This window comes from Lissotriton helveticus, chromosome 7, assembly GCF_964261635.1.
Source record: "Lissotriton helveticus chromosome 7, aLisHel1.1, whole genome shotgun sequence".
Lineage (NCBI taxonomy): Eukaryota > Metazoa > Chordata > Amphibia > Caudata > Salamandridae > Lissotriton > Lissotriton helveticus.
This window is the reverse complement of record NC_136068.1, coordinates 546,276,562-546,564,919: the sequence shown is the minus strand read 5'-3', so window position 1 is coordinate 546,564,919 and position 288,358 is coordinate 546,276,562. Positions and strand designations below refer to the sequence as shown.

General features: G+C 44.3%; 1 protein-coding gene across 1 annotated transcript; it reads right to left on the bottom strand.

Annotated features, from left to right (window-relative positions):
• Positions 1 to 68,240: 68,240 nt before the first annotated feature.
• On the bottom strand, positions 68,241 to 267,549 carry LOC144769163 (extracellular calcium-sensing receptor-like). The gene is made up of 4 exons (XM_078653177.1): positions 266,740 to 267,549; positions 181,047 to 181,274; positions 110,283 to 110,406; positions 68,241 to 69,160 (listed from the first exon to the last, which is right to left on the bottom strand). The coding sequence occupies exons 1-4, from the start codon at positions 267,547 to 267,549 to the stop codon at positions 68,241 to 68,243; spliced, it is 2,082 nt and encodes a 693-aa protein (XP_078509303.1).
• Between the last annotated feature and the right edge of the window lie 20,809 nt (positions 267,550 to 288,358).

Sequence of the window (288,358 nt, the reverse complement as noted above, 5' to 3'; positions counted from 1 at the left end):
AAATACATCACAGTGTAAATTCACAGGAGACTGCTCATTTTACCAAGGCGAGATGTCTCCTTTTATACCCAATATTCACATTATAAATGTACACCCACTGCACAAAATTCTAGCCAATAAGATACATTTTCAAACAAAGTATCACATAGCAAAAACTCAATTTACAGTATCCCAACCCAAAAGTTAATTATTAGGAATGTCCCAAATTCAATCTCCACAAGCCGGACAAACCTATAATTGAAAGCATAACCCATGTAATAAAGAAACAAAAAAAGAAACAGTAACAGATGCTGAACAAGATAAGGCATGTGCAAGGAAACTAAAAAGTTAACGATGTCCTGAACATTGATTGGCAATCTCAGACAAAGATCGATCAGGGAAATTGGCTTTGCGAGGTCAGTTTCAGGTGAAGAGGTCAGTTTCTTACAGTTCATTTCAGAGTCAAAAAGAAACCTAGTTAATGTATACATGAACTAAGAAGGCCAGGCCACTTTGTTCTCCAGGCTACCTTTACAGGCCTACGTGAAGGCAACACAAAATGGTGGCACAGAACAAAATGGAGTCAGACTCGAGAATTACTGAACCTCAGGCCCTCCTTTTGCCATTACGTAAGCAATAACCTAAGACTCATGTTAATCTGAATCTAGGTCTATATCGATATTCATTAGGTCATCAAAGTGTTGCTGTAGCATCATTTTATTATTCTCTACTTCTCTCGGGACAGATCTCCGAACACAAATAGTAGCACAAAGACTACAAATGGCGGGACCACACTGGGTGCAAAGACAACGAGAGAAAAGGATGGCTAAAACCATACCAAGGATTGTCAGAATTTTTCATCCCCATTTGGACAGCAGTCCCCAAAACCATCCCGTCAATGACCAGTCTCCTTCGTCTAAATGGATAGACTCAGAGATCTTATGCAACCTAGAGATGGCTTGGTACACTGTAATGTAATGTATGTATACTTGTAAAGCGCACTGTTACCTCGTTACGTGGTGTCCTGGCGCTGTATACCGCTGGGGAACCCGTCCTGGCTTTCCCTGTGAGAAGGCACCCAAGGTGAAGCCAGGCATCCCCGGCGTTGCTGGGGCCGTTGTGGAGATTAAGCAAGATATTGCCCAGAGTTGCAGAGTTGCAGAGTGGGACCCATGGTTAGCGTAGGCACCTAAGCGAGAATTATCGAGTCAGCGGACATTGACCCAAGACCCTGCCGCGTCGGGAATTGAACCCTGGTCCGGGCCGACCTCTGCTTCAGGGTCTGCCGCTCCTAACCAGTGAGCCACACTTCTCCACTGTAGGGGCATTATCTGGTATGTACACACATCAACTGGATCCAATCAATGTCCATACTCCTCCTCGATCTGCAAGTATGATGTCTAATACCATACGATTCTGCAAAGTCATAAGGCGGTCTGCTTGAAGCTCAGCTGTAACATTACTAAGAGCACCTGCTGTCTCATTAATAGTAGCTTCAACAACGCAGACAAGCTGTCGAATATACCTACTATTGATCATAGGACCCCAAAAGGGCAGGAAGAACTTGAAGAAATCTCCTACTTCGTGTGCTGCAGTATCTTCCTTATTGAAGACACCTCCACCATATCTCGTTCTATGATAGTCTGAAGCAGTAGTGTATGTAGGGGGAAGCAAAAACGCCACATAACATGTTCCTGAAAAATCAGGTGGCAACCATGTGTAGGCTCTGTCATGACAAACAAAATATGTGCCTTTAGCTGGCACAAACGGTGGAGAAGTCCGGGATGAATAGACATAGGTTTGAGCACACACACTCTTACCTAGCTGAGCTTTCGGATTCCGACCAGTACCTTGCAAGCAAAAATGGCCTCGGTGGGGTACAATCCAAATAGAGGGAGACCTTTTTCGTCTCTCCTTCTCTGTCAAGCTAGTACTATATCCAGTCACGTTCCGACCAACATAAACCTGCATCTCATCCTTAGGGATAGCATCATATGCATCAATATCTCGGATCATAGCTACTAGTCCCCTTATCAAGGCACTATTGCTGGAGTTATCTTTAAGGGAATGTAAGGGACGTACCTCATTTGCATAAATAAACATGGTCTGTAAAGCCCACACAGACCCATTAAAAGAAAAAGGCAAAACCAAATATGGCCTACCTTTATCTGTCGTATGAGGCATAAGACCACAAACCCAACAATTAGTGGTATTTACTACTAACTGATGCTGATGCAACAACTGTATGAACGAGTTGTTGACAAATTCTGATCTCCTTGTTTGTTCATGTTCAGGCAACGTATAAAACTGGTGCAAAGAAACAGTAGTGAAAGAAAGCATAGGTTGGGAGGTGGGTGCAGATGTCTGTTGTGTAACATAGACAATCCAACCCACACAAGCTAATGTGATACTTAAAAACACGTCCCTAGAACCGCAGACCTTTCGTCAATACGCGGGCCACCCCTTAAGTCTTATACCGCGACCCTGCAGCTGAACCCGGATGGTGGCTCAAAAAAGAAAAAGAAAAATAGTCTCTTGTCTGAAAGAGTGTAATTCACAAAAAAAATCAGATTTTATTTGTCTTTTTTAGACCTTAAGTTGTAGCGTTCTTTACCAGGCACAGTTTGATCCTGAAAGAGTGTCTCTGGATGCGTAGTATCAAATCTCAAACACGGCGGCACAGCTTCTTGCAAGACTTCATTATCCGCACATTCTGACTGAGTCCATTCCAGATGTGCATCGCTAAAAGTTACAAATCGTGGAACCCTTTCACTCTCGGAATCGGCAACACCTTCCCGGACCCACTTATCGTACAATAAGGGCAAAGGTATCTTCTTGCAATGGGTACCATGTACCCAGTTTTTCTTGCCGAACACCTTAATAGCAGTCCGAGTTGATAACAGGACTTGGTATGGACCGGTCCATCTTGGTTCCAAGTTCTTTGACCTCTGGAAATTCCTGTTTAGAATCCAGTCGCCTGGTTGAATCGTGTGGCCTGCGTCTACAGAAACTGAAGGCAAAGTGTCATGGACCTGTTGGTGAAGAACACACTATTTAGCAGTCAAATCATGTAAGTAGTTAACCAACATAGGGTACTCGATATCACTGTACTTCTTAGGCCTCGGCACACCCCAGACATTCGCCGGGCGTCCAAAAACAATCTCGTATGGGCAAAGTCCCACGCAAGAAAGTACTGTCGTTCTCGTGGACAAAAGTGCCAATGGTAAGGCATCGGACCATGTAAGACCAGAGCTCGCATGCACCTTGGCCAACTTCAGCTTCAGAGTGCCATTATAGCACTCGACTAGGCCTGCTGACTGGGGGTGATTCGCAGCATGAAATTTCTGTTTAATACCCAGACCCGCACATACTTTCTTCATAATCTGACCCACAAATTCACTTCCATTGTCACTCCATACTATCCTCTGCAAGCCATATCTGGGAAAACATTCTTTTAGCAAAACCTTGGCTGTAGACAAGGCAGTATTATCCTTTAGGGGGTAGACCTCTATCCATCTGGAAAAGGCACAAACAACCACAAGGACATACTTTAAGTTATTGCATCTTTCCATATGAATGTAGTCTATCTGTAGCACCTCTAACGGATACGTTGGAGGGGCAAAATGACCCGCTGGAGTTGGGGTTCCCTTTCTAGGATTATGCATCAATCAAATCATGCAGTGTTTAACCAAATTCTCAGCACACTTAGGAATTCCACCATTCTGCCATACTGGAGCCAACAACTTACATATCCCTTTTGAACTAATGGGAGCCTGCCCATGAGCCATAGTAACCACCAGGAGCACATATGCATCCGGCAACAACCATCGCCGGTGCTCTGACAACTCAACCCAACAGCCTGTCGAATCCAACATTCCCGTACTCTCTCTCCACATACTCAATTCTTTCTCAGTAGCTTCTGCCTGAATCATCTTCACACTTTCTGTTGTATCTTCACACATTCCTCCTTCCACAACCCATCTGGCAGGACCTGCAACATACATCCGACTCGTCACATCTTTCGCTGTTTCTCTCGCTACTTCATCTGCAAACGCATTCCCTCGACCCACATCATCCGTAACCTTCTTATGCGCACTACACTTTACTATTGCAATTTGGGTCGGCAAAGTAAGTGATTCAAGAAGTTCACTCACTAATTGTCCATGCTGAATTTTCGTACCATGGGAAGTAAGAAATCCTCTCTCCACAAACGACCAAAACTGTGAGCCACTCCAAATGCATATTGGCTATCAGTAAAAACATTCACTCTCTTTCCTTTTGACAACACACACGCTCTAGTCAATGCTATCAACTCCGCTGCTTGTGCTGAATTCTGTGCAATACGTGCTGTTTCAACAATCTTGTGCAAAGTTGTGACAGTATATGCTGCAGTCGTCTCTCCATTCGGAAGCTTAAAGCACAAACCATCTACCCATATGGTACCATCAGGATTCGAAAGAGGAGTATCTTTCAGGTCAACTCTACCCTTCGTTTCCTCCTCTGTCCGGAGAAAACAGTCATGCTGTTCCTGAACATCTGTCTCTACAAAAATTGGCAACAATGTAGCTGGATTCAATGTGTTGCACCGCTTGATGTGCACATGGCTATCCAAAAGCGTCAACTCATAACCTGACAAACGTGCACTGGTAAGATGTTGAGTCTTTGTTCTGTTCAATAGGGTATCCACTGCATGTGGAACCATCACAATCAATGTATTATCCAATACCAAACCAGCAGACTGTCGGATAGAAACAGCAGCTGCTGCTGTAGCTCTAAGACAACTAGGCAACGCCCTAGCTACCGGATCTAAAGTGGCTGAAGAATACGCACATGGGCGCTGCTTGTCTCCAAATTGTTGCATCAACACTGACAATGCACAACCTTCTCTCTTGTGTACATAAAGTGTAAAAGGTTTGCTATAGTCGGGGGTACCCAACACCGGAGCAGAACACAATGCATCACGCAATTCAGAAAAACTCTTCTGACATTTGTCAGACCAAGGAAGAGGGTGTGGCGTGTCCTTAAGAGTAAGTGCCAACAAAGGTTTTGCTAGCAAAGGAAAATTTGGAATCCACTGTCTACAATACGGGGTGATACCTAAAAAGGCACGCACCTCTCTCTGTGTGCATGGCACAGTAATTCGGGCAATCGCTTGAATACGCTCTGGGGTCAATCGTCTTCCCTCCTTCGACAAGAGAGGACCTAAGTAGGTCACTTCTTGTCGGCAATACTGCAACTTCGAAGGTGACACTTTATGATGAAGGTCAGCCAAGTGTCGCACCAAAGAAAGAGTAACCTCTTTACAAATCTCTTCATCATCAGCAGCAACCAACAGATCATCAACATACTGGATAAGAGTAGCACCAGAAGGCAATGCAAAAGTATCAAGCTGAGTTTTCAAAGCCTGACTATAAATGGAGGGACTCTCACAATAACCTTTGACTATCATTAAAAACTTTACAAAGATAGCATTTAAAATAATGTCGTTCGAGTTCATGCAATTAATCAAGGCCTGCCTACATGTCCTTATGCCACGTACTTTGAAGGGAAACTTTAGTAACAATTTCCTCTCCTGTAAAAGCGTAGGGCAGGTACAGAGAAGATGAAGCATATCTTCCTCACCATAATTACACAGTCTGCATTTCATTTGAGTTTTCGGTCTCTCCCACGGGGGAAGGTGACATAGGCCCGGCATAGTTCCAAATCTGGCTTTAAGGAGAACCTGTTTTTTTTTTTCTGTCCATGGTGTTACCAGGTATTGTTGGATATCCTTCTTTTTGTATCCATTAATTATCGTCCATGCGTGTTTTCTTTTGGTGAGGATAGCTTTATCGTTTAAGATGGATAGATGGTTTATAGTTTTATTAATTATTTTCTTGAACGATGACTTGTTTATATTGTTTTCCCATATTGGAGTGATTGCAAAATCCTTTATTGCTTCCCTAAGGTAGATCCACGCAGTAGAATTTTTGTCCTTATTTATTTCTCTCCATAAGAGTTGCGATATTTCATTTTGATGGTCATTTTTATTTGATTCCATACTTTTATAAAGTGGCCTTGCCTTGCATATTGCTGGTTGGTCAGTCCAAACTCCAGCCTTACTTGGGCAGGGGACGCATTTGCTGGTAAATGGAATATGGCTCGGTAGGCTCTGGTTATGATCTTGTTCAGAGTTTTGCTATCCTTGCCCATTATCACTTCACTGCCGTATGTTATGGTCGGTAGGAGTTTTGCGGCAATTACATTCAGCAGAGGACCATAGGTTAGGCTGGGAAGTGACTTTTGCACAATTCTAAATTCTGCAGTTAGTGAGTTCGCTTTTCTTTGAGTCTCACATTTTTGCAGTTGATAGCTACCCTTCGCATCAAATAGCACACCCAGGTATTTATATACCTCTACTTGCTCCAGCTCCTTTGTATCCATAATCCATTTACTTTTATATCTTCTCTTGTTGTTTTTGGTCACTACCATAATCTTTGTTTTAGTCTCGTTTATGACCATCCCGTTCTCTTTCGAGTATGTTTGAGTCCGCTTGATTAGACGCTGTAGTCCCACTTTGGTATGGCTCAATAGTATGACGTCATCCGCATACATCAAATTCGTGAGGCGTTTATCAGCTAGTTTCGGGGGATGCGCATTCTCGTCGTCCAGTATTACCGTTAGGTCCGCAAGAAACAAATTAAAAAGTAGGGGGGCTAAAACACTGACTTGTTTCAGGCCTTCCTTTGCTGGAATCGCCTTTGATAGCGTTCATCCATCCCCCATCCTCACACTTACCCATGTCTCTGTATATAAAAGGCGAACCAGCTTGAGGCAGAAAGCGTTCTTCAGATCAATAACAGAAAACCAAGCAGCTGAGACAGGGATCATAGTCAATAAAGCAGTAATGTCTGGGACAACAGGAAACTGTGGCACAACAATCTTATTGACCTCTCGAAGGTCGATCACAAACCGATACACAGGTGGCTGAGAAGAGTCAGTACGCTTAAGGAAGGCAGAACAGGACTATTACACACATTACCTCTCGTTTCTTCAACCACACCTTTCTCAACCAAATCATAGATAATCACTAAAAGAGCTCTTTCGCCATCACTGGAAATTTTGTACTGAGGAATGCGAGGTAATTTAGCATTCAACTTAAGGGTAACAACGTAGGGTGGAATCTGCAAGAGACCAACATCATTAGGACCTGTAGCCTAAAGTGTATCAGGGAGAGAACGCAGTTCCAGTGGAAGGCGATCCTTAGACAGATACATCGGGGAAATCACTTTCTTACCCACTGTAAGATGTACTCCCAAAGGAGAACAATGTAATGTCGCATGCAATCTTTTCAACAAGTCCAAACCCAACAAATTCTCACCACAGCCAGTCGTTAGAATAAGGGGAGCCTCCAATTCTCAAGGACCAATAGAAAGGGGCAAAGGACAAGAAACCGGGTTACGAACTGGGGCGCCAGAAAATCCTACCGAAACATTAGTCAAGCCAGACAAAGGTGCGCAAGGGAGTTTAGAGTGCATAATAGAACTCTTTGCTGCACCAGTATCCAAAAGAAAAGATTCTGCCACACCTGATGTAATCACTTGAACATAAGGTCCACTCTGGTCTACTGGAACTGACACTACTCCCTCCCTTTGTTCATGGCTGTCCTAACTATCATTAAAACCAGCACTCTCACTTCCAACACAATAATCATCCGTGTAGTACTGAGTGGACTGGACGGTCAGAGCATTCTGTTGGTCAAAATAATTTATAGAATTCTGAGGGGAAAAGGAACGTTCATTCTGGAGACACGTACCACGTCCCCTACCCCTAGGTACTTGTTGGTAACCACCACGACCTCTCAGATCAGACATACCATTTGCACGCTGTAGCAAGATCGGGCAACTATTCTTGAAGTGACCTTCCTCTTTACAATAAACACACTGATTAGGGCCTAGCGGGAGTCGCAAAGCAAAAGACTCAGGCTTCTGCAAAAGTTTCTGAAACTGTGGGGGTTGCTCAAACTGGCGCTGATTAGGGCGAGGCGGATAAGCTTTTAATTCTCTAGTCTTCTTCTCTACTTTATCCTTCTCATCTTTATCTCTATTCTCATAGTATTGTGCAGTAGCCAATATCTGGGCCGAAGAAGAAACTGCCCATGAACTCTCAGAGTCCTTTAATTTATTAGAAAGTTCAGGAAGTAAATTAAAAACAAACTTATCTACAAACAACCTCTGACCACCTTCTGTACTCATGTCCTGACCACTATGATCAATGAATGTTTCCTCAAACCTAGTGAAGAAATCAGACACACTCTCATCTTTCTTTTGTTTGCATGCTGCTAACTTGTCCCAATTCACCCGCAAAGGAGGCATCATAGTTTTCATTAAATTAATAATCTTACCAGGTAGTTCTGCAACTAAGGGTTCAGGTTTGTCACCTCCTTCCTGCCGACCATCTGCAGCAGTAAAATTAACCCACGTATCTCCTAACTCTGGCGCGTGATCCTCGTGACGGATCTTCGCCCACAAGAATTGAGGAACTACATTACCCATCAACATATCTATGTCAGCTAAATTCATAACACAAGCATCAACTGTCTGAGACAACTCCTTGTAATAACCAGCAGGATTTTTACGGGGGTCAGGCAAGGCCTGCTTAAGAGCCAGGACCTCAGCTCTCTTCCAAGGGACATGTACCCACACTCGCTGAAAATGAGCCGGTGCAGCCACAATACCATGAGCGGCATCAGCCACAAATGCCTCTCTCCATACAGGGGGTACCTTTCTCATAGGATACTGCTTCACTTTTCTCCTAACAGAAGGGTCAAGTTCGAACAATAACTGAGGTGGAAGTCTAGACCTAAAAGTGAGTAGTGTCTCTACCGCTTCCTCAACATCGGAACCCACTATCGTTCCTTTAGCAAATTCAGACTGAACATTAATCAATTCCAGTGGATTTGAACCCAACTCATTATCTTCACACTCCTGACGAAGGAAGGTACACATGACATCAAAAACATACCTTTGTTTTGGTGCCTCCCACTGTAGGAAGATATCCATAACCACTAGTGGACCGTACTTGTAGGCATTCGAAACCCATCTACGAGCAAGGAGATCTAACACTACCCGCTCTTCGGGACCAGGAAGCTGACTATGTCTCAGTTCACGTTCAGAAACAGGGGTCATATTCAGTGACCCAAAGAAAGGAGACAAAAGACTAGTGACAGTCTCAGTCATTCGTTGCCGAGCAGAAGGAGAGGAAGTTGACATGAGGACAGGAGACAAAGTCTTTTGAGGCAAGAGAGACGTGGGACAGAAAAAAGAGAAGTCGAGGATAAAGGAGTGTAAGGCAAAGGAGTTTGAGGCAAGGCTGGTGACAAAGCTGGTGGCCCTGGAGGGGGCTGCGCCGCGGGAGGAAGAACCACCTGTGAAGCAACAGATGGCTGAACAACAACAGGGGGTTGAACGACAACAAGGGATGCATCAACTGGAGGTAACGGAGGTGCAATAGCACCCTGCACATAAGGGGGTGGTAATCTCAGTAAATGTGACATCAAAGGATCCTTTTCAGGGTCTTCAGTCACATTTGAAAGGGGAGGTGGCAAAGCCGGGTAACATTTGTCAATGGCCATGCAATGTTGTCTATCTGACACTTCAATCGCACGATCTTCTTCATCTTCCTTAAACTGCCTAGCAGCTTGCATTACCGACATATTCCTTTCCTTCCTATCTCTCTTAGCTTGCTTAATTTCTCGCTGTTTGGCTTCCTTACGCCAAAGGCGGAAAGAGCCAAACATCGCCGGTCTGGCTTTCTTCTCTAGGTTATCTAAAACATCTGATTCAAAACTACCATGTTGGGGCCATCGTAAAACACCATCTTTCTTTGTATAACGGACCCATACTTCATTAAAGTTAATGGGACCCACACCATGCTTTGACTAGAGCTCATAAGTTGGAGTTCCAACCGGAGGTTTCGGACACGAATCCTCCAATCGGGAATCCTTATTACAACTACAACAAAACCATTTCCTAATTTTGCCATCTTTAGCTCACTAGTCTTGCTTCAAACTTCAAGGGGTTATCGAAAATGATACACTCGTAAATATACGAACCCCTCGGCTTCGACTATTGCAATGGCTGAATCAAAACCAAGAAACAAAACAAAGTCGTTGGAGCGACCTACTTATACTTAACCAAAATGTCTGTCACGCCACCAGAAGACCGTCTAACGTCTCGCCTTACAAATCATCACAAGAGGGTCCAAGACAGGGCGACAGTCAGGGCAGCAGTCCTTTGCAGCCGTCGGAAAGGGGAAGCCTCGCAGAAAAAACCTTTGGTCCACATCGACATGCAGGGGTCAATGAAGTGGCGGCCGTCCTCCAGAATTTCCTCACGGGGCTCCTCACAATCTTCAGGCTTGGACCAGTACCGCTGAAGTCGCCCCACGTTGGGCCCCAGTTGAAGAACCGTGGTTTAACCCAGCGGCGTCAGGGGCATGCCTAAGATCTTCGAGTTCACCTGTCTTGGTATTCAAAGACACGGAATACTTCTGGATGGCGTCAGAGACCAAGTTTATTAGCTGCAGCTACTAACAGTGATCCTAGAAATACATCACGGTGTAAATTCTCAGGAGACTGCTCATTTTACTAAGGCGAGACGTCTCCTTTTATACCCAATATTCACATTATAAATGTACACCCACTGCACAAAATTCTAGCCAATAAGATACATTTTCAAACAAAGTATCACATAGCAAAAACTCAATTTACAGTATCCCAACCCAAAAGTTAATTATTAGGAATGTCCCAGATTCAATCTCCACAAGCCGGACAAACCTATAATTGAAAGCATAACCCATGTAATGAAGAAACATAAAAAAGAAACAGTAACAGATGCTGAACAAGATAAGGCATGTGCAAGGAAACTAAAAAGTTAACGATGTCCTGAACATTGATTGGCAATCTCAGACAAAGATCGATCAGGGAAATTGGCTTTGCGAGGTCAGTTTCAGATGAAGAGGTCAGTTTCTTACAGTTCATTTCAGAGTCAAAAAGAAACCTAGTTAATGTATACATGAACTAAGAAGGCCAGGCCACTTTGTTCGCCAGGCTACCTTTACAGGCCTACGTGAAGGCAACACAAAATGGTGGCACAGAACAAAATGGAGTCAGACTCGAGAATTTCTGAACCTCACCGACCTCCACTGCGTCCACTTCTCCTTCTCAAAACACACCGTACACATGTCAACACCACATACCCTGTGAAGACGCTGGTGCAAGATCACCAAAGAGCCCCTTGCCTCTGCACTAATCCTCATTCCACCCCCCACCATGAGCAACACCAACTTTGCAGTGAACTAACTCCACAAATGGGACTACATATGCCCAAATGTGTTTGCACCCCTCCAGAAGTACAACATACAACACACCACAAAAGTCATTTGTTTCATCCCGGACCTACAAGATTCAAAGCTCTTGTGCTGGATGGATCATCAAAACCCCAGAAAACACGCACCGCCTACAGGACCAACATTACAGCACACTATCCAACTCATCAGATCCACAAAAATGCTACTTCATCCAGGGTAGAATCCTCTCCAACTGCTGCAAATCCAGGGAACTCATCACATCATACAATATTTCACCTGACCCCCAGCAAAAGCTAAGTCCTCACTCCCTCCCCGGACAGTGGCAAGAAATTTGGATCCCTCTTCTACCACTAGATCAGGAAAGTCAATGCCAACTTTGATGAACAGATCCAAGGCATCCGACCCAACGCCTTCCACCAAGAAATCGACCCTACAGACCATCCTCTGCTTGGCCCCTGTCACCGTAGAAAACACTGCAAACCCCATGAGGGGCATAGTCTCAGGAGCACCCACAGACCCCTGCCCGCAGCACATCTTCCACAGGGCTGCCTCCGCCATTACACCAAAAAACTGATAGACAATAAACTGCACCCTTGGAACAGGCCCCTCCCCAATGACTGCAAATGGCCAGACGTCCAAGCCATTTCCAACATTCCCTATGCAGACTTAACAGACAGCAAGATCTACAGGCCCATCTCTCCCCTCACTTTTGGCCGCCAGAGTTACCACCCAGATTGTCCACATACACCTAGTGAACTTCATAGAATCCTACAACAATCTCAACACCACTCAATCCAGCTCCATAGGAAACCACAGCATCAAGAGTGTCCTCCTAGACACCATGGCAACATCCACACACTCCTCAAACAAGGCCACACTGCAACCCTCAATCTACAAGACCTCTCAGCAGTTTTAAGATCTATCTCCCTCCGCACACTAACCGCCAGACTCCACAATGGCGACATACAAGGAAATGCCCTACACTGGATTGGCTCCTTCCTCGCAGCCCTAAGTCAATGATTCAGACTCCTGCATTTCCTATCCGAACACAAAGAGTACTGATGCAGAGTTCCCCAAGGATCGTCCCTCAGCCCCACAGTCTTCTACATCTACATGCCCCCACTTGCTGACATCATCAGTAACACAGACTCAACATAGTATCCTACGCCAAATACACCCAGCTCAGCCTCTCCCTCCCAAAGGTACCCAACATCACAAGGCACATATTACTGCAATGGATGAAAGATTTTGCAACCTGGAAGAGCTGCAGCTGGTCAAAGCTCAAATTGTAGAAAATGCAAGTCATCAACCTCAGAGCCACCCCTTCCGCATGGGACTATACCTGGTGGCTCCTTGCCCTAGGCAACCCTCCCACCACTTGGACCAAGCACGCAACCTCAGCATATACAGATCAATGCTGTATCCTCAACATACTTCTACACCCTCTGCATACTCTGCAAGACCTTCAAATGGTTCCACCCCAAATTCAGGAATGCCGTCACCCACACATCCATCATCAGCAGGCTGTACTATGGGAAAGCCCTGTACACTGGAGTCAACAAATATCAAATCAACAAAATCCCAAACCTCCAGACCGCCGTAGCCAGACAGTCCCTCTGCGTCCTATGACAAGACCACATCAGCCAGCACCTACAAGAACTCTACTGCCTCCAAGTCTAAAACAAGCATTTGCAATGCAATAAGTCTCGCTTTTGCGGGAATTTAAGATATTGTCATTGTAAATGAAAATGCCTTTTATCTGTTTTGATAAGTAACACATAAATAAAAGGCATTGTCATTTACAATGTCAATAGCTGAAACTCTCTTAAATGTGGGACCTATTTCATTTCAAAGAAGTATCCCCCATTGTGCCGGGCTGCTTGGAAAGTGAAAGTGCTTGGCGCGCTACATGTTGCAGGAAAGTATGTCGCGCCTGCAGTAGGAGACACTCATAAAGAAAATAGCGCTTACAGAATAAATAAGACATACCATGTAACAACAGAAGTAAAGAGGCCTCCTCATGGGACGTTACAAATAAAGACAAGGATGTACCAAGGAGTGACTAACAAGCCTATTAACAAATCAGAAGCCAGCATTTATGAAGGACAATGGCACAACCCAATGACAAATCTGTGCGGAGAGTGGGCAGGGCTTCAAGTCCATACTCAAATACAGCATGCCTCGCAGGGCAACGCATGCGCTGCCCTGGCTAGACTTAAAATAAATAAATATAGGTAGGGAAGCATACTCTTTTGCATCAGTAATTATATGTAAAAACCATCAAAAATGGCTATCTGTCAGTTGTATACATAATTCATAATGCACAAGATTTTTAGACATGTGCAGGTTTCAGGGAGAACAACACGCAGGTGATTTTCCAACAGCTCTTGGACAAGTAAAATTGTTATTTTAAACACGTTTATTATTGTAGCAAAGGCAATAATTCAAGATATTTATCGATACCGACATGTACATTATTAATAATAACTAACTTGTAATTGTCACTGCAAGCAATCGATCTCAATACATTTGGCGACGTGAACAAACGATGCTTTCAGCAGGAACAGGACTCTCCGGTCCCCTGCGCTGCTCGCCTCAAGCGCGCTCTGCGCTCTTCTATTCTTCGCAGTATGGTAGCCATTGCTTGATAAGTCCCACAGAAACAACAGCTCTGAATACAGATCAGAACCTCTGTTCTTGCCTATTCTTCCCACCTCAATGTATACTCTTCACACCTGGGCTGTATGTGGTCTCAAGCTTAACTCATGCATACGGTTCCTGCACTCATTCCCATGCTTCTAGGAGTGTATTAATTTGTTCATTTACAGTTTGTGCCCCTGGGAGAGTTTTTACATAGTCACCGCCTTTCCCAGGAAACCATTGCACAATTTTCCCCTGAATCTCTGCTCCCTTCTAGTGTCGTGATCTGATATTCAATTCTAAGAACTCTGTGCTACTAGAAGCGATTGTGCTGTACATTCCTTTAATGGTTTCATGCCCATCGACCCCACCAACGTTTCCTTTCCTCCACTGAAAAGTACCAGGAACACTGCCCCTCTCAAATACAGAAGTCTTGGTTAAAACTTTGGGCATACGCAGTCCAGGAGACACTATCGAAGTGGAGATGGTCCTCTTTGGACAGTAAACAACCCATCTTCCCAGAGATGTGCCTTCAAGGACAGGACAGCACTGTAGTTGGTGTCTTCCCAGTGACGTGTACAGTGATGATCTAATATCCTCCATTATCTACTGACAACACTCCTACACATCAATCCCAAATCTATTCTTGCTACGCCTACTTTCGACATGCATAATAAAAGTTATCATCCCCTAAGCTCTCAAAATTGGAATCAGAACCATAAGATCTGCAGAGTCTCTTGAACTAATAATTTGGTTGTGTGCTTGCTTCAAGTAGTGCCAGGAACGGGGTTGTTAATTTGGGAGGGGGTACCCCTACCAACTCAATCCCACTCGGGTTAGGAAAAAACACAGTTCTGAGAGAATCTACCCTTGTTAGCTGTGGCACAGCAGAGGGCAACCCCTTGAGAACGTTGTAAGTTCAAGCAGTACCAAAAAAATGTTAAGCAAAAAAAATAGAATTAAACTTCCTAAGCAATTTAGAAAAATTGATAAACAGGTAATGAACAAAAAGACATGAAGATCATTAAAATAAGTAATTGGGAACACAAAATGTGAAGCTTTGACTGTTGAAGGCAAAAGTCTCTAGAAAAAGTAAAGTTCCATTGAAAAACACTTTGCAATAGATTTGGACATGTATGTAACTCAGGCTGAACACGATGGAGCAGACGTCGGATACAGCAAGCAAGTCATTCCCAAACAAATAATTGACCTCAAGGCACCACCTGCCATGAAAGTTCCCTCTAGTCAGTCCTGCAGCCCTAGCTCTTCGAGGAAGGATTCTGGAGAACAGGGATCTCTCCACCCAAGTCACCTGCAGGGTCTAGTCTTCGGTGGTCAGCGGGGCCGTCTTGGGCGCCAAGAGTGCTTCTGCTTTTTGTGTCCCCGGACAGGAGGTAGCCGCTTGACCATTAGAAGTCAGTTTCAGTCTCCGGGTGCCAGCAGAATTCGGAAGAACTTGAGCGAATTCTTTTTGTCTGCCAGGAGTCATCTTTCAGCAGGACTTTCTTCTTCAGGTGTAGTCGTCCCAGGTCCTGGAATGTTCTGAGGAGGTGGTGGTGGTGGTTGAGGTGCCAGCATTATCCTCTGCACTAGCCAGTGACTGGAGACATTCTGTCAGCCAGACAGTGACCAGAAAAAGGGGAAAAATCTGGACAGACGATGCAGAAAAGAAGAATTTTCTGCAACTGGGTTCTAGTTGAGGTGTTTAGATTACACCGAGGTTATGTGCATTGATTCATTTCATGCCTGTACTTTGTAAGCCTTCTTGTCACAGGCTTTTCATTGCTCCAAGACTTAAGGCAGATGTCATCCGCTCCCCCTCACAGGTGCAGAAGCATCTTGCACGCACAGTGTGGCAGTTTTAATATAATCAGCTGCAGTAGCTGCCGAAAAGCTTGAGGGATGTATAGAGCGGGAAGCTTGGAAGCCAGGCATGTCTTTGAATTCCAACAGAGGGTTGTCAGGGAGACAAGTATAACGGAATTAATGTCACTTGGTCTTCTACTAATAAGGGATGGTGACAGGGCCACATGCCCCATTGCTTGGCTACTGCAGAATAACAACAGTGTCAGCATCCAGCTGCAACAGATAGGAAGATACTGTACTGCATTGTAGTTGCATTTGCATAGTACCTCGCACTCCTCGGGTGACCCAAAAGGCATTTTGTGGAACGGGTAGTAAGCTAGTTCCTTAGATGTGGCTTGGTTAAAAAAGTGCGTTTATAGTGTGGCGTAAGTGGGAAGCGTTTTAATGTCATGCGTTAAGACCAGAGGGGTGCTACCATGCTGCATGCAGCGGTTGCTAGGCAAGGAATGAAGCAAATTAGAGAGCGAGAGGTAGAGTCGATTACGCTTAAACATACCTTATTGTGTTTGCCCAGTCTGAAGTTGGACTGGACTACCCCGACTGCAGCAATCGATATTCGGAGTGAAACTTCAACGAGTACTAGAAACAATCCAATGGGGATGAGAGCAGCAGGCGAGTTTAGCATAAACGCATATGCACAACAGAGCTTAGCACAACCTGCAGAACAGCACCCAAGGTAACAATTGAGAATGGAGGAACCACCAGAGAGAAATCAACCAATCAGAAGGCAAGAAACATCATTTATCCTGGAGTAACGTTCTACTGTAAATTACATCTACCCAAATCCAGTGGCGGCTAGTTACGTTTGAAAGTGGTGAGCCGAATCAACAGCAGAAGGACTCAGGGCTCACAGCTAACTCGTACATGCCAATTGACCCGATTAGGGATGGGTACTCCTGAATTTTCGAGGGAAAAACGACTTTATTTTAGGAACCGAGACAATATCAGCTGCTGGGTTTATAGTAGGCCGGCCCTAGTGATGTGCCCTAGTAGTAACACCTACAAGTTTATGTGCACTCTCTGAATGTTGTCAATATTATGAAGTGCCAGGTTGATCCTATAAGCATCAAACATGGCCCAAATGGTGGTCCATTTAAGATACCACTTTGCATCGGCTGGAAAAAATCGTTCCACAATTGCGCCTTCAACACCATCAAGGAGAAAATTAGTTCTGCAAATGGCTATATAATGGATATATTTAATTGAAAAGCAATTAACCCATGTATAATATATAGCAGTAAGAGGTTGAGAAGAGCAAAGATGTTGGAGAGTGTGCGGTACACATCTTACACAGGACAGGAGATGATTTATGTTTTTCCAGTCACACGAAGTAAGAAACCTAATTCTTTATGTGTGACTGCTGGTGAATATATTTGTGAATCAGTTAAAAACATAAATGTGAGCACCGGGAGCTTTATTTATTGCAGAAACCGAGATACTACTCGCATTGTTAACCGGGCTCCCAATCTTTAATTTGAGCAGCGCAACACTAATTTTAATTAAATGCTCAGCACATTGGCCCAGCAGCAACTGACATGCAACACGTTTGGAAAGGCTGGGGCTGCATTTCAGCTCTTCTCTTCGCAATAGTTGTCAGAATGTGTACCAAAACACGCTTAACTCTAATTCCAATGTACCCCCCATGCAGTCTCTCTCACGTTTGTATACACAAGCACTCTAGTTACATACCTGTGACCTGCTGAGTCTGGAGGCAAAGAGTGGAAGCATGCTTGTGCTCACTTGGACCAGGGGCATCACATGGGAGTAGGCCTCAGCCACTCGGGCCCAAATACCACACCCTGATCTGTTGACCTCACATCACTGGGATTCCGGTTAGAACCCTACCGAGGATGGCCGCAGGGTTCAGGAGCGTACCCTACTCTTGCTGTTACTAAGTGCGTCACAGGCACACGCAGCATTACACCTGAAGAGGCTGCACAGACTGTCGTGTTTGCTGTTGTATGGTGGGCCCTCGCGATTCACCCTGCATTTCCAAGCAAGTAATGTGAGAGGAGACGCGGACTCCTTATTAGTTATCAATTGCCTGTAGCTGCTCGTCTGTGAAGGAATTAATGAGGGCTGCGGTCGCCACGAAAATTCCAGCAAAGTACAGATTGTCCAAACACAAGCCCCAGCAATTGAGTTATGCCGATGAGGCGAGCAATCGTGGCCAGGATTGGGCGGGCATGGGGGGGAGGGAGTGAAATGGGGTAGTCGCGCCCCAGAGAGGATGAGGGGGGAGGCGGGAGGTGTTTAAGGGGAAAAAAATATATAAAGGAAAGTAAACTTACCGTCCCGAAGACTCCCGACTCCCGCCATCTTGGTTTTGAATCCTGCAGTCATCGTCATCAGGAAGGTTTTCGGCCGATTTTGCTACAGGGCCGATTTTGAAGCTATCGGCCCTGTAACAAAAACGGCCCCCAAGGGCCCCAGACCGGCCCCCACCCGTGCGGCGCACTGGGGGATTGCCCGGTGCCCGCTATGGCCAGTCCGGCCCTGGATGTGGTGACATTTGAGCGTTTCACCAGGGACAAGTATTTCATAATTTCTGACTGATATAACTGAAACATGTTCACGCTGAAGAAAAGCAACGAGCTCGAAACACGCATTCGACGTCCGACCTCCAATCAACAAGACAGCAGCCTCTCTTGAAGACGGTGAATTCCTCCTGCATTCAGCCTTTGTATTGCTATTTATGTCTTAAACTGGCTGTGCTTTCGGTTTGGTCATGAATCACGATGATGTTTTCCCGGCGGGCTTTTTCTCGACATGTGGGAGGACACATCCAGAAAAGCCAGTATGTCGGGTAAACAGTGTATAACTAAAGCGGGCCACACAATTTTATTTAGAGTGAATGAAATTGGCGGAAATATGGTAGGTGGCACTTTTTTTTAAAAACTGGATATCACCACCTTCCGTCTGTAGCCCAACCAAAAAAAAAATCAAGAGGGAGGCTGATGGCAAATGAACAGTCGGGTGCACTTCTGGGAATCATTGTTATTTAGATATATACCATTTGTTTGTACAGGGTTTTAAGTGGGCCGGGTCCTGCCAGTGCTGAGCACAGACAGTTCTAAAATGCAGGTGCTTAGACGGATCCCTATTGGGCTTTCCATTTTTGCCCTCACCCTCAAGATTAAAAAAAAAATCTTAATTCTGCAGCAGTACAACCCTTCACTGCCTGTGATACAACTTCAAAGAGACTCGTTCTATTTATTTCACAATCATCATTTCAGAACGGACACATTTGCAATATTATATACACAACGAAGCCAAAGTTGGTGCGTATTTATCGTAGGCAACTATCAACCATTGGCAAAGCCAATAGTACTGGCTTATTGTAAGTGTAATGTTGCTTGTATTATATATCTGAATACAGTGACAGAGCAGCAAAATACCAGTGGGGGGCACACTGCAAAGCACTTATTTGCACCTTAAGTGTCTTTAAGCCACACCCTTAATTGCATAGGCCACACCCCTTTGAGATACACCTTCCTCCTGTTTTTCATCCCACTCAAAGTACTGGGTTTGCAGCTGAAGGCTGACCAGAAGAGCGCCGGGTCACTCTCCTCCGCCATATTGTGTGGGGCAGTTCACCGCCTATGTGAGCGGTCAGGGGCACCCGAGGGATAGGTTCGAAGTCGGTCCCTCGTTGTGGTTTCCGCAGTCTAGAAGCCTCTTTGGGCCGCTGACGCGAGAACAGATTGGTGATTAGATACCTGTGCTCGGTGCACGCTTAAAACCTTGCTGGAGTCCATCAACCCGCTTGTTCTACTTTCCCACGCGCCAGGAAATGTTAATTAACGCTCAAAGAGAGAAGCCACTAGGACTCCTTTCAAGCATTCCCGCGTGTATTTATAGTTGCCACTACAAAGAAAATCAATACTTTTCATTCTAAGCACTGTATGAAGAGATTTAGATGTGCAGAGGATCAAAAGTGTGCCAACAGCCTCTCCTTAGTATTTAAAAGGTGGTAACTATGCAGGGGGCTATACAAATAACAACCACATAACATCTAAAGACAAATGACATTCATCACGATCAGTTAAAAATTAGAATACATACCAGTTAGTGCTTCTTTAAGTGCTGTGCGGAAAGAAGTGGGAAGATTGTTGGTAGGCTGACAGTCATGTTCAGATCGCGCGCACGCACGCCTCGCGCAAGTGGGTGGGGTGGCCGAGAGTAGGCAGCGATTCCCTTGCGGGTGCGTGCAACCATATGGTGCCACCATATGCTGCCCCGCGCTCCCGCAATGAAATCGCCAAAACGTACACACGTTGCATTGAAAGCAATGCAACGTGTGCACGTTTTTGCCTGGAAAGATGTAGTGATTTCAAGAGGTCTCTTTCCTATGCAGCGCATGTGCGCTGCGTAGGCGAGACCTAAAAAGACTGACATTCAAGTTGCTCACACACGCCTAATGAGCCCTCCACAACACCGGACCACAATACTTCTACAAAGGAATCACCTTCACCGCCCACAAGAGATACCTCTGCTCTGCTGACCAAGCCATGGCCAAAATTCCCTGCATCTACAGAGCCAGACTGTGAGGCAGATCAATTTCCTACTTGCGTCCAAGACCTGGAACATACTCCCCCTCAGCATCGGCCCAACACTGCAAGCATTCAGTAAAAGACTCAAGACCTGGATTTTCACATGATCAGTGATTACAGAAGCCCCCTGTCCCACTATACCTTGAGACCCTCAAGGGTGAGTAGTGTGCTCTATGAATTCCTGATTGAGGTATGAATTGTTTGCTTAGATTACCTGTAATTTTACACATTTGTTAGAGTTTAGATCATAATTGACAGTCCGCGCACAGAAAGTGTAAGTCCCAGCCTAAGCAGATTTACCACTTCCGAGGCCTACAAGTCAGACATTTCCTAAATCCAAACATTGCTTTATTTTCAAAAAATTTAACAACACTCAAATGCTATCCTTAATAACACTACACTATAACTACATAAAATGCAAAGTCCTACCCTAAACTAAACTAAATCTACTACACTGACATCCTAAAATCTAACCTTATACTTCATACTAATACCTTATCTTACCTCACACATGAATCACAACACACGGGTAACCCCCCCCCCCCATTCAACAATCACACGTCAGGCATACATACACTCGATCTAAACACAGACTAACTAAACCTACCTAACTAAACAAAGATATATATTTTTAATGTTTTTTTTTTAAATGTTCTTCTTCAAAATACATTAAACATTCACTAAACATCTACCCCGCACCCACTACTAATAACTTAAGGCCTTATCCTAGAACTAATACTAAGCACTACAAGTACCTTAGCGGCTAACTAACTATAAATACATTAAAACAGAAAACCTTGCAAAAACACTATAACGTTATATATGTGCAATGAAATGTTAGGAACACATTACAGTTGGAGATCATGTTGGGGAATGGCTGGCTACAGCTGCTCATCCATTTGGTTTATGCTCTCCTGTAAGTCTGTCACCATCCTTAATAGGGTTGCCAGCTGCATTTGTATCCCCGACATCATGAGACTCAAGTCCTGCTGGCCCTTTTCCAGTTTCTCCACCTTGGACAAAATTAGACCGACATCAAAGTATGAAGGTGCAGCAGCAAGTCCAGATGTGGGACCTGTGGAGGTTTCAGAAGGCGGAGCAGAGGAAGGTCCAGATGTAGGATTTGTGAAGGTTTCAGGAGGAGGAACAGAGGAAGTTCCAGATTGGAGATCTGTAGAGGTTTCAGGAGGCGGAACTGAGGAAGGTCCAGATGTGGGATCTGTGGAGGTTTCAGGAGGCGGAACAGAGGAAGGTCCAGATGTGGGATCTGTGGAGCTTTCAGGAGGAAGAACAGAGGAAGGTCCAGATTGGGGATCTGTGGAGGTTTCAGGAGGTGGAACAGAGGAAGTTCCAGATTGGAGATCTGTAGAGGTTTCAGGAGGCGGAACAGAGGAAGGTCCATATGTGGGATCTGTGGAGGTTTCAGGAGGCGGAACAGAGGAAGGTCCAGATGTGGGATCTGTGGAGGTTTCAGGAGGCAGAACAGAGGAAGGTCCAGATTGGGGATCTGTGGAGGTTTCAGGAGGTGGAACAGAGGAAGTTCCAGATTGGGGATATCTGAAGGTTTCAGGAGGTGAAACAGAGGAAGGTCCAGATTGGGGATCTGTGTAGGTTTCAGGAGGTGGAACAGAGGAAGTTTCAGATTGGGGAGCTGTGGAGGTTCTGGAGGGCAGATTGGATGAAGTTCCCGATGGGCCAGCTGTGGATGGTGCAGAGGTGAGTAGGGTAGAGGATCCAGCCTGTTGAAGTGAGGATGGTTCCATTTGTAGGGAATGGGCTTCCCCTGCTTCTGCTCCTGGTTGTGTGTCCATAGCAGATGGCTTTGTCTTGGTCTTGTGTGTACGTTTAGTTGATGGTGGAGTAGGAGCTGGTGAGGTCCAGGTTCCAGCTGCATTTGAGCGATCATGTTGGCGGCCCATCTGTCTGAAGTAACGTACCACGTGGCAGATATGGCAGTATCGTTCCAGACGGATCCTGTACTGCCTCTCCTCATCTGGTGTCATGTTGGCTGCAATGGAGGAATTATATCCACATCAGTCTACACTTACACATTGACACTTGTAGCCATGCACATTCAGGCAATGTAAGGGACATATTGCCAAGGCTCTATTGCTAACAGAACATCACTTTAAAAGCATTGGGGCCTCATTTATGATGTTTAGACGAAGAGCAGCGAAGTAATGAATATTAATTTGCTGCCCTATGACAATTCAAAGGGCCAGGAAAGTGCTGTATCCATGTGATATGGTGCATTCCTGTGCTTTTGCCCAGCGCTGGAACACAGTGGGCTGCCATGCACCAACGCAGGCACCTCTTCACCATGGTGCAAACGCGTCTGCGTGCAGGCAAGGATTGTTTATGTGTTTGAAGATGTCCCTTCCTGCACATGAACAATCCAAGGTTTAATGAACGTTGTACCTGTATGCTGCACAAGGCAACACACATGTACAAAGCCAAAACGATGGAAAAAAAAGCATTATTGCTTGTTTTGCCAAGTCAGGACCAGGTTTGCCCTGCTCTTCATTTTGGCACAGCCTCCTATTTACGTTACACTTGTAAATGGGGGGCTGCATCAAAAACAATGTGTGTAGCATTGTGACACATAATGCAATACCCTCTGCCCAACCCTTTCATGGTAGACACAGCATGAGAGGGGGCATCATTTACAAGCCAGCGTTAAGCCATGGTATGTGGATTAACACTGCCTTGTAAATGAGACAAGTACCCTTTTGCCATAAGAACATCAGTGCATGTGACGTTGTGATGGCAATAGGGGCTTCTACAAATGCCCTTTCATGTTACATAGGTAACTGCATACATTATGGGCCTTATTGATGAAGGCCTTGCGCCGCCCGTGCGTCACTCTTAAAATGGGAAGAAGTGACGCACTGGCGGTGAAAGGCCTTTATAAAAAAGGCCCTATATCTTTGGGCTTCTACTATTTCCATGTCTCATGTAGGCATTGTTTCCCCAAACTATCTGTCACATACAATGTGTGCTCCATTTATGTGGTTTTAGACATAGTGCAGCACAAAATGGGAACATTTGGCACTCGCCCAGAGCACCACTTCATACATGTGACCCTTAATTTTGTCATCATGTATGTGCACATAGTATCAAGAACTCCTTTGATCTTCCATGTACATGTGATGTATGCGAGGATGATGCTTCTGGCATGTCTCCAAGCAAGGCACACATGAGGAGACATTGTAAACAGACAAGGATTTAAATTATATCATACTCACCAGTGGCACTAGGATCCTAGAATTTCTCCACCTTTTCCTGTGTGTATGGAGGCGGACCACCTACAAGCCAAACAAGTTGACAAAATGATTAGTGGATGTGGCACATTTCAACACTGTACATGTATTTCATGTCAGTTAGTGGTATCTTCACAAGGGTATTACAGGGAGTCTCATTTATCTCCCCAATTCGTACGACATGGACTGCCTATGTGCTTACATAGGAAGCACACTCTTTCACAAATTTTGTAACACACATGCACTCTAATTTTCTGTGGTGATCCATTGAGATGCCATTCACAAACACATGCACACTTGCACCATGTTGCAAGTATGTTTGCATTGTGGTGATGAATCTGATTGTGCAGCTATGGACTGCTTTGGTACAATAGTGACAGTTAACATCTGAAAATTCACAGATGTGCGTGCTGCATTATGCGTCAGACCCAAAACAAATTATCAGGCATATGTAATTACCCATTTGTGGTAGTTGCACTTCCCTAATGCTGCACATGGCTTTGCATTTGATTAGTAATCCTTCCCAGATGTACCGGGACTCTTAGATCTGTGAGTGTGTCTGCTTCATTGGTTTGTGCATTGTGACAACCACTGCAAGACCCATGAAATGGCACTTCTACACCTTGTTCTGTGTGAAAGGAGCCTATGTACACTCGGACATGTGATTCACCTTCCGTACACTTTCTTGGCCTTGTAGATGTGTGCCACTTTCACACGTGACACTGCATGATAGTGGCATAACATTTGTATTGATGTTGGTGTTCACACACAACAAACATGGGAACTGACACAATCCCAGCTGTATGAGAAATCATATGTTTGGGTATGCAACCAAAGCCAAGGTAGCCCCCGGTATGCCATTATGTATGCACATTGATGCGCAAATGGCTTAGTTTTAGCATTTTGTAAATCAATGTGCACTGCATTCAACGTCACACCTAGTAAGTGAATATCAGGTCACTAAGAAGTATTTTTATTAAAAGGTGATCCTTCCTGCACACAGTCATTAAGAAAGAATGAAGGCTTTGTGCATTCACACTCGGGAAACTGTGCATCTGCGCTGGGTACAAGCGGCAAATAGCACATTGTGTATTGTAAACGACACATACAAACACTATTGTGTTGATATTTTGCTGCACAGCAAGATTACTTGTGACGCTGGCTGACATCTACAACTGAATTGTGATGGTCCAGTATATACAGGGCCTCCAAGGTGTAATGAAGGGGGCATCAGAAAGTTTGCCTCAAACTCTCTGAGAATGTAATGCACAACTTTTAATGTCTGGGGGCATAATTTATGGAATATTGACACTGATTGGTGCCGCAAATTATTTTGCAGCTCCACGCTGCGTACGTTTTGAGGGACCATAATGCAACATATTGTCTCCTACATGTTTCCTACATGTTGCATCTCTGTGCCTTTCCATGCCCTGTCCCACAAACTGATGTCATGCAACAGCACAGACCATCTTGCACCATGGTGCATAAATGCCAGCGTCATGGTGAGAATGTTTTTGTGCAGGAAGGGACACCTTCACACCCAAAAACAATCTCTTGAGGTGATATTTTCTACCTATGAATACACAACACAATGACAGCAGATGAAGCAAGGAGAAATGGAAACATTACTCATCCTTGTGCATTGTAACACCAACACTGGGGGTCACTTTTTATCCTAATGCATTTCAAGGTGTTACGATTGTTAGTAAATCTTGAAAAACCTGAGTGGACATGGTTGTAGCGTGCACTCAGCCACAGCAACACACATGTCACGTCCCTTACATACAACATGTAGCGTGAAATTGGGCATAAATGACACTTACGCATAAAGACACCCTGTGTGGCTTCATTTGTGCTTGCAAAAATATCTCCTTTTCAAGCAGCTCATTGTGTGTTAGGGGTGCAACATGTGTGTTGCTGTGGCCCTTCGCAGCAACACCCATGTCCACTTATGCATTTACACATTTTTAGAAATTGTGATTCTGGAAAGGAGTCAGAATGCTACGGCAACTCAGGGATGGCGTAGCTAGACCCAACGATTTGTAAAACAACAGTGTTTATTTACAATGCCCTTGCAACACTGATATGTCACTGTTTGAATGGTAAAAAGTGAAATACCAGTAACGCAAGACCCTTGTCGAAAAAACTGTTTACCCACAACACAGGCATATTTGCACCATGAGCCTGAGCCAGTCCATGTCATCAGTTTATGTGTCAGTGTATGGAAAAATACAGAGATGCATCATGTAAAGTGAACTATGTTGCATCACTGGGCTTTAAAACCTAACACAGTGCTGCTCAGAAAGCTGACTTGCGCAACCGTGCTGCGTTGGATTTGTAAAATTGTGCTGTACATTTGTCCACATGGATTAATACAAAACATCACTGACAGTAAACCTACCTACTAGTCTGGCAACTTCCAGGCCCAGGTGGTCCAGGAGATCCTGCTCTCGGTTGATGATGTCTGCCCAGCGGTGTTTGTATTGCCTTAGGCTCCTCTCCACACCAAAGATGCGCTCCATTTGGTAACAAACCTTCTCCCACCTTGTCTTCCTCTCCTGTGTCGGGTACCCCTGTAGTACCCTGCCTCTGCTCCCAATCATGTTGGGGAGATAGTGGACTATGAGCCACAGTAGCACCCCAAACTCCTGCTCAGAGAAGTTCCTGGACCTGCCCAACATATTTGTGACACCGCACAAAACACAATTTTGAAATAAAAAATAACGATATTACCTAACAACTCTTCTCCCTATAACTATGAAGAAATAACCCTAAATAGACAAACACCCCTTTCAAAACAACACAAAACTACACAATACACAACTACACAACAGTTCAGACACAATATGGACACAATAAGCAAGACACAGACAGACAAACAACTTTTAAACTTGACCAAAAACACCAGCAATCAAAAACTCCCTCCTACACCTAGCACATACTACAAATGAGTGAAATAGAAAGTTAAAGTAACATTGAACTTCCTGGTTTGCAGCATGGCAGGCTGATTACATCATATCCTGTTTCGATTTGACACGTTTTTTTACTGGTGCGTCATTATTTGCATGCGTCAAAATATTTTTATGACACATCGTTCAGCGTAGTTGTTAATGTACAGTTGCACACTCTAACCCGGCACTGCTTTACACGCAGGACACCAGATGCGTGTTTTCAGTTTGTCATGAAAGTGTCTCAACAGGCACATTACATTTTAGAGCGTCAATTTATGGTGTTAGTATTCTCAGCTGAGTCTGATTCTGACGTATGATGCACAAACGTCATTTTGGGGCTTGAGTCAGAAATGCATGTGTCTGATTCTGACGTATGATGATCAAACATCAGTTGTGGGTGTTGAGTGGGAAATTCATGTGTCTGATTGTGACATGATGATCAAACATCAATTTTGGAGCTTGAGTGGGAAATGCATGTGTCTGATTATGATGTATGATACACAAATGTCATTTTGGGGGCTTGAGTGAAAAATGCATGTGCCAGATTTTGACCTATGATGATCAAACATCAATTTTGGGGCTTGAGTGGGAAATGCATGTATCTGACTGTGACGTATGATACACAAATGTAATTTTGGGGCCTGAGTCAGAAACGCATGTGTCAGATTTTGACGTATGATGCACAAACGTCAGTTTTGGGGCTTGAGTGGGAAATGCATGTGTCACATTCTGACGTATGACCCACAAATGTAATTTGGGTGGGTTGAGTGGGAAATGCATGTGTCTGCGATGTATGATGATCAAACGTCAATTTTGGGGCTTGAGTGCGAAATGCATGTGTCATATCAGGGAAGAGGAGGAACTAACTAAGCCAAAAGCTAGAGCAAACTTTTTGCTCTCAACCACTCCCTCGCTAGAACCCTATTTAAAAATTGTGAGTAAACCTCTCCATCGACATCTCCTCATTAGATTCAGGTTTAATATCATTCAATACTCCCTGGGTGATTTCCCAGTGTGGGGGGTACCTGATTCACTAAGCACCTGCAGTTGTGACAATTTTTCAGAGCAGACTCTCATGCACTTTGTCATGTTCTGTGAGCATTATAAGGAGGCAAGAAGGCGGTTCTTAGTTCCAATTCTGAGAGAAGCAGGCTTCTTACAAGTACGCCCAGCTCTATTTTATCTACAACTTTTAGGAACCACAAAAGTAATTTTCGGGGTTGCTAGCTTCCTGGTTGCTGCTATACGTGTTAAGACCAGGAAACTATCCCCGAATAATTAGGTGGAGCGATCAAAGACATTGTGCTTGTTTTAATGTTTTTAACTATTTTTAGTATGCCCACTTTTTATAACCATTGTATGTATTACCATCATTACGAATGTTGTATGTTTCTTAAACTGATGAAATGTGACATTGTTATTTTATTCATTCTGCTTTTATGATTTTTACAATCAAATAAAGCTTGTTTGACTGACTGACTGACTGACTGGCATGTGTCTGATTGTGGCATATGATACACAAAAGTCATTTTGGGGCTTGAGTCAGAAATGCATGTGTCTGATTCTGACGTATGATGATCAAACATCAGTTGTGGGTGTTGAGTGGGAAATTCATGTGTCTGATTGTGACATGATGATCAAACATCAATTTTGGAGCTTGAGTGGGAAATGCATGTGTCTGATTATGATGTATGATACACAAATGTCATTTTGGGGGCTTGAGTGAAAAATGCATGTGCCAGATTTTGACCTATGATGATCAAACATCAATTTTGGGGCTTGAGTGGGAAATGCATGTATCTGACTGTGACGTATGATACACAAATGTAATTTTGGGGCCTGAGTCAGAAACGCTTGTGTCAGATTTTGACGTATGATGCACAAACGTCAGTTTTGGGGCTTGAGTGGGAAATGCATGTGTCACATTCTGACGTATGACCCACAAATGTAATTTGGGTGGGTTGAGTGGGAAATGCATGTGTCTGCGATGTATGATGATCAAACGTCAATTTTGGGGCTTGAGTGCGAAATGCATGTGTCATATCAGGGAAGAGGAGGAACTAACTAAGCCAAAAGCTAGAGCAAACTTTTTGCTCTCAACCACTCCCTCGCTAGAACCCTATTTAAAAATTGTGAGTAAACCTCTCCATCGACATCTCCTCATTAGATTCAGGTTTAATATCATTCAATACTCCCTGGGTGATTTCCCAGTGTGGGGGGTACCTGATTCACTAAGCACCTGCAGTTGTGACAATTTTTCAGAGCAGACTCTCATGCACTTTGTCATGTTCTGTGAGCATTATAAGGAGGCAAGAAGGCGGTTCTTAGTTCCAATTCTGAGAGAAGCAGGCTTCTTACAAGTACGCCCAGCTCTATTTTATCTACAACTTTTAGGAACCACAAAAGTAATTTTTGGGGTTGCTAGCTTCCTGGTTGCTGCTATACGTGTTAAGACCAGGAAACTATCCCCGAATAATTAGGTGGAGCGATCAAAGACATTGTGCTTGTTTTAATGTTTTTAACTATTTTTAGTATGCCCACTTTTTATAACCATTGTATGTATTACCATCATTACGAATGTTGTATGTTTCTTAAACTGATGAAATGTGACATTGTTATTTTATTCATTCTGCTTTTATGATTTTTACAATCGAATAAAGCTTGTTTGACTGACTGACTGACTGACTGGCATGTGTCTGATTGTGGCATATGATACACAAAAGTCATTTTGGGTCTTGAGTCAGAAATGCATGTCAGATTCTGATGTATGATGCACAAACGTCATTTTGGGTGGTTTGAGTGGGAAATGCATGTGTCAGATTCTGACGTATGATACACAAACGTCATTTTGGGTGGGTTGAGTGGGAAATGCATGTGTCAGATTCTGACGTATGATGCACAAACGTCATTTTGGGTGGGTTGAGTGGGAAATGCATGTGTCAGATTCTGACGTATAATGCACAAACATAATTTCGGGGGTGAGCTATATTTAGGACTATGTGCACTCTGACGAGCACTGATAGCACCATTTTAACTCCATGACATAATTTTTCAGTCCACCACTGTCCAACTGGATGTTTTCTTTAATGTTTGTCCTATTATACATTTTTGATCCACACAATATGACAACATACATAAATATTTATATTGTTTGAACTGTTGTGTGAGATTTCCTTTTATGGGGTAACCTTCACATGTGTATTTTTTGGAATAGTAAGCAATGTTAGTTCATGGAAAAAATAGATTAATGATAATTGGGAATATACTGTCTATGTAGGCGTATTTAATGTGTTATTGAAGTGAGAAACACAATGAAAGGAATATTTGTGGCATATGTACAAGCCTCTATGACCACCACAATGTCACTTTTTCCAAGTTTGTGTTGGCGATAGGGTCTTAGCCTTAGTTACAAGGCAGCGTTAATCTACTTAATGTGGCTTAACACTGCCTTGTAAATAAGGCCCACTCTCACACTATGGTTAGCATAAGAGGTGTGGACATTCGCTGTTGCAGTGGGTGTACCACCGCACTTCCTATTGTTTTTGACACTGCCCCCTATGTACAGGAGTGGCATACACAGGAGGCAGTGGCAAAATGAATACCAGGGAAAATCTCTTCTTAAGTTTGCTAATCAAGGAGAAATGTTTTTTCATCCTTGTTTTTGCATTTTCCATGAGTGCTGCCTTGTGCATCACACATCGAACAAGCAAAATTGACATGGATTGTTAATGTACATTAATGTCCCCCTTCCTGTATATAAACAATCAATTTCCAAATTGATTATGTATGAGGCTTTAATGTGTGAGGCATTCAGCAGCACACATGAAAGTGACAAAATGGAATTGTTTATGTGCAGAACGTGACACCTTCCTACACATAAGCAATCCTACCCTGCTCACAGACACACATGTACTATGGTGCAAGGGTACCTGGGTTGGCCATACACTGCTAAGTGTAGAGACTTGCTGGGGAAAAGGCAAGGCAGCACAATATCATCGAAAATGTGGGTTGATGTATATCTGATACCAGGCATCGGACATGAGAGTCCATTTCTGACATATACTCCAAGTCTAAATTTGTCAGGCGACTTACAATGTTAATTTGACATGTGATATACATACACAGGCAAGTATTAGTTTTATACTGTATTTTTATTTTTGTAAACACAAATTAGGGTGCATGAGGATTATTTGCAGGTTACTGTTATGAAAAGAATTCACGGACTATGTTGCCACATCTGCGTATGCCTGCTGCTTTGTTTGGATTTGCTGGAGCCTGGCCATCCTCTGCCATATGGTGATTGATTTCAGGCTCCTCATGCCAGGGAATATTTGTCAGCACACATATGTTGTGCAGTATTGCACATGCCAAAATCATTTTGCATACTGTTTATGGTGAGTGCAACAAACGGCCACCAGACATATCCAAGCATCTGAACCTGGCCTTCAGCAGACCAAAAGTTCTTTCTACAATGTTTCTTGTCCTGCAATGAGCCTGGTTGTAGGCGATTTTCTGTGGCAACTGTGGGTTTCCATAGGGTGTCCTGACCCATGGCTGTATACCATATCCCTGGTCAGCTGAAATAAACAATAAAATATACAATAAAATATTTGACATAGTTAGGGTAAAGTACGGGCCATATGGCGTGTACATTTCTAGAAAGTGCAGTGTCCAGAAGGCATGGATTTTGCAGAGAACACACCCAGCAACACACAGCCAACACACATTTTGCACATAATTCTGCATGGAACTGGACACATATTTGTGAGGGCATGGATTGCCACCCTACGTGGCTTTACATGACCTTCTATATATATGTTAGTGACACATTGTTCCATCCAGAACATCATTATTGTGTCATTTAGGCAGCACAATGTTGCCAGTTTGGCATCATGAATGGTGCGTTAGGCCTCACTGTTTAGCTTACCTACAAGTAGGCCATTGCCATACTGGCCATTCTTGAAGCAGTCATTTATGATGCTGTGCCGGAATATGAAGGCATCATGTACGCTGCCAGTGTATTTGACCAGCACATTTGTGAAAAGTCCACTGTGATCTACAATGGCCTGTACATTGATGGAGTGAGTATGTTTCTGATTCCTGTACAGATGTGAGGTTGCTGCTGGAGGTACAAATTGCACATGTGTGCAGTCCATGGCACCCAGCACATGTGGGAAGCCTGCCATTTCATAAAACCCTTGCTTGATCTCCATCTGCTGTTCTGGGGTGTTGGGGAAATGGAGATAGCGGGTTGTCAGATAGATGATAGCGTCAAGGACAGTGGGGAGGAATGATGAGAAGGATGGCTGGTATATTGCAGCCACTTTGGCAACTGTTGTTTGGAAGGAGCCCGACGCAAGCATATGCAACACAGCCATGAGTTTTGTCTGTGGAGGTATGTTGGTAGGCCTGTAGGTTGTGACCTCTAGCCTTGGAGCAATAAGTTGTAGTAGGTGTTGTATAGTCTGCTTATTGAGGCGAAGGAGACTGATGACCTCCTCCTCCCTGACGCGGCTCAGAGCTCTCCTTTGGTGAAATATGCGCTCCTTTCTCCTGCGTTGCCTTTGGGGGGGCGGGGGAGATTGTGGGGAGGGGGGTTGTGGTGGGGTTGATGGAGCTGGTCGCCTCCGTCTGGCTCCTAGTCGCAGAATTACTACCTCCATGGTGTAGATATAGTTGCAGCACTGTCCACTCCAACTTCTCCTACATATATGTGGGAATGCGCCATTTCCTACGCGTCTGTTTTGCAGGCCCACTGATTTTGATGTAAACGCAACGCTGCGCCACTTAAGCTATGGATGCTTCATTATTGGGAAAAGTCATAAATATTGATGTGTCAATTTTGCACATGTATTTCAGAAGGAACACCCAGCTTGCATAATTAAATCCTTACATGACGCAGTCCATTATGACGCAGTATTTTCTTCAAGTAGAGGGTTGAAAGTGACACATCTTCAAAAATGCATTACTTCATAAATATGGTGTATGACTTGCGCCGTCAATGCATCAAAAACTTTGCCGCAGTCACAGCACAAGCTCTTCATAAATGAGGGCCTTGGTGTTGTAGGTTGTATCTGTTTCATTTTTTCAGTTACACTTCTTTATATGCACTACTCAGTAGTTCATAACATCAAGGTCCTGATAGCTGAATCATGTAGACGACTCCTGTACTGAACATTTGCCATGATTATGTTAAAACTGCACACGCACTGTTTTTAATCCTGACATCAAGAGATATCTAATAACATTTCCTCTCTTGGTAGTTAGTTTTACTTTACACTGCCCTTTCCCCCCACTTTTGCACTGAGCTCATCACTCACATAATAAATGTAGCTCTACATCTTGTGGATTTTAGGATATCCTAATAAGTAACAACATTTAAAACACCCCTGTGCTCCTCTCTCACAGTGAGGGGGATGTAGCCCTCGGCTGTACTAGGATTTACAGCCGGGAGGAGATCCCAGTTGAAGCATGTCACTTCGGTGAGCGATGGGATTCCATCCTTAAATTAGGACTTTCCTGTGTAGGTTGCGCCTTCTTTAACTTGTGGTGGAGATGCCATAGGGCTTTTTGTAGCTGTCTAGACCCACGGATAATACGGTTTTGCACATGTTATATGGGGATAATATCCGCGCTGGTCTTTAAAATTTCCCTTGGACCCTCCCATCCTGTTCTGTATCTTTGAATGGTGTAAATGTGCCACCTTAACATCCTGCCTGTCTACTATCCCGCAAAGCAGACTCCCGCTAAATATACATTCAACAATATTAAAATTACCTACCCAAATTATGGAAATACCATTGCACTTGTTACTTATTAGATGTAAAATGACAGATCCTGTATCCTCATTAATATGCACAGGTTGAGAAGTATAGAAATTGTAGTTAAAACTTCCTAGGACCATATTAAGCTCAATAGTAGATGTAAGCTTCATAATCTGATAGTATGGAGTTGTGATTAGCTCTATTACAGATAGGTTCTTAAGCCTAGCTGAAACAAGGTCAAACACGCCTACCTTTCCCCTACCCACAGAGGAAAAAAGCACTGGAGAAGAGAAGGATCAAAACCCATCTACTAGCACATTATCAAGACCCATGTTTCTTGACAACAAACAACATCACAGGGTGATATTCAGGACAGCCATTCAGGATCATAAATTTTGGCACGAAGACCCGCCACATTCCAGGAAATAAAGGCTAAAGTATCGTAGGATTTTCTGCCCGCACTGTTCAGTCTTATCTCCGTGCCACTTTGGGGAAGATCCATACTAGAAGTTCCAGCAACTTGGTTCCAAGTCAAGAGGTTGACAGCAGCAACCTTAGATCCAAAAACATCCTTACGGGCCTCAGTACACACCAGCGCTCCCTGACATGAGTATGAACAGGGGACAGTGGATCAATTCCAGGATCCTGTACTAAAGTACTCGCAAGTAGAGGCTCTAAATGATGTTCAAGTCAGTCATTTACATCCAGGTCGAAAAGTAGCTGGAATCTATTAGATGTTGGAATTGAACACAGATCCCATCCTGTGACTCGAGGTGGAAGTAAAGCCCTGTGGCCTAGTCTCCAAGTATTAGCGATGTTAGCAGTTTTAGGGCGATCGAAAAAGCTTAAAGGTACAATGGAAGGGGAATCAGGGATGTTGTTTGTGCCTTGCCTACAACCCGAATTAATCTATCAACAGGCGAATTCTACATTTTTGCAAGTAAGCACTATATAGGCCCCCTCTAGTGTTTTTCTTGACGGCCCACCCAGCCTACCCTCCTCAGCATGAGAATATTATCATATTCCTTAATGAAAATGCAGAGTTTCTTACATCCAGTGGCAAGCTTTTTTTAAGTCACGGAAATGTTATTCCCTTTGCTCCGATATAGGAGGTGCTCCTACAATAACTGCCACATATAGGCAGCTTGCTGGTAGGAGATTTTAAATCTGCTGAAAATAATGCGGTCCAGTGGGGCATCTACTAACTGCTACGGTGTTCGATTGACTTATTTGACTAAAAGGGGTTGCTCTAAAATTCCCCTGCGTTCCCATCTGAGATAGATCTTTCAGGTGAACCTGCAGTATTTAAGTCCTTCTCTGAGGAAGGGAGGAGAGGGATAGCATTTGCCCTCTTTGAGTTCTTGTGTAAAGAGCCCTGGGTATTGGCACAACTTCTGGCCAAACCTTGTTATGATGCTTCAGGCAAAGGTGAGTGTTGGAACAATCATGGATTCGTCAATCTGAGATTTTAGTCCAGATCCTATATCCAGGATCGTTTCTAGGTCTCGACTATTATATCCCGCAGGGATAAATAGACGAGAGTATAGTAGGCAAACCAAGCTCTGAAACCATTGTGGATTTCGTACAGTTCATGTGGTGCACTCGTGCGAAACGTGCGTCCACATCAATCCCATCAGCCTCCCTCCCACAGGCATCTGAAGCTTCCCCAGCGTGCGCTTGGCCTCAGGCATTCACCCCAGCATGCGCTCGGCCTCACTTCTCCTCCCCCCTAATTCACCACTGCAGTTTTACTTTCATCGCCGTGAGGCCGTGCTTTCACTTCAAAGGAATGCGCACCCCGCCCCCGCAATGTCGAGAGCATTTCCCGGCCGCTTTTAATTTCATTCCCCCAAGCCGCATCTTGTTCCTCGCACACTCAATGGTGAACGTGCATGTTGCGTCTCTCTTGCCCCATCCTGATTTCCGCGTCATAAAGTAAGTGCCTTTAACTTGTTTTTTATTTTTGATCCATTTCACTCCAGTCTCTTGCCCCCTCATTCACTATCCCGCCTAGTCAAGTCAAGTCAAGTCAAGTCAAGAGATTTATATAGCGCGCTACATACCCATAGGGTCTCAAGGCGCTAGAGGGAGGGTGGGGAATTACTTGTCGAATATCCAAGTTTTAAGTTGCTTTCTGAATGCTAGGTGGTTCTGAGTAAGGCGAAGGTGAGTGGGAAGTGAGTTCCAGGTTTTAGCTGCCAGGTAGGAGAAGGATCTACCTCCCATGGTGGTTTTGTTGATGCGAGGTACAGTGGCAAGGGCTTGGTTGGAGGATCGCAGCTGACGGGAGGGGGTGTAGAAGGACAATCGTGTGTTGAGGCATTCGGGTCCAAGTTCGTAGAGTGCTTTGTGTGCGTGGGTTAGGAGGCGGAAAGTAATCCTCTTATTTACGGGGAGCCAGTGGAGGTTTTTCAGGTGACCAGAGATGTGTTCTCTACGCGGGATGTCTAGTATGAGCCTGGCTGAAGCGTTCTGGATGCGTTGGAGTTTTTTCTGGAGTTTTGCGGTGGTACCGGCGTATAGTGTGTTTCCGTAGTCCAGGCGGCTCGTGACCAGTGCGTGGGTGACTGTTTTTCTAGTTTCGGTGGGGATCCAGCGAAATGTTTTTTTGAGCATGCGAAGAATGTTGAAGCAAGATGATGAAACGGCGTTGACTTGTCTGGTCATTGAGAGTGAGGAGTCCAGGATGACGCCCAGGTTCCGTGCGTGGTCCGTCGGGATGGGGGCTTTTCCAAGGGCTTCTGGCCACCAAGAGTCATCCCAGGCGGAGGGGGAGGTGCCTAAGATGAGGACTTCTGTTTTGTCTGAGTTCAGTTTCAGACGGCTGTGCTTCATCCACTCGGCTACTTCTTTCATTCCTTCATGTAGGTTGGTTTTGGCTGTGTTAGGGTCTTTGGTGAGTGATAGGATCAGTTGAGTGTCATCCGCGTAGGAGATGATGTTGAGATTGTGTTGGCGAGCGATGGGCGCAAGGGGGCTCATGTATACGTTGAAGAGGGTGGGGCTGAGTGACGATCCTTGTGGCACGCCGCAGATGACTTCAGAGGCCTTTGACTTAAATGGTGGGAGGCGGACTTTCTGTGTTCTTCCGGTGAGGAACGAGGTGATCCATTCCAGTGCTTTTCCTTGGATTCCTACGTCTCTGAGGCGCTGAAGAAGGGTGCTGTGACAGACTGTGTCGAAGGCAGCGGAAAGGTCGAGGAGGATGAGGGTGACTGTGTCTCCATTGTCCAGTAGAGTTCGAATGTCGTCTGTTGCTGCGATGAGGGCGGTTTCAGTGCTGTGTTTGGCTCGGAAGCCGGACTGTAAGGAGTCGAGGGATTTGTTGGTTTCGAGGAAGGCGGCGAGCTGGTTGTTGACGGCTTTCTCAATGACTTTGGCCGGGAATGGAAGAAGCGAGATGGGGCGGTAGTTTTTGAGTTCGGTGGGGTCAGTGGGGGGTTTTTTCAGAAGGGCGCTGAGTTCTGCGTGTTTCCAGCTTTCTGGGAAGGTGGCGGAGTTGAGGGAGTAGTTGATGACATCTCGGAGGTGTGGTGCTATGATGGAGTCTGCTTTGTTGAAGATGTGGTGAGGGCATGGGTCAGTTGGGGATCCTGAGTGGATGGAGTTCATCAGGCGGATGGTGTCCTCAGTGGAGATTGGGTTCCAGTCGATAAGGATGTTCAAGGGGGGTGAAGGTCCTGCAGAAGATTGGGTGGGTTGGTCTTCGGGACGGTTGTCGAAGCTGTTGTGGATGTCTGCGATTTTGTTGTGGAAGAAGGAAGCTAGGGAGTCGCAGAGGGCTTGGGAGGGGGTAATGTCGTTGGAGTTGGCTGATGGGTTGGTAAATTCTTTGACGATGTTGAATAATTCCTTGCTGTTGTGGGCGTTGTTATCTAGACGGTCTTTGAGTGCGGTTTTCTTGGCAGATCGGATTAGTTGGTGGTGTATGCGGGTAGCATTTTTGAAGGCGTCCTTGGTGCTGGTGTTAGGATCTTTTTTCCAGGTCTTTTCGAGGAAGCAACAGTGTTTCTTCGATTTCTTAAGATCATCGTTGAACCAGGATGCGTTTTTGCTGCTTAGCTTGATTTGGCGTTTTTTCAACGGTGCGAGGATGTCGGCGCTGTTGGATAACCATTGGGTGAGGTTGATGGCTGCTTGGTCGGGGTTTGAGGAGAGGGCGGGGGGGTTAAGTAGAAGCGAAGAGGAGATCTGGTCGCTGGTGACTTTGTTCCAGTTTCTTCGCAGGGTTGGTTGAGGATGGTTGTGGATTGTGGTCTTATTGTAGGTAAAGTGAACGCAGCTGTGGTCCGTCCAGTGAAGAGCTGTGGTGTGACTGAATGAGATATGTTTGCTGGCTGTGAAGATAGGGTCGAGCGTGTGACCTGCGATGTGGGTGGGCGTAGAGACAAGTTGTTTGAGTCCGAGGTCGGCGGGATTGTCCAGAAGGGTGGTGGTGCAGCTGTCGTTGTTCTTTTCCAGGTGAAAATTGAGGTCTCCCAATAGAATGTAGTCCTCGGAGGGGAGGGCGTGTGGGGTGATAAAGTCAGTGATGTTGTCACTGAATTGTGCACGGGGTCCTGGAGGCCTGTAGAGGAGGGTGCCTCTGAGTGTGGTCTTGGGGTCGGTGTGGATCTGGAAGTGAAGGTGTTCGGCGCTAGCGAGGTTGACGTCTGAGCTAGTTGAGATGCGGATGGAGTTTTTATGAACGATAGCGATGCCTCCTCCTGTATGCTTGATGCGGTCCTTTCGGATGATCTTGTAGCTTTCCGGGATGGCAATGGTGATGTCTGGGGCTGATGAGGCGTTCATCCATGTTTCTGTTAGGAAGGCGGCGTCCAGTGAAATGGTGTCTAGTAGATTCCAGAGGTCGATGGCGTGCCTGTGGACCGAGCGGGTGTTGAGTAGGATGCATTTAAGGTGGTTTTTGTCAGATATCTGGTTGGTGTTAGTGGATGAGGAGTTGTTCTTGGTGCCGTCGAACTTGCAGGAGTGGCAAGAGAAGGGTCCATGGGTGTGTCCAGGAGCGGCTTGGACGCAGTTGGGGGAGTGGCCGGGGTTAAGGGCTAGGAGGGTGGTGGCATCGTAAGTGATGCGAGTGGGCTGGGCCTTGCGGGAAACAGGGGGTCTGGCGCTGGGCGCGGTCCAGGCGCGGACGGGCGTAGACGGGCTTACCTTTGGCGCACCTTCGGCGCGGCCGCAGCGCGTGGACGCTGCGCGTTGGGGCATCTGACATAAATGGAGAGTGGAGGGGGCGGAGGAAGGGAGGAGTAGCTGGGGAGGCGGGTGCGGGGCGGAGAGGAGGGGCTTGCTCGAAAGCACAACAAACAAAATGGTAGAAGAGGGAAATACGAGCTGGGCGAGCTTGGGGCCAAAAGTGAAATAATCAAAGGAGATAAGGCACAGGTAAACGAACAGCAATATATACGTAAGAAGCCTAGCAAAGCGAGCGCAGTGCGAAATCAAATATGCAAATGTAGCAGGCAAATGCGGGCGGTTACAATGAGGACAAGCGCTGCGATGCAAGTACAGAATAGCAGTGCTAATGCGAAGTGCTACGATACCAGCCGTCCGTTTTCAAACAGGGAATCACTCAGAGGATGGGGATAGCGCTGAGGGAATCGCCAGAGAGCGAGTGAGCATCCGCCTCTTACAGCGTAAGGGTGGTCACAGAGCTTCAATCTACTGGGCAGTTGTAATCAATCCTTGGAAGGGAGGAGCAGCTGGGGAGGCGGGTGCGGGGCGGAGAGGAGGGGCTTGCTCGAAAGCACAACAAACAAAATGGTAAACGAACAGCAATATATACGTAAGAAGCCTAGCAAAGAGAGCGCAGTGCGAAATCAAATATGCAAATGTAGCAGGCAAATGCGGGCGGTTACAATTTCCTACATTTCCCCATTCCACCCCATCTCTGCCCTCCCGTCTCCCAACCAATCCTCTTTCTCACCCACCTGATTTTCTTCTCCTAAGCCCCGCCCACGTTTCTTCCGCCCCTCTCTCTCCTCCTCCCAACCGTGCCACCCCGTTACTCCCCTGCCCCTCTTTCTTTCTTTCTATCGGCATTTCCCCCCAATAGCTTTTTAGTGGCAGGCTGTTGTATCTTATGCCGCTTTTACTTTGCCAATCCGGCGCCAGGCTCTGGTTTTTGTTTGTGGTTTCTAAATGTTTAAAATGCTTTTGTTTTACCAGCAGCAGCTTTTGTCGCAAGTTCACTCATGCTACTGCTCTTGCCAAAACAACTAACTATAACATTACGGTTCGCAATACCTCGCCACCCCGTTTCTCCCCTGCCCCTCTTTCTTTCTATCGGCATTTCCCCCAATAGCTTTTTAGTGACAGGCTGTTGTATCTTATGCCGCTTTTACTTTGCCAATCCGCCAGGCTCCGGTTTTGGTTTGTGGTTTCTAAACGTTTAAAATGCTTTTGTTTTACCAGCAGCAGCTTTTGTCGCAAGTTCACTCATGCTACTGCTCTTGTTTTAGAATTGAAGATGTTGGGTTTACTTTTTGTGAGATTCATGGAGTGGTGGTAAATGTAAGAACTTTTGGCCAGGCTATATGACTGTTGACTTGTATGGCAAAGAAGTGATTTTTGGACAAGACTTCTAGGTTGTCACATATTTCCAGGAAGCTTTTAGAGGAGGCAACAGACTTATTCTCCAACAATACTTTGAAGTCCTAAGTTACTAGGAGGAGATTGTGGTGAAGGGCAGGCATCTCAAGCTTCCCCAGCGCGCGCTCTGCCTCACTTCTCCTCCCCCCTAATTCACCCCTGCTGTTGCTTCCCGGCCGCTTTTAATTTCATTATTCCCTTGTTTTTGGCACCACACAAATCTCAATATTCAATGACCTGGTGATTATTATTGTTTGTTCCCGTTACAACCGAACTATATTTACATTTTGCCATTAGGTATATAAAACCACAAACATCTTAAAAACGTAAAGGCAAGCAGGACTAGTATTGTATAGACTAACGTTGGTTGCTCTCCACGGCCGTATTTCACTTTAGCTCTAGCTCATTATGCTGAGAGCTTCACTTCAAAGGAATGCGCCCCCCGCCCCCGCAATGCCGAGAGCATTTCCCGGCCGCTTTTAATTTCATTTTGCGGCCGCTTTTCATTTCATTTCGTGGCCGCAGTTTAATTCATTTTGTTTCTTATTTTCTCCAATATGTTCTTCAATATATTATTCCCTTGTTTTTGGCACCACACAAATCTCAATATTCAATGACCTGGTAATTATTATTGTTTCTTCCCGTTACAACCGAACTATATTTACATTTTGCCATTAGGTATATAAAACCACAAACATCTAAAAAACTTAAAGGCAAGCAGCACTAGTGTTGTATAGACGAATGTTCTGGCAGTTTATTTTACGGCCCATATGTCAACTCATACATCATGTGTATATCGTGTTGTGTGACTAATGGCATTCTGGGACCCCCTCCGTTATATGACTCACTAATGTGGTCTGATCTGTCGGAGGCTCCCTCTGTTGGCTGAAATGACACTTCACCACCACAGCACCACTCAGAACCACCACAGCATCACTCAGCACCACCACAGCACCACTCAGTACCACCACAGCACCACTCAGTACCACCACAGCATCACTCAGCACCACCACAGCACCACTCAGCACCACCACAGCACCACTCAGCACCACCACAGCATCACTCAGCACCACCACAGCCCCACTCAGCAACACCACAGCATCACTCTGCACCACCACATTATCACTCAGCACCACCACAGCACCACTCAGCACCACCACAGCATCACTCAGCACCACCACAGCATCACTCAGCACTACCGCAGCACCACTCAGCACCACCACAGCATCACTCAGCACCACCACAGCTCCACTCATCAACACCACAGCATCACTCTGCACCACCACATTATCACTCAGCACCACTCAGCACCACCACAGCATCACTCAGCACCACCACAGCACCACTCAGCACCACCACAGCACCACTCAGCAATATCACAGCACCACTCAGCACCACCACATTATCACTCAGCACCACCGCATTATCACTCAGCACCACTCAGCACCACCACAGCATCACTCAGCACCACCACAGCACCACTCAGCACCACCACAGCACCACTTAGCACCGCCACAGCACCACTCAGCACCACCACAGCATCACTCAGCACTACCACAGCACCACTCAGCACCACCACAGCATCACTCAGCACCACCACAGCATCACTCAGCACTACCACAGCACCACTCAGCACCACCACAGCATCACTCAGCACCACCACAGCACCACTCAGCACCACCACATTATCACTCAGCACCACCACAGCACCACTCAGCACCACCACAGCATCACTCAGCACCACCACAGCATCACTCAGCACCACCACAGCATCACTCAGCACTACCACAGCACCACTCAGCACCACCACAGCATCACTCAGCACCACCACAGCACCACTCAGCACCACCACATTATCACTCAGCACCACCACAGCACCACTCAGCACCACCACAGCATCACTCAGCACCACCACAGCACCACTCAGCACCACCACAGCACCACCACATTATCACTCAGCACCACCACATTATCACTCAGCACCACCACATTATCACTTAGCACCACCACAGCACCACTCAGCACCACTCAGCACCACCAGAGCACCACTCAGCACCACCACAGCACCACTCAGCACCACCACAGAATCACTCATCACCACCACAGCACCATTCAACACCACCACATTATCACTCAGCACCACCACAGCACCACTCAGCACCACCACAGCATCACTCAGCACCACCACAGCATCACTCAGCACCACCACAGCATCACTCAGCACCACCACAGCACCACTCAGCACCACTCATCACCATCACATTATCACTCAGCGCCACCACATTATCACTCAGCACCACCACATTATCACCCAGCACCACCACAGCACCACTCAGCGCCACCACAGCACCACTCAGCACCACCACAGCACCACTCAGCACCACCACAGCATTACTCAGCACCACCACAGCCTCACTCAGCAACACCAAGGCACCACCACAGCATCACTCAGCACCACCACAGCATCACTCAGCACCACCACAGCACCACTCAGCACCACCACAGCACCACTCAGCACCACCACAGCATCACTCAGCACCACCACAGCATCACTCAGCACCACCACAGCATCACTCTGGAACACTACAGCATCACTCTGGAACTCTACAGCATCACTCTGGAACACCACAGCATCACTCAGGGCCTCCACAGCATCACTCAGGGCCTCCATAGCATCACTCAGGGCCTCCACAGCATCACTCAGGGCCACCACAGCATCATTCAGGGGCACCACAACATCACTATGCGCTACCACAGCATCATTGAACGCCATAGCATCACTCGTCGCCACCACAACATCACTCCACGGCATCACAGCATCAATCTGTGCAACCATTCAACAACAACTGGTTCAAATATGTTCTCTCAATGTTTCAAGCTTTATTACAAATGTCACAAAAAGATGTTAATATTTCACTTCTGTTCTTGGATTTTCGTCACAATAAAATACACTGAACGTAATCTTCACAAAAGTGTTTTACAAAAGTTTAAGCTATTGCCATTATAAATTACAATCACTTTTATTAAGTATTAATTATTTTAAAAAATTAAAAGCCATTGTTATTTGTAATATCAATACATCTAAGTCACGTAAATACAAAACATGTTGCATTACAAATGCTATAGGTGTCACATTTGCGAAAGTTACAACTATTGGCATTGTAAAGGACAAAGCTATTAATTTAGCTGTTTTCAAAACCAACACATAAATAAAAAAATTGTCATTTACAAAACCAATAGCTCAAACTTTCCTAATGCGAGACCTATTGCATTGCAAATGCTTGGTTCTAGTGCCCCAATTCTAGCCAAAATGGGCATTATGGCAGTGGTATGCATAGTTTGAATCTGTTCCAGGAGCCCACATGTTATAGATTTAAGTTCTCAATGGATCATTAGATCGGTCACAGGGAGAGTTACCTTATTTTGAGAGTTTACCATTCCTATTGATGATAAATTAGATTTGTGGCCTGTTTTTTCCAATTAGTAGGATTTAGGCTTGTCTTCCCTGTTTTTTTTCTTTTTGTCCAGGGTTCACTAATAGCAGAGCTTGATGAAAGATCTGAGACCACTAGGGTTGGGCCTGGCATGTACCCTCCCTCGTCATGAATTTGGACAGGAGAAACGGGGCCCTTTGGGGTTGGACTTACCCCCCACAGCCATGGAAACACCATTGATATCACCATATTGGGTATTAAGTTTCTAGGTGACAAAACTCAAGTTTTCCCCCAAGGACAGCCGTCTCTCAACCAATTCTGTCTCTTCAGTACCACACTGACAGTCCGATTAAGAAAAGCGTCCAAAGTAGTACCCTTTCACGTCTGACTGGGCCCAAGCACTTTTTCCTGCTCCATTCCCTGAATGATATTTGTGTTTCACCATTTTGACAGGCTAACAGGAATATAAAAATAAGCTAACTGAATCACGGGAGGACTTGGAATGTATCGATGGAAAGATGAAGGTGGATGGCCCGGCCCAGCCTCTTTCCGCCGATGACGGTCGAAGACGGGCCTGCCCTTGGTCCGAGCGCAGCCCATGCGCAGCCCATGCGCAGCCTAAGGGCTACCTGCGCTGCAAGAGCCTGCAACGCGCTTTGTAGCGAGACAGGGGAGGGCAGATTTACAAAACACTTGCACCACTTTTGCATCACATTTAACATGGCAAAAGTGACGCAAAAGTGGTGCATGGGGCTTGTAAATCTGCCCCGGGTTGTGGCGGCCTCCTTTCCCACACTTGCGTCTCTGCCTCCTGGAGCAATGTCTACTGGGACACAGAGACCCCCTCAAGCGGTGGCAAGTCAGGTGATAGGTAAGTAAAACTGGTGGCATCCAAGCAACCACACCACCCATGACTTTCGCAATTTTCTATTTTTCAGAAATCAATGTTGGTACTTTCTCTTGGGAAAATACATTCCAGTCCCACTCGTGGAGCCCTGTCAAGCTTCCAGGCTCTCAAGACCCACAGATCTTATGTGCTACTAAGTGAAGGTAAAATCTGCCTTTAAAAAGATACTCCTTATGGAAGTAGCCTCGGGCACAATGACAAACCATTTTAGTGTACCGGGCTTTTGATGATCAGTATACGCCTCTGAGTGCAAGTAAGAGAGTAAAGTGGTGCATGGTTGAATCACATTGATAAAAGACATTGAAAACACTGGGTTGATTGATGGCTCTGGGTGTTATAAACACTACATATGTCTAACCCATTAATTCTGCTTTCGCAAAATGTTTAACAATTGCACTGAAAAAATTAGAATAACATAACATTGATAATTAAAATGACTATATTCATCACTAACTTTTAAACATATGAATTTGTTTTATTTAAAACAGTTTTAATAATGTGTCTGTATACTTTTAAAGATTACTGTTTTTTAAAAACCATTTTAATGAGGTATTGTAACTTAAATGGACATAACTGAGCATTCACTCTTTGTAAAGATTTTAATTAATCAATCAATAAATAACTACTACTACATATGTCTGCGACAGGAACAGCCTGAGGGACATCATGGAATGCAATTTTTGTGGATCTGCCCTCTGTGCAAAAGGTTACAGGTGAACACCATATGACCCATTCTCTCTTTCTCCACTTGCATTCATTATTTATTTATTTCAACAAGTAGGATCTTTAGGAACTTGTTGAGCAATCTTCACAAAATATCCCCTGCAGTCTTCAAAATGTTGTCTCCATTTTCCCAATATATGGCTTTCTTCAATCTAACAGAGATGTCATACCTGTTTCTCTTACTAATTACAAGTTAGTACAAAGGACATCAATGAAAGATGTCTAGTTTGCTAGGCTAGCAAAAAATCCAAACAGTGTCTGTCTCCTTGCTGGGACGCAGTCTTACGATGCATTGCCACAGCATACAGTGTTTTATTTAACCGTAGGAAAGTATAAACAGCGTGTGTCTCCTTTCTGTGCACTGCCGTATTTCCAGACACTATTTGGATTTTTTTTATTTGTTCTCCTGACGATGATCCAAAAATCAGCATATGGTTCAAACACCTTCGATTTTGTGGTCAACTATACTTGAAAATGTAATTTCTATAATAAACCTATTGGATGGTCACAATTCATTTTTACCGAAAATCATAGTTTATTTCTGTTTCTGTTTTATCTAATCATTGTTTGCACATCCTATTCTTTACATTTCTAGACAGTGTGAGCCCATGAACACAAACCCCTGTTGTGCAGAACTATTATCAGTGTGTTTTGCTGAAAATGACAAACTATCCATTCAACATTTCTAAATATTTCTGCATTGGCATACTTTTTACTTTTTGCATTGTAGTAACAAGTTGGTAAGTTACATTACAGAAGTAACGTTTTCTGAGAACTTAAGGCATGACCTTGTTTCTGAGTATGTTTACCAGAATGAACCATTGTTGATAATATATAAAAACAATCTGATGGACAGAGAAGCATTGCCCTCAACAACGAAAGAAACAAGAAAGGAAGCAGTAATTGAAAGGAGAGGGGCTAGTCACAATGAAAAATGTCCTAGCTAACGTAAAGAAAAGTGTCAATTCTATTAAGGACAGGGAGGCCAGGATTAGGCTGTCTCTCTTCGCTTTAATAACACTAATTTTTCTCCATCAGCCATTTACAAAAACTTATTTACGTTGCAAAACTACATTTCCCATGAAAAGTTGGGGAAAAAGAAACTGAAATAGTCCACCCAATCAGAACACAGTCCTCAGTATAATGATCAGTGTAGTCTCTCTATTGCCCTCTTTCTTCCTGCGTAGGTAGCACTCCATCATTAGTCTCACTCCTGTTTGTTAGACTCCGTCCCTAAAAAGATCGAGAGATACACATCGTCTGTCACTGCATAAGGGAAGGCTGAAAGGATAATCAAACAACATGGCATGATAGGAATACAAACATCCACTTCAATGCAAGCAACCCACCCTCCTGTAAGACACAGGCATTAATGTAAACTCTGAAAGGCAACATACATTTCTAATAGGAAGGGAAGAAAAAATCTTCTGAAAGAAGTATAGGGTGATCTAATCCTCGCCTCCGTATCTTTAATAGAATTTAAACTTTCATTTACGTTAGCTAGGAAATTTTTCATTCTATGTTAGGACCTGGAGGTGAGGATTAGGCTACTTCAAAGCTTGCTCACCACTACACTTGCCAGAGATGGGGAATAGTTTAAAATAAAAGGTCTTAAAGGTAGAGTCAGTAGACCAGTCTGCCGCATTGAGGATATCCTCAAGACGTGCTCCAAGACAAAACGCTTTAGAGGCCATTGCCCCTCTCACCAAATGGGCTCCAAACCGGGATATATCAATCCTTGCCTCCTGCATGACCCATCTGACCCATCTGGCAATCGTAGGAGAAGAAAACGCCTTGTGGGGCTTTGTAAGGGCAGTCAATAATTGTCTCTCACCATGAGGATGAATCTTGTCCGTAATCACCTCATACCTTTTAATGGTGCAGACTACACACAATTTAGGAATTTGCAGAAAAGACGGATAAGACACCAACCTAGAATGACATTTTGTTCAGCGAGTAACATAGAAGGACACCCGTCCGAGGTAAATACTCTACCTGTAATATCCAGGGCCCGTACATCCGAGAATCGGCGACAAGAGATCAAGCAGAATCACATTGGCAATTTCACCAGCTGCTTCCTGGACAAGTACTTATTAGAGGGCCAGGCTCGAGACAAAAAAAGGACTTTGTTAACTTCCCATAATGTCGAATACTTTTGTTCAGGAGGAACTGGGAGTATGATTGCCCTCAATAATTTACAGACTAGCTGATGCTCCCCTACCGGGTTGCCGTCCTGAAGGTATTAATTGATCAGTACGTGAAACCTTGGGAAGCCAAGCTCGCTAGAAAGTTCACAACTTGGACAACATCTTCCCCCATGGGATCCACTTGGTGTTGAAGACACCAACCCAACCATCTGGACAAAGCGAATCGGTATCGTCTGTTCGTACCATCTGCCCAGGCCTTGGCAAGTAGGGAGAAAGCTTCTTGTGAAAGGCCTGTGACTTTCCATCATTGCCTGTAACCCTCCAGGCCATGAGGTGGAGAGACTCCTCTAGGACCAGTGGGTGACAATTGTTCTGGGAATCTCAGAGAAGATGGAGAAATAGGGGTAGAGGGGTTGGAAAATCCCAGGAAAGTTCCATCATAGCTGGAAACCAGGCCTGCAACCTTCAAATCAGGGTAATCACCACCAGGTCCTCCCACTGCCTATGCACTTGAGCCGTCAGTCTCATTATCATCGCAAAGGGTGGAAAGCTGAATGACCGCTCCTTGCTCCAATCCTGGAGAACGGTGTCCATGGCTGCTGTAGTAGCGGTTGAGCTGAAAGTCCAGACAAGAGGCAAAGAAGTCCATAGAGAACGGACCTCATCGGCCCTGCAGTTGCTGGAAGAGATGGGGGTCCAACTTCCAGAGGCTGGTATCATTCTCAGTGCAATTGCTCTTGAGTCAAGGCTGCTGGAAGGTTTGCTTCTTGAGGGTACTGTGTAGGAGAGTGGGGTCTGCAATCCCATGGCCACCCCAGATTTTTGCTTTTTGCTTCACTGATTTACGACTTTCCCTGGCTTTTCTCTCTCTAAATTACAACCATGTACCCTAAGTGCATTTTACCAATTGGTACTGGGCCACCTTATCAGTCCCTGTACAGTATACCTTAGGTATCCAGGGCATAGGTGTACCCAGGGCCTACCAGGGGCTGAAGCACGCATTGTGCCACCCCTGGCTGGCCATATAAACAGACACAACTGGCTGCACGACAGCTGGGGCAAGGTGGTGTAATCACCCTTTGCTTTAGATATAGTTCCCTAAAATCTAAACCTGAAATGGACACATATATTCCTATCAATCACTCCTATGGCAGGCCTTATCAATCCTGTAGGCAGAGTGCTTGGAATTATGTGAGATGGTGCTCTGGCATGAGCTGAGCCCGTTTGCAGCTTGCGGAACCAAGTCCTAATAGCTGTTCCATGATAACGCTATACCATATACTCTTAAGTGCATTATAATCCTCGCGGTTAAATGCTAACTCTGGCATAACATTAACAAAACATGTCGAGTAAGGTGTCATACGAATTGGAATACTACCCCCTCGCCAATTCTGGCAACGGGGGTAGCATTCCACCCTTCTAGAGGGACACGACATGTGTGTAACTGTGAACCCCGGTTAAAGTTAACTCGAGCCTCAGCATCACAAAATGGATGCTGCCACCACAGACACAAGCCTGACCTCCTGCTGCTGGGAGTCCTTCCAGCAAGGGAGGCTTGGACAAAGGGTTTCCTGCCTTGGGAGGTGCTAGCACCACCCCAGACAGGATTTTGTGTATTAGGTAGGCCCAGGCTGAAAAGAATGAGACATGCCTGGGGCACACAAGGTGCCCTGTGCATACACCGGTTCCAACCAGTTGCTGGGACACTCCAGCCCCAGCTCTGGCGGGAAACTGGACAAAGGATAGGGGGTGTAACCACCCCCCTTCCTGGTCCCACCCAGGGGAGGGACCTAGTCCGTAGTGCAGCCCCCTTTAGGAGAATAAAGGTAGGAGCTGGTCCCATTCCAAGTTAGATTAATCTTGACAACCTTCCACAAAGAAAATCTTGACCTTCGACCTCCTGAACATCAGAAAACTGAAGAATCTCCCCTATGGTCAGGGAGTGACCATCCTGCTTCGCAGGCACCATCAAGCTTCTGTGCGGTTTGCTGCAAAGTCCTTCCATCCCAGAATCCGACAATCCAGCTCGACAAGACCCGGACCTCCAGACCTCTCTGACCTCTACCCACATCCACAGCACAGCTGGGACCCGTGGGTGCGACGAGCAACGTGGAGACGGCCATCTTGAAGAAACCTGCACAACGCTTCCAGCACAACCCCCGAGGGTTCCTCGAGTGAGTGCATCAGGGTTTTAGAAGCCCTACACCGACGCAGCTCCTGCACCAAAGACCAGCCCCCCAGCATCCCCGTGATCTGCGTGGGGCACTTTTGCCTGGTTGCTGCTTTTCCTGTTGTCTGGTCACTTGCCGGCTGGCTAGTGACCTCTGAGACGACGACCCAAAGAATTTGACTCTGCTAGTCTGGTCCCCCAGACTGGCCCTTGCTTCCTTGTAAAAGAGGAGCACCCCGGACCCTCCTGGTCCGCACCAGATGCCATCTTTGTTCCACCGCGTGGCTTGCATTAGCCAAGGCCTGTTGTCCAGATCGACGATCCGACACCGCCAACAGCAGCAGACTACGTGGGACAGCTCGTGCCTCCAGCCTGGTTGTGAAGAGCAGCTCCTGGTCCTCGCAGCAACAGAGAGAAGCGACCCCTCCTTCACCTGAACTCGGCGACAGCTCCTGGTTCCCTCCTGGTTCCAGCACCGTCACTGGCTAGTGACCAAGACTCTGTCCCCTTCCTTTTCAGGACTTCCTTCTTCCTAGTTCCACCCTTGGAACCACCGGACTCCTCCATCTGGCTGCCTGCCAGCAACTTCTTGTTTCAGGCATCACCGGGATCAACGCAGCAAACCCGACACTACTTCAGCCCTATGCACCCGCAGCCTGTGGGTTAGGTAACTAAACCTTCTAGGTACTGAAGTCTGTGTTCACTATTCTAGTGTTCAGGTCCGCTGTTGTTTTCCCTCCATCCAGTCGGGTTCGTCCGGAATCCATAACTTTGTAAACTGTTGCATCCATAGACGTTGGTACGCATCCCGCGTGAGAGTTTCCACTCTGCACGTGAGTCCCGTGGGCCTCCTGCTCTGTACCTGCCTAGTCCGTAGCGTAGTCCCAGCGATCCTCCAGCCTCTGGATCTCTTAACAGTACTTTCTTTCCTCGCATTCCATTGTTTTGAGTATATGGTTTGTCGTGCCCCTAAGGCACACGTGTAAATATTGTGCGAACTCGTATTTCTTTTGTAGTATTGTCATGTGCTTAGCCCTCTGATCTCATAAAGAGTTCAGAGGTGTTGTTGTTAATAAATAGACTGTTTATTTTCATAACAACCTGTGTGGTGTACTTTCATTTGGTATTCAAGGGGTTATACTGTGGTAAAACAGCTGGCTTCACATGCCAAAAGAGTTTAGCCTAAAGACTGCTTTTGTCCACGCTACTAGGATAGCTGGTCTATAAGGTTGACTTTACAACCAATCACCATAAGGGTTGTTTGGACTGATACAAGGTGATCACTAGAACTAGTGAGCATCATATATCAGGCCAACTCCTCACATTGGTGTGCAGCGGTTGGGATTTGAGCTTGCTGTTGTTTTTACCACGTATAATCTTGAAAATATAATTTGAAAGATCACATCAGGTACTCTAGGTACATATAACAAGCTTAGAAATACTCTGAGTTCTACTGAACCAGCTGTTGTAGTAGAAAGGGCCTAGCACACCCTGACTACAACTCTTAGCAAGGGATCAGTAGGTAAACCCATAGTGTAGGTAGGTGCATCACTTACACCACACTAGAAGCATGTCTACCCATGGAGAGTCTTCAGAGACTCCCCTAGTGGCTAGTGACCCTCCACAGGTCCTTTCCAGATATGCAGCTCTCAGTTTCCAGGAGATGAGACAATTGTGTACCTCCAGGAAATTGAAACAGGGTTCTAACCCTACCACTCCTTTTCTGTTAGGTCTCTTAGAGGCTTATGATGCTAGAAAGGCTTCTCATACAGATGGGAGCATGCCAGCCTTAGAGGGTACCCTTGGTGATCCAGACCTCCTTGAAACAGAGAATGTAGAAGAGGAGGAGGATGAAAAGGATCCTTCTGGGGATGAGGCAGACAAAGGTCCTGAGCTAGTCAGCAGACTTACTAGGGCCAACTTAGACCTACATAGGGAAGGATCTGGGGGACCCCCAGTACTGACCCTAAGCAGGCCTAACTTTGGAGTTAGAAGAGATAGGTCTCATTCTAGGGACTCCAATAGATCTGTGCACTCTCATGCCTCTTCTCAGAGGAGAAAGACTTCTCCCCAGAGGAGAATGACTTCTCCTCAGAGAAGAGAACATGAAGCAAGGATGAAACAAGCTGATCTGAGGATTGAGAGGGAAGAACTTGCCCTTGCCAAGGAGAAGCTTGCCTTTGCTAGAGAGCAACAGTTGAGTGGGGCAGTCCCCACTGGTGGCAGCAATATCCCTAAGGATAAAGACAGGAGTTTTGATACTAGACACCTGAGTAAAATAGTGCCCCCCTTTAAACAAGGGGATGACATCCACAAATGGATGACTGCTTTGGAGAGGGCCTGCACTGTCCAGTGCATCCCCCAGAGTCAGTGGGCAGCTATATTGTGGCTCTCCTTTGAAGGTAAAGGTAGAGATAAGCTCCTCACTACTAGAGCTGAGGATGCTAACAATTACCAAATCCTGAAGAATACACTGATTGATGGGTTTGGCTTAACAACTGAGCAGTACAGGTTGCTGTTCAGAGACACCCAGAAAACTCAGTCTCAGGATTGGGCTGACTTTGTTGATTGTGCCACTAAGGCTTTTGAAGGCTGGTTACTGGGATGTAAAGTTACTGATTACACAGGATTGTATAATCTAATTATGAGAGAACAAATCTTAAGTAATTGTCAAAATCAGTTGTTGCATCAGCACCTTATTGACTCAGATCTGACCTCTCCCCAAGAATTGGGAAAGAAGGCAGACAGATGGGTCAGGACAAGGGTCAAGCAGCAGAACCAGAACCAGGGTGGTGGCCAAAAGAAAGCAGATCCCAAGGGTAATGAGAATAAGCAAAATGACCAGAAGTCCTCAACAGGGCCCCAACAATCTAAAGAGGGTGGGTCCCAGAATTCCCAGAATTCCCAAAAGAAGAAGAATAATGGTCAGAAGAAACCATGGTGCCAGTACTGTAAAAGTAATACTCACTGGTTTAGTGAGTGCACCAAGAAAGGCCCAACTCCTACCACTACTGCCCCTAAAGCACCTGCACCCCCTAGTACAGTTAGTAGTGGTAGTAATCCTCCTAAGGCTATAGTGGGGTTAACCCTGGGAACTGAGGCGGGCTCTGACTTAGTCAGAACACCTACTCAGGCTGTTCTTGTTTGTACTGGGGACATGGATATGACCCCTACAATAAGTCCCAGTACTCTGGGCAAGTACAGGCAGATGCCTTTGATTAATGGAAAAATGGCTCAGGCCTACAGGGACACTTGTGCCAGTGTCACTATGGTGACACCAAACATTGTGGACCCTGACCAGGTAATACTGGGATCAGACTACCTGGTGACCAATGCTAGCAATGCCACTACCTCCCATAGTATGGCACTTGTTAACTTCTCCTGGGGAGGGGTAAATGGCCTCAAAAGGGTTGTTGTTAGTTCAGACCCAGTGGACTGTCTTTTGGGCAATGATTTGGAATCCTCCTTATGGTCAGATGTGGAGTATAGGACTCATTTATTTATTTTATTTATTTATTTATTTAAACACTTATAAAGCGCAACAAAGGCCCTTGGGCATCTCAGCGCTAATTATCTGCTGAATTCAGCCCTACAGATGGATGTGATTATTGGTCAAATAGCCACGTTTTGAGGTGCTTACGGAAGGACCACAGGGAGGGGCTGTTCTTTATAGATAGTGGCAAAGTGTTCCAGAGCTTGGGTGCTGAAACGAGGAATCTTCTGTCACCCCATGAAACCAGTTTGGTACGGGGTACTTCCAACTGGAAGAGGTCAGAGGACCGCAGGGACCTAGTGGGCCGGTAGGGAACAAGTTGTTGAGTGAGAAAGGCTGGTCCCTGATTGTGCAGCGCCTTATAGACAATGCACAAAGCCTTAAACTTAGTTCTGTTCCTGATGGAAAGCCAGTGAAGTTCTCTGATGGTTCCTGAGACTGATTGAAATTTGGGGATATCACCCAGCAGTCTGGCAGCAGCATTTTGAATGGTTTGCAGCTTATTGAGGACTTTTTCTTGGGAGTTCAGGAATAGGGCATTGCAGTAGTCCAAGGTAGACAAGACCAAGGACGTGATCAAGGTTTTACCAGCGGAATCCGGAAGGAAAGGGAGGATTTTTTTAATAATTCGTAGCTTATAGAAAGCAGAGGAGGCAATCTGATTTGCGTGAGGGAGAAAAGTGAGACGGTCGTCAAACATGACACCTAGGTTCCTCACTTTGCTGACGGGAGTGGGGGGAGGGCCCATAGACTGTGGCCACCTGCGGGAGGACCATTCTGGGGTTAAGTTTCCAAAGATGACCACCTCGGACTTATCCGAATTCAATTTAAGGCAATTGGATGCCATCCAATTCCCTATGGCCTGCATGCCCAGATTGAAATTATTGGCGATTTTTTGGCCGTCATTTCTGATGGCCAGAACCAACTGGGTGTCGTCGGCGTAGGATGTGAGGCTCATCCCATGGGCACGAATGGTATTGGCGAGGTCCGACACGTATATGTTAAAGAGTGTCGGACTCAGGGATGAGCCTTGGGGTACTCCGCACGGCAAGGACAGGGTGGTAGACTGAAAAGGCCCTATGGTGACCACCTGAGATCTTTCGGCGAGGAAGGAAGCCAGGAGAGTCCTAGCCTTGTGCCTAATCCCCAGGTCTTCGACACGGTCGATCAAAATGGCATGATCGACCGTGTTGAACGCTGCTGACAGGTCCAGCAGTATCAAGACTGCCGTGCCACCCGCATCGCGAATGGTTCTGATGTCCTCTGTAGCCTTAATCAGGGCCGTCTCTGTCCCATGATTTAGGCGAAAACCAAACTGGGAATCATCCAGTAGACGGTGGGTTTCTATAAAGGCCGACAGTTGAATATTTAGGGCCTTTTCGACAACTTTAGCCAAAATAGGCAGATTGGCAATAGGTCGATAATTTTTAAGCTCGTTCCTATCTAGGTTTTGTTTTTTTAGCAGCGGCTTTAGTCGTGTCTTTTTTAAATCGGAGGGATAAACTCCTGTGTTAATCATAGTGTTACAGATGGTAGTGATTGCTGGGAGCAGCACTTCCGAGACTGGGCGCAGTACTTTAAACGGGCAGGGATCAAGGGCAGAGCCTGATTTGATGGATGACAAAATATCCCTGACCTGAGTGATAGAGACCTCCTTAAACTGAGAAAAAGAAGGGCCAGCCATGGAGGAGCTCGCCATCTCAGGAGCAGTGTTTTGTGGCATTTTTACACCATTGGCAAAGACAGCATAAATGTCATTGACTTTGTTGTAAAAATAGTTAGCCAATGCATCACAAAATGATTGGGAAGAGGGGGGTTGTAGGTTAGGCAAGCATCCTGCCAACTGTTTAGTGGTCTCAAACAAAGCCTTTTTTGAATTTTTGGAAAGTTCAATTTTCTCAGAGAAGAACTTCTTCTTGGCATCTAGGATCATGTTTTTATACATAATGACCGAGTGCTTGTAGGTTATTTTGGCCTCTTCGGAATAGTGTCCGCGCCAATTCCTTTCTTTCCTCCGACACAACTGCTTTTGTGTCCTTAGAATTTCCGAGTACCATGGAGCAGACGGGGATGATCTGTTTCGGGAGCTTTGTTTTGACTGAACCAAGAGAGTGGTCGCGGAAGCAACCCACTCATTGTATTGAGTGATCGCAGAATTGGAATCATATGACAGATGTGGACTAGTTTTAATCAAAAGCGATTGCAAGCTATTGCTGTCAATATTTTTCCAATCCAAGAAGGGCTGACGATGGTTACCATTTTCCATAGCTGTTCGTGGAGCATGGTTGATTAGGGTGGCCGTTATGACAAAATGATCTGACCAGATGATGGGGAAAATGGCTGAGACCTGAAGGTCATTTAAATTAGTAAAAATGGCATCCAGGATATGGCCTCCTTCATGGGTAGGGGCTTTCACTAACTGGGAGAATCCGAATGTTGTTAGGCATGCCTGCAGAGCGGCTGTATCATTATCTTCAATTTTGTCGAAATGAAAATTGAAGTCGCCTAATATTGTAAATGAACCATCCAGGGCAGCTACTTCCAGAATATGACCGATGTCGGAAATAAATGCCGACCTTTGCCCTGGAGGACGGTAAAGAAGGATACCTTTGAAGTTTACCGAGGGAGTGAATTTAATGGAAAATTGGAGAGCCTCACAGGAAAGGAGCGGTATCTCGTTAATTCTGACCGCATAGATATCCCGAGCAATTATGGCTATCCCTCCCCCTCTCTTGCGTTGTCTATCCAGTCTATGGATTGAAAACCCATGGGGAACAGCAATAACTAAATCCGGATCGGAGGCCTTGTCCAACCAGGTCTCAGTTAGAAACAGTAGATCTAATTGTTTATCTTCCATAAGCTCTGCTATTTCATGTCGATGTTTACCTAATGAGCGAACATTGATAAGGGCCATGGAGTAATCACAGGGGGTTTTGTTGGATTTCCGGCGAGGGAGGTCGTGGCCGTTTGATATTATGGCGGCACAAATCGGGCAACATTTGCGGGCGTTTCCCTCAAGGTGAAGTGGGTCAAATATGGAACATAGAGGGTCTCGTGGGGGACAGCAGTTCCTGAGCTGGCTAGAGGTATACATCCCTCGTGGAGGTAGTGGTAAAAGGCCAGGGGTCATGGCCCTAGGCCCGGTTCCGGCGCGGACGGGCGCAGACGGGCTTGCCTTTGGCTTGCCTTTGGCGCGCCGCCGGCGCGCCCGCTGCGCCCGCCCGCTGCGCGGACGGGAGGGACCTTGACTTAAATACATCCTAGTAGGTGGGAGGAGGGTGGGAGGGGCTGCGAGCTCCAGCGCGAGCCTTCCCCGGCCCAAGATGGCGGCTCCAGTAACTAGGGGAAGTGACCAGCGCCTAGCAACAGCGGCGCTGTGTCACCCACGGAGAAATGTTCAAGCGATGTAAATCTCGCAACAGGTAGGGGCTCCTGATTAAAATCTCCACAATTAAAATATGTACAATTTTTAAAATAGTTATTCGTTGTCAATAACTCCCAAAAAGTACATTCAGCGCTTCAGCGCTTCAACGTGTCACAATAGCGCGCAAGGGAGCGCAAGGTACCCCCGGCTTTCCGCCTCAAGGGTGAGTTCAAGCAAATCTCCCGACTGACAGAATAAGCGTCCTTAAGTACCTGGGAGGGCGGGAGGGGCTGCGAGCTCCAGCGGGAGCCTTCCCCGGCCCAAGATGGCGGCTCCAGTAACTAGGGGAAGTGACCAGCGCCTAGCAACAGCGGCGCTGTGTCACCCACGGAGAAATGTTCAAGCGATGTAAATCTCGCAACAGGTAGGGGCTCCTGATTAAAATCTCCACAATTAAAATATGTACAATTTTTAAAATAGTTATTCGTTGTCAATAACTCCCAAAAAGTACATTCAGCGCTTCAGCGCTTCAACGTGTCACAATAGCGCGCAAGGTACCCCCGGCTTTTCGCCTCAAGGGTGAGTTCAAGCAAATCTCCCGACTGACAGAATAAGCGTCCTTAAGTACCTGGACATGTGGAAATGTTAGGTTTATCAGCACATGTCCTTGCTGTGACTAGGTCACAGGCCAAGAAATGCCCAGCTGAACTAGTGCTGGATCCTGGAACAATGGACCAGACACTACCCAAGAGAAAGAGCAGTAGGGGTAAGGTTGACCCTTCCCCCCTGCCTCAGGTGATGGATCAGCTCTCTCAGGAGACTGACCCCAAGACCCCAGAAGGAACTGTCCTAGAAGAGCTTGAGCCTGAACAGGTTGAGTTTCTTGGGACAGGAGGACCTTCCAGGGCAGACTTGAGGCAGGCACAGTTAGACTGTTCCTCTCTTGAACCCCTCAGACAGCAGGCTGCTGCTGAGGCTGCAGGGAATGCTACAGGTGCCCATAAGGTATATTGGGACGATGGACTCCTATACTCTGAGGCAAGAGACCCCAAGCCTGGTGCTACCAGGAGGCTGGTCATCCCCTTGTCTCTTAGAGGTTTCCTTCTCACCTTAGCCCATGAAATTCCCCTTGCAGGTCACTTAGGCCAGAACAAGACTTGGGACAGGCTTGCCCCACACTTTCACTGGCCTCATATGTCTGAGGACACTAAGGACTTTTGTCGTTCATGTATCACCTGCCAAGCCAGTGGCAAATCAGGTGGCACAACAAAGGCCCCCCTTATACCACTACCTGTGGTGGGGGTTCCCTTTGAAAGAGTGGGGATTGACATTGTTGGGCCAATGGACCCCCCAACAGCATCTGGGCACAGATTTATACTGGTGGTAGTGGATCATGCCACCAGGTATCCAGAAGCTATTCCCCTTAGAACCACTACAGCTCCTGTTGTGGCAAGGGCCCTGGTTGGAGTTTTCTCCAGAGTGGGGTTCCCTAAGGAGGTGATCTCTGACAGAGGTGCAAACTTCATGTCAGGATACTTGACTGCTATGTGGAAGGAATGTGGTGTCAATTACATAATTCACCACATCCTATCATCCGCAAAGCAATGGGCTTGTTGAAAGATTCAACAAGACCCTCAAAGGGATGATAAAAGGGTTACCTGAAAAGCTTAGGCGAAGATGGGACATCCTTTTACCCGGCCTTCTGTTTGCTTACAGAGAGGTCCCACAGAAGGGGGTTGGTTACAGCCCTTTTGAGCTTTTGTTTGGACATCCTGTAAAAGGACCCCTATGTCTTTTTTTTTTTTTTTTTTTTGTCCTCATTAGCCATTGAATCAATCCAACTGCACTCCTATCTGCACAGACCCGAGGAGAGACCCCCTTATTACACCAAAGAGCCCAATGATAAGCTCCAAGTGCTCAAAGAGTCAGTCCCAGCGTCGCAAACAGAGCTTGGACGAGCATTCTCCCTTCAGACCAGTTCGGCCCGTTGTCCAATATCTGTTTCGGTGGCACCCTTTGGACAGAGAGATCTTAGGCCTAATCATCGGACCCCTATGTCTTGTGAAGGAAGGATGGGAGTTACCTCTCAAAAAGCCTAAGCTTGACATAGTGGACTATGTACTTGGTCTCCGCTCCAGGATGGCAGAGTACATGGAGAAGGCATCTAAAAACCTTGAGGCCAGCCAGGAACTTCAAAAAGCTTGGCATGACCAAAAGGCTGTCCTAACTGTTTACCATGCAGGACAGAAGGTGTGGGTGTTGGAGCCAGTGGCCCCAGCAGCTCTCCAAGACAAATGGTCTAGACCCCACATCATCATTGAACAAAAGGGAGAAGTCACCTACTTGGTGGACATGGGAACTCCCAGGAGCCCTCACAGAGTACTTCATGTGAATAGGCTCAAAGCATTTGTTGACAGGGAGGACATGGGCTTGCTCATGGCCACAGATGAGGGGCAGGAGGAAGAGAGTGACCCTCTCCCAGACCTGCTCACTCAGAACCCTGATGATGGGTCAGTAGATGGTGTAGTCTTTTCTGACAGCCTCTCCGAGCATCAACAAAAGGATTGTAAGCAGGTCCTTCAATCCTTCAGACAAATGTTTTCTCTGACCCCCAGTCAAACAAACTGGTGCACACATGAGGTGGACACTGGAGACAGTCTGCCTATAAAGAGTAAAATCTACAGGCAACCTGACCACGTCAGGGACTGCATGAAAACTGAAGTACAAAAGATGTTGGAATTGGGAGTCATTGAACCCTCAGAGAGCCCTTGGGCTAGACCTGTAGTTCTAGTGCCTAAACTTCACACCCAGGATGGTAAGAGAGGGATGAGGTTTCGCGTAGACTACAGGGGTCTCAATGCTGTCACTAAGACAGATGCCCATCCAATACCTAGGGCAGATGAACTGATAGACAAGTTGGCTTCTGCAACTTTCTTAAGTACATTTGACCTGACAGCTGGTTATTGGCAGATCAGGTTAGCTGAGGATGCCAAGGCCAAGACAGCATTTTCTACCCCAGGAGGTCATTACCTATTTGTGGTGATGCCCTTTGGTTTGAAAAATGCACCTGCCACTTTTCAAAGGTTGGTGAACCAAGTTCTCACTGGGTTGGATGACTTTTGTGCAGCATATCTAGATGATATTGCTGTCTTTAGCTCCACCTGGGAGGATCACCTGATCCACCTAAGGAAAGTTTTAGAGGCCCTGCAAAAGGCAGGCCTCACTATCAAGGCTACTAAGTGCCAGATAGGGCAGAGTCAAGTTGTATACTTGGGCCACCTTGTAGGTGGAGGCCAAGTTCAACCTCTGGAGAGCAAGATACAGGCCATAAAGGACTGGGCTCCTCCAACCACCCAGACACAGGTCAGAGCTTTCGTGGGCCTGTCTGGTTATTACAGGAAATTTGTCAGAAATTATGGGTCCATTGTGACACCACTTAATGACCTGACAAGTAGGAAAATGCCACAGAAAGTTCAGTGGACAGTTAGCTGTCAGAAGGCATTCGATGACCTAAAGCAGGCCATGTGCACTGCACCTATTCTCAAGAGTCCAGACTACTCCAAACTTTTCATTGTCCAAACAGATGCTTCTGAGTTGGGTGTGGGAGCTGTTCTATCTCAGCTGAATATTGATGGTCATGACCAGCCCATTGCTTTTATAAGTAGAAGGCTGACCCCTAGAGAGAAACGTTGGTCAGCTATTGAGAGGGAGGCCTTTGCTGTGGTTTGGGCCCTGAAGAAGTTGAGGCCATACTTGTTTGGTACTCACTTCAAGATTCAGACCGACCATAAGCCCCTCTTATGGCTAAATCAAATAAAGGGTGAAAACCCCAAACTTCTTAAGTGGTCCATTTCCCTACAGGGGATGGACTTTACAGTGGAGCACCGCCCAGGGACTGACCATGGTAATGCAGATGGTCTCTCCAGGTACTTCCACTTAGAACAAGAAAACTCACCTGGTCAAGCTTAGTTTAATGTCCCTAAGTTTGGGGGGGGGTTATGTAGGAGAGTGGGGTCTGCAATCCCATGGCCACCCCAGATTTCTGCTTTTTGCTTCACTGATTTACGACTTTCCCTGGCTGTGGGCCTGCTAATCAGACCCACAGCCTAGCTGTTCTCTCTCTAAATTACAACCATGTACCCTAAGTGCATTTTACCAATTGGTACTGGGCCACCTTATCAGTCCCTGTACAGTATACCTTAGGTATCCAGGGCATAGGTGTACCCAGGGCCTACCAGGGGCTCAAGCACGCATTGTGCCACCCCTGGCTGGCCATCTAAACAGACACAACTGGCTGAACGACAGCTGGGGCAAGGTGGTGTAATCACCCTTTGCTTTAGATATAGTTCCCTATATCTAAACCTAAAATGGACACATATATTCCTATCAGTCACTCCTATGGCAGGCCTTATCAATCCTGAAGGCAGAGTGCTTGGAATTATGTGAGATGGTGCTCTGGCATGAGCTGAGCCCGTTTGCAGCTTGCGGAACCAAGTCCTAATAGCTGTTCCATGATAACGCTATACCATATACTCTTAAGTGCATTATAATCCTCGCGGTTAAATGCTAACTCTGGCATAACATTATCAAAACATGTCAAGTAAGGTGTCATACGAATTGGAATACTACCCCCTCGCCAATTCTGGCGACGGGGGTAGCAGTCCACCCTTCTAGAGGGACACGACAAAGTTAACTCGAGCCTCAGCATCACAAAATGGATGCTGCCACCACAGACACAAGTCTGACCTCCTGCTGCTGGGAGTCCTTCCAGCGAGGGAGGCTTGGACAAAGGGTTTCCTGTCTTGGGAGGTGCTAGCACCACCCCAGACAGGATTTTGTGTATTAGGTAGGCCAAGGCTGAAAGGAATGAGACATGCCTGGGGCACACAAGGTGCCCTCTGCATACACCGGTTCCAACCAGTTGCTGGGACACTCCAGCCCCAGCTCTGGTGGGAAACTGGACAAAGGATAGGGGGTGTAACCACCCCCCTTCCTGGTCCCACCCAGGGGAGGGAACTAGTCTATAGTGCAGCCCCCTTTAGGAGAATAAAGGTAGGAGCTGGTCCCATTCCAAGTTAGATTAATCTTGACAACCTTCCACGAAGAAACTCTTGACCTTCGACCTCCTGAACATCAGAAAACTGAAGAATCTCCCCTATGGTCAGGGAGTGACCATCCTGCTTCGCAGGCACCCTCAAGCTTCTGTGCGGTTTGCTGCAAAGTCCTTCCATCCCGGAATCCGACGATCCAGCTCGACAAGACCCGGACCTCCAGACCTCTCTGACCTCTACCCACATCCACAGCACAGCTGGGACCCGTGGGTGCGACGAGCAACGTGGAGACGGCCATCTTGAAGAAACCTGCACAACGCTTCCAGCACGACCCCGAGGGTTCCTCGAGTGAGTGCATCAGGGTTTGAGAAGCCCTACACCGACGCAGCTCCTGCACCAAAGTCCAGCCCCCCAGCATCCCTGTGATCTGCGTGGGGCCCTTTTGCCTGGTTGCTGCTTTTCCTGTTGTCTGGTCACTTGCCGGCTGGCTAGTGACCTCTGAGACGACGACCCAAAGAATTCGACTCTGCTAGTCTGGCCCCCCAGACTGGCCCTTGCTTCCTTGTAAAAGAGGAGCACCCCGGACCCTCCTGGTCCGCACCAGATGCCATCTTTGTTCCACCGCGTGGCTTGCATTAGCCAAGGCTTGTTGTCCAGATCAACGATCCGACACCGCCAACAGCAGCAGACTACGTGGGACCGCTTGTGCCTCCAGCCTGGTCGTGAAGAGCAGCTCCTGGTCCTCGCAGCTACAGAGAGAAGCGACCCCTCCTTCACCTGAACTCGGCGACAGCTCCTGGTACCCTCCTGGTTCCAGCACCGTCACTGGCTAGTGACCAAGACTCTGTCCCCTTCCTTTTCAGGACTTCCTTCTTCCTAGTTCCACCCTTGGAACCACCGGACTCCTCCATCTGGCTGCCTGCCAGCAACTTCTTGTTTCAGGCATCACCGGGATCAACGCAGCAAACCCGACACTACTTCAGCCCTATGCACCCGCAGCCTGTGGGTTAGCTAACTAAAGCTTCTAGGTACTGAAGTCTGTGTTCACTATTCTAGTGTTCAGGTCCACTGTTGTTTTCCCTCCATCCAGCCGGGTTCGTCCGGAATCCGTAACTTTGTAAACTGTTGCATCCATAGACGTTGGTACGCATCCCGCGTGAGAGTTTCCACTCTGCACGTGAGTCCCGTGGGCCTCCTGCTCCGTACCTGCCTAGTCCATAGCGTAGTCCCAGCGATCCTCCAGCCTCTGGATCTCTTAACAGTACTTTCTTTCCTCGCATTCCATTGTTTTGAGTATATGGTTTGTCGTGCCCCTAAGGCACACGTGTAAATATTGTGCGAACTCGTATTTCTTTTGTAGTATTGTCATGTGCTTAGCCCTCTGGTCTCATAAAGAGTTCAGAGGTGTTGTTGTTAATAAATAGACTGTTTATTTTCATAACAACCTGTGTGGTGTCCTTTCATTTGGTATTCAAGGGGTTATACTGTGGTAAAACAGCTGGCTTCACATGCCAAAAGAGTTTAGCTAAAGACTGCTTTTGTCCACGCTACTAGGATAGCTGGTCTATAAAGTTGACTTTACAACCAATCACCATAAGGGTTGTTTGGACTGATACAAGGTGATCACTAGAACTAGTGAACATCATATATCAGGCCAACTTCTCACATACTGCCCCTGAGGAACCCAACTGATTCCTACCAGATCTGACAGCAACCCTCATCTCCCGACACAGACGCTGGCCAAGATCAGGCAGGAGCTCAGGAGGACTATCTCTATGTCTCAAATTTCTCTACAGCACTTGGCACGGATAGTGGGACTCCTTTTGTCCTCCATCCAGGAAATCTTAATGGCCCTCTCCATTACACGGTACTCTAATGCTTAAAAATCAAACACCTCCGGAAAGGCCTCTTGTACTCCCAACTTATTCTGCTTTCAGGAGGAGATGAGTTGGTTGATGGCCCACATGACAGCCTGGAATGGCCAGGCGATCTTTGACTCCAAACCCGACCTTGTATATGAATCGGATGCCTGCTGCTCTGGATGGGGCACGCGATGTGGGGAGTTCTCCACCAGCAGAAAGTGGTCCTCCACAGAGCAATTTCTGCATATCAACTGCCTAGAGTTCATGGCGGGCTCTTTCGCCCTCCAGTGTTGGACCAAGGAGAGGGTGAAATGCTCAGTCCTGCTCAAAATGGCAGTGGTTCGCTACGTCAATCATCTGGGGAGGACACAGTCAAAGACCTTGTCGGACCTCGCCCAGACCCTATTGGAGTACTGCCTAGCCAACCATCTCTCCCTGTCAGTGGAGCACTTCCCAGGGTGCTCCAATCAAGTGGCCAATTGGCACTCTCGCCACTGGAAGTGTAAATGTCTGGGAAGCGCTTCAGAGCAATGCACTGAGTCCAAATATGCAAATGTTCAAAGTGCGATTCAACGCGATGTGCCAAGTTCATCAGATATGTGCTCCGACGTGATGTGCCAGAATGCCAGAGTCTTTATTATGCAAATGTCCAAAGAGCGCTTCAGCACGATGTACCAAAGTGCTAAATCACCAAATCTGGAAATGCCCAAAGAGCGCTTCTGCGCGATGTGCCAGAATGCCTGAGTCATTAATATGCAAACATCCAAAGAGTGCTTCTGAGCGATGTACCAAAGTGCTAAATCACCAAATCTGTAAATGCCCTAAAGCGCTTCTGCGCGATGTGCCAGAATGCCAAAATCGCCAAACATGTAAATGCCTGGAGAGCGCTTCAGCACGATATGAAACTGTCTTCAAATATGCAAAATGACACGACCAACACGTATTTCCTTACACGATGCGGTCGTTTAAGAAAAGAACAATCCTACCTGGTTGTAACTGGGGAGGCTGGGAGAAGATCTACAACCTGTGGAACGACATCAGAAGTATCCCTACTGCAACCGGAATCTTCTTTTCTGCAACCAGAGAACAGGAACAGCTGCTACTAACACTAAGAGTTCTCAATACCCAGCACTGAGAACAGGGTGTGGTCCCAATTTTAAGGCTTCAGGAAGAAGTTTCTAGGTTCCAGCTCTCAGGTAAACTACTGGAGCTGAGAAGGGACAAAAGGCCTTGATAGCAGCATAGTCTGCAACAAGCATTGGTACAGATAAATGGCAAAGTCACAACAAGCATTGGCAAATGACAAAGTCACAACAAACATTGGCAAAAAACAACCGAGGGGACAAAAGGCCTTGTTAGCAGCATAGTCTGCAACAAGCATTGGTATAGACAAATGGCAAAGTCACAACAAGCATTGGCAAATGACAAAGTCACACCGGAACTGACGTGGAGGAATCATGACAGTTGCCTCGACCGAATTCACCAAGAACCCCAGAAATTCCACTGACTGGGCTGGTACCAGCGCAGGTTTCTCTGTGTTGATAATGTACCCCAAATATTCTAGAGGATCCACGGCCATCTACAGATGGCCGTGGATCTTCGAGAATCTTTGAGGTCAGGCGATGGGGATATTGGTCCATGAGGAGAATTTCATTGAGGTAGAAGATTAATCTCACATTGTGTGCTCACAGATGCTCAACGACCAAGGGGCAGATGAAAGGCCAAATGGAAGGGAGGCAAATTTGAACATCTGGGGGCCCACTGGAACTGCAAGAAGTGTTGGTGAGGGGGAAAGATAGGAATCTCCAAGTAGGTGTCCTTCAGGTTCAAGCGGACCATCCACTTCGAAGTCTGGAGGAGATCCTTCAAAAGATGGATGCCCTCCATCTTGAAGTGACGGTAGTTAGGCCAAGAGTTGAACTCCTGAGATTGATATCCGGGCATTGATCACCGTCCGTTTTCTCTACCAGGAAAAGGTTGCTGACGAAGCCGCAAGGATGAATCGTAGACTTCACTATTGCCCCCTTCCGAAGAAGATTGGTTATCTCCTGGTACACCAAGGCCCATTGCCCCATGGAAAAGACGAGAGGACCATGAAATAGGATCTTTATTGGAGCCCCGTAAAATTTGATTTGGAAACCTTCTACTGTCGGAAGGATCCACGCATCTGAGGAGAGCTTTTCCCAGTTCAACCGAAAAAGGGCCAGGACACCTCCAATTTGAATGCCCATTGGGTCTTGAACTCTCGCCTTGTGCACTGTTGAAATTGCCGCCTCTGGATCTGCCTCTGATCCCATAGGGGCGGGGATAGGATTTGGTCTGGGATAAATTCCCAAACTGGCTTGAGTCCTGCCATTGGCCCGAGTGGGATTCGCCACCTCTTAAAGCTTACTGGAAGGGACACCCGGACAAGCGCCCCCTTCCTCGGCCGGCTGCGGCAAAAACACAGGATGCTATATATACTCGTAATAGAGGATTGAGCATTTTCCAATTAATTAAAGGTATTGACAGATTTGCCAAATTCAAGAATAAATGGGTCCCCAAACAGGTTCCCCTGGGCTATTGTCCCTACCTCCGAAGTGAAGTGCTCCCCCAACTTGGAGTCAATCTTGATCAATAGCGATCTACGCCACTCTGTAGAGATAATGACCCTCTGAGCCCAGCCATATAAAGTGTCTGCAGATATAAGGGAAACAGAGGCTTTTGCATCCTACGCATGAGCACCATGATTGTGGATGCCTTTCTAGGGTTCACAGACAAACCTTGCGAGGAAGGTGGCCATCTTGGGATCTATCTCTGAGGTGGCAGCCACCTTCCCCTCCAAAGAAGGTTGAGGACAATCCGCCTTAAGACAGCCCCTCACCTCCCTATCGAGATGTTTCCTCAGGTGGCTTGCCATGTAGGCCACTACCTTGGGCACAGGGCACCAGTCCATGGATCACGGATGCAATAGATCAATGGGATCCAGCACATCTCTGTCTGAAGGTTGCATGGTGTCTGTGGAAGGGTCCGATCCAGCCAGGGGACTGGCCATTGGACGTCTAGGTCTAGAGCCGTCCCAATCCCCATCTGAGTATTGGGTGAGTCCCCATTCTCCTGGTAAGCTCGTAGAGATGTGGTCTGGGTCAGTCCTGAGGGACCAGGATGCTGAGGGTCCAGCAAGGGTTGGGAATCAAGCAACACCTTCTTAAGGCATGCGAAAGCGTACAGACCAACCCCGGGGTCGTCCGTGCAATTATGTTTGTCGAGGGATGGGCGTTAGCTGAGGGCAGCGGTAGCAGACTACCCTGGAGGTAAGGGGGTCTCTGGCCCTGTGGAATCTTCCCTCCCTTGGAGGGGCTTTTGGCATTGTGCCTGAAGATCTAATAACCTCTTTTCCGGGGGGGCTAACTTCTATGAAACAGTCCTGAAGATGGACGCGTCCCCCACTTCACAGAAGCAGTCATCGATTGGAAGGTAGGTAACTTTTTCCTCCTCCATTTAATCCCCAGTCTCCTCAAATTCCAATATACCTCTAATGCGCTGAATTACGATCAAATAGGGTCAAGTATAGGGCAATGTGATGGGGCTGAGCCCTCTATAAAATTCAAAGGAAAGTTAGAAGTCAGGACAAACACCCCTGTTGTCTATGGGGTCGACAAAACGCCTGGGAGGTCCCACGATTATACTGCTCTTACCCCACAGGGTGTTATTTCCTTCAGGCGTTGGCTCGCAGAGATAAATATCGGTAGCTCTATTGTCAGGCTCCTGTCTCAGAAAAGGAAAAAACAGGCCTCACTCCGTTTAAATGTGAGCGGTAAAGACAAAGCTTCCCCTATGTCTACGCCACACCGAAGCACTTTATTGTAATCAGACAGTGAAGCTGATGTGTCCCGGGTGCCGGGGGTCAGAGACACTCAGCATGTGTACTTCAAAGTGCGCGGGCCCTGTAGAGGTCAAAAGACCGAACGGTGCACACGAGCCAACAGTAATCAAGTGACCACGTAGGAGAGAGAAGCCCCCGCGGTTATGAGAAAATCAACTGATTCGCAATCGTCTGCCTCAGCCGACGCATACCTGAAACTGGCAAAGAAAATAAAGCCCACAGTATTAAAAAAAGAAGAAAAGGAGTCCACTCATATGAATTGCTGCTGGAGCAGCGAAGAAAGAGGGAAATCGAGAGACTGCACGGATCATTATACTGAGAACTGTGTTATAAGTGGATGGACTATTTCCGGTTCTTTTTTCTTAACTGTTCATGGGAAATGTAGTTTTGTAACGTAAATGAGTTCTTGAAAATGGCTGCTGGAGAAAAATGAATGTTAGTAAAGCGAAGAGAGAACAGCCTAATACTCGCCTTGGGGTCCTGACATAGAATCCAAGTCCCTTCCCTTCTAATGTCCACCTCCTGGTTCATTTAATCTGTTGGTAGAGTGTGAAAGATGGCGGGAGAAACTGCTCCTTCCCACCTCTCTCCAACAGTGGCGAAACAGGATCAGGCCAGGGGGCATGACTCCGTAGGATCTGAGGGCCGGCCCTCTCCTGTCGTATGCCCACCAGGTCGATCCTGGGGAAAACACATGGAAGTGGCTAGGGAGTCCTTTATAATATTTCTTATACAAGTTTGATGTCACTAGTGATGCCAAATGCATATCACTGAGGAAGTCAGGAGGTGAGAATCAGGTCACTTAAATCAAGAGTTTTCCAGTGCGCAGAAAAGGTTGGTCAGTGACAAACTCCCCCAACCACCAACCACTCTCAGGACCAAAAGGATTTAGTCCCTCAAAGGAGGGACAAATATCTTGTGGCGTATATAGGTATGTCATACGGTCATCATGGGGCCACCTCTTCATGATGTATATGTAAGTTACAAGGGCAGTAAAAGGATTAAAAAGCAGAGTGTCCCTGAAACGAGGTGTGTTCTGAAGCAGCTATAAGACAACATGTGTAGTGTGTTAAATAACTCATGAATAAATAATAATTGCTGTCATTTTGTTGGAGAAATGTTTTTTCAGTCACAACTGGTTCCCGTGATGGGATAATGACAGTCAGAAGTAGAACAATTCATTTCTTGTGGGCTGTATATTTACAAAATCTCCTGTAGGTGCACCAAATCAATTGAAAATATACAAGCACAAATGTACACCTTTCGTTATTTTATTCACTTTTCATAGTTACCTTTGATTTTGAAATCAAATAATCACGTGTGTTTCTGTCTGGTCTAAAATATATTATGAATACCTTTGGGCCGAATATACAAAAGAGAAGTCCAGCACTAGAGACCAAAATGGCAAAAATCTCAACAGCAACCATATACTTTCCTTTGGTGCTCAGATAAGCTGGAATGAACGACAGCCAAACACTGACAAACACAAGCATGCTGAATGTGATGAACTTGGTCTCGTTGAAGCTGTCAGGTAAGTTCCTGGCCAGAAAGGAAACCAGAAAACTCACACTGGCCAAGAGTCCCATGAAGGCCAACATACTATAGAACCATACAATGGAGCCCTCATTGCATTCCATGATGATCTCCCTCATGACAGGGCTAGTGACATATTCTGGAAAAGACGGGGATGTTGTCACCCAAGCCATACCAATAGTCACTTGAATCAGCGTGCAAGCCAGAATGATGGAGTAGGCGATCTTTGGACCTAAGAACCTTCTGAGATTGCTATCAGGTTTTGTGGCACTAAAAGCGATCACCACTGTGATGGTTTTAGCGAGTACACAAGAGACACACATGGAAAAGATGACGCCAAAGATGATTTGTCGTAGCAAGCAGGTCAATTCCATGGGTCGACCAATAAAATTCGTGGCACAGAGGAAGCACAGGCTTAGGGAGACGAGCAGGATGTAACTGATACTACAGTTGTTAGCTCTCACCACTGGTGTGTCCCGGTACCAGACAAAGACCCACAGCACAGACAAAGCATTTAGGAAGAAAAAAATCGACATGAAGGCTAATGTTGACCCCAGAGGCTCCTCATATGAAAGAAAGTCAAAAGATTTTGGTATGCATCGGTCTTTTGAATCACTGGACCAATGATCATCGGGGCACTTCATGCAGTCTGCAGAATCTAGGAAAGACATTGAAATCTTTGATCAGGCAAGGATCAAAAAATGAAAAAAAGAACTGCGTTATAAATATTACAGACAGACAAAAGTAAAAAAATCAACCAGGTGTAATTTGCAAAACTTCTGAAATTTTGTGTCTTGCTTGTTATGTTTAATTCTGTAAATTAATCCATTATGCCATTATGTCGCTTTGCATAAGTACACACCATCCATTGTAAAAACCCAGCCGCGGCCCAAGCAGGTAAGAGTGGTGCGGCTGGGTGGAGGGGCATTTCGATAGATGACAGCGAGAGAAAAATAATTATTTATTTCATTTTCCCTTGTGGCCGTCTGTTGAAATACCTCCCACCCTGCCCACCGCACTTACTTGCACGGGCCGCAGCTAAATCTACAACTAATGGTGCCATTTGCGGTAAAAAAAATAACTGCAAATACAAGGGAACAACAGAACACTAGCGAGTGTTGTTCTGTGTGTTTTTGTTTAAATACATCCGTGTGTCAAAAATTGACGCCAAAACACATTTTGAGCTAAAATAGAGCATGAAATGATAAGTTTGTAGTACATGTAATTAAGTGTAATTTTGCCAACATTTTGTTGAATTACACGAAAGCAAATTATAGAAATTTTGCCCACCCCTAATTATTAGCACCTAGAGTGGAATGTTAGGTGCTGGATAGAAAATCAGAATGCTTTTTTTACAGTATCAAAAACAACTGACATATTCTCAGGAAGCATGACATAGCTGCCAACTTCATGTCCCTTCACTGTGCTCTGTCCCAGGATGCTCTGGAACACTACTACCACTACTACTCTCCTACTTCTGTAGTAGAATCCGTTCTCCCATCCTGCTTGCTCCACCTCTTGCCAAGTTGTGGGGCAATTCCAACCAAATGTTGTACAGCAGTAGGGAAAAATTCACCGGCATAGTAGTTTTTTTCTAGTTTTGGATGATTGTTTGGGATAATATAACTAATGCATTTTTGCCTTTGCTTATGGTGAGCTGGATTTGCTTACTCCTTGTTAGATGCCGCTCCTATTTCAACTACTCTCAATCTTTTATCTGTGTGGTGTTAATAATGGTATAGCCCTACGTGTAGGGTATAATGTTCTTGCCACTTCTCTCTGGGTACTTGTCTGCAACTCCAGACCATTATTGAGGGGTGTGCAAATTAACAGCCATTATTTACTGACAGTAAGTGTAATACTGTGGGGCCCTAGGCCCCATGTATAGATAACCACGACACAGACACTAATCCTTAGTGGGTAGAACTAGCCCAGGGCACGTGCGCCTGGCCTCTGTCATTAACAGGGTCACATTTCCTGTGATGCCTGTGTTTGATGGGTGTGGTGTAAGCCAACCCTCTGGGGTGGCTGGTACAACTGAAAGACTAGACCCGTGACTAGCAGGTCACTACAGTAAGGGCTATCATGCTCAGTGGCATAGCTTGTCTTTTTGGCACCCGTGGCGTTCCCTTCATTTGCCTCCCACCGCAGCTGAATGTAAGGGGTGGTACTGGTGGTCCCTTCATTAGCCACCCGTGACGATCCCAAGTAAGAACTGGGGAGGGGGGGCAGACTACCACCCTGAAAACTCACGTGCCCTGGGTCGGACCGCCCCCCCCCCCCCCCCGCTATGCCCCTGATCATGCTTAAATATAATTTGATTATGAGTTCTGCTGCAAAGGTTAGTACAAATGCAAAAACAACAGTTGATGGACAGAATGCAGAACAATGTCATACATTCACCCCAGTACAGCGATCTGGCCCTAAATCCATAGTTTTTTTGCACTCCACACCACCCCAGTTCAGACATGGCCATATGCAAATCAGCCTTGACCCTGTGCCTCATGGGAACAGTCCTGCCCGAACTGCCAAGCCATGTCTTTCCTGGACTGGAATCAAGCATCCTCGGACCGGTTTCTGGCTATCAGCCATCTTCAGCAGGGATAGCTTGACTCCAGTGTGGTGTGGAGAGCATGGTACTCACGTCTGAGCATACCCATCCCACTCGGGGTGACAAATGCAAAAACAACAGTTGATGGACAGAATGCAGAACAATGTCATACATTCACCCCAGTACAGAGATCTGGGCCTAAATCCATCGTTTTTTTGCACTCCTCACCACCCCAGTTCAGACATGGCCATATGCAAATCAGCCTTGACCCTGTGCCTCATGGGAACAGTCCAGCCCGAACTGCCAAGCCATGTCTTTCCTGGACCGAAATCAAGCATCCTAGTACCGGTTTCTGGCTATCAGCCATCTTCAGCCAGGATAGCTTGACTCCAGTGGTGTGGAGAGCATGGGACTCACGTCTGAGCATACCCATCCCACTCGGGGTGACAAATGCAAAAACAACAGTTGATGGACAGAATGCAGAACAATGTCATACATTCACCCCAGTACAGAGATCTGGGCCTAAATCCATCATAGTCAAGCTAACCTGGCAGAATTCTTCTTCTGAGAATGGAGGACCAATGTCTGTTTTCAGTGTTTCAGGTGAGCCCCAGGTTGCAAATATATCAACTAATATTGGTAGGGTTGCTGTTGCTGATGACACATGGCGCACTATAGGAAATCGCGAGTACTCATCAATGACTACAAACAGATAATTGACTGTGTCCAGGGGCCCAAAGAAATCCGCTGCTAATGTTGCCCACACCACTCTTGGAAGTTGGGACATTAGTAGTGGTTCATGTCACTTGTCAGAGGTGGCATGTCGTGATGGTGTTTTCCACCATGCGGTCTAGGCCAGGGAACCATACTTTCTCTCTTAGCAGTTTCTTCATTGCTACTATGCCTTGGTGTGATTCATGAGCCAGATTGACCAGTTACCACCTGAGTGAACCTGATATCACTATCCTTATCCCTCCCATCATGATTCCTGTGTCTGTCTCAGACAGCTCTTCTTGTGTCTTCTTTAGAGCCAACACTTCTTCTTTGCATACGCCTTCTCCCCATGTGCAGTTATTGTTGACATGTCTCCATCTCTGCCTTCTCATTGTCTCCATGGCCATTTGCAGCGTGGCATCTTCCTTAGTCTCCCTTGCCAGCTCCGCTATTGTTAACGGTGCCAGGGTGTTTTGCTTTAGTATGAAATTTAGGAACTCTTCTGCCATCGATGTTATTTCTTGTGCCTGCGGCAGTGGGTGTCTCGACATGTAGTCTGTCGGGTTGTGTTCTTTCCCTGGCTTGTGCACAATCGTGAAGTCATAGTCCATCAGCCTTATGCCCCAGCACTCAATCCTGGATGACATTCTCGCTGACGGGCTGCCACAGATCAGTACCAGTGCCTGGTGGTCAATTATGATGGTGAATGACTTCCCGTAGATGAACATGTGATAGTGTTAACACGCCCATACCACTGCTTTCCTCTTCTGGTTGCGAGTATGCCATTCATAATGTCTGTTAAGCTTTTACTTGCATACGCGATGATTTTTCTTGGTGAGTCTCTCCCTGACAGATGCTGTGCTAGTATTGCCCCATGTCCTACCCCGCTGGCATCTACAGTCAGTTCAGTACAGAGTTGCAGGTCAAAGTAAGCCAGATGTTCCACAGTCATCACTGCTTGTCTGATTTCCTCAAACGCCTTGTTGCATTCCTGAGACCAGATGAACTTCTGTCCTTGTTTGGTCAGCTCTTGTAGCGGTGTGCTTACCATGGCAAAATCCTGTATATATCGAGCAAAGCAACTGGCAAGTCCTATAAATGATCTCACTTCTGCAACATCCCTCGGAGGATTTGCTTTCTTCAGCTTTTCGTCTTTGCTGGGGTCTGGCCTCATCCCTTGCTTGGAGAAAATGTGTCCGAAGAACACCAATTCCCCTCTCCCCAGCTCACATTTGTCTCCATTCAATTTAGGCCCGCTTGCTCCAGCTGTGTGCACACTAGACGCAAAGCGGTGTCATGTTCTTTATCTGTTTTGCCAAACACCAAAATGGCATTACTATAGTTTAGGCTGTTTTGTACCGGCCTTATCACCTGCCTTATTGTCTCCTGGAATATCTCCGCTGCCGATGATATTCCCAAGCTCAGTCCCCTGTATCTGAACAGACCAGGTGTGTGTAAGATGTTGTGATGTACCGGGACTTGTGATCTAGTTCTAATTGATGGTACCCTTTGCACAAGTCCAACTTCGAGAATCGGTGGGCCCCAGTGAGAAAGCTGATCATGTCGTTGAGGTGTGGCCCCTGGTAACGTTCCCTTGCGATGGCGGTGTTTGGGATCCTCATGTCTACACAGATGCGGATCTTTGAGGTGTTCTTCTTTGGAACTGCCACAATCGGAGACACCCAAGGCGTTGACCTTTCAGCAGGTTCAATTATATCTCGTGCCAGTTAGCTTGTTATTTCTTCTTCAACTTGTGGTTGTAGGTGGATCGGTACTCGTCTATGATGTTGGGCCACCGGCTTAATTGCTTCATTGATATGTAAGGTTATCTGTTTTCTTTTCAGTTTACAGAGACCCTTCAGTATGGCTGGGTATTCTTGTAGAATGTTCTCCGTTTCTGACATGTGGTACGTCATTGCTAGTAGCCCCATCACCTGCGCCATCACATTGCTTAGCAGGCATGGTGCTGGGATATCACCCTTGATCACGTGTATTTGTTCTTGGTAGGACTTGCCTTTGTATGTTAAAGTCTCAATGAATTGTCCCGTGTTTTCTACTGGGCTTTTGGAGCCCCACGTGTACACATCCACGGTCGACGGTGATAGCTGTGGTTTCACTTTTGTTTTCTTGTATTCTGACATGCACATTATGTTGCATGTGGCTCCACTGTCAAGCACAAACTTACCTTGCTGGCTCCCCACATCAATGTCCACAGTGGCAGTTTTCTTTATTTGCTGCTTCTCCATGAGATGAATGTGCTCTGTTCTTTTATCTTCCTTGGGCGCGTCTGACATTAGATATAGTCTCTCTTCTCTCACCGGTGCTATTGTCTCTTCTGACTTGTCAGATGAGCTGCCGTTGGCTGTTTCCATGTATTGTGCATACCTGTTGCTGGTCATCCGTGGTCTTATTGTTCTGCCTCTCTCACTTCTGAATTGTCTGGTCATGCACGTGCTCAAAAAGTGATTGTCCCTGTTGCACTTCCTGCACTTCTGACCCATTGCTGGACAGGCACTGACATGTTGGAATTCGAGGCCACATAGGTAACATGTTTGTTCGCTCTTCTTTGGTGGGACCGGTGCCTGGAATTCTTTTTCTTTTAAATTCCCAGTGACGCGATGTACTAGCGCTACTCTCTTCTCTTTTCCCATCTCCATCTGCTTGGCATGCGCTGTGGCACGTGCCTCCGTGCGAGCCATCGTCAATATATTTTCCAGCATTGTTGGTTCTTTCAGTATGCGTGCCCGGAACTCCACTGATTGACAACCTTTGATAATACGCAATCGTATTGCTTGCTCATTGTCAAATTTGTCAAACTCGCAGTATGCAACCAGTTTTCTCAGTCTAGTTGCAAAGTCGTCTAGGCTCTCTTCTCCTTGCTGGCATACAGTGTTGAATGTGTATCTCTCAAAGTCAACGTTTCGTTGAGGGTCAAATTTCTGTGTGAGACACAGTATCACTCTTTTGTAATCAGCTGTTTGATCAGTGGGGAATGTTAAAAGTCGATCTTGTATTTCATCCCCTGAGAGATTCAGAAGCAGGTGCGGTTGTTTGCTGTCCGGGACGTCCGTTGCACTCATGTAGCGCTCACATTTTCCGATCATCTTTCTCACCTGATGCCTGCTTGCAGCTCTGATAGGCTAAATGGTAAAGGCCCGCTTGTGTGCTCTGCTTTCATCATTGTCGCTCATTTTCCTTCTTTGGCACTCTTTTACCCTTTTTCTTAATTCTTTATTTGTCACTTTGTTTCCTCAATATCTTGCTTTATTGCCACTGTTCTCCTCTTCTTTTTGTGTCTTTTCCCTCTATTTCTCTGTTTTCCTATTTGTTTCAATGGCTGCCTGACTTCAAAATGGCAGTTGCGCTGTTCTTTGCTCCTATTGGCTTAGTTGCCTGACTTAAAGATGGCCTCCGTAGTCTCGAGAGATGTCTGTCCCTTGAGCTTTGCCTGACCTTCTAAAATGGCCCGCGTGTTCCTTGCTCCTGATTGATCCAATCTGCCTGTTTCCAAAATGGCCGCCCTGCTCTCGCGATAGTTCCTTTGAACTTTGCGCATCTTTCTGTTATTTGGGCTGTAGGCACGATCGTTTGCAGGTGCTTATTTGCGCTTGTCCTTGCTTGGCGCTTTTCTTTATTTTTATTCTATTTTCGGGCGCTGTACTTTGCTTTTGGTTTATTTAGCCTCATTTCCTTACCGCTTTCTCGGGCGGTCGGGTGGGCTCCCGCTTCTCTGAGTCTCGGACTAGGGTGGGCTCCTGGCTCAGTTTTCTTTTCCTTTGTTGCTGCTCCACTAATAGTTCACTTCTTTTGGCCAGCGGACCAGGGTGGGCACCTGGCGCCGTCGTTTAGCCTCTCCGGGGTCTGCTAGCTGGCTACTGCATTGGGTTATCCAATTAGAAGTTCTGAGGCAGATTTACTAACATTTTATGCAATGAAATACACCAAAGGAACACAGCAAGGCAAATTTCTGTATTGCTTTGCGTGAAAAGGATGCTGCAGAAATGCACCATATTTACATTAAAAGGATGCATTTCTGCTATCTACTAGTGGTGGCGCACTGTGTGCTGCCTTGCACCAATGCAGGAAACCTTGCACCATGGTGCAAGGGTGTTTTGATTGAGGGTATCATTATTTTTGTGCAGGAAGGGACACCTTCCTGTTAAAAAAAAATCTGTATAGGCATATTCCACTTTCTATGTGTGGTGCGGAATGCAGCACACATAGAAAGAGGGAGTAACTAGGAGAGTTAAAGATGTTTCTCCTCTTTACACCTCTCTGGGGAAGGCTTAGCACTTTGAAGCATGCACAGGTTTTCAAGCTTTAGTTTATCTAGAAATGCACCAAAATGTATAGATAGATGTATGGAAACCTCGTGCTCAACCCATGAAACTCATTCCCAAAGCAAGGTAACTCAAAGCAGCACTATCAACTGCCTTGCGTTACTTTGTATTTACTAAACCACGCAAAGCAGATTTGTATAGCTTAGTAAATACCAAAAATGATGTTGTGCCAGGGCTGCGCCACAAAACTGACGCAACCCTGATGCAAAATCTTAGTAAACCTGCCCCCTAGTGTATAGTTTTGTGCCAGAAGTGGCTTTTTTGGAGGGAGAGAGAAGTGGAGAGATCTGCTGAGATGTGCACTGTTACTATTATCTCATGATGAAAGAAGTGGCCATAATGTATAGATATTTAGGACCTGCTGTCATGGACTTGAATAAAGTCCTCTATTTGACCCGCAGTATGTAACAGATCTCCTCAGTTTTTCCATGTCTGTTCATTTAGGGATAACAGGATTATTGGCTGCAGGGTACTATTGATGGACAATCCTCGTATTATATATGCATTAATTGAATGTAAGAGGTGTACATCACAGTTGGCTGCTGACCACTGGATCTTAGGGCAGTAGTATTAGTGTGGGCTAGAAATTTTATGTATGAAGTTACACAGCTATATAATACCCGGCAAAGCAAAGCTCAGCCCTTCTTAACTTACCTGTTTGTTGAAAGTGGTTTGCTGGTTTTCTGTCTGTGAATTGTAAGCTAAGGCTTGAGAGTGTGATTGTATTTCCAGATTCTGTGACCGGGATGTGAGTGAGGTACTTGTCGTAGAAATATCCATGCTTTCAACTGTCATCTGAGGTGTACAGTCTGCTGGATGCTTCGAATGTTGGCTGGTAGTGAGCTCCAGAGCTTGGCAACTTGTACTGAGAAAGCAGTGCCTACTACAGATTCTTTATGGTACGGTGGTATGATGAAAAGTGGTGCAAGCCTGAAGCGCATTGTCCTGATTTGTTTTTATTGCTTGAATTTAGCTTCTAGGTCTAGTGGTACGTTTTGTTGGATGGTCTGTGGCCAAAATAAGTGTCTTTACCATTGCCCTTCTTGCTATAGAGAACCAGTCAGGTGATTGCAAGACTGGAGTCATGGGTTTTCTTGGGTGCAGGCAGAGAAGAAGTCTTGCAGCAGCATTTTGGATGAGTTATGTTTTGCATATTATGAATGCAGACACGCCAAGGCGGTCATCACAGTCACATTTGGAGATGATGAGTGTGAGACTGGCTTGCACTTTCCATTGGCATCCAAAGTATGGGAGGATGCAACATAGTTTTTTCATTATGTAGAAGGCACTCTGCTTTACGTTTTTAACACGTGGTATCAAATATAGTTTTGAATCTATGGTTACCACTAGGTTTCTTACTGCTCTTAATATTGTTGGAGAGCCTCATGTTCCTTAGGCCATACGGAGGTAGGCTGGTATTTGTGTCCCTAGGGCATAAAGTCTGTCAATGAGGTATTTAGCTTTAGATTGTTATTCATCATCAATGTGTTTATGGCCCAAAGGCAGTCATCAAGTTGTAGACATCTTCCAGACCATACATTTTTTTAACCTATTTGGGTGCCATATTCATGGTTGTAACAGCTGAGGTTGGAGGATTTCGAGGGACGATGCATAGGGAAAATGTAATATTTATTTTTTGCTCAGCATCGTCCCTCGAAATCCTTCCCCACCCTGCCCCCGCCAACCCCTGTTACCTGCACAGACCACGGCTGCCTCTTTCTATATGGGGTAAAAAATACACAGAAAAATAAGCTATGCAAATCAGACTGTACAGACCTTTTATCAGAGGGGCATACTGGAAGATCCTTAATTGAAAAAGTATTCTTTGGAAAACCCATCATTAGCGGAATAATATTCATACCGAATCTGGCTAACATGAAACGATAATGGAGATTTGTCATGAATAGCAAATATGGCTCATTCACCCAAGTGGAAAGGGGTTATGTAAAATATAACTTCACTGGGTTTTTTGTGCGACTAGCATCAGCATGATCACTTGCAGATTTGTCCAAGAATATTTGCTTAACTCTATATTTGAACATAGTTCTACAGTTAGACGGGTAGGCAAATAGGTCCCCCAGACTCTACCGCACTGATTTCACATATTGCAGCCAAGCGACCTTGTGTGCATTGTTTATTCAGACTGTACAGACCTTTTATCACACAGGCATTCAGAAGCATTATGTTATCAGGAAACTTCTGATCCAATATGGCATAATGCTTGGATAGCCTATTGTGCTGGCGCAGAGTTATCACAAGTCAAGCACCACTTACATTTGACTGTGATTGCTTTAGCCTACAATGGACTGTTGTGAAATATAGCCTAGCAAAATGATGTATCTGCTCTTGTGATCGTTATTTTGTGTGAAAGAACCAGTCACTGTTTTAGGTTAATGTACCTGCTGCAGAGGGTGGCAAATACCCTATCTAGCAGTAGTGTGAAACTGAAGAGACCCAATAGAACCTGCCATGTCATCAAGGGCTGCTCTAACATACTATTATTCAAAAATTGTTTTATATCTAGATAACCCTGCCATGCTCAACACCCTGAGGATTCATCTCTTTAAACCAAATATTGTGGAAACCATATCAGTGCATTTAAGGCTGAAAGTATTTGCCTTATAATTGACCTCTCTACACATCTCTGCAGAATATCAACTAACATTTGGCGACATTTGTAGTTTCAAATTCATGATCAATGTCCTATGCATCTGCTTTTTGAAATGTATTGACTATTTGAAATTCTGCTTTACCTTTATCTAACCTATGGTCACAGCCCATAAATTGCTGTGATAAGGTCCTATAAAATTGGAGAAGTGTAATCTTAATCCCATATGAGATATCGTAGGAGTGCATCATATTCATGCGTAGTCAACAATCAAATATATTCTGTGTAATTAACGTTACTAAAGGGAGTGGAGTATTGCCTATCTAAAGTATTCCACATGGCATACTTGTGTATAAAACTTGATTAATAAAGGTTTATGTGACACTTACATTTTAATGTGAGAGGATAGGTTAACATAAATGTGCCCCATTGTGAGAATATTACATTTGAATGTTTGTAAACTAAGATTTAAACACTTGGAGCATCGTCAGGTCCCCCACATCAGGATGCACAGCTTAATGAATGCAAAATATCAAAAAAATTCACCCAATAAATTTGTATTCACAGGCACTCATTGAACTGTTGAGAAACTTAGAGATGATAACACTTGGTTGCAAATTGGATTTCTTGTGAAGAAATTGGATTAAAAATAAGAATTTATTGGCTACATTTTTTGTATGATTTGCATTAATTGCTGAGGGGGACCTGACAAGGTTCCAAATGTTTCTTTATACTTGCAAACGGACGGAGCGCTTCAGGGGTGGCACGCATAATACATTGCCTGAAGAATTAAGAACACTGAACAAGTTTTTTTTATGGTGTGCATTCTATCATGTTGTGATACATAAACTAATGTTTACACATTTATACATGTAAGAAGAATTTCATGCATGCCCATTTAGAATGATATCTTCGTATATATTTTTTTTACAATCTATACATTTATTAAAGAGCTGCATTTATTGTGTGTGTAGAAATGTGCACATATTCTGTAACCTTGTACACTACTAAAATTGTCTAGAGTGTGCCTCAAGAAAGAATTAGGCCCCTACTCATATTTTGAGTTTAACATGTAATTCATATTTAACTATCAATGTAAAATGTGTGCACTTGAATTTTGTGTCCACTGCAGGTATGAAATGAGAAAGCCTCATAGGTAGCAGAGGAGGGTTTTGTTTTCTTTAGATAGCAAGGTATGAGAAGACTAAGTTGGTAAGGAAAAGAGCAGTAACAAGAAAGGAGGTGAGTTCACATGAGAGAGGAGAGGAATGACCAAGGACGAGCGAAGTTGCAACTTATAGATGTGGGAAAGTTTGTGAAAGTGTGCAGTTGTACCCGAGCTATGGAAATGCACCTGTAGCGATCACGTGAGATTGTCTACTCTGACTGCAATTGATATTTTATGATAGGCGAAGTGAGGAAAAGGAGAATCGTCTTAGATTTTCACTGGGATCAGACCTATGCTTTTATGCTACCTGATCCATGGTAGGAGTGCCTTCTGCTGAAGCCTCAAATGGCTGACACCTTTATGATTCCACCCTTACAGAATGCTTCTTAGTTAGGGTTGCCCTTTCAAGATAATTTAGGGAAAGATAACTAGCTCATACTTATTAAGAAGAATCATCAGATGAAATTTAATACTCAATTATTTTTCCTGATCAGCTGCATCATCGTCACAGAGCTAGTCGTCTACAGTCTACATTGTATTATATAGGGTAAATCTCTTCAGGAGAATTTGGTCTTATCTTGGTCTTTCTGTACTTTTATATAATTATGTTGAGATTGGTCTACATTGATTTGTTTTTAAAATTATGATTAAACCCTACTTTCAATTTCAGAATAATTGCTAATTTGAGAGTTATATTGTTTGCCATGAAGCCATTTCCTAGACCTACACAGTTTGAAGCACTTAATGCATGGCTACGTGAAGGGCATGTCAAACAAACAAAAAATCACAGAAGGATGAAAAAAGCATTGACAGCATTTACAGATGCAAGATGGGATGAACAACAAAAGAGATGGAGAGTAGATAATTGAGGGAACAAAATTATACCTTGCCATAACAGGCAAGGGAAATGACGCTGAGAGAAGGAGAAAGGAAAAGCTAAAGGAGGGAGAGGAAGAGGGAGAAGAGAGAGAAATGCAGACAGTGACAGTGAACCAAAGCATAGCCATTTGGAAGGACCATTAGTGGAACGTCCACCCCCATCTAATCCGAAGCCTAAGGGAAGTGGGGGAAATATGAGTCTTCCTGGTAGTTTTGGCAGTGCTTCAGCTCCAGTTACTTCAAGACCTGTTGTTGTAGGGGTTATATAAACTGGCACAACACAAACTACAGCAGGAGGGAACATAGGAGCGTGTGTCCCAGGTTCTTTGGGAGATTGTAGCATTAACCTGGCTTTGAAGATTCCGGATGCTCTTACAGTACCGGTTACCATTGGGCCTATAGTATGATCCTAGTCCTGCAGGGAATGAGAGTAAGAGAGTGCCAGCTTCTACAGCAGCAAAGGTACCAAGAGGAGTAGCAGAAAACCAGGAATTCAATTTGTCTCGTTGGTTCCAATGAATGCAAGTTCACCTTGAGCAGCGAGTGCAGATCCTTCTGTACTACAGAATGTATTCAGACATATAAGGATTCCCCTGTAAGGCAAACTCTCCCAAACATACGAAATAGAACATCCCAAGACAGCACCACACAAAAAAAGAACTTCAGAAAAACTATTTGAGGTCCAGGATTTAGAGCAATGTTTGAAGGAGCATAATAATAATGGCCGCTGCTCACTGGGCAAGAAACGCAAAGGGAGAAATTATATCGCTTTTGCTTCAAGCTCGAATCTATGTGGGCACAGTGACAGCTCCCCCATAGCAGCAAACTGATACAGGTGTAAGCAACCAATCGCTCCTAGGGCTATCTTTCCTCTTTACAGACTGAACCCAAGTCTACTACCAAAAGCCAGTCACAAGCATGAATGACTCCACATTTGCTTTATTGTCATTTGTTTGGCCCCAGTTGTTGCAAACCATTCAAACCACAGTAACGGCGTTAAATTACCATTCAGACAAACTAGATATCCAAGTGGAGCTTCTGAACACACTAGCCTTGTTCACAGCACAAATTGATAGGAAGCTTGAAGACTTGAATAAACTGATTACACAGGCCCAATCAGTCTCCAGCATAGTACAGTCTGTTTGCTGCTGTTCTTGATTATAGACTGTTTATCAACTCTTAGACATTAAACAGTGTTCTAGATGAAGTAAACTCTCTCAAAAGGCCCGGGCAGGATAAAGAAGAATAATGACTCCCAGAACCTTCTGGAGCGTTCAGAATCAGCCCACGGGTTAGTATGTATGAAAGTCACAGCTCTAGCTCCAGCGGACCATTGGCTGGCAGGGATTTCTATGGCCTCCAACCATGAAGCACTAAATTCCTCTCCTAAAGGTCATCCTATGCCTAGCGTCTCGCAACCTCGCCACAAAGACAACCAGTCAGGAATAACAGAAAAAACAACAAACAACCACCTTTCCAGCTCAGTAAGAGAGAAAAGAAAAGACAGTGCAAACAAAGAAACAAGTCTCTACCAAAAAATAGAGCTGACCCTCTTAAACTGCTCCCCTTGTTTAAAACATCAAACTCTGATCACGCGTCAAACCTTAGTCCAGGCAGGGTGGGGCAGTTGCACCCGCTGAACACATCTATCCATAAAATTTCCAAAATTTCCAAAAACCTCGAGCTACAGCTGGAGAAATACGGGGAGATATTTGTCGAGCAATAATCCCATGAGTAGGAGTGATATTGAATGACATTAAGATTAGAAAACTTTCCACTGTAGTTAAGTTGTCTGCTACTACAGCTGGATCTGTGTTGCTTGTGAATACGGAGGTGGTTGCTGTTAGGGCCAAAAATGTTGTATTTAAATGTCCAACAATGTTGTATTTACATCCCAGACAAAAGTGAAGGTTTGCAGAAGTATATAAAGAATATCATTGACCTGCACAATGAAGTGAGTGGATTGATAGCAGAAGGTGTTTGGGACTCGGTTGGACATGGATTTAGTGCTGTAGGTAGATGGTTTGCAAATTTAGGAAGTGGTGTAGTGTGTTCTGCTTTAAGACTGTTGTTGAATATTGCGCTTTGTGTAGTAATCCTGATTGTGAGTGTAAAGGTGTACTAGAGATACAAGGAGCAGAAAGGAATATCCTAAAAGAGAGAGGACTTGAAGTTAGAAAGGAACCAGAACAAATATTATAACGAGATGAAGCATTTGGAGGCGTTCAAGAGACCAGCAATTGCCACAACAAAGTTTAACTTGGTTAATTTGATAAGGTCTGTGATTGCTTGATTCACCATCAGAGGGGAGATTGTAGAAGTGTAATGTTGATGTCATCTGAGATGTTACAGGAGTGCATTATATTCATGCGTAGTCAGCACTCAAATATATTCTGTGTACTTAACGTTACTAAAGGGAGTGGAGTATTGCATATTTAAAGTATTCTACATGACATACTCATGTATAGAAAGTGTTCAATAAAGGTTTTTTGTGACACATATATTAATGTGATAGAATAAGTTAACGTAAATGTGTTCCATTGTGAGATTATTAAATTTGAAAATGTGTAAACTAATGTTTAATATTTATACATGTAATGAGAATTTATTTATTTGAGAAGGCCATCTTCGTAATTCTTTACAATTTATACATGTATTAGGGAGGTGAATTTGTTGTGCAGGTAGAAAAGTGCACATATTCTGTAACCCAGAGCACTACTAAAGTTGTCTGGAGTGGCCTCAAGAAATTGTTTAGTCCATGCTCACATTTAGAGTTTAACATGTAATTCGTATTTAATCAGTGTGGAATGTGTGTACTTGTATTTTGTTTCTACTGCAGGTATGAAGAGAGAAAGCCTCATTAGATAACACAGGAAGGTTTTGTTTTCTTTAGATAGCAAGACATGAGAAGATGAAGTTGGCATGGAGAAGCGCGGTAATGAGCAAGGAGGCAGTTCTTAGTGGAGAGGAATGACCAAGAACAAGCAAAGTTGCAACTTATGGATATGGGAAAGGTGGTGAAAGTATCAAGTTGTACTGAGTTGTGATAATTTACTGGCAAAGATCACGTGGGATTGTCGACTCTGACTGCAATTGATATTTTATGCTGATCGAAGTGAGGGACAGGAGAGTCTTCTAGGTTTCACAGGGAGCAGACTTATGCTTCTGTTTGTGTGTTTCTTTATGCTACTTGACCCATGGTTGGAGTGCCTTCTACTGAAGACTTCGACGGCTGATGCCTTTCTGATTTCCCTCTTACTGAATGCTTCTTAGCTTAGGGTTGCCCATTGTAGGGAGTGTAGGGTGACATAGCTTCCTCATGCTTAATTTGGAGAATCATCAGATGAAATGTAATACTCCATTCTGTTTCCTGATTGTCTGCATCTTTGTCATAGATTTAGTCTATGCTTTGTATTATATATAGGATAAATCTCTTCAGGAGATTTAGTCTCATCTTATCTTGGTCTTCCTGTACTTGTATATGTTTATGTTGAGATCGGTCCACATTAATTTGTTTCTAAATGTATAATTAAACCCTACAAAACACAGATTAAGTTATCAAGTGGATTATTGTGTGGCCACATTGGTTGCACTGAATGAGATGTTAGCAATTGATAGTTTACTCATTTTACATCTTGTACTGCTAGAAAGGTCACCCCTCTGGAGATAAATGTTTGACTGGGCCCAAGCTCCAACACAACCACACTGAGAGTACTCTTTTGACCCTGAACTCTTCCTCCTCAGGCTGCGTAGACCTGTGAGTAAACCAAGTGAATCCAGCAACAACCACAGATATAAACCACTAAACAGATCATGATCATTGACACATAAAGTGTACTTCTTGATCTGTGTGAATGAAAATAACACCCATCTGAAATGTGGGGTGCATTTTCAGGCTGGGACATGAAATGGACTCGTACACCAAAATAAAAATGGTCCGCATTAGTGAAAAAGAAAACTAAAAAATGGCCCATATTTGCAAATTCAAAAGAAGTGAACACTCACAGGAGAATATTCTCAAGACCTTTAGATAACCATCGCCAAAATCAGTAAACGCAATCTTACATATCGCCGTCTATCACAGGAAAATAACTCTGTGTTAACGTCCTGTTCACAACACTGCTGTAACATGCAATAGTGTCCCGATAACGCATCAAATGTCCGCGATAAAGTAACCAGGACGGCAATTAAAATCCAAACCGAACGTGAAAAAAGTTGTGATGGGCCTAACCTCGATAAAAAAATCTGCCAAAATCTACAACAAGCCTGCAATTTACACACATCAGGCAGGAAAAATCATATAAAAGCAGAAAAAAACACAAACAAAACCAAAACCACTGTGAAGCACAATGAAGGTAGCCGGAGCAAGTACAGAGGACAACCAGAACCCCACAAGCCTCACGGAGGACCAGCCTGGGACTTCGGGTTAGGGAAGGGCAAGGAGAAGAAGAAGAGGAAGACGCAGTTCAGTCAGCAGGAAAATAGGATCATAATAACGGATGTGATAGAACACCATCATCTACTGTTCGCCACCTCCACTGTGTCATTGGCAAAAAAAATGGAATATGGCAGTCCATCGTGGACAAGGTAAATGCAGTTTGAGTGCTGTGGAGGACAATTGAAGAGGTCAAGAGGCGCTGGAATGATGTGAAGCGCAAAACCAAGCAGAAACTCAGCAACTACCAGAAGGAAGCAATGCAGATTGGAGGTGGGAGTCCAGAGCCACGGGAGGAGCTGGATGAGATGGAGGAAATGGTGTCCGCAGTCATCAGTGTGGAGACAGTGGCAGGTGTTGGGGGACAGGACACTGCTCAACATGACCTGACACAACAGCAACAGGGAGAGTAATGACCGGGGACTGGGGGGACGGAGGAGATTAACACAATGGCATACATGCACAATTAAGTATAGCACAGTGAATACCCAAAATGACTCTGGAGCATGACCCTGACCCCTTGGCACACTGCAGCACACCTAGAAACTGCAAGTAGGCCTCCGTCGACTATGTGCCCAGAGGGGGCCCTTCCCACACACCACCAATCTCACAACCAACCCATGCACATGTGCGATACCCAGCAAAGCGGCGTGTCTGTGAGCAACACTGACAATGCAAGTGATACTGCATGACGAATAGCATTGCTGCAGTCAATATATCATGATGAAATATTGCACGCCACGTCAATGAGGTGGCTGAGTGTGGACCACATCCGTAAAGGAGCAGGTCACACTCAGAGACATCCAAGTGCACAAACAACCTCTGACGTCATCAGCAGACAAACAATGCCCCAGACTCCCAACTGCCACCAAGAGCCCAATGTACCCAAGTGTGCAATATTTCAGCACTGTATAAGCACAGTAGTCAAAGGCAAACTGGTTGAAAGGGATAAGGGGCAGCAAAATCAGAGCTGCAGGGGCGACACTCCCAAAATGCAGCCCACACACATAACATTCAGAACACATCAACATTGACAACATTGACAACTATGTGGTACAAACCGCAACACATTCACAACAGAACAGAGGACACAACTGGTGCCGCTGGTGTATAGAAACTGGTCAATCACATTTGGCATAGCAAGGAAATGTGAGTTGATAATGTACAAGTACAAACACACATCCGTGATGTTGTCTGAATGTCCACTGTCCCGCATCATGCAGTCTGTATGTAAACATGTACAATGCGTCAACATATATGTGAACACAATGTTAAACTGCATCTCACTTTACATTGCAGAGGGAGAATCAACACCTTCTGCAGAGCAGACCCAACAACTCCTTACTGATGATGATGAAGAGGACCTCCCCACCATCGACACCGATGCCCTCCAACAGCTCATGGACAACCTCAGAACCCCACCTCCAGGAGCAGGGCAGCCCAGCTGCATTGAGGAGACCCTGTAGTGAGGGATGAGTCTTGTTGCACACATTGCTATGTTAGCTTAGGCTTATTAGTAGTCTAAACGCCATTCTACCTTTTCGCTGCTTTTGCACACAACACTACATATAAATGTTGTAAGTTAGGCTGCGTGAAATGCTTCACATTAGAATGGCTTGTTTTTAGCATCCCTAGACTTACATTGAGACTCTAGTCTGCACACAGTGTTCTAAAGCCTCCAAGGTTATCATAACATGGTAGCTGTTGTTTGGGCTGATCGGCTCACGTTTTAGCCATAACATACATGCAGCTGCAGCCAATTTGATTCTGGCCCCTTTAATAATGCACTGTAAGCATGATTTTGGGCACTTGAAAGAATTACGTTTTTCCAGAGAGACAGAGAGCTTTCGCAGATCCGGATGTGATTCATTACTGCTGATCTTAGGGTCCCCTGAATAAGCCTAAGAGACCGTCTATATTTTATAAAACCTAGTTCCTATATAGGGAAGGTGTAATACTAGGCGCAATAATATCTAGTTTCACCATCATTGTAATATGATTTCTCCTTTTGTCTTTTATGGAATTGTAACAGTGCTGACCATATTATTTCTAATCATATGTCTGCTTATGTTAGCAAAAATACTGCATCTTAGAGCACGTTGTTAAAATAGATATTTTAACTTTACCCATGTCTCTTTTTACTCCTGTTCAGGACTGGTATGAGAATATAACGAAAGAGTGTTCTTGCTTCCCACCATTCCTGAGTATAACCAAAGTCGCATGTTCTGGGTTGTCTAATCAATGGTTCCTTTGCTATAGGACGAAGAGCTAATGTGACACTGATTCTAGCTGGTTAGGGTTTCTAGGCACTAAGGTGAGATTTTTGGTACACCACAATTCACTGAGGTCATGGGTCTCTGTGCACAGTTCTGTGTAGGAGCAGAATCCTTGCGACATTGCGCAGCTAACATTGTGGTCTTAATTTGAGACTCTCGAGTAGTGCTTATATCAGTCCACGACCCCCTCACTATTGTTTCTGGTTGACAGGGGTGACGGATAAACCTGCCTATAGTTATATAGGTCTTTTTAAGCTTGATATTTAAAACGGTTTCTATTGGATTACTACTCAGTTGTGCTACTTTACTTTGTATTGTGTTTTTCTCTTCTGTGTCATAATGGGTGACGTTGAAATCCCGCAGCATAGTCGGTTAGCGGTTCGCAATCATTTGCAGGCTTATAACGTCCCCTTAGAAGGCATGGCAGTTGTTTTTCTGGTGAGTGCTGACGCGGCTTACCCGTTTGAGCTTTTCTACTTATGGGTTACGTTTCCTGCGGTCAATGCGGATACCAATATGTTTCATGTTTACACTCACACTGTTGTGCCTATGGAGTACACTCCTTATAGGACACAGGAGATTCCGATTTCTGCTTGGCAGCACGAGTTTGGTTTAATGGCGCCCTCCCCCACTCCTTAACAGCGGTGAGAGTAGGTCCTTTGTCCATCCCGGGCGCTTCTTGGACCACTTTGGCTGGATTTACTCCACACCCCTGAGCCGGAATGGCTCCCGTTGGTGAATTGAGGACTCTTTATACCTCTGCTGTAGGGGTTATAAGTGCCTTAGTTAATTACATCGCACGCAACATGCAGGGTGGGGCCCCTGGTGTTGCGGCGCATCCAGTTGGACCGAACGGGTTGAAGCTTAGTCACGGTATGGTTAATGTGGTTATAGGCAAGCGCCTCCAAGATAAGTATGAAATGCCTTTTTGGCTTGCTGAGAAATTTGAACAACTGGAGGCAGTATTTCCTAATACAACTCCTGGGGAGAAACACAGCATTCTTACAATAAGTTTGCAGAAAGACTTGGTGCCGGAAGTAGCTGACTGTACCACATGGGGTATGATATTTGCGGCAGTCTATACTAGGTGCTTCGGCACACTGTCAATGGCTGTCCTACACTCCGTCATTAAACGTGTTCAAGATAAACACGGACCGGAGGCGGCTGTTGAGTTGGGAATGAGACTTTTTGGGGTGTTTGACGTAGTTTCCAATCTCGTCCTTGCTGATGTTAAGGGAGCTGCGATAAGCTTCCAGGTGTCTAATGCTTTACGCAATGTCCCCGATGCAGAGAAGCCCCGTCAGTTACCGAAAATTATTACGGCGGCTTATAAGACCATTGGCCGTAATAGTTTGGGTGTTAAGCCTTTTGCTAAAACAATGCAAAAGCAAAATCAGGCAGCAGAGTCTGACAAGGATGATTGCCCCTCTGTTCCAAAATAGAATTGGAATAAGAATAGGAAACAGGGGAAAAAGCAACAGAAACAGGGGTCACGTCCCGCTTCACCTATACCTGCGTCTACTGAGCGCACTTATGAATTGCACGACCATGCTAGGATTAAGTCACCTGATCGTTTTCAGGTTCCTGATCAACGTTCTCCTCGCTCTTTACAGGATTCATCGGTCTCACCCACCGGTGGAGGAGACGACGGCAGAGGGCAGGGTGCGAATCAAGAGCAACCCCGCAAGACAGACGGTAAAGGCAAGCAGGAAGACTCTCCACGTCAGAGACCCCAGTTTCAGAAAAAGAAGGTTGCTGCTTTAACAGCAAGATATGCCACCGATAGTGAGAACACAGCTTCTGAACCAGACATGGGTGCTGACGCTGTTGGACAGTGCGGCGGAGATTACCATTGTAAGAGGCACTGCGTCCACTACTAAAGGTGACAGTGACTGACACATTTGTTATTGTTGAGACAGCTGTCACTAGAGTGGCTCCCCTGAAAGACTTTTTGAAATAATACTCTTAATTGAAGGTGACATACAACATACCGTAAAAGGGGTACTTTGGGAGAATCTAGCTACTACCTATGACATTTTGTTGGCGACGGTCGAGTGTCCCCCACCTTTTATTTTGGCAGCTCCGCAAGGGGAGGAGGTAATCCTCCCTAGTTTCGCTCATATTGTGCCGAAGGAGCAGGCCCTGCATTTTGCAGAATATTGGGCTAAAGTGCTTGCACCAGCTTTGTACCGTACTCACTGTGGTTCGGACAAATTATCCCCCAGACATGAGATTCACTTGTGGTCTATGCCACAGCCTCAACCCCAAAACCCCATGGGACGTGAGGTGAAAGCTCTCATAGCAGAAATCCTTGAGCAATTGGAATATCAAGGTATGATTGAACTAGTATGCTGCACATTAATGTTGGACGCTCTTGTGCTGGTTGCGCGACAGTGTCTCTTGTAGCTTATGTATTCTTTTAAATGTGATTCCACGGTCGGGCCTCGAATGATGCATGCCAGGATTCTGCCAACGCTGATCAGTTGGTGGAGATACTGGTACGCAGCGGGAGTGCCTGACTGTGGGTGCCGTAGCTTGAGAATAAATCTTCTTCCTCACCGGATTCCTTTGTTTTTTCATTTGATGACAAGGACTAAAACGAGCCTGTTCTTCCGGTACCCACCAGCATAGCTTGGGCATTTTTCGTATTTTCACTTCCTCTGGGCCACCTTTATTTTTTCGCTGCTCCTCTTCCCTGCTTCAACTTAGAGATCCTCGGCTGATCTCCTTTTCCGGCATTTCTCTTCCACCCTGGCTGGCTGATGACGTCTCTTAACAACTGAGCAACTGAGGGAGCCTCTTTGAAACTGATGCTCCGGTTGGCTGATGACGTCAATTTTGCCCACATCACCTCCTTGACGTTCCGTTGCTTAGCATCTGAGGAAGCCTCTTTGCAGCTGACGCTCCTTGCTCATTATGCTCCACAAAAGCATATCCCAGCAACGGAAGCAAGCTTCTTCAAGGCATTTCGATGCTCCTTGCTCATCACGCACCACATCCTCACGCTGTCGGCCATTTTAATTTGCACAATTTTACCGGCAACTCAATGCTGAAGGTCTATAATTTGCTTCACTACTAGGTGTTCGCTTCTCCGCATTGCTTGTCTGGCGATCCCAGGTAGGATCCAACCGTCCCACCTTCACAGTGGCAGGCACACTCTTTTCTTGGGTAAATTTCAGCCTGCGCTTTTCAACGGTGACAGGCACACATTCCATATGCACTTTTCATATATTTCTTAATATTGTTCATTAACGTTTTTGCTTAAACCTTTTTATGTTATTACAAAGACCTGCCTGATTTCATTTCTGCATATTGAAGATTATTTTATTCATATTTAGGCACTTACTGAAAATGTTGTTACTGTATTAACCACAATTTCATTTGCAGCAAAATGTTTACATCCAATTTCTTTTATGGCTACTTCTCAGGAGTTTGCGCAACCTCCTCCTTTTTTACAACAACCTGCAAACGTGGAATTCCATGGTGCCAATGGGTTAAGGCTTTTCAAAACCATGTTATTGCCATAGACGCTGTAAAGTTTTTTCCTGATCGCAAAGTGGCTATTCTTCATGGTTGTCTTGGACTTGCTGCGCAACACGTGTGTGAGAATTTTCCAAAGTTTCTCATGCCAGCTGGCGAAGCTGGTGATGAGGAATATTGGAATTCTTATAAAGAAGCCCTAGCTCTCTTGGCAAGACATTATGACCAGGAATCAAACATTATGCTTGAGAGACATAATTTCCACAAAAGAAAACAATGCGAGGATGAAACAGTGGAGGAATACATTGCTGCATTACGCATTCTTGCATCCACTTGTGAGTTTGAAGCAAATCCAGAAATATATATACATGATCATTTCGTATTTGCTTGCTATTCCAGAAAAATACAAGAACGCCTTCTCAGCTGTAGAAAGCCATTATTGCAAGACACTATTGATATCGCTAAGAGTATTGACAGGTCTATCATTACATCAGAAGCTCTTCAACAAGATCAGTCTATTAACTCTTTCAAGTCACAATGTGTTTCAGGTGTGGTTCCCGATCACATCTTGGCAATCATCACATGCGCCCTGCTTCAGGAAAAAGATGTGTTTCATGCCAAAAAATTGCCCATTTTCACAGTGTTTGCAAATCTGCCAAGAGACCCACCAGAGTCAATAGTATGAGGTTACAGAATCTATTGAGGATTTTACACAACAATTTCATGATATGATTGTTTCAATTGAATGTAATTCGGTTTTCAATCCTAGTCATGTTAAAGGTCCCCTAGGTGTTGCATTATTTGGAAGAATTGAGATTCCAATTATGGCAGATTCTGGTTCTCCAATAACTATTTTGTCCGATGTAATGTTTTTTGAAAAATGGCAGAATTCCATTACCTTAACCAAAACAGATGTTAATCCAAAAGCGTTTGGAGAATTTGACATAGAAAAGTTATGATATTATAACTCAAGGTTGGAATGTCTTTAAAGGTCAATATTTGCAAAAGTTTATGTTGCTGTAAGAGGACGAAATATAGTTTAGTTGGATGGCAGGATCTTGCCAGGATGGGTCTGCACCTTGTTCCTGGTTCTGATAATCCCATTGCAGTTGGTGATCCTCCCCAAGGATATTCCCCAGCCGAATGGTCAGAAAATGAATTAAACACATTAGATTGTATTGAGGTTACAGACCATTCACGTGATGTTAAAAAGATTCTATATTTATTTCCAGATTTAATCTCTGATAAACTGGGTACCGTCAAAGGGTTCCAACATCAGATAAAATTAAAACCACATGCTCAACCCTTTGTACATAAAGTTTGCCCATTACCTGTCAGTGCTAGGGATGAACTCAAGTCTACGCTCAAAAAATTGTGTAATGATGGAGTCATTGCACCATGTAACACGTCAGAATGGGTTTCTCCCATCGTTATTGTCCGAAAAAAATCCAGTGAGGTTAGGCTATGTGTGGACTTGCGCACTTTGAACAAAAAGATCCTTATTGATTGTCACCTGCTCCCAAAAATTCATGAACTTCTTGCCAGCTTAGGGGGTGCCAAATATTTTGCAATAATAGATTTCCGCTCAGCTTATCACCAGATTCACTTAACAGTTGATTCCCAAGATCTCACCACTTTTGTCACACCCTTTGGTGTCTACAAATATCTTAGGCTGCCTTTTGGAATGGCCTCCGTGGCCAGTGTATTCCAAAAGATTATGTATAATCTTTTTCAGGATGTGCCGGGCTTCAAGCTTATCAAGATGATATTTTAGTTTTTGCCAATGACTGGGAAGCACATTTAAAAAACTTAACTTGTGTCCTAAGCAAAATGAATGATGCAGGTATGACTATCAGATCTGGCAAATGTCAATTTGGCACACAACAGTTGGACTATGTAGGTCATACCTTGGCTTCTCAAGGGATCAAGCCAAAGTTTTCACTTGTCAATGCCATCAGTCATGCTGTTCCCCCCCGGGGACAAAGATGCTCTTCGATCATTTTTAGGATCGGCAGAGTACTATGCTCGTTTTGTTAAAGGTTATGCTCAGACGGTGGAGCCTTTGCGCACCCTATTGTGCAAAGGTTCAAAATTTCTTTGGTCTAATGAGGTTTCATCCTCATTCGATCAAACCGAAAAACTCATTCTGGAAGTCCCTGCACTTCATGCTTTTCAAGATGATTCCAAATATTTCATTATGGTGGATGCCAGTCTCACAGGTTTGGGTGCAGTTCTTGGTCAGTGAGTTGCAGGAAAGGAACACATCATAGCTTTTTGATCAAGAATGCTTAATTCTGCAGAGAACCATTACAGTACAATTGAACGTGAAGCACTTGCTTGTGTCTGGGCAATTGAATAGTTCAAGAATTACATTTGGGGGCATGAGTTTGAACTATTTACCGACCACAAACCTCTTACACATTTATTTGATGGTGATGGATTTGGGAGAACCTCTGCCAGATTGGTCAGGTTACTTTCAAAATTGCTAGAATTTCATTTTTCTATCAAACACATTTCTGGCAGAAGAAATTTCAGGGCTGATTTTCTTTCACGCATGGCGTTTCATGATGCTTCTGATATGGATGATGTTGAGGACACAGAGTGTGTTGTGGCAGCACTTGATGCCATCAAATAATGTCCTAATATTACTGAACAAGTATGGTTAGAAGCTTATAGTAAGGATGATATTCTTAAACAGGTCATGCAATATATAGTAACGGGTTGGCCAGAAAATAGGACATTTTCCAATGAGTTGAAAGCCTTTTCCATTGTTGCTTTTTAACTTTCTTTGGTCAATGGCATGGTTATGAGACATGAATCCTTTGTTCCTCCATCAAATTTAAGGGACGATATCATTAAATGTGAACATCATGGTCATTTAGGTATTTCAAAAACCTCGCAACTCATTAAGTTGTACTATTGGTGGCCATCCAGAGAAGCCCAGGTCAAGATTCATATTGATTCATGCTCAGCGTGCCTCTTGTCAGACAAGAAGTGGAAAGTTATGAATACACCCTTACATCATGTCCCATTTCCAAGTAAACCATGGGAAAAAGTCGCAGTAGACTTTTCAGGTCCTTATGATTTTTAATCTCATGATTTAACATTTTTCATCTTGTTGCTTGATTATCATTCCAAATGGATTTATCATATGTTTTGTGACTCACCCAGTTCCACTAATGCCATCAGATTTTTGAGGAAGGTGTTTGCCATTCAAGGGTCACCCTCCATTGTTGTTAGTGACAATGGTACTTCAAGGTTGCTTTATACTCACCATCGTCTAATGGATTGGTAGAAAGGGCTAACAGATTGGTTAACGATGCTATTCAAGCAGCTCTTTCCTCAGGTAAAGTTGTTCAGGATTTTCTTGATGACAAGTTATGTTCATATAACATTTCTCCACATTGCACCACGGGTTTTCCTCCTATTTTTAATTGTTGAGAGGTAGAAAGGTTCACACTACGTTGTGCCCCAATTGGTTGCAAAGTAAACAAATCAAGAGTACACATAATAATAAATATCTTGCAACTCGAGTTCTAGAAAAACAAGTTCATATGAAAGATGTGCTTGATCAAAAGAAAGTTTTTAATAATTCTTATTTTAGGATCAATGATTGCATTCTTATGAAGAATCAAAAAGGGTGATAAAAGGTTTGTCTAGATTTTCTTCTCCTGTGCAGGTCATAAATGTGAGCAAAAAATCAGCATTCCTTGGTTATAAGGGATGATGGAACAAAAGGTCACTTGTCCGCCTTTCTGAGTCACAAGTTTCCTCTTTACTCAAATTATCCATGCAGCAGTTGGAACAATCTGACTGGACAACCTGGTTACATGATTCTTCATCTGTTGCTTCTTTGTTAGTTCCTCAGAAGGAAATTGGTGAATCTATTGGTGGACAATTGCATAATGAGCTTCCTCATGAAGGACAATCGCGTAATGAGGTTCCTCATGATATTGGACATACATCTGCTTCACCTGTTGTTTTGGGTGTTCGCTCAAGAAGATTGCCTGTTAGACTTAATGACTTTGTTTTGTCTTAAAAATATTAAGTTGTTTTTCTGTTTCTTTTAGTTCTCTTTTCACTTTTATTTGTTAGAAAGAGAAAGTTGTAGTTTGCTGCACATTAATGTTGGACACTCTCGTGATGGTTGCGCGAGAGTGTCTCTTGTAGCTTATGTATTCTTTTTAATGTGATTCCACGGTTGGGCCTCGAACGATGCGTGCCAGCATTCTGCCAACGCTGATAAATCAGTGGATATCCTGGTACGCAGCGGGAGGGCCTGGCTGTGGGTGCCGTAACTTGAGAATAAATCTTCTTCCTCACCAGATTCCTTTGTAAGCATATTATTTCAATAACCCTCTCTTTACTGTGACTAAGCCTAATGGCTCGTACCAATTGGTATTGAATTACCGTCACTTAAACTCCCATTGTCGTACGTGTGAGGTACAAAATACTCACAGTTCTGGTCTTGTGGATAGTCTCGTGCGTAAAAGGTTTAAGACCACACTTGACATATCCAATGGCTTCTTTGCCCATAACCTGTCCTCTATTAGTAGTCACAAATAGTCCAGGCGTCTTTGCCACCCACACAGTCTCTCTTTATGGGGGGCTCAACCCAGATAGATGTTTGGATGTGGATGATATTTATCTCACAGACTACAAATTATGGCCGCATCTGTGTCGTGCTGACTGCATAATTTGCCGTTTTGCGGACTTTGGCTATAAATTTAACTTTGCAAAATTGCACATTGCAGAGTACACAGTGTTGTTCCTGAGCTATGAGCTCAACAATGAAGGTCGAGGTTTGGCTCCTCACTTCCTGGAGAAATGCGCACAGCTGCGCACTCCTACAATTCTGAAGAAACTACTATCCTTACTGGGCATTTTAAATTTTGGGCGTACTTACATTCCCGAAAATGCCCATACTTTCAAGCCTCTTTACGCTTTGGTACAACCCACTTTTTCCAAATCTTGCTGGCTGCCTGAACATTCAGGCATTTTGCAATCTTTGCAAGCTGATCTTCTAGAATCTAAATTCTTGTTGACTCGTGATAACCACACCAACCTGGTGATAAGAATCGTACCTGGGGCGGTGGGTTTCACGTACCTGACTTTTAATGAGGGTGCCACAGTCCCTATCACTTACAAGTCACACTTGTACACTTCGGATGAGCTGCGGATTTCCACTGTGGAAAAAGTTTTGACAGCAGTACGAATGGCGATTCTCAAAGAACATGCACTGTCGCAGGGAAAACGCATTTTGGTTGTTACTCCGTATCCTGCCTTGGAGGCAGTGACGAAAGCCAGTGTACCGAATTCAAAGGCTTTGCACCCACGGTGGATACAATGGACTACGTCCCTGACATCCCTGGATGTCACGTTCATTTTTGATTCCTCTTTGCAGACTCAGGAGTTTTTGCAGTATGAATTCATTCATCCGGCTCCTTTGAATATGCGCCCGCTGGAGGATTTCCATTGTATCATTTACACTGACGGTTCGGCGCAACTGGCGATGGTTTCAAGCCACGCCCATTCTTCCGCCTGCGCAATATTGGTTGGTACCATGGTGAATGGTGAGTTCAAGTCTGATGTCGTGCATACACAGACATTAGAGGACTGTACCGCCCAATTGGCAGAGCTTTATGCTCTGATGCTTGCATTGGAGTACACAGATCCTAGTGTGACTACTGTTGTTGTAAGCGACTCTTACTACTGTGTTCAATCATACAATGACAATTTATTCTTTTGGACTCAAAATGACTATCGTGACTCCAAAGGTTGCACAATAAAACAAAAAATGATCTGGGTTCGAGTGGCTGAATTTAAAGAACGGCTCCCACTCGTTTTTGTATTTCATACTCTTGGTCACCAGCTTGTTGTTGTTCACGCTGTTGGCAATAGTCTTGCCGCTGAAGCGGCAAAGACAGCAGTTGCAACATACTCAGAAGGAGCAGTTACACGTTCCAGAACTAAGATTGATGATGACATCTTGACAGCTATTGCCGCAACAGAGAAGAGAGGTTATTACACGAAAGGTTTCCCTTCTAAATACTCTTATCAGTTAAGTCCTGATGAAATTCCTTACGTTTGAATTAATAACATGAGGGCATGGCCTCAGCGCATGCCGGCGTGTCAGTTACTGTATATCTCCTACAACAGCGTTACTGGTGGCGCTGATTGTACAAACAGACGTGTGATTATGTCCTTCATTGTGACATTTGCCAGCAGATTAAACCTTCAACTGCTGCCCGCCCGCCCCAGACACAGTTGTACATATCTAATAAACCACTTGCGTGTGTTTATATGGATCACTGCGGTTCTTTCTCCTCTGATAATGCTTATAAGTACATCTTAGTTGCCGTTGATTCTTGCACGTGCTTTGTGTGGGTGTGGCCCCAAAGGAGTACTGATTCTCGAACTGTCGTAAGGGATTTGCGTTTCTTTGTGAGAATTCTTGCATGAGGTACCTTCCATTTGAATCAGGGTCCGGCGTTTGCCTCTACGGCATACAAGGATGCCATGCGTTCATTGGGGGTCCAAGTCAAATTTTCGTCTCCATATCGACCTGAGGGCAATAGTGTTGTGGAGCGGATGAACCGTAACTTAAAGCAAACCTTGACAGCTAGGGTATTAGGTACAGGCTGGAACTGGCTAGCCCATCTCAATAGCGTTCAGCATGCACTTAATAATCTACCTAAAAGGTCTCTGGGTGGGCGGAAATGCTCTTTGGTATCAAAATGTTTGTTCCGGACTTTGAGGGTCTAGACCAAGCGGCGTCTGCTGCTCCCTTTTGACGTAGATGAACATTGTACTGTTTTACAGAATCTACAAAAGACCTGTGACAGTCTTGCAAGGGAACACTTGCCTTCCACATCTGATGCTGCGTTGCAGATTCCGGTAGTTGGCTGGCTACCCCGAGTTGGTGAACTGGTCCGAGAAAAGGTTGCAAACAAGAAGGAGTAAAGTTCCTCATATCGTGCTCCAGTTCCTGTGTTTGGCGTGCAGGGCACAAGAACAGTCATTTTACCTCCGCTTCCTGGTCATAAAGAAAACAGATACATCTCAATTGACAATGTCAAATTACACAGAGTGGCCGATTCTTCTTAGTATGACACCTGTGGTCTCTTGTCCACCTATGCTGCAAAACTCTGTTTTAGCCCCGACGCCTGCTGCCGGACCTGATGTTGCTATCGAGATGAGTACAGTTACAAATCCTTTATTGAATCCACCGGCTGCTAATCCTCTTGATGATACTGAGTACACTTATCCCACAGATTTATCAATGCCTGATTTAGAGACCTGTGTGTCCAAACAATCACAATTTTCATTTGACACTAACTCTACCACATCAAAAGCCCCCTCAAAAGTTTCAATTATTGCTGTTTGCTTTGAGAAACATTTTTTTATGCCTCCTTGGACTTACATTTGGCTGGTGCTTTTTTCTATTTTTTTATTCATGTCCATTGGATTTGTGGTGTATTTTTTCATCTTGTAAATGGACACTATGTTAAGGCAAGAACTACTAATTGATGGAACTTTGGCACCCCACTCCTCATCACACAGAATGAAGAGGGACCAGACTTGCGTGAAAATCACTGCTTGGCCTGTCTTAAATGGAATTGTATGGGACACTGTCAAATTTCAGATTCACGGGCCCACAGAGGTTATTAATGTCCCTAATGTACTTCGTGTTTCAATGGGGGATGTGGTTAAACAAAATATATGCTCTGATGATTGGGACGCCCAAGCTGTAGAGGCTCTATTTTCTGATTTGAAATATTATGCTGCCTTTGATGCTGAAGATTTGTACTTAGATTCTGCTAATTATGCTGATTTGTTTTGTTACCAACACTATGGCAATCATTTTCTGCAAAAAGCAAACACATTTAGGAATGTGATTAATTACACACAATGGAAACATTGTCCCGCACCTGTTGAAGGCAGGTCTAAAACTCTTTTGAAAATGTTTTCTTACTTTACTGATTTTAATCAATCCAACCCTAAGGAATTTTATTTTAAGATGACTGAGAAGTCCTCTTCCAAAGTTACACTTACCCACACTAAATTATTATATTCAAAGTCCTTTATTGACCAATTGGCTGTAGGTGGCTATGAACTGTGGAAAGACACTATTGATCTTAATTCTGTTTGGGGTTCAAAGCATTGGCAAGTGCAAGGCACTGAGGCTTTGCATCATGCATTTCTCATCCCGAACCATATGTTGTTTCTGAATTCAACTATTTCACAAACCACCTGCTTTGGATTGGCAACGTCTAAAAAATTAAATGTTCCTTCTATTCCTGATTTAGACGAATACTCACTCCAGTATGTCCCTTAGTGAGTTACAGACTGTTACAAAATATGTCCTTTAACATTTCCAGTTTGAATTCCAAAGCCTGTTTATTATGGCAAAAAAAGTACAGATTCGTGCCAACTTCGTTTTCTGGGTTTAACCCCTGGCTATACACAATTTAGGGTGGAGCCCCGTTTTGAGAGCAACCATTCTGTCACTACCTATTCCGTAGGCAAGCTATGTCAGTCCTGGCTCAAACAATCCACCTTAGCGTCAGTTAAACTCAGGTCCAAAATTATGGATCTATGCAGTTTACAATGAAGTTTGGAAACTGTCCCAAATTGAAGCTGCTTCTAGGTTAAGAACTATTGATCAAGCTAATTTAGAAAAAGTGCTTGCTGTTGTAGATAATAGCATTAACGCATTTTATTCCAGAATTTACACATTAGATAATATAGTTTCTTCTGTTGTTGATATTGTGCAAGATGAAGTCTCAGTCCTGTACAATGGTCTAAATCAACTGCGTTCTATTATGCAGTTTGCATGGACTTTACAAACATTGAAGGCTGGGAAAGTGACTTGGGAGTATATGAGCACTTCTTCACTGTTTTTACCATTTAATCTAACTGCTAAACAGCAATTAATGAAAGATGCTACATTTTCACTTTTGCATATTGAAAAATTAGAACCCTTGCCATTTTCTGTGGCCGAGACAAATTCCGCAGTGTGGCTTATTCATGGGTTAATAACTCTACCTTTCCCGCTGTTTAAATTTGAAGCAGGTATGAAGCACTGTGCCATAAGCAGATATGAACCGTTGGGTAGCGCATATCTCCATAAAGTTTGGTCTCTTCCGTTCACCTATAGGTGTCTGAGGGAGGGAAAAGAAGTTTACTTGAAAGGTGAGGATTGCACTTCCACCCCCGATCACTCATTAGTCTGTAGAAATTTACAATTGCATGGTTCCTGTAATTCAGACGCCCCGAATCTGGCCTGTATATTAAAAGGTACACCCAGCCCGGCTATTACACCTACTTTTACATTTTTAGCAAACCGTAGTTATTTACTTTTAAGTAATGAAGATTGCTGTGGTATACTGGCAGGGATCCATACATAGTGACTGTCTCCCAACGTGTTGTCTGCTGTAAGAATGTGCTGTTTCCTCCTCCACATGGGAAGCTCGATGTATCCATCTGGCCTTCCATTCTGACCTTGAAAGCAGAGTTCATCAAGATGAGTCAAATAAGGGCTTTTTTGTCTCAAAAAGAAGTCGCCCTCATATCTGCGCGTGAAACATTCGTCCTTCACGTGGCTAATACACGTACCGAGATACATGCCTTATTAAATACTGATCTCCCCCTGCATTTTGGGGCGTTGATTCACACTATGTTCAATGTCTCCTCGACCACAGGCTTGGCACACTTTTTTAAAGTTGTAAGTTCTGATCTTGTGATCCCATTCCAAACAATATTTGTTGTGATACCGGCATTTTTTCATTCTATTTTTTTCCAGCCTCTTTGGTGGTTTCCCGTTAATTCTCGCCTTAGCTGCCGGAGTACTGCTGTTGTTTTTCTAGCTGAAAAATGGTTGCACATTCTGTACCCCGTGACAATCTGCCCCGGCTGCTCCAGCTTCATAACCAGATGCTTGAATACTATGGATCGCTACCACAGGCTACTTTGAGTGTGGCGTATGGTTTATCTTTCCGGTTTTTGTACTTGCATGCAGCCAGTTTTCCACTGCCTGAATTGCAGTTTTGAATGGGCTCTGGATTTATGTCTCTGCAACACGGTGTCTCCTAACCCGGGATTAAGATCTGCTAATGAGTCCCTTAGTTGCTCATGAACTAGACTGATCTGGTATCAGAATTATGTCCTGTGCAGTTGCCCATGGAGTCCTAGGCAATTGGAATATATGGACTGCAGCCCATGGCTTTCTGGCACGCATTTATCTCGAAGAACATCCGAGTAGTTCTCTGATGGTGCTAGAGGCTCCGGCTGTTGAAGAACATGTGTGTTCCTTTCAATTACTGAATTGGATGGCTGAAATGTTCACTGATGAAAACAACAACTTCCTGTAGGGGGGGATCCGAGTTCCGTCGGCCAGCCGTGCGGGCCCCAGAAGATCTCACTCTTCCCAGGCAACACTAATTTTGTCTTGCCCAGGTTGAGTTTCAAGTGGTTAAGACCCATCCAGTGCTGAATATGAAGCATAATACTTTGAAATTCAATGGCAGAGTCAGGGGAGTCCAATGGAAAGACGAGCTGAAGGTTGTCAGCGTAATTGAAAGTCGTTATCTTTCTATTTTTTAACGAGTGAATACGGGGCCTGCGGTAAAGATTGAACAATAGTGGGGACTGGCATGAGCCCTGTGGGACTCCACATGTGGTGGTAAGCTTGGGGGCCGTGAAAGTTCCAAGTCTTACTGCTTGAGTTCTGCCTTCGAGAAAGGATTAAATCCAGCTGAGTACAGGCCCTCGCAAGCCTGCCTGTTTGACACGGTTCAACAAGATGTTATGGTCGACCGCGTCGAACGCGGCCGACAGATCCAAGAGCACCAAAACCTGGGGACACCCCTGTCCGCATTTGCTCTGAGACTCTCCAGTACCACGAGGATCACTGACTCAGTTGAGTGAGTGGGCCGAAAGCCAGCTTAATTTGTCTCTAAGTATTCTGATTGTTTTATAAAATTGGAGAGGCACCTGGCCACGTGGGCCTCCAAGATCTTGGCCAGAAAGGGGAGGAGGGAAATAGGATGATAGTTAGAGGTATTCAAGGGGTCAACCACTGTTTTATTTAAAAGAGGGACTACCGTAGCGTCCTTGAAGGTGCTGGGTACCTTGCCCTGTGCGAGGGACTCATTGAGGAAGGGGAGTACACTGCGAGGTAGGACGGAAAAGGTGTCCCTCAGGACATAAGGTGGGCAACAGTCATTAGGAGACCCGGATTTAACACGAGTCATTAGATCTGATAATATTTTGGGACATATAGCTGGGAGATGGTCAATTGTGGATAAATTACTGGACATATCTTCCAGTGGTTCCGTGCTGACAGTGTTGGGAATGTGGCTTTGATGGTGGAGATTTTCTCCACTAAGAATTTATTCAAGGAATTGCAAAGCTCTTGAATGGGTGCCTGGATGGGCAATGTTCTCTCGTCATTACACAGGTTGTTCACAATTGTGAAGAATTGCTTAGGTTTGTTGTGGGCATTTAATATTCTGGCAGAGAAGTAGGCCGCTTTGGTGTCCAGAATGGCTTTTTTATACTCTCTATGAGCTAGCGAGAACTGCAATTTGTCTTCTGTGGAGTACCTTAGCCTCCATTTTCTCTCTTTTTGACGGCGCTCAAGTTTTTGTATTTTTAGTTCGGTGGTAAACCATTTATGGGTGTCTGAGTGGCGGGCACGGGAAAACTTAACAAGTGGGACATGTGCATTGCTTGCAGACAATAGACAATCCAAGATGTTCTCTTCCATGGAATTGACATCAGGGTTAAAGATGGGTAATGAACTAACCAAGGTATTAACAAATTCCAGTTTATCGATGGTTCTCCACTTTGTCATACCTTCCGCCACTGTGGGGGGCTTGATCTTACAGTTGATAGTGGCTGTAAATTTTATCAAGTGGTGATCTGACCATATACATGGTGAGATTATGGGCATCGACAGTATAAGGTTATGGGACCAGATTTGGTCCAAGGTGTGTCCCTTTTTGTGGGAAGGGGAAGATAAATGCCTGGCCTGGTTCAGGTTAGAAAGCAGCTCAGAAAGTTCTGCAGCATTAGGCCCGCCCAGGGTGTCGTTGAACCAGTAGTTCAAGTCGCCAATAAGTAGAACCTTAGCATGGTTCATGACAAGGTTGGCCATCTTTTCACTTAGGGAGATAGGGAAGGTAGAATTTGCCTGAGGGGGTCGATGAATAGGCACTAGTACAAGAGATCCAGTGTTAGTGTTGAGTTTGATAACAATATTCTCTACCTCTGGAGGATCAAGGGAGGTCATGGTGATGAAGTGGCAATTTTTTTTTCCCCTGCTTCATAGACACGTACTGGACTCGTGCTTTTTTCATTCATGTTTTTCTTTCCGTCTTTATGCTTTTTAGGTGTATTGACACCATTCACCCCTGATAGGTTTTGAAAATTTTCTGGTTACTAATTTGGTTTTAACCCCTCTACTGCGCCTGCGATTTTGTGGAAGTGCGGCATTCCGCAAAACGGGCAGGGCCGCGTCGGCCATTGGCCGACGGCAGCACCAGCGAGGTAGCGTTCAATTATCCAGTTTTGTGAAATTTTGAACTGGGTTCGCACTCATTCGAACTTGAACTCTGCGTTCTAAAAATTACCCCCGCTATTGTGCGTTCTCCGATCAAGGGATGGTGTAGTGAGGACTGGGCATTGTTGCACGCATTGCTATGTTAGCAGAGGTTTATTAGAAGTTTAAACGCCATTTTACCTTTTCGCTGCTTTTGCACATAATTGCTTTTGCAATAAATGTTGTAAGTTAGGCTGCGTGAAATGCTTCACATGAGAATTACTTGTTTTTAGCATCCTTAGACTTACATCAAGACTCTAGTCTGCACACAGTGTTCTAAAGCTTCCAAGGTTATCATAACATGGTAGCTGTTGTTCAGGCTGATCGACTCACGTTTTAGCCATAACATATATGCAGCTGCAGCCAACTTGATTCTGGCGCCTTTAATAATGCACAGTAAGCATGATTTCTGCCACTTGGAAGGATCCCGTTTTTCCAGAGAGGCAGAGAGCTTTCGCAGATCCTGATGTGATTCATTACTGCTGATCTTAGAGGTATGGGGTCCCCCAAATAAGCCTAAGAGACCTTCTATATTTTATAAAACATAGTTCCTATATAGGGAGGGTGTAATACTAGGCGCTATAATATCTCGTTTCACCATCATTGTAATATGATTTCTCCTTTTTTGTTTTATGGAATTGTAACAATGGTGACCATATTATTTCTAATCATATGTCTGCTTATGTCAGCAAAAATACAGCATTTTAGAGCACGTCTTTAAACTAAATATTTTAACTTTGCCTGTGTCTCTTTTTACTCCTGCTGTGGACTGGTATGAGAGTATAACGAAAGAGTGTTCTTGCTTCCCACCATTCCTGAGTATAACCGAAGTCACATGTTCTAGGTTGTCTAATCATTGGTTCCTTTGCTATAAGATGAAGAGCTAATGTGACACTGATCCTAGCTGGTTAGGGTTTCTAGGCACTAAGGTGAGTTTTTTGGTACACCACAATTCACTGAGGTCCTGGGTCTCTGTGCACAGTTCTGTGTAGGAGCAGGATCCCTGCGACAACCCCACCCCTGCACAGACCACACAGCTGTCTTCCAGGACCCCCGCAAACAACACATGGTCTTCCAACGCCGTGTGTTGTGGTGCCAGGAGAAGATGGCTAAAAAGGTGCGGGTGGGGTTTGACCTCATGGCTGCCAAACTGGATGCCATACGTGGGTGTCTAAGTCCCATCAGGGACCACTCACAGTCTCTAACGGACACTTACAGTCCGCTCCATGCTATCCAACGATCCAGGGCTGACATTGCTGGAGTCCTGACTCTGAGACAAGAACAACTGTCTAGTCAGAGTGGCTCCAGCTTCGTTCAGATGTGTAATTTCTATGATCATTCAAGTGTGAGGGTGTGGATGAATGTAAGGTCAGTGATTCCCCCTTACATCCATGTTGCTCATGTTGTGGGACTAGTGTCACAGGGTGCAATATTACTGATTGAGGTCCGGGTGGCACCGACACTACAACAGAGACACACGCATTAGTTACTTTCTTGTCCAGCCTAGAACGGAACCATGCCCAGAGCCCCGGGGTCATTGTTCACACCCTACGCTGGACTGGCATACCCCAGGCCAGCCTACTCCACTTATGCTTACGGGGGACGGCAATGCTACATGTCCCACGTCTTCCCTGTAGTGATCTGCTGATCACAGGTCTAGTTGTCAGCATGCCACAGCCTCTCCCTGAGGGCTGGTTTACACCCACACCACACCCATCCAGCACAGGCATCACAGGACATGTGACCCTGCCAATAAAACTGGCCAGGCGCACAGGCTCGAGGCCATTTCCAATGTCTATCTGTGTGTGTCTGTGTGGTTATTATTTATGCATGAGGGCCTAGGGCCCTACCACATCACATTCCCCACTGCCGGAGGTGACATGATGGCGTCTGCACCATGATAATTAATTAGATCATTAGCTCCATGGCATCTGTTGGTCTTCAGATGTGACTCTGGGCTGGGCTCCCTTTCATACTGCAGGTTGTCATCCTGCTTAACATCAGTAAAAGGCAGGTGTTAAATCCCTGCTGTTAACGCGCCTTATTGCCTGTTTTTTTATCGCATTGCAGATCTGGTTGGTCGTTGAGAATATCGCAAAGTGGTGTTTTCGTGTGTTTTGGCACGGGAACGCCTACTCTGCATATCATTAGCATCAGTTGTCGCTCTCATCGTGGCGATGTTTTTTGCGGAAGCAATCATGGGAAAACTGGCAATATCGGCAGTTTGCACCAGCTTGAGAATGGGGCAATAATTCTTTCACCACTTTTGCTGCGCTAAAGTGCCAATAACTCGGCAATAAGTCCTTGAGAATATGCCCCACAGGGTATATTTCCTGTGTCTCCTTCACATTTCTTATGTGCTTCGAAACTTACATGAGGGCAAGTCAGGCATTAAGTCATGCAGAAAGTACGGACAAATTGGTGCAGTTTTGAACTTGTAAAGGCAAGTTGCATCAGTTGTTTGCAAGGTAGTGAAGACTGTGCGAATGTGAGCTTGTGACAGCAACATGTGTTTTAAATCAGGGAAACCAACCAAGAAACTTGCCCAACAGGCCATAAAATAGGACTAAAAACAGGCAGTGTGTGGGACCATTCCATCATGTTTCGCCTGATAGCCCTATAGACCAGCCGGACACTGAAGGGGTTTGGTCTCAAGAGACTTCAGCAGACCTCCAGCGACTGCATCTTGGCTCGCCTCCAACTTACTCCTTCAAGCTAAACTTTGCGTGCTTTACTGCACATATAATATTTTACCAGAAAATATAGAATACAGAAAAAAAAACTGGAAAATGCAGCACTATTATGTATTCAAGTGCACACAATCCAATACTGCATGTTATATCTCATTTCAAATTTCTCAGTTCACAATCCTTTAGAAATTTCGCACCATGGGAAATATCTCACTGTCAGGTATCGGTATGTCACCAGAGCGAAAATTGTGGCTGGTAAAAATAGTACACTTAGAATGACCCCCACTGAAGTCAAACCACATTAGAGATAGAGGAAAATTGATAAACAGTGTAAAACCCAATAGAGCTGTCTGGCTCTACTCACACTTAACACCATAATAAAGAAGTTACTCTTAAATCATAAAGAAAAAGAAAAATAATTAAAATATGGACACATGCTTCCACATGCGTGCAGGCGTATGGTTTCAGTCTTGCAATGGTATTGTTATACTTTGTCAATAGCCATTCTAGGGATGGCCACCCGTGAGTGAACATGCATGCTCACACATGTACTGGTGGCCATATTGAATGGATTTTATTAGAAAATACTTCACTGCAAGAGGACTGCATCTGTGTCTGCGACCGTCCGTGATCCAAACGCGACCATCACCAGGAACCCTGGTTCTCCTAGGCCCCGCTGCTACGATTCCACCACCCTCCGTGCACTCAATCCCGTAAGACACACAGACTGCGAAAGATCCTCGCGGAACACCACCCATGGACAGTTCTCGTGCAGATCCTGCTGCAGATCCTTCACCATCGACAAAATGCCCCCACAAAAACCGATGGTCCACCTGATGCATGCATCACTGAAACCCTGACATGCATCCTCCTCAATGTACGCTCTCTGCACCGACACCCTCTCGCCAGACATTGCCTTCTTCATGGTAACCTGGACCAACGCCACCTCCGGCCCCAACATCGCTACTGTCATCCCCGATGGCTACAAGATCCACCCAGGGGGAGGACTCTACATCGTGCACAAGACCCCCCTCCGATTCTCCACACCCCACACGAGTGACCCCCCACTCCAACACGGAACACCTCCACTTCCAGATCCAGACCAGTCCCAAAAACAAGCTACGCGGCACACTCATCTACAGACCGCTGAGACCTCGCACCCAGTCCACAATGACCATCGCCGAGCTCACTGCACCACACGCCATCACCTCCATGCACTAAATTCGACTCTGGGACCTGAACATCCACCTTGACAACTGCAACAACCCCGACTCCACCACTCTCATCGCCAACCTCGCCAACCTCGGACTGAAGCAACTGGACAACACGCCCACTCACAGAGCTGGACACACCCTCGACCCCACCTTCGCAGGAGGGACAAACATCCGCTTCAGCCACACCACCCAGCCCCCCCCGGACGGACCACCACTGTGTCCATTTCACCTTCAACACCACCACCGCACCCAAGACCCCCCGCACCCACCATGAAGGAACTAGAGCAAGGTCACAGAGGAACTCCTCAACACTACCCTCCTCCAAGACACCCCAGTGCTACAAACGACACCAACTCCACAGCCAAAGAATTTCACTGCTGTATCTCCTGCTACACCGAAAATCTCACACCCCTCCGACACCCTGCCAAACAATGCCATCTGAAGGCAGCCTGGTTCACCACAGAACTACAAGAAGCCAAGTGGTCCTGCAGACACCTAGAGAAAACCTGGCGAAACCATGAATCCATGGAAGCACGGAACAACCACAGCAACTCCCTGAAGGAATACCACCAGCGGATAAGAGACACCAAACGGACCTTCATGAGAGACAACGTCCAGACCAATGCTACCAATGCAAAGGAACTGTTCAACGTCATACAGCAGTTCGCCAACCCCCCCCCCAGCGAAGCCACGGACGTCACACCTTCCCAGGAACTCTGCGACAAGCTCAGCTCCTAGTTCCATCTGAAGATCAAGGACCTCTACGACAACACCGCCACCGGTAAGCCAACCATCATGACCTGGAACCCCGCCACCGTCGAACACATCAATGCGACCATGAAGAAAACCCACTCAGGAGCCCCAACGGACCTCTGCCCACTGCACATATTTCACACAGCGGCCGTCACCATCGCACCCAAACTAGGACGGACCATCAACGCCTCCTTCAGATCTGGCATCTTCTCAGACAACTGGAAGTGGGCTGAGGTTAAACCCCCTCCTCAAGAAACTGACGGCTGACTCAACGGACCTGAATAACTACCAGCCCATCTCTCTCCTCCCCTTCGCAGCCAAAGTCACAGAGAGACTCTTAAAAGCCCAGCTGACCACCTTCATCAAAGGAAACTCCATCCTAGATGCCTCCCAGTCCAGATTCCGCAGCAGCCACAGCACCGAGACAGCACAGCACTGATGACATTCGCATGCCACTCGACCAGGGACACACCGCAGCCCTCACCCTTCTAGACCTCTTCGCAGCCTTCGACACATTTCACATCGCTCGCTCGCAGCCAACCTTCATGAAACGGGGATACAAGGAGCCACCCTCCACTGGATCCAATCCTTCCTCTCCGGCAGAACCCAGAGCATCAGACTCCCTCCCTTCCTTTTGGAGAAGCGTGGCTCAGTGGTTAGAGGCGGCAGACCCGGAAGCTGAGATCAGCCGTGGACCAGGGTTCGATTCCCCGCCTCGGTGGGTCTCGGGCTAAAAAAATTCCACGGACTCGACAATTCTCGCTCCGGTGCCTACTCGACTCACGGGGTCACACTCTGCGACTCTGGGCAATAGCTTGCTTAATCTCCACTACGGCCCCTCGCGGCGGGATGCCTGGCTTTCACCTTGTGGATACCCTGCCGGGATATCTCACAGGGGAATACCAGGACGGGTTCCCTAAGCAAGCGCCTTGAGACCTTCGGGTGATTCATGCGCTATATAAGTCAAATACATTCACATTTACACTTTCCGAACCCACCAATAGCAACTGCGGAGTAACCCGAGGATAATCGCTCAGCCCCACGCTCTTCAACATCTACCTGGCACCCCTCGCCATCATCGCCAGACAGCATGGGCTCAGCATTGTATCATGCGCCAACGACACCCAGCTCCATCCTCTCCCTCACAAGCAATCCCAAATACACCAGACTCTGCTTCCAGGAAGGAATGAAGAACGTGAGAGCCTGGATGGAAGATAGCAGTTTGAAGCTCAACTCAGAGAAAACGAGGTCCTCATCCTCGGACCCTGCACCTCCGCCTGGGACAACACCTGGTGGCCCACCGCCCTCAGGATTCCACCCATCCCTACAAACCACGCACGAAACCTCGACATCATCCTCGACTCCTCCCTCTCCATGAACCACCAGATCAATGCCGTTGCTTCCACCAGCTTCAACAGCCTCCGCATCCTCCGCAAGACCTTCAAATGGATCCCCGACTGCAGAAGTACGGTCACCCATGTGCTCATAACCAGCAGACTGGACTACGGCAATGCCCCATACACCAGAATCAACAGAACCCTTCTACACAAACTCCAAACCACCCAGAATGCCACAGCCAGACTCGTCCTCGTGACACCGCTTCAGGAACACATGACCCAACACCTAAAAACCCTTCACTGGCTCCCCATCGAGAAGAGGATCACCTTCCTGCTCCTCACCCGCACAAACAAATCCCTCTACAATATCAGCCCCAAATACCTCACCAAGAGAGTCTACTTCCACGTACCTAAGAGGAACCTCCGCTCCACTGACCTCGCCCTGGCAGAGGTCCCCCACATCCGCAGAAACAGAACAGGTGGGAAAGCCTTCTCCTACATCGCAGCCAAGACCTGAAACGTGCTCCCTGTGAACATCAGATGCTCACCGACCCTACACACGTTCAGAAAGGACCTCAAGACCTGGCTCTTCAACTGATCAGGAGCTGCCCCCCCCGTAGCACATTGAGAGCCTCACGGGTGAGTAGTGCACTTTATAAACCCCTAATTGCTTGATTGATTGACTGGGTTTAAAGTCCTATGAATATCTCAAGCGCCTTAATGTGACCCACCTGTTTGGTTGGCGATGCTCCCTTCTGAACATAGGAAACACTCAAAGCAGCATCTAGGCCTCCCTTCTATGGCAGATTTTCTATATCCAGGTTGACATTGTTGACTGCAGATGGAGACGGGTACCTGAAAGCCAAGAAAATGAGTAAGTTTGAAGATGAGAATATTTTACGGCACTCAACCATTACAACGCAGATGTTACAACACATTGCCATTACAACGCAGTTGTTACAACGCAAATGTAATTACATTGCATGAAAAGTAAAGGGATATGTGTTTCAAATGGATTAGGTGAGTATGGGTTTTTAAGTTTTAGGGTGGTATGGGTTTTGGGGTGCCAGGGGTAATTTTAGGGTTCAGGGTGGGTATGGGTTTTAGGGTGCCAAGGGTAATTTTAGGGTTCACGGTGGGTATGAGTTTTTGGGTGCCATGGGTAATTTTAGGGTTCAGGGTGATTATGGCTTCTGGGTGCCAAGGGTAATTTTAGGGTTCAGAGTAGGTATGGGTTTTGGGGTGCCAAGGGTAATTTTAGGGTTCAGGGTGGGTATGGGTCTCAGAGTGCTACTGGTATTTTTTTAGGGTCAGGGTGGGTATGGGTTGTGGGATGCCTGGGGTAATTTTAGGGTTCAGGGTGGAGATAGGGTTTGGAGTGTGAGGGGTAATTTTAGGGTTCAGGGTGGGTATAGGTTTTGGGGTGCCAAAGGTAATTTTAGGGTTCAGTTTGGTTTTGGGTTTTAGGGTGCCAGGGGTATTTTGGGGGTTCAGGGATGGTTTGGGTTTTGGGGTACCGTGGGTAATTTTAGGGTTCAGGGTGGGTAGGGGTTTTGGGTGCCAACGGTTATTTAAGGGTTCAGAGTAGGTATGGGTTTCGGGGTGCCAAGGGTAATTTTAGGGTTCAGGGTGCTTATGGGCCTCGGAGTGCCACTGGTAATTTTTTAGGTTCAGGGTGGGTATGGGTTTTGGGTTGCCAGGGGTAATTTTAGGGTTCAGGGTGGGTTTGGGTTTATGATGCCAGGGGTCATTTTGGGGTTCAGGGTGGGTATTAGGTTTTGGGGTGCAAAGGGTAATTTTAGAGTTCGGGGTGTTGTTTCTTGGGGTGTGAAAGGTAATTTTAGGGTTAAGGGTGAGTATGGGTTTTGGGGTGCCAATTATAATTTTAGGGTTCAGGATGGGTGTGTATTTTGGGGTGCCAAGGTTCATTTTGGGATTCAGGGTAAGTATGGGTTTTGGGGTGCCAGGGGTAATGTTAGGGATTAGGGTGGGAATGGGTTTTGGGGTGCCAAGGATAATTTTAGGGTTCAGGGTGGGTATGGGTTTTGGGGTGCCACTGGTAAATATTTAGGTTCAGGGAGGGCATGGGTTTTGGGGTGCCAGGGGTAATTTTAGTATTCCGGGTGGGTTTGGGTTTTTGGTGCCAGGGGTAATTTTGTGGTTCATGGTGGGTATGGCATTTGGGGTGCCAAATGCAATTTTAGGGTTCAGGGTGAGAATGGGTTTTGGGGTGCCAAGGGTAATGTTTGGGTGCCAGGTGGGTATGGGTTTTGGGGTGCCAGGGGTCATTTTAGTGTTCCGGGTTGGTATGGGTTTTGGGGTGCCAGAAGTAATTTTTGGCTCAGGATGGGTATGGGTTTTTAGGTGCCACTGGTAATTTTTTATGTTCGGGGTGGATATGGGTTTTGGGGTGCCAGGGGAAATTTTAGGGTTCAGGGTGGGTTTGTGTTTTGCGGTGCCAGGGGTAATTTTGTGGTTCCGGGTGGGTATGGGTTTTGGGGTGCCGGGGGATTTTTTGGTTCAAGTTGGGTACAGGTTTTGGGGTGCCAAGGGTAATTTTAAGGTTCAGGGTGTGTATTGTTTTGGGGTGCCGGGGGATTTTTTGGTTCAAGTTGGGTACAGGTTTTGGGGTGCCAAGGTTAATTTTAAGGTTCAGGGTGTGTATTGTTTTGGGGGTGCCAAGGCTAATTTAAGGATTCAGGGTGAGTATGGGTTTCGGGGTGCCAAGTATAATTTTAGGGTTCAGGGTGGGTATAGGTTTTGGGGTGCCAAGGGAAATTTTAGGGTTCAGGGTGGGTATGGGATTTGTGGTACCAGGGGTATTTTTAGGGTTCAGAGTGGGGATAGGTTTTAGGGTGCCAGGGGTAATAAGGGGGTTTAGGATGGGTTTGGGTTTTGGGGTGCCAAGGGTAATTTTGGGGTTTGTAGTGTAGTTCCTATATTCCCAATAGGCTCTGCGCATTGGAATAACATAAACGATAGTTTAGACGTAGGACTGAGGTCATCTAGGTCTCTATTGAATATGTTAGACTTAATTAGGTATGCCAACTAGCTCAGAGGTCACTAGAAACTGTCTCGAGTAAACAAGGAGGTGTTAACTTCCCTGAATAGACAAGAAGGGTTTAGCTTCTGACAACCGCATAAACATGACAACTTTGCTCCCTCCAGAATAAGGAGTATATCTCTAGAGTCGTGTTAAAACAATAGACAGCTATAGTCAATCGTGCATGCTTAGTTTCACCAGAATGCAGAAAAATAGAGAGACAGGCGTTTTCAATAAAAGTTGTTATTTATTGAGCAGTCCTCTTTCTCATGCAAGAGAAGTGAATTGCCACAATTGCAATACTTGTCATAAAGTAAAGTGCATACAGTAAAAGGAGTATTATGAAATAATACTGTAAAAGCATTTATATGGTTTCTGAGCCATATGATACTTAAAACGGATAAAATACATACAATGATAAAAGTTGACTAAACGTGCTCAACTGGTGTTTCTAAAATACACCTACCCCGGCGTTCCTGACCTAAGCCTAATACGTGGGAAGGAGTAAGTAAGTTAAGATAGGTTTGCCAAGAATCTGCATCAAGAATTCTGTTAAGGATCTGATCAGCTCCGTACCTTGGTTATAGAATGAAGGAGGTCTTGTATCTCTTTCTCAGGACTCGATTTTCCAGAAACCGGCAAGGGTGACTGGAAACACTGGAGCTGGATTTCTCGGCAGGAGAAAATACAGTGTCTCTCTCATTGCGTCAATGGTAGGGTCGGCTTCTTTCGGCTCTCGCATCAGCTGGGCTTCGGGCAAGTAGATAGCCGCTCTGCTCCAAACCACCGTGTGTTTGCTGAAGGCAACGTTGGTATATTTATACCTGAAAGGTGCTGAGTTTGACGTAAGGTTGGACATAAGACGTCACTAAGAACTTACAGTTCTTTCTGGACTCCAGGAGTTCTTGTTCAAATCAAAACAAAAGCAGGGGGATTTCCCGGGTTGCTGGAGGCTTGGTTTGTTTAAAGAACGCGTTGTACTTTCCAGGAGTCTATGGGAGTAGCTTTGCCGTATTTGGACTGCATTGGCTATGACTAAATATGGATGTGATTCTTATGCCTTTATAAGGATATTATTTGTTATAACCACATAAGGGCATGAATCGGGAATATTTAAATAGGGTCCTAGATACGTTTACAACAGGTTCATGGTGGGTTTGGGTTTTGAGGTGCCAAGGGGCATTTTAGGGTTCAGGGTGCGTATGGGTTTTGGGGTGCCAAGTATAATTTTATAGTTCAGGGTGGGTATGGGTTTTGGGGTACAAAGGGTAATTTTAGGGTTCCGGGTGGATATGGGTTTTGGGGTGCCCCTGGTAATGTTTTAGGTTCAGGGTGGGTATGGGTTTTAGGGTGCCAGGGGTAATTTTAGGGTTCAGGGTGGGTATGGGTTTTGGGGTGCCAGGGGTAATTTTATCGTTCAGGGTGGGTATGTGTTTTGGAGAGCCAAGGTACAATTTAAGTGTTCAGGGTGAGTATGGGTTTTGGGGAGCCAAGTATAATTTTGAGGTTCAAAGTGGGTATAGGTTTTGGGGTGCCAAGGCTAATTTTAGGGTTCAGGGGGTAAGGGATTTGTGGTGACAGGGGTAATTTTAGGGTTCAGGGTGGGTATGGATTTTGGGGTGCCAGGGGTGATTTGGGGGTCAGGATGGGTATGGGTTTTTGGGTGCCAGGGGACATTTTAGGGTTCAGGTTGGGTATGGGGTTTGGGGTGCCAGGGGTGTTGGAGGTTCAGGGTAGGTATGGGGTTTGGGGTGCCAGGGGTAATTTAAGGGTTCAAGGTGGGTTCGGGTTTTAGGGTGCCAGGAGTAATTTTGTGGTTCAGGATGGGTATGGGTATTGGGGTGCCAGCGGTATTTTTGGGGTTCAGGATGGGTTTGGGGGTGCTAGGGGTCATTTTATGTTTCAGGGTGGGTTTGGGTTTTAGGTTCCAAGGGTAATTTTAGGGTTCATGGTGGGTATGTGTTTTGGGGTGCAAGGGTAATTTTGTGGTTCACAGTGAGTTTGGGTTTTGGGGTACCAAGGGTAATTTTAGGGTTCATGGTGGGTATGTGTTTTGGGGTGCCAGGGGTAACTTTAGGGTTCAGGGTGAGTAAGGGTTTTGGGGTGCCAAATATAATTTTAGGGTGCAGGGTTGGTATGGGTTTTGGGGTGCTAGGGGTCATTTTAGTGTTCAGGGTGGGTGTGGGTTTTAGGGTGCCAAGGGTAATTTTGGGGTTCAGGGTGGGTTTGGGTTTCTGGTGCCAAGGAAAATTTTAGGGTTACGGTTGGGTATAAGTTTTGGGGTGCCAGGGGTAATTTTAGGGTTCAGGGTGGGTATGGGTTTTGGGGTGCCCAGACTAGTTTTGGGGTTTTAGGATTCAGGGTGGGTATGGGATTTGTGGTGCCGGGGGTAATTTTAGGGTTCAGGGTGGGCATGGGTTTTGGGGTGCCAGGGGTAATTTGGGGGTTCAGGGTGGGTGTGGGTTTAGGGGTGCCAGGGGTAATTTTAGGGTGCAGGGTGGGTTTAGATTTTGGGGTGCCAAAAGTAATTTTATGGTTCAGGGTGTGTTTGGATTTTGGGGTGCCGAGGGTAATTTTAGGGTTCAAGGTGGGTTTGGGTTTTGGGGTGCTAGGAATAATGTTAGGGTTCGAGGTGGAAAGGGTAATTTTAGGGTTTAGGGGGTATGGATATTGGGATTGTACGGGTTAGTTTAGGATTTGAGTGAGTTATGTGTACTGGGGTAGTATGTGTAATTTTAGGGTTCAGGGTTGGTTTGGGTTTTAGTGTGTATGGGGTCATTTTAGGGTTTTAGGGGGTAAGAATAAATATATATATAAATATATATATATATATATATATATATATATATATATATATATATATATATATATATATATATATATATATATATACCTTCTTACCGTAACCACTTTTACCAAGTGTATGCCTTTGTCATGCATACCTTTGCGTTGTAATGGCATGTGTGGTAAAGGCATATGTGTGGTTAAAGTTTGTGTTGGAATGGCAATGCATTGTAACAACACTTGCGTTGTAACAACCGCATTTTAATGCCATGCCATGTAATGGCATGCGATGGATCATCATACATTCATATTTTACACCCATTGAACTGATGCCTTTCTCTTGTACTAAGCAACACAATGATATTTTCACAGTATCCTAACTGTCAGAACTGCCATTTTGTTGCAGCTCTATTTTCTGAGTAGGATCAAGCAGTTTGGAGAAACAAGATTTTATGGCCTAAATTTTTTGCGTGAAAACTGCTTCAAAACTGCTAATGATCTACAAATGAGCTTAGTGTTCCAGGTGTTTAACACAGAAGTGGAACTTTTGCGTAAAACATACTGCTGTATCCAGTGCTTAATTTGATCCAGTGGATTCCGGTGTTCAGCACCGGCACTTAATTGTCAACACCGGTACTTATAACACTCTGCTACTTGGTGGTACTGTTTGTCTAGTTTAGAGAAGAGCTCAATAACTGTTAAATATTAATTCAAATACATCAAAAATGACTAATACCTGCTGCTAAAGCCATTCGTATAGCTTTGGTGACCTGCAATAGACAGAATTAGCTTACAAGTAACAGTGCAATGGTTAGTAGTTGTGTTGTACCTGTAATTGGAAGCACTGACAGAGGCAATGGGTAGTGTAAGGGAAAGTGGACTCCTGACGAGGGCCCTGGCACTTATTTATTTGCAAATTAAACACTGGTTTTGTAACTCCAATGCGTAACTCTTAGAAAAATTAATTCAGGTGCACAAGATTTCTCTTGGGAGCCCACAGCTAGCTTTGCTGAATGACGGAGTTGCTGGCTCAGTGGTAGAAGTGGGTAGGATCTGAAGGGCACGGCGGGCCCCTACTTAAAAAAATTATTACAGTCCGTTCCCCAAATAATTTCTTTAAAAAAAGCAACCCACGTCGGCAGAAATGGTCCTACTTAAAAATGATAACTTTATATTTCACATACTTGTTATATGGAAGGGATGAAAGTTATCACTGATGGAAAGTATCGCTGAATTAAATGACGTCAACCCTAGAATTCAATTTACATATGACATACATAATGAGAAAATTCTTTTTTTGGACATAGAAATTTGCAAAACGGATTCAGGATTAATAACATCAGTGTATAGGAAACCCACCGATGTAAACAATGCACTTCACTTTTCAAGTGCGAACCCATACTCCCTGAAGCAACACCTACCAGTTTCTCAATTAACAAGGATTAAGAGGATTACATCAGATGTGGAAGCTTGTTCACACTTGATGCAGGATCAATTGATGTGATATAAGACCAGAGGCTACCCGGACCAGACTTTGACAAAGGCAGCACAGAAGGTGGCATTAAAAACTAGAGAAGATTTATTAAAGCCAGTTGTGAAACAACTTAAAAATTGCGAAGTCTTTGTCTTAAAGTATTCCACCCAAGCATCTCAGATTCAAAATGTTATTAAAAACGTTGGGAAATTATAGATCAAAACCAGACTTCTCTAATCTATTCCGAGGTCCTCCGTTATTCGTTCATAACAGACCTAAAAATCTATGTGAACTGTTAAAACCTACTGTTAGAGCTGTGAAACAAGTCAGTAAGGGAATGAAGAAATGCCACAATTGTGGACAATGTAGAAACATAATTGTAGGAGATGTCTTCACCCACCCACATACAGGCAGAAAGATGAAATTGCATCACACTTCAGACTGCAATACAGAAAGGGTAATATATGCCTTCAAATGCCCATGCGGCTTAGTGTATTTTGGTAGAACAAGCCGCAAAGTTAAAACACGCATGGTAGAACACAAAAGTAGGATTAGAAATAAAAACACAAGCTCTTCACTGGCTGCTCACTGGTTGCAGGCATCACATACCATCCCACAATTGAGGTTTACCATTTTAGAACAGGTAGCCATAAGTTCAGGAACAGAAGTTAACACCGCATTGGCGCGTAGGGAGACACATTGGATAAAAACACTTGGTACAGTGACACCTGGGGGGCTCAATGAGCACTATGAGTTATTGTATTTCCTCTGAATTGATTTTAACTCGATTTTAATCTGTAGACCTTTGTAAAGGATTTGCACTCATTCTTTTTGTCTATCCATTTATTTCATTATTTCATATTATCATAACCCATTACTTCTTCCTAGTCCCATGTTACATGTGGATTCCCACATAAGCACCAGCTTTTTTTCATTCCCTTTACCTCTAAACACCTATACATAAGTGTTTAGGTAATACATCATTTTCAATCTTTGAAGATTGGGTTTTGACCCTTTTTTCGTTTGTAGTGGGAAGGTAGATTGCGAGCTCCTTCTATTGTTATCACCCGCTATTTCTATTATTTTGCGTCTTTGCGATGGGCACTACCGAGCACATTGCACTCTTTTCTGATTTCCTATGGGAGTCTCTTTTGATCACTTATTAGTGAGCTTACACTCTGACGTTTGCTTCTAAATAATGCACATCCAAGGTGCACGACATCCTCCTCTGTATTGTCAAGTTTAGGGGCACATTAAAGTTTGTTGAATATGAATACGCCCGTGTTGGCATGTCTCTTTAAAATTTTCAGTACGCTGCTCGCGTTGTCTCTTTAAATAGGCTCAGCATGCTGGGTACTCTTACGTACTCCGGCTACTGGCATTGCGTGCGTATGAGGTTGAATACATTTCTGCTTCGGCATTTATCATCTCAGTGAGAACCACGGTTTAGCGATTTTACATTTTACATTTGCGCTTAGACTTCTACCGCCATCAGCTTCTTTCGTTTCGTTTTTCAACAGATAGAATCTGTTCGGCAGAACTCATTGAGTTACTTAATTCTGGCCGCGCTGCCAATGACAAGCTTATTATCTGATTATACGGGCCCGTGAACCGGGAGCGTCGGTTCACACCACGCCACTTGTAGTTTCGGGTAAGAGTCATTTTGGTTTATATTAACTTGGCGAGCCATTTTATAGATTTTGTTGTCTCTGAGGTTCATTAGAACTATATTTTGGTATTTACCTTTTTTAGTGACACATCCTTCGTCTTTTCATTTTCAAGGGTAAGAGTCTATTGTTCTCACTTTATCGAACTTGGGGTAACCACTCAGCCTTTTTAGGGACATCTCTTAGGACCTGTACTGCATGACTGAGATCGGCACTGGTCACATTTTCTGGTTATAGAATTGGGTTTCAATGTGTATTCCCACCAATAACAAGGTAGCATGCCAATCATTCATTCACTTTGCCCTTTTCCCTTTTCTTTTCTGCGTTGCTTCACCATTCGAGTGCAAATCCTATTCACTTCCATATATTGTCTAACAACCTATATTCGATTGGTTAAGATTAATGTGTGATTAGCTCACATTTGTTGTGTTGTAGATTCCCAAGGAGGACACACCAGACCCTATACAGCTACTCTGTGATAAAATTCACCCTCTGAAGAAGGGTTATTAACCCAAAATGCATTGGGATTGTCTCTGCTTATATACTATAGACAGGGATTGTTATATGTCACGGACTGTATACATATGAAGTTTATTGAATCAACTTGTGTCTTTCTTATTAATGAACTGAATTATTGTATTTTTCATATTACAACATTCTGTTTTGTATGGAATCAACTACATTAAGTAGTTTACTACATTGTTGAAACTAATATTGATTATTTTTATTGAATACAGTATACTAGAACAGAAAATTCTGTGTGTAATCTATTGAAGACATTTTTGTCCTTAGTTGGGCTCCGCGTAGACTATGGTTTTCCATAGCCTCCTCTTTGTTGCAACTTTATATTTCAGCCATGCCCCCTGTGTGGTGCGCATCGAGGAAGGCCTCTGCAGTGCACATAACCTCCTCCCCCCTTCCCCTCTGAATAAAGCAACACTGATAAGGGCCATCAGTCTTAGGTTAGCGCGAAAACTGCTACCTCTGATGGCCCTGCTGCTGCAGTGATTCACGCCTCATTTAGTGAGGACGCTACCTGCCTGACTCCACCGTGACCAACACAATGGTCACATCAGGATGCAATGGTGGCGCCGCCCTTGACCTCCTTTGCCCTTTATTTTCGGGCTGACAGACGCCACCTGGAAAAGAAGAAAAGGGCTTCAGTGAGGAATTCCTGACTTGCTGCATATCTGCTCCCCACCCAGCCAGAACTGCAAAATAGGAGGAAGGCGGCTGCTGTAGAAGAGGCTTTCAGCTGACCCAGCCCCACCAGCCTCTCCTGGAAATTGTTATTTGTGCCTGCCCAGAAGTCCCCAGCCCCTCTTTTACTGCTCAGCTCTTTTCTCTGCACTAGGGTCTGCAAGAGGAGCCTGGACTGCCTCTGATCTCCACACTCTTAAATAAACATCAAGTAAGTTGGGAAAATGAAAGAATACCTGGTGTATTTTTTTAAATAGCTGCAAAACCTTGAATGTCTTAACAGCTGTTTTTCTTATGTTATTTTATTAAATGTGTACCACTGTCTGTGTTCAGGGATGTGATCTTTTAAAAACTTACTTTTGATTTAAAAATAAATATATATTGCATATAAGTAGCACAATGTGCCTAGATCTGTAAACCCGACCACCAGAGCCCCGATGGACCCCATTCAGGGTCAGACTGTAAAAACAAATAGGCCCTTGCACTAAGATCAGACTGGCCGGCATGGGATGGAGGGGTGGAAAGCTGTTTTTGTAACTGGGGTTGGTTTTGCAGCAGTGCTGCAAAATTGCCCCCAGGATCGGAACCAGCAGTACTGTGCAGCATAATGACTCACTTTTAAAAACACATACATCACTACAGAGTTCTTTGTAAACCCAGTCCTTTCCCTGCAACAATAAAAGTCGTAGGTTTGATATCTCTGGTTGTTTCTCTCCCTGCTGGAGAGAAATTGGAGTTTTATTTAGACTCATCTTATGTAGTGCATAGGGTTAATATGCCTGCTGCAAAGAACATGCACCATACAAATGGCAGAAATGTATTTAATGTTCCAAAGTTCTAATTAAACAATGGACAATGGTAAAGCTGGAACGGTAGTTTGCAGCTGTCAATAAATGCTGATTGAACCCATATTGTATTGGGACCTCTAAAAAAAATACACATAACATTTCAAAACTTCACATTATTTAAAACATAAAGATAAAGTAACTATTGCTGATACTTCTCAATGTTTGCTTCTAAAATGTCAAACGTCAACCAGAATTGGCATCAATAACTACACTGCAAGTTAGTTTGGTCAACGATTGACCCCTTTGCATATGAGAGATGACTGGTAGAAAATGCACTAGTATTATGGCTTCTCTGTACTAGTAGATGAGGTTACAAAGAGCAACATCTCTCCGGCTTTGAAAGTGACTCAGTCACAGGACTGCAGAACAGATTATTGCATTCTGCCTTTACTTCTATTCTGTACGCCATGGTATTAAAAAATGTACAACATTGCCTAGAAGTTAACAAAAAAAACGTTACTATATTGCTTGTTAGAAAGTTTATGTTAGAAGGTGCAAACTGTAAAGCATCTTCCAAAAAAGATCAGGCATAGTAAAGCACAGGCAGGAAATATACAGGAAGGTCAAAAAGGCTAGTGGTCCTGTGAGAGGGTCCATAGGAATAACATTAATGTGCTAATCTCAGAGGTCTACCCAGAGGCCGACTTTTATATGCCAATCTGCTGATGTGTATCATTCAGGCAGGAACCCAATTCAAAGGATATTCAGGAAGAATCTGTGTCTTACACTAACAGTGACCGGTGCCGTTTATATCAAATGAGCATACATATCTGCAGTATTGCATTGAAAAAGGCTTTACAGTAGCTAGGCTGGACTGGCCGTTCCAGGCATCAGACGTTTCCCTGGGCGACTGGAAGGGAAGTGGGCAAGTTTACTCTGTGGGGGGCATGTTTTTTTAGCAGTGCAGGAGTTTTAAAAACACTGCAAAGTTCCTTGTAGACTGCAAAGTTCGTTGTACATTCAGCAGGTTTCAGGCAACAATAAAAGTGCCAAGATAACTCTGGTAATCAATGTACCTGCTGGAGGGAGATGGGAGGGGAGTTTTGTCTAATGGTTATTTTGACTCATCCATGCATATCAAAGAGCAATATTTTATGTGCATAGCTCAGTGGGTTACTGCTTTTTGTTCGCTTCCGGTATGAAAATATAATTTTGCTTTTTACTGTCAAGATATCTCAAGTTTTTTGTGGGTGGAAGAGTTGGCCATGCCAGACAATTCAAAAGGTATTCTTTGCAGGATACTTGAATACATATGTACTATACTATGTTTGAACAGCTAGCTGGCTGACATGAATGTGAAGGAGCCCTTGTGGGTTTCCGTGAGTCAGGTCAGATTCTCCTGAAGAGTCCTTTTCTCTTCTGAGCCCTGCTTAACACTTGTGTACAGGAGGAGCCCTATATTCATGTCCTCAATGTTTGAGACAAAAAATACTCATTGATTTCTGAATAATGAGAGTAAAAGCCTTAAGGTAACATGTCATTCCTGCTTCTCTTTTGCACGCTTTACATAATCCTGCATTCCCTATGAGTGTTTGCTTTTTCCAGAATGTTGTTCCTTTTTTTCAGGCAGTGCATAATTTGAATTGAGTCACATTCAGGTGGAGGGCAGAATAGGGTTATAGCTGAAGACAGTGCGAGTTTCACTCAGTGGGGCAGAAGGGGGCTCAGGGGGATAGGACGTGGCACTATGGTCTGAGCTTGCAGGACTAGTCCATTAGACCTCTCTCCTGGGAGAGCACATTCCCCAACGAGACCATAGAAGGACCTTCTAGACCACAGAAGCCCTGGTGTCTTAACACCAGCAAGTGGAACCTACGGGTGGCCAGTGAGGGTTAACCTTGAAGCCCTGTCCACCACAATCCTTGCGGGACAGGCCCACGAAGCAGCACACCCTAGAGCAGCAATGACTCTTTCACTGAGATCACAGGGCCTTTGAGGCCAGTCCGCCTCACTCATTGGTGCCCCCATTGACCTTGTTACAGCAGTACTAATTCAACTCACCAGGGATTGGCAATGCAGGGTTTACACACACACCAGACTAAGGGGCATGTACTAAACATACTAGAAAATTGTATGTTTTGCTCTTTCTAGCCACACTTCTGACTCCACCCACTGATCTAATCCTCGGGTTATGCCTGACCCCTGGTTCTCCGCCCACAGTTCCCCTACTTTTTTTCCCCCACTTCGACCACTGACACCAGGGCTACCTGGTCTTGATCCCTCCTGATGTGTCACACCTCTTTCTTCCACCTCCCAAGACCAGTCTCCTTTCCTCCCTTTTGCAGAATCTTTTTCATCTCATTCGTTTCTTTTCCTCTTTCATTTTTCTGTCTTTCTCTCTCTTGCTCTGGGTCCAAGTCCGATTATGTAAAATAGGCTGACTTGCAACCACCAGCAGCAATTGAGCACTGTGTCACTCAGGGGAGGAGTACTGGTCACTCACAGGAGAGTGTGAGGTAGGTGAGATGGAAAGTGCAATTGAAATAAAGTGAACACCCACAGATTGATAACTGTTTACTGTTTGACCTTTAGCAATATTTGCTATGTCTCCTCCATATTCCTTCGGTACTTCCAAACTTACATGAAGGCAACCCAAGAGTTATGTCATGCAGAAAGTGTGAAAACATTAACATAATAAACTCTATTTTTCATGGGGATAAAAGGGAAAGGAAGCTTTGACCTGCACAATAGTTTTGCATGTGATGGTAAAAGTATACAACAAAACACATTTGCCCCATTTCACAAACATCCCAACATTATGACTACCAGATACAGAATAAAATAATAATCTGGCTAGGTTATGTTTGCCTCTGAATAGGATATATAATGATTATTTCTGTACAATATCTTAGTTTGATATGGGTTAACATCTTTGAAGCAACAAAGAGCTTTGTAATTACTTTTACATGGAACACATTAGGGAAACTACAAAGAGCTTGTGTACTATTACTCCTATGGGGGATGGAAGTTGACAAAAGAAAAACAGATGCTCAGGAGAGGAAGCCTTCTCGTGCAACATTTTTCAATGAGAAAGCATTAGAAAAATGTAAAGATTGTAGATGTTTCATAAAGCAAATTATCCAAAGTTGTAGGATTAAGAAAAACACGTACACCATGAAAATTAAAAAAGCCGTCAACCCACCTTGCAGAGGCCTTGCTCAGGCCCTAAATGTTTACCTGTGCTTACCCTCTGGTAGCTCAGCACTGAGCAGTGAGGCTAAATTAACGAGGGAAAGTGTAAAGCATGTGTGCAACACTTCAAACAGTAACATGTGAAAAACATCAAAAAGACTGCACAACAGTTTAGAAAAATAGATTATGATTTTATATAAAAAATTAGACAAAAACAAAAATCCAATAAGTAGAAGGCTATATAGGAATTTGTAAAGATTAAATGTAAAAATAGTGCTCAGGAGCAAATAGAGTTCAAAGATTTAATTGATCGCACTGGAACAGGATGAAGTCAAGAGTTTAGACTGCCCATGATGGAGCGCAGGCCAGCTATAGGACCCTCACAGGGCCCATTGAGCAAAGTTCCCTAGTCCTGGTTGCAGTACGAGATGCGTCAATGATTACCACCCAGTTGGAGTGCTGCACTGTATTTCTCCACACAGCTGCGGCGATGGATCAGTTCCACTGAAGGAAGCGCTGATTCTGAGTGTGGCAGTTCTGAAGGAGATGGGATGGGTTAATTAATACTGCAGTGTGTTAATGTTCTCCACCCAGTGGCGGTGATGTGTTGGTTCCGAGTATGAAGGATCCGGAGGCGCTGCGGCGGTTCGGAGTGCAATGCAACAATTCTGCTCTGGCAACATGGTCATTGCGCCGGTTCTGCTACACACAGACTGGAAATGCATCAAAAAGCACTTGCAGATCACTCTGTGTTCAAGGCACATTTCACCTCTCCCTCAGCAGGGCCAGAGAGAAGCAGGCAGCAGGGCCAGAGAGAAGTAGGCAGCAGGGCAGCACTGCAGAAAAGCAGTTCTTCCAAAGCAGCAGTCACACAGAGTGACAGTCCTTGTATTAACACAGCAGTTCTTCTTAAAGAGGTTCTTTACAGGCCCAGAAGTGTCTGATTTGGTGGGGTCAGAGACCCAGTACATATACCCAGTTGTGCCTTTGAAGTGGGGGTGACTTCAAAAAAGGTCTGTGAAGTGCACAGGTGTCCTTTTCTCCCAGATCAGGCTCCAGACTATCAGTAGGGGGTAATCAACCATGTGTGTGGTGACAGGCCACTACCTATTCAGGTTTAAGTATCTACCCCTCACTCCCTTGCTGCCCAGGAAGAGCCATCAGAATGCAGTTGAGTACTTAGACACACCTAACCTTTCTGTGCTTGTGGCTGTCTAGAGGGAATGCTCGAAGTGTAGCTGTCACCCACCCCAGACGCGTATTGAAGACAGGCTGCAGGCACACAGAGGTATAAGAGCAGATAAATGCCTACTTTCTAAAAGTTAATCAACAAAAAGAGGTTTGGCCCAAAGGACAAGGAGCAGGTAGGGCCCGTGTTGAGAAACGAGGGGGGTAAACCTGAAACCTTTATCATTTATAAAGCTAATTCTTTAAAGCGATGATCAAACACATTTCTTTTGGTTTGATCAGGTTATTTATTTGACCTTTTCATTTATAGATATTCACATATTTTTAAAAAAGTTTGAATGTGAAAAAGAAACACTTATTCATTCCGAAGTTATATACAATAACCAATAGAACATTTAACAATTACAAAAGACATCATAAAAGACCAACATTAGCAATGTGACATCACTACATAACAAAAATAACATGCATATTCTTACATCACACTCAAGAGAACGTTAAGACCCAGGGAACACAAAGTTGTGCATATGACAGGGGATGATCATCATTACATTGCCCTCAATCAAAACGCATATTTGGTTCACAGTTCCTCAGTGTAAATAAATGCCAACGCATTTCGAGTCCCGGGCGCAAGGTACGGGGGCTCTCATCAGGGCTTCTTAATTATAGGTACTGGTGTGGTCTAAAAAAATTATGCAAACAAACATTTCATTCATTGCTAAACTTTCGGTACTCCCACCGAATTGTCAGTTTTGTACTTCTAAAAATACATATATTTACACAGGCATAATTACCTGATGGAGGATATTGTCACCATCGGTAATGCTCTCAGTAAGTCAAAAAAGGGAGCCTTTGGAGAAATCCTATTTGAAAGAAAACCACTATCAATACCCATATGTCTGTAATGGTTGCCTAGGTGTGGCTCATTGTCATTTTTAATGCGTACCTTCAAGGTTACAATGTTATTCCTACTCGTGTCTGTTACAAGTTGATTCACAGAAATGCCCGACGGCTTCGGATATTATCTGAAAGTTTGAAACACCCAAAATTAAAGCGTGCCTCACTTTTACAAGCCAAACTGTTATACGTATTTTCACCACACGCCATAAAAGCGAATTAAATGCGTACCTGCAACGGAGAGAATCTCACGGAGCGGATTCGTATCAGGTGCGTTATTTTCTAACGTTTACCTGCGTGCCTGCAAGGAAACCTCATGTAAGTATCACATGAATCTCCAATCCAAACCATGATGTGAAAGAATCTTTGGCGATTAAACACTCACTTTAAGTTGGATTACTCCGACTGCTACTTTCTCCCTTCACGCCAGCAAAACCGCATGTGGGGCAGAGGAGGGGCATTTCCTGATAGAACTTATCGCGCACATCATTGTGCTAAGATACATGGACAATGTAGTTTAAACAAAGGGGCCAATTACAATACAGTTTATTTCTGGTTCACCCTGACAGCCACTCTAGTACATCTTGGTTATTGTAGTTTTTTTTGTTGTCAAAGCCATTATGTTGTTGATAATTCTGTCATGCCATTCAGCCCGGTGACAGCACTGTTGTATTTTAGAATAAGATAGGCTTCTTTTTGCAACAATGCAGTGTCAATATCAATCGTTTGGTTGTATTTAAAACTGATAACACTCTCCACTTGAACTCTTTTTCACTATGTGATTTTTCAGTAAAGTATTCACCCTTAGGTGCAGCTACAGCATTCTTTTTTATTCTTGATTGTTGTTGGGTAATTCGTTCATTTACCTGTTGATTTGTCTTGCCTATATATATCCTGGGGCATGGGCACATGATGGCGAACACAAAATTTTTAGGTTTACAATTCATGAACTCTTTATGTCTCCACTTGATGGCATTGTGAAAAAATTCTGTACCTTCAGTTGCTGAATCGCAAGCAGCACAATTACCGCACTTGTGGTGGCCTTCGACAGGTTTTAATTGCCACTGCGTCCGTATGTTACTTTTTGGTTGTGTGGGAAAAATATCAGCCCTTTACTATTTGTTGTCTGATATTTTGGTTTTTCTTCATAGCATATAACGGCTTCTGGAAGGGACATTCTAGGTTCTGCACTAAATGGCAATTAAAAAAATAGGTTGCCGGAATTTGTTAGTATCAGGACTGAATGTAGAAATGCATACCAATCTCTTTAATGGCGGTTTCACTTTAGTTTGGAGAAGTTCTTCACAAGGTATGTACAATGCTCTTTTTGTAGCGTGTTTTAACACTTTCTTAGGATATCCCCTCTTGACCATTTGGTCACAGAAAATTCCTGCATGCTATTCAAAATCAGTTTACTTTCTAAAAGTAGCATTTGTAAAATAGTAACGTTAAATACAACTTTACCAGAAATGAGGATTTATCAATACCATTCCAAAGATATGAAACATGACACAACTATTCCTTTCTAATCAGGAATTACTGCTTAAAGGTGTATTAATCAATTCTCAATGCCTTGAACCAGTCTTTGCACTCAGTCCCCAACAGTTAGCCACAAGCCCCTACCAGCGAGCAGCCAGCACTAAATTGCTGGACAACTCCCATGGTTGTGCAACTTCCAACGGACATCAACACAACAGTTTTATTTTTATTTTTACCCAGCTGTATTCCTGAGAGACCATAATGGAGGGTGGTACTAGGTCCAACAAGAATCACTTGGTTCTCCTGTGGGACTCGCAGCACAATGTTTTATAATTTAGCCCCAGGGTGGATTCCTCTTGGTCCCCCCTCCCACAAGATCCATTGGATCAGGGTATGCACCACCTGTCCCCTTGCAGCTTGTTTTTTTAAACTTTATGGCACAGGGACCTGGTGTCTGCCCTTGTCCTCAAGCCAACGTTTGGCCCTGGGTACCCTATTTACCCAGGGACTAACGGATGTGTTGCTCAATATTTCTTTTAAAAAATATATTGAGTTGAGAGGAGCATTTGTGTGACACCTTTCCCTGAGCCATATATTGGTCCTGGGGACTGCATTCCCTGGAGCCCGACTCAAGTTTATTGCTACGAGGATCCCATCGACCGGGACACGTGGGAGACCAGCTCCCTGCCTGGGAGAATGGGACCAGGGCGGGACCAGAAAGAAAAGCTGCTCTTGCCAGATGGAAATACAGACTTTAGCCAGCTCCCAAGCAGGGCGGCTGGACATGGAGCTGAATTTGGGCCTCCTCCCACATCCCCCAATGGGAGGCTTAGTTGTAAGTGCAATGTGTGGGACTAAGGCACTCACAAAAAATAAAAAAACAATGGCTGGCTCCTGCTCCAGCCCCCAGAATGAGAAACACCTGTTACAACAAGGGTGTTTCCACGCGGTACCATTGCAACGCGACTTTTGCATCGCACGCGGCTGTACAATGCATGCATTCATAATGCATGCTACAACGGCGCCCTGACATTTACAATGCAAGTGATTACATCGCTAGCCATGACAACCCGATGATAAAGCATTTACAAAAAACGGGAAACATTGCAGCGCTTCTGCCCGCCTTCATTTTGTGTTATGCCACTTCAGGGGGAGATTGGTCAAGAACCAAGGAAGGCCGTGCGCGACTTCTGCCCAACTTCTTTTTCTGTTATGCCACTTTAAGGGGGAGAGGGATCAAGAACCAAGGAAGGCAGTGCGTGACATGTAAGATGTGTGGGCTGTCTCAAAGCACTTACAAAAACATTGCCAACGCCCAAAAAAACGGGAGCAGGCTGTCTCAAAGCACTTACAAAAACATTGCCAACACCAAAAAAAAAACGGGAAGCACTTACCAAAAGCTTGCCAACGCCGCATTGGAGCGCTTCTGCCCACTTCATAGCCGCATTGGAGCGCTTCTGCCCGCTTCACTTTGTGTTCTGCCACCACGCCTTCATTTTGTGTTATGCGTGACATTTAAGATGTGCAGGGTGTCTCATTTTTTGGTACAGGCTGTCTTATTGTAGCGCTTCTGCCCGCTTCATTTTGTGGATGGATGCATGATGGGTGGATGGATGGATGGATAAAAGTATGGATGCATGATGGGTGGATGGATGGATGGCTGGCCAAAATTGTGGATGTATGCATGATGGGTGGATGGATGGATAAAAGTGTGAATGGATGCATGATGGCTGCATGGATGGATGAATGGATGGATGGATGGATGGATGGATGGATGGATGAAGGGATGGATGCATGGATGGCCAGCCCACCCAATTAACTAACCTCCTTAGTCTAAAGCAGGGCCCCCCAACCTTTTCTATAATAAGAGCTACTTATGTTCAATGAAAATCAACCTAAGCTACTACTGTGTTGTACTAGTGAGCCCATCAGACAAATTACATTAGTAGCCAGCATATGTACGATTACCAGCAGTGGTCACCTTGGTGCACCTGCCAGGGTTGCCAACAGTAATGTAAAAAAAAGGCTTTATCAGGTTGGAATGCCTCTACATGGTTAATGTATGACAGCCATAGTTGCAATTCCCTGGCACCAAGGTCCTATTAGTCATAAGTCTCCAAAACTCTGATTCATTTATCTCTCAAACATTGGCTTTAAATACATTTTGAAAACTCAACCATTTTTTCCAAACATCAGCTCATGAGTTCTAAAAAGTTGTCTCGAATCCAGGCTTTTGAGTTTTGATGTACAAACAATAATTCAACAAAGCAAAAACTTCTAATTTAGTAGGCAGGACTGCACATAGGAGAGCTACCTACAGGCATATGGAAAGCTATCAGTAGCCCAGGAGCTACCCTTTGGAGAAGCTTGCTCTAAAGCATGATTATGATCAGAAGCCATCCAAAGTTTAATTTGGAGGATACTTAAAACCTTTTTAAAAGGTCACGAGTCTTCGTGGCCTTAGTAAATCATAAGAATTTGATACTGGTTTCAATTCTCCCTCCTCCAGAAAGCGTATTTTGTCAGATTTCACTGCCTAAGTGTCCCCTATGTTAAAAAGCCCTATTGGGGGGAATGCAGGAAATGTTAAAGGGTCGGCAGTTCCAGTTCCACAGGAAGAGAAGGGAAAGGGTAGCTATTTAATCCTCTTCTTTGTCCGGAAGAAGTCAGTATGTCGAACATCCATCGCAATGATGTGCTTACTTCGCAGGCACATCACAACGCAATTAGAACATCGCATTAACGTTTACATCATAAGGCACAGCAACGCGTAAACGTTAACATCGTAAGGCATAGCAACGTAAGGCAGAGCAACACAACTTTAGGATGTAAACGTTAATGCGATGTTATAATTGTAAATACAGTGAATACGATGTTGCATATTAATGTGACGTAATGCAATGTTGTACGATGTAAATGTTAGTGTTATAATAATAATTAATATTGTTTCTTTCACACGCACACGGCGTTCATGGTCACGGCACTACTACATTTCACACGGCTGTTGTGCGTGCCAATTGCCCGTTCATGGTGATGTCACAAGGTGCTATTGTGACTATAATTACATTTCACACGGCTGTTGTGTGTGCCACTTGCCCGTTCATGGTGATGTCACAAGGTGCTATTGTTAATTGGCGTTCATGGTGACGTCACAATGTGCTATTGTTTTGTGCGTGCCACTTGCCCGTTCATGGTGACATTAAAGGTGCTATTGTGACTATAATTACTACATTTTAATGCGATGTTGCAGGGTATTGCGACTTAATGCGATGTTGTAGGATGTAAATGTTAATGTTATAACATTAAATAATTGTTTCTTTCACACGCGCACGGCGTTCATGGTCACGGCACTACTACATTTCACACGGCTGTTGTGCATGCCACCTGCCTGTTCATGGTGACGTTACAAGGTGATATTGCTGTTGTGCTTGCCACTTGCCCGTTCATGGTGACGTCATAAGGTGCTAATTATGCAGTGGTTTCTAATAAAGTATATTTAGCTCAATGATGAAATGTAATGTTCCGATCTCCCTCTGCACCATCATGCGTACCAATATGACTAACAGTGGGAGGAAATTGTGGTAGAAACAAGTCCAATTCAGAAATAAGAGGTCAGGTTACGCATAAGGACACTGCCTACAATTTAAAAACCTTTTTTACTGCAAATTGGGTGTTAAGCAGAACCGCTTTTGGAGAGAAATGTTGACTAGGAGCCTTGCAATGTTCTTCAAGCTGCATTGTTCTGCAATAGGTTTCAGCTCTAGAGGTCCATGGATGCCTCCCCGAAAGGCATGGGAATCACTTAAGAACCCCTATTGAGCATGTTGGAAGAGTTAATGTGAGCAGAAGTAATGTGATGGTGAAGGGGCAAAGACTGTGATGGTGGGAAGGAAGCTCATGAAGCAGGGAATCCGATGGAACAGCCCCCGTGATAAAGTGATGATGACTGAAGGAGCACAAACAGACCTTACCTTTAATGCGGTCTCTTTATAGATGCTGGTGTCACTTACGCCTCTGCTGCGTTGTGCCAAGGCCTTCACTTTTAAAGTTTTCCTGGGTGTTAATGTACTTCTGGTTGGATTGCCAGTCTGGGCCTTCATTGATTTGTGGGAATTTACATCCATGCGCACCACATTGAGGATGCTGAGCTGGGCGCACCAGCTGCCCTCACACTGCTGTTTTCACATAAGGCCTCCAGGTGCTGCATTGGTAGTGTGTTTCTCTTTCCAGCTTTCCACATAGCATTTGATGTGAGGGCGGATCTTATCCGGAGGTCGGATGTCTGTCACCTCATTCTAGACAGTTTGTGTGACGTGGTGAGCAAACGATGGACTAATCCCAGATATGTGACTGGAGGTGAATGTCAGCATTTTGTTCATCATCTGTTCTTTGGTTTTGTCACCTTAAGTGGGAAGGGTATGCCCAGGCATGGGTCCTATGTTTATCGTGCCACTGGATTCATTTTAGCCTGGCTGATGAGGGATGATGCAATAAAAAAGGTCCCAGGATGCTTGTTTCTGATCCAGGGAGGTCTGACTTAGCAGTTCCAGCTGGACTGTTTCCATGAGGACCAGGTCCAAGACTGATTTGCATATTGCTGGGTACAAACTGGGGAGGCGTAGTGAACAAAGAAACAGTGGATTAAACTCTGATCTGTGACTGGGTGTGTTAAATGTTTGCATTGTTCAGCATTCCATCCATCATCTGTTCTTTTCCTTATGGGTGGGACCGAGGCACACACAAACTATAAAAATACAAAAAAGAACACTCGTGGCACAAGGCTATAGAGAAAGAGAGCTTAGTTGCTTAGCCTCTCATAAAATATACAGTGCTCCAAGAGGATCAACCCATGATTTCCTTCATGGGTTTTGTTTATGTCTTATTACTTCCTTGTTGTGCCCTACGGAGGGGCAAGACTACCACCAAAAGTCATTTATATGTTGTGGGTGTATGTAGGGAGCATAGCAGCCCCCTAAGGAATGTGTAGTAAGTACCTCAGATTCGTTTGATTAACTTCTTCTTTATTGGTTCTCAAGAGATACACCGCAACAGCCAGGAGGGTACAAAGTCAGGAATCAACTGTCAATATTTGAACTTTCCAGATTCTAAAGGAGAATCCGGAGCACTTAATACAGGAAGTTTTATCTACAGGTGCCTGAGCAGCCAAGAACCAAAACACAGAACACTACATTCTGGAGCACTTAATACAGGAAGTTCTATCTACAGGTGCCTGAGCAGCCAAGAACCAAAACACAGAACACTACATTATCTCCCTTTTCCCAAAACATAAAAGAAAAAAAAACAACATAAAAGAAAAAGAAAAGATTAAAAGAAAAAGAGAAGAAAAAGATGACAAGAAAGAAAATGCTAAGAACATCAAAATTATACACAAAATATACTCATCTAAATCTCACAGGAACTTTACCAATTCGGATGCTCCTGTGAAGATGTGGTACAATGTCATTGTCATTTCTCGTCATAGAAACAATTTTGGAATTTTTGTAGACAAAAGATGCATTACCATCCTTAGTACCATTTGTAAAACTCAGATCCTTTTCTTTAACAATCCTACAACTGTTCCACTAATTTTTGTTGTTAACCCTTACAGCATTCCCACAAACTTTATCAACGATGCAAGGTTCTGAGAATTTCATAAGTTCTTTAGTTGTGTAAACTGGACTCTTAATTTGCACAACATCTCCAACACAAATTTTATGTGGAACATCTTTTTTCCTTTCATCAAAATACTTCTTCTGCTTTTCTTGAGCTTTACTAACATTACCTCTAGCAGAACTATCTACATCACCCATAACATTAATTTTTACCCATTTTGACATCCACCCAGGGCAAATTTTGGTGGATGGTTTCCTTCCTTTCAAAAGTTCAAAAGGAGACACTCCTGTTGAAGAATTTGCAGTTGTTCGATAAAACCAGAGCACTGAACGCACTGCATTTTCTACAACACACTTACTAGCAATAGCCCATTGCACACAATTGTTTAAGACTCTATTCATCCTCTCAACGAGGCCATTTGCTTGAGGATAATAAATAGAACTTTTGTTATGCAAAACTCCTACTTGTTTCAAAAAATGTTGGAATTCTGAACTGACGAACTGTACACCATTGTCAGACATTATGGAAGACGGGAAGCCTTCTCTCAAGAAGATATCCTTTAAAAAATGTATAATGTTTGCTGTAGTAAGTTCACTGATAAATCAAACTTCTTGCCACTTGGAATAGTAATCAATAGCCACTACAGCAAAACGAGATGATGAGGGAAGAAGATTGAACGGTCCCACAATGTCAATACCAATCTTTTCCCAAGGTCTTCCTGGGAAAGCAACAGTTTCCATGGGTGGTGTCATCACTTTATAACTCTTGTCAGAAGACCTACAAACTACACACTTATCTACAAGTTCATTTACACCCACATCCATATGTGGCCACCAGAACACATCTCTCAACCTACGTTTTGTGAAAGTCTTCCCTAAATGTCCTTCATGCACACCATTTAACAAACAAGTCCTTAAGCTTTCAGGAGGTATTAGCCTTTCACCACGTAGAAGAATACCATCTTCTACTGTAAGTTCATCAGACATTTTTACAAAAGTTTGAAACTGATAGGATACATTTTTTTCCTTTAGCCATCCTTTCTTGACAAAGTTCATAACTTGTTCAAGAACTGCATCCTTCAACAATTATTTTTTCCACTCATTTTCACTCACAGCACACATCCCTTCAACATCTAGTGCAGCCACAAAGCAACCATCTTGATCATCTTCTTTTTCAATGTCAGAATCATTCACCGTAACTGGAAATCGGGAGAGATAATCAGTCCGTACATTCTTTTGACGCGGTAGGTAAACAACTTCAAAATTGTATTGGAGCAATTTTGATGACAGTCTGGCAATTCAGGGTGTGTGTTCTTTAATTTTTTCACCAGACAATATAGATACTAAAGGACTATGGTCGGTCCTCAACACAAAATGACAACCCCAATTAAATGGATTAAACTTTCTGACAACCCACCAACATGCTAACCATTCTTTCACGATGATTGAGAAATTATTTTCTGCTCCTCTTAGAACCCTAGACGCATAACCAATAGTATTGCCGGTGTGCCCATTTTCCTGAGTTAGGACCGCACCAAGTCCAAATCCACTTGCGTCTACAGTAATAGTACATTTTTTGCTAGGATCAAAAGGTTTCAAAAATGTTTCACTAACTAATTGCAATTTAATCCAATCAAAAGTGTCCTGACATTTCTTATCCCACTTGAAAGAAACGCTCTTCTTTAACATGTTAGTCAAAGGCTGAACCACTGAGGCATAATCTTTAATAAATCTAGAATAGAATTCACTAAGTCCAATGAAAGACTTCAATCCAGACTTATCAGTAGGTGGACTAGCATCAACAATAGCCTTCACCAACCCTGGACGTGGTTCAACTCCATCATGCGAAACAACATGTCCAAGAAACTCAATTTTTTCCTTGAGAAACATACACTTCTCACTTTTGAGTACAACCCCTTTCTCCTGCATAATTTTGAAAACCTGATTTAATGAATTGTCATGACCTTCCCTTGTTTCACCAAAAATTAAAACATCGTCTTGAAAGACAATGACTCCAGGAGTGCTTTTAAACATTTGACTCATCAATCTCTGGAAAACCGCTGCCGCCGATGCGAGACCAAATGGCATTCTGCAGTATTGGTAGGTACCAAAAGGTGAGACAAATGCAGTCATATGTCTCGAAGATGGATTTAACACAACTTGATGGTAAGCTGATGCTAAATCCAACTTAGTGAACCATCTTGCCCCTTTTGTAAGTGCCAGCAATTCTGTGATCTTGGGCAATGGATGCGAGTCAATCCAGATATTTTTATTCAAACTGCGCAAATCCACACAAACACACAAGTCACCATTCCTTTTGCGTGCGACTACCAGAGGAGATAGCCACAGAGATGACGCTATTGGTTCTATGACACCTTTCATGCACAATTCATTTAAAACTTTTTCTAAGCTATCCCTAACACTGAATGGTAGACTCCTTACCTAGTGTTTTACAGGAATAGCCCCTCTTTAACTTTTATCTCATGTGTGAAACCCTTGATCATTCCAAGACCCTCTCCAAAAACTTCTGGGAAAGCAAGACTCAATTTCTCTGTGTAATCAGAAGAATCAACTACACTTACTTGTTCTTTAGTACCTGGTCTAAGAACCATTTGGAACAAACCCTGGTGAGACCATCCTAAAATGTTTAAACCTTTTATGGAAACATAGATCTTACCAAGAATTTTCCTTCCTTTAAACTGTAAAACATCTTCAAAATACCCAGCTAACTCTATTTTTCGTCCCTCGTAAGAAACAGGAGACCTGTCTGGGGGTTCTAAAGGTCTTTCTGGCCGGGTTTCTTCGAATAACTCTTGAGTAATCATAGTTATCCTTGCACCTGAATCAACAAGTAACATAAGTGTTTTGTTCCCCACACCAATCTCAACATAAGGATCAATGCATTCTGATGAATCTCAAGTGATAATTTCTTCGTCATGTACAACCATAATCCTATCTTTCAGATCATCTTGTAAACTTTGAATGGTATCACTCTCTTTACTAACAGATTGGGAAACATTCCCCACCCCAACAGAATTCCCTTGATTTTTATTTTGGAAAACAGGATTAGATTGTTTATTACTTTAGCAAATTTTAGTAAAATGTCCCTATTTTCCGCAAATGCGACAAGTAGAATTCCTTGCAGGGCAGTATTTGTTTCCTTTATTGTAAGACAAATTCCCACATCTGTAACAAATGTCACTTGGTTTGAAAAAAAGTTTCTTTCAGTGTGTTGCGACCCCTGTGCGGTTTTAATCTCCTTAGCTCTTACAACTGCAACAGCTTCCTCACTTTTCTTTTCAAGTTCTTTAACTGAAATCTTAGAGAGTCCAATACTTTTAGCTGTACGTATGGTTACCTCCAAGGTAGGGTTTCCCATCGTGAGTAACGTTTGTTGAATAGATTTATCTGTACATTTGCAAATGTACTGGTCTCTAATTAATTGTTCTCTAAACGCTTCAAATTGACACTCTGCACTTAATTGTCTAAGTACAGATATGTATGTTTCGACATCCTCTCCAGGCAATTGTTCTCTTTTGAAAAATGTATGTCAAACTACAACTAGACTCGGTTGCACATCAAATCTCAATTCTAATTTCCTTACAGTCTCTGCATATTCATCTATGTCTTCTTCTGCGTTGCCTCTGACTAAGGGAGGTAAATGTTTATAGATGGACCTACCCTCAAACCCTAAAGAATGTAGTAGCAAATACTTCTTTCTTTCAGGACGGTACCTAGATGCACCAATTGCCCCCACGTAAGTCTCAAAGGCATCAAACCATTTTTTCCATATTATAGGTGGATTTCGAGGTGTTTCCAAAAACGGTGGTGGTGCAGAAACAGACTGCATACTAAAATGCAGGAGAATCTTTGATTTGAAGCAGAATGTTAAAAGTATACCTTATCTACAGATCTGAATGCACTCTATGTAATTTTTAAAATATAAATATTCAATTTAACAATAGACACATATATGTATACTTTATATTTTCCTCTGTTGACAATACAGTATTTTTGGAATGTTTTTATTATCAATCTCCAGTTGATTTGCCAATTCTAGTATCACAACACCACTTGCAGACTCTTTTCTCACTGATTTTAATTAGGAATATAATGTTTGCACTGTTCTCGTTGTGCCTGAATTCCGTTTTGATTTCGCCAGCCACTTAAAATGGCCGACACTCTACGCACGTTGCATCTGCCAACCACGTCTTCCGTTTTGCCAACCCTTTGATGCTTTTAATCCAACTTCCCAAAACTAATTTTACAACATCATTTGCCGATTCGTTCCTGACTATTATAATATTTTTTTTATGTAGAGATGTCCTTTGCGCTGTCCTCATTGTGCCTGAATATCGTTTGTGATTTATCCAACTACTTGAAATGGATGGCACGTTTACGTTCCAGCTCCCACTCGCTTCGCATTATGCCGACCAGCATGAAATGGCCGACACTCTTCACACGTTACATCGGTAAGCACTGGACTGTAAATGTTGGTTAGCGTTCTAGCCAGTATACACTTAAGACTCTGCCAACCACTTTAAAATGGATGACATACTTAATGTTAGTGCTCTCCAGCTCCTTTGCACATCGCGATCTGCCAACCACTTAAAATGGCCGGCACGTTTTATACACTGCTTCAGGATCACTTTAACTAGCCTTGCCAACCACGCTCTACCAATCGTGTAACTGACGCTGCTCTTGTTAAAGTCTCTCTGCATTCATACAATAACGCCGACCACTCTGTTCCTTGTGCAAGACTTTTGCTTATCTCTCTCATCGAGATGAATTATGCGATCCTTCCTCCGTATTCCTTTTTTTTTCCTGTTGCCGTTCTTTTCGAAAATGAGATGAGCTGCTTCACAACGAGGTTCTCTGTGGGTCCTTTGTTATCTCTTGAGCATCGTCGCCAACATAAATGAAGTAAGTACCTCTGATTCATTTTATTAACTTCTTCTTTATTGGTTCTCAAGAGATACACAGCAACAGCAAGGAGGGTACAAAGTCAGGAATCAATTGTCAATATCTGAACTTTCCAGATTCTAAAGGAGAATCTGGAACACTTAATACAGGAAGTTCTATCTACAGGTGCCTGAGCAGCCAAGAACCAAAACACAGAACACTACAGAATGTTTTATGAAAATGTGCTCTAAATCTCCGGGGTGTTTGTATACACGACCATAGTGCGGTTTTCCTTATTTTTAAAGCACCCCGAGCAATCATGCTATTGAGCTGGACATTACAGACTTTGAGCATTGGTCATGCGCCCTGGAAGCATTTGAACACTACTGATTTATTTCTGCTTTACAATTTAACATGAGATCAAAAAACTATGGCAAAAAAGGCGCAACATATACAATGTTAAACATAGAACATCCATAGAAATTACCGTTCACTGTGGCAGAAACACCATCAGTCGACTGGATAATTCATGGGTTAATATCTCTGCCAACTTCAGCAATTAACTTTAAGAACTGCTTATAACACCATTAAGTAGGAGGATATGGAGCGTTAGGCAAAAGATTTGTACACGAGACATGGGTCCTACCTTTCTATTTCAGGTGTAGAAATGGAGAGACTGAGGTATTGCTTAGTTCTCACAGTCTGTGCTGCTATTTCAGCCAATCTCTGATTTGCAGGAAGGATACACTTCACTGAACATATATTGCATCCAAGACAAACTTAGCTTGTTATCGGAAGGGTTCTCCAGCTGCTGGAATTTACCTGGTATTCCGATTACTTTCAAATGGGAGTTATTTGATGTTGAATGCCCAAGGTTGTAAATTGGGTGGACCATATAGTGTATTGGGGGCGATACATTGACGACTGCCTTCTTATCTGGTCAGGCACCCACCCCCAACTCGAATCCTTCTTTGATCATCTAAATTCCAACAATATGGACATGAAATTTACCTGCAACTACAGTACCTCCCGAGTAACCTTCCTGGACCTGGAAATCTACATTCTAAACAACAATTTACAAACGAGGCTATTCAGGAAAGAGACCTCCTGCAACGCTATTCTCAGAGCTGATAGCTCACACCCACAACACCAAATAGAATCAATACCCTATGGCGAACTTGTCAGAGCTCGCAGGAATTGCAGTGAGGACTGTGAATTTAAAGCCTGCACAGAGGACATGCGGAAGCGTTTCCTCAAACGTGGCTACAACCGTAAGGGGGTTAACAAAGCTATCCAGAGAGCGAAATCACTTGACAGGAACAACACGCTATTATCAAAGCCCAAAACCACCCACATGGTGGACCACACAAGGATGGTCATGGATTACAACGAAATCAGCCCGGTTGTCAGAAAAAGTATCAATAGACACTGGAATGTACTTTTGGCGGACAAAACCCTTGTTTCCCATATCAGCCTCAAACCACAGATCACTTATAGACGTGGCCAGACCCTACGCACCAGACTAAGCCCCACTGTACCACACACTCACAATACCAAGAACTGGCTTACTCCACATATGAAGGGATTCCATAAATGTGGCTGTTGTGGGGAATGCAAGTGGGCAAGAAATAACACCAAACATTTTTATGACCATCGAAGCAAGAAATACGAAATTCAAACTAACATTAACTGTAACACCAAATTTGTGGTGTACATTGTGGAATGTCTTTGCCACAGCCAATATGTGGGCAGCACAATCAGATCCTTAAAAGACCGCATTAGTGAGCACGCTAGAGCGATGCAACAGCAAGATCCTCGCTACCCCATGGCTCTACACATAGCCAACTGTGTGAGCCAATCCACCCAGAAGAAATTTGAATTTTACGGAATAGACATTGCCCAACCTAACATACGCAGGGGTAACCGTGAACTCCGCTTACGCAGATTGGAAGCCATCTGGATCCTACGTCTACACACGGTCAAGTATGGCCAAAATATGGATTCTGAACTAGAAAACTTCCTGGTTACTTAATTAATGCCTGAAGAGCATGTTCTTGCTACCTGTACTCTTTTTCTCCTGTTTTTCTTTAGATGAGTCCTCATATCCCTCCTCTCTTATGCATTCTGTTGCCATTTTTCTTTACAAATACCTTTACCCTAGATGTATCGACACAGAATATTATTATGTAGTGACTAAACTTTTGACAACCATTGTGTTACCTCGTAATCACACTGCATATTTACCTTCATTCCAGGTTCTCTCATTTGTAATAATTGTCATTGAAGATTGTTCTTATTAATAAGGTTTCCATTATTCAGAATTCACTCATAAATAGATGCACAAGCTAATTGCTTTACCATCCCATGTTTTTAATATGCTCCTCACACAATGCTTTTTTCAATCTGTCTTTTCATGCATGACCCGGTTTTTCAGATATTGGTATGATCCCCGTCTGTCCTCACTGTTTACTTTTTCATTTCCCCTACCTTCCGTTTACCTATACTAGAGTAACCCTCTACTGCCAGCAGCGGTCTAGTTTTCTCAACCCTTGTCATTTCCGGCCTGGCAGCCACAGGTGCAATTAGTGCATCATCAGTTTTCACTACTACTTAACTTAGTGTGTTGGTCGAGACTCGGTCTCCACTACATATTGCCAGACCCCGGCTTGGAGCGTTTCTTACGTTTTCCGAAGGTATGTTTTCCCTGTTTCAGGCTCTCACATTCACTTGCTGAGCTCGTTGCACTTTTTACTTGTAGTTTAGCGACGCCTTTATATATTTTCCCATACAGAATCCACCCGCAGCATTATCCACTGCTCGGCGTCGGGACGTTGCAGCTTTTACACTAGCTGACGTCGACCTTTTCATTTCAGTTGCTAAGAACACTGTCCCTGGTAGGTGTCCTTTTTTACCTCAATACGTACATCCCCCCAATTCTTGTTCCATACTGGCTTGTACGATTACTCCACGATGTGGTCCTTTACAACCCTGTTTTTGTTTGTTTTCTCACCTACAGATTTCCGTTACACCCTTCAGGTAAACTCTTACTTGCCTTACTCTTTGGGGATCATACTCGGTGCTTAGTTTGCATTTCAATTATGACATACGACGTGGTAACTGAATGTAATTCTTTCTGTTAGTGAATGTTCAAAATTCTTGTTATATTTTTCTCGATGTTTTACTCCATTTAATTTGAATCTGCATATCACTAATGCCCTTTTGGGGTTGACAATTGTTCCATCTCCATTACCGTTTATTATATTATGTTTCCATACAGCAATGACATTTTAGTGAGTTTTGTTTTTTAGATTATCGTTCTTCGCGCATATGTTGCCTAAATGTCATGATTCATGTATGTTGTTCTTTATAACATTGGATCCTTGTTTTGCATAAGTCACGCGCACCCTCAAATTAGCACGTTGTCATTTATCAACCACGTACGGTCTCTACCATTAGCATGTGTTATTTCAATACCACGCCGTCCAGCTACCAAATAGGCGTCTGTTTGCCAAGCCCTTTTTTCACTATTCTATTCTCCCACACGGAGTTCCTGGCTAATAATTTTATTATGCCTCGATTTTAGTCGATTGCATGTACACACGCACGGCACACTCACCATCTTGTCAATGTCTTTCGCCGTATATAGCGCCCCTATTGAAACTTTCTATACATTTTATTTAAATCACGATTACGCACATTCACTGTTTATTTGACTGCTTTTTTCGACACAAGATATGATATTATGCTTATATCTCACCGAGGTTTCTTATATATATTTTCCAAATCAGTTACCTCATCACTTCTCTGACATGTTTCAGTGCATGCTCGTCCTGATTATGCACGCTGTTCAATGATTTGGCACAAATCACCATGACCAATTATTGAGAGTTGTTCTTTGTGTTGTTGACCTCAATAGCGTTCTGATCTTGGTGTTATCCAATGGTTTTTACGTTTTTTAATTTGGACTGCTGCTACAAGTCCGATTTTTATTTTCTTTTTCTTTCCTTTTATCACAATATGTCTTACAGCCCTGATGAGTCACAGGTTGTACCCTGATGACGAAACACGTGTCGGCTGGCGTTTGCTTAAACAACAAGACTAAGAAATAAAGAATCTACACTGAACTAAACAACTGACCATTCTTAAATTATTGAATGATTTTCATGTTCCTCTTTGTTATTTGAATTTTGTATCACCCGATACGACTTTACCATACGTGTGCACGGTACCTGTTGTTCAGGTCTAACATAGAGGCACTGTGTAATGCATTTATGCATCATACGAAAAATTGAAAAAATAAAATTAGACCAAAATGACAAAAAAACAATTAGTAGAACCAGATATATGCAATTTAAAAGGTTAAGGTAAAACTAGCTCCAAGAAACAGCATGCACTAACTGTGGATATCTGGTCACGCTAGATCAGATAAAGTAACAAGTTCAAGCTGACCGCGATGGGGTGCAGGATGGACACGGACCAGATTAGTCCCACTGAAAATTGCCTTCTCGAAATCTGGCATTCAAAACTTCAGGGTTTAACAGGAGAAGCTCAAGTGATGCCAGCCAAGGGTACAGAACCTGGGGAGGCACCGCCTGGGAATCAGGAACTCCCTCCAGCAGAGACCAGCAGGGCTCAGGAAGGTCAAGTTGCAGCAGGGCAGCTGGGCTGTTACAAGGGTGCTTCTGGAGCATGTTGTATCCCTGTAGCTCAGAACAGGAGGTCAGCCAATTGACCCTTGGAGTCACTCTGGTTGTCCTGGGTCAAGGAGATGGTCATCTCTCCTTCAAACAGCAAGACAGTATTCAAGCAGCAGGGTAATTCTCTGAAGAACAAGGCAGGTGCAAAGCAGCAGGGCAGCCCTCTGGTAGCGGCAGATCAGTCCTCTGAGAAACAAGTCAGACCTAAAGCAGCAGGACAGCCCTCTGTGAAATAAGACAGGCCTCAAGCAGTAGCAGAGCAAGTCGCTGGAGTACAAGTTATCCCTTCTGCAGTCTTCTGCAGGACCAGGAGTGTACTAAAGAGTGGCTCAGGAGGTCTAACACATATACCTTGCTCCATCCCTTGAAATGGAGTAATTTCCTAGGCTACCCCCACATCTCGTTCTATATAGTTCTTTCCTTTCCCTGTCAAGGCTCAAAGATGTCTAGGGTCACAAAAGATGTGTGTTACTTTTCGTTGTGAGTGCCAGAGTCAAGCCAATTGAAATGTAAGTGCGGCAAGAAACAGCTCAGCCCTCTGCACTGACTGGGCGCAATACGCATTCTTAACGGGGTAGCCATTAACAGGCTGAGGCATCTGAGAGCCTTAGAAGCTTTTAGGCAGGAAAATACTAACTTTCCAAAAGTGAAATTTTAAAACATTTAATCTAAAATCTGACTTTACCATTATAGAAGATTTTCATTTTACAATTAATTTGAGTCCAAACATGATATTACTATCTCCTCCCCAGCAAAGGTTATTGCTTATTAACTGTAATAAGGTAATCCCATGTTATCCAATGTGTGAAATAGACCTTACAGTAGTGAAAACCAAATGTAGATGTTTTTCACTTACAGGACATGTAAAACCTAAGAGCACAGTTCATACTTTTAAAAATACAATGCACTGTGCCCTACATGTCTTTACGACCTCCCTTAGGGGTGATATAAGTATTAAAAAGGAAGGTTGAGGCCTGGCAAAATATTTGTTCTGCCAGGGCTAAATGGCAAATTTTAAACTGCGCAACAGGCTTCAATGGCCTGAGTTGCTATGAAGGGCTACTTTGGTGGGTGGCACAGTGAAGGCTGCAGGTCCAATACCATTTAATTTACAGACACTGTGTCCCTGTAGTACAGTATACTAGGGACCTATAAGTAAATTAAATGTACCAATGAGGTGTAAGCCAATTTTACTATGTTTTAGGACGAGAGCACAATCACTTTATCCCTTGCTAGGAGTGTTAAAGTGCATAGAGCCCTAATACCAATTAAACAAATTCAGGTAAGCAGGAAAAGTGAAGGAAATACGTTTGGGGGGTGACCCTGCAGAGAAGGCCAAGTTCAACTCTTCGTCTCTTTTTAAAGAGGGTGTTAAACGCGGGATCCATGGTTGGCTGAGGTAGGTACCTTAGGCCAAGTAGGAACCCCTTTCCAATGTCGGAAAGGAAGGTCACCTTCTTAGATAGCCCCGCTCACCCCTTCGGTAGCTTGGCATGAGCAGCCAGGCTTATCTTCAAGTCAAATGTGTAACGTATTTGCAACCACGCTCACAATAACCCAATGATGACATCAAAAATAGACTCCACACGAGTTTTATGAAAACGAGTATAAACTTTATATAGAAAGATATACTATAAGACCACACAATATAAATCCAACATATGAGGTTGAGTACTATTTCTGCTGGCCGGTTATTAGGCCAGCCAGCCCTTGTAAGCTCTGGCGGTATTAATGAGCACTTCTAAACCTTCTCTAGTACTCCTAATATCATGTCATACAGTTCGTAATTCTAGAATCAGGCACTTTTGCAATGCAAAAATACTGTAAGACTTAACATAGCAATCAGACACTCTGCAATGAAAAGAATGCAATGCATAACGCTCGCAGTGGTGGTTTCTTGTGCACTGTCGACTTTGGGGCGATTGTGTGATTCGACGGGACTGCGAGGACCAGCAGCCCCATGTTTGCCCGCAGCTGTGTGCCTCTTCCCGCCCTCCCATGCCGGGACTATAAAAACTACACGCGGTCCCCGCTCCGCGGGAGCCACTCGCTGTGGTGGTTTCTTGTGCACTGTGGACTTTGGGGCGATTGTGTGATTCGGCGGGACTGCGAGGACCAGCAGCCCCGTGTTTGCCCGCAGCTGTGTGCCTTCGCGGAACGCGCGCGCGCCGGGCGAAGTCCGGGCCAAGGGCGGGCCCGTTTGGGCCCGTTAGTGGCCGGTAGAGGCCGGGCTGGGCCCCCCTCTGACACTTCGTGCCCGGCAAAACTGGTTAGTGATCCATTTTTTACCAAGGGAGAAGGGCTGGGTACTTTTTCTAACCTTTTATTGTATACATACTGTGTGTGGAACGCATTAGCTGTCCCATGGCGGCCTCAAGAGAAGTAACTGGGGGACGTGTAAATATGGGTGGTAGTATGGTTGGGACTCTCGACAGCTTTTTTATTAGAGTTTCTTCCGTTATTGATAGGGAGATTGAAATAGTGGAACGGTGATTATCACTCAAATTGGAGCACTCCAAAAGCTCCTCGCTGGGGAAATTTGCTAAGATCCCCTCCCCGGTACAGCTCCCAACAATAGGACAAAGCCAAACACTCTCTTACTCAAACCCTGGTTTACCCAATAGTGACCTGGTTGAAATTACCCCACCTGTAGGGTTGGTTAGCCCCCCAGTTCAAAATCCACAAGCATCCCGGATCTTTACTAGATCCGCAATGCATCTCGCTTCGAATATGACAGAGCATTCTACAAAGGGAGTCCAGGCCGTCAAGAGGAAAAGGGGGGGTGGTCCACAGAGATCGAAAATTGTAAAATCTACTAAACGTAATAATGGTTCCAAAATTGGGAGGGTGGTGATAGAGAACCCTCCAGCCCCAGACAGTATGACAATTCCCTCAGACCCAGAGACGGGCCCGTTACACTTGGATAGTGGGGAATCTGGGCCACAAGGCCAAATGGATAGTTTCTGGGTAAGAATGGAGAAACTATTTTCCTCTCTGTTATCCCCATTGAATGATCGCCTAATGTGTATTGGGGAGCACCTCTGTGTACTTGACACAAGGGTGGGCGCAAACCTAGAAGTAAACCAGATAGTGTCCCACACATCTAACAACTGCCCAGCACAGACACACATGACATCCAATCCTGGTTTATTAGTTGAGTTGTCATGTATTCCTATAGGTTCTGAATCGATCCCCCTATTCCTGACCCTATTCTGGTTCAACTAACTATCAAGTTAACTAACAGTCAGCCCATGAGGCAAGAAAAGCCCCCATGATGCAGATACCGTTATCTGACGCAGTCACACTACGGCACAGGAACGTGTTATCTGATTAGGTCATAACGCTTGAGATCTAATTAGACAAGCGACATTCCTCCAGCCCCTGATAAGGCATACGACGTTCTCATAACAAATCAAACCTATGACAACCTGGAAAATCCGTGCGGCCATTGTTTTGATTTCACAGAGAACTTCAGTAAAAGAATGTGCTAACGAGCAAGTCGTATGACATCTTTATTGACGTATCTATGTCCATCCTTACGTCAATCTCGGCACCTTTAAGGTATAAATATTACCGATCTTGCCCTATGCAAACACACGCGTGGTGACGAGACGGAGCAGCCATACTTGCCGAAGCCAAGAGCAGAGCAGACCCCGCTGGCAGCAGCCCCGCCTTCCTGACGCGCTGAGAGACGCGCTGCTTTCTCCTGCCGAGAATCCAGCCCCGGCGTTTCTGGGCAGCCCTCGCAGGCGGCCTGGAATATCGAGAGCAGAGAAAGAGATACCATTCCTCATTTCATCCTAACTTCCAGGTACAGAACTGAATAGCCCCTCACAGAGAATTCTTTAGTTATTCACTTGGCAAAAACAAACTTAACTTAAACTGTAACTTTCTATTCCCGCCCACGCATTAGACTTAGGTCAGGTACACGGGGTAGGCGTATTTAGAAACACCAGTTGAGTACGTTTAGTCAAATGTATATGTGTATGTAATATATTTTAATCATTTTAAACATCATATGGCTCAGAAACCATATCAATGTTTTTACAGTATTATTTTATACTATTGCTTTTAATGTATGCACTTTACTTAACTATAAGTATCGCAATAATATCAATCCATTTCTCTTGTATGAGAAAAGAGACTGATCAATAAATAACACCTTTTTATTGAACACGCCCGTCTCTTCCTTTTCTCTACAATCTGATGAGACTAAGAATGCACGTACTGACTGAGTAAAATAATTGCCTTGTGCTCACACGACTCTGGAGATACACTCTTGATTAGGGGAGAGCAAAGTTGTCATGTTCTATGGTTGTCAGAAACTAAATCCCTTCTTGTCTAATCAGGGGAGTTAATTCTTTCCTGAACATTCGAGAAAGTTTCTAGCGACCTCTGAGCTACGCTGGCAAACCCAAAACTTAAGTCTAGTATCGACAGTAGTAGACCTAGTTAACGTCTGGCCTAGGCCTTTACTGCTGTAGGTATTATTCCAATGCGCAGAGCCTATTGGGAAGATAGGAACTACACTACATGGCGCCCAACGCGTTTGGAAAGGGCGATAAAACTAACGTAAGACATTTAGAGTAACTCAGTCGTGCTTTCTCACTCAGACCCCTTTTCCCACAATACTCCAAAGACGTCTGGAGTGGGTGAAAGGTTATATCCGCCAGACCTCGCAGGAGGGAACTCCTATGTATGGTTCTTGGTATAGTCAACGTTGAAGGATAAACAGTTCCAAAATATTGTGCATCTAATCTCTGTTTCCATAAGAAACCTGATCTGCAAACAAACATAATACCATCCTGTCGGTAAAATGGGAGACAGTGATGAAGAAAGAGAGGCAGTTAGATTAGCAGCTGAAATAGCAGCAGCAGATACTGCACTACAGGATGCAGATGCGGATATAATACTCATTCCGGTCAGCAAAAGGAAATCTATAACCTTAAAACTTATAGAGAATGGACTGACACCCAGAGGTGGCACAGTCATATTCGTAATTGAGGCACACGAATATCGGCAGACAGAGGTATACTATTCATGGATACATTTTCCAGCAGCAAATGCTGTAACAAAGTACTTCCACTATTACAAAATAGAGGTACCACCTGATATTTACACTCCTTTCGAGGAGGTGGAAGCACCACTCAAATTCCAAGAGCATTTGCTCTTATTTGATGGCGCCCTAATACATAACAATCACATTACAAGGCTCGGTCCTTTAGGTAGACCAGGAGCAACGTGGCCGGTCTTAGCCGGATACACACCACACCCAGACATCGAAGGGATGTCTACAGGAGAGCTGTTAATACAGCTAAAACAATTACTAAAAATTCATAGACAATTAGTCCAGTATGTAATGCGGACTTCAACAATTCAGCCAGCGATTAAACTTCCACAGCTGACCCCTCACCAGGGGAACACAAATAAAATCACACCACAGAACATCCAATCCTGCCTAGGTAAAGTTCCGGCTAAACGGGAACAAATACCATTCTGGTTGGCACAGAAAATCACCCAAATAGAGGCGGTGTTTCCTGACACCACCCCGCTAGAAAAACACAGGATTCTGACTATATGTCTCCCAATGGGAATCGCACCACACATAGAGGACTGTGACACTTGGGGTACAGTCTTTGCTTCAATCTACACAAAAACGCACGGTGTTCCATCCATTTCGGTAATACCAGATGTGCTAAAACAAATTCAAGATGAATACGGTCCAGAACCAGCTTTAACTCTTGGTATGAAATTACTGAAAGACTTCAAGCAGGTCTCGGCTATATTATTAGCCAATATAAAAGGTGAAGCAGCAAACGTGGCGATCCGCCAAAGGTTAAAAGAGACAGATATAGCAGACCAACCAGCTGAAATTGCCAGAATCATAGAAAAATCCTATGAGGAACTAGGTAGAGATAGTTTAGGTGGAATACCAGTAAAACCGCAACTGACTGAAAGTCCAGAAAAAATATTTTTTAATAATTCACCAAAAAAGAACTGGGATGGAAACAAACAATCCAATCCAAAAGAAAAGAAATTCCAGTCCCGAGGAAGGTCTCCTAGGCAAAGGGAGAAATCTCCGAACCAGAGACACAGGTCACCCCAGAGTGACCCCTCTGGGAAAAGATATAACCTTAGAAATAGGGATAATATTAAAAAACCTGATAGATATCAAGACATTGATACACGTCCCTCTCAATCTTTTCAGAATTCCTCGCAGAAATCGGAAAGAAGAGGACGATCAGAACAAAGAGAAGAGCACGCCAAGTCCAAAGACAAGGAACCTGCTCAGCTAAAAAAGAAATTACAATTTCCAAAAAAGAAGGTAGCCAGTATCAAGGTAGTTAACAATGCCGAGAATACTGAGGACACAACTGAAAAACGGAGAGTGGGCTCAGACAATGCTAGACAGCGCAGCAGAAGTGAGCATAGCTCGCAAAGTCCTTATGAATCATCTGGAGACAGTGGACACGAATGAATATCTTCAAGTGGAAACTGCAGACACCAGAGTTAGCAAACCCCACAAGATATACGAGATAACATTACGTATAGAGGGAGATAAGACTAGGAAAATAAGGGGACTATTTTGGGATAATCTCTCCAAGGGCTATGATATCCTTCTAGCTGAAAAAGACTGGCCACCAGAGTTTGTTAGGGAGTGTCCTCATGGCGAAGAAATAATTATGCCTGCCTTCTCGAATCAAATCCCGATTCATAAAAAATATACACTTGCCAGAAAGTGGGCAGTGGCTCTAGCACCTGCTTTATATAAAAATCATGTAGGATGGGATGAGGATTCTCCTCCTCACAAAATCCAGTTAAAATCACAACCTACTTCACAAAGGCAGTACCCAATTAAGCAAGAAGCTAAAAAACAGGTAAATGAAATACTAGATCAGCTAGAATACCAGGGGGTGATTGAAACTTGCACCTCACAAATTAACAATCCTTTGTTTCCGGTTTCCAAACCAGACAATTCATATCGTCTAGTTTTGGATTACCGACACCTTAACACATGTTGCAAAACCTTTGCAGTGCAAAACTCACACAGTGCTGCACTAATGAATAACATAGTGCGCAAAAAATACAAAACAACCTTGGACATCTCCAATGGATTCTTTTGTCAAAACATAGCACCAGAGAGCAGATATTTAACTGCATTCTCGGTAAATGGCACTCAAAAACAATTCTGTCGGTTAGCCCAGGGGTACAAGAACAGCCCGGGGGTATTCTCAGCGAGAGTAACAGAATTACTTCAACTATATGATAATGAAGCATTATCTTATGTCGATGACATTTACTTAACAGATGATGACTTGGAGACTCACTTGAAAAGAGTGAACACCATAATACTTGGGTTCGCAGCAGAGGGTTACAAATTCAACTTTAAAAAATCCAGAATTGCCCATCTGACAGTCCTATTCTTAGGATATGAATTATCAAGTGAAGGCAAAAGCCTGGCTGACAATTTACTAGAGAAATGTGCCGTAATCCAAGCTCCTAGAACACTAAAAAACCTACAGTCAATTCTAGGCTTCCTAAATTTCGGAAGAACATACATTGCAAATTACGCAGAAAGGGTCAAACCCCTTTATGATCTAATTAAACCAGACTTTAAAAGATCCAATTGGACTCAAACACACACAGAAATTTTGAGATCCTTACAAACAGACATGCTAATTAAAACAAAATTAGAAACACATGATAACACACGCAATCTTGTGATTCGAGTCATCCCAGGGAGATGCGGATTCACATACCTGACCTCTAATGAGGGAGAAAAGGTACCAATTGCATTCAAATCACACTTGTACACAGAAGCTGAACAGAAATTCAGTAATACAGGAAAAATCATTCGTGCAGTTCAAACCGCAATAGCTAGAGAAAAAGACATAGCTGACGGTAGACATATCACAGTCAGAACAGCAGAATCAGCCTTTGAGGCACTAACAACACCGTGTAATTTACCAACAACAACATTGAATCCGGAATGGATACAATGGGTGAATTCAATCACAACGGACAAAGTATACTACTACTTTGATCCAGAACTAGAAGAATTAAAAAATCTAAAGTATGAAAAGACGTATCCTCTGCCAATCGACATTCTGCCTCTACGACATTACGCCTGTGTAATCTATACAGACGGACATGCTCAACCCCCCGTTTGGGGAGAACAAGCATACAACGCCACATGTGAGATTACAAAAGAAGTGTGGCGCGGAGGTAAACTAAAACCTCTATTAACAAAATCACACTCAGTAGAAAGTAATTCAGAACAACAAACTGAAATAATAGCATTGAAAATGGCGCTAGATAATGCGGATCGCGAATTCCCGACACTTATAGTGTCAGATTCATATTACTGCGTCAAATCATATAACAAGGATTTGCAGACATGGATTCGGAACGGTTACAAAGATGACACAGATGCACCAATAAAGCAGAAATTGCTCTGGGAACAAATAGCTCTTTTACAAAAAGAACTACCAAAGACTCACGTGACACACACACTGAGTCATCAGCGTGATGGCGTTCACGTTGTAGGGAATTCATTGGCTGAAGCAGCCGCAGCGGCAGCCACTAAATCGGCTCCCGTAGTTCGAAAAAAGCGTACATTAAAATACATTGACGGTGAAAAAGTGCTGGCGGTGAAAACGTCATCAAAAGGCGACTGCTCAGCGTTACCGATCAACTATCCACTCAATTATACATACATAATCGATGCAAACTCCGTCCCTTTTGCTCGAATCCCTGGAGTGGGGGATAGAGTGATTCCAAACATGGACAGGAGAAACTTGTTAATCGCAGACGCACATATGGGCGAGGGTCTCAGACACCTTAAATTAAAAGATTCTCTGGAAGAATTACAATCACGGTACTGGTGGCCAGGCATGAGCCTGCATCACACAATGTTTGTAAAAAACTGCCCAAACTGCAACAGAGATCGCAGTGGGGAGAGAAACAGTTTAATACCTCGTCGTATCAAGGCAGATAATATCACCAGTAAAAAGCAGGGCTTGCGATTAACATATACAGGCTAGTTTCCACTTATAATGTCGATCCTCAGCACTCGGCTGACGTCCGGACTGTTATACAAAGATTTGCGAGTCTAAATGGCATATACGCTAAGAGCATGTTACGTTTGACCATTGTCTTCACTCTAGACCTCCGGCCGGGGGGGAAACATGGCCAAATGAGCACAGCCCAGCGGGAATCTTCTCACTTCCTTCCTGAGGGTACGGGATGGTGTAAAGAAAAAACCAAGGCAGAAAGCAATCTATAATGGAAAGGATATTAGGTTCGGGAGCTGGGTGGGTCAAACATCTAATAAGTGTCCAACGTAGTCTAAATAACTTGCCAAGAAATTCTCTGAAGGGATTCAGTCCGTACAAATTATTATTTGGAACTAGAATGATTATCTCTGACCTCGACAGTCAGACTTCAGTGGTTAAAGAAAAGAGCTTTGATGTCAAAGACCGTTTGGCTATTTTGCAGGACTTAAACAAAACAAGAAAAGACCTGAGCAACATACAGTTGAAACAACAGCCAACAACCACTGAAGAATCACCACCTGTCCCAGCAAGACCTGTCTGGATTCCAAAAGTCGGGGATCTAGTCAGGGAGAAGATCGCGGTAAAGAAGGAATTTGGGCCTTCTTACAGAAAAGCAGTTCCTGTCTTGTCTGTCAACGGGACAAGATCAGTTGTACTACCGCCACTTGCTGGTAAAAAGGAGAACAGAGTTGTATCCATCGACCTGGTAAAACCACAACATGTGGCCGATAACAAACAGTAGGCCAAGTGGACTCCCAATAAGTAGCAGAACACCAAGGTTTGCTACCAGTACAGAGGTCCTAACGAAGAGGCTCATCACATTCGAGACGCCTACAGAAGAACAAGGACTATGCAACAATGCAATAGAACTCAGACCTCTGAAAACCCAAATAAAAACATTTAGCAGAGACACACCAATCTATAATGAAGTACCAAGTGAAAATGCAAGAAACAAAAATCCTGAAGCAATTGGAACAATTGACAGAACTGCATCCGGCTACTTCATAAACTTCGATGATTCCTCTGAAAGCCTCAGTGAATCAAAGACACAGCCATCATCAAAAACCTTTAAAGAAAAAGCTAATGAACTTTTGAACCAACTGAAAGAAACATATCTGATTTCTCCATGGATTGAATTTTGGGTGGGTTTTGGTGCATTTATCCTCATACTTTGGCTCATCATGGTACTTACTTTGGGACGCTTCATTGAGGGAAAATATGCTAAAATGGACACAGCAAGTCAGAACATCAACTTGATCCTCAAACCACACACATCTTCACACGTCGAGAAAAGAGAACTTTCTTCAGCCAACTTCACAGCCAATCCGATACCTGGTGGGGTAGCCTGGGACAACACTGACTATGAAATTTATGGTCCGGTCGAGATCCTGAAATATCCACACCAAATTAAGATCTCATTGAGTGACTTTGTAAAACCAAACTCATTTGCTGATGATTGGGACTTCGAAAGCATTAATAACATGATGTCTGATTTAGTAATGTCTGCTAAATTTACCAAACATGATTATTTGCAGGGTTCTACAAATTATGACAGTATGTATTGCTATAACCACTATGGTAATCACTTTTTACATAGATCTGCACAACCTAGAAATGTTTTAAATTATAATCAATGGGAACATTGTGCAACACCTCCAAAAGGGAGCTCAAGAACCGTTTACGACAAATATTCATATTTTTCAGGTTTTAACACAAGTAATGCTGAAACATTTTATTTTAAATTATCAAACAAGACAGGAACCAAAACCATGATAACCAACACAAAATTGTTATATTCAGACTCATTCTTTGAAAAAATGAATACTTTTGGATTTGATTTATTGGGACAAAAATGTTGATTTGAAAAGTGTTTGGGGTACAAAAGAATGGCAAGTACAGGGTTTAGAAGCTTTGTTTAGAGCTTGCATGATCCCAGAACAAATGATATTTTTAAATGACACTGTTCAACAAACCACCTGTCTTGGCCTAGCCAAAATCAAAGATTTAAATAAACCGTCTATTCCAAAGCCAACAATGTTTAGCAATAGCTCTGATACGGATGAAGAGATAGACGTAAACCATATATTATACCAAAACAGAACACATCCTGATTGGAAACAATGGTTGATCTGGCCCACAGATACAAATACCTGTCAAGACAGATTCCTGAATAAAACACAGGGGTTCAAAATGACCGGCCAGACCCTGGATATCCCCAAAGACATCACCCAGGGATAATAACAACCTACAGTGTGGGCAAATTATGCCTTCAATGGCTACAAACTTCCACACTGCCTGAAATTAAGCAACACCTAACTTTACTTACTGATGGTGCTGACTTGCGTGATTTCATTTTGGGACCACGCAAACAGCGTCAGAAGCGTTTCATAGCAGCCTCTGTATATGCAGCATACAATGAGGCCTGGAAGGTTAATCAAATTGAAACAGCAGAGAGAATACGGGAAATTGACCGTATTAATTTGGAAAAATCACTTTCTGTAGTGGACAATGGGTTAATGACTCTGTCCTCCAGAATTTTTTCATTGGACAGCATTGTGTCTTCAGCAATCGATATATTATCGCAAGACTTACTGTTATTACAACATGGTCAGTCACAATTGCGTTCTATTGTACAGCTTGGCTGGACGTTACAAAATCTGCGTTCAGGCTATGTGCCTTGGCGTTTAATCAACACAACGTCACTATTCCAAATCTTTAACCTTACTGATAGACAAATCGGTATGGCGCAAAAGGGTGCTGATTATACAATCTTGAGCATTGAAAAACTAGAAAGATTACCAATGACAATGTCAGAACGACCTGTCAATGAATGGATAATACACGGAATCATAAATATTCCAATCTCAACCTTCAGGTTTCAATACTGCCAAAAATATATACAGGCTGGCATGTACGAGAAATTAGGAAAGGGGTACCTTAAAACAACTTGGAACCTGCCCTATTCACATGCATGTGTCAGTAATAAAGGACAAAGTGTTTCTTAGTGGCAACAATTGTGCTATGTCACTAAGCGGCACGCTTCTGTGTAACGGAATTATTTTGCATGGAGCCTGTGAAGGAAATTCATACAACCTTTCATGTCACCTGCAAGGCGCACCTGCAACTGAAATAGAACCATTCTTTCAAAGACTCTATAATGGGAGTTACATTCTTATTGTAGACCGCAGATGTTGTAGTCTTATGCCCGGGACTCCTTATCTAGTTACTACGACTGCGAAGGTCAAGTGCTGTGGACGCTCATTGTTCCCCAGCTCCTTCCCAGACAGGGAGGCAAGGGCATGGCCCGATTTGAAAATTACTTCTATTCGAATAGATACTTTAAGCAGAATGAAAACAGTGCTTCTTCAGACGCCTACCAGGCTCTCGTCATCAAAAGAAACGTATGATCTACAAGTCGCAAGGACGACTGCGGAGATACATACATTATTATCAACTAATTCACCCGTACATTTCGCGGAAATCCTGAGCGAAATCTTAAATATTTCTGATACCACTGGGGTCTCAAAGGTATTTAAGACAGTATTTTCAATGGCATTAACACCATTCAAAGCCATACTGGGTATTTTTCCAGATTTCGTCCATTCGATTTTTGGCGGACTTCCCCTTATCCTGGAACTAATTGCAGGAATCCTATTCTTAGTCCTTATTTTTCGTTATGGCAACCCATGTCACAGATCTAACTCTCGCGACAATGGAAGAAACAATCCTAGCCATTGGATACCGGGACCGGATATCAAAAATCCTGGGACTCTCCCGGCTTAGAGACCTGAACATGACTTGGTTTCTATCATTTCGATCAATGTGGCATCGATGTGTTTTACCTGTATTAAGGTGTCTGCTATGCGGAGAAGAATGCGTGTTAGACACCTGTCTGACGCTACAATCGGATGCGCCAGTGGATGCAGATACATTGTTGGTTCCTACCAAGGTTCACGCTTTGTGCTGCCCTCAAAGGCTGCCAATCCTGATGACGGCATTCGTGGAATCTTCACCACTACGATTGAAGAGTAGTGAAGTTCAAGATGAAAGCAGCATCGATCAGGTACGACCTTCTGTCAGCAATGCGAATCAGAATGTCAATGGAGACAATCATGCGCACGAATGCATGGTTACACCTATTTCCGACTTAGTGGAACTTTCCCATGAAGCTGTTGACAGTTTTTTCAAAAGCCTTAATGATATGATGTTCTCTCCAGAACAGAAATAGAGACTTTTGAGCAAGCTCGCACACGGCGTTCCCTGAATTCGGCCTTCAACTTTGAAAATAAAGTCACATGAACAATTTTTCCCACCAGTTCACGGACAGCAATTTTTTAGCAGCCCCAAATTAATTTTTACAAAAAATTTCGGGACACTTATCTTCTGCTTAAAGTAAGAAACTATTCCTAGAGAACTAAGATTTCTATTTTTAGATACTTTATAAACTTTAGTTGCCCGCTGGTATGTTCACAAATATTTTATTATGTGATGAAATGGTCTCGAACTTTCTTTCTGTATAGCCATATTAAGAGCCATTTCATGTGTATTTCTCATATACCGAATAAGCAATAATGTATACAAATGCGTGTTTACTTTGGCATTTAATTCATAGCTTGAGTGCATACGATACATTTGACTGCAATTTTTCAGTATATTTGAACGTTTCAAAATGCATTTATGTATTTTGGGGTGGTAAGGTATACACTATACTCTATAGTATGTTGTACTATGTTATACTATGCATAGATTAGTAAATATGACCATAGTTAGCGTGGAGTGGGTGTCATGTATTCCTATAGGTTCTGAATCGATCCCCCTATTCCTGACCCTATTCTGGTTAAACTAACTATCAAGTTAACTAACAGTCAGCCCATGAGGCAAGAAAAGCCCCCATGATTCAGATACCGTTATCTGACGCAGTCACACTACGGCACAGGAACGTGTTATCTGATTAGGTCATAACGCTTGAGATCTAATTAGACAAGCGACATTCCTCCAGCCCCTGATAAGGCATACGACGTTCTCATAACAAATCAAACCTATGACAACCTGGAAAATCCGTGCGGCCATTTTTTGATTTCACAGAGAACTTCAGTAAAAGAATGTGCTAACGAGCAAGTCGTATGACATCTTTATTGACGTATCTATGTCCATCCTTACGTCAATCTCGGCACCTTTAAGGTATAAATATTACCGATCTTGCCCTATGCAAACACACGCGTGGTGACGAGACGGAGCAGCCATACTTGCCGAAGCCAAGAGCAGAGCAGACCCCGCTGGCAGCAGCCCCGCCTTCCTGACGCGCTGAGAGACGCGCTGCTTTCTCCTGCCGAGAATCCAGCCCCGGCGTTTCTGGGCAGCCCTCGCAGGCGGCCTGGAATATCGAGAGCAGAGAAAGAGATACCATTCCTCATTTCATCCTAACTTCCAGGTACAGAACTGAATAGCCCCTCACAGAGAATTCTTTAGTTATTCACTTGGCAAAAACAAACTTAACTTAAACTGTAACTTTCTATTCCCGCCCACGCATTAGACTTAGGTCAGGTACACGGGGTAGGCGTATTAAGAAACACCAGTTGAGTACGTTTAGTCAAATGTATATGTGTATGTAATATATTTTAATCATTTTAAACATCATATGGCTCAGAAACCATATCAATGTTTTTACAGTATTATTTTATACTATTGCTTTTAATGTATGCACTTTACTTAGCTATAAGTATTGCAATAATATCGATCCATTTCTCTTGTATGAGAAAAGAGACTGATCAATAAATAACACCTTTTTATTGAACACGCCCGTCTCTTCCTTTTCTCTACAATCTGATGAGACTAAGAATGCACTTACTGACTGAGTAAAATAATTGCCTTGTGCTCACACGACTCTGGAGATACACTCTTGATTAGGGGAGAGCAAAGTTGTCATGTTCTATGGTTGTCAGAAACTAAATCCCTTCTTGTCTAATCAGGGGAGTTAATTCTTTCCTGAACATTCGAGAAAGTTTCTAGCGAACTCTGAGCTACGCTGGCAAACCCAAAACTTAAGTCTAGTATCGACAGTAGTAGACCTAGTTAACGTCTGGCCTAGGCCTTTACTGCTGTAGGTATTATTCCAATGCGCAGAGCCTATTGGGAAGATAGGAACTACACTACAGAGTTAGATGGGGGAAATACACAAAGCCTACCTGGCAATACACAAATAGAGAGGCCAGTTGTTGCACCTGCCAGAAGAGTGCCCGCTTCCATTAGCCATGAGGCTTTAGTCCCCCAAATTCTAGATCATCAAGTGGATAGCACTCAAAACACGTTGTGTTCAAAACTGGTAGAAATGAGACCCAATGTAACAGTTTTGGAGCTCCCCCCTGATTGCACGCCCTACGTAGTAGTTCTTGCCGGGGTCCCCGAGTTGGGCAGTAACAATACAGAATCTTATGAAGAACTTAAAAATAAGTCTACACACAGGCTGAACAAGCATAGGCCCCTACCCCTACACGTGTCTAGTGAGATTATACATGCACGAAGAATAGGTTGGTTTGGGAGGCGTGAGAAACATATAAAAGGGGATTGAATAGTGCTTAATTTTAGGGATACGACCACAGTAAAATATATCTGTGAATGAGGAAGAGTGGTATTGATTCCTATCCTCTCTCCTACTTTTATCTGATTCACAATCCCGTGATGAGAAAGCGTGTGGTGGAATCACCCCTCATCATCCGGCGCCCTGATAGGGGATGGGGAAATGATTCAATCTTTAATGTCCCAGTAGTGAACCGATTTGGAATACTGGATGAGGTGGATTGACTCGCCCGTTCTAGCATCCAAACCCCTCCGCTGGTCCCTGATGGCATAGGTCCATCCCATGGGAATTCCATGTTGGATGATACCTATTTGCCAAACCAGACCCTTAATAACACAGATCCCTAATATGTCAAGGTTTCCCCCCAGCCTAGACAAACAAGCGAAAAACACATGCTTACGTTGGCCTCCTGGAACATTGCGGGCCTAAAGAGTAAAACATCTGTAGCTGAGTGGTCAGACCTGGTGGAGGAACATGATATTTGGATTTTCCAGGAGACATGGGCTGTTGATCCCATCTATTGCCCAGGGTAATTTCCACAAAGCGGCACTAGAGGGTGCGGACCACACCCGGTGTCACCCCATCTGGAGTGACACCAATCTAGTTAGTTAGCTGCCTGGCCACAGTAGTGCTCACTGGCTTTAGTGCAGTGCACGCCACCACTTCTTACAAAAAATTAAAATGCACTCACTGCAGCCAGCAGCACGTCGCCATGCACGCACGCACCAGCATGTGATGATCGTCAGTGTCTGGTGCGATACGGATGCGCGGCGCGTACCCAGCAGCCGTTTGTAGGTCCCAGTGCCATCAGTCTTAGCGCTACCAATGACGGCCCTGGGACAGCCCCCGCGCGCTGTGCGCACCTGACGTGTCACAGCGGTCCCGCGCCCGCCAGTGAGAGGAAATGAGAGTGCGTGCGTCGTGAGAATAAAGAACTAATACCGACGACATCCCTCAGATCACCACCATCTTCTGTTTAGCGCGACATGCTTTTTTTTCCTGGGCGCACTGACATTCGCACAAAAGAAAACAAGGCCGTCTTCGGGCAGGGTGCACCGTGTACTTTCATGAGCCGGGTATGTAAAGTTCAGAAACTCATCGCGAGTGCTGAGCCCTTAAGTTATCTCTATGGTTTATGTTTTTTTTTTTATTTTGATGACACCCGTTATTACTCCAAGTGTCGCCGCTTTTGTTAGAAGGCATACAATTACAAACTATCATCTCTTGTTGCACAAGAACATCATATGCACACTGCCTGTTTATTCCCACTGTGTGAGCACTTGGAGGGATATTTTCTGCACATTTGGCTCAAGTGAGTGCTCCTCGCTATGGCGTGCGTCCCGAGTCTCATACTTTCGCAGGTGTTTCTCTAATTAGAACTACCGGGGGGATGTATTTGAATAAGGGAAAGGCCTGATGTGGCACCAGGCCAGATGAAGAGGTGACATATGGATGTTCATGTAGAGAAGGAAATGATTTCATATCAGCACCTATAGTCTGCTTTAAGGCCTGGCCTTTGAATAATACTATAATATGTACTTACATAGGACCCTTAGGTCAGCGGGATTTTTCCATTGATCTGCTAAATTGTTATTCTCACTTTGCTTCCACCAAGACCAACATGCAGCATGAGGCAATTGGTCAGCTCACTTCAGCCATTGGTTCTATTTGGCGGCATCCATGGTATGTCAGCAACCGAGGAGCAAGGAGGCCTTTTGAGCAGCAGTCAGGTGTGCACCATGCCTGTGACCCTTGACTGCTGCTCAAGCCAATGGAATCAGATTTTACAAACAGCAGAGCTCAGCGCGAACATTGTGTGGCTTTCACAGCACAACTTCGAGTTTTGTGGAAGGATTTGTGTTTATGGGTGAGATTGATGGCAGTGGTATGTAAAACTGTTTTTGCAAATCCGTGATCATGTGAATATCACTCTGTTCACGTTGCGGGTCTCTGTAATTTCATTCTGTTTGTTAACCTGCTCCCCTCCTTGTGAGTTTATGTTTCTTCGGTGTGTTAGTCACAGCAGCCTACATATCCATTCGTGACCCTGAGTTTGACCGAGCTGTCAAAATGTGTGTGTGGCCGTCAATAACTATGTTTGTGTGATTCATCTATCCCAGTGTGAATGTCTCAACTGTCTATGCATGTTCACTTATGTGGCCCAGTTCGTTCATCTTTTGATTCATCTGTCTGAAAATGTGCGCGCCAGCTGTCCCAAAGGGCGTGTGACCGCGCTGTCAAAGTGCACTAGCGTGTGAGAGCTCTTTTGAATGTGTAACACCTCAGCTTTTGTAATATTCCACTCTGCTTGTTGTCCTATATCAACATGCAAAGGGGTCCCCGTTTCCAATCTTCCGTCATCACACAGCCCCTAAGTGGTATCCGGTGTAAGCAGCCTAGAACAACCTCTCTAGTGAATGGGGCTCTGGGGGTATGTTCTATATGTTTGTAGCACCTCTTATTACTATTGGAAATGGAAAAACAACATATTTACCAGTCAATACTTAAAGATGGGAGATATTGTATGTTTTGTTAAGGTGAGTACATGGATGTGAATTGGGGTGAGCAACAGTAAGTTCAAATTGCAATCTAACACAAGCAGATGTCTAGCTCGAATGTGAATCTGATTCGAAGGAGGCAGGCACCCTTCACATGACATTGACAATGAATTGAGAGATTTGAATTTGATACATGAAAATAATACGTGAACATAAACGTTTTCATTATAACTGGCGATTGCCGCTGTTTTAAGACTAATACGTTATCCTAGGACCTACCACTGGGTAAAATTTGAGGGCTCTTCTTTGATTCTTTGATGGGAGAGGATGTGGTCCGTCAGCTAGATAGCCGACTTTGGTGCTGGAAACAAGGGTTTGAGCCTCGGGGTCGCGTCCGCATACTGTGATTCTCGGCAAATCACTTAATCTCCCTGTGCCTGAATATGTACGTAACTGATGCTCATGTAAAGCGCTAAAATACCTTCGGGTTGAGTTCGCACTGTAAATCTGCATTAAAAAAATGCTGTGTTTTAACTGTCATTATATCATTTTAATGGACAAAAACTTTGTGTGTCAGCCCTCTTCATCCATGGATCGGTTCCAAAGTGTTTCCCATTTTACTTCTCCCCACTACAGCAGTTATGATGATGTAATGGGGCAGACCACTTCAGCCACTGGTTTTCTTCCTCTATGAGTGGCAGTATTTTTCCTGTCTACATGTGCAAGCCTGCCTAAAAAGAGGAAGAAGAAAAACAACGGCTCCTGTGGGATAATACAAAAAACCTTTTGATAGAAATGAAGCATAATGACAATATGGGGGGTGGTTTGGATGTCAGAAAAAGAAGCTGTCTACACACTTGAACAGTTTGGTTTTTCATCCAAACCACACCCCATATTGCCATTGTGCGTCATTTCTATCAAACTGTTTTTGTAATATCCCACAGGAGCTGTTGTTTTTCTTCTTAATCTTCATACCCAGGCTCCCAGTGAGTAGGGTTCCCTTGTTCCCCCTTCCAGTGCCTAAAAAGAGGAGCACTTCAATGCCAGGGCCAGTGATATAGTACTCTACTTGGGAAACGCCCTTTTCTCTACATTCTTTCCACATGTTTTATTTTGTGTGGTCATCCATGTCTTTTAAACCATGTCCTTAGGTTACAGTAATTCAAAGTTGATGGCAGCTTTTTTCTGGTGCCAATTGGTATAATATTTTCTTATAATGTACATTACAAATAAGAAGGGTTTCTATACCGTGCCTCACTGCATAATCCTGACAGAAGGCACCTATACGTTTGTATTAAAATTTCATGCCACGGTTGATGTTTCCTAAACTGCTAAATTAAATAACAGCCATACGCACCTGACCTGCCTCCCTCTGTTGTCCAAGTAGCTTGCCATCATCCACCCTCCCTCCCTCCATTGTGGACTTTGTTGCTTGCCGCCACCCACCTCCTTCATTCTCATTGTCTGTGTTGCTTACCCTCACCCACCCTCCATTGTTCTCTGTTCGCTGCGGATCAGGTCCATGCGGTAAGTTGTGAGGGGGTGACACCATGAGTAACCCGCACCGGGTGACACCAACCCTAGTGACGCCACTGGTAGGAGGGAAGATAGGTAGACCATCTGGGGGTTTAGCTATCTGGGTCAGGCAATCAATCAATTATAGACCAGTGGAAATTGCTGTAAACAGTCCGGATATTCTTGCTGTAAACTTGCAACGGCCAGACCAACAGGATATCCTTATCGTCACTGTGTATATTAGAGGACAGCCAGGTGGGCGTGGCTCTAGTACATTTTTGGACTTGGATACTTTCTTTGATTCTGTTAGGCTTGATTGTTATAAGATAATTGCTGGGGACTTTAACTGTTCGCTGGGCTGGCATTATTGATGATCCAGGGGTTCTGGAAAAGATAAGGGTGGAGGTAACACGGTCTCTAGGCGTTTTGCGCTCACTCGCAACTCAGGAAGATATAAATGGGAAAATATTTTCCTTACACGATGAATTATTTAAGGAATTAAGATCCCACTTTTCTAAAACCCATATGCCAACATTCTAGTAAATCATGGTATAATAAATCATGCCGTGAATCCTACAGCCTATTGGCGGTAGCGATGAGGTCGAAAAGCATGCTAGACATTAGGAAGGCCAGGCTAAATTATCGCAAAGTTTTAAATCATGCAAAAAAAGACTGGGACGAGAACCACTGGCAAGAGCTTTTAGATGCCAGCAAATTGAAAAATCTGACAAAGTTCTGGCATATAGTCAAATGGGGAAATACATTTCACTCCCAAGTTCCGGCCAATCATGTCTCTACTGAGGACTGGGTTGAGTATTTTGGGACCCAGTTTTCAGGGTTAGATCTGGAAACTGATTGTCCCCCCTACGACTTACGACCGCTGCCCACCCCTCAAGTTTTAACGTTCACCAGTAAAGAGGTTGAGGACGTTCTAAAAAAGGTTCCTTGCGGAAAAGCCCCGGGATTGGACTGTATCCCAGCAGATCTCTTTAAACACGACCCAGCCAATTGGGTGCCCTATATTGTATTTCTTGAAAATGCTATTGCAAGGGGGGCATGTATCCCGGATACATGGCGAGGAGCCGAGATCTTGCCAATATATAAGAAGGGGGCTCGTTCTATCCCGGGGAACTATAGACCAATCAGCTTGATTGACTCCATTCAAAAAATTGTTGCACGGTTGGTTTTAGCAAGAATCCAGAGATGGATTGAGCTTGAAGACATACTGTCCCCTCTACAGGCAGGGTTCAGATCATGCATAAGTACGATTGAGCAGGTCCTTAGGTTTTTATTGATTTACTGGAGAGTAGTAATTTTGGGGGGTGGCACTATTTATGCCGCCTTAGTTGACCTCGTCAGCATTTGACTTAATACCCAGGGCTAAGTTATGGAGGGCCCTAAATAATATGGGGATGCCCCAGGAGCTCTTGGATATAGTGATAAAGCTCCACGAAGTGAACTTTGCACAAGTTCGCTGGGTAAAACAAGGGCAGGTTACCTACAGATTTGCTGTGTCCCGGGGTGTTAGACAAGGGTGTGTACTAGCGCCAACCCTGTTTTTGTTGTTCATTAACAGAGTTGTGCAGTACTTTTCTGTTTTTCCAACTGATGCCCCCTCTCTGGATGGCATTAAGATTACACTGCTTATGTTTGCGGACGACACCCTAATATTATCAAAGACCCAGATGGGGCTGCAAGCGGCCCTGAATAAATTTGAAGAATTTTGCTATGATAACGACCTACAGGTTAATGTAGCAAAAACCAAATTTATGATCCTTTCAAAGAGTAGGCCAGTGGTTGGTCATGTCACAATGAACAATATACAGTTAGAGCAGACCAATGTCATGAACTACTTGGGGCTTGTTTTGGAGAGTAAACTAAGCTGGAAGCCCCAAATTGATACCCTATCCCTTAAGTTTGCCCAGCTATCAGGGAGCTTAGTTAAAGAACAGAGAACCTCCCTCACAAAAAGGATAGGCCCCGCTCTAAAGATCTATAATTCCCGGATAAGTTCAGCGATCCTGTACGGAGCGGACCTCTGGGGATTTGCGGACCTCTCCCCGTTAGTTAAGGTCCAGAACAAATTTTTATGAAACAGGTCTTTCTCGCTCTAGCCCATTGAAGCTACTTTTAATGGACTTAGGATGCCACTCAATAAAGGATGTGGCATGTTTTAAGCCCTTGGCATTATGGTGGAGGATCTGGACAACTCCTGAACTGGCACCTTTTGCAAAGGCAATTCTGGATGTTAGATCTGTTGTGGGTTCGGGTAACATCATATGGTTCATAAATGTAAGAATCCTCCTCGAGAATATAGGATTGCGCAATTTGTGGGTAGATCCTGCTAATAACCCATTTCCCCCCCCAAAAAAGCCTTTAAAGATCTATACTGGCTATCAGTTCGTCAAAAATATATCACACAGTCCAACGCCTCTTCTTTGTCTGGAATTATCCTCGAGCACAAACTTGATCCAGCAAGAGAAGACTATTGGGAAACTATCACCAGGACTAGTGATAGGAAGTTATACCACCAGTTTAGGGTTGGATCCCTACCAATAAAAATGTTTAGCAAAAACTGGAGTGGTCAGGAGGATGAATTTTGTCAATAGTGTACCGATCAAAAAGAAACAATTGCCCATATATTTTTTGTATGTCCTGCCTACATAGCCCCACGGAACAAATGGCTTAAACCTGTTTGTCGGAATATTGGTACACGGGCAGGGATAGAGGCCCTGAGGATCCTTAGGATTGACACTAAGGAACCTCTGGTAATAGGGGTAGCAAAATTCTTAGGGTGGATGTGGATCATTAGGGCTAAACACTAAGATATGGGTTGGTCGTGCACTGTCCTGTAATGTTCACATCTTGAAATGATATTACATTCTACAAACCATTATATGCTGCTATATCTTGTGCTGCAAGCACCTTCTATGATTCAAATTGTTTTAAGTGTACACATAGTTTTAACCCATTGTTTTTAAATTTGATGTGGCCAATATGATGTTTTACTTTTTTTGCTTGTGTCTTTTATGATGAAATATTCGAAATAAAGACTTATGAAAATAAAAAGCAATGCATAACGCAACAGTCAGGCACTTTGCAAGGTAAAATAATGCAATGAGTAGTACAACCACCAGGTATGTCGTTATGCAGAATCAAGACAAAGCGTAATACACTAATCAGGTAATTCGTTATGCAGGAACAATGCAATGCGCAATACGCTAATCAGGTAGTTCGTTATGCAGAAACAATGCAATGCGTCATACGACAATCAGGTAGTTTGTTATGCAGATCAAATGCCATGGTCCATACACTAATCAGGTAGTTCGTTATGCAGGAATAATGCAATGTGTACTACTCTAATCAGGTACTCCGTTATGCAGAAATTATGCAATGTGTAATATGACAGTCAGGTACTCCATTCAGCAGGAATGGAATAATGCGTAATACACTCAGGCTACAATCACCGGGCCGCAGGCGGTCTCTCCGCCTCCCTTCTGACTTACAGTCAGCCTCCCAAAAGTTGCCCCCAACACGGGTACGAAGGAATCAAAAGTGTAGCTCTGCACTCCGGGCCCTCTATACTGCTACTCCCTCGCCAATATGGGCTGCGATACGAGTCCAAGCAGAGGCTCACGCTGCCAGCACAAGAGAGAGGCCAAGAGTGGATCCCTCCGAGCTTGCGTTCCCGCCCCAGGAGTCGACACACGTTACCTGGGGGTGTGAACCCACTCTCCTCTCCTCGTCCAGCGGCTGGGCCTCCAATGCAGCTTTGTGAATTGGCAACGGCGGCTCGGGCCGGCAACTCAGCTCCTCCGGGTCTGCCGGTCCGGGCCTCTTCAGTTAGAAAGATCTCAGGCTGCCACAAAGCACCCACACAGCATCGCAGAGTGTTCCTTGGGCTTCGGGTGCGCGATCATTGGGCACTCCACACACAGGTCTCAGGCTGCACAAAGATCACGCGCACAGTGCCGCTGAGACTCACTTTAACTCTGGTGCACAGGATAACAAGGCAAATCCTAACTAACGTCTCCTGCTGCAGAACGCACCCGTACACAGCGGCGATGAGACTCACTTGTATTCCGGTGTACACGATAACAAGGCAAATCCTCACGAAGGTCTCATGGTGCACAAGGCAAACAGCGCAGATGAGACTCACTTGGATTCCATTGCGCACGATCACTGGACAATCCTCAAAAAGGGGTTCAGGCTGCACAAAGCACACGCAGGTTCAAGTTCAAGTTCGAGCATTTGTATAGCGCGCTACTCACCCAGAGGGTCTCATGGCGCTTGGGGAAGGGGTTCATTATTTGTCGAATAGCCAGGTTTTCAGTTCTTTTCTGAAGGAGATGTGGTTCTGAGTAAGGCGGAGGTGGGATGGGAGTGAGTTCCAGGTCTTGGCAGCCAGGAAGGAGAAGGATCTGCCACCCATGGTGGATTTCCGGATGCGTGGGACTGCGGCGAGGGCTTGATTGGACGATCTTAGTTGGCGGTTGGGTTTGTAGAAGGACAGTCGAGTGTTGAGGCATTCGGGTCCTATATTGTAGAGGGCTTTGTGTGCGTGGGTGAGAAGGTGGAAAGTAGTTATTTCGTTGACGGGGAGCCAATGAAGGTCTTTTAGATGTCCGGAGATATGATCTTGGCGCGGGATGTCTAATATGAGTCTCGCTGATGCGTTTTGAATACGCTGGAGTTTTTTCTGTAATTTTGTTGTTATTCCGGCGTAAAGTGTGTTACCATAGTCCAGTCGGCTCGTGACCAGAGCATGGGTGACAGTCTTTCTTGTCTCGAGTGGGATCCAGCGGAAGATCTTTTTGAGAATGCGAAGGACTTTGAAGAAGGAGGACGAGACAGCGTTGACTTGTCTGGACATCGAGAGAGAGGAGTCCAAGATGAAGCCCAGGTTGCGTGCGTGGTCTGTGGGTGTGGGTGCTGTGCCCAGGGCGGAAGGCCACCAAGAGTTGTCCCAAGCTGAGGGGGAGGATCCTAGGATGAGCACCTCTGTTTTGTCTGAGTTGAGTTTTAGGCGGCTCTGTTTCATCCATTCGGCAACTTCCTTCATGCCTTCGTGAAGGTTGGATTTGGCTGTGTTGGGGTCATTGGTGAGGGAAAGGATTAGCTGGGTGTCGTCGGCGTAGGAGATGATGTTGAGGTTGTGTTGACGCGCGATGGAGGCGAGAGGACTCATGTAGATGTTGAAGAGGGTGGGACTGAGTGAGGAACCTTGGGGTACGCCGCAGATGACTTCGGTGGCTTCTGAGTAGAATGGGGGAAGTCGGACTCTTTGGGTTCTTCCAGCGAGGAATGAGGTGATCCACTCCAAGGCTTTTCCTTGTATGCCGATGTTGCTGAGTCGTATAAGGGTGTTGTGGCAGACTGTGTCGAAAGCGGCGGAAAGGTCGAGTAGGATGAGGGCTACTGTTTCACCGCTGTCCAGGAGTGATCGGATGTCGTTGGTCGCTGCAATGAGGGCGGTTTCGGTGCTGTGTTTGGCTCGAAACCCGGATTGAGATGGATCAAGGGAGTTGTTGTATTCAAGGAAGGCAGCGAGTTGGCTGTTGGCGGCTTTCTCGATGACTTTGGCCGGGAATGGGAGGAGGGATATGGCTCGGTAGTTTTTCAGTTCTGAGGGGTCTGCTGTGGGTTTTTTCAGAAGGGCGTTGAGTTCGGCGTGTTTCCAGCTTTCTGGAAAGGTGGCAGAGTTGAAAGAGCAGTTGATGACATCGCGGAGTTGGGGTGCGATGATGGAGTCAGCTTTGTTGAAGATGTGGTGGGGACAGGGGTCAGAAGGCGAGCCAGAGTGGATTGAGTTCATGAGGCGAATGGTGTCTTCAGTGGTGATTGTGTTCCAGGCACTGAGGTTGTTAGTAGGGGGAGTAGGGTCTGGAGGGGGTGGGGCGGGTTGATCGCTGGGAGAACTGTTCTTGAAGCTGTTGTGGATGTCGGCAATTTTGTTGTAGAAGAAGGAGGATAGCGCGTCGCAGAGGTCTTGGGAGGGAGTGATGTCGTTGGAGGCTGCGGTGGGGTTGGTGAATTCTTTGATGATATTGAAGAGTTCCTTGCTGTTATGGGTGTTGTTGTCGAGACGATCCTTGAAAGCTGATTTCTTGGCGGATCGAATCAGTTGGTGGTGTTTGCGGGTGGCTGCCTTGAGGGCGGACATGTTGTCGGTGGTTTGGTTATTTCTCCAAGTTTTCTCCAGGGTGCGGCATAGCTTCTTGGAATTTTTAAGGTCATCATTGAACCAGGGAGCCTTTTTGCTGGTTGATTTGATCTGGTGTTTTTTCAGGGGTGCTAATTCGTCAGCGCTGTGGGTGATCCATTGCTTGAGATTGGTGGCCGCTTGGTTTGGGTCCGATGAGAGGGTGGGGGGGTTTTGGTTGAGTGAAGTGAGGAGTTGTTCGGAGGTGATTTTGTTCCAGTTTCTTCGAGGAATAGGTTGTGGGCTGTTGTGGGTCAGGGTGGTTTTGTAGCTGAAGTGAACGCAGCTGTGGTCCGTCCAGTGGAGAGCTGTGGTGCGATCGAAGGAGATGTGTTTGCTGGAGGTGAAGATATGGTCGAGCGTGTGTCCGGCTACATGGGTAGGGGTGTCAACAAGTTGTTTGAGTCCGAGGTTGTCCAGGTTGTCCAGAAGGGTGGTGGTGTTGCTGTCGAGTATGTTTTCAAGGTGGTAGTTGAGGTCTCCTAGAAGAATGTAGTTTTCGGAGGCGAGGGCGTGCGGGCTGATGAAGTCCGAGATGTCATCGCTGAATTGGGTGCGGGAGCCTGGAGGCCTGTAAATGAGGGTGCCTCTAAGAGTGGTTCTGGGGTCGGTGTGGATCTGAAAGTGGAGATGTTCGGCGGTTGTAAGATTGTCGTCGGAACTGGTTGTGATTTTGATGGTGTTTCTGTGGACGATGGCGAGGCCTCCTCCTGTTTGATCGGTGCGGTCTTTTCGAATAATCTTGTAAGCGTCCGGTATGGCTATGGCGATGTCGGGAGCAGAAGATGTGTTCATCCATGTTTCGGTAAGGAAGGCGACGTCAGGTGACTCGGTGTCGATTAGGTCCCAGAATTCTGTTGCATGTCTGTGGAACGAGCGGGTGTTCAGTAGGATGCACTTCAGGCCATTGTGTTCGGAGCTGTGTGTGGCGGACGTGGGTTTGGTGAGGGTCTTGGAACAGTTGAGCTTGCAGGAGAGGCAGGCGAATGGGCCGTGGGTGCGTCCTGGGGTGGCTTCGCAGCAGTGTAGTGCGCGTCCGGGGTTGAGGGCGAGGAGAGTAGCGGCATCATATGTGATTCTAGGGGGTTGGGAGCGGCGAGGACCAGGGGGTCTGGCGCTGGGCGCGGTCCAGGCGCGGACGGGCGCAGACGGGCTTACCTTTGGCGCACATTCGGCGCGACTGGGGCGCGGCCGCTGCGCGTGAACGCTGCGCGTAGGGATCTTGGTCATATATGGATAGTGGAGGGGGAGGGGCGAGGGCGGAGCAGCTGGGAGGCGGGAGGCGGGGTGGATATCCGGGGAGGGAAGGCTAAATAACAACAACAACAGACTAAACAAGATGGCAGTCGGCCAAATCCAATGCAGAGATGGGGGCACAAAGTATTAATGACACGCTCAAACTAACAAACAAATTCGGGCACAGACAATCAAATCAAATTATTGAGAGGCAAGGCAATGCAGACCGAGCTCAGCGTTTCAGCACGTTAAGGAGGCTAGCGCTGTGTAATAATGCTAATTGGTGCAAGTGGGACAAGCGCTACGCTGTGAAACTAACTGCGCAACTACTGAGGTGTTGGAGCGCTATGGGAATGATTAATTAAAGATTAAATCGGGCGCTATGGGAGTAAGTGATTAAGATCCGGTGCAGCTCACAACAAATCAAGGCAGGGAATAATAATTAAGTAATATCGGCCGCTATGCAGGTCAATAGCTGAGATCGGGCGCTGTGGGAGTGAATAAAAGCGATCGGGTGCAGCTCAGAGCAGGTTACAATACCGCACTTAGGTCGGGGAGGCAGCTTGAGGTGGAGCGACCGCGTCTGACGAGTCTGGACGGTCACCTGATCAGCGACACGGTGTGCGGACACGCACACCGTGTCGCTGATCCTTGCTTGGACTTCAGGTACCCACAATCACATGGCACACCTTACGAGAGACTCAGCAGCAACACGCATGCATTCACAGCGTCGCTGAGACTCTCATGGAAACTTTTATGTTCCTGGGTTTCTGAACAGGGAGCCAGGTCACCTCGGGCCCTTGAAGATAAGTTGCTTCAGGACACAGTACACAGCAATGTCCTTCAAGCAGGGGGACACAGCACACAGCAAAGTCCCTTTAGCCTTTCCCTGGTTAAAACAGCAAACTGCAGGCCAGCCCCAGAGCACGCAGCAAGGGTCAGTCCTATCCTCCAGTCTATTCAGTTGTTTCTTCCATGGCAAAGTTCCTCTTGACCACGAAGTAGCTCTAGTCTTGTTCACACTTGATCAAGCCATTCTCCAACGTTCAGGGGCTTCAGCTCTCATAGTTATACCCCTAAATAGCTTTGAAGTCTTTGTGTTTCAGGGGGCACTGACCCCTGTTCAAACCAGTTCTGGGTGCCTCCCTGCCAGTGACACCTTTCTTCCTTTGATTAGTGGGGGTCTGGATTCTCAATCACTCAGCAGGACATGAGCTAATTTGTTTTATAGCAGCAACCCAGGCCTCTTCACCTCTAGGGGCTTCCCCTCCCCCTTCACTCCAGATGCAGATCAGCCTGTTGCTGTCTCACCTCCTCCCCTGGGTCAAGACATTCCCCAGATCCTATTGCTTTTGAATCCAGGCAGTCAATCCACAGCCAGGCAGACACACACAGAAATGTTAGAGCACAAAAACTCAGCCACTTTTAAAAGAGAGGCTTCTGAACACACAATGCAAAACCCACCTTCATAAAAATATGTGTTATTACATTGTGAGTTCAGACAATCTAAACTTCTCCTTTCCATCTTAAGCCTTTGGGAAATTAGGCTGGAAAACATTACCTAGCCTCCCCATTCTGTCCTATGAGTAAGATGGCCTTTTAACAGTGAAAAACTAAATGAAGATTATTTCACTCTCAGGACATGGCACACACCTTAGTATATGTCCTACCTTTCACATGCACTACACCCTGAGGAAAAGTGTTCTTCTGATCAGCATCATTTGTACCGGGACTCCATTGCTTTTTCATTGCCAGCTCGTGTCAAACACTTCCACACAACCCACCTCGTTGTTTCTGCTGATGCCTGGGGAAAATCTAAACTGACACAACAGAGACCGTCTTGCAGCCTGCATTTCTGCCCAGGAACTATCGTACACCCAACCCCCTGTTCTTTGCAGTTTAACAGAAAGTCAAGAGACACCCTTGCCCTGTGTAAACAAGCTTGTTTTTCATCTCCTGCTCCCAGCCTGGTAAACATCCTTGACACCGTGATCAGGTTTTCTGGATAATGGTCTGACTGTTGGGCCCTGATCAGGGTGACTAAACAATAACTTGAAAGACCGGGCTTTGATCAAGGCAATTGAACAATGACCTGAAAAGACTAAGCCTTGATCAAAGCCGAGTGAACAATGATTTGCGTACCAAGCCTTGGCCAGGTCACCATCTACAAACGTCGTCTGGATCTGGTTATCAACTACAAACACTGCCCTGATTAAACAATGAATTTACAGCCACCAGACTGGGATGAAAAAGTATAAAAGGCATGTAAGCTACAAAATGAAGTCGCAGCCTCCTCTGTTTTGTCTCTGACTAGCTTGGGACTCTGTTCCATAGCCCGTGCGTTTGAAATAAATCTGGGTTCCTCCTGCAGACGAAGGTTCCTGTGTCTCCTTTTACTAAGTATGGAAGGTATGGAAGACTAGGGCGGTTCCCCCGCCGCCGAGACCCAGTAAGTGGGTTTAACCAGTTCTTCAAATAGCGCCTGAACAGGGACTCCACGAGCACGAAGGTCAGGCCCGGTGGATGTGAGGAGGTGCACGGAGAGACTCCGACGGAGGTGCCCTACCCGAGGGATTCTTGTATTCCGGTAGACCGAACAACTCGCCCGCTGTCCCTGCCCACCCGGTCTGTGCCACATGACCGTGTCCTTGCTGGAGTCCCCTAGCAAATAATTTCTGGAGCAGGACACAGCCCTACGTCTGCAGAAGAGAACTACCCCTGTAAGGTAAGGGTGGACTGATCATCTACCAAGTCTGTATGATTCTGTTATTGACTTTCGCAAAAGCCAAGTTGTTATTGACTTTTGCCAAAGCCAAGCAAGCGAGGTGAAGTTTTAAAAACCCACTGGTGTCTGTTCTGTATGATTCTGCTGTTATTGACTTTTGCAAAAGCCAAGCAAGCGAGGTGAGTTTTAGAAACCCGCTGGTGTCTGTTATCTGTTTTTTAAGTATGCCAGTCAGTAGTAAGTTCAAGAAAATATGTTGTTGTATGTGTACGCAGGACTCCCAGCTGGGGGCGGCCTGTCCGCTTCCTCCAGAAGGGACCCCTGGCCATACAATGTATGCTAAACATGGCCCTTCTGCCATAATGTTTTCCTCATTATGGGTAAAGTACACCAAACAAAGTAACGTGGAATTACAGTGGCCACTTTATGGCTCCTTTAATTCCCAATACTATGACGGCCCCACGAACACAAAAGCAGGTGCGAGCCTTCATAGGCCTAACCTCATACTGTAGACAGTGGATTTCCAATTTTTTGGCCATGGTCAAACCTCTTCTTGCCCTCACCAGTAAAGACATATCAGACAGTTCCTTGCCATGGACTACAGAGCATGCGCAGGCCTTCCGAGATTTGAAGAGGGCCCTGTGCACTGCTCCAGTGCTCGGTACTCCAGACTATAGCAAACAATGTTTTTCTTTTTGTACATGAGCCAGACGGCTGTGCATGCACTGTCCTGACCCAGATGTTTGGAGGTCACCAACGGCCATGTGCCTATTTTTCAGCCACCTTAGATCCTGTTGCAAGGGCTCTCCCAGGATGCCTATGGGCGACAGCTGCGGCCGCCCTCATGGTCCGTCAGAGTGCGGGAATTGTCATGAACTCCCCCTGAGTCTGATGGTTCCCCATTCTGTAGATACCCTCCTTAATAACACCAAGACACAGAACCTCACTAGCGCACGACTTACAGGATATGAACTGACTCTTTGCCTGCCACATTAACATCAAAAGATGCACTGCACTAAACCCTGCCACATTACTCCCACTGGATACTCAGGATGCCCGCTTAGACCCACATGACTGTATATTGAGGACAGAGGAGGAGACGAAGGGACGGGTTGACTTACAGGATACCCCGATTGCAGAACCTGAAGGTACACTGTATGTGGACAGATCATGTCTCAGAGGGCCAGATGATAAAACCTCAGCCGCCTACGCCATCACGACATTGGGGCAAGTAGTAGAAACAGCTCAGATTCCGCAGTGCTCTGCACAGGCAGCAGAATTAGTGGCCCTCACTAGAGCCTGTGAGATAAGCAAGGGAATAACAGTAAATATCTATATTGCTGACAGTCAGTATGCCTTTGGGGTGGCCCTCAACTTCGGAAGGTTGTGGAAAGAAAGGAATTTCCTTACTTCCCATGGGACCAAAATTAAACATGGCCCCCTAATTCACTGACTGTTAAACTCCCTGACACTCCCCAGAAAGGTGGCCATCATAAAATGTAAGGCCCGTAAGAAAGTGACCGATGATGTTGGGAAAGGCGATGCCCTGGCTGACCAGACGGCCAGACAAACAGTTCTTTAAAAAGGGAAGGAATGTATGTAGAAGGTCCCGCTAGGTGGGTGGCAGACGAGGGCATGGTTGAAAACACAATACAGAGTGTGCTTGATATTCAGTCCCATACTACTCCTGAGGAACTAAGGGTGTGGAAGGAGCAATTAGCAAAGGAGGGAATTGATGGTTGCTGGGTCCGTACGACTATGGAAAGACAATGGATGTTACCTGACAGTCATGTGCTAGCAGTAGCTATGATGGCCCATGGTCCTGCCCACAATAGTGCAAAAGGGATATGTAAATTATTGGAACCTACATGGTACAACTCTAAGATACCAGCATATGCTGAAACGTTTGTTAAAACATGCATGATTTGCCTAATGTATAACCCAGGAAAAGGCAAAGTTACTCCTAAGGCAGGATTCTCTCCTCCTACCTTCAGTTTTGAAGTCCTCCAAATGGATTACATCCAGATGGACAGGTGCAACAATTTAAAATATGTCCTGGTGGTGGTCTGTACCTTCAGCCGATGGGTGGAGGCTTACCCCGTCAAAGACTGCACCGCTAACACTACCGCCAAAGTGCTATTAAAAGAATACCTCCCACGATTCTGTTTGCCCCGCTTGGTCTGGAGTGACAACGGGACACACTTTACGGCTCAAAATATGGAATATGTCTGTACGGCACTGGGCATAAACCAAACATTTCATGCAGCTAACCACCCCTAGTCAGCAGGTCTAGTGGAGGTATACAATGGCATCCTAAAAACGAAAATGGCCAAAATAGTAGCCGAGACAGGTGTCACTTGGGTTGATGCTCTGCCCTTGGTCCTACTGTCCACAAGAACAACGGCCCACACCAGGATAGGGTTATCTCCCCACGAAATTGTGTTCGGGAGGCCTGCCAATGTATGGGGTGTCCCACAGCCTAAGAAACTGTCTGACGTTGAATACCCTGTATTAACTGATTATCTGTACAGTCTAACTAATACCTTTCATACTCTTTATCACCAGGTGCACGAGGCCATACCTGACAAAAGCAAGGGCCCAGGGCACGTTATCCAGCCTGGTGACAGGGTCCTGATCCGGAACTTTCAACGGACTAAGAGCCTCGAGCCCCGCTGGTCACAGCCCCGTCAGGTGTTACTGGCCACCCGCACAGATGTGAAAGTAGAAGGTCGGAAGAATTGGGTGCATGCGTCGCATATGATCAGTGGGTAAGGGAAGGACAAGGAGACGCAGAAACAGAAACAGTCCCAACGTTTTTCCTGTTCAGCGATGCCAGACTGCATTCTACATCTATGGAAGCAGAGAGTAACAGCATACTGAAAGGAATGGTGGAACCCTCCCTTAACTCTGCTCAACACCAAGAACAATTGTTTCCCGACCATACTGTTCCTGCTTCCGACCGATATAACTTGCGCCCCCGAGGGAAGGCTTGCCCTTGACTTCATCCAGTACCTACAGGCTGTAAGGCTGTGATCTTCCCCGGCTGAGAGTAGTGATGGTGTGTCAGACTGAGGTAAGCCTTAAGGGCCCTTGGCACCTGCACCCAGTGAAGCAACCACCAATCACAGACAGCCACTAGAGGTCCCTGGCTTAGCACAATGGCTGCCGTCCAAGAACCCCGAATCCAGAAACAAGATGTCAGCCTTCGACATAGTAAATGCTTCATGGCCGCCATGGTGACGCTGTTTGTCTCCCTCATCCTGTCTATCCTTGGTTGGCTGTTACTAATCTACCATCCTGTTACTTCACCAAGTCCTACACCGACTCCTGCAGAGCACCAATATTACACGCTACCAGCCCACAAATTCTTCAACAACACCTTCATCCAAATGTTGCATCATCACCAGCTGATCATGAACACTTCCAACTGCTGGGTGTGTGGACTGATGCCACATTCCATGATACACCCTGTCCTATTCTTTCCTTAAGTTGAGAAGTGAGACTAGAGGTTCTCTAGAATCATCCCTTTACGGGCACACATTTTGTTGTCTTCCCTTGAAAAAGACTTCCACTCCGTTAATTGAATTATTATTGTATTTTTTATTTCATTAACACTTTGACTTGTTAATTTCAAGCATAGTTTGTTATCCTTTTACATTTTTCAAACGTTATTATCCTTCAGGCAATGTCATTATAATGTTTCCAATGCATTTCGGGCATTTAGGTCATGCCCTTCATCAGGGAATCGACACTGCAAAACGTAATAGAGTACCATTACTGAGGAGTAAAACAATTTATGACATAAATAATATCATTGCAACGTACCATCTTACAAAATAGACATTACAATATAAGCAAAACTGTGAACAGAAATACAAACGGGGTTCAGGAAATGTTCTACTAGAGAGTGTAACATGGGGTGATCAAGGTAATAAGAACAGAGCGTCACTTACATGCCTTTCTCTGTGTTGTTACTACGATCTATGGAAAAGAGACGATACGGCTCGGTTAGAATATGATAGTGAGGGGCTAGGGCGTAACACTTAAAAAATGTTGGCCTGTCCTCTATTGTAAACTAACCTGGAACGGAAGTTTGGACGTGCTCGGGTCCGTTACTCGTCTTCGGTAGCGACGGCACGGAGATTGCCGGCCGCGCTTTACTGTTTTGAGAAGGTTCCGGTCATGTGATAGGTCACATGACGATTGACAGAAGAAAAAGACTATAGCGAGTCTATGTTCATCGACAGGGGAATCAAAAATCGACTGGAGGATGATTAATAGATTTACACACGAAACATGATTTACGGTGTGGGAAATATGGTATATATGTTTAGGTAGGCATGGGTTCAAGAAAGTAAAAAAATTAAAAAAAGTGAAAAATTGGAAAAGTATTGTGAACCCGTCGGGGCTCAAACCCGTGTTGTGTAGGTGTGCAAGTAGTCTAGTATTACAGGTGGGGCTACTAATAAGTGACACGAATTACAGTGAAATGTGGAGGTACAATAAACATGGTACAGTGAGTGTCGGATATAATTATTAGCGAACACAGTTTTTCACAAGGTACGGTCTGTGGAGCAATTGATCACAAATAACAGGAAAATTCAATTCTTTCATTCAAACACATCGGTTTTTGGGTGGAAAGTTTTTGGATCCAGTGGTTCTCTCTTCTGAGAAGATGTTTAGAATTGTCTCTCCCCTCGATTTTCTGAACAGTTTCTAGAATAATGAACTTGATCTGGGAAACATTGTGGCGTTCTTCTACGAAGTGCGATGATAGGGCTGATTTTGTGTTCTTCAGTCGAATATTGGATTTATGTTCTGTTAATCGCACCTTGATGCGACGTTCTGTCTTTCCCACGTACATCTTACCACATGGGCATCTTATCCCGTAGATTAAATTGCTGGATTCACAGGTGGCATTTACCTTTAGTTTGATAGGATAACCTTGTGAGGGGTGGCATATTCTTTCCTTACCCATTTTCTATCTCTGGGTCTTGTCTTGCATGGTGGATGTTGATGCAGGAGGCCTACACTGTCAATGGTACTGCCAATTATGTCCTTGGGACATTTTGCGATGACTTCTGGCGGAACAGATCTGGCAATGCCAATGCTCCTTTTTGCCTGACCAGCTCTTCCACTTTGCTAGTACCACCAGATGAACTCGGTGTGATGGTAGTATTCAACTCAACCACTTGATGAACATTTTCTAGATTCCGCACCAGAAGGATACTGTCTGATGAACGAAACACTCTGAATGTCATAAATGTGCAAGGTCGTGTCAGCATCCATGACCTAGGGACTAAGAAAGTTGGTACCAGTACATGTGATATCACTAAAGCCTTAAACTCTACATCTCCTCAGAAGCTGGTGGCATCCCGCAACACCTATTTTATCTGTGGCACTGCCGCCTACACTTGGCTCCCCCGTAACTGGTCTGGTACCTGCTATCTGGCCTTCCTCCTTCCACCAACGTATTCCACCCATGGAGACTACCACATGTCAAAGAAGGGCGCCCTGCGCCGCTCACGTAGGGGCGTCATATCAGCTGAGGATACAGCGGGCCATGAAGCCGGGGACTTCTTTAAAGGTTTCCTTCCATTCTGGGGCCCCATAGCAAACAGTCGAGCTATAGGAGAACTGACCAGGGTCCTTGAGGCCACCATCACAGTAACAGCTGGTGCCCTCTCCAACATCACTGCAGAGCTACAGGCGGACCGCCTTATAACGCTCCAAATCCGCATGGTCCTCGACGTCATCCTTGCTGATCGTGGTGGTGTGTGTACATTGATCGGCTCCAGCTGCTGCGTGTACATCCCAGACAACGCACCTACAGTGTATGATACCATCCATCGTCTGCATCACCTTTCTTCTGAAATCCATCTGAATGTAGGCAACTGGTCCCTCACAGGCTGGATCTGGGGTCTTCTTTCCCAGTGGGGTTGGAGAGTCTTCATCTTCCTTGCCTTGGGAGTAGCTGTCCTGGTCTCCTGCTGTTTGTGCTTTCAGTGCCTGCCAGTGCTCTGTACAATGTGTGTCCAGACCATCAAGCCTCCACCCTCTAACATTCACAGCACCAATATGATGATGATGCTCCAACAAGAAACCGATGGCCTTATGAACATTGACATTTCTTAAAGTATTTGCCACTCAATGGCAAAAGGAGGGTCTGAGGAAAAGTGTTCTTCTGATCAGCATCATTTGTACCGGGACTCCATTGCTTTTTCATTGCCATCTCGTGTCAAACACTTCCACACGACCCACCTGGTTGTTTCTGCTGATGCCTGGGGAAAATCTAAACTGACACAACAGAGCCCATCTTGCAGCCTGCATTTCTGCCCAGGAACTGTCGCACACCCAACCCCCTGTTCTTTGCAGTTCAACAGAAAGCCATGAGACACCCTCGCCCTGTGTAAACAAGCTTGTTTTTCATCGCCTGCTCCAAGCCTGGTAAACATCCTTGACACCGTGATCAGGTTATCTGGACAATGGTCTGACTGTTGGGCCCTGATCAGGGTGATTAAACAATGACTTAAAAGACCGGGCTTTGATCAAGGCAATTGAACAATGACCTGAAAAGACTAAGCCTTGATCAAAGCGAAGTTAACAATGATTTGTGTACCAAGCCTTGACCAGGTCACCATCTACAAACGTCGTCTGGATCTGATTATCAACTGCAAACACTGCCCTGATTAAACAATGAACTAACAGCCAACAGACTGGGATGAAAAAGTATAAAAGGCTTGTAAGCTACAGAGTGAAGTAGCAGCCTCCTCTGTCTTATCTCTGACTAGCTTGGGACTCTGTTCCATAGCCTGGGCTTTTGAAATAAATCTGGTTTCCTCCTGCAGATGAAGGCTCCTGTGTCTCCTTTTACTAAGTATGGAAGGTATGGAAGATTAGGGCGGTTCCCCCACCACCGAGACTCAGTAAGTGGGTTTACCCGGTTCTTCAACCCTGTCCAGGGGGACCTACTATAGGGGTATCTAATGTGCATAGAAAGGGAAGGGTAAGGTCTGGCACGTGAGTGCACTTGACAGAACAACATGGCAGTTTAATAAACTGCACGCAGGCCCTGCAATGGCAGGCCTGAGTTCCCTTTTTAAGGCTACTAGTGTGGTTGGCACAAATAGTGCTGAAGGCCCACTAGTAGCATTTGCATTGCCAGCCCTGGCCCACATAGTGCACTTTACTAGGAACTTTACTTAGTAAGGCAAACATACCAATCATGGACAACCAATTACCATTACACTTTATACAGGGAACACTTGCACTTTGACACTGTTTAGCAGTGGCAAAGTGTCCAAAGCATCTAAGTTGGCAACACCATGTCAGACAAAAGGTTTAGGGTGAAAGCAAAAAGTTTAGGGACTTTAGCCAAAAAGGGCCAACTCCTACAGTGGCGAATTGACACAACACAAACACAGTGAGTAGGTAGAAATCTGTGTCAATCAAGGAGCAACACTATTTGAGATGGTGTATGCTTGACTTATTCCAAGGTTCATCTGCTTCTAGTGGTAATGTATACTAATTATATAGGAATGATTTTATAATTATGGACCATATTACGTTTTAGATTATCAATGATTCCATGGAGTTTAAGCAACTTACCTTGAGTACAATGGTTTATTCTGCGTATTTGGCAGGACCTGTCGTAATGATTGGCTGGTAGCTGTGCAATGATTTCAATTAAACATAGAATAAAATGTTTGATTTGGGACATTATAACGGCGGTGGTGTGGGTTTGTCTACTGTTTCTACCTGGTCCTACCCACTTTGCACAATATAAATTAATATATTTGGGTTGGTGTGATACCTGTTTACACATGTCCAAGGCACATACTACAGTATAAGAATGACAGGTTGTTCTTTTTATAACTTCAGCTACTGCAATAATAAAATTATTTTGTGTATTCCTACTTTATTTATATATAATTGTGCTATTGCTGATTCTCTGCACTTAAAATGCAAATTGAACCTGTTGTGTTGCATTTAGAGACTGTTGTTTTGACTGCCCTCCATGTGATCTGTATGAGCTCAGTCTAGTTTGGGTTTTAGCCAGTAGCGGCTGCTACTGGACGGTAGTGGAGGGGTGGGGAGTGGGGTGGAATGAAAAAGATTGGTCTGAGCACCATGTTTTGGCACTCAGTCAGGCAGTGGGAGCCTGGGCATGTTCCCCACCCAGGCTGTAACAAGCAAAGTGCCCATGACGGTTTGGCCGGCCCTAGAAGGCTGGACAAACTGTCATGTACACTTAGAGTCCTCACCACTCCTCCCCCTGTAGTGCTCTCGCATCATGGAGCCCAGCCCCGCCTGCACATAAAGAACTGTGCGACTTCAGTAGGAAAAATAAAATTTTAATAATGCAGAGTTATCATTTTGTTTTTCCTTTTGAACTGCTCGGAGAGGAGTGGGGTGACTGTCTTCCACCTCAGCGGAGGAGCCGCCTCTGGATCTAGAGGAAAGACAATTTAATGATGATTTAGCTAAGTACTTTAGGGTCGAAAAGTCATTAAATTCACTATATTGCACCCATCTAAAATTATGTGAATATTTGTCAAAATGTCCTCATTAACACTTTCTAGGCAAGCATTCAAGGCATTTTATAGCGTTCCTGAAAGACAGCGAAGAAAATATATATTAACAGTATTTCACAAATTAACGAGGGGTCAAACATGGATTCCACTTGGCCTCGAGACTCTCCCTGCGGAACTTTGATGACGCTAAAAAAAGAAAGCTTTGCACTGAGAGAGCCCATGTTCTTACCTTATTGTACCCTCCACTCCATTCAATGGCACTGCTGTTGAAGATAAGCTTCTGGCCTTGTTCTGCACTCGAATCAAAAGTGCCCACTTTTAGGAACCTGCTTGTGTCCTTCGAGGTCATCTGCCAGTGTACAAAATCCAGCAGTGGCGGAGCATCACCGTTTCTGTCAAAAAACACTTCTTTACCAGCTGAGTTCTTCGTACGGACTTTTTTCAGATAATGCAGAAGCTGGAAAAAAGTCCTAGTATCAAATGCAATTTTATGCCATAAGTAGAGAGTTTTTATGTATATTATCTTAAGGCACCCCAGTCTACAAAGTGGAACTTATTATAAACACTATGGACAATATTCACAAAAACTGTGTACTCTTTTTCTCGTAGACGTACGCCTACATAGGGATTCAAATTCCCTACATTCGGAAATCCACACATCTTCCTTATACTACTTGGAAGTCAATGTTACATTGCTCGCGCACTTCTGGTTACCCTCTGTGAAAATCTGCATAGCACTGAGTTAAGAACAGGGCAACTGAAGCCCCATGTTCAAACAAATATATTTTTTCCAGGAAAAATATGTTTCCAGTTAAGAACGTCAATTCGTACATCCCCAGCAAATGTGAGAGTGATCAGTTCCCCCTATTCATCCTAGAAGAGGTGTTAATTCTGTTAACTATTTCCAGGGTGGTAACGGGTCGGATTTCAGTCTGTGACTACCCACTGACATGCAGGTTTGTTGGAGCTCAAACTTACTGTTTTCCATTTTTACTGATTGTTACAGATTCATACAGACAGAAAACATTCATTTTCTTGTCTGTATTCATTTTTAAATGTGGATAAAAAGGGAAATTGATTTTTTTTTGTAATTCTAAATACTTTCTACCATGACTTGCAGGCAATAGATGTGTGGATTGATAGATAAGGGGGTTAAAAAAGGAAGGCATTTTAGTAAAGAGGCTTTAACAGCAATAGATATGCACAAGGTTGATACTGAAATGTGCATATTTTCATATAATTGCACTGATTTAGCTTTTGCTGTCATGGGGTTCATGGGGAGATTGTTGTCTTCACTAAGAGGCCCATTACGATGTCGGGCGGAGGCAATCCGCCCGACACCGTTCCCCGAATTCCCCCCTGCCATAATAGTATGGCGGGGGAACCGCGGCGGACGGAAAGACCGTGCGCTGCTTTTACGCCGGCGGAAAAGTTTAATATGGTGGCAGTGTCTCATAGACACCACCAGCCATATTAGTATGGGCTGTCAGTCATGCCTTTCGGTGGCGGGAAAGGCATGCGGTCTTCACTCTGGGGGCCCCCTGCGGGCCCCCAGAGTGAAGGAGGGGAGGGGGCTGCACACGGGGGTACCTGTGGTACCCCCTCACATTTGCATAAACAAAACGGCAGGCACCGCGAGGTGCCTGCCGCTTTGTTTATGCAAATGCTGAAATGCATTTCTAGCATTGTGGCGGGTGGCGCTCTCCAATGCTAGAAATGCAGGATGTGCCCTTATGGCGGGTGGTCCCAATCCCCGCTAGGATGACGGGCGGACAAAGTCCGCCCTTCATCCTAATGGACCCCTTAGTTAGCATGAGCATGCTACAGATTATCCACTGCTTTATGCACATTACTACACAGGTTTATTTTGCAAATGCCTCTTTTGATATTTTCACATGAGAACCCACTGCTGTGTTCATGTTTTGCAGGTACCTGGGATTTAGTCTTAACATTGTGAACATGGTCGAACAACAATGTCCCTTGTTATTCTGTACTAGTCAGGCCCTAGCACCTAGACATAACATACAGATGCAGCTGTTGTATGGGAATAAGTCCTTTAGTCAAATTGGAAAACACGGATAGGTAGAAAACACTTATGAAGGGACCTTTCCAGGGAGAGGAGCATGACAGCACCTATGATGTAGATCTACCATCTATAGACTGAGGTACGGGGTCTACAGATAACACCAAGAGATCTTCTAATACATAATCATCCTGCTTCAATACAAGGCGAGAGAGGTTAGGCTATGCTGTCTCTCACTATGACAGCTCCATTGCTGATTTACGGATTACTTTCCATGCTGATCATATTTGTGTTATGCATTTTTCTGCTTAATGTGGCACGTGTACTGCATATCAGAGCACATTAGTTAAAATAAACATTTTAAACTTGTTTGTGCCTCTGTCAGATCTTATTGTGGACAAGTACGAGAGCATGAGCGAAAGTGTGTGTCTTGCAACGGCAATTCTTGAGAGAGTCGGTAGTGTTGTGTTCTAGGGTGTCTAATCACTTGTTCCTCTGTGAGTGAGTAGGAGGGCAAGTGTGACACTATAGCTACTCAGTCCTGAGCTCATGGGTACTAAGGTGGTAGAATGACGCAGTCCCTATATACTAAGATCCCATAATCCTATGCATAGTTCTGAATTTGTGCAGAATCCCTGCAACACCGCGGGTGTTCACAGCAAGGGAACCTGGCAGACATTCAATCATGAGGGCATATTTATCAGTTAAATAAACGTGGAAATATACAAATGTCAGATAAATATTCCCACAAAACCCAATATAAATACGAATAAATACAGATAAAATTAGCAAAAACTAAGTATGGATAAATACAGACGGAAATAGCAAAAAAATAAATACCATAAAACCGGGAGCCCTACTTGTAGTGCCCAGTTCACATCCATTGATTTGGATTTACCACTGAAAATTTCTCAGCAGTTATGGTGGAGAAATCCAAAGTTGTAAATCCATGATCCCACCCAGGGATCTTTCTGATACCATAAAAGGTTGTATTTTCACTCATAATGACTATGGATAAAAATACGTTTGTAAATCGGGACCTATATTTCTCAAGAGCATTAATGAATGAACAAGCAATGAGAAATCAACACAACTCGCCAATCAGTTGTCTCCTCTGGGGATAAAGCTGATCTCAGCTCTACTTCTTTCATTGTTTTGGCAGCCAACAGTTAGGTTCTATGCTTGGCATCCTTATAAAGAGTCTTAGCCATTAGGTATCATCCTGTTTTTACCTATACAAAAGGCCATCTGTCAATGGGGTATTTAACTCAAATGTATACTTATACAACTAGACTTACACTAAGAAGGTGGACAAGAAGGTGTGGCACCATGATTCCTGGTACACCCTTCAAACTAAGTCCACAAATTCCCCATGAGGTGTCCCCATTTCCAATCAAGCCAACACTGCAGAAAAGAGGCCACAGCTTCAGCCACACATCAGCAATGGTGCCAATGGACAAAGGAGAATGGTTCATGAGAGTCTAAGGCAGTAGTTCTGATGTGATAAAGCAGAGTAGTTTTCTAGAACAAAAAGGGCAACCCAGTAACATGGGGACCTGAGTAGGATAAGTATTATCAATCAAGTGGACACTAAGGAGGTAGTGTGGACATTGACTTCCACGGCAATAGTTATAGAGAACCCTTCTTACAAGTGTTGTGTAGTTCCTAGGACCCTCCAGGACCTGTGCATTTTGGAGGACCCAAACTGAGTGCTTGGTGTGCAGATAGACTTTGGAAACCGCCACAGGATGAGTCAACTGTTAGACCTGCTAGCTCTACAGTGCCACTACCACCCCTCTGTACTATACAGTGGGGTAGATAGTTTCTGGCAACCACTGAACAGTACAACCCTGATTTCTCAGCTATCGTGAAAATGATACAGTATTTTTAGCTCAGCCACTCGGGCTTACTTTTCTCAGAATACATAGAAGGGCGATTAGAAAGGTTTCAATAATTATTTATTGGTCGAACGTCAGTCTAGTAAGAAACTTGTTAGCTGTGACAATCAGAAGACAGGAGCAGACAAATGTAATCCCTAATACCAATATCGTAAAAAGTAAATACTTCTCTACCATAGTGCTAATAAGATGAATAAAAGCATATTACATAAAATAATAGTATTGGCGTACTCCTACGACGAGTAGCCTACCAAACCGTGCCTAGCCTAGAGGTGTAGGTGAAGCATGTATTTGTAAGTGCTAGGATATGTCCTAACGGAACCTAATGGAGCCAAGAATTTCCCGGGGAAGTGCTAACCCCTCACCTGATTGTTCTGAATGAAGGACCCCGTCCCTGCAACGAGGATGGCACCTGCAAGGGATGTCAGATCTCTGTTGTCGAAGAATCAGCTGGCAGAGCCTTGTCTCAGCTTGGAAGGAATTCTCCTCTGTCTAGTAAGGGGGAGTGAGAGTCTTTTATACCAAAGTGGTCACTCAGGGGTTTTCACAGTATTGTTATGTTTTGAAAACATTCGCTAATCCCCTGCTAATCCTTTTCTAAACAAACATGATCATGCACACCCAGCTGTTGGCCATGAAGGAAAAAAGTGGTGACCCATGTACAAAATAAATCTACCGTGCCTGCGGACATGTTTGTGTACATCAGGTACAGGAATTAATATATGATACCAAGAGCCTGATGTCAGAGAGACAGAAGTAAGCTATAAGGTAAAAGATCACCTATGTAAGAACGTTATGTCGTGTGGATGGGACACAATGTATGTAATTGATATGTACACGATGAGACTAACCTAAACGACATGACACCCACTCCTCATAAAAAGGTCAGCAAAGTCAACTAGGTAATGATAGTAAATCCTAAAAAAGGCATAAAAAATGCTTAATATTAAAAGCATTCTGAAAAGCACTTCAAAATGTTCATAAAAAGCAAGATCTATAGTGAAGGCGTTCTTCCCTAAAAAGCGTTCATAAAAGGTCCTCCATATTTTGAATATAATGTAATTGTTTTTCTGAGCACATTGAAAGCTACTATGTTCAGATAGAGCAGAGAAGAAAAACAAAGTCTGTTAGATCTTCAATTTGGTACATTTTTAAAAATTGCCCAAACAGTTCCCAGCACAGAAAAGGCAGGTGGTTTAAGAATTCGGCACTGAAGACTCAACATCACCATACATGGCATCCGCAGGAGGCACTCCCTCCAATACCTCTAGTATGATATCAAGTGAGCAGAGGTGGTCATGAGTATGTCTATGTCCAGCGGTGCAACCGATGGAAGCTTCAGACAGAGGTCCAGCACGTGTTCGAATCCGCAAAAAGAGGCAGCGGAATACTGGTAGGATGCAGTCAAGCCAGGCCAGTCTGAAAGACAGGAACCAATAACCCCATTAATAACACCAATCGCTCACAAAGATGTTGCTCCAGCAGTGCTCTATCCATGGCTTGAGTGATGCTTGCGAAGCAATAGAAGTAAAATCAGGATGCCCGCTACCGAAAGCAGGACCAAAGGAAGTCCTCCAAAAACGCTTCCAGGTACGGAGTGTATAAATGATGGAATCACTCTGAAAATGGTTTGAAAGGTGGTTAACAGAGCTGAAGCCGATGCCCTTAAATAAGTGTACTATCCCCCCGTATCAGACATGTTAAAGAAACGACCGACCAGTTCCCTGAAACGGAGAGTATCTCTGCCAAAGACCTTCCCACTTGGAGATCAAAAGTCTCTCGGGCTGTTAAGGCCACATAATGCTGAAACAACAAGGTTTTCAGTCTGCTCAGATAATCAAACCCTATGTTGGATACATTCAGTGAAGGCCACAGTGGTGCCTCCCTAACTGTTTGAGCCGGGGGAAACAATATTTGCTTACAACAAACAACCCTGGAATTAACGGTCACTAAATAAGCAATGCCAGGCATCATACCACAGCAGCCTTGCTCATTCAGCATCAAGTAACTCCAGTTTTAAAGTAATTCAAAGACCGGATGAATTACAGCAGCTGGGGAACCCTTTAAGGTAGCAGGACAAGTTCGCTATTGACGCATTACATGCTCAGTGCCGCGATATATCTTTACACACTAAAGACCCACTTAAGGTCTTTTTGCAGTTTGAACCACTCAGAAAAACGACATTGTCTTTGGTCCTGTACAGAAATGTATACGGTAGCTCCCAGGTTTCTCGTATGTACCCTTCGGGTCACACTTCATATCTGCCTACTGGGTAATATTTCAGGCAGTACTGGAATTGGAGTGTTGTGATTGGCAGTGTGATATAGCCATGGATTAACCATTCCATAGATGGCAACTCTGCTACGGTAAAGTTAACTTCTCTAGTTTTTCAATGAGCAGCATGGTGTACTTCACATCTCTGCGAGCCATGGTCACTTGTCTGTCAGTCAGATTGCAAGCCAAAAACAGATTTGTCTTTAATGTATCACCATGGAATGTGGCCAGAATGCAATGATTGAAGCGTCTAGCTTAGAAGCATAATAGTGCATAGCTGTGATTGTCCATGTTGTAAAATAGACCAATCTTGTTCCATTATATCAATAGCTGAGGACACAATGTTGCCCATTGAATAAATACGAGATAAGAGTGTGGTTATGCCATTGCTTACCACAGCTAAGGCCTTTTCTAGGTTAATCATATCAATTTCACGAAGTCTCTCAGAAACTTACTGTTAGGAGATTTTCCACAGTTCATTGTAGATGGTATAGATGAAGCGTTTCCTACGTGGTTTCTTGGGACCTAACAAGAAATCCCTAAGATCCAAGTGTTGTTTCACCTGTGATAGTTTTGAGGTCTTTAGCCACTCTCGGCACAACTTCCCAACACTATAGGAACCCCTGAGTCCTCTATGTGTACATAGCATGGGTCAGGCCTAAAGACACTAAACCCTTCGGTTGTACCCCTGAATGGCTCCTTTTCGTGTCTACTGGCCAAACCAACCAACCCTTCCAATCGTGAGATGACGAATTGTATGTACTTGTACCATGTGTCCCTTCACTTGTTAATGTGTTAACTGGGAAAATCATTTGCAATGGTATTTGGAATGCTCTAAATAATGCCTCAGTTCCCTGAACCTGCTACTCTCTTGTTCCACAGATGGATTTTGTGTCTATGGTGTGTCTCGAGTAATAGAAACCCTGTGTAGACATTTGGGAGATAAAAAGGTGTTGAATATATCAGTTTTGTGTTTGTCCGCATAATTTTCTCCGCAGTTGCATTAGTCTGTGCAAGTTTATAGTAAAATGATTCTGGGTCTGATGTGTTGAACCGTTACAAATATGTGAATTTCTGTGCGAATGTAGCAGAATTACCTTTTGGTGGTGTTGGGAAATGTTCCCATTGATGGTACACATTAGCAGTGCGTGGTACACTTGCTCTATGCAACAAATGATGACCATAATGCTTGTAACAAAACCTGGTATGGTAGTCAGTCGTAACTTCATACAATTCCGTGTAAGAAATTGCGGCAGATTGTTCTAAATCTGTGAGCATAGTATTTAAAGTCTCAATGTCCCAATCATCAGATAGTGCACCAGGGGTAATGAAATAATTTAAAGAGATTTTAAACAAATGTGAGATTTTCAAATGTTCAGTGGGGCCATATAAATCATAAGAAACTTTATCCAAAACTATACCATCCGGAATTGGAATTGCTGTAATGATCACCAGGGACAAGTCTCTTTGTTCACAATGTGATGATGTATGTGTTTTCAGGACCAAGTTCACAGATTGTACTGCAGAGCTTTCTGGGAGATGATGTGCATTCAGAAACAGAAAAAGGACAGTCACTGTGCCAATCCAAATTAACAGACCCCGATTGCGAACCAAATATGTAACCAAGGTGGCACTAAATAAGCCTTCTTGAGAAAAAGATAGAACTGGTGAAATGTTTCTTTCTCTCAAGTGAGTGGCGTTTGATCGAGTTCACTTGGATCTGGAGAGAAATCATCTAAGTTGATAAAATAGCCAGACGCAGTTCGATCTATCTTTGGTAGCTCAGCAGGTTTTGTAGAACTGGCAGATGTGTCATTTGAAGGCACATTAATGAAGATATCACTGTTGGGCCGAATTGCAACTTGCATTGTTGTTTGTTCTTGATGCTTTACAATTTCAACTGTTGTGATTTGTACTCCATTATTCGTTGCTCCAACACTCTGTGTTGCAGAGCCTTGAAAGGTTATCAGTCTTTCCATCTGAACTTCCTGTATCGTAGCAAGAGGAGATTTGCGGCTGCCCAGACCCCACGTGGCTGACTGTTGAGAATCAGCCACATGATGTGGTTTGATCAGATCAATGGAAACAAATCTTTTTTCTGTTTTACCGGCAAGAGGAGATGAAATAGTGTCCTGGTTCCCACTACTGCTAGGACAGGTACAGCTGTTCTGTAAATTGGCCCAAACTAAGCATGGGCGGAATTTGCGTGAATTCATAATCACGATTCGCAAAAATTGGCCAAATTCCGCAAGCTTGCGAATAATTTTGTTTTGCGAGTTCGCGAGATTTTTTACCAGTTTGGGAACGAGAACTTGCGCATGCGGTCGCAACGGTCGCGAACATGTTGTTTCCACTTAACCAGCCTGCTTGCGATGCCTTTTTCTGTTTCTGTCGCAATCATCGTGATCGCGTTCGTAATTTCCTCTTTTGGGTCGCAATGACGTGTTCGCGTTCACAATTTCCTGTTTTGGGTCGCAATGACGTGTTCACGATCGCGGCGTCGCTCGGCCAGCTACCAAATTCTCGCAGCAAACGAGAACAGGGAGGAAAACTCACCAGCGAACGCAGAATCATGGTAAGTCAATGCCGCGCGCGCGAGATTGTATTTTTGAAGCGCGAACAAGAAAAAAATACGCAACTTGCGAATTGCGGATTTTTGGGCAATTACGCGTGATTCGCGGATCGCAAAATTGCCAACAATTCGCAAATTCCACGAGCAAAAAAAACATTTCTGCCCATACTTAGCCCAAACTCTCTTCTGTCCAGGATCTTTCCCCTGACCAGGTTTCCAATCTGTGGGACTCAGGAAGGTCTTGCCGGAACTGATTTCACTTCCCCAGTGGCGGTGCCCTTCACTTGCACGTTGCTTTGTAACGTTCAGAATTCATTACGTTCCTGTAATAATGCCAAATGGTCATTCAATTAAAATGGTTTTGCATCCGCCACTGTGCTGGCACAACCGAGAACAGTTACCCACATTTTTGTCCCAAACAGGATATCATAAGGGTGTACAGCCTCCCAAGGACTTTCTTGGCATGTTGTTGAGTGCCGCTCGCCGAGGAGTTAAGTGTAAATGGACTTTTTGCTGCTTGGAAGCTCCCTTGTGCCCGTGAGTCCTGCCTACGGACTGTTTGTTGGAGAAGCTGTGCCAAGGGATTTGCTGATTGCGGGACTGCGAGGCCCACCAGGCTGTGCGAGCAACACCGAGCACACCTGCCGCCTCTTCCCGTAACCCCTCCCCTCTGGGTCCACCTCCCCTTTGGCTAACTTCCTGTATAACAAGTGGGGCTACAGCGCGTTAGTGGGACGCGTGTGCGGGACACAGCCCGGGACAAAGCCCGGACTAAGGGCGGACCCTCTGAGACCCTCCGAGAACCGAGGAGGCCGGGCCGGGCATAACCATTTGTTTACAGGTATTGACTATTTATGTAAATTCTGTATTATCTTCGTCAATTTGCTTTACCAACTGCTCCCTGTTACTCATAGATGGCTACCAATAACGTTGAGCAGCCTGTGCAGGACAAACAGGGTCTGTTGCTCAATGGGACCTTGGATAATTATTTTTCGAAATCATCGCCTGATATCGCTAGGGAGATTGTCCTGGCGGAGCGGCGGGCAGACCGCCGCCGTTCCGTGGAAAGCATAAAGAATGGGTCTGCCTCATTACCCTTATCTCCCGTGATTGGACCTTCTGACACTGTTACTGGGATAATAGCCAATGAGATGATTCCGATATTGGATAGTATACTCCCGGAAGTCAATATGGCTGTACTTTCACCGGACACTGTATCTAGATCGGATACGATTGACCTGTCTGTAACATCTATTGGAAGTAGCTTAATGACACTAAAGGGAGATGCTTTGTTACAATTGCATGCAGCCCGTAATAAGGCCAAAAAATTACCACCTACGGGAAAAATTTATGGTCCGCCGCCGAACAAAAAACGGCGGAAAAGGAGGGATCCATTGCAACCCAAATTGAGCTGCTCTGACTTTGGCAAAAAATTGATTACGGTTGCCAAGAACCCCTGTGTTGTACAATCAGATTCAGAGGGGATTTATACCATACCTACATCCCCAGTCCTACCGAACACATCTGCAGACAAGGAGGACAGTATGGACACCAGTGTGATTGATGATGTTCATATTGAGAATAAGGATCTTGTGTCCCTTCTTGATATTGGGAATCTGATTAGATCGTACTCTGCATCTATTTTGGAGAGGTTAATGGAGGTGGAGTGTAGACCGTCAAAAATTGAGAATGCATTGGCCATTAAAGACCTTGTAGGCCATAAAGGTGTTATCAATGTAGACAGTCAGGCATCTAACTACGCACCACAAATTTTGTCATCTACTGTCCAACCTCCTCCATCTACTTCCCCTTATATTGCTCCTATCCCTTCCCCAACTATATCTGCCCCCAAACCTTTGGGGAATATAGTATCAGCTATTGTTCATCACCATGCATCCCCTAGACCATCTCAAGCAAAAACTGGTGATCAACTGCTGGGTACTGTTGCTAACAAAACTAGTGATAATACATCCAAAAGCACTGGTAATACATCTAATCTAGCTTTGACAGATTCAACAAGGGAGGTGAGGGAATCTAGACGTACCTGGGGGAAACCAAAAAGGGTCCCATTGCCCGAACTTCCACCAGAGGCATTACCCTATGTGGTAGTCCTAACAGGTGTGCCGGCCCTGGAACAAAATAAGAGGGAGGGTTTTTTTCAATTAAAAAATAAGATAACGCACTGGCTGAGAATGCATAGGCCTATTGCAAATCACATCAATGGGGAAATAGTTCATGTTCGTCGCCTTGATTGGTTGGGGGGCAGAACCAAAGACATCGAAGGTGACGTAGTGGTTGTGAACTTTAGGGACCCAAATGCGGTCCATTTTATATTGAATTGGCAGATGGGCAGCTCTAATAATACTATAATCCCAAGATCCCTAACGTATTTTTATCAGGTCAGTGGTGTTCCCATCTCAGTTTACCCCTTCACACTGTATAACCCAAACTCAGCCACCTAATTATCCAATTGTACAGAATGTTGGGAGTAGACAATATGCCCAGTATCCTCCGATCCAACAGAGCATGAGAAATACGTATTATGCCCCTTGCTCTGTGACAGTTCCAGATCCCTTGGGATGGAACCATGTTCCAGTTAGAAATCAAAACTTTCAAGACAGAAGGATGGATCATCTAAAACCTTTCACACCACTTGAAACATCAAATCGATTTGATGTTTTCAGTAGTCTTGATAATTGCGATTGAAGTTTCCCGAGCGGGGGGGATGAGGGAAGAGACATAAGTAATCCCACTGTTCTGGGAGTTGCAATTGAGTGTAATTTATTGTCAACCAATGTATCCCGATCTCTGGTTAAAAATGTAATATGTTATGATAATGTTCCTGAAGAACAGGTAGAACCAACACGCGCTTTAAGTTACTTACCTTCTGAGGGAATATTTTCGGCAACCCAACAGGTGACACATACTGGCGATGAGACGCCAAGGGTTGATATTGCTATGTCTTCTGCACTAGGGGCGCCGGTTAGGCTGGTTAGCTGGAATATAGCCGGGGTTACTAGCAATCTGAGGGATCCTGAGTGGGCTACTTTTATAGAATCCTTCGATTTTTGCTTACTTCAGGAAACATGGGCAGTCGATACTCCCCACAGGGTGGGCTACAAGACCTATGGTATTGGAGCAACCCCCTCTAGAAGTGGTAGGCCGTCTGGGGGTCTCTTGATCTGGGCAAAAATCAATCTAGAGGTTAATATTGAGGTGATAGACACAAATTCTGTAGATATCCTAGCATTAAAAATAACAACCCCCAATGGGAATAAATTATTCCTAATAAATATCTATAATAGGCCAACCTCCTCTTCAAAGGAATCTCCAATTGTTTTTAAGTTAGATTGTTTTTTGAGTGGGTTGGATCCTAGGGAGGATTTTGTCATCTTGGCTGGTCATCTGAATTGTAACTACGAACCTGTTTCGGGCCTAAGTGAGATTTTTGAGGAAGAAGATCAGGCAAATAAAATCCACTTCCTCGGGAATATCAAATCAGTTAAATGTTCCACACTGGCTCTACAACTGATCAAATTATGCACAGAGCACCACCTTAGGGCTTGTAACGGTCGGTTACCATCTGACATCTTAAAAAAAACAACCTTTAGTAGGAACACCTATAAGAGTAATTTGGATTTTGTAATAGTTTCCATCCCCCTCTGGTCGTATCTTATTGATCTCGAAATAATGGAGAGGGCCAAAAGTGATCATTTTCCATTAAATTTGACACTAGACGCTGTACTATTTAGTGATCCTTTTTTACCACTCTCATCTGAGGAAGGTGTTGGTGATGGTAATGAGATCCATATTAGTAACAACAGGAGATCGCTAAAATGGCCATTTATTTTGGATCGTAATGATATTCTCAGCGAAATATATTCACTTTTTGCTGGGACCTTTGCTACATACTTAAGTTTAACCCCCGAGGAGGAAGTTAAAACTCCCTTTTTGACTATACACCAGGAGTTTTTTCTTAAATTAAAATTACTGGTAACAAAAATGCCTAAAAAAACCCAGCAGAAGACTCAGAATTTGTCTCATAGCAAGCCCTGGTATGACAGATCCTGTAGAGATTGCAAGAGGGAATTGTTAATTGCGATTAAATCCAAATCGCAATTGGATGTACAAAAAGCTAGAAGCAACTACAAAACCGTCCAAAGGATATCAAAAATTGCGTGGGAGGAAGAGAAATGGGCGGAATTGTTGTCAGCTGCAAGATCACATGACACTGTAGCTTTTTGGAGGTTGATAGCAAATGGGAATAACGTAGGAAGGGTGGTTAAGGACACTTTTTTAGATGAGCAAACCTGGGTAACCCATTTTACCAATTTGTATAGAAAATATGATGATCCTCACATAGCATCCAACGCAGCAAGTTATGAAACTCCAGCAGATCCGCTTGTTTTTACCTTGGGGGAAACAGAGTTGGCTATAAGCCAAGTAAAAACTGGGAAAGCTCCAGGTTTGGACAAAATCCCCGGGGATCTTTACAAGCACGATTTGAAAATATGGGCACCATATATTAACTATCTGTGCAATAAACTATCATACAGCTTAGAATTTCCTGAAAGCTGGAAGGGAGCTGAAATTGTTTTAATATACAAAAAAGGAGACAGGAAGGATCCCTGTAATTATCGGCCAATAAGCTTAATGGACATCCTTCAGAAAATTTACTCACGCCATATTTTAGTACGAGTGAGTAATTGGTTGGATGAAAATTCATTTTTGACTAAATTCCAAGCCGGGTTTAGAACAAAAGTCAGCACTATTGATCAGTGCTTTAGATTTTGCTGCCTCTATTGGAAGTACGTAAAGATAAAAAAGGCCCACTTATATGTTGCCTTTGTTGATTTAAGGGCAGCATTCGATCTGGTGCCACGTGATCTTCTGTGGAAAACGCTGAGTACAGCGGGCATGCCAAACAATATAGTAGCTCAGATTATAAAATTACATGAAGGGAACTTCGCGAGAATCAGATGGGGTCAAAATGGCGAATTATCACGAAAAATTCCAATTGAACGTGGAGTTTGCCAAGGATGTGTTCTGGCCCCCACGCTTTTTTCGATCTTTGTGAATGATATTCCCTCATACCTAGAAAGATGTAAAAATGATGCACCTAAATTAAATGGCAAAAGGGTAGCATCTCTATTATTTGCTGACGATACTATCTTGATATCCCAAACAAAAAATGGCTTGCAGATTTTATTGAATACTTTTAATGACTATTGTAGTCAAAAGGGGCTAGAGATTAACGTAAAGAAAACGAAATACATGGCCCTAAACCCAACCAAACCAGACAAGGGTTGCCTAACCTTAAAAGGAATAAAGTTGGAGTCAGTGCCTCACTTTTCATATTTAGGGGTGACACTAGATTCCAACTTTACCTGGAAAGCACAATTGGAAAAAAGCAAATTGCTATTTGCTCAGAATGTCAAACCAATACTTAGAGAGCAAAGCTTAAGCACTAGTAAAGCGGTGCTTCCAGTAATGGAACTTTTTAAATTTAAAGTTCAATCATCAGTGCTTTACGGTGCCGAATTGTGGGGGTCAGGGTCCAAGGAGACCTTTAGTATCCAAGATAATAATTTCATGCGAAGCTTGGTAAGGGTTCCGAGAGGAACTTCATTAGTACCTCTGCAATTGGACCTTAATTTTAAAAGAACAGATCACCATGTTCTTATTAGACCGCTTATGCTCTGGGTAAGATTGTGGCATGTCCCCGAACTTCAAGCATATAGAGAAGGGCTGATAGAGATCATGGCGCTGGACAGCCAGAAAAAAATCCCATGGCTTAGGCATGTTAGCACTTGGTTTAACAATATAGGCCTGAAACATTTCTGGGAGTACCCTGAGCTGCTACCATCAAATCCCAAATTAGTCCTGAAAAAAGCTTTTTGGTCCTATGTAGCAAATGTGACTGTAAATACCATAACTAGTGGCTCATTAGTTTCAAAATTTCTAAATTTTAAGGATGAACCCTTATATGAGGCCTTTATGGACGAAATAGAGCCCCCACTTGCCAAAACACTATTTTTAAAGTTCAGATATGGCAATCTTTTAATAAAATCAACTTTGGCTCGTTGGGCAAGGAACCGTGATCCATCTTCCGAGGTACTGGACGAAGTTTGCTCACTTTGTGAAAATAACCAAAAAGAGAATGAGCAGCATATTCTTTTCTTCTGTCCTATCTACGGTCAAGAAAGGAAAAGATGGATTAAACCAATATGCCTATTATTAGGCTTGAGGTCCTGCCCTCAGGCTCTGAGAATTTTAACTACAAACACTTCGCAACAGATAACATTTAGTGTTAGTAGATTTTTACTTTCTATTTGCTACCGTAGGAAAAAAATGGGCTATCAGCTGTGAACCAAGTTTCCTCAATCTATGGTCTTGAACTATGGACTTGAATTTGTTTGCAATAGCATTCCTTAACTGAAACTGCTTTTAGAATTATTGAGGTGTCCTCCTGTCTCATATGATTTTATTGTTATGCTCCAAGTGTTCTCTAACATACGTTGCACAGTTACATAGAATGTGTTTTATATTTCAACTGAATGTTATTAATTTTTACTGAATTGCAATGTTTAATTTGTTCTTTTATGGCGTAATGCCGAAATAAAGATTTGAAAATGAAAATGAGTGCCCTCTGGACCCCATATAGGTGATTGACCCATGTACCGCCCGCGCCTAATACCCTTGCTGTTAAGGATTGCTTTAGATCCAGTTTTTTCCTCTCCACCACTGAATTTCCCTCAGGCTGGTAGGGGGAGGAGTATCGCACGGCCACGCCCATACATACAATGGCTTCCTTGTAAGCCCTAGAGCTAAACGCAGGACCACGTAATGTAACGTGCCGATTGCATATGTCTCAATGAAGACTCGTAAATCCTTTATAACAGTTCGAGCGTCAGCTGAGCCCTGGAGCAAAACCCACAGGAATCTAGAGCATGAATCCACTGCCACCAAGATGTACGTGTAAGCCCTGTCAGAATTAAGGGGCCGCAGTTGTCCAAATAGACACATGTGAGTGGTCTGTCTGAAATCAGTAGTGTTGTTCTTGATGGTCTCTAGATGGTAAAACTCTTCATCTGCTGGTGGAGGAGGAGTCACGTACCGACTGAGGAGGAGTCACGTACCTAGCCGCTCTGTTGCCGTGCCGTTGCTGCTGTTTGTTACTGCTGCTACGCCGCAGGATTGTTGGATCGCCGGGTTGCTGCCCCAGGCCCCCCTGCCTCTTGTTGCTCTTGTTGCTGCCGCCGCAGTGACTTCCCGATGACGGCCGACGATGGCTGTTTTCGATCATTGCAAACGGGCCGCCGCCACGCCGCCTTGCTGTTCCGGTGCTGCCGCTCCTGGCGTCTCGGCGCTGGGTCCTTGGCGTCCGGCTTGCAGGGCTTAAACGCGGACAGGCTGGGTGGAAGTGGTGGAGGAGACGACGTTGCCGCCACCGAGGTGTGCCTGTGCCTGTGCCTGTGCCTGTGCCTGCGTGCCACGCGGACAGTTGATGGTCTCCTCTGGTGCGTTGAGACGAGGCGGAGGTCGGGTGTGGAGCCCCTGGAGCCTCTGATGTAACAGCGAAGGAAATCCCGGAATGCGGTGAGGAGTTCCAGGTTGTTGATAAAACACGGTTTGGAGTTAGAATAAGCTAATTATAGTCAAATAAAAAGCCAATTTGAATTAAAGTTAAATAAAAAGCCAATTTGAATTAACTTAGCTACCCTGAAGTATAAATAAAAGTATAAACTAAAGTACATATAAGTACGCACAAGCCCCCGGTAACCTCTAGTGATAGTGATCGTGATAGTGCTCTGTGAAGAATTGGTGCAGGCCACACTGCCTCTAGAGTTGGATAGCACATGATATTAGCGGCTCGGGACGAACTGCAGAGTGAGCAGCGGGGCGGGGGCGCTCCCTTTTTCACTCCATTCCATTTTTTGGCTTGACAACCTTGTATTCGGCAGTGCAGAGGGCGGACTTCTAAAAAAAAAAAACTAAAAAAAAATATATCTGGGGATCTGCACTTTAATCTTTTGCACAGCCTGCCAGAAATGATCAAGTGACATGAGTGATAACAGCACGTGAGCAGTGTCAGAGCACCGCGCCGCACCAAGCGAAAAGGTTGCGGAGGTAAACGTGAAGGTCACCATTCGCGCTTACCTACCCGCCAAGGGAGATTTTCAGGGGGAGCACTAAGGTCCGGTGGACCAAGGGAACCAGGGCCAAAGGAATTACCAAGGATAACCCCTCTGTGTTAAAACTGCTGGTCTGCTGATCTCTCGGACTGTGTGTGACCTGACCAGATAGCGGGTACAGCGTCGCGGTGGTGCGTCGTGTAGGCATGAGTAGGTGCGAGCGCTGCCGAGCACTGAGATAACAGCCACAACCACCATCAAGCCAAGTAAAACCGAGCTCCTGAGGTCAGGGGGTGTTCGGCCACGCTAAGAGGCTGCTCCAAGGGGCCGGCTCCAGGATTAGACTTCGGATCACATGGACCACGCTCCACGACCACACCTCCTAACTAGATTGGTTGGGGGTACAGCGTTTGGGGTCCGTGTGCTCATATACGGCTTCTTGTTTCTGGGTTACTGTGTCAGAGGGAAAATTCCACACCCTCATTTGTTATGAGAGCTCGCGATTAGACTGGGACTCTAGTCAACATACCCCTCAGGCTCAGGGGGTCCGTCTATAACTCAATTTGCTTTCACTGTAGCCCTTTCCCTGACGGCAGCTGCTCCTTTTGCTGTGTGTAACCTGGTTATGTGGGAATTTCATGCGGCAGGGCACCAGAGCAACCAGAGAGAGTAGACAGGCCTGGGACTGCACGTAGTGTTGTGCGGATAGATAGGCTTGGGACACAAGTCTGTAAGGAGTGTTTCCAACGAACAAATTAGCAGATATAACGATCTAAACTATAACTACAATTACAGCACACTCAACGACATGCGATCGGGAAAAGTAAGGACTGTGGGAACAGCAACTAAACGCGCTAAGAGATTGCAACAATCTACTACATCAAAAAAGGTAAAAATTAACGCAGCTGGTCAGACCCAGTCACTTATATCCCCGATTGTGAGGATGTTCGAGAAAGCAGGAAAAATCCCAGACAAATTTCAATTTTTTTAAGGATCCTGCAGGAGGTATGATGTCAATGAGAACAGAAACAAATAATAACAAATTACAAACCCCTATGAAACCTATTAATACCACCATGGAAATACTAAACCTGTCGCAAATCAACACACAAAGGGAAAAAATGGAGCAATCAGAACAAAACTGGAAAAAGTACAAATCTGATGACTTAGTCAAACAAAATGGAGACAAACAGCAATGGCTAACTCAGCAGGAACCCCCAAAGGAGAAGCAATACCCTAACATATTATCGATGAATGATACTAACGCCCTTGAAACATTAAACTGGGATGTTACAACCTCAAACATGTTGATGTCACAATCCATGGAAATCAACCAACATGAGATCCAATCCATGAAAACTATCCAACATGAGAGTCAAGATAGGACTGAGCAACCAGTACAAAGGATTCCCTTTGAAGTGAAAGTTGAGATAAAGAATTGTTTGGGTATTACCACTACGGAATCTGAAACAAACCCCAACTACCATCGGGAGTCCCAGAGGAGTGTTAAGAATAATAATACCCTCAAGGATTTAACAAATGAAACTAGGATGTAAGGGGAAAACTCAGAAGGATCTCAGGAAAATAATAACTTATCCTTTAATACGATTGACAATACCATCAATAATGACAACACTAAGGAAGAACCTATACAAGACAGGGGATATGATCAAACCAAGCGCGAAACTGAACAAAGTATAGAACTAGGAGGCAAACAACACGATGCAGTTAAACCCTGGGATCTTTTCTATCAAATATCGACCCTTACATTAGAAGCCCTACAGTACCAATCAAATAAAATGGACATTCAAATCGACCTCTTAAAAATGATGGCAAACAATGTGGCGGAAATCGACAACAAACTTGCCCAATTAAATGATTTGATAATCAGAGCACAAAGAGAAAACGAAAAAATAACCTCCGATTGCATCTATGTTTCTATCATGGACAAACTATCAGTCCTAACAGCAGTACTAACAAGTATAATAGAAGATACAAAAAGAAATATCGAACTCAGTAAGGATAAACCCAAATCAAACATGGATAGTACGAGGGCAATGGAAAAAACTGCAACTGGGGTTGACGTGGATAACCTACAATCCGAAGTTGCACAACAGTTAACAGAACAACCTGGCGACATAGTCACTCTTCATTCCCCCTGGTAGAGGTTCTACCGGAAAAGGAAACCATGTGTGAAACTCTGTGTAACACCTCCAAAAACGATCAAAACTACAGTGACACAGAGTCAGATGGTTTCTCTAAGATGTCAAAACGTCAAAAGAAAAAACTTCGCAAAGCTAGAAAAAATGAGAAACCAAAGCTGAATATCATAAGCAACATAGCTGAGGATCCGACATCATTTACTTCAGGAAAAAAAAGATAGATAAAAAGAACATCTTCCCTATTTTTGAAAAACAACCAACAAATGGCCCAAACTTAACATCCATCTGACAGGATAAAGGAACCTCAAATGCCGGTACGGGAAGACAACAGAGCATGGGAAGTACAAGTAACAAACAGTATATCAGACAATTTACAAATAGTATCTATTCGAGATGAAATCCAAAACAAATAAGAAATAGAGTCCAGTACTTACAATTCTATCATAACGAACGGAACCATGCCTATTAAACAGACTGAAACAAGGATTGCCTCCCACAACAAGGTTGGCACGGAGGAAGATACAAAAAAAGAAAGGGTCCTCATAGCCCGGAGGGTAGAAACCAGTCCTGAAACAAAACCTGAAAGGGACAATCTGCAGATAAAAAGCAGGGATGGGAATAAAACAATCAGCTACACAACGAAACAAATCATGAAAAAGGAGGCAGCTATTCGTCATAGTCCAAAAACTAGCGAGAAACTTATATTTACACCAGAATTCCACTCTAGAGGTAGACATGACATACTCAATCGAGGGAATCTACTTCGACTTTTCAAATCCATACCCTCATTGAACAATATTACAACTGAAGATATTATCTCCGTACAGTTTATGGAGGACGAACTTAACACCCAGACTCCAACCTTAATCTCACTAACATCGTTACCCACAGCTCAACAGATAATGAAGGAACAAATGACATTCAAATCCTGGGGCATAATACTAACTAAACAAACCCTTGAGGTATACCCTACCCCTTTTATAGAAGCTGATACATCACCAAAACAGAAAATGGTAGGGACAAAGATTGTATCAGTCTTAAAAAATACATTAGGCAGATCACCGGTAAAAAATGAAGGTTCCTTCTCCCAAAATGTGGCAGAAAGAAAACTAGAAATAAACGATAAATGGATCACCATGGCACTCCATAAATATCAGTCACAATGATATGGTACTCCAACTCAAATAGGAGACAACACTGAAGTCAAAGAAAGATTAAGATTATGTTCCTGAACATTAATGGTTTGAGGGGGAAAATTCATAATGCACAAATCGATTCTATAGTGGGAAATCCAGACATAATAGCTTTGCAGGAAACATGGGAACTTAATCCATTTATGCTACATGGCTATGCCGGTTATTACAAAAACGCAAAGAAAGAGCAAAGGTTTGGGCGAGCCGTTGGGGGGCAGGCAATATTCATTTCTAATGCGTTGCACATCGACCACGAACAAGTAGGGATAGATGACTCAAACATTCTGATGGTTAAACTGAGTTATAAACTAAACTCTCAAAATCCTAGAACACTATATTTGATTACGGTCTATATACTGCCCACCAATAAGAATAGGGAGACAACATGTGGAACCCTGAACAACGTCCTAATCGATAAAATGTTGGAGGATCCGAAAGCAGATTTTCTAATAACCAGGGATTTCAACCCTAATTTATTGTCATCTCACCTAAGAGATGAGAACACGCTATTCCAAAACCATCAATGGCTAATACCTGAGCAGGATATAGGGATTGATAACAACAGAAACACTAATAAAATGGGACAGAAATTCGTAAAGGATATGGAAGCTTTGGGTCTTCGAATACTTAATGGGAGAATAAAATTGGATGTCCCATCAAGATACAGCTATTTCGGTCACAATGCAACCTCGAGGATTGATTACACCATGACATCACTATATATGTTCCATAACATCATCTCATACCAACTAAACAAAGTAATGGAAAGTGACCATGCCCAGCAGTTAATACTAATGGACACCAGAATAACTATGAAAAAAAATCTATCAGACGGTCCAAGGGCATATTGGTACTATTAACTATAAAAAATTGATCTGGAACACGGGTAACAAAGAGGAAATGAACGACCAAGTGGAAAAGACCTTGGTAAAATGCCTGAATGACACTGCATCAAAAACAGTAATGGAGCAATGGGAAAATCTGATTGGGATGTTAACTAAAACAGAAGGTCAAACTAAAACAAATAGGTTTAAAAACGGGAAGGAGACCAAGAAGGAAAATGAAGATTTTCTAAACCTACCCCATACAATTAGGTCACTGAAAAAAGAACGTAATAGGACTATCAGATTAACTAAGAAATCCGGTGCCAACGCAGAAATGATTGGAAAGTTAAAGTCAATAAATTTGAATTTAAAAAAACTGATATGTGGTGTGAAAAACAAAGCAAAACAAGAAATCTGGGCAAAGATTTTCCACGCAAGCAACAAGAAGAACTCAAGAGACTTCTGGTGTATTATCAATGGTCTTGCTCGACCCAACAAGCAAGCAGTCTCATCACCTATAACGGAGCAGGAATGGTACAAGTTCTTGAGGAAACACCTGAACCAAAACTCTCTACATACAACCTCTCTGGGAATTCAACAAGGGCGTAAATCTCACTAAGTGAACAACATTACTCATTATGATTGTGATATGGATACACAATTAGATATAGGAAAAGAAGAGATAATCAAACTCATAAAACAACAGAAGAACGGTGCTCCCGGACCAAATGGGATACCGTTTGCGCTCTTCAAAGAAAACCCAGAATTATGGGCAATATACCTTGAAAAATTGTATTTAGAAGTCGCTCGGACAGGAACGGTACCCAAGTCATGGCGTGGATCCCTAATAACTCCAATTTTTAAAAAAGGATGTTGGGCACTCCCAGAAAACTATAGACTGATCACATTGCAAGACACTGATGCCAAGCTATTTGCCAGAATAATATTGATGAAACTAACTGCCTGGGTGTCGGAAGAAAAAATAATGCCTTTAAACCAAACAGGTTTTATACAAGGATTAGGAACTATCACTAACATAATGGTTCTCGCCCTACTGATGAACAAGTCGCTTAGATCAAAACAACCCTTGTATCTTTGTTTTATAGACTATAAATCCGCATTTGACTGTGTCAACCGTGTTATTTCATCTCCCAGTGAACGCTTCCCCGGTGCAAGTAAGGTTGGAGTTTGGTCTAACCAACCAACAGTTCGCTAGGAAAGGCCACTTTATAAAAGTCTGGAATGAAATAAAAAGTGACCAGAAAAATGAGATATCGATGCTCTTATGGAGAGAAATAAATAAGGATACTAATTCTTCTGCAGCTCTATATCTTAGAGAAGCAATCAATGAGTTTGGGGTCACGTCTATATGGGAAATAAATATAACCAAGTCATCATTCAAGAAAATCATTAATAAAACTGCAGCCCACCTATCCATTATAAAGGATAAGGCTACCCTTACCAAGAGGAAACAAGCCTGGATCGTGCTAAACGCTTACAAAAAGAAGGAGATACAACAATATCTGATAACCCCGTGGGCGGAAAAAAACAAGCAGGTGCTTCTTAAAGCAAGATTCGGATGCATGCCAGGCCTATGTCATCTTCCCCCATGGGAATTTCAAGAAACCCAAACGCTATGCAGACTATGCAACAGGGGTGAGGAAGACATTCAACATCTTCTGTGTATTTGCCCTGAACTCCTTCAAGAGAGAAAACATTGCTGAAAGCTCATCTCAAGAAACGCAGCATACGGTCATGCAGGCAGGCCGCGATTAATTGTATGATCCCAAATGATATCATTTTAAACTCCTCCTTTGTAAAGTTCCTACTGTTAGTTAAAAAGAAACTCGGAAACATAATTAATGCAAACACTTAAAGGATTGTAACGTTCATTTTATGATATTTTATATGATTTTAAATTGGAATATAACTTTGAAATTTTTTGTGTGAAATGTTGTAAGATTTTAAATAATCATCACAATAAACTACCTTTGTACCTTTGTACCTTTGTACCTCATCTGCTGGCAAATATTGCACTTCAGTACATAGTCCTTTGTTTTGTCAAACTAACCACAAGTAACGCTGCTTCAACAATGAAATTGTCGCATTGACTCCTGCATGTGCTGAGCCCAGACCCTTGTGTGCATCTAGTATTAAACCTAATCTGCGATCTTTGGTTGGTATTACTCTATCCCCCACTCCTGGAATTTGAGTATATGGTGTGTTATGCGCATCTAACTTATAGGAGTACTTGAGTGGAAAGCCTTTTGGCAGGACAGGTGAGCCATTCTTTGAGGCATTGATAGCTACTAGTATATCTCCCTCTATTCTTGTGTGGAAACGAGTGGTTGCGCAATGGCAGCAGTTCACACTGTCACCTTGGCGGCTTCATCAGCCAGTGAATTCCCTTCAACCTGTATGTCAACACGCTGATGACTCAAGGTGTGAATAACTTGAGCCCGTGGTTGTCAGGATCCGCGATGTTGCGCCTACATTATTCGACAAAACTACATCTCCCATGTTCCTCTGGGAACGGGGAAGTATTTCAGCCTTGTGGACACGCTTCCTGTTGCGTGTAATTCCTTTGTTGTTCCCGGTGTATCCTGGCATGGGGAAGAGTCCCTGCACGTCGTATTCTGGCTCAGGTCCTAGCGAAAGGAGGTTGCCGCCTGCATTTCTCGTCCGAGGTAGGACCCTGGTTTCCCCGTGATATTTAATTGCGGAGTGCGCTGCCTTCCGCCGTGCTGCCGTTGGATATCTACAGACTTTCAAGTACTTGCCCAAAACGGAGCGGGGTAGTATCATGCTAAGCGCCGCCGTTTGATTGTATGTTTTAAAGGAAGTGACTGCAACTTCATTGAGCTCAATTGACTTCGATTTTCCTTCATCTGTTTTCTTTGTTTTTTCCCTGTTCTTGAACACGCAGAGCGCTGTAGTGGTCTCAACTACGCGCTGCCGTGTGAAAGTGTTACACGGAGGTCTCTCAGATAGGAAGCGGAGCGCTGTGGTTAAAGCTCTACGCGCTTCCGTGTTCCATAAAACAATGTCTTTACACATGCACTGGGAAAGTGCTTCTAATGCATTCTCACTCTGTGTTAACGTACATGGCAGGATAATAGTATCAGTACTACTCCAATTTAACAGAGAGGAGTGTTGTGGTTTTTGCTTCCTACACATTACTGTATCTGTGGATCTTAGTGGTGCTTACTGATGGAGTATTATTCGCCTTGAAGAAGGGATTATGTTTGTTTTTCTTTACTTTGAAATGAACAACCAGAATCCATTATTTCACACAATCCTCATGCTCCTTCATGGTATGCTTGGGGGTTTGTTCTATAATGCACATGTCTTTCTTTTAAGAGGAAAGGATTAAGAAGGTATTATGAGAATATTTCTATGTTTCATTAGGCAAAACAAAGTCACGAGTGGAGTAGTTGAAGAGGTTTTCAGCGGAGGTTGTTTTTGCCTTATTAAGCAGATATATAGACATTCTAGCGAGACCATATGAGAGTAGACTGATGTTGTATGCCTTTGTTTATAAGTGTATCTTTTGTCATTTCAGGTTTCCCTTCCCTGCAGACCCTTCCCTTACCCTTTTCCCTCACCTAATGGCTCAAATACTCTGTTTATTACATTTAGAGTGTTTGTGACGTTTGGAGGTGGACCATTATATGCTACAACTGGATTCTGTGGAGCCAAATCTGACAGTGGCAGGCATGCATTCAGCTTTGGCATTTGTTCCCATAATATGTTATGTTTTATCATGCCACCCTTGGCCTCTTTAAACCCATTCTGGCCCCGGTAAAGAAGCTATTCATTGTAATATTGCACACAGTAAAATAAATCACACACAATCAGTGTGGGGGAATTCCCAATCCGTTTACTGTTGTGCTAGTATTAGGGCTTTTAGTTCTGCCAACTGCACGGTACAATCACCTCGAGATTGGGTAGTAGTATTGCTGGGCTGGAACTTACCAGCATCTGACCTTTCACTATAGCGCATGCAGCGCTATACTGCTCTTTACTTCCTATGGCAGGTTGAGCAGAACCGTCAGTATAAATGATGTATTCGTACTAATCAAGAGGCAAGATTTCATTCGGTAGAGGGTATTCTTGTTCGTACTGCAGGAATGCTTGTGTTCTAAGTCTTGGATCATAAGAGCTGTAGTAGTCTTTGTGTAAAGTCATGGCAGTTTGAGTCCAGATTGGACTCTTCGTCATGGTGTAGGATATAGGGGGTCCAGTACCCCTGGTATTACTATGCATGGCTCTGGGAGGCCCTGGTATCTTCACACTTGGTGGAGAGACATATCTGACCATCCGGAGATGGTGTACCTCTTCTGGTTTGGTTGCTATGTTGCCAGGGAGAGGCAAGTTGATAAGCCAGACTCTGCAGGTTCGGTGCCTGCTGTCTGCAGCAGAGTAGTTCCTCTACTCCAAGGAAGTTCTCTGGCAATTGTCAAAGGGCTGGTGGTGTTCTGGGGTTCTTGGAGGCCTCACAGCAGTAGGACGAGACAGCACACTGCAATGGTCGAGTCCTTGAGGCAGCAGGCAGGGTTTTTCTCCATTATTCTGCAGCAGGTACTCCATTCTTGGATCAGCAGCACTTTGTCTGTCTTGCCTTTAGTTCCATCGAATCTGAAGATCTGGATAGGGGAATGCCACCTAAATACCACAATTCAGGGTGATGAAGAGAGTGACTGGTAGTAGCCAATGGGCAATCTACATTTAGGGTATCTACACGTTCTATGTGGCCACTTACTGAGTGAAAGGGCTCAACCCTAATAGGCTAATTTTCTCCAACCTAAGATGTAGATATTGGAAAAGTCGGGTCCACATCACCTGCTCCACCTGAGGGGTGGTGCTTGCTGGCTGTGGGCACACCTCCTAATCTTACTAATTTTACGCGTGTCTTGCCACCAAACATTTGGTCAGACAAGGCGGCTTGGCATCCTCCACTAACTGGAGATGCCTGGGTTGCATTTTTTAAAGGTGGCCCCAGGTTTGAAGCTTCCCGTCCTGGAATGTCATTCCTGCAGGAGGAGGTGTGATGCACCTCCGCCCAGAGCAGGCATTGTGCCCGGCCTCTGAGGGTGAAAACTCTTACCCCATGAGGTCAGAAACATGTCTGGTAGGGGCAGGCTGGCTCAGACTAGTCGGAGACCACACCAGTGTTTGGTAGGTTTGCAGGGGATAGCTTTAAAGTACCCTCTTTGTGTAGTTATTAATACATCTGAAACTGGCATCAGTGAGCAATTATTGAGACAAGATGTTTGGTACCAAACATCCCTGAAGGCCATCATGGTGCTGGGAACCAGTAATGATGGGTGTCAAGCCCATGTACTCTATATGGCTTTCCATTGCACTTACAATATCTATATATAATAACAGACATTGCAGGGTCATATCTGCTCTGGCAGATATGACCACACATGTGGTATAGTGCACCCTGCCTTAATGGCAGTAAGGCGTGATATTTGTGCTGCAGCCTGGTGGTCCTTCTTCAGCCCCAATGGCCTAGGTACCACAGGTAACATTAACTAGATATTTGCATAGATTACTGAAGTTCTGCCAATTGTGGTACAGTTTTAGGAAATAGCTCTGGCACTGAGAACCTGGTTAGCAGGGACCCAGTGCACCTTCATTCAAAATCACATCATGTTCCAGGCAATATGTGGGGTCTAACCATGTAAAAAGAGGCAGTTTCCTACAATATTGCTGTTAGTTTTTTCATATGTATAGACTGACCACACTTTGGTCGACTATTTGGAGAGGGGGGGCTTGATTCCCGAATTGTGCCAGTGTTACAACAGTAGCCTATAGTAAATGTTTATACAGAGTTCTCTCCGGGAGCCCCTAGGAGGAGGACATGGCGACCCATTGGAAGATTCACCTTTGTTTCCCCTCTATTTCTTGAATTACCTTCTCCCAGTAGGTTTGTGCCATTGGGCATGCCCACCACATGTGCACCATGTCTCCTCGCTCTTCACATCCCCTTCAGCACAGATTAGATCCACTGGCTTTCATCCTGACAGATGTGAGATACCATCTAGTTAAAATTTTATATGGCTTAACCTTATGTTGCAGGCAGATAGATCATTTTGCAGTCCTGGTCCATTTCCACCCCCATGTGTCATTTGAAATTTCATGGCTTCAAACTCTGCTCCATTCAGACTTTTAAGTAGGGGGGGCGTTGCACCATTTGTGCTTGGTTAAGTGCAGTGTATAATAGGCACTTCTTCCTACCCAATTTTAGAGTTTTTGTTATACTCCTATTGATTGTTTAATGATTGGAAATATTTAAAGTTGCCAAACTATCAACCGCTGAAGCCCTATTGGGGTTTGACTTATTAATACCTGGTTTACATCATAAATTAGAAGGGAAAGCTGCAATTCACAAGCCAATAACTACCAAAATTATGCAGTTTTGGTCAGTGTTAACCAATGGATGGTAGGGGGCACCATGAGATCATTGGAGCCCATAATATGGCAAGTATGACCACCATTATTTCATGCTAGCAACTTACCACGAGATGAGGTTGGGCACTACACATGCATACATTCACACAAACATACAGAGGTGAAAACACATATACACAGATATACACATACTCATACAGACACACACACTCCCGCCCACAGCAGCATTTATGAATTTCTTTGAATTCTTCATTTGTGGTGGCAATAAATGATGTGCTTAGACGGGTCACACCGCCATAGTGGAACTCGGGCTCTCTTGCCTCTCAATACAGTAAATCTGTTGGACTTTGCACCACATAAACACTGTAAGCAACAGGAGAGGGCCTGATTGGACTCTGTTCTCTATTATTATGACAAAGGCCTACCCTTGGATTTGGATTGTTTGTGTCTAGGACTATACCTCATTGGTAGTTACAGGTGGGATCAGCGCTTGGGTCACAAACACTCTAGGGATTGCCCAGCCATCCTCCTAAAACAGGTCCCCGAACTCTTATGTGGAGTCTTTAGGCCAATTATAACTCTAGATACAAACACTGAGGACTTGGTAAGTCACCAAGTTTCATTACCACCCATGAGGCTCAGCAGCTAACAGTAGTTATGTTATCCCCACTAATATGTATGGATTGCATGTGTGTATGGGAGGAATGAAATACTCTCCCCACAATACAATTCATATCTGAAACAAGAGTTGGGCTCAGTGTGGTCCCGACGAAAGTTGGAAGACCAAAATGTCTGAGCACAACCTGCTATAACATGTTTCCCATACACATCCAGCTCTTTTTTTAATCTCGATAAGGCAAACTCAGTAGTAAAGGTTCTGGAGGTTAGCCTACGTGATTTAATCTTTTCTGATCCCAAAGAAAACATCTATTACTAACAAGTGCTCCCTCCAAGTGTACTGTAGAGCCACCCGACTATGACTAGCAAGCCGGGCGAGAACTCGTTGATGAACCATGCTACAATATTGCTTGGATGAAAATCCTTTTTACAAAATCAAGGACTGTCTGTGAGTTTGAGCTGGGAACAGGACAGGGTGATTCATTACAACCAATAGAATGACAGAAAAATATTTATCAGCTCTGTTTAATTTTACTCGCTGATATTTAAGACTTCTGACCTAGGGACAAATTTAAAGGGTCCTGGCCCCGTAAAATAAGTTCTCATGCTGCCCACCAGCATCCACTGGCTCTTATTAAGTACTGGTTGACAGACAGCACTAAGCTGAAGAGATCTATGAAGAACTGTCACTGCTTCACTCTATTACAGTATTCAAACGGTGTTAGAAATTGAGTTTCTGGTTAGCAGAGATACACATACTGTACCACCAGGAACCACAGTACTAGGGAGGGTAAGTAAGATGCACACTAAAAGTTACTCTGGACTCACCCTCTGCCAGATTTGCACAGAGCAGTCAGACTAAATTTAAGAGGCAAAGTCTAAAGTATTTCTGCAACAGAAAACACAGTAACACAATGAAAACACTGCAAAAAGACTCCACACCAAGTTAGAAAAATAGACAAGATCTTTATAAATAACACACGACTAAAATGACAAAAAAACAATTAGTAGAAGTCGAGATATGAAGAATAAAAATGTCTGCAGTGCTCAGAAGTGACAAGTAAATGTTGGTTATCTGGTTGCTCTGGACTAGGGCAAAGTCAAGAGTTCAGGCTGACCATGATGAAGCGTGAACCAGATACAGGAGCCATGCAGACCCGGTGAACACATTACCCTGATCCTGGTCACAGCAACGAACTCCGCGTTGCAGCCGAGCTATGCTTCGGTGTCGATCCTGCACGCAGTGGCGGTGATGCATTGGTTCTGAAAACAAATAGCCAAAGCTGAGAGGAATTGGTTTCCAGTGGGATGCGCCGGGTTTCTCCATGCAGTCGAGGGGAGCGGCAATCTTCCCACACTGCTGTGGCAGCAGTGCGCCGTTCCGATGCGTCTGTTTCTGGAGGTAAAGTATTGGTTCCGAGTGAGATGTGCCAGGTCCACTCTCGTAACAGGGGCGATGTGCCAGTTCTGCTACATGCAGAGGATGTGTTGGTTCCACTGGAGCAAGCACTTGGGCCTCTTCCAATGAATCACGCACAGGAGCAGATGATGAGACTCTGATATTCCTGAATCTGAGAAAACAGGAGGCAAGCCAACAAGCTCTTGGAGAGTACTATGAGTTCAAGGCAGAGTCCAGCTCTCCCTCAGCAGAGTTAGAGACAGGCAGCACAGCGGAAAAGCAATCCTTCACAAGGAAGCAGTCCAGCAGAGTGACTCCATGTATCAAGACAGCCGTCCTTCTGACATAGGTCCTTTAGAGGTCCAGAAGTGTCTGATTTGATGGGGCCATAGACCCAGTACTTATACCCAGTTTGGCCTTTGAAGTGGGGGTGACTTCACATAAGGGTCTTTAAATTGAACAGTTCTTGCTCCAGACTATCAGTAGTGGATAAGCAACCCTTTGTGTGGGGACAGGACACTGCCAATTCAGATGTAAGTGTCAGCTCCTTCCTCGCTTCCTGTCTAGGATTAGCTGTCAGGATGCAGATGGGCACTCAGACACACCTAACTTTCCTTTTCTGTGGTTGTCTAGAGTAAAGGCTCAACGTCAAGCTGTCACCAACCACAGATGTGTATTAGAGATAGATTGCAGGCACACAAAGCTTTACAAGCAGAAAAATGCCAACCTTTTAATAGTGGCTTTACTAAACCCAGCCTTACCAGTAAAGAGGATATCTCATTACCATTCCCAAGGTATAAAACATGATATAGGTACTCCTTTTCAATCCGGATTTACAGATAAAAAGTGTGTTTAGGAATTTCCAATGTTAACCTGTGAGAGAAGTCGGAATCACAGTAGTGAAAAAGTGAATTTGGGTGTTATTACCGGGACATGCAAAATCTAAACGTACATGTCATACCTTTTACTAACACAGCACCCTGCCCTATGGGATACCTAGGGCCTGCCTTAGGGGTGACTTATGTGTAATAAAAGGGAGTGGATAAACAAATGTTACCATGTTTCGGGGAGAAGCATATGCACTTTAGCACTGGCCGGCAGTGGTAAAGTGCTCAGAGTCTTAAAGTCAACAAAAATGAGGTCAGAAAAAAGGAGGAGGAAGGCAAAAAGTTTGAGGCGCCCCTGCAGAGAGAGCCATTTCCAACAAACAGGCAGACGAATCCCATCCGAACTCGCATATCTATCAGGACAAGTGTAGACTGTCGACTCAACAGGCATGCATGGTGGAACTGTAGACCTATAGTTTTCAAATTTACCTCTTATGGATAGGTTATTTGTTTATCATGCCAAAAGAGTCAGCTGTTAGTTCATAATGGGTGATGAGGCTGTGCCTATCATTATCTTCTGGTGGAACCAGCCCTAGGATATGAATCCAACCCTGATCGTGGTCCTGTCAAATGTGTGACAACTATTCTGCATCTAATATCGCCACAAGTGGTCCTTTGATTTCCACAGCAATAGTTATAAAGAATCCTTCCTACAAGAAAGCTTTGTTTTATGTTTTATGCATTCATTCTATTTTTCACAAACATCCACTTCCAAAGTAAGAACTAGGATTTTAGCAGCATCAATATAATGACAAGATGCTCCTGTTTGGTGATAGTGCAGTGAAAGTGATAAAGTGAACAAATAGTGCGCAACTGCTGTACACAAAAATAATATGTACTATTACTGATAGGGACGATGTGATGTTATTTATAACACTCGCATTATGAGTGTTGAAATCCACAATCAAATTAAAAAACAGTCCACAGTAGAAGTTGTTGACATTTTGACCAACAATGAAAAATGTATTAGAAAAGGGTCATCATCAGGACAGAATAATGTAGGAGGAACCAGTAGGATTGTGGCAACAGTCCTACAATCCTGGATGTGTCTAGATCTGGGGTTACATCATCGGGCTTGCTCATGGAAATGGCAAATAAAAATGGCAAGTAGTGGAAAGACTCTTGGCTATGGATGGAGCAAAAGTCGTCAGTAAGAAAGTGGAGGCCAGAGGCCTTGATTCCTTCGGGCTTGTACACGTTCTGTAGAACATAATACTGATCCCTCGGACGGTTTACGCCTGGTCATGGATTTGTGATTATTAGTATTCACGTTGCCGCTCATTTGTCAAGTGCTACCCAGATCAAGATTAAAGTGTACAACTCAGTTTTATGCAGTACCTCGTGTCCCCTCAGTAACAACAAAAGAGTGAATAATGAATTATAAGGGAAAGAAACAGGAACAGCACGAGGAAAAACCTCTTTATTTAAAAGAACCCTCACTCACCAACCTAGTTGGTGACATGCTTCATCATTGGGTTCCCACCAGAGAGGCCGAGTGCCCCCCTGGTGTGCTACGACGCCTGAATTACAGCGGAGCTGGGTTTTTCTGTCATGAGGTAGTGACAGTGCAAAAGTGGTGCAAGTTTAAAAGATGGCTGGTTTCATCCAAAAGTGATTTTGAAAACCAGAAATCATTAAAAACAGGTGAGACGGATGTGAGCTGTCTGGTTAGGTTAACAAAGCCCATCCGATTTATAACAAAACGTGGGAGGCGGTCAACATGTTTCTGCTTTCAGATGCAATCATGCTAAGCATTCTTTCAGGACCAAAGCTCCACGGCGGTATACGCTCTCTAAGGGGTATCCTGACCTGTGGAGACGTATGAAAGGTAAAACTTACAGTTTTACCTACAAGGCCTTCTGGGATTTCCAAAAAGACTCAGGATTCTGAAAGAAAAAGAACACACATAAAAACACACACAACTATTAAGTGGATTAAATGGTATCTTGTTAGCAGACATCCAAGAGGTCTATTGTACTTGTCGACCTTGTGCTGTGAATCAACCAGGTTCTAATATCAGTGAAACCACATGTGCCTCGAACTCAAGCATTCGTGTCAGAACCTTCTGCCACTCAGTGTTGCTAACGGGGTGGGTCATAGTTACAGGTGACTACCAGTAATGTTTTACGTGCCTTAAGTAGGAGGATATTGCGCAATTCAATAATTTTTTGCCATGGCGTTTCAGGTGCTCAATGACAGACCCGTTCCGAAAGCGTGTATGGTGGTGTATGCGCTTAGGAATATACATGTTTTAAAATATAGTTGAAGCATGGAAAACTTGCCACTTACGTGAAGTTGTATCTGACTTCACGTCATGAGTCCGGGAGGGGGGATAGAGATGCCAGTAGGATCTGTAATCAGGATGGAAACAAGTGGGATCAGCGGTAGCAAGTACCCAAGAGTATCCAGTCACCGCCCAAATAAAGTAAACTAAACAAAACCTCCCAGTACACTTACTTCTAGCGCTGCACTCTCCTACTACAGACCTGTCTGTTCTCAGCCTCGGACCTGAATGTTGCCGCAAGCTGCGGCCCGGAGAGAAATGCCTGTTCCGGATCACGTGATCCGGGCGTGGGCTGGGTGACGCAGCATGCTCCAGTCACGTGGTATGGAACACTAGACCGGTAGGGTCTCTGCTTGGTGGAAAACGTTATTGGTCTGGACAGTAACCAAATGTGGCCCTGATACAATCCCTTCTTGGTATTTGGTCACTAAGTGCATGCACCGCTAGGCTTTGCACAGTGGTATTGGCGGTACTCACTGGCCCAATATCACTGTATCAATACTGACATGTGTTTAACAAAGTTAATTACTTTCTAAGGAGGTGTACCATTAATCATGTTGCTAACTGCGATGGTCACTATCACATAATCGAGTAGAGGACAATTGACAGGGGGTAACTCTTTAAGCGGGGGGGGGTTCCTGAATAAAACCCGGTTGTCAGTTACGCTTGTTACATGGAATTGAAAATGGGTAAAGGGAGGCTACTTTTATTCCCATGATGGGGTGTGTACCAGTTAGTCATGTTATTGACTAGTGTGGGTCCCAAAGCAATAAGGTATACCCAGTGTGTTTCAAAGGTAACCTGATGAGAACCACCCTTGGGGTACAGAGGACACTCTACAGAGAGGCATATCAGAGGATCAAGAATGTCAATGTTTCATTACTGAGCCCCATGGGATGTTATCATTAAGTCCCGTTTTGTGCGTAGACAATCGATAAATCTAGCATTGTTCCTTTTCGAAGCGCACTTGTTGTGTGTTCGGACCTAAACTCAGTTGCTCAATGATTGTTCAACTCAGGTCATTAGTAGTGTGGTTTGATTGTAGAAACTGGTCAGTGTTTTTCCGGGAACGGATGGGGCTGCGGTATTCGCATATCCGCTGTTTGACCTTGCGGAATGTCATGACCACGTACCTGAGCCCGCAGGGGCATGTGATCAGTATATCACATTGGTGGGGTTACAGTTGGTGTGGGTCCTTTGTGTCCATTGCTTCCCAGTTTCCAGTGCTAGGTGTTTTGTTGGGGTAGTCAAGTGACATACGCTGCAGCCCCCACATGGGAAATGTCCTGTTACTGGTGGGAGTCCACATGTATTCAGAACCGGCTGGTTTCCATCCCTGTCAAATCTCCTGGGATGCATATGTACAAGGGAATCTTTAATGCTTCTGGCCCGTTTGAAAGAGAAGTGTGATTTTCCCACTTGTGATTATTGCTCTCCAGGATTCTCCAGTGCTTCCTGATTGATCTATTGACAGCATTGGAAGCCACATTGTACATTGTTACTCATGTGAGAGGTATGTCTACTGCAATTTTGGGGACGTCTTCCAGGAGGGCTCCCCTATTTTTATTTCTGGGCCTCTTGCAGCTCTTTTTTAGTATTCTGCCTGGATATCCCCGTTTCTGGAGTTTGCTGGTCCGAACCTGAGCCTGAGATCTGTAGTCCGTCAGTTCGCTGCAGTTGCGTCTGAGGCGAAGGTATTAGCTGAAGGGGAGATTCTCCCGTAGGGTGCGGGGATGGAAACTGGAAAAGTGCAGCAAATAGTTTTTGGCTGTCGGTTTGTGGTGCGTTTAGGTTTGTAGATGGTTCCCAACTTTCTTAATGACAACGTCGAGGAATACCATTTCGTCCTCTTTGTAAGCGTGAGTGAACCTCAGGTTAGGGTTGTACGTGTTGATCCATCCAATGAAATCTAGAGGGGCATTTTTGGTTCCTTGCCAGATAATGTAAATATCGTCTATGTACCTTTTCCAAAAGGATACATAGGACGCATAAGGGTTCTGTGCCGAGAGGATGTACTTGCACTCAAAATCGTACACATACAGTCGGGCAACTCTTGGGGCAAAAGTGCTGCCCATAGAAGTGACTGTTGACTGTAAGAAGAGCTCTCACTTGTATTCAAAGAAATTCTTTTTAAGTGCTAGGTTGGCACATGCGACCATGAATTCCTTAGGCGTGATGAAGTCCCTCTGCACTGTCTCCAAAGTTTCTTTGATGATCCTGATAGTATCGTCCTGCAGAATACAGGTGTAAAGGCTCTCAACATCTAATGAGACCAGGAACGTGGGTTCATTGGAAATTTCAATTTCTTGTAGCAAGGACAATAGGTTCTTGGTGTCCTTGAGGTAAGTACTGGTAGCTTGGATCAGGAGCTTTAGAAAAAAATCACAGTACTGCCACACCAGGTTGAGCAAAGAGCCGATGCCCGACACAATCGGTCATCCTGGAGGGGGCATTTTATTTTTATGCGTTTAGGGCAAGGTGTAAAAGTATGGAATAATGCCCCTGCTGGCAATCAGGAAATCGGCCTTATGTTTTGTGATGTGTCCATTAGTTTCTGCCTCGTCCACCAGTTCCTTGACCCTAGTTTGGAGGTGTGGAGAGGGATCAGTTTCCTGGCGGGTATAGTTGACCTGGTTGTTCAAAAGGCATCTACATTCTGTGTCATAGGTCACTGCGTCTTGAATCACAATCCCACCCCCTTTGTCTGCTACTTTTATGACAATCAATCAATCAATCAATCATATCATTTGTAAAGCGCACTACTCACCCGTGAGAGTCTCAAGGCGCTGGGGTGGGGAATGCTGCTACTGCCCGAAAACCCAGGTCTTGAGGAGATTTCTGAAGGTCAGCAGGTCTTGGGTTTGTGGTCGGTGGATGGGGTGGGTGTTCCAGGTCTTTGTGGCGAGGTGGGAGAACGATCTGGCACCGGAGGTCGCTCTTCGGAAGCAGGGGACTGTGGAGAGGGTGAGGTCAACGGAGCGGAGCTGGCGGGTGGGGGTGTAGAAGCTGAGTCGTCTGTTGAGGTACGTTGGTCTGGTGTTGAGGAGTGCCTTGTGTGCGTGGGTGAGGAGCTTGAAGGTTATTCTCTTGTTGACCGGGAGCCAGTGCAGGTCTCTCAGGTGGGGTGTGATGTGGCTGCTGCGAGGAATATCGAGAATCTGCGTGCAGAGGCGTTCTGGATGCATTGGAGCCATCTTAGGAGTTTGCCGAGGCTCCTGCGTAGAGGGCATTCCCGTAGTCCAACCTGCTGCTGACGAGGGCCTGGGTGACCGTTCTTCTCGTTTCAGTGGGGAATCACTAGTAGATACTGCGGAGCATGTGGAGGGTGTTGAAGCAGGAGAAGGAGACGGTGTTGACCTGTTTAGTCATGGAGAGGGTGGAGTTGAGGATGACCCCTAGGTGTGTGCGTGGTCGGTGGGTGTTGGGGCGGTTCCCAGTGCAGTCGGCCACCAGGAGTCGTCCCTAGCCGAAGTGGTGGATCCGAGGATGAGGACCTCCGTCTTGTCTGAGTTCAGCTTCAGTCGGCTGTTCTTCATCCATTCAGCGACGGCCTTCATTCCTTCGTGAAGGTTGGTATGGGCGGTGTGGGGGTCCTTGGTGAGGGAGAGGATCAGCTGGGTGTCATCGGCTTAGGAGATGATGTTGAGGTTGTGCCGACGGGTGACGTGGGCAAGCGTTGCCATGTAGATGTTAAACAGAGTTGGGCTGAGGGATGAGCCCTGGGGTATGCCGCAGATGATCTTGGTGGCTTCGGAGGGGAAGGGGGAAGGGGCATGCTCTGTGTTCTGCCAGAGAGGAAGGGGGTGGTCCAGTCCAGGGCCTTCTCTTGGATCTCGGCGTTCTGGAGGCGTGTTTGTAGTGTGTGGTGGCAGACCGTGTCGAAGGCGGCTGACATGTCCAGGAGGATGAGGGCCGCTGTTTCTCCTTTGTCGAGCAGGGACTTGATGTCATCTGTGGCGGCGATGAGGGCAGTCTCGGTGCTATGGTTGATGCGGAACCCGGACTGGGAGGGGTCCAGGATGTTGTTCTCCTCGAGGTAATGGATCATTTGTTAGTTGAGGGTCTTCTCGATGACCTTTGCCAGGAACGGCAGCAGGGAGATGGCCTGGAAGTTCTTGAGGTCCTTGGGGTCCGCCTTGGGTTTCTTGAGTAAGGTGTTGATCTCGGCGTGCTTCCAGCTCTCCTTGAAGGTTGCTGTCTCAAAGGAGGTGTTGATGACTTTCCGGAGATGGGGTGCGATGGCTGTGCTGGCTTTGTTGAAGATGTGGTGTGGGCATGGGTCTGACGGAGATCCAGAGTGGATGGTGTTCATGATCTTGATGGTGTTGTCATCGTTGATGTTCGTCCAAGAGAGCAGACGGTTGGTGAGGATGGTGGTCGTGGGGGTGGAGGTCTCAGTGGTTGTCGGGCGGTCATGGCTTTGAAGCTGTCATGGATGTCTGCGATCTTGCAGTTGAAGAAGGTGGCCAGCGAGTCGTACAGGTCTTGCGAGGGTGGGACGTCGTTGATGTTGGAGCTGGGGTTGGAGAGTTCCTTCACGATGTTGAAGAGCTCTTTGGTGTTGTGCGCATTGTTGTCTAGGCGGTCTTTGAAGGAGGCCCTTTTGGGGGATCTGATGAGGAGATGGTGTCTGCGGGTGGCGTTCTTCTGGGCTGCCTGGCTGTCCGGTGTTCATTTACGGAGCCAGATCTTCTCCAGCTTTCCGCAGGTTTGCTTGGAGGCCCGGAGGTCTTCAGTGAACCAGCTGGCTTTCTTGTTGGTGTGGCTGTTGGAGGGTTTCTTGATCGGGGCGAGGGTGTTGGCGCAGTCATTGATCCACTGTCGGAGGTTGCAGGTGGCAGTGTCGGGGTCGGTGGGGTTGGCGGGGGGCTCTGCATGAGGGTGGTAGTTAGCTGGTCTACGGTGACTTTGCTCCAGCAGCGGTGAGCCATCTGTTAGGTGCAGTGGTGTGTGGTGGGTTTCTTGAAGGTGAAGTGGATGCAGCGATGGTCGGTCCAGAGGAGTTTGGAGGTGTGGTTGAAGGAGACGTGGGGGCTTGCGGAGAAGATGGGGCCAAGCGTGTGACCGGCGGAGTGTGTGGGTGTTTGATGAGTTGTCTGAGTCTGAGGTTGGCTAGGTTGTTTATCAGGGTGATGGAGTTGTTGTCGTTGTTGTTCTTGAGGTGGAAGTTCAGGTACCCGAGGAGGATGTATTCTGTTGAGGCAAGGGAGTGTGTGCTGATGAAGTCGGCGATGGAGTCGCTGAAATGTGGTCGGGGTCCGGGGGGTCTGTAGATGAGGGTTCTTCTAAGGGTGGTGTTGGGGTTGGTGTGGATCTGGAAGTGCAGGTGTTCGGCAGTGCTGAGGGTGTCATCGGGGTTGGTCGAGATTTTGAGAGTGTTCCTGTGGATGATGGCGATTCCTCCTCCTGCTCCATTGGTGCCTTCCCTGCGGGTGATCTTGTAGCCTTCTGGGAATGCTATGGCTATGTTGGGTGCCGAGGCGGGGTTCAGCCAGGTCTCCATCAGGAAGGCGACGTCTGGGGAGGTTGAGTCGAGTAGGTCCCAGAGTTCAACGGCGTATTTGCGGGCGGAGTGGGTGTTGAGAAGGATGCATCTGAGGTGGTTGGGTTCTTTCCTGGTTGGCAGCATGGTTGGGCAGATGCTTGTGAAGCTGCAGTTCCGGCAGGTGAAAGCTCCGTGGGTGCGCTTCGGGGCGGCCAGGAAGCAGGTGTATGATTGTCCGGTGTTGAGTGTGTGGAGGGTTCTGACATCGTAGCGGTGTCGGCCGTCGTGGCATTCGCAGGGTCCAGGGGTCCTGGCACTGGGTGCGGTCCAGGCTCGGACGAGAGCAGACAAGCTTGCCTTAGTGCGCAGCCTCCATATGAGGGGATGTGGAAGGGAGGAGCAGCTGGGAGGCGGGAGCGGGGCGGGGAATGGGATTGCAGGAGGGCGGGCCGCAGGGACGCAGCGGCGGGAAAAACGGGCGGGGGCCGCGGGAGAACTGGGCACAGGAAGGAAAAATAAGTTTAGGCAAGAAAACAAGTACAGGCACAGAGGAATAAAAACAAGTCTGGGCAAAAAAGCAAGTGCAGGCACCGAGGAATAAAAACAAGTCTGGGTAAGAAAACAAGTACAGGCACAGAGGAATAAAAACAAGTCTGGGCAAGAAAGCAAGTTAGGCACAGGGGAAACATACAAGATTAGGCAAAAACAATGCAGGCAGAGCCGTGCAGCAACGTGGGGAGTGACCTGCCTGCGAGCAGGGTTGTGTTGGACTGCAGAGATTGGCGAGCCTGAAAGTCGGTTGCTCTCAAATTTTTGAAAACAGCCGTCTCCTGGAAGGTCTCAATATCATTAAAGACAGCCTGCTCAAAAGCTGTTATTTCCGGTGGTACAGTATGGGGTGGTGGTGTGAAGGTCGATTTCAACATTAATCCTGAGTCGCCCAGGGATGCTTGGAGCCCGTCGGTAGTTTGCTTCTCAAAGTGACATTTGAGTTCCAATTTTGGGAAAAACTCGGATAGTTCGCAGTGGAGTTTAAACCAGTTCAGTCGTGCCGTGGGGACAACATCCAATGCCTTCTCTAGGACTGCATTCTCGTCGTCAGTGAGGACGACCAACGAGAGGTTGGTGATTAAACTCTCTGATCGCTGGGGCCCATTTGTTGGTCTCAGGCCTTGCTCCATGTGTTGTCGCCCACCGCTTCCTCGTGTTCCTCTTGTTCCCCGTGTACCTGATTTGGCGGGATTCCAACTCCATGTCCCACCGATTCAATTAAAGGATCCACAGACCTCTTAGGATATCCAATTATTGATTAAGTGCACTAGAAACCTAATTCAATTGTGAATCCCGCCTCAACTATTGTATATATCACTTGTGCATTATTTGTTCACTTTATCACTTTTACTGCGCCATCTCCAAACAGGAGCACCTGTTATATTGATACTGCTAAAATCCATGTTCATACTATGGAACAGGATTTTTGTGAAAATGTGAAAAAAAGTAGAAAACGCATAACAAACCTTACTTGTGTCATGTCCTTTAGGTTAGTCCCATCATGTAAATACCAATTACATACATTGTGTCCCATCCACACGACCTAATGGTCTTACATAGGTGACCTTTTACCTAGTAGTTTACTTCTGTCTCTCCGACATCAGGCTCTTGGTACCATATCTTAATCCCTATACCTGATGTACACAAACATGTCCCCAGGCACAGTAGATTTATTCTGTACAAGGGCCACCACTTTTTCATTCATGGACAACAGCCAGCTGTGCATGATCATGTTTGTTTAGAATAGGATTAGCAGGGGATTAGCGATTGTTCTCAAAACATATCGTATCTAGAAAAACCTTGGAGTGACCACTTTAGAATAAAAGACTCTCACTCCACCTTACTAGACAGAGTAGAATTCCTTCCAAGCTGAGACGAGGCTCTGCCAGCTGATCCTGCAACAAGCAGAGATCAGACATCCCTTGTGGGGTGCCATCCTTGATGCAGAGACGGGGTTCTTCATTCAGAACCATCAGGTGAGGTGTTAGCGCTTCCCCGGGGAATTCTTGGCTCCATTAGGTTCTGTTAGGTTCCATTAGGACATATCCTAGCACTTATACATACATGCTTCACATACACCTCTTGGCTAGGCACAGTTAGTTAGGCTACGCATCGTAGGAGTACACCAATGCTATTATTTTATGTAATATGCTTTTAATCATTTTATTAGCACTATGGTAAAAATGTATCTACTTTTTACGATATTGGTATTAACAATTACATTGGTCTGCTTCTGTCTTTTGGTTGTAACAGCTAACATGTTTCATACTAGACTGACGCTTGACCAATAAATAAATATTGAAACTGTTCCAACTGTCATTCTATGTATTCTGAGAAAAGTGAACACGAGTGGCTGAGCTAAAGATACCGTATCACTTCCACAATACCTGAGGAATCAGGGTTGTCATGTTCAGTGGTTGCCAGAAACTACCTACCACACTGTATAGTACAGAGGTGTGGTAGTGGCACAGTAGAGCTAGCAGGTCTAATAGCTGACTCATCCTGTGTGGGTATTTAGAGACTGCACACCAAGCCCTCAGTTTGGTAATCCAAAATGCGCAGGTCCTTGGGGGTCCTAGGAACTACACGACATTGCGCCGCCAACGTTGGTTCGGTTCTTATATTAACAGTAAAATCTGAGTAGTTCAGTCATGCTTTCTCAGACAATCCTGCTCACATTTTTCAGAGATGTCTGATGTGGGAAGGTGAATCTGCCTCAGCTGAGCAGGCACACCCTGTGCATTGGCTGAAGTTTTTAGACAAGCTTGTAAGGACTAAAAGTTTCCTATTGTGCTAAACCGTAACTTTTAAACTACTTACCTTTTTCTCCTTTCAAAAAGACTGAAACCGCAATTTAACATTACAGAAAACTGCTGACAGGCAGTAACACTGAAATTGCTAGAACATGGATTACCTGCAACAGGTGACCATGTTACCTTCGTGATTGAGGCACACGAGGTGTTCGGATCTGAGGTATTTTTATTCCTGGGTAAAATTCCCACCTGCAGATCCACAGACACACATATTCCATGAATACATTGAAGTGGATCCACCAGACGAATACATCCCATATGAGGGCATTGAATTTCCGTTAACATTTCAGCAACATTAAACCTGGTTTAAAGATGCCCTAAAACACACAACGTCAAATGTAAGACTAGGTCCACTCAGCATAGGAGGAGCAAAGTGGCCGGTCTTAGCGGCTTATACTCCACATTCTGGGATAAACACACTCCCAGTAGGAGAAGTGCGTATACTTTACAAAGAAGTGGTCAGGCTATAAAGACATATTGTCCAGTATCCCTGAGAACATTCACATTACAACCTCTGAGAGCTGCTCCAGCTGGGATAGTGCAGTCCCAGCCCACACCAATAATTTGTCGACAAACACTTAAAGCAATAATGGGTGTGTTCTATTCAAGAAGGGATCAAGTACTGCTCTGGATTGCTAAAAAAAATAGCACAGCTGGAAGCAGTATATCCCTGTAAGGGTCCGCAGAAAAAACTCAGAATGTTAACAATTTGCTTGCCAATGGGAAGGGTTCCCACACTTGAAGATTTTACCACCTGGGGAACAATCTTTGCTGCAGTATACCTTAGAATACATGGTCCCAAACTATATTGGTTATCCCTGAGGAATTGAAACAGATACATAATGAGTACGGGGCAAGACCTGCTCTGGACCTGGGGATGAAACTGATGGGTAATTTTGACCAAGTATTGGCAATTATGCTGAGCAATATTTAGGGGGAAGCAGCAGCGGTGGCTATACGCCAGCGCCTAAAGGAAACAACTCCTGCATATCTGGAGCAGGCATTAACAAAAATTATCGAAGACACCTATGGTTCACTCGGCAGAGATAGTTTGGGAGCCAAACTCGGGAAGCCACTAGTGGTGAATAGTTGTGAAAAAGAGAAGTCAAAGCAAGCACCCACTTCTTCTTAAAATAAGTGGGATAATAGTAATTCTAAAAATAATGATAACAGAAACACTTCACTATCAAGGGATGGGTCTCCCCAACGGGAGTCCTCTGAAAAGAGGTACAACCTTAGGAATCGTGATAACATTAGGAAACCTGACAGGCATCAGAATACTGATACATGTTCCTTTCATTCCTTTCGTTCCTTTCAGGGTTCATCAAAAAGCTCTGAGTGGCAAGGATGGTCAGAAAAAAAAATTGAAGATCGACCAAAGGAAAAAAGAGAGTCATGTAGCACTTCAGATTTCATTATCAAACAAGTAGACCAACCTAAAACAAAGACTCAGTTCAAAAAGAAGAAAGTAGTTGGCTTAAAAATTAGAAATGCCCAGGTTACTGAGGACTCCGCTTCTGAATGGGGAATGGGCTCTGACGATGCTAGGCAGCGCAGCAGAAGTAACAATAGCTCGCCAGAACCTGAAGGAATTTCTGGTGACAGCAGTATTGAATTAATAAATCACAGTGGAAACACCAGATACAAGAGTGAGCCTCCCACATTGTCTACATGAAATTAATCTCCAAATAGAGGGGGACATCTCAAGAAAAATTAAAGGTCTCTTTTGGGAAAATGTAACATTTGAATATGACATCTTGTTAGTAGAAAAAGATTGGGCGCATGAATTTATAATGGATTGCCCAGAGGGCGAAAATGTCATTTTGCCTTCTTTTTCCAACCTCGTTCCTATTTCCTTCAAACACTCATATGCTTGGGAATGGGCGCAAGTGCTAGCTTTGGCATTATACCGCAACCATGTAGGGTGGGACGTGGAGTCCAGACACCACGAAATCCAATTAAATAATACTCCAATTCCACTAAGATAGTACCTTATTATTAATAGCGAAGTGAAAAAACAGGTCAAAGAAATCTTAGACAAACTTGAATACCAAGGTGTGAATGAAACTTGCACCTCGTCAATGAACAACCCTTTATTTCACATAATGAAACCTGACAACATATATTGTTTGGTTTTAGATTACAGACACTTAAACACATGCACAAAAACATTTGCAGTTCAGAACGCACAAAGTGCCGCATTGATGAATAACATTGTGCGGAAGAAATACAAAACAACACTAGATATCTCAAATGGATTATTCTGTTAAAATATAGCTCCTGATAGCCAATATTTGATGGGAGTTTCTGCCCTCGGCACTCAGAGTCAGTTTTGTCGCCATCCCCAAGGCTAAAAGAACAGCCCCAGGTTATTCTCGGCAAGAGTGGCAGAGTTTATGCCCATCCGGTGGCGAGGGTTCACACTGGGCGGTATATGTCGGACACAATACCCATAGCAAGGGGGACGCGGGAGGGGTGCCCGCTCTCCCCCTTGCTGTTCGCCCTGGAAATGGAGTCCTTGGCCTGCCATCTCTGTGGGGTACATGAGGGACAGGGCATACAGGTTAGGGGTTTGGAACGCACTGATATACCTGAATCGGCTGACCCAAGCCTTACCAGCCCTAATCGCTGCACTGACGAGGTTTGCTGCCGCCTCTGGGCTTTCCGTCAACAAAACAAAATCTCAGCTTTACACAACTGGATCGGAGAGTGATAGGGAGGGAGCCCAGTGCCCAGTGATGGAACTTCCTTGGGCAAAGGACACACTCCGGTATCTAGGGATATGGATCGGCAGGACTGAGGCCACTTTTTACCAGCATAAGATGGGGAGGATAATTCGGGGTCTGCGGGGTAGTATTGCCTTTTGGAACACACTTAACCTCTCCCTAATGGGAAAGATCGCCTTGATAAAAATGGTGGTCCCGCCTCGATGTCTCTATACAATGCAATGGTCCTTTATTGAAGTCCCGAATAGAGTATTCAGGGAGCTGGATGCATTCCTGGTCCTATTATTGTGGACTGGGAAGAGATGTCGGGTTAGCCTTGAGATCATGAAGCATAGGTGGGGCAAAGGGGGTCTAGAGGTCCAGATTTAGGACTTTACTATTTTGCATCGCAATTGCAACACGCTATCGCCTGGTTGGACATGGACCCCTCCTGGGAGAGGTCACTTCTAGAAGGCACCTATGGGGACCGACAGTTGGGAGCGCTTCGCTGGCGGGCGGGGAGGCAGTGGGATCAGAGTCCTCCATTGGTGAGACTCGTAGCGGCAATATGGAACCGTGTGGTACAATGACTGATTCGGGTTTGGCCGTTTGCCTCGGAGGTGGACTTCTGGCTAATGCCACCCTTTGCTAACATATACCAGATTATGTCCATGGAAAAATGGAAAGATGGGGGCTGCCTGATGCTGTCTGACCTCTACCCGGACAATAAATTCATTACATATCAAGAGGCGGTGAGAAATTTTGAGCTGGGATCGGGGCAGTTTCTGAGGTATGGTAAAATAGCTGCGAGGGCGCGGCACACCCATACCCTGGTCACTATACTCACCATGGCTGGGGGCGGAAGTTTGTTACTCACCTCTACAGGACGTTGAGAGAAGATAGGAAAAATAGCCCCTTCAAAATAGAAGATAATTGGCAGCGGGTGTGTCCGTAGGAGATCCCATCACGAGACTGGGAGAAGATACACGAAGGTGTGCGGAAGGTATCGGTATGCAATCACTTTAAACAAATTCAGTATAACATAATACATATGACCGATCTCTCACTCAGACGGCTTAAGGCCATCGATAATTCCAGGGACCCACATTGCCCCAGATGTCGTAGCATTCAGGCAGATTTCCCGCGCATGGTGTGGACGTGCCCAATGAACCAGAAATATTGGCGGGCGGTCCTAGAGGACCTGACCAGGATAACGGATGGACTATTGACCTGGACCCGTGCGCCTGTCTCTTGGGCTTGATTCCGTGGGATCCTAAGCGCACGACGAGTAGGCGGTTCCTGGTTCTGGGCCTCGTTATAGCCAAAAGGCGTATCACGATCCATTGATTAACCCAATAGGGGCGACTAGTGGCGAAGTGGAGAACAGATTTGAGGGAGTGGGCACTGGCAGAGGAAGTGTATATGCGTAACACCAGGAGAGATCACAAACTACCTGAAGTGCTACTGGCGTGGGGAGTGATGATCCAAGAGATAGCGGGACAAACCTCACAATCCACACAAGAAAGCTCAGAGGCAACGCCTTCTGCAGGGGGGATGGACCCAGGTTCCAGGGTACGGACACAAGAGAACCCAGTATAAAGAATACGATGCATAGACCTCGAGTTACCCAGACCCGGTAAGGGGGGTAGAGGGAGGGTATTGATGGGAGAGGGTTCAGGAGGGGGTTGGAAGGAGAGGGGGGAGTTAAATTACAGATAAGTTTGGATGTCGTTCATAAATTGAAAAAGAACTCCGAAGATGAAGACTCCTCCACCGATACGACCTTAGGTCTAAATAATGACTTGTATTATTGTGAAAGCGGACTACACCTCGGCTGAGACGGAAAAGATCAATGATGGTTATTGTTCATTGTCTGCTGATATGGAGGAACACCTAATAAATAAATGTATTTTAAAAAAGAGTGGCAGAGCTATTGCAAACTTACGATGAAGAGGCAGTGTCTTATGTAGATGATATTTATCTGACAGACAATGAATTACCTCATCACCTGTGTAGGATGAACAACATCATTGTTGGTTTTGCCAATTTGGGCTACAAATTTAAGAAATTGCGCATTTCAGCGTCCTATTTTTGGGATATGAGCTGTCAAGTGAAGGCAAAAGCCTGGCCGCAAACTTTTTAGAAAAGTGTGCGCTAATCGAGCCTCCAAAAACTCTGAAAACTCTGAAGGGTTTACAATCCATTTTAGGATTTCTGAATTTCGGCAGAACATACATTTAAGACTACGCAGAAAGAGTCAAACTTTCTACTACCTAATCAGACCAGACATCACAGCAAAGAAGTGGACTCAAAAACATACTGACATTCTACGTTCAGTTCAAGCTGATATGATAGCTTCAAAACACTTGCAGACACGAGTAAACGCCCAAAATCTGGTAATACAGGTCGTACCCAGGTTATCAGGGTACACTTACATCACGTTCAGTGAAGGTGAGACAGTTCATATTGCATGCAAATCTCACCTGTACACAAAGGCTGAAAATAGAAAACACATCATTGTTGTAACTCCGATACCGACTTTAGAAGCAGTAACCAAAGCCAGCATTCGGAATGCAAAGGCGCTGCATCCACAATGGATAGAATGAGCTAATTCTTTCACTGCAACAGGTATAGAATAAAGCTACTACAAAGCCTTATCGGTGTACAACATCTATTTTCATGCTCTGAAATGTTGATTGCTATATTGAACCTGTGGATATAACTAAAACTTACAAAAAAAGGTTTAATGCCAAGATGAAAACTAGCACTCTATGTGGGGCAGAATTGTGGGGTTGCTCTCTTGTACATACACATTGCTAGCAGCGCAGAAAAAAAATATGAAAAACTGGCCTCCAAAAATTGACCACTTTTCAGATTTTCTAAGTAGAGCTAGGAATGAAAAACGGATAATGTAAAGGTGAATTCAAATGCACTACTCTACTAATAAAGATAGAGAGAACTTCAGGTGTGTGGATATTAGCTTGAACTGCTTTTAGTTGCCCACATCATCCAGTCTCTTCTAGAATTGGACTTATATAAATAAGAGTTAGGCAGACCCAAATAGTGAAAACTGGTGAGATGGCCCAAGGCAAATAGAAATTGGGGTTAAAAGGGAAGATTTATGTCATGAATTGTACTTCTAAAATGAGCCTAGGCTCTGCTTATGTTTGCCATAAATTGATCATTTGCAACGAAAACAGCAAATGGACTGGAAAATGGCCTAAAGAGATTGTCAATCATTTTTCACCCAGCGTGTTGCCATAGGGAAATACCATCCATTTGCAAATCATCCTGGGTCCTGCTCCAGTAGAAGCATCCAACCTGCACTGTCAGGCTTGGTCCTCTCTAGACAGGAACCCCAGCCCAGAATCGGGGTCCTTAGGCCTCCTCCGTGAGCCACATTGAGTAATATGACATAAAGCACAGGATCTAAGTCTGAATGTACCTTCTGCACTAAAAGCATCCACTGCAACAAACAACAAAGTGGTGGAAGGACTGTTTGTTTTAATCCCAACCATTGGTGATCACACAGGCCACATTCCAGGCCAAGTTGTTCATCTACTTTGCTGGTGTAGACAGGGGAGAGCCATATGCAATTTAGCTCTGGTCATGTTGCAGCAGGAACAGTCCAGCATATACTGCTGGTCTTGTCCCCTCAAAACAGAAGCACAATCTGCCCTATTGTTGCTTTGGCCTACTTAGACCTTATCTCAAAGGTGTAGCTAGAGCCCTACGGCACAGCGAGTAAAAGGTTAATATCTGTTTATACCTGTTACATATAGGGCTTCTACTGCCTCAAACATGAAAGTGATAGAATAAAATGTTTGAAATAATTTGCAGCCAATGTTGCCTGAGTGGACTACATTCTAGTTAACCCTGGGTGGTGAACCATGCTACGCTCACGGAGTTTGCGTAATTTTGGCAACTTTGCGATTCGCGTAGAATGCGAAGTTACTGAATACTAGGCAATCTGCAATGTAGCGTAGCTGTTTTTCTGATTAATGCGCTCAATATACGTTCTTGCGCGCCTGGTAACGACTTACTGTGATTCTGTGTTTGTCGATGAGCTTTCCATTCACGTGCGCCACAAGATTTGGAATCCGCTCGCATGATCCCGCGAGAGTGTGCGAATGCATACATGTCATTAGGTCACGCGATCTGACTTCCGGCGGCAGTGTTGGTATGATCGCGATCCTGAACATGCCGAAACTGCAATCTGGCAAAGAATGTCTCTCGAGCATCATAAACCTTCTCGAAAATTATCATTTTGCTCAAAAAAGCTACTCAGATTGTGATTTGGCTGTAGTTTTTTGTGCAAGGAGTCCTTTTTCTTTTTTTAATGTTTATTTCAAGAGGAAGGAAGTGCCCCTGAGTTTCCAACTTCCTGTTCCTGTCCTGCAGGCTCTTCCCAGTGCTTTACCCATGTGCTGTTCACTTTCACTTGGATTTGGAGCTACAAGGATCACTTTTTGTGTCTGTCTGCTGCATCATATTAGGATTGAATTTGAGGACATTTGGATTTGAGATTTACAAGTAAGTTGGAGAATTGGAATTGGTGTACTTGTTTGCTTGATTGGGGCATAGTTTGTACCCTCATTTTTGGGGGATTTTCATAATTTTTAAGTTATTGTTGTGGGCCGAATGTAGTTTTAGTAGGGGCTTAGTAAGTTGTTTTTCTTTGATTGTAATTTCAACCAGTAGGACCAGAGGTATTCATGGGTGCATGTTTCTGTGATGTCTGTTGAATTTTAACATCATTTAGGGCATCGATGGTATTGGATTGAATTGCTAAAGGTGGGTTGGGGTGTATTTCCCTTTTTGGGTGTGTTTTAATAAATAAATACCTTTGTTGGATGTGTGTGTGTGCTTGTTGGATAACTTTCCAACCTTTCTTAGCCTTGTGGATTTTCGTTTTTGCAATTGTGTATTAAAGTTGTGTTGTTTAGCATAGCAGGCCTTCTTTGTCTGGCCATATACATAGACCTGCCTGAGTTCATTGTTTTCCATGGCCTGTTGTGACTGTGACTGACCATGTGGCTAGGGGCCATTTTGTGGTGGTAGTTTAGTAGTGTGCTGCTTTTTCCATATAGGCCTGTATGTCTTTCCTTTGTTCCCCTTGGCGTATCCTTCTTGCTGTTGTGGATGGCGGCCATTTTTGTGAAGGCAGGCAGTGTGCTTTTGCCATAGGCTTGCATTGTCTGTTTTTAGTTTCTTGTTATTGTGGGTGGCCTGGCCATGTGGTGGTGGTCATTTTGTGGGACCAGCCACTGTGCTTTTGCCATAGGCCTCCAAACTTGTGGCCTAGTCTGCCAGTAGGCCCAGACTCCCAGTGGTACTCATCAGGGGTGCTTGAAGCAACTGTTTCTATGTTGTCTGTTGAATTTAAACATCATTTAGGGCATGGATGGCATTGGATTGAATTCCAAAATGTGTTTTTTGGGGTGTAGTTAACTTTTTGGGTGTGTGTTAAATAAATGCCTTTGTTGCATGTGTATGTGTTGTTTTGTAACTTTCCAACCTTTTTAGCCATACGTATTTTCTTTTTTGCATTAAAGCTGTGTTGTGTAACAGGCATCCTTTATCTGGCCTTATAGTGATATAGGCCTGCTTGAGTTCATTGTTTTCCGGGCCTTGTGCGTGTGATGATTGACCATGTGGCTTGGGGCCATTTTGTGGTAGTAGTTAATAGTGTGCTGTTTTTGCCACATAGGCCTGCATGTCTTTCCATTGTTCCTCTTGGCTTACTGCTTCCAACCCCATTGCCAGCTGCAGGGCCCTGATGCTGCATCCATCCCACATGATGCACAAATTAAGGCCAAACAGGTTCCACTATATTTGTATTTTTGTTTTTGTTCTTTGCTATTCTTACTCTTTCTGAGTGTACACACTACACTAGTAGTAATTAAAATTAAAGCACAGCAAATTCCACGTTTGACTGATGTTCTTCTGGCTTTTTTGCTTTTAGGTGCACAAAACACTGAGGAGGAGGTGTCTGTCATCATCGTTGTACTGCCAGACAGATGTCCTGCTGTTGTATGTGACGTGTGGTGTGACCTGACCAGACCTCTCTGCAACTTGTGTAACTGAGTGCTGCTGACATCTGAAGAAGATGGGCCAAAAGAAAGCAGGTACCAGGTCCTCCAAGACCAAGAAAGTTGCTGAGAAGAAGGAACAGAAGAAGGAAGTGACACTTAAGTCTGGTGTTGCCCCACCACCTTTTTTGGGAAACCAAAAATTACGCCTGCACCAGAGGTGTCCAGGGACAAGCTGGGGGTAGCATCTCCGCATCAGTGGATCCAACCCACCAACCCAGGCCCAAGCACATGAGTGTGGAAGAGGTAGCCAGCCTAATGGTGGAAAGCAGTGATCCTGAGATAAACTTATTGCTATCTCAAAGTAGTACCCAATCAACGCAGGAGGAAACACAGCAGATAAGAGGTCAACAACAGCTGCAACCACCACCCGCAATAGCAGTTGTTGTTCCTCCTATAGTAGGGGCAGTTCAGGAAATTAGACCTCATGCAGAGGAAGAAGAAGAAGAAGCCACTCATTCAGAAGATCCATTGTCTTCCAAATTTCCAACAAGGAAAAGGAGGGTTAATCCATCAAGTTCTTTGCCAAGCCCCCCTTCTGATGATCTAGATGCCACTTGGAAGCCACAAACTGAGTCTGAGAGGGAGACATATCCCAAGACCAGGCTAGGCAAAAGGAAGGTTCCAGAAAGCCTTAAACTAATGGAGGTCGATGTAGAACAGCAGGATGATGATGAGCCAGTCATCACAAACATCACTCCCTGCCCCGAGGAGATGGAGACCAACATTTTTACCCTATCCAAAATCGCTGCGAGGGATGTAGGGAGACATATCCCAAGACCAGGCTAGGCAAAAGGAAGGTTCCAGAAAGCCTTAAACTAATGGAGGTCGATGTAGAACAGCAGGATGATGATGAGCCAGTCATCACAAACATCACTCCCTGCCCCGAGGAGATGGAGACCAACATTTTTACCCTATCCAAAATCGCTGCGAGGGATGTAGCGCGCATGTCTCCAACACAGGTAACACCAACATGACCAACAGCTTCCATATTTGTATTAGCAAAGGCCCGTCAGCGAACAACATCCAGCACAACCACCACCCCAGTAGAAGTAGGTAGTGGTACAGCACAGAGTCAAATTCAACACACACCCTCCAGTTCATCTGGCATTGGAAGTGGCACCTCCAGCAGGAGGCAAAAGTTAAGCTCCCCAGTTTGGGACTTCTTTACGGTTAGTGAAAAGGAGAACATTGCTATATGCTCCATTTGTAATACCACTGTTAGTCGGGGTAAGCTTGGTACAAATTATGGTACAGGAGGCCAAATAACCCATCTGAAAAAACACCACATGATCGACTGGGAGGACCACATTCGTGGCACAAGAACTATAACCATTCGTGTTGGTGGGGATAAACAAGTATAAAATCCGATCACGTGGAAGGGGAATGATAGGGAGACATTCTCTCTGGTAGTGGTACACAAAGTATCCCTGTCCCCAGCAGTGCAGTGTTATAATCGCTCACATCTTCTTCAGCAACGTCTCAGTGGCACAAGAGTAAGAGTCAGTCTGGGACAGCAAGGAGTACCTCAAAGAAAACAAGTGCATTGTTGAGCCTAAGGAAAACCATGCAGCCTACCATTATCGACATGTTTAGGCAAGAGGGGCAGTACGAACACAACCACCCAAAGCAGGCTTGTACAATGCGAAGCTGGCTATAATGTTAGCACTGGACCTTCTCCCTTTTTCTTTTGTTGAAGGGGTGGGTTTTCTGGAATTTGTGACAGCCATCTGCCCAAAATGTCAGGTTCCCAGCCGCTACTATTTTGCCCGAGTTGCTGTTCCAGCACTACATCACGCCGTGCTGGAATTGCTTGGAAAAGCCTTGAAGCAGAGTGTGTTCATGGTATCCACCTGACAACAGACATGTGGACCAGTTGCCAATCCACTGATTACATGTGCATCACTGCACACTGGATGTCTTTTGTGGGAGTTAGAGATCAGATATCTGCTGGTGTTGACGCTGCTGAGATTTTTCATGCCACTCGCAAACATGCAACTGTAGCCATGTTTGCCATGGAGAAATCTCATACTGCTGCAAACATTTTGGAGGAGTTTAACAGCAAGGTCTTTGAGTGGCTGCGCCCAAGAGGGCTTAACATTGGTTTTGTTGCCACAGACAATGGCAGTAATGTAGTTAAGGCCATGAAAGATGGTGGCTATTTCAGGGTCCCATGTTTGGCACACTGCATTAACATTGTTGTTCAGGACTTTCTGAAAAATGAATACAAAGTCACCAACTTACTGGCCACCTGTAGAAGAATATGCACAAATTTCAGCCATTCTTTTAAAGCCCGGTAGCAGCTGAGGGTCATACAACGTGAGCATAACATGCCAGTCAAAGCACTCATCCAGGAGGTGCCAACACAATGGAACTCAACTTATTACATGCTTGATCGTCTGTTTGAGCAGTACATGCCACTCAATGCTTATGTCATGAAAAGATTAGAGGATCCTACTGTGAAAGGCATGACCATTGAGATGGGCCAATGGGACCTTGTTAAATGCCAGACAGAGATACAACTTCCTTTTGAGGTCTTCACACTTGAAGTCAGCAGGGAGGACTGTACTATGGGCCAAGCTATCCCATTGTTGCACATGCTAGAGCAACCGCTGAAGGAGGTGTCTGAAAGGTACGCAGGTGTGGATGACAAACAAGATGCATATTATTTGGCGGACTTCTTAGCTGTTCGCTTAAATGACAATACAAGGATTCAAAATAACATTGTGTCACATCCACATTACATTACTGCCACAATTTTGGATCCACGGTACAAAGTATTTCTGAAAAGTAAGGCAGTAATTCCTTTTTCAGGAATGGATGTTGCCAAGGACAAAACTTTGATAGCTGAACAAGCCATTGACTTTGAAAATGAACAGCTGGTAATTAGAAGCCCCAGGGCAGTGCGTTTTCCTCCCAGCAGTCACCACCACCAACACTACCATTAACATCAAGAACAGGATCATCCACATTCCACAGTACAATCGGCAACTGATTGGTTTCTACGGCAGGGGTATGGTAAGTCCAGTGCTGATGCAAAGCCAAAAGTGGCTGAGCACATTGGAGCACCCCTGAGCATTGAGTGGACGGTCCAGGCCTATCTGGATGGCCCAACAGAGGTCTACATGGATCGGACCCATTAGTGTATTGGTATGGGAAAAGTAGCCAATGGCCAGTGCTCAGCAGGCTGGCGATAAAGTATCTGGCTTCCCCTGTCCCAAGTGTCTCTTCCGAGCGAGTTTTCAGTACTGCTGGTACCATTGTAACTTTGGAAAGGACCAGTCTCTTGCCCAAAAACGTGGGGAGGTTAACCATGATCAAAGTGAATCAGCACTTTATACAACCGGACTACAAAATACATGAATCACAGCAGGAAGAGGATAGCTACTTCGATGACATAAGTAGTGGGTTACATGACCTACTTCTGTCCGAACCACCAGAGTTTGAGGACGAGCTCCTCTTCCCTGACAACTAGGCTTTCAAATTGTTACTTTCTTCCTACCTTTATTTGTGTGTGTATCTGCCTTTTTGGTTCAAATCAAATCACAACAAATCCATCACCATCGTCTTCTCTTTTTATTTCCCTATTGGAGTTGCACGTCCGTGTGTTTAACTGTCTCTCCACTCCTCAGAGTCCTGCTCCATCTTCCTGACTCGCCCTAAATACATTTCCATCAAGTCATACATTGGATGGAGATGGAGAAGAATAGTACAAGAAATGTTGCCTCGGAGGTGTGCGTGGTTCGAGGAACATGGCGGCAGCAGGCTAGCTGCCGCGGTACTCCGCTCTGAGCGTCTGCGGAGCGGTGCTTTTTTACTAATCACGAAGGAAGAATGAGGGCGTTTTCATCTCATGAAAGCTAGGGAAAAGCTGCAACTTTAATCTTTAATCCTTAAATCAGGAAATATTGGTGTTAATTTTTTGAAGAACACGCTGTTTCTTTTTTTTTTTTTTCAAAGAATCTGCTCCACAGGATCGTTGTTTCTGAAGAGGCTAGTGTAAGTCCTTTTTCCCTCTCCATGTGTTGGGAGAAGGGCATTTTTCCATCCGACTCTGCTTCCTTCCGAGGCCGGTCTCCTCTGCAATCTTCATCGTTTTGCTGCTGGCTTTGGCACAGGGCCGCCCAGAACTCCGCCGCGGAATATACCTGCGGTCTCTCCGAAGGGACCATGTGGAAGAAGCGGTGCAGTTACAGGAAGGAACCGAAGCAGACCAAACAGCGGCTGCCTCACCCCTTGCACCAGCAGAGGCCACAGCATCGGATTTTACATCGCAAGGAGCTCAGCAATTGCAGGTGAAGGGGAAGCATAGAGGAGGGGGGAAAGTTGGGGGCAATTTGACTCAGGTACCCTTAGACTTAGATTTGGGAACCAGCGGAGGGAGGGGGGTTCCCAGCGCTTGTATGCACTCTGAGGTACTTAATAAAGGGCACAGAGGAAAGGGTTTGGGCAAACACCACAACCGAGGGGGGAAATGAAAAATAGGAAAGGGGTCAGAAGCCCATTAATAGCTGCTGGGGGACAGTCTAAAATCAGCCCAGAGATCAAGAGCCCGCTCGCAGAAATTGCTGAAGGGGGTAATGAATGGTTTAAGACAGTGAGTAACTCAAAAAACCCCTCTAAAATATATTCTACCTTTCCAATGAAGTGAAAGCCAAGCGAGCAAAAAAACCTAAGGCTGCAAAAACTGTCCTGGACTCTAGTTCTAAGATAACACCGTCGCTCCGTTCCTATTTTAAGGCGATTCCTCAAGTATTGGACCTGGCACAAAATATCTCTCCCCTTGCAAGCATACCCTTTGATCAGCAAATGGAGACGGAACAATCAGGTTGTTTGGATGAGGGTGCTCCTGTGATTAGTAACGATAAGATTAATAACGATAAGATGTCTTGTATTGACTCCACAAAGTGCCTTCTTTTGGCAGACGCCAATAGTGCCCCTAGTACACCCCATTATATGACATCTACGGCAGAGGCAGAGGCAGAGGTGAATGCAGAGGTGAATGCCGGCAAAGGCATCTGCCTTGGAGAGCCCTCAACAGATTCTCTTTTGTTACCTGAAATCCCATGTGTATCAAGCAATTTTGTTGAGCTTGAAGTCCCATTAGAAATCCAAAGCCAACCCCAGAGCCTAGAGGAGGGTCTCAATTTAAATCTATATTCGAAATTGAATATTTCCTCACAGATAATTCCCAATCTTCCCTCCGCTAGTGCTATGCCACCTAGACCTCTTGTTTCTGGAATGGACGCTTTCCCAGATCTCACGGTCTCATCTATACTGCCCATGCTCTCAAATTTGTCAGCAGATATAAAACGGGGCTTCGACAAGTCAACGAAAATGCAGAAAGAAATTAGATCTTATTGTGAGTCCCTGGGCAGCAAGATAGATGGACTATTTTCGAGAACTGGAGCACTTGAGGAGACAATTGCTGTGATCTCTCTTGAACTGGACAATGCCAAGGAAGAGATCACAAAACTAAAAGGAGAGGGTACTGCCCTGGCTGATAGGCTGGAGATTTTGGAGAATAACTCTAGGCATTCTAATATTCATATCTTAAATGTGCCAGAAGGTAGTGAAGGCTCAAATATCAAGGCATATATTATCCGACTCTTAAAAAATCTCTCAATTTGGATCACTCAGAAGAGGAACTAGCTCTAGATATACAGCGAATACACAGGGATCCCTTCAGATTGAGTACACAGAGGTCTAAACCACGCATGGTATTGGTAAACTTCCATAGCTATTCTTTAAAGGACCAGATTCTCAACCTAGCACTTAAGCAAAAATCCCTGTCAGGAGATGGCTTTAACTTTCAAATAAGATCTGATCTATCAAGGGCCACCTTAAATAGGCAATGGGAATTGGGCAGGAGAATGGAGGCATTTAGAAATTTAGGCGCAACAGTACAGCTGAGATTCCCAGCAGCCCTGAAGATTATGATGAATAATAAGATGTTTAATATCCACACGGTTCAGGCTGCAGATGACCTACTGATGACCTTTGGAGCCGCAAAGGGGGCTGAAGGCTGAACGGGATAAAATAACGAGGGCCAGACTATATATTTTTTGTCTCTTGTCCTTTCCCTCATCCCTTTGACTCCCAAAAAAAAAAATGTTGTGTCTTCCCTTAGTAAAACAATGGAGGAGGGTGAAGAAAACAAGGACAAAAGGAGAAAAGGAAAAAAAAAGGGGGAGGATATTATTAGAGAAAAAAGGAAAATGGGAGAATGATAGAAGCAAGGGAAAAAGATAAGGGAAATATAATGGAAAGATAGGAGAAAAGGAGGAGAAAAGGAAGTGTAAAAAGGGGATGTCGAAAGACCAAATATTCATACTAAGTTAATTTGCACAATGGGGTGATTGATAAGGAAAAGGGGAAACAAAAAAAAAAAGAGTAAATAAAATTTAAAAAAATTAAAAAATTGAGAGGGCGCACTGCGGGATGGCTGACGTGTAAGTCAGCTCCGCCGGACGGGTGCGATCTCGACGACTTTCCTGCCCCTTAACCCGAGTGAAACAGAACGGGAAAGCGAAAAATGAAGAGCGACAGACGGAGGCGATGAGCGGGGAGAGCCTCGACGCTGCACGACCGCTCTGAGGGGACGAAAATACCGAAAACAAAAGCGGAGACGAGAGGAGATTCAAAATGGCGGCACCGCAGAACCAGATCCTCAGACCCCACGGGCGGACACCAACGATAGCAGGCTGGAGGACCGGAGAGCTATCACCCCAGTAAGTGAGCGGTACAGCGCAAGGAAGATCCACGGGCTGGGAGAACCCCGTTGCTGAGGGAGAACCAAAGACGGGATTGCGTTCCACCGCGAGCAAAATGGCGGCGGCGCTGGAACGCAAAGGCATCGCAGCCTAGTCGGACTGCGGCGGGCGCCCCTATACAACGACACTGCAGGCAAGCGGGAAATGAGGGAGTGCAGGCTAATGTAGAGGCTGATAACAGGAGGCGACTACCAGGCGGAAACGGGTGAAGAGCTCACACGCAAAGCACTGAGCGACTGCGTGCCAGATATCGGGAGGCAGCGGGAGACAAGAGAGGGGGCCTGGGCGGCATGTTACGCGTGCAGATAACGCGGAGACCACAAACCCACTTGGAAGCCTGAAGGCCAGAAACACTAACTGGCTGCCCTGAACAGCGACCGGAGGAAAGGCGAACATTCAAAACGATACGTGCCAGCATAGTAGAGAGGTGAGGCCCGAACCGCCTGCTACACCAACGCACGTCAGACCTGCTTGCTAACGAACCCTGCGGGCTCCTGGGGACACGCAGCTCTGGAACCGCCATTCCCACAACTACACAGCGCCTTTCATGGTGTCGGACAAAGAACTTGAGGCACCAATGTGCACACTGCAAAACTAAGCGCGAAGACGCTACGCGGCACAAACTAACACGAAAATAAGTGCACTGAAGGACTCATGCATAGTGCCACAACGCAGGCAGCTACCCGAACACAACCACGATGTAATCAACCCACCGCGGCGAACGGGGTCAATAAAAGCCCAGATTCACAACGCAATACCCCTCTGGCACATCCCAAAGTGATGGGGAAACCCGACAAACAACAGACGAAACTGCCATTTGAATCCAGAAAGCCCGCTAAAACAAACGCACCTGCATTGGAAGCAGAGGGTGACCCAGAGCTGGGTGAGGGTGCCGGCATGGAAACAGTGCTGAGGGCCATACAGCAAAGCTTACAGGATATGAACAATAAATTAGATAACGTGGTGCAGAAAATGGACACCATGACTGCGAAGCTGGAGAAACACGACGAGCGACTAGTGGAAGCTGAGCAACGGATATCTGCAGTGGAGGACGAATCGAGGAGCACCACGAAATCTTATGGAAATCTTGAAAAGACACTGGAGGGGCTGAAGGCAAAGGTGGAGGATCAAGAAGCGAGATCGCGCAGGAATAATGTACGCATTTCGGGCCTGCCGGAGTCGACCAACACAGGCAAGATGGAGACGTACGTGGAGGGAATGCTGAAGGACATCTTTGGCGTGGAGAGCTTCTCAGAAGTATTCCTGGTGGAACGAGCGCATCGATCTCTGGCCCCGATCCCTAAACCGGGAGCTGCACCTCGAATGATCATTGCCCGCATGCTAAATTACAGAGATAGGGACGCCGCGCTGAGACTTGCGAGGGAGAAGGGTAAAATAGAGTATCAGGGAAGGACTCTGGAATTCTATCCAGATCACACCATGGCAGTGCAATTGGCGAGAAAAGAATACGCCTCGGTGAAAAAGAAACTCAGAGAGATGGGACTTCAATATGCGATGCTATACCCGGCCAAGCTGAAAATCATTACTGCGGGTAAACCAGTGATTCTACTGACGGTACAAGCTGCGCAAGACTACATCAAGCACGTAGGGAAGCGCCGAAAGGAACGAGAAAGAGAAGACAGGATGAGCGATAACGACTGAAAAGCAATAGGGCTGAGGAGTAAAAGACTGGCGGGATAACAGAAAAACTGCGGGTTGTTGTTCATCCATTCCCCCCGCCAGTCTTTCTATTGTTTTAGTATTTTTTCTACGCATCATTCCAGGGAGCAAAGGAGGTAACACGTGAAACGGATGGCTGCGGAATGTGCAGTAAGTAATGTGAGATATATGGGACTCACTGACGGACACAGAGAGACTAACAGACGGAGATACGAAGAGCGAGAACGTTAGCGCTGCACAGTGAGTAAATTAGCGATACCTGCTGGTACAATATTGGGGAAGTCTGTCCTCAGGGTACTTAGACGGAATTACTGCTGACAAGAGCTCCCAAACAATTGTTAAGTGCTAATGACTATGGGGGGGGGGCTCACATGGAAGACGAAACCTCTCACACAAGTTGGAGAAATAACTGTTTCGGGTACAGAGAGAGCTAAAGGCATATATAGGAAAAGTTGGGGAGGAAAGGAAAAGTAATACGTTACTAGGACGCTGAAATGCGCACCCGTCCACATCCACAATGTGGATGGAGACGTGTGCACCCGGCGACACCCCCAAGAGGGTGTACCCCGATTCACAGTTTGGTACTGGTTCAATGTTACTAGGGGGATGGCTTTGGCAAAGTTTGGGTGCTGAAGTGGGAGGGGGGCGGGGAGGAAAGTTGGGAATTGTTCACCTTGATGCACTGTGTCTGAGAGGCATTGCAACCTTTATACTATCTACATATGTGATTGTTTGGCTAATGCTCACCACCAAAACGAATATACGATTGTATATATTCAGACATACGGCTGGAAGACTGGGTGTCATAGTACGCACGGGCATACCTCAACAACAAGTAGACTTACTGACGGGACACACAATACTACACTGAACCTCATGACTTGGAACATTAGGGGGCTAGGCAGACCGAAAAAGATAAGGCAAATGTTTGCTTTTCTTGATAGGGAAAGAGTAGACGTGGCATTTCTACAAGAAACGCACATGGCACCGACAGGTACATCCACATTGGGGAACAGATGGGCGGAATCTATAACTAGCTCAACATACTCATCCTACGCGAGAGGGGTTAGCATATTGATAAAAAAAGGGATACACTTCCAGATCTCAGAAATGCATAAAGACACGGAGGGCAGATATGTTGTCGTGGTGGGCACGGTGAGACAACGAAAGGTTGCGTTAGTAAATGTATATGGCCCTAACATTGACGACCCTCAATTTTTTGAAACGCTATGGCACACTATTGCTGACATACAGGCAGAGAATATAATTTGGGGGGGAGATTTTAATGTCACGCTAGCTGACGGACTGGACAGAACGATACACACACAGGAACCACATACAAATGCAAGGGCGATGCTGATTGACACGATGACAGACTTACATCTGAGCGACCTATGGAGGGTACGGCAACCAGGGGAACACGTGGCGACACACATAAATGCAGCGCGCGGCAGCTGGTCCAGACTGGATTTCTGGTTAGGCACACAGGAGATACTAACATGGGCTGTAAATGTTAGGCACCTCCCCAGAACGCTGTCAGATCATAGTCCTGTGCTTTTGGAGATGCAAATCCCTTGCTATACACCACCACCTTTCACATGGCGTTTTAATGCACAGGCCTTGCGCGACCCATTGTATGTAGACACCCTAAAGAAAGCGATAATGGAGTATTTTGCACTAAATTCCCCAACGACGGAGGACCCCTGTCTCTTATGGGAAGCTTTCAAAGCCACGATAAGGGGAGTATGCATTAGCACGACCTCTGGCATATTAAAAGACATTCGCCAACAATTGAAAACACGTGAAGAGGAAATACATAAGTTAGAACAGCGATACACACAAACAGGCGATAAAAATGTATTAGGCGACATAAAGGTGCTACTATTGGAACACCGCACATTTGCAGAAGACGAACTGAAATATATTTTCAAAAGGACCACTGCCAGGAGATACGGAGAGGGAGGTAGACCAGGGAGGGCCCTAGCAAACAAGATATGCTCAGGTAGAGCGGCTCAACATGTGACAGCAATCCGGACTAAGGCCGGCGCACTCACACACGACATAAGACATATACTGGGGGAATTTATGGGTACATATGAGGCGATATATGAGGAGAGACCGGTGATACCGCACGAAAAGCTGTTGGAATATATGGCGGATGTGGAACTGGCATGGTTGGCCGACGGACATAGGGAATATCTAGCCCGTCCCCTCTCGGTCCAGGAAGTGCTGGATACAATTAGACGTCTGCCAAACGGAAAAGCTCCGGGGCCGGACGGATTTGTGATCGAATTCTACAAACAATTCGCGGACACGCTTGCCCCACATCTGATAAACCTATACGAGACAGCACACGCAGAGCAAACGCTGCCGCTATCAATGCGGGAGACGTTAATAGTTGCCTTCTTGAAGCCGGGAAAGGATCAGGAACAATGCGATTCCTACCGACCTCTCTCGCTTATAAATGTAGACACTAAAATAATAGCGAGCATACTGGCTGACAGATTAAAACCCTTAATGCCACTGGTGATTAGACCGGACCAATCTGGTTTTATATCAGAAAGATCCACCACACACAATACCCGCACATTGTTTGCTCTGGCGCACTATCTAGCACCGGACATAAAGGCTGTGGCAGTATTGCTGGACGCGGCCAAAGCGTTTGATACGATTGATTGGCCTTTTTTACACGCTGTGCTTGTACGTATGGGTTTCCCGCCATTATTCATAGGGTGGATAACAATGTTATACACTAAATTAACTGCACGCATAAGGATAAATAAGTACCTGTCGGACCCCATTGCGATATGCCGAGGTACCAGACAAGGATGTCCTCTATCGCCTATGTTGTTTGCCCTTATACTTGAACCCCTGGCCTGCAAGATTCGACAACACCATCACTATTCTGCTATTCAGCTTCCGTCACGCCCCATTCACATCTCACTATATGCAGATGATATGGTACTGTACGTGAAGAACCCAGAACAACATCTTAACCCATTGTTGCGAGAGTATATCAAATTCGGTCAGTACTCAGGGCTACAAATTAATTGGTCCAAGTCCCTTATTCTACCGTTAACAGATAGTACTCAACCGACGGCTTTGGACTACCCACTAGAATGGCAAACAGAGCCGACCAGATATCTGGGGGTGTGGTTCCATAGGGACCCGGAATTGGTTATCCGTACCAACTACGGAAGAACTATATCAATATTGGAAGACAAAATTAAACGATGGATTCAGCTGCCGCTGTCACTGGCAGATGGAATCGCAATTGTAAAAATGGTACTGCTCCCAAAGTTCCTGTACCTGTTCAACAACATTCCAATCAAACCCCCCGCAGCAGTGTTCCGTAACATCAAAACTCTCGTACTGACCCTAATTTGGGCAGGGAAACAAGCTAGACTGGACTTAAACACGATGACGCTACCATATGCCAAGGGTGGCTTTAAGGTCCCAGATATATATTTATATTACTTATGTGCACAAGCGCAATTTGCGCATTACTGGTTCCACGAAGTGCCTTACTTATCACATGTAGCAGTGGAAAAGGGTGACACCGACCCAATCCCGCTCACGAGCATACTCACTCATAAGAGAGAGCGAAAGCATGACCATGACATCAACCCGGTGAACACAACCACTGAGGCCTGGAAGATACTGGGTAAACTAACACAAAGTATACCATTATATGCGCCTGCGCTTCCGCTAGCACATCACCCAGCCCTATCAGTCACACAGGAAAAAATTGGCATGGAATCGCTGAAACATGCGGGACTAGACAAAATAGGCGACTTGTACAAAGATGGAGTTTTCCTAACTCTTGACAAACTAGATTACATCAGCAACCCGACGCAGTTGTTTCGGTTCAATTACTATAGGTTGCAAAGGGCGATGAAAGAGCACTTTCCCACATTTCCTGACGAACCACAGACACTAGCCCCTTTACAGCTGGTACTTACCACACCCATGGCCTCGCATTTAGTATCTAGGTTATATAATAGCGCGCAAACGGGCATGGGGGGTAACACTGAACGGGCGAGGGACAGGTGGGCCACGACATTAGCGGACAACATCTCGGAGGAGGATTGGGAAATCACCTGCTCATTGACGGGGTTGCTAACACCTAATGGAAATTTGAGAATTATCCATTACAAATATCTGCACCAAATGTATTACACACCTCATAGACTACACAGGTACGGCCTACGAGACAACTCCGCTTGTGTACGCTGTGGACGAGACTGTGCAGACTTTATACACTTAGCGTGGCAATGTGGCCCGGTAGCACACTACTGGGAACAGGTAATAAAGACAATTAACGACATGCTGGGAGTAACGTTGCAATGTACGGCCAAGATATGTTTGCTAGGACTGGTCCCGCAGCTGCGAGCAAAGAGGCGTAAACTATGTGTAATAGCACTCTTAATGGCGAAGCGGAGAGTATCTCTGCATTGGAATAGTAAAATGAGGCCCAAGGTAAAAAGTTGGTTGGAAGATTTAACGTATTGTTGTGATACGCTTGCCACATTCGAGGAAGACTTGCCTGGAAGTTCGCGCCCCATGGACTATTGGGCTCCATTTCGACAGTATCTGTTAACGAGTAAGACGGACTGAACTCTACAGAAGGCCTGAGTAATGTCTGACTACATGGAAATGAGTATGGCTATATGAATAAACATGAGGGAGGGAGAATGCTGTGACGCAGTGCTTTGTAAGGGTTTTTGTTTAAGTTTGTTTAGTTAGTTTCATATGACTTCGAGCAAATTGTATAAAAATAGTAAGGAGAAGAACGCAAATCCTAGCAATAACAGCATTGTCTATAATTGCAATTGGTTGATAACTCATGGAACGCCGCCGGACCTACGGTTGTCGGCTGATGGGCTGTGTATGCAGAGGGGAGGGCTTCATGATGCATACATGCAATAGAAGAAGCAGCCTGTGTAGCCGGCCCGAAAGGGTTGTAGGCGGTGAACTAAAATTTAACTATGTGACAATGTGTAATAAACACCTTACATAAAAAAAAATTAAAAAAAATTAAAAATTGGTGACTTCCAAGTTATTAATGTAACGGAGCATTATGCAGCCCTCTACACTATAAGATACGCTCTTGTAGGGGCTCAGTAAAGAGTTAGGGGTACCGAAAACCGGACATGTTCCGGTTAGATAGAACAAGGGTTCCTCAAGGGAGGGTGGGGGGGTTTCACTTGGGTGTTGGGGGGGTGGGAGTAAAAAATAAAAAAATCCTCATTTCCAATTTAGTTGTAGACTGTCTCTTTTTTTGCTTTTCAGTATGGACAGGTTTAATATTTTTAGGCATAGTATTTCAGTTGTCAGCTAATGACCGCATGATGGGTCGAATGAATCTTACTTGTCATGAGTATGCTTAGGATTCTCTCCTGGAATATTAATGGCCTGCGCACCAAACCTAGGTCCAACAGGATCATTCAATATTTACAAGACTCGGATGCGCATGTCATAATACTAGAGGAGACACACCTGGTTGAAGTCGACCTGTTAGAAGTAATAAAAAAGAACAAGTGGATAGATCTGTCTGTTTCAACTTCGCAAACAACTACTACTAGAGGGGTCTCGATTTTCTTTGAAAAATCAATCACCACAAAAATCGTAAAGCAGAAGGTTGACTCCGCAGGCAGATGGGTCATTGCTGCAGTGGTCATAAATGGATCACATTTCTCCTTTGTAGGGTACTATGGACCTAACCGGGACGACCCATCAGTCCTTGAGACATTATTCTCTGAATTACTGCACTTCCCAGAACCTGTCATAATGGCAGGGGATTTTAATATCATGCTCAATCCTCTGATTGACAAGAGTCCGTCTAGCCGGCAACAAACATTCTCTAAATCCAGAGCTTTTTTACTTAAATCTATGAATCAATATGGAATTCTAGATATCTGGAGAGTAAGAGCAGATCGAAAATCAGCCTACTCATTTCATAATTTTAAATATCACCATCAATCTGGGATTGATTTTATCCTAATCAGCAAGACTTTGCTTGATTCGGTAAAAAATATTGCTTATCTACCGTCACATTTGTCAGATCACAGTGCTGTCTCTCTAGAACTTGTAGGCTTGATCAGATCTCCGAACAGGACATGGACGTGCAATCGCTCCCTTTTTTCATCTCCAGACGATCTCGCATGTATTAAGGCAGAAGTACAGGAATTCTTTCATCTCAACATTGGCTCTGCTAATCCCAGTATTGTCTGGGACGCTTTTAAGTGCTTCCTGCGAGGTGCTATTAAAAGCAAAACTACATTCCGGAGAAAGCAATAAACCCAAGAAGTTGAATCTATAGAAGCCAACCTGTCACTGATCCAATCTGAGCTGGAGGCCTGCAATAATGTCTCCAACTCAATCACATCGGATACTATTAGAGCTTAAGGGGCAGTTGGCTTCTAACCTTAATCAGCGTATTCTCCAGAAATGGGAAGCTAGCAAGTTAGCCAATTTTGAATTCGGAGAAGGGGCTGGTAAATTACTAGCTTGGAAGTCCAGAACTGATCGGAGTCGGAACAACGTAGATTTTATTAAAACCAGGGCTGGGACCGTATCATCAGACGCTGAAATAAGATCTGCCTTCAAGGATTTTTTCCAGAATATATATGAGGAGGACATGAATACCTCATCTGATAGAATAAAGGAGTGGCTGGAAGGCATTTCTTTACCATCTCTAACCGTAGAACAAAGTTTATCTTTGGATAAGAGGATCACGGAAGAAGAGGTGATAAATGTAATAAAAAACAGCAAGGGAGGTAAAGCGGCGGGGCCCGACGGCTTGCCGTCTGAAATATATAAACATCTAATAACTGAAATTTCTCCTCTTCTTGTAGATATATTTATTCACATTTTGCAAGAAGGAATCTTACCTCCTACCTCCTGGAATAATGCTTCCATTACACTCATCCTGAAACCAGGCAAGGTCGCTTTTCAATACTTAATGCGGACTATAAAATCTTCACATCCCTTTTAGCCAAGAGATTGAGCCAGGTGGCTCCAGAAGTCCTACATTGCAATCAGAAGGGCTTCGTGAAGGGTCGCCAGCTCTTTGAGCTGACGTATGACCTTATAGGAGCAATTGATATGGCGACAACTTCTTCTGCGCCATTGGCAATTCTCACGCTGGACGCCACCGAGGCCTTCGACAGGGTCAATTGGTTCTACCTGTCAGGGGTCTTGGAAAAGTTCAGCATGGGATGCTCTTTCCGTAGAGCAGTGGATCTAATATATCATAATCCAACTGCCTCCGTTTTGGTTAACGGTGGACTATCCGAGCCATTTACCATCACAAGGGGCACACATCAGGGGTGCCCCTTATCCCCTCTGCTTTTCGATCTTTATATTGAGCCCTTTGCGCAGAAAATCCGCCAGGCTAATAACATCAAGCCTTTTAAGTATAGAGATTGGGAAAAAAAGGTGTCACTGTACGCCGACGATGTTATGATCATGACTTCGGATATCAGCACCGCATTTCCAGCAGCTATAAACTTAGCACTCGAGTTCGGGGAAATCTCAGGGTATGAGGTTAATGCATCCAAGACGGAAACAATGGCTTGGAACAGTGATCTAACAGGTTTCAATGGCCAACTTGGTAGTAATCTCAAATATCTCGGTTTGAGAATCATTAAAGACATCAATCTGATTGCATCTACAAATTTTACAATAGTTGCGAAAGAATGCCGTAAACTAATGGAGTCTTGGATGCATCTACCTCTGACGGTTCTGGGACGTGCAAACTTGGTGAAAATGTCAATTTTACCTAAGTTAACTTTTATTTTTAACACTATAGCATTATTTTTTGACACATCATTAGTGGCGAAGCTGCAAAGCAGCATTTCTTCATGTATATGGAAAAATAAAACTGTAAGAATAGCGTGGAAGAAATTAAGGCGACGTAGGGAGAAAGGGGGCTTAGCCGGTCCCGACCTTCAGATATATGCCTGGGCCTTTCAGATGACACATGCACGAATGCTGTTAAAAACCCCAGCAAGGTATAGGGTTGATGTTTAACGCCTTGTTGCAGGGGGAAGAAGTCAGGCAGTCAGGCTTCCTATTCAAGTTTGGCGACCCCAAATTTTTTAAGAAGGTCAAATTAAAGGTGCTGCAGGGTCTTGCAAGAACTTGGTACAATCTAAGATCTGTAACTAAATTAGGATACTATTCAAATAGATCCTCAATATGGGATCTTACCCTACCTCCTGGCTGGACAACCGATGCATTGGTAATCCCACTAAAAGACGCTGGAATTCTAACTTGGGGTGACTTATTCGTGGATGGAGTCTTGCTGCCATGGGAACATCTAGCAAGAAAGACAGGTCCAGGCCTGTCTAGATTAAAGTATCTGCAAATCTCAAGTTGGGCCCAAGCCCAAGCACAGCCAGATAGACCCGCTTGGCTTCACAATAGACCTCTAGGTGAAGGCAACCATCTGGAATCCCTCATGCTAGACAAACCAACAGCAGCAAAGGAAGTCTCCCTATGGTATAATTTAATCTTGGAGGAGATTGATGGGGATTTTCATCTCCCCGTAAAATTATGGGGGTCCCTGATGCCATCCTTGAATTTGAACAATTTATGGTCAATATCATGTAACGTTTTGTGGGACCTGGTCAAACCTGCTTGGCTCCGCAGAAACCATCTTTTCACTATCCACAGGGCCTACTATTTGCCACAGAGGCTTTCCAAATTTTCCTCAGGGGGTTCGGTCACATGTGCGCAGTGCGGCCTAGTGGCAGCCTCTGATGCACATATGTTTTTTGATTGCCCCCAACTTAGGTCTTTTTGGGATCAAATCAGCAAAAAACTTACATCAGCCATCGGTTCCACGGTGTCCATCGATCTTCCGTTAGTAATCTTCGGAGTAGTAGATCGGAAGCGAAGTGCAACCAAAAATCTTTTATTTTTCTCCATCCTGGTGGACCGCAGAGAAATCTGCAAGCGATGGAAAGAGGTATCTCCCCCTTCCATACACTATTGGCGCACTTCAATGCTACAAGTATCCAAATTAGATCTCGCCAGAGCCGGGAAACCAGAAAAAATAGCTTTTTGGCACTTACTCGATTCATTTCACTAGAGGTGTGGGTTTTTTTGGGTTTTTTTTTTCCCCCATGTCCGATGATTACGAAGCCATGATATACTTTCTCTGCTTTGCAACCTTGCCTTTTTTGTTGGGTGTAAAGGTTGATTCAAGCAATAATGAAACTGGCTGATGGTTAAACATCCGTCCAATAAGCTGCTGGGGGTAGAATGGGCAGAGTGATTGACACAGCATCTGGGTTTTGGCAATTCCACAAATCGGTCGTACCCCTACCAGTTCATACTGAGTCTGCGTGTCATATCCACATCCTGTTTTTCTTTCTTCCCAGTCCAGAAATTCGACAGATTACAACCATAGTGGAGATGAGGACATAAAAAAAAATGTCGCCTCTAACAGTCCCTCCATAAGAAGTGAAACATGACTACAGCTATACTCCGTTTTGTTTCCGAGCCGACACTCATCACTGTCCGAAGGCTACCACCTCTGTCTGAAGACATCCACAACTCTTCTCTTCAATGTCAGAACTTGGACCAGCATCCAAAAGTAAACTCTTCACTGTGAGAAGGCTGCATCCTCTCCACTGGCAGGCATCCAAGGCTCATCACTGTCAGGACAGAAGGTACTTGGCAGAGAAAGACAAGACTCTTCGAAGAAACTTGCTGACATTTCTGCAAACTCAATTGACCAATGACCGCTACACATGACCCATCACAGCGCTGACCATGTGAACCAAAGTGCCACAGCTGAATAAGAAGAAAACCGAAACAGCGACTAACAACACTCAAAATTAATGTGTAGTAATGAATGAGGCCACTGCCTCGTTAGAAAAAAACCCACACTTGTCAGAACTAGGCATCTGATTTGACAGCCAAAGAGAAGAGCAAGACAGGTAATGATTAATGAATGATGGCATGCACTGCCTTGAATGCTTGCTGACTCTGAGCGAATGTGCATGAAGTCGAACTCTACTAGTTAATCTACAAAGTAAAAGTGACTCAAGTGACAGTCAATGTTTCCCTGTTGTTTAATACTCCTACTATTTTAATATGGAATATATATGAACTTAATAGGAGTCACTAAAGTCTGAATTGGAGTTGGATAACATGTACCACACCATGATGATGACCATACTATCTTTACACACAGTCAGTCAGTTGGATCGGAGATGATTGATGGAATAACGGCATTTCATGAAGTGGCATAAAAGGTAAACACAATAATTCAACAAGAACCACAGCAGACCCACATGTCTGTGTAGTGGTGGAGTCAAGTGTAGTGGTATGACTGATAGCGATGCATTGATTTAGTCACTTAATTTTGAAAATGCTAGGTTGCTGAATATGCATTTGTCTGGCTCTGTCAAAATTTAAGCTAAATGGAAGTTGGGTCGCGGCCTGGTGTTGTGTGGGCCTGCTCTGTCCTTTTGTTGTTGTAGCTTAATGCTGAGTAGACATGATGTATCCAAGCAGCCTCAGTCTGAAAGTGTTCTCTCATCTCTTCTTGCACTCCACTGTAATTGATATATTTTTTTAATTCATTGTTTTTTCAATACCCCTTTTGTTTTTCCATCGACACTTATAGGCCGGCATTTACCCTGTGCTATACTGGAAGAAACAACTCACACTTATCTTACCAGCCCGCATCATTCAGGCAGTGGCACCCAAGATTGTTCTGCGGAGCGTCCATGAAAGGGAGGTCCAAGAGGAATGACGAGATTCAACTCCACAATTTGACCAGGATAATACAGTAACTTTAGTATCATTCATCATTTGTCTTTTAATTAATTTGATTCTTTTTTTCTCTCCAATCATTATGACTGTGTGTTTTGTTGTTGTTTGTTTGTTAATTGATCCCTACAACTATTTTTAATTTTTCTTTGCTATCTTTAAAAGTAAGCCCGGTACAGCATGTAATTTGGGTATCTCTGAGGGCATACACCCAGGCAAGGCAAAATGAATATTAATACACTGCTGCCCTGTAATGTCTAATTGTCTAGCAGTAGTTAGTAAGTACTACTCATTATCATTAACCATCAAGTTGTCTTCAACATCATCATGCATGCATTTTCTTTTTCTCCCTTTATAGATTTATTGGATAAGATCATGGTCAACTGGCAAGATTGTGTTTTGCTTTTGTTGCGTCCATGCATACTGTTTTTCTGTTTCAAACCTTTCCCAAAACCCCCTTCCCATCCATTCATCAAACCCTAACCCTCTTCCCCCAGGCTGTGTGATTTATATTGAGGCGTGATGTAACTACATTAAATGTACACCAACAATTGATCACACGCTTGCTGGGGCAGATGTGGTGAAAGCAACACTAATTCAATTTGAAGGCAGGGCTTGCCCACCCATGCTCAGTCTATGTGCAAGCCAATTTTCTTTCCAAAGGGACCTAATACATCATAATTAATTTCCGGCATTGATTGGATTCATCATCATCATCCTACCACACAGCAGTAAAGGTTACAATTGTGTTAAGTGACTCACTTGACACATCCACTGTTTGTAACTTCTTTGTACTAGGCTATACCCGCATCCATTATGTTTTATTTTACTGTATCAGTTACAATATTGTTTGTTTGGGAGTCTTCTTCTGTACTGTACTTTACTTAAGTTCTACTACTCCTCCCACAGTCTCTCTGAGGTAAGTGACTGTCTCTTTTTTTTTGCAAATGCTACTGCCAGTGTCTATTACTACCACCACAACCATGGTATCTTCTCCATTCTCTTGGGAAACCATGCAGCCATCGCTGTGCCGAACTTAATCATCATCAATCACAGGTAAGATAAGTTTGGTGGGAGGTATAATGGACTAGGAGGAGAGACTGACAGTTCTAGTAGGACAAATAACCCAGTGAGGGGTACCACATCTATCTGTTTGTGTGTTACAAAATTGACAGATAATTCAAATCCAACACTGGCTGCGGCCCTGCAGCAGCAAGGAAACCATGTGACATAAATTCGTAAAACAGTAACCCCCCACAAAACATTAACATCATATGTTTAAGTATAAATAAATATAATTTATTACCTAACAAAAATAAACTATCCCACACCTGACCCACCCCTCTCCCTAACCCCAACCAATGTCCAAAATGAAGAAGTCCAAACAATGTCCATAAACCCCAACGCCCAATTCCCACCCACCAACAAAAGTAATAAAAAAGGGGCAATGCAACGGGGTCCTAGATAGTTCTAGATTTGGCGGGCTTTAAGATGTTTGTGCGCCAGGATCTTGACCCGCTCCTCTAGCTGCTCCTCTAGGCGTGCCATCCAGAGGAGCATCTGGCGGTAAAATGCCCTGCAGTTGCATCCAGGATGGGGACAGCAGTGCTTGACAAAGAAGTGCGGCGGCAGGTGGCTGCCTGACAGCGGTGCCATACCACTGGAGGCGGGGCCTGGCTGGGACCCGGGCATTGGAGGAAGCTGCAGCTGCTGCCGCCTCCTCCTTCTCCACCTGGGCCACCAGCTGCCGGTACTCTTGGCAGATGGCCTCCAGTTTTCGGCACCGGGCCCTGGCTGCCAACTCTTTTTGTGTACGTTTTTCTTGAGAAAGGAGGATCTATATCAAGAAAGAAAAATAATTGTAACCAATACTCTTAGCAAAACAGTAACACAAAATTTATTTTAACACATAGTGGCACAGTAGCACTAGCAAGCGTAGTACATAACATTTGTGGTAAGTATCTTTCCTCCCACTTCCTGAGCCTCTACCATTTGTGGGAGTTTCAGGCATTATACTAGCACTATGAACTCCAGTACACAGAACATCAGTCTTCTTCTTATCTTTAGCGAAATTACATAACCTTGTTGTAGCTGGCATGCCAGCTCAGTCAGCTAAGCTTGCACCCAAGACAAACATACGAGTCATGACGCAGTTCATTTTATTTACTTCTGTCTGCAGGTGGGGAAGCTCGTATTTTTCTATTACAGGTGGTACTGGCCATACTCTCTCTGTTACATGAAGGGCAATGGCTCAATTTCACTTTCACCCTTCCCTGGCTACTATAAAAAGGCAGATTATTATTATGTATCTGATCCAATGATCATTGCTTATATATGGACCAACGACATAAGGTCAGTAGCGGTCAGTGGTGGGAGTGCTGGCGGGAGGTGACGTGGGGAGGGGGAGGGCCAGGGTGGATTGGATTATGGCCAATTACAGGTAAGTAAACATATAAATAAATTAAACTAATTTCATTGCGCGCACTGCTTCGCATTTGGCGGTGCAGTGCGCACAATAAAATTCTTTACCTCGCAGCTTGTTGTGCAGTAAGACCTCTTTGAGCCCACATGAGTGTTGCGTACATGTGAAGAGGTAAAAAAAACAAGCCACTTTGCTATGGAGTTCGGTTAGTCCGTATTGCTTAGCCATAACATGTTACACTTTTTGGCATGACTGTGAAATGCTTGCATAATTGCATTATACTATCTAACGCGCACCATTTTTCTCATAACAGGCAGAAGATTCCCTTCTATGAACCAGATATTTGCAGAGCTTATGATGCACGTAACCAGTATTTCTACGTTCTATGGTGAGGGGTCTTCCAGAATTCGCATCGATCTTTTGTCTTCTATCATGCACTTATAACAATGTTTACTGTTTTAATCTCATGCATTTTGCTGTTGGAGCTGGCTGTAGTACTTTCATAGAACAACGTACAGAGCTTGTTATTTGAAAAGAAACCTTTTAAACTTACACATAGACTCTGTGGTATTTGGTGTGGGGGGGACTTACACTAGTGAGTGAGCGAAAGGGTGTTATGTTCTGGGTTGTGTAATCATTGGGTATCTTCGGGTGGGAGTTCGAGACCTAATGAGACACTATAGCTAGTCGGTCAGGGGATTGTGGGTTCTGACTGAGGTGTGAGGAAGGTCCAATCTCCCATCACCAACATCCTATTTTCTTGTGCATAGTTCTGTATGTGGCTGTGCAGAATCCCCACAACAGTAGTAGTATGTACTATATCCTATCAAAAATTCTAGTCAAATATCTGGTTGGGCATTTTGTTATTGGGAATTGTCAAAGCCTCTTGATTAAGAAGACTAGAAGAGGACAACCCAAAGAACAGGACCCAGTGGCTAGAGCAATTGGTAAATCTGAGTTTTATTCAAAAGAAAACCTTAAATAAAAAGAGGCACACTAGACTATTAGTAGTAGTACAGAAAATCATAGCCGAGGCAGTTAGAAGGAACTTAGAGGCAGGGATAACCAGAATTTGCAAACAGACAATCAAGATCAAAGAAGCTTTTGTAAAAAATAGAATTAGGAAGTGGAACCAGAATTAATAGTTTGGAAAAAATAAGGTGCAGTAAAAGTTAGGGAAATATAATTGTTAATATTAACCACTGGAAGACATACTGGGGCCAACAGCAGGGCCCTCGGTAGAGGAGCAGTCCTCTGGTTGTCCCGCCAACTCGGACCCTGTCTTCTTGCCCCTTGGTGCTGCTGATCATGTAAGATATAATAAAGAAAGAGACAAACATTAATGATTGCTGTGAAACAAATACATTATTTTAAAAAACGCTCAAAAAACATTTTAGGAAACAACAATTGCAATAAAATTGACCAATCTAATCAGATCATCTACTGGCTTGCGGGATTCACAGACCGTCTACTTATTTATGGACACTAATCCAGTGTTCCATAGTCATTCTGATTCCAGAATACTAACTATGCCTAAGTACCACCTGACCTAGCCCACCTATTCCAGACGGGCCAATTGTTCACTAAGTCTGCATTTCCATTTTTTAGCCCTAAAAAATGCATAGATGAGATGGAGGACACGCATACATTTGTGCATACACCAAATTGTTGGTTGGTTGCGTCTGATGTTCTGCTACTGACTGACACTGCTAAGCCTAACACTCACTAAACTAACTGCAAAAGGTTCTACGAAGGACTGGGGTAAGCAGCACTCAGTGACAGAGGAGGCGTCATGCAGACCGCAAACAAATTATGAACTAACACTAACTGAAAATAGTATCAATCCATCCACCACTATTTCACAGGAGGACAAAGGAAGGACTAGAGTCTCTCTAGCAATAGCATTACCTAACTTAAGTTCTCTAAAGTAAACTAAACTCTTCCCAAGCGAGTGCAAGGTTGCAAACAAGTAAGAGTAGCGCCGAACACCTGTGTCCTACAAACACAGATTTTTATACATAATTTACCTGCAATGTAAGCAGCAGTATTCTTGTTATTCGTAAAAAATTATACACAATACTTATACTACTATATATTAGCTACTCACCAAGCCCCATGACCTTGAAACCTAGCAGGTCCAACAGGTCCTGCTCCCGGTCCAGGATGTCTGACTACAAGTGATCATGCTGGTTATTGAAGCGCCGGGCCCCTGAGCAGCGAAACACTGGCCGGCGCACCTTGGCCCACCCGCGGTGACGCTCCTGCGTAGGGTACACAGAGCCTGGCCTGCCGCCTGCTGCCAAGGTCAAGGGGAGGTGGCGCTGCACAAAAAAAAGCAAGGGCGGCCACCTTCGCCTCACAAAAAAGCTGCCGGGCCTGCACCCTTGCAGGGCGCATTCTGCCGCAAGGCAGGCAGCTCTTGGGTGCAGGTGCCTTGCCCTTGGAGCCGGTAGTGCTAACCTTCGCCATTGTCCCGGAGTGTGTGGGAGGTTGGAAAAGAAAAGTTAGAAGGAAAAAATAAAGTTAGGGGGAAGAAGTAGGAGCTTAAAGAAAGACGTAATATAAAACAGTAGAAAAGTAAAAAAAAACAGCAGAAGTAGAAATAAAATGCAAAATATAAATTTAGGGACAGAAAGAGAGAGATAATAAATGTTAAAAAATCAGTAAAACAGTGTAAAAAACTAAGGATTGCAAAGATTGAGGGAAGATAGAAAAGCAGGCCCAGAACCATATCATAGAGTGAAAAACAAGATGGACGCGCCCATCGCGACCGCGTGGGTAAGTTTGTGTGATATTACCCCCGGGTACGCAAACATTGTCGCAAACAAGTAAAACGCGTTCCCGAACATGAAATGCGCATCGCGAACACGCTATACGCGACCTGGAACAGGAAATAAGGCATTGCGAGCGGGCGGGACAATTGAAAAACAAGATGGCCATGCCCAATAGGCGATCGCATATGCAAGTTTGCGAGATACTATCCATGAGCATGCAAACTTACACACACAACGTGTTCCCGAACAAAAAAAACAAATCACGAACTGGCGCAACAAGCAACTACGCCAGCTCACGTAGCTACGCATAGCTCCCGTTGTACAATGACATCTTCACGTAGCTAGGCATAGTGCTACTACGCAAACTATGCCCAGGGTTAATTCTAGTCGATCATGTTTTGCCCGCGGTACAACTCTGGACAGAGTCAAGCATGGGGCTGAAATTAATTCAAGTATTTCTTCCTTTGATCTTGTATTTTCCATAAAGTGGTCATTGGCCAGGAAAAGCTTCTGATTCCTGATCTAGTTCTAACGTGCTTTGTGCGCCCCAGGTTGGCCGATTGGGTACGCCCCAATCTGAACTTCCCCACCACCACCACGTGTGCAGAAAGTATGTCTAGTGCCTAGGGTGTGGGTGCAGTCTGATGCCAGAACAAGCCAGCTCCCCACCCTATTATTTTCTCCCCCTTTGCCTAGCAGGCATTCTGCTCCATAAATTGGGCAGATTGTGGTTATTCCCCATTCTGCCCCCAGGGGGCAGAAATACTCTCTAGAGCGTGTGAGTGGGCAAGCAAACCAATGTCAGGACAGACTCCCCCTCACCATTCTTTCCTTTAATACTTTTCCTGGTGTTCAGTGAGATTTTGCCCAATCTGGTGGGCAGAAAGATTATCTTGGGCAAAGGGACTGGGGAGGCTGGATGCCGGGACAGGCCACCCCTAGCCCATTTATGGGTTTATGTTTTCCTGTATACTTCCTGGTCTGTCCCCACAGGGGTCAGATGGACTGTCTGGGACCCAGGTAATTGGGGTGGGCCAGGAGACACCTGAAGTTCTGTTCATGGCTTCTCTTTTCTTATTGTTTTCCCTGTAGGTCTACTGTGGTTCCTACCTTCTTGGGATGGGCAGATTGAGGATAAACCCCCTGACTACCTTCCAGGAGTGTAGAAAGACTGTGATGTGCCCAAGAAATCGGGACGGGGGGGGTCTGCTAGATGTCAGGTGTGACCAAGGCCTGCCCCAAAACTTTTTTTATAAAAAAAATCTTATGGTCCAGTGGGCTTTCTGAGCCCTGTATGAGCAGAGTGTAGGTAAGCCTAGGTGGCTGAAAGAAAGTTTTGGGCCCAAGGAGAGTGAGGTGGCCTGAAGCTAGGTCTACTTGTAAACAACAAGGGTTCCCTGTGAGAACAAATGAAAAACAACCCCTAGGTCAAGGAATAATCCAGTAGAGATAACTACCTAGGCAGTAATTCTAAAATAATTACAAAGTCATGAAAAGACCAACACTAAGAGTAAACAGTTTCCAAATAGTTACACAATTTTATTACAATCATATAACTCAATAGCTAAAAATATACATTCCATAAAAATTGAATATATATCAACCATAACATAAAAATTCTTGTACATAGAAGAGTAAGTTGTGTGTCGACGCGTTTCGGCGACCAGCGCCTTTCTCAAGACAGATTTACAACTTTCTGAAAATAAAACAAATCTAGTTTAATTTTTTATCCATTGTCAGTTATCACAGTATTTTCATTACATGTATGAAATTTAATTAAAAACAACTAATATATACAATGTGGTCTATTTAGAAAAGGAAACACTGTTCAAGTCTCTTAGGTCCTGACATGATCAATACACAATACACAATTAATAATCTCAAGGATAAAGCATAAACAACATGGCTTAACCTCTATTATAGCTTTCTTCTATTTTAGCTTTTTGCCAAAGTCTATTAGTGGCATGAGACACGCATGATACATGATCTGATTATTGCATTCTATAATATTCGATAAACATCGTATCATAGATAATTATTTCTAGAACATGATGGTTTTAAACTAGATAAATCAATTTGCATATCACTACGGCAGAATTCTGCATACCTACATCTGTCATAGAACACACAAATAGAGCAATAGATTTGATTGAAAAAGACAGATGTAAGGAAGAATTAGGTAAAGTGAACCAGAATAACTCCAATAGTGCAGCGCTATATAATCTATAACAATACTGCCATATATTTCTATTAGAGGCTCAATAGATTGGTACTCCAGAGATTCTCTGTTCTGTCTATTTTATCTGTGATGAAGGTAGTTATAAATAGCTACTCCTGCTTCACTTAGCGCTAATTTAATCACCAACACTATTTAGAAGGTTACACTGTAAACAGATCTCATATCTAGTTTCACTTACCTAAAGTAAAAATTGGACTTAACACATGGGTAAGGAATTCGACGCTAGTAGGGGTCCTTATAGTTCTCAGAACCAGCGTTCACGTTTCTGATTTAAAAATGATTCTGGAATGTTGTTAATAAAGAGAACATTTACTATGACAGGTATACAGAGCTTTCACTGATTAATTTAAGTCTGAAAGGTAACTATAAATGAAAGGAGAGAAACTAACCTATTCAGATGATTCTGTGGTTCTTACGATTAAAACCGGGTATTTCAATATTGCAGTCTCGATCATCAAGATAAGGAGCCTGCCTGAATAATAATATAAAATATACCATTCACGACACACTGTAATAATGACTGTGTCCGATCAATCTAAGCTCTCATAGAATTATGGCTTCCTAGGTGAACATCTTACCCGCAATAGAACTTTGGAATACGTCGCCTCTACACTTTGTTTATTCTATGATAACATCCGGGGCCTTAGAATACCGGCATTATCTAGAGATGACAAAATTCAAATACCAGAAAATCAGTGGATTGTTTATACTTCAGCGTGATGTGTTTTCTATAATGAACCCTGTTAGTTTCTTACCGGGCTATTCGTTAATTAAAGGGCATGTATATTGGGATAGGGAGATACACAAACATATGCTCCCTTAAAGTCAGTTAAAAATCGGTCATAAAATATATTTTCCTATTGATGTATTGACCCCTTTTTATTCTATTTTATTTTTATTCTGTACATTGGCGAGTAGCGCCTCATGTAGTACATACATTGAAGCGCCTAACTGATGGTAAAATATCAAGTGTAGCCCATTAAATAGTTAGACTTCGTGACAACAGATTCATGTCATCAGAGCATAGTCTTTCTTTGCGTTTCATTAGCACTAGCTACGTCAGGACTAGTGCAATTACTTGCACCGGTGTAAATATAAAAACGCGCGAACCTGGCCCAATCTTCTTTTTATCCCGGAACCACGTCGGAGTGAAACGTGCGCCTCTACGCCGCCCCAATCTAAGGATCCAAGGTATGCATGCTGCACACACTGGCTCTCACAAATCACACGCTTTGACTTAGCAGTCGGATGCGTGGATTCGTTTTTAACATTGCAGTGTTAATTGTTATCCGGCAGGAATCCGGCAAGCTGCATTTATCCGACACAACGCGGTCGAAATTCATCCCGTCAGACCGGGTAGAAACAAAGAGCGGCAAACATAGGTACGTTATGTGAAAACATTACCTAACATTTAAATAGGACAGCTTTACGATATGCCTTTATTTAGCATAAGAGTAATTAGGCTTCCGCTTCTGTTTTGTTTTTCTTATTCAGGCATAGTAACGTGTATGGCCATCAAGCGCATATCGAGTGTCAAACGGTGACTGATTTACTAATATACATGCCCTTTAATTAACGAATAGCCCGGTAAGAAACTAACAGGGTTCATTATAGAAAATACATCACGCTGAAGTATAAACAATCCACTGATTTTCTGGTATTTGAATTTTGTCATCTCTAGATAATGCTGGTATTCTAAGGCCCCGGATGTTATCATAGAATAAACAAAGTGTAGAGGCGACGTATTCCAAAGTTCTATTGCGGGTAAGATGTTCACCTAGGAAGCCATAATTCTATGAGAGCTTAGATTGATCGGACACAGTCATTATTACAGTGTGTCGTGAATGGTATATTTTATATTATTATTCAGGCAGGCTCCTTATCTTGATGATCGAGACTGCAATATTGAAATACCCGGTTTTAATCGTAAGAACCACAGAATCATCTGAATAGGTTAGTTTCTCTCCTTTCATTTATAGTTACCTTTCAGACTTAAATTAATCAGTGAAAGCTCTGTATACCTGTCATAGTAAATGTTCTCTTTATTAACAACATTCCAGAATCATTTTTAAATCAGAAACGTGAACGCTGGTTCTGAGAACTATAAGGACCCCTACTAGCGTCGAATTCCTTACCCATGTGTTAAGTCCAATTTTTACTTTAGGTAAGTGAAACTAGATATGAGATCTGTTTACAGTGTAACCTTCTAAATAGTGTTGGTGATTAAATTAGCGCTAAGTGAAGCAGGAGTAGCTATTTATAACTACCTTCATCACAGATAAAATAGACAGAACAGAGAATCTCTGGAGTACCAATCTATTGAGCCTCTAATAGAAATATATGGCAGTATTGTTATAGATTATATAGCGCTGCACTATTGGAGTTATTCTCGTTCACTTTACCTAATTCTTCCTTACATCTGTCTTTTTCAATCAAATCTATTGCTCTATTTGTGTGTTCTATGACAGATGTAGGTATGCAGAATTCTGCCGTAGTGATATGCAAATTGATTTATCTAGTTTAAAACCATCATGTTCTAGAAATAATTATCTATGATACGATGTTTATCGAATATTATAGAATGCAATAATCAGATCATGTATCATGCGTGTCTCATGCCACTAATAGACTTTGGCAAAAAGCTAAAATAGAAGAAAGCTATAATAGAGGTTAAGCCATGTTGTTTATGCTTTATCCTTGAGATTATTAATTGTGTATTGTGTATTGATCATGTCAGGACCTAAGAGACTTGAACAGTGTTTCCTTTTCTAAATAGACCACATTGTATATATTAGTTGTTTTTAATTAAATTTCATACATGTAATGAAAATACTGTGATAACTGACAATGGATAAAAAATTAAACTAGATTTGTTTTATTTTCAGAAAGTTGTAAATCTGTCTTGAGAAAGGCGCTGGTCGCCGAAACGCGTCGACACACAACTTACTCTTCTATGTACAAGAATTTTTATGTTATGGTTGATATATATTCAATTTTTATGGAATGTATATTTTTAGCTATTGATTTATATGATTGTAATAAAATTGTGTAACTATTTGGAAACTGTTTACTCTTAGTGTTGGTCTTTTCATGACTTTGTAATTATTTTAGAATTACTGCCTAGGTAGTTATCTCTACTGGATTATTCCCTGACCTAGGGGTTGTTTTTCATTTGTTCTCACAGGGAACCCTTGTTGTTTACAAGTATTATACCCACAGCTTGTCTGTGCAGGGTTGGCTGTCCTTACTCTAAACATTGTATTGTATTGTTATCTTAACCTCTATTTACATCGGAGCTGGGTCAAGTACCTTTTATAGATACATCTTTCCACTCTATTTGCATCTTCTATCTGGAATCTTTTCTTATAACTTAATTCTTTGAATAAATAGATATTAACAATATAATTAAATTAAGAGATGGCACAAATCCAAACCTTTGGCTTCTCTGATGCAGAATTTGCATTGTTAATAGGTACATCGAATACCTTTTCTAATGCCACTAACTCCTCGTCCAATACTCAAAGAGGACAAGATGATTATAACAAATTATTCGACCTAAAAAAGAAATTAAGACGAATGGAAGCGCATGGGGAATTTATGCTAGCCTACCTTAAATCAGGCATAATCCCCATGGGGCTGCGAGTTAGAAATATTCCAGGCTTATTTGTACATCATAGGAGCTTCATAGAAAAATGGAGCATGATCGCGAGTCGATGCTCGCGAGACTTAATGATGCTCATAGTAGAGACTGCCAAAGAACTAGCATCAGACATTAAAAAGGAAATAGAAACTTTGGAAGAAGCTATTAAACAACTAGGCAATCTAGAAGAAACTATGAAAAAATTAGAAGATCTTAATATAGAAGTGGAATCGTTTGTAAGCTATTTGGAGAAACGTAAAAATGACAAACTTACCAAAGAGAAAAGATTTTATTCGATAGAATTGGCTTATCCATATCTTAGACCTGACTTTTATAAACAAAATCATTATATGGATACAAACAGAAATCAACAACAGAGGGTTAATAATTTTTCTGCCTCTTCTGAATCAGGTGGAGAAGGAGAAGATGTCTTCTATGAGTCAGATAGTAATTACAATTCTGCCCAAGCCAAACGAAATCAAAATCAGACTCCTTTTTTAGGCAATCGAGGTGGTCGCCGTGGGCGACCCAGAGTGAGGTTCCAAGCACACAACAGAGGGGGATACAAACCCCAGCACCACTATCAACAAGACCCCCATTACCAACAAGACCCTCAGAATCATTATCAACAGCAGGAACCTCAGTTTGTCAGAGAGACAAGAAACAGACAATACTGGAAAGCGGGAATGTAATCCCCATATTTAATCTTTCAAGTACCCCTCTAAATGAATCTAGTGTCAGCCTTTTATCGAAAGGATTGTCGTTTGTTCCCCATTGTAGCACTAACATATTTGAATTATATAGTGATATAATATCTTTCTTTCGGAAAATCCGATTAAAAAAGTATTTTCAAAATGATTCCACCGATTCATTATCAGTAGAACCTGTCACCCTTAGACTTCCATCTACATTTAGCCCATCCCTCGATCAGATTGGACCGGAGGTAGCGGCATTTGAGCTGGTTGTTCTCAAAAAACTGGAAAAAACTATTCGTTTTATTCCAAAACCAATTTACAATATAGATAAATTGGAACATGCTTCCCTACATGAACTCGCCTCTGATACATCCATCACAATTAAGAGTTGTGATAAGGGAGGGGGAATAGCAGTACTTGATTCCAAAGTCTATGAGTGTAACATGCTAAAAATGTTGGAAGACCAAACTTTCTACCAGCCAGAAAGATATAATCCAATTAATAAAATAACTAAAGACATTCGCCTGATAACTGCCCGGGCCTTAGAAAATGGTGAAATAAATGCTAACGAGTTTGACTATCTAAACACTAATGCAGGCAAGACTGCTTGTATATACGGACAACCCAAGATTCATAAGGATGAAAAAAATCCTCCTTACAGACCCATCGTGTCAACAATAGGTACACCCACTGAGGTGCTCTCTAAATATGTGGACACTTTTTTATGCCCTTTTATACCCAATGTTCCATCTTACATCAAAGATACTGGCGCTATGATTAATAAAGTGGAGAGTATTAGTTTTAATCCGTCAAGAGACCTTCTTGTGACTCTAGATATTGAGTCTCTCTACAGTAACATTCCTATTAGAGAAGCTTTAATAGCAGTAGAATGGTTCATTGACCTCTACTCTGTACCTTGCCCTAAAGCCTTTGTGCTGCAATGTCTCCGCATGGTGCTTACGGAGAATATATTTGAATTCGGACAACAACTTTACCGACAAACAAAAGGAGTCAGCATGGGGGCTTCGGGTGCACCGTCTGTAGCAAATATTTATATGGCTGAATTTGAGGCTCGATATATTTACAACGATGTCGCGCCCTTTTACGAGTCCGTCTCGCATTGGTCCAGATACATAGATGACATCTTCTTTGTCTGGACTGATGGGAGACCGGCTTTGGATGATTTTTTGGCATGGCTCAATGCATGCGATTCTAATCTCAGATTCACTTCCCATATTAGTTCTGAGAGGTTGGAATTTTTAGATATCTGGATCTTCCATGAAGAAGGAAAATTGAAGGTAGACCTTTTCGTAAAACCCACGGCCAGGAACACTCTCCTTCATTTTCGAAGTTTCCATCCCAGAAATCAGAGACAAGGCATCCCATTCTCTCAATTCTTGAGAGTGAGGAGGAATTGTTCTAACCTCCAAGACTTTGATATACAGGCAGCAGAGATGAAACGGAAATTTTTAGACCGAGGCTATCCACATAGATTAGTGCGAGATTCGTATAAAAGAGCCCGGTACTATGACAGAGATTGTCTGTTGAGAACTAAACCCAAGACAGAAGCGAACAAATTAGTTTGCATCACACGTCATTCAACATTAAATGCAAAAGTGAAACAAGTCATTAACTCCTCATGGCATATACTGAATAGTAATGGAGCAATGAAATTAGAAAAACCTCTCTTTGCCCATAGGCGTAACAAAAACATCAAGGATTACATCGTTCATTCAAGAATGACAAGTCCCATAGATTCTCAGTACCTGGTACAGAAATCTCTCACTGGAGACAACCCTGTAAAAGGCACGTTCCCTTGCTCAAGCTGCAAATCTTGTGCAAATATTCATAAAGGAGTTACTTTTACTCATAACGGATACACAACTAGTGCCAAAGGGATGTTCAATTGCAGAACTTCAAACGTCATATATTTTCTGGAATGCCCATGCCCGCAGGGGTATGTGGGCGAAACATCTCGTGCGATTCAGACACGACTGACAGAACATCGTTCAGCGGTCAGGACCAAAAAAGTTACTGCACCAATTGTGAAGCATTTTCTAGACCATGGCCATGGTCCCAATGATTTCACTTGGCGCATATTAGAAAAAATAAACACATCTGATGACAAAGGAGGTGAGGCAATACGCAAGAAACGCGAAGTCTTCTGGATTTTTTCTCTCAACACATTTCGCGAAGGGTTGAACAGCGAAATTCCGTGGGAGAATGCGATTTTTTAATGCACAGCTATAGAAGCATATTGGGATAGGGAGATACACAAACATATGCTCCCTTAAAGTCAGTTAAAAATCGGTCATAAAATATATTTTCCTATTGATGTATTGACCCCTTTTTATTCTATTTTATTTTTATTCTGTACATTGGCGAGTAGCGCCTCATGTAGTACATACATTGAAGCGCCTAACTGATGGTAAAATATCAAGTGTAGCCCATTAAATAGTTAGACTTCGTGACAACAGATTCATGTCATCAGAGCATAGTCTTTCTTTGCGTTTCATTAGCACTAGCTACGTCAGGACTAGTGCAATTACTTGCACCGGTGTAAATATAAAAACGCGCGAACCTGGCCCAATCTTCTTTTTATCCCAGGACCACGTCGGAGTAAAACGTGCGCCTCTACGCCGCCCCAATCTAAGGATCCAAGGTATGCATGCTGCACACACTGGCTCTCACAAATCACACGCTTTGACTTAGCAGTCGGATGCGTGGATTCGTTTTTAACATTGCAGTGTTAATTGTTATCCGGCAGGAATCCGGCAAGCTGCATTTATCCGACACAACACGGTCGAAATTCATCCCGTCAGACCGGGTAGAAACAAAGAGCGGCAAACATAGGTACGTTATGTGAAAACATTACCTAACATTTAAATAGGACAGCTTTACGATATGCCTTTATTTAGCATAAGAGTAATTAGGCTTCCGCTTCTGTTTTGTTTTTCTTATTCAGGCATAGTAACGTGTATGGCCATCAAGCGCATATCGAGTGTCAAACGGTGACTGATTTACTAATATACATGCCCTTTAATTAACGAATAGCCCGGTAAGAAACTAACAGGGTTCATTATAGAAAATACATCACGCTGAAGTATAAACAATCCACTGATTTTCTGGTATTTGAATTTTGTCATCTCTAGATAATGCCGGTATTCTAAGGCCCCGGATGTTATCATAGAATAAACAAAGTGTAGAGGCGACGTATTCCAAAGTTCTATTGCGGGTAAGATGTTCACCTAGGAAGCCATAATTCTATGAGAGCTTAGATTGATCGGACACAGTCATTATTACAGTGTGTCGTGAATGGTATATTTTATATTATTATTCAGGCAGGCTCCTTATCTTGATGATCGAGACTGCAATATTGAAATACCCGGTTTTAATCGTAAGAACCACAGAATCATCTGAATAGGTTAGTTTCTCTCCTTTCATTTATAGTTACCTTTCAGACTTAAATTAATCAGTGAAAGCTCTGTATACCTGTCATAGTAAATGTTCTCTTTATTAACAACATTCCAGAATCATTTTTAAATCAGAAACGTGAACGCTGGTTCTGAGAACTATAAGGACCCCTACTAGCGTCGAATTCCTTACCCATGTGTTAAGTCCAATTTTTACTTTAGGTAAGTGAAACTAGATATGAGATCTGTTTACAGTGTAACCTTCTAAATAGTGTTGGTGATTAAATTAGTGCTAAGTGAAGCAGGAGTAGCTATTTATAACTACCTTCATCACAGATAAAATAGACAGAACAGAGAATCTCTGGAGTACCAATCTATTGAGCCTCTAATAGAAATATATGGCAGTATTGTTATAGATTATATAGCGCTGCACTATTGGAGTTATTCTGGTTCACTTTACCTAATTCTTCCTTACATCTGTCTTTTTCAATCAAATCTATTGCTCTATTTGTATGTTCTATGACAGATGTAGGTATGCAGAATTCTGCCGTAGTGATATGCAAATTGATTTATCTAGTTTAAAACCATCATGTTCTAGAAATAATTATCTATGATACGATGTTTATCGAATATTATAGAATGCAATAATCAGATCATGTATCATGCGTGTCTCATGCCACTAATAGACTTTGGCAAAAAGCTAAAATAGAAGAAAGCTATAATAGAGGTTAAGCCATGTTGTTTATGCTTTATCCTTGAGATTATTAATTGTGTATTGTGTATTGATCATGTCAGGACCTAAGAGACTTGAACAGTGTTTCCTTTTCTAAATAGACCACATTGTATATATTAGTTGTTTTGAATTAAATTTCATACATGTAATGAAAATACTGTGATAACTGACAATGGATAAAAAATTAAACTAGATTTGTTTTATTTTCAGAAAGTTGTAAATCTGTCTTGAGAAAGGCGCTGGTCGCCGAAACGCGTCGACACACAACTTACTCTTCTATGTACAAGAATTTTTATGTTATGGTTGATATATATTCAATTTTTATGGAATGTATATTTTTAGCTATTGATTTATATGATTGTAATAAAATTGTGTAACTATTTGGAAACTGTTTACTCTTAGTGTTGGTCTTTTCATGACTTTGTAATTATTTTAGAATTACTGCCTAGGTAGTTATCTCTACTGAAGCTAGGTCTAGCCAGCCCTTAGCCCATTCTTTTTTTAATGCTTTTCCTAATGTCTATTGTGTTTTTGGACTCCAGACAGTCCTGGACCCATGGTTAGTGGGCAAGACCAATGCCAGAATGGGCTGGATCATCCCAGGCCTCTACCCATTTCCCACCCTGCCTATTGGCAAAGGCTCCTATTGGCAATGGCAGTAAGTTACAGCAAACACCAGTGAAACCCTTTCAAAAGTGACTGAATGCTCTCTTTCACTAGTTCTAGATTTACATCATTGTACTTAACAAATTGTCACTCAACATTGTTACATTGATTTATCAAAACCTTATCATATGTTTTTTTCTTATGTTCTTTTTGTATTGATATGTGATATTGTATATAGTTCATTAAGGCCCCCGAAAACAACATAAATTGCACTTCAAAAATATAAAACAGACACACCGAGTTAAGTATTTAGGAGATTCTCACCTGCCAAGGTTGAAAATATGGATATTCTGCGCAAGTCTTGTTTGCAAAAGGTCCTTTCATGGGTACACAAGATTTCAAATCATCAAGTGCCTGTGCTAAGGCATAGATGGCATTATATGTAGAATAAGGATATCTGAAGTTATTCACTTCATAAACTGACTCGCCGAGAGTTTTTAAATCTTCTGTTTGGTTGCACAACCTCTTTCCATTTACCTCATTCCCAGTAACTGTTCTGTTTAGATCCTCCCGCCATTGGCAGCTAAAAACGTGCTCCCAGAATTGCTTCATATAGATGTCATTGGCAAATTTAGAGGGGTGGATGCTATAGAGGAACTCCTTAAACATTGGAATCTCCCCACTGTAGACTGCAAACCCCACTGTGCCATGAAGAGTCTGCCACAAGTCACTCAGTGCAAATACCGGAGAAGGGAACCAGCTGGTGTTTGCAATCCACACTTTACCAGTAATACTCTGCGCAGAGATTTCTTTTAAAAACTGAATCATTTGAGGAGAAAAAGTGAAGCACACTATGACCTTTGACGTAGACTGTCGAATGACGTCGATCACACGAGATAATGATTTCTTTGTCGTCTTTGTGGCAAGGGTTTCAAGGAACTCGACACAAATTCCACTCTTCGGGGCCTCTGCCAATAGCTTTTGACCATTTTCCACCCCATAATCATTGTCTGAGGCCAGAATCCCTATCCACGTCCATCCATAGTGGAGACACAGCTCGATAAAAGCCTGGGCCCTGGATCCTGCACTTGCAATGGTCCGGAGAAAAGATGGAAACTGCACTTTATCGCTCATGGTGCCCAGTGCTGCGCCATAGCTGATCTAAAATTAGGAAAATACAATGTTTGCACATTTTTTACACTTTTATAGTTCTCATTCATTGTCTAATATTGTATTTTCTGTCTCTTGACTTGCTTTTTTAGCAATTTCTAAATGTGGTTTCGACAACTTGAGAAACAACTTAATTTTACTTCTAAAATGTTGTAAACAATTGCTTTCTGTTCAGCTAAAAAGTTATTTCCTCATCAAGAATACAAACTGCATGAGATATCTGGGCATATGTGAGCAATACATTAACTACACAAACAGATAAGAAGGGGTAGGAGGAATATAAGTCATACTCCGACTTCCTAAAATGCCATAAACACACAACAAGTAAGTAGGACTTATAAAGCTAGATCGCTGTGAGGTAACAAGGTCCCAGGGAGTGTAAAACTGCCCTCACACACAGCAAGCTGTGTTATGCTTCATCATAGGGCTGCAAACACTCCTCCGCGCTCGCCAACGCTGGAGGTGGAGCAATAGGGAGGAGGAAGGCAATACAACACATACAGAAAATACAAAACATGGGATCAAAATATGTGAATAAAGGTGCAGAAATAGGGATATAAAACTGAATCAAAGGATGTCCTCAATTTAACTTTAATTATGGACTCCCTTGCCCAGAGTTAAAAGAAAAGGGCCATAAATATGACCAGTGGGTCAAGGTAAGGTGAATTGGGATGAATCACTTACCCCTTCACTCTGCAAACAAATGTTGACATGTTTCAGCCGAATCAAAGGATTGAATTAATCATTACCCCAGCTTTCTTCAGGACTTCACATAAAAGAAAAGATCCTAAAAGAACTAACCCAAACCCCTCAATCCAGGAGTAGGGAATAGACACCCCTACTTAGGGAATACTACCTAATCATCTGTAGGGATGATTTCCATGGGGAACCAAGTTTATTGAAGTTCAACACTCGAAATGGTGGGGGAGTGAGAATAACTCCCTGTAGTCAAACTTGCGTCAAGGTGAGATGTTGGCCCCCATAGGTCCCCCCCCATATGTGAGCAATGACAATCAGAGAGATTCAGATTCTCAATGCACTGGGTGAATTGGTGTTGTTTTCAATATGTTAGGCAACTTAATTCAGATACCATGCCTAGCGTCCATAGCTGGTGTTCTGAAAACACGAAATATTTGAGATATTGTCAGCAGTGCCAGACTAAAATCTTACCCTTGTTCATACACTTGCTGTCAAATTTCTGTGATGGCATGTCATTTCATGTCCTATAATACTATTGTCAGACTATTTCTGAAGGGCCTGCACAACTCAAAAGCAGGTAGGCAATACCTGTATGCCTACTCTTACATATAAAGCTGCAAGGCCAAGTTTCCCCTGCCTTGAAAGCTCTACTATGGTTACCAGTTGCCATTAGATCCACGTTCAAACTGTTCTGTATCACCCACAAAGCAATACATGGCACAGGACCGCTCATCATCAGGAATAAAATCACAAAATACATTCAACAAAGAAACCTCCGCTCTAGAGTGGCACCTAACCTCAAAACCCCACTGTACAAAAAAAACATGGTAGTGCATCCTTCTCTGTCCAAGCAGCCAAACTGTGAAACTCTTTACCGCCATACATGAGATCCACAAATCACCACCTTATCTTCAGAAGACTACTCAGGAATTGGCTCTTCTCATATAACCACCATACTCAAACGTAAATATACTGAATATCCCTCTGTATATATGATTTATTTGAATTATACATGTGTACCTGCAAATGTGTATTGCTTTGTATAAACATGTATAATAATGATATTTTTAAAGAGATAGGTATTCGTTAGTTTTGCTGAAAAAATTCACATATTTCTTGTAGTTACTTTACTCTATGTTCGACATGTATATCATATCATCAGTGATGTCATTTGAGATGTCATCAGTGATGTCACTGACCATGTCATGAATGATCTAATATGTGACATCATCAGCAGTGGATTGCGGGTGTGCGAAATATAGTTAGTACAACTAACTATATAGGAGCAATTTCAATGGTTTTGTATGAGTAAAATGTCCAGCTAACTATAACACCACTAAAACTTATAGTTTTTGAGTAAATTTCAAAGGTTTTTTAAAAGCTAATTCCTAGCTATATAACTCCTGAAACCTATGGTTTTTTCAGTGAATTTCAAAGGTTTTTTAAATGCTAATTCCTAACTATATAAGGCCTGAAACCTATGGTTTTTTCTGTGAATTTCAAAGGTTTTTTTAAATGCTAATTCCTAACTATATAAAGCCTGAAACCTATGGTTTTTTCAGTGAATTTCAAAGGTTTTTTAAATGCTAATTCCTAACTATATAAGGCCTGAAACCTATGGTTTTTTCAGTGAATTTCAAAGGTTTTTTAAATGCTAATTCCTAACTATATAAGGCCTGAAACCTATGGTTTTTTCAGTGAATTCGCAAGGTTTTTTAAATGCTATTTCCTAACTAAATAAGGCCTGAAACCTATGGTTTTTTCATTGAATTCGCAAGGTTTTTTAAATGCTAATTCTATTAGCGGATAACGTTTTTATATATTAAAACGTTTTTTAAATCTCAAATGCCTGCTTTGCTAACAGAGTTTTTAAGCACAGTCTCTTTTGTCTCTGGTGGCCATCTTGGGAGACTGCATATCAGAATTTTTTTAATGAAATATAGGAGGATTTGAGAAGTCACTCAAAATGTGCCCTCATTTTTCTTTCTTCAGCACTAATCATAATTTCTATGGCAAAATTAACCCCCTCATTTTGTTCCTTTTCAAATTAAATGTATTAAGTGTTACCACTTTATTCCAATCAAGATGACTTCAGGTGTGCCATTCTTTTGTCATAAGTAAGACTGTTAGAGCTCTAGTTGTTCTTTAGAACACTCTGGGACATTCTGTCATTGGGCTATAGTTGGGCTACATCTGGCTGATATTTGGGCTACATTTGTTTTTTTTGTCTCTGGTGGCCATCTTTGGGCTACATTGGGCTACATTGGGCTACATTTGGGCTCTAACATATATATAGCCCAATGTAGCCCAATATATATTTTTTCAAAGTTAATTTTCGTAAAAACCACTGGAGCACATATCTGGAGACATAGCAAATGCACATCGGCTACCAGTCCCTACAATTTTTCTAAGTTTGGTGGAAAACCATTCAGCCGTTCGGGCTAAAAGTGAGTCCAACCGCCCTATGGAAATTAACATGGGGAAAACACGTTTTGGGACCCCCCTTTTATCTCGGCCCCCGCTTGACGAATCCCCCCCAAACTTTCAGGGAAGGATTGGAGCGCCGCGAGGCAAAGTTAAGGAAAATTTCAGGAAGATTCCTCAACCGGCGCCAAAGTTATTCCCAATAGAATGTTGCGATTTCCCTATGGAAAACAATCCTAACTATATATACCTACTGGCTATCGCCAGTAGGTAATATATATATATATATATGTATATATATATATATATATATATATATATATATATATATTCAACACACTCCACCAGCGTCGTCTTTCTCGTAGTCTCAGAAAGAAATAACACAGGAGCCGTGGCCTCAATAAATGGTGCAGTTTTAATGCAGATGCAACGTCCTACGCGTTTCGGAGTAAGCCTACTCCTTCATCACGGGCTCAGGTTCAGCTATAAGTCTGTGTTTATATATATATATATATATGAAAAAACGAACCCCTCCAGTAGGAAAAGGAAAGAGGCCACACTGGGAAACGTTCGGGAGCCGTTTTTAATGAATACAGCAAAGCATGATGCATTTCGGTAAAATAACCTTCCTCAGATGCTGCTGCTTCCGTAGTGACGCTCCACCCCCGCCTTTCAAGTGTCCTGGCTTGCCCTCATTGGAAGGTAAGTATCACCCCTAGTCACGTGATGTTACAAGCGAAAATGTAGTCCATAGTGGGGACTCCATGTCCCAGTCAGAATTGCGCCCAAGTGGATGCTGCGTAAATAGGGGGTAAAGTTTCAGGGTGAAGGCGCGGCAAGTATGTGTGGAGCCTCGCGGAAAAATGTCAGTCTAAAGCTCCCTTGGTTTCCCATTCAGCTCCAACCTCGTGTGATGACGTCTGCTCGGCCAAGAGAGCAATCCAGTGATTGAAGACTCCTCGTGGGTATACGGGCTGCCGCTGGCAGTGGACCATAGCTTTCATACACATTGGAGGTGGACAGAGGTTTTTCGATAACTCGAACAATTGAAGAATGCTGAAGAACAGCAGGTGCCAGCATACCTCTGTCACTTGATGGAGAGGAGCCTCTTGCGCGCCTCTGGCTTGCACGCAAATCGAATGAAAAAACGAACCCCTCCAGTAGGAAAAGGAAAGAGGCCACACTGGGAAACGTTCGGGAGCCGTTTTAAATGAATACAGCAAAGCATGATGCATTTCGGTAAAATAACCTTCCTCAGATGCTGCTGCTTCCGTAGTGACGCTCCACCCCCGCCTTTCAAGTGTCCTGGCTTGCCCTCATTGGAAGGTAAGTATCACCCCTAGTCACGTGATGTTACAAGCGAAAATGTAGTCCATAGTGGGGACTCCATGTCCCAGTCAGCATTGCGCCCAAGTGGATGCTGCGTGAATAGGGGGTAAAGTTTCAGGGTGAAGGCGCGGCAAGTATGTGTGGAGCGTCGCGGAAAAATGTCAGTCTAAAGCTCCCTTGGTTTCCCATTCAGCTCCAACCTCGTGTGATGACGTCTGCTCGGCCAAGAGAGCAATCCAGTGATTGAAGATCCTTATCCACATTTTCACCCCCAACACCACACAACTTAGGGAACAATAAGTACACCTCTAATAGAGTCAGTAATGCCAACGAAAGGAAGGACAAAAAAGAAAGATCTGTGGCAATGAGAACAGATCAATCATGGAGAAAAACAAAATGCAGAACACAGACATTCAGGTCTATTGCACTTAAGAAATCATCACGAACTCAGAAAGAAGTCAAGGAGCTCCAGAAACTAGTAGGCAACCTGGTGCAAGTCTCGATGAAAGTCTCACAGACAATTGGAAAAATTTGGGAGATGACGATAAGTACACACACTAAAGTCTCACACATCCAGAATCTTGTACTCAGGCCCAACAGACCAAACAGGACCGATCCCTTGTCAAATGAAGAAGCCTTGGCCTTACTCCGATCTTATGAACAACCAGTCCGGGGAAGAGAGGAGAGTATCAAATTAGTACCTATTGACCCTAATAGATCGTCCAGAAAGAATGACAGGAAAGCAATCCACCACAACCTACGACATATCCAGGTAACGGCAACCGAATCCGATAATGGAAACCTCCCTAACTCACAGGTACCCCTGAAGTGCCTATTACTTAATTGTCGTTCGGCAACTAAACATGCATCAGACATAGCTGCTCTCATCATTAACAATGAAATCGACCTGGCCATCCTCACTGAAACTTGGCTCAGTGAATCATCATCACCTAACATCGATCTCCTAGTTCCACCACAATATAATATTGTCAGGTTAGACAGACCAAAGAAAGTGGGCGGAGGTATAGCTTGCATCCACAGGTCAGAGATCGAGGTCAGCCAATTCCAATCTGACCCCCTAGAATCTTGTGAATACCTTGGTATTAATATAAGATCAACAAACAATCAAAGATGCAACATGCATGCGTTCTACCACCCACCTGGAGATAACGCAAAGTTCGCAGAGCAACTAATGGAGATCATAACAGCCAACTCTAACTCGGATGCCAACAATATATTCCTAGGTGACTTTAACCTCCACTGGGATGACGGCAATGACAAACTGGTTAACTCACTTAAAGATTTCCTCATCGAACTAAACCTTACACAAGCATGCACCCATCCCACTCACTCACAAGGAGCGACCTTAGACTGGATTATCTCAAGGAATAAAGAGGCTTCAATCGTTGCTATAGACCCGTGTGATTGGTCCGACCATCACGCCATAACTTTCGCGATACCTACAATGAAAAAGGGCAGGACCATACAACCCCGCAAGTTCAAAAAACTGATCCGAGATACAAAAGAGGCCAATATTGAACTATTGGTTGAAAGATGTGAGAAAGTCTTGAAGCCACCTAACAACAGACAGAATGTCAGCGAGTTGACGGAGCACTACATAACCTCAATAGGAAACATCGTCAATGACACCATGCCTCAGACTCTGAAAAGTGTTTCAGAGAAGCCAAAAAATCCTTGGTTCAGTGAGTCACTGAACGAAGACAGGCGTAAACTGAGAATGGTCGAAAGGAAATGGAGGCAACATCCCTCCTCTCCCGAGCTGAAAGCCCTCAGGAAAACCAGAAGCCAATATAACAAGAAGATAATCAAATCCAAAAAAGAATTTATAAAAGCTGAACTGGACAATGCCATAAACAGACCACGAAAACTCTTTGAGATTCTAAAACAACAGTCGAATAAACTAGCCAAAACAGTTCACGAGAATGCAAAAACCCCCTTAAGTTGTGAGGAATTCTCTACATTTTTCACGGAGAAAACCAAATTGCTTGAAGCTGAGCTCTCAACTGCCGCGATTAACTTCTCGACCCTTACCTCACCTATAAATGAGGCCAACGCGTCAACAGAGAGTCCCCAAACAAAAAATAAGGCAAATTGGTACACATTTGAATTATATGACCAGGAAAAGATCGCCAAAACGCTAGCGGAACTCAGACCGAACAACCACTATCAAGACCCTCTACCGGCAAAGTGCGTAAGAGAAATCAGCCACACCCTAGTTCCGATCTGGACCGAGATAATAAATGCTTCACTTTCACAAGGGACCCTCCCTGACTGCCTAAAAACAGGTCAGGTCGTGCCCATCATCAAAAAACCGACAGCGGATGCAACAGACCCGAATAACTATCGACCAGTGACCAACATACCTTTACTGGCCAAACTTATCGAGAAATGCGTACAGGGCCAACTGAGTCAACACATCGCTAAGTTCTCATTACTAGACGATTGCCAATCTGGATTCAGAGCTGGGCATAGTACTGAAACAGCGATCCTGCATATTGTGGATGACGCCTTACAAGCTCTAGACAGAAATCAAGCATGCCTACTGATTCTCCTAGACCTGTCATCGGCATTTGACACGGTAAATCATGAAATGCTGATGACCAGGCTACAAGACAGGATGGGTTTGTCTGGAAATGTGCTGAAATGGTTTAATTCTTTCCTACAGAATAGGACTCAACGTTTCCTGGTCAACCAAGCAATCTCTTCCCCACGCCCTAATGCTGTCGGGGTCCCACAAGGTTCAACGTTATCCCCAGATCTATTTAACCTGTATGTTGAACCTCTCACGGAGATCCTTCGGAAATCACAGATATCCTATCACATGTATGCAGATGACACGCAAATATACATAAAGATCGCCTCCCTTGATGACATTGACCTAATGAACAAGACACTAAAGAGAGCTCTACAATGGTTAACCACGAACCATCTGAAACTAAATGCCCAAAAAACAGAATTCCTGCTAATTTCACCGATAAGGAACCAACCCGAGGTAAAGGAATGGACGAAACTGGTGACTGCGCTGAACTGCACCCCGACCCTAGTTAATTCCGCTAAATCACTAGGAATTACGTTAGATGAGAACCTTGACATGAAAGACCACATTAACTCAATGGCCAAGAGCGCCCGTTTCCACCTGAACTATTTAAGAAAACTGAAACCGTTCATCTCAGAGGCGGACCTAAAACTGGCTATACAATCCCTAGTTATCTCGAGGATCGAATACGGTTGCACCACGTTAGCGGGTCTACCGAAAACATCCACAGCACCACTAAAAGCCTGTCTCAATGCAGCGGCAAGACTCATCACGGGATCGAAGAAATTCGATCACATATCTCCTCACTTGAAAACACTAAACTGGCTACCTTACGAAGCCAGAATTCAAATGAAGATGGCTTGTATTACCCACAGAGCAGTTCACTACAACACGCCGCGATACCTTGCCAAGAAAATTAAGCTATCGGGAGGCAACAGACTAACTAGAAGCGCTAAAGAGCTGCTATTGCTGCCAGCCTTTTTCCGTAAGAAAAAGACCTATGACCGAGCGTTCTCAGGAGCCGCCCCTAGAGTCTGGAATTCAATACCTCCTAACATCAGGAAGATTCAAAATACGGTATCATTCAAACGTGAACTGAAGAGCCACATGATGAGTAAATACCTTTCATAGAGAAGCTTACTGATCACTGATATGAACATCTACGCCAATGAAGGATGGCCTCGGCTAGAATGTCTTGAAGATCAATATCTGACAATTGACTGATTCCATGTTTAAACCTCGGCCATACCCTTGACTACTACCTCACAGCTATGTGTTCTGATAACTGTAACGTACAAACAATACTATATATCCTCTACCTCACTTTGTTTTATTTTCTATGATCCTGGATACATGTCAACCTTATTCAATTCTTAATGCTAATTACACGTGTTATTGCACTGTTATGCTATATAACCCTACCTCACTGAGTTTAGCCATATGCCTATGACTTAAGCTATTTCAAAAAGGGGGTGGTGATGGACAGAGTATCTGAGTTAATCAGAACACTCCTACCCAGTCAACAGATCAGGACTTGATCCATCACCGTTTTTTAGCTCACTGCACCATCCCAGTTCAGAACCTGGCTATATGCAAATTAGTCTGTCCCTGGCCCAGTGCATCATGGGAACAGGGCAGACCAAACTACCAAGCCAATTCTTCACTGGAAAGGAAACAAGCTTCCGGGGACCGGTTTCTGGCATTACAGCCGTCTTCGGCCCGGCTTGCTTGAATCCTGATGGTGCAGTGAGCAAGGGACTCATGTCTGAGCATACCCTTCCACACTTGTGGTGGCCAAAATATTTCAAAAAGGGGGTGGTGATGGACAGAGTATCTGAGTTAATCAGAACACTCCTACCCAGTCAACAGATCAGGACTTGATCCATCACCGTTTTTTAGCTCACTGCACCATCCCAGTTCAGAACCTGGCTATATGCAAATTAGTCTGGCCCTGGCCCAGTGCATCATGGGAACAGGGCAGACCAAACTACCAAGCCAATTCTTCACTGGAAAGGAAACAAGCTTCCGGGGACCGGTTTCTGGCATTACAGCCGTCTTCGGCTCGGCTTGCTTGAATCCTGATGGTGCAGTGAGCAAGGGACTCATGTCTGAGCATACCCTTCCACACTTGTGGTGGCCAAAATATTTCAAAAAGGGGGTGGTGATGGACAGAGTATCTGAGTTAATCAGAACACTCCTACCCAGTCAACAGATCAGGACTTGATCCATCACCGTTTTTTAGCTCACTGCACCATCCCAGTTCAGAGCCTGGCTATATGCAAATTAGTCTGTCCCTGGCCCAGTGCATCATGGGAACAGGGCAGACCAAACTACCAAGCCAATTCTTCACTGGAAAGGAAACAAGCTTCCGGGGACCGGTTTCTGGCATTACAGCCGTCTTCGGCCCGGCTTGCTTGAATCCTGATGGTGCAGTGAGCAAGGGACTCATGTCTGAGCATACCCTTCCACACTTGTGGTGGCCAAAATATTTCAAAAAGGGGGTGGTGATGGACAGAGTATCTGAGTTAATCAGAACACTCCTACCCAGTCAACAGATCAGGACTTGATCCATCACCGTTTTTTAGCTCACTGCACCATCCCAGTTCAGAACCTGGCTATATGCAAATTAGTCTGGCCCTGGCCCAGTGCATCATGGGAACAGGGCAGACCAAACTACCAAGCCAATTCTTCACTGGAAAGGAAACAAGCTTCCGGGGACCGGTTTCTGGCATTACAGCCGTCTTCGGCTCGGCTTGCTTGAATCCTGATGGTGCAGTGAGCAAGGGACTCATGTCTGAGCATACCCTTCCACACTTGTGGTGGCCAAAATATTTCAAAAAGGGGGTGGTGATGGACAGAGTATCTGAGTTAATCAGAACACTCCTACCCAGTCAACAGATCAGGACTTGATCCATCACCGTTTTTTAGCTCACTGCACCATCCCAGTTCGGAACCTGGCTATATGAAAATTAGTCTGTCCCTGGCCCAGTGCATCATGGGAACAGGGCAGACCAAACTACCAAGCCAATTCTTCACTGGAAAGGAAACAAGCTTCCGGGGACCGGTTTCTGGCATTACAGCCGTCTTCGGCCCGGCTTGCTTGAATCCTGATGGTGCAGTGAGCAAGGGACTCATGTCTGAGCATACCCTTCCACACTTGTGGTGGCCAAAATATTTCAAAAAGGGGGTGGTGATGGACAGAGTATCTGAGTTAATCAGAACACTCCTACCCAGTCAACAGATCAGGACTTGATCCATCACCGTTTTTTAGCTCACTGCACCATCCCAGTTCAGAACCTGGCTATATGCAAATTAGTCTGTCCCTGGCCCAGTGCATCATGGGAACAGGGCAGACCAAACTACCAAGCCAATTCTTCACTGGAAAGGAAACAAGCTTCCGGGGACCGGTTTCTGGCATTACAGCCGTCTTCGGCCCGGCTTGCTTGAATCCTGATGGTGCAGTGAGCAAGGGACTCATGTCTGAGCATACCCTTCCACACTTGTGGTGGCCAAAATATTTCAAAAAGGGGGTGGTGATGGACAGAGTATCTGAGTTAATCAGAACACTCCTACCCAGTCAACAGATCAGGACTTGATCCATCACCGTTTTTTAGCTCACTGCACCATCCCAGTTCAGAACCTGGCTATATGCAAATTAGTCTGTCCCTGGCCCAGTGCATCATGGGAACAGGGCAGACCAAACTACCAAGCCAATTCTTCACTGGAAAGGAAACAAGCTTCCGGGGACCGGTTTCTGGCATTACAGCCGTCTTCGGCCCGGCTTGCTTGAATCCTGATGGTGCAGTGAGCAAGGGACTCATGTCTGAGCATACCCTTCCACACTTGTGGTGGCCAAAATATTTCAAAAAGGGGGTGGTGATGGACAGAGTATCTGAGTTAATCAGAACACTCCTACCCAGTCAACAGATCAGGACTTGATCCATCACCGTTTTTTAGCTCACTGCACCATCCCAGTTCAGAACCTGGCTATATGCAAATTAGTCTGTCCCTGGCCCAGTGCATCATGGGAACAGGGCAGACCAAACTACCAAGCCAATTCTTCACTGGAAAGGAAACAAGCTTCCGGGGACCGGTTTCTGGCATTACAGCCGTCTTCGGCCCGGCTTGCTTGAATCCTGATGGTGCAGTGAGCAAGGGACTCATGTCTGAGCATACCCTTCCACACTTGTGGTGGCCAAAATATTTCAAAAAGGGGGTGGTGATAGACAGAGTATCTGAGTTAATCAGAACACTCCTACCCAGTCAACAGATCAGGACTTGATCCATCACCGTTTTTTAGCTCACTGCACAATCCCAGATCAGAACCTGGCTATATGCAAATTAGTCTGTCCCTGGCCCAGTGCATCATGGGAACAGGGCAGACCAAACTACCAAGCCAATTCTTCACTGGAAAGGAAACAAGCTTCCGGGGTCCATCACCACCCCCTTTTTGAAATATGACTTAAGCTAAACGTATTCACCTCCTAATACTAATTGCATAGGCTGAAGAATACTTACATATAATCACCCTTATAGCCTATCACCTTCTACCTCATATATGTTTGTTGTTACAATTGCTATTATAATGTCTGTAATTTATCTTATATGTTAAGCGCTCTGATACCTACGGGTCTTGTCCGCGCTATACAAAACTCTATAAATAAATAAATAAAATAAATATAAATATAAATATATATATATATATATATATATATATATATATATATATATATATATATATATATATATATATATATATATATATATGTTCAGGGGTGTTATAGTTAACTGGACATTTCACTCATACAAAACTATTGAAATTCCACCTTTATAGTTAGTTGTACTAACTGTAACTTGCGCACCAGCAATCCACTGCTGCTGATGTCACATATTACATCATTCATGACGTGGTCAATGACATCACTGACAACATCACTAATGACATTAAGCATGTGACAATCAGATACACCTCATCATACACTAGTATAACCTTTCCTCACTCACTGTAAAACACAGAGTACCATATTTGAATCAATTGACAAACCAATACAAGTTTCTAAAAAAAACCTCAGTAATTCCTAGATCTACACACACATCTACTCACTTACCTATAGATTCACTCATACATGCTGTCAATGATCAATAGAAGACTATCAAATATACTTATATCAACATTACACACCAGCACACATCCTATTCACTTATGCAGTCATCCTACTCACTTATACAATCATACTTACATTTACTCAGCTACACACTTATACAAACACCACTTCATGTATTCATATAGATATTAACTCATACTTAGTGTGTTTAAAATCCCTATTACAAGACTACAGTTATCCATACAGTCACTCATACAATCACTGAGTCTTATGTATACTTATTTATATACAACAAATGTCACATACACTGCCTTTTATTTTTCTAGTTTGTTGGACATGTACCATTGAGAGATATATTTGCTCACCACCACACCCATAAAGATATTCGCCTACCCAAACAACTGTTATAACCTGTAGTCTTAACCTCATATACCTACTGAATCAACTATTCACACATTTTTGGGCAGTCACACTCCCCCCACCATACCACACACATTCACTCTCCCATACAAATACTCAGTTAACTAATCAATTACTAATATAGACTTTCACATAGCTAGTAACCAACTGGTGCAGCAGTTTACACAACAACTGACAAAGTGATACAGATATTCACAGTTTAGTCACTATCTAATATATTTAGAGAGACAGTATAAATTAGTCAAGTAAACAGTCAATCACCCTGCTACTAAATCCTACATACAGATATCTATATTTATATATCCACTCATTCTTCCATGCAGATTGCTATATATATATATAAAACATTTTTAAATAACAAACCAAACCATATTCACTGGATGATGTCATCAGTGATGTCATTTGAAATGTCATCAGTGAAGTCATCAGTGATGTCACTGACCATGTCATGAACGATGTAATTTGTGGCACATCAGCAGTGGATTGTGGGAGCGTGAGTTACAGTTAGTACAACTAACTATAATGGAGGAATGTCAATGGTTTTGTATGAGTGATATGTCCAGCTAACTATAACACACCTGAAACCTATGTTTTTTTCAGTGAATATATACAATGTTGAAACCAAGCTTCTATAAAATTGCTTGCACTTGCACTTTTAATAAATGATATGCACTATGATTGAATTTGAAATGTGATCAATTACAATTGTTGGATATAGAAATGCAAGGAACTGAAGCTCCTGCAAATTATAAAAATCCAATCTGTGTGACCACTTTGAATTTTATAAATGTATGTCATTATTTTGTTTAAATTCTGTGAAAGAGGATTTAAAAGCAATAGATGAAGAGATAAACATGCTTCTTGACAAATAATGAACATGTTAAAAAATGGCTGCCAAATCCAAGCAGTAGAGCTTTGAATGGAATGTGTTGAGTCCCTTGTCAATGTTGTTCACTACTTTTGTGCATTTTATTGACCAAGTAATGGCACTCAGGCATCGTGAACAAGGCAGCGTGAGTCTGCTGAAAAGCGTAGATGTTAACTTTGTTTCAATAAACAGACTGAGTGTTACCATTTTCCTTGGAGTGCCAGATGATTATTTCTACGAAAACGAGTAATCTTATAATGGATATTTATAGACGTGGCAAGACGTCTCTTGACCGGCTCCACCAACGTTCAGGATGCACGCCAGTGTAAATCGTCAAACAGTGGAGAACAAAGGAGACAGGCGTGCCCCCGCTTTGCTGCAGTTTGAACTTCATCGGAAGCCTTAAGGAGTGAAAGGACCTCGAAAGCGCACTGGGAGCCGGAGATCAGAGGATCACGGAACCGCGGTGAGTGAACGCGGTGAAACTCTGAAAAACAGGGAGAAGTGAATGCAGCAGCGGGAGTTGGGCTGGGGAGTAAGGAGGCATACGTGCATATATCCGGAACTGTGGATTTAGACGGAAGAAAGATAAGTGCCTCAGCGAGGGGAAACTGACACCGGCTAAAACAATTAGCGATGAAGAATGTGCAGCAATGGAACAAGAAGCCCTGAAACTTTTCGAGGAAACTGCGCGACCCATGCAGAAGGGAAGGGGAGCTACATCCCCTAGAGGAAGCAGTAATTTAGGCAACTACAGGAATATGAAAAGATAAAAAAAGAGAGATCTCACGCTGGTGGGAAGCGGCATATCTACGACAGTACCTTCAGGTGGGACGGCTTCCTCGGGGACTCCAAATAATGATTACCCCACATATGAAAACCCACAGTCCGAAATGCTTTGCAAATGGGCTAAGAATAGTGCAGCTAGCTCCACTAATATGATCTGCATTCTAGTCAAGTACACAGAAAAGGAACGACTGGAGGTGGTGGCAAAATGAAAGGAATTAAATGACATCTTGGAAAAGAATGATGCCAAAGCCAAAGTGAGCAAATTTAAAGGTGATCTGAAAAATAGGCTGGAGAAATATGAAATGCGCATAAAAGACAGGAAGGCCACAAAATTCTTAAGAGATCGTATAGATTACGAATCAGGGCGGATCTATACGTTTGCCAGGAAATTGGAAAGGCAACAGAAGATTCATAGTGGCCAGATGGGCCAACAAGCGGTCACACAGAGTGAAGCCAGCTCATAAACCAGTTCCGAACAAGAAGAACAAGGTGGTAGAGGTAGCAGAGATGTAAGGTGGCTGTTACTGAGGAATTCTGTTTTATGCTCTTGGAGCAACAAACAGACCATCGCATGGGAAGAGGACGTGAGAGAGGAAAAAGTCAAGGAAGAGGAAGCAAAGAAGAGGAGGCGAGGTATACAGGAGGAGCGCAAGATTGGTAAACAAAAAGATCATTGCGCTCCAACATGAAGAGACAAACCAAAAAATAGTGGATAATACCATGATCATTAATTTGAGTACTGTGACGTTAACAGAAGAGGAACAATCGGTATTGAAATTAGGACTGTATTTCTGTGATGATAATGAATACAATTATCCTAATAGCAGAATGGACTTATATCGATTCACTCGCATCCTCACATTGTCTAAAATGCATTTAAATCAACATGGTGGCAATCGACCATCACAGGACTGAGCACTAGATTCATCAAATGATCAAAGTTTTCTGAATGTAAACGATGCACCTGCCTTGACAGATTTGATATCGTTGTAGAATGATGAAAGTCTACCTGGAAGTGAGGAACACATTGTATCTACAACTACAGGGATGGAAAGAGGGGATAACACCCCATTCCAACCATCATCTAGATTTCTGTCCCAATTAAGCATGGGCGGATTTTGCGAATCTGGCGTTCGCGAATGTGCGTATTTACGGATTCGCAATCCGCAAAATCCGCGAACTCTCGCGAATTTGCAGATTTTTTTTGTGTTCGCAAGGGTTTCTGCCAGTTCGCGAGGATTTTGTACTAGTTCGCAATTGCAAACTTACTTGTCGGCTCGCAACGGCCGCGACTATGTTGTTTCTACGTCTGGTTCATCATCACAGGTTCACAGCACCCTCTGTTTCACCACTGCCACCCTCTGGTACACCCATGCCACCCTCTGGTACATCACTGCCACCCTCTGGTTTGCTTATCACTGTAGATTATGGGGGTGAAAAAAAGCAAGCACACCTGCCCTGCTTCAACTGACATGAATTAATTTGGGGTTGATTAATGTGTCACTGAATTTAAACTGCCAGTCTGGCACCTGCTTCCTTATCTGTAATTTGCTTCCTGTTGCAGTGCAATTTTTTTTCACAGGGCCTTTGTGGCCTACTTGTAGCTATTCTATGAGCCTGCTGTGAGGGTCAGAGCAGGGTCATAGAATAGTTGCAAATAGGCAACTGAACTCTGGAGGGGCCCCTCAGGAAGCACTAGAGGGAATGGTTACAAATGTTAAGATTGAACTTTTGCACCTGCTGAGTGCTTTCAGTTTTGCAAAAATCGATTTTCTGCAATTTTTTCGCGCGATTCGCGGGGCGCAAATTCGTGCGAGATCGATTTCGGAAGTCGCGAATTTGTGAAAATACAGGATTTGGTATTTTTTGTGGCATGTTTGTTCGCGTGATTTTTTGCGTGTTCGCAAGCCGCTTGTAGCGCAACGTTTGCGAAGTTACGCTAGCGGTCGTACATGGGCGCGGCCATCTTGTTTGCGTGACGTAATTCAGTTTCCGGGCGCTATGTGTAATCTCGCAAAGTGTGCGGCTCGCTAGTACAATTTCGCGTGTGATCGCGAGGAAAATCTCGCGCGAACTTACCCACGCGGTCGAGAACGGGCGCGGCCATCTTGTTTCTCATTCATTGCTATGGTTCCGGGCATGCTTTCTGTATCCTCTCTGAATCTCTGCCATCCTTTGCTTGTTTGAAGTTTTTTTTTATCTATTTTACTTATTATCTATCCCTCTATTTTTCTAGCTCTATATTTTTGTGTTTTCTGCTACTTTTGGTTAATTTTAAACTACTTTTTTAAACTCTTTTCTTTTCTTCTTCCCTATTCTATTTCTTCTTTATTATTTAGCTTCCTTTCTGCCCAGACCATGGTAAAGGGAGCCGGGAAGCATCCCGAGAAGGGGAAGGGTCCCGCACCCCGTGCCCGGCTCCCGTGCGGGCGTTTGAGGGGGGAGAATGTCCAACCCCGGGAGATCTTCAGCGCGGAGGAGGTGGGCGCACTAGTTTTTTATGTTCAGCACCGCCTCCCCAGGACCATCATGGCAGGCGGCAGGATCGCTAGCGGGTATGGGATCCGGGAGCGCTGGAAGCAGTGGGAGAAGGTGTGCCGGGCCATGTACCAACACTCTCGGGTCCGGCGCACCTACAACCATGTCACCCACCGTTGGACGGATATCCTGGACCGGGAACACGATCTGCTGGACCTGCTCGACCTTGAGATCCCCGGGCTTGGTGAGTAGTAGCTATTTCTTTACTACTCTGTTTTCTCCTGCTCTGTGTGTTATTATCTTGCAAATGTTTGTTTTTTACCAAGAGCAATAATGCTGCTGATTACATTGTAGGTAAATTATATTTCAAAATCTTCTGTGCATTTCAGGTGCACTGCTCTCCTTCTCAGTAGCGCTGCTACTATACTTCTTTGTTTTCGATTTTGTGTTCATTCCATTGGCCTGTGAAATTATGCATGAGTGTAGTTTAAAGAACTGCGTAATGCTAGACACTAAGGGTCAGATTTTTAATTACCGGCGCATCCCTGCAAAGTAGCAGGGATGCACCAGTAATTGTGCGCCACACCACCACCACCACCCATGGTGCGCCGTATTTACAATGCGGCGCACCATGTGCCTGAAACGTCACCGAAGCGTTACGCTTCTGTGCCGTAAAGGCGGCGCATTGCTGGAGTTGCGTCGCAACGATGGTGCAGCTCCAGCAATGCTCTGGGGTGCCCTATCTCCCCAATGCTGCGTCAAGCCATACGTCTGCTTCAAGCAGGCGCAGGGTTTGAGTCACGCATCATTGTCCTCAAAGTGACTGATTGAAATCTTGTAGATATCCCTCAGCCACTTTTAGGATGCGTTCCTGCGCAGGAACACCCTCCCTTGCGCCGGAACGCCCTCTGAACTGGGATGGTGCAGTGAGCTAAAAAACGGTGATGGATCAAGCCCTGATCTTTTGACTGGGTAGGAGTGTTCTGCTTAATTCAGATACTCTGTCCATCACCACCCCCCTTTTTGAATCGTTTTAGCCACCACAAGTGTGGAAGGGTATACTCAGATGTGAGTCCCTTGCTCATTGCACCATCAGGATTCAAGCAAGCCGGGCCGAAGACGGCTGCAATGCCAGAAACCGGTCCCCGGAAGCTTGTTTCTTTCCCAGTAAAGAATTGGCTTGGTAGTTTGGTCTGCCCTGTTCCCATGATGCACTGGGCCAGGGCCAGACTAATTTGCATGTAGCCGGGTTCTTAACTGGGATGGTGCAGTGAGCTAAAAAACGGTGATGGATCAAGCCCTGATCTTTTGACTGGGTAGGAGTGTTCTGCTTAATTCAGATACTCTGTCCATCACCACCCCCCTTTTTGAATCGTTTTAGCCACCACAAGTGTGGAAGGGTATTCTCAGATGTGAGTCCCTTGCTCATTGCACCATCAGGATTCAAGCAAGCCGGGCCGAAGACGGCTGCAATGCCAGAAACCAGTCCCCGGAAGCTTCTTTCCTTCCCAGTAAAGAATTGGCTTGGTAGTTTGGTCTGCCCTGTTCCCATGATGCACCTGGCCAGGGCTAGACTAATTTGCATGTAGCCGGGTTCTGAACTGGGATGGTGCAGTGAGCTAAAAAACGGTGATGGATCAAGCCCTGATCTTTTGACTGGGTAGGAGTGTTCTGCTTAATTCAGATACTCTGTCCATCACCACCCCCCTTTTTTAATCGTTTTAGCCACCACAAGTGTGGAAGGGTATTCTCAGATGTGAGTCCCTTGCTCATTGCACCATCGGGATTCAAGCAAGCCGGGCCGAAGACGGCTGCAATGCCAGAAACCGGTCCCCGGAAGCTTGTTTCCTTCCCAGTAAAGAATTGCCTTGGTTGTTTGGTCTGCCCTGTTCCCATGATGCACTGGGCCAGGGCCAGACTAATTTGCATGTAGCCGGGTTCTGAACTGGGATGGTGCAGTGAGCTAAAAAGCGGTGATGGATCAAGCCCTGATCTTTTGACTGGGTAGGAGTGTTCTGCTTAATTCAGATACTCTGTCCATCACCACCACCCTTTTTGAATCGTTTTAGCCACCACAAGTGTGGAAGGGTATACTCAGATGTGAGTCCCTTGCTCATTGCACCATCAGGATTCAAGCAAGCCGGGCCGAAGACGTCTGCAATGCCAGAAACCGGTCCCCGGAAGCTTGTTTCCTTCCCAGTAAAGAATTGGCTTGGTAGTTTGGTCTGCCCTGTTCCCATGATGCACGGGGCCAGGGCAAGACTAATTTGCATGTAGCCGGGTTCTGAACTGGGATGGTGCAGTGAGCTACAAAACGGTGATGGATCAAGCCCTGATCTTTTGACTGGGTAGGAGTGTTCTGCTTAATTCAGATACTCTGTCCATCACCACCCCCCTTTTTGAATCGGAACGCCCCCTGATGGCGCAGGGCTTTACAACGTGATACATCTCCCATATGCGTCACTTTGTTAATATACGCCGCACCATGGCGCCTCTTTTGTTCTGCCGCTGCGTCACAAACGTCACGCAACAATGGAGCAAAAGAGCCGCAAGGGGCTTCTAAATCAGCCCCTACAGACTCAAGTCCAGTCCTTCCTTTGTACACATGGCAATAAGAAGAAATAGTGGTGGTGGATTGATAGTTTGAGTATTCACTGATCTGCAATCACGATGGACTTTGTCTGTCACTTCGCGTGCTGCGGACTGCTGCCTGCCAGTCCTAGGCGAACCTTTTTAGTAGTTTGTTTAGTGAGTTACATAAGAACTTTCCAAGTCGACGGTCCGCAAATCAAGCAATACTAATAACGTAGTAGACCACATGAGATCGGTCAATATATCCCGTGGAATAGTTGTATATTTGCTATTTTGCCAAAATATTTTGATATTGTTCTTTTCAAATGTTTGATTTGGTTGACAACAATCATCCATGTTTTCGGGTCTTTCTTTCTTTCATGTTGTACATCAGCTCCCCCCAGGGGCAAGAGGACAGAGGAGGAGGTGGTTGCTGCTGCTGTAGAAGGCCAGGATCGGCCAGGCGAGGGCTCCTTTGCTGGCTCCAATAAGTTTTCATTTTAATATAGAGTACCTATTTTTTCCTAGCGTTCCTCATTCGATTTTTTCTAAATCGTCTTTGATCTTCTTGTAGACTGTATCTAAATTCTTATCCTGCCTCGACTATGTCTCCCTGTGGTATTACTAGATTATTCTTATTAGTCTGTCTATGTAGCTAACTAAGACTGCACATTTGGCAATTCCATTGGACTCCCATTCTAGTCAGCAATAGCTCTATGCACTGAGCCTTCCCTGGAAAAAGGAACATTTTTACTTTAGATTAGACAGTCACAAATTATTACATTGTTTTCTGTTTTTTTTCACATTTCTTTATTCCTAGACCAAATATTATATAGTAGTGAGTGCTGTATTCTAACAATCTTAAATGTACTGGTGGATGATGAGGAGGACAACACTTCTGGGGAGGAGGCGGTGCAAGTGCCGGACGACACCAATGTGCCTGTGAGGGTTCACACGGTGGTGGCGGGCAGAGGTAAGCTATATATTCCTTACTTATTGAGATTGAAGACTGCAGAGTGTGCTTTCTGCACGGGTGTATTATAAATCAACCAGGTAGTAGCCTCCTCTAAATGTACTTCGACTTAGCTGTGAAGTTTTTGGCGAGAAGAATGCCAATCAGATCTGAGATGAACTTGATGGATGGGATGAACGAAAAGCGAAAGAAGGGTGTAAGTAAGTGTGGAAGGGCGAGAAATTTAATGATGACTGGCAAAGAAGAATGATATGTGTTTGCTTGGTCCCCGAGGTGCTGAGAAGGAAAGAATATGGTATGGTGCATGGCTGGATGAATGATGAAGAAAGAATGGGTGGAAGGAGAACAGCCTTGGTGGGTGAAACAGAAACTGTATGTGTGCATATACTCTGAATGGATGGATGCCTGGATCATGGTATTATCTGACTCTTAGATAGCATATGTGTATCTAGAGAGAGTAGACGGTCACTGGATGAACTAAGTGTTACTTTGAAGAGCATGTAACACTGCACCCGCACGTCCGTTCCAGTGTAGGAAAGGCAAGGAAAAGAAGTTGTAAT

Coding starts and splice junctions, on each gene's coding strand:
- LOC144769163 (XM_078653177.1), bottom strand. CDS start 267,549: ATGAGCGATAAAGTGCAGTTTCCATCTTTTCTCCGGACCATTGCAAGT. Junction 110,407..181,046: donor GGAGTGGAGGGTACAATAAG/GTAAGAACATGG, acceptor CTTGGCTTTCAG/GTACCCGTCTCCATCTGCAG. Junction 69,161..110,282: donor GAGCATCGCCAACCAAACAG/GTGGGTCACATT, acceptor TGTCTTTCCTAG/ATTCTGCAGACTGCATGAAG.